We start from the raw sequence: 285,424 nt of genomic DNA, 5'->3' as shown, positions 1-285,424 counted from the left end.
TGGGACTGAAAAGAAAGTCGCTGGTGGGGGGGAGGGAAAAGGAATTAATGTCTGAAAGTGGAATGCAGCATGCAGCTAGTTCTTGCTGTGTTTCTGAATTAAGACCTTGGATGAGATTTAGTTATGTGTAGCAATGTTTTCTGTGACTGTCGGGAAACAGCCTCTCTGTTGAGGCTTTGTCCACGCACCTCGAAGATTCCTGTGACCGTGTCATGAATGGATCCTCACAGCAGTTCCCTTCAGAAGGGAATCGTTTTCATGTATCATCCTAAAATATCATCCTGGGTTGCCCATTTTTCTCAACGTTTGGCTATAATGCATTCATCAGTAGTTGAAAATCTTACCTTCTCGACCCTTAAATTTAACTCTTCATCTTTTACATTAACAATGGCGTACATGCCCACGTTTAATGTGAGTTTTTATTCCCCTCTTGTCAGGCTGAAAATCACCCGACTCGGAAGATCTTCGCAGCTTTTTAAGGAGCATTTTAGCATCCCTCAGCGCTTTGTTTTGGTTTCACCTGTGTTGGTCTTAGCCACATGCAGACAGCAGTTTTCACCATATAAGCTCCAATGAACAAACAGCAGACTACCTGGCGAGCACGAGGTGGCAGACAGACAAAGTTAGTGATTAGCTGGTGAACACAGTTTAGCATTTAGTTGCTAAAAAGCCATATTTCCCTCAGCGTGCGGATTCCAAAACTGGGAACCTTATCTGACAGTTAGTTGTTATTTCACTGCTTGCATATTAATCAAAAACTGAACAGATGATAGATGGTGAAACTCTGGAGGGACATCGAGCCATATTTCAAGGTAAAACAGCTCATTTGACGACCTGTTAGCTTTTCTTAGACAGCAGCTAGCGTTAGCATTCAGTCACTCCCTAGATATCAACACATATCTCGGAGCCTGGATGTAAACCAGATGTAATCAAACAGTACACTAATGTTAGCTGGGAAGTGTTTGAACGCTAACGATAACTAATGGGTTATTAAATATGGAGTATTACCCTAAAATATGGACCAATTTCCTACCAGGTTTTCATTGTGCATGAACTTTTCAGTTGCAACTCAATCGACAAGGGATGAAATGATTATTGTCAACAACACGGCAGCATAACATTCTCCCAGCGTTCAACTTCCCCACCCTCCACGTTCAACTTCAGCCACCGTGTGAATAAGGTCAGAATCAGATTTAACAGAATTAACAATCCATCAGTCAAATGTTTATTCAAAAGTTTTGGTTTTTTTTTTTTACTGGATATACGTAAACGTTTAAATTAAAAGTGCATTACAGTAAATTATTTTGGTCACGGTTTTGCTCCACTGTATATAAACCAGGCTGGTTGAATCCTCATGGTGTCCAACTTTCACACATATCACGCAGATAACAGCAATTCTTTTTCACACAGATTAGTGTGAACTTGGTTTCTGACACATTTTTCTTATTTCCATAATATTCCCAGACAAATGTAATACCCAGATATTTCCGTCAGATTGATGATTATAGAAGAAAATGCTTGAGCGGTTGAAAACATGGTTTAAATACCTCCGAATCCAAATTGAAGGCTTTGTGCAGACATTAAGAAATCGCACGGTGTCGGATTCATTGCAGAGGTCATTTTGTTGAACGACTGCGGCGCAAAATTGACCCAAACGCGATGCAGGTGGACTTCTGAGTGAGGAGGCGTGACGATAAATGTTTCTTTAACTCAAAAATCTCTCCCCTGCTGATGTGTGTGGCGCAGCTGTCATCGTCTCCTCCTCCTACTCCTAAAAAACTGCTGAAAGCTACAAGTCCAAACATGTCCTCTGGGGGGGGGGAGTTGACAGGCATTCTGGGAAATGTAGGAACCCCCTCTGACCAAAGTGGAAGCAGACAAGTAGGCTGAGGATGATGAAATGACGCTTTATGAGAAACATGGTGGATAGTTTCTCCGCTACGGTTCCAAAGTCGTCTCCTTTACGGTTCCCAGCCCAACAATTAACTTTTATTATTTCCATTATCTCATGAATTAGATTAGCTGAGTTGAGACATCATTTGCTCGCAGATTTAAAAGCTTAATTTGAACAATAAAAGAATCCTCTCGCAGCCAGCGAACTAATTTGCATCCATCCTGCGAGTCCTTGTCGTTGGGGTGCGCTCAGGAATCCCAGACTCAAAGCAACATCTGGCCGGTTTTAAGAGTCATGGACAGTTTGCCGCAGGTGGTGGTGGGCGGGGGTTCATATGGGTTATATGGAGCGTGGAAGTTTAAAAGGGTCAGTACATGTGGATACAACACACAACGCTGGCTCGTGTGGAGAGCTGGAGCACGGGGAGGATGGCAGGTTTTCAGGAAAAGCCTGCATTCATTCCACATTGAAAAAAATAAAAAATAAATAAATAAGAAGGATGTTTAATGGAGCAGATGTCTAGATAAACACCATGCAGGTACGCCACCAGACCTTCACAGCGGGCGACGGCGCGGTGAGAAACGGCACCAAGGACAATCCCGTCCAACAGGCTTTTGGTCGTTTTGCACTTTAAATGTGGCTTCTTCTTCTTCTTTTTTTTTTAAATCATAGTTTGGTGAGCGCGATAACCACAAATGCCAAAAAGTCGGATAAAGAGGTTGGGGGAGAAGTCGTGTTTGAGGTCTGGGATGGTGGAAATGATTATGTTCCCCTCACTCCTGTTGGAAAGTAACGCTCGGCAGCAATTTGTCCACCTGCACCTCTGAGCAGCGGGCTTGGTAACAATTACTGGTCCAGGAAAGAAAACATTACAGAGTCATTACAATAATGATAGTAATTCAGGCCAGGAGAGACGTAGCCTCGGCGGGGCCCTCTCTCCTCCTTCCCTCCTCTGTCCCTCTACCTTGACTTTCAACCTTCCTTTTAACACAGTTTTCTCCTTTTTTTCTCCCCCCCCTCTGTTTTAGCTCCTTTAAAAACATTATTCATCTCACTCAGAGTGTCTTTTTTAACTCTGCAACCACACACACATATCGGATGACCCTTTTCATTAATACTCTCGGAGTTTATAGCCCCATAAATCACATCTATTGCCCCAGAGACACACGTTAAGTCTGGACAGGAATATTGCAGGGATATTAGAGGGCTATGAGGCTCGACGGCTTCAGAGGTTCAGAATGAAGCCACACCGTCAAAAATGTATGCTTATTTTCAGCAAACAAGAGTATGTGAATGTCCCGAACCAAATTTGGGAGGGGGGGCAACCGTGGACAGCAAGGAAAGGAAGCCAGCTGGAGCCCCCGCCCACCAGGCCAGGCCTTCCAACCAGCCTTATTTATGTTTCAGAAAGTGAACCGAGCGTGCCAAGACGTTACCCAAGATGCTGATGGAGTCGCCACGCTGCGGCTGCTGCCATCCAGTCTGGAAAACATTTGAAAATCTTTGTTATGAGAAGGAGCGCAGAGATGCCCGTCGCGGCGCTGAGGGGGGAAAGATGGCTCCGTCTTCCATCTGGAGCCGGCCGAGTTGGCGTGGGAGGACGTGTGTACGTTTGCAGCACAACACAGCGGATGATAAAATAGCTTATGAAAAAAGACAAATGGCTGCAGTCACTCTTTCTGGGTGGGCCTGCGAGCGTATGACTTATTAAAGCCTGTGAGGGATTATTTTTGTGTTTCTCAGCAGTTTTGTTTTTTTTTTGCAGATTCAGACTGATATATAGTGCTGTTAAAAATCAGTCATGATGTTCTGCTTTGATATGACGTTTCTCTATGTCTGAGATTTTTTTTTTATTATTATTATTTTCTACAGTCATTTAAACCATTTTTCCATCAGGGGAACTTAATGAATCCCAACTGTTCAACAAGTGAAAACAGCCGCTACACATGCCACATTATTATTCTATTTGTGTATTTTGTTTTTGCGGACACTTTGCTGCTGAGAATAACGTTCTGTATGGTGTTTTGTAGATTAATGTGATTTAGAAAAAAGAAACAAAACAAAAAACCCTGAAAATAATAAGAGAAGACAGGTGCATAGGAGAGAAAAGTAGATCAAAAGTAGGTCATTTGTGCAAATTTGACTATGTGATCGTTTGTGCAGTCAATGTTTCTTGGCTCCAAACAGCTAATGTACCAACTACAGACATCAGCTGTAAGCTAGGTATAAATGGACACACACCAACCAGTACTTGCAGTTGTTTCCCTCTGGTCTCTCGCCCTTTTTCCTCTAATCTTTTCACATTTATGAACCAGCTTTGTGGGAAGTGTGATAAGCTCACAGGGTTGTGAAGCCGCAAATCCATCCATCCATCCATCCATCCATCCATCCATCCATCCATCCATCCATCCCAGACCTCCGCCCTACACTGACTTGTTGTCCTATATCCTACTTTGTGTGACTTCCTCCTTTGCTGAGGTAATAATCACTACAGCCACTAGAGGGCGCTGCCAGAAATGTAAACATGGTTGGTAATAAGATGCTCTCACAGTCGACTTGCTGTATGTAGGTTGTTTTCCTGAGGGGGACAACCTGCTAATGGGTAACGGCTAACGGTCAGCCATCAGCTAACTGTGAAGATGTTGACACTCATTGCTAGCTGCTCATTCAAGCTTGGTCAGAAACGATGTGCACACAGTTTAGTCAAAGGAGCTGCTTCCGCACCGTCTCCTGTCTGTGTCTCTTGTGCAGCAGTTTATAATCCATCATAGATTAAAGATTAAATACAAATTGATGGTGCAACACAGCTAACTCCCTCTGCATGAGGTTTTCTGCAAAGGTCAGCCCTGTGGAGACAGACGGTTTGCTGTTTTCGTGATTTAGGAGTGTCAGTTTCAGAGTTTACCAAAGTTGAAAGTCTCGCATGGATTTACTACGCCTCTGTAAGCAAATCCACTGATCAAAGCCTTTTCATGAGATTTCTATTTTGCTATGAAATTTCATCACTTGGAACACCGATGTGACAGGCCCTTTGAGGGGAAACCTGCTGATGGGTGTCCTATTCAGTGGTCGGAAAAAATGATTTTAAGTCAGACGTATCAATATTTTACAACCCCGAGTGTCTTCTGTCATGCGTTAAAGAGTAAAGCCTGGCCTCCGACGAGATGAGCCCATTAATGAATGAGCAATTATTATTGTTTCATCAATCTGATCCCAGTCTGGAGTTAGTTTCCAGTGAGGCTTTATCACCCTGACTCTTGATACACAAAATATCATCTATCAGCCAGGACATCTTTCAAAAAGCCCTTCTCTTTTTTCTTTCTTTCATTTTTTTTTTTTATGGCTGGTTGAGTTTCAAAAGGAATAAGCTGAAGACGAACGATCCATCAACGCTCCGGCAGCCTTTCCTAGACAGATCTGTGCGTTGATCAGGCTCAGACGGTGCTGGTCTGAGGGGGGAAAGTGGGAAATCCCCCCCCGTCCTCGCCGAGCTGCCGCTCCTACGCTGCCGACTGATGTCGTAATTTCTCACTGAAACCTTAACCAAACAATAAATATTCGACAGCTCAGTCGTGCTGTTTGCACAACACTGCCTGCCAGGACACGCTCGCAGGGTTCACTGTGTGTGATGGTATTGGCTTTTGATTGTCTGGAAGTCTATGGAGGTTTTTTTTTTTTTTGTTTTTTTTTTCCTCTTACTCACAGCAGACAAAAAAAAAGCCCAAAATGTGGCTTTCTGGTGGCTTATGAACACGTAAAAATGCATTTTGTTTTGTGGATGACCATTTTCATGCTCCGTGTTTGCTAGAGTTTAAATTTCCCAGAATCCAGGACCCACATGAGGGGGAAAAAAAAAAAAAAAAAAGCACGAACCATCACGCCAGGATTGAATCCATTGCATGTGGAGGGACCGGGGCCATGTTGTACTCATTAATGACTGGCACACATGAAGAAACTATGAGTTAATTGCTACGACATTCCAGCCAACTTATAAACTGCGGCGGTCCCAGCGTTCCTTTCCCAGAGAAGTTACTTAAAAATCTGATGGAGATGCGGGCCAATAATCCGCACAATGAAAAAAAGAAGAAAAAAAAAAGTGTTGTTGGGGAGCGTCGCTCCCCTCGGCGCGACTACATGTAGCGCAGCAGGTTTCACAAACACCATTCGGCGGCTCCGGGTCTCAGTAAACAGTGGAGAGGTTAACTTCTGAGAACGCTCACACCCTGTTATCAGATTATGTGCCTACAAAGAGCCCTCGGCATCAACAAAGGGGGCAGATATTTCTTCTTTTTAAAGAAAGAGGCTCGATTAGCGCTGTGTCATGTTAGTCTTTCTCCCCCCCCCACCCTTCCCTGTTCTCATTCCTTCCTTTGCTTTCATTTGTTGGAGCTGTCGACAGCAGGCTTGGCCTGAAATTAAAAACCTTTAGTGTTTGTTTGCTCGTTGTCAGCGCGAGGCTTTTCCCATCATTCCTGGGGACGGCAACGTTCACGCCTATTTGAAAGCGCATTTGGTGGGTTGGGGGGGGGGGGGGGGGGGCAGCCGACATAAAACGACAAAAGATCAAAATCTGTCCTCTTTAACCCCTGCAAGAGAAGTTGCATTTAAATGGTACAATAACACATCAGGCCTTTAGATAAATGAACAGATAATGTATTTTAATAGTCCAAAAATGACTGCTGACCCCGCATTTGGTTTCGGCTGAGCGTTCTCACATGTTTTAAAAGTTATGAAAGGTTTTATTTCTACCTGTTTTCGGCATTAAAAGGGTCAAATCTGAAACATAAATCAAAAATGTGCCAGTAGGAAACTCCATCAGATCAGTATTGGTGTTCTAGAGCAGTTACTGGTTGATCCGTGGGTTTGTGTGTATTTGTGGGTGTGCGTCTCACGGCCCATAGTCAGGGGTCAAGCACACTCAGCGCCCGTGTGTTTGACCCAGGAGTGTCTGAAGTGTCGATTCTCCAGCAGGGTCAAAGGTCAGCTGGAGACTGATTACTGAGTCTAATAGCTTCATTTAGACTGTTTTTTTTAAATGTGTCGGTTCACATCTGGGACACATTTCATATCCACCGCAAATGATTCATTTTCGGACGTTTTGTTTGTGCGTGTCTACTTGAATATTCTGGCATTAACAAATATTTGCTATTGCTGGTTGTTTCTGCAGGGATCAATACAGTCTTTTAAATAAAGCTTCCGCCGCTCGGCTGCGTCTGTTGATACTGGCAGTGAAAAGCTACTTTTTATGGCTAACCTATGAGGGAAAAGACTTCAGGGTTATACCATGTGACTACTGAACCTGAACAAAACACTGACAGACCCGACTCTGTAACTTTTAGGGTTTCTGTTTCAATTGGTCCATCAAACTTCCAACGTTCACTTCGCTCTCTGTAGGCTGATACAACTCGGAAACATTGGACCTCAACGTTCAAAGCACCTAAAAACAAAATCTATGTATTTGTGTTCTGATCGTGGACTTGAACTGACCAATGCCAGCCAATAAAATGACGTCCAGTTTCAGTAACATTCAGAGGATATACGACTTATCTTGCACAAGGAAAGTAAAAGAAATGTACAGATATAAAGTAAAAAATGCTCATTAATAAAACATCAAATGATTTAAGAATAGAAATAAAAACTGTGAATGTAATTATCTCTATTCAAAACAAGATTTGGTGTTCCTGCGCCGCGTACGGCAAGGAAGCCTGATGGTTCTAAGAGCATCAGATGGAATTTACTCACTTTGAAGGCAGTGGGACAGCTCCAGATGGTGCACATGGCAGTTTATAGTATTTATTGTATTGGAGTTAAGCATGGAGCATACTATGATGTTCCCATCTCTCCATGACAGACGCTGCTATTCCATCAGCGAACACCGTGGCCAAACCTTCAAATCAAATTCCTCCTTTTGTCACAGTAAGTTAAATTCACCATCATCCCACGTATATCAGTCGGGAACTTCCACTTTATACACCACGCAGCTAAGTGTCTCTTGCTTACAGATTCTATTGAGCTGACTAAATGAATGCAGAGAAAGCACGTGCTAGTTGTGGGCATCAGCCTGACAGGTTGAGTAAATCATCCAGGTTCACTCTGGAAGTTTCCTGTAGCCAGCAAGAGAAAAGACAGAGATCATCAGCGAACAGCACTTAAGAAACATCAAGAGAACAAGAGTCCCAATAGAGGTTCTGGACGTGTTTATACACTCTGCATCCGTAAAAATACAAGTTCCTACCATTGTTCGCACCTCTTCTCTCTGTCTACCTGTCTGCTTTGGTGCAATATGTTTTCTCTTGTTTTTGTCTTTATTCATATTCACCCTGACAGGGTTTTCCATACACTGTCAACACGCTCAAACACATTGAAAAGGTAATTGTAGGCTGCTGGCAGCAGCAGCAGCAGCAGCAGCCACCAGCCACCGTGTCACAGCTCTCTCTGGATACGGTGAAGGAATGCTACGGGGCTGGAGCATCAGGTAGTGTTGACAGGATGAGCGGAAACCACCTGGAGTTTGAGCTGAACTCGCAAGGTCACCCTCTCCTCATTTTTTTTCTTTTTCTTCTCCTCCTGCAGCTCGTAAATAAGCCCCTGGGGTCAACGCTCCGCCAGCCTGGACTCATCCAGGATGGAAGGACGTCGATCACCTCCTGTTTCGCAGTTCGTTTAGGATTATTTCATCGGAACCACATAATTTTTTTTTTTTTTTATAAATGTATCCTGAATTACTTCTTAGGTACGTCTCTTCTTTCACCTAAATTTAAACTAGTATCTGGTTAGGGGGTTTGGGGCATTCAGGAGCCACACATGGAAACGTATTTGATGGTCGCCACTCAGAATATGTTTTATTGCTCCCAGTCCTCTTTAATATGCATTCCTGAAAGTAAGTATACAGATAATATGCAAAGCTGTAAAACGCAAAACAAAGACTGGCTGAGCGTCCCAGGTGCAGGGAAACAGCTTAGCCCGCGGCGCTGTGTTGTCAGCGTCTGTGCTCATAAATCTCAGCTCTCGTCACTGCAGAAACCCTCAGACCTGACTCCTGCCCCCCCCAGTACAGACGCACAGGTAACATAGATCGGGGTGTATCAGATTAAAGGCATACTGTAGGCACACTCTGGGAAATGTCCATTTGATCGGACAACACGATTACTAAAGCTGCGTTCACCTTTTTTTTTAACACGAATCGAATGGCTGCGCGTGATGTGAAACGGTGTGGCTCATTTTAGCGTCTTTCAGCTCATTGTTTCGGTTTTACTGCCGGCGACTTTACTGTTTCTCTTCACTCTCGCTGCTGTTAAGTAGTGTTTTTCCCCAGCAGCTGTTTCCAGTTCAAGGCTTGAGAAACCTACTGTACACCTGCACAGGACCAAACGGACAAAATTAGCGACTAGCTTGTTAACAGGGGTCGGTGTACACTGGTACAGAACTAACGCAGAGCTTACACTGAGCTCACATTTGGCTGGTGACCAGAAACACAACTCCAACTAAGTGCTGATGAGGCTCCATTATCAGATGAATGTGTAGACAGATTGCCACTTCTCTGCCAGCATCTTTGGACTTCTGGTTCCCTTGTATCAAAGTCAGTGGGGTGTTTTGAATGGGTTTTTGGTTAGCTGCCTGAAAAAGATAGCTATTTAGCTATATCATATGTGTTGTAAGGCAGCAAATACCCCACACGTGAAAGTTTACATGTGGTTGCCAACAAATGGCGCGGAGACTCATCTACTCACAAGTCCGTCTTTACATCTGTTTACATCTGGCTAAACAAGTGTCATTCTTTTATTTTCCACTGAGCTGGTTTTCTGCAATAATCCAAAATCCAGTTGAAAAATAATGTTGACTTTTTGACCGAGGCGATGCTAACTTCTGGCTTAGCCTTCCAAAGTACATCAGCGCTGCAGGCAGCTGTTCATGTTGGCCATCTTGCATCTTGCACCTGTTGCACCTCTGTGGTAGTAAAAACTAGGTCACAGGTTATTTTGGATGGGGGCAGGAGAGGATTCGGTCATTTTAGCGTGAAGACTGAAAACAGGGAATTAGCTAGCCGTGCATGTACTTCCAAACCGATGGCAGCGTGCTACCAAGCTGGGTGCTAGCCCGACCACTGGGAGCCATTTTGTGGTTAAGTGTCTTGGAGGAGGGATGGGATCCAGCATCTGACTCTGATCACCGGGCGACATGCTGTTTCTCCTGAGTCACTTCCTGTTAAAACGACAACTTTAGAGGCACTCGTCGGCCATTTCTTTTCAAATTTTGTTCCATCAAACTTTCTCATCCGTCTTTCGCCTCGCTTCTCTACAGGTCGATGCAACTTGGAGAAATTGGGCCTCAGCGTTCAGTTCTAATTGGCTCCCGCTCTTCTCGGTATCAGTGTAAAAACCAAGAAGTCGCAGGATGAGGTGAAGATCCGAGCTTTCAGCGGGCCCTCAGACAGCATCCTTCTCCGACGCCTCGGAGGCCGTGATTCACAGCCCGCTCGCCCTCTCAGCCATTATGGTCGTGTCTTTTACAGGCGTGGGGGTGTCGGTTACTGCCGTCCACAGACACACAAGACAGCCTGACTGATTTAGCCCTTTAGATTTGTGTGGGATTAGTCACAGTGGAGGGGGCTGGCTGGGACAGCGGGGAGTTTAAGACATTGTTGGGAAAGAGAAAGCCTGAAGTGGGCGGGCTTTTTTGTTTTTTTCCTTTCTGCTTTTTTTTTTTACGACCCCTCAGGTTCCCACCTGTGCTGACACGGCTGAGACTTTACAATAGTCCCGAAAGAGTTACAAGCAGCCGCGTAGAAATTCCAGGGCTCTTTCTCTTTTACCCCTTTTCTTTTTTTTCCTCTCTTTTACTGGAAGGGTGGGGTGGGGGCCGCAGTTATTGTGGAACATTTGTCAAGAAGCCAGTTGCAGAGGCAGGGCCGACCGGTGATTTATGGCAACATCTGCAAGATGCAAAGCCCTCGCGTATGCTTTTAATCATACAAAGAGCCCTGGCTGGATTGGAGATTGAAAAGAGATGGTCTGATGGGGTCTGATGGGGTTTTATGGAGTCCGTGCTGGGATTCACACTGATGGCAACTCGTGTGAACATATTATATGACCGTGGGATTTCTGAAGCCCGCCGCAAGTCGGCCTCAGCTGGTGCTTGCACCCAACCCAGCGCCATTTCCACGATTCGACACGGCCAAAAGATTCTCACCAGGCTTTGGAGACGATCTGCGAATGATCGAAATGTTTTGTCACGTCGGAAGAGAGAAAACCCGAAACCCAGCGCCGGCGAGGGAAGAGCGAAAACCATCAGCGGGAGCAACGCGGCAGCACAAATCTAGTCGGATTTGTCTGTCAACACCTGGGGGAAAGCCGGACCCCAAAGTGAGTGTGACCTCGCGCGCCCAAAACGCCGGGCTCGCCGCGTTTTTGCAAATCTGTGCGTTAACAGCGACAAAGCACATCTCGCGTTCAAGCTCGGCCCAGCAGTCGTAAAAGTCAGACAGCAGTCCCCCAGCAGATTTTCCTGAGCTTCATAATACAGGAATAATCATTTCTGCGCGCCGCCGTTAGCTATTTAATATAATAAACATCTGTCTGCATGTCACCACATCTGGCAATAATGAAGGGCAAATTAGCTACAAAATTCGGAGTGTCTGGCAATGAGATAAGGCCGAGGCATGCTACATTCATTTTCTTGGCTCGGTCCCCGGGGGAATGGAGAGCAGCGATAGCCTGAGGAGCTGACCCTGGATCAGCGTCACCGGGGTCTAACGTGATCGCTGCAGGGTCAGAGATCTGATCTGGGACCGGGGGGGGGGGGGGGGGTTAGTGGACTCTGCCAGTCACTGGTGGTCTAGAGGAATAGTCAACTTCCTGTCTCATTTCTCTGGACGCAGAATCAAAGGGGGGAAATTATTCCGCAATCTGGCCGGTGTTTTCTCCCCCCCCCCCAGCCGGGCTGGAAATGTGAAGGCTGCTGTCGCTGGCTGCCGACTCTGCAGGAGACTCCCGGATCCGCGGCGTCTTTATAAAAGTGGAAACCTTCTACGCCTCCCTCGCCTGTTAGGCCACAAATTGTTTTTTGGTCGCAGCAATTTCGGAGACTTTCCTTCAGGAGTAAATAAACCATTGCGAGGGGAATTACATCCACCCGCTTAATTGTAACACGCATAGTTTAGTGAAGTGTAAAACCTTGCCTGCGAGGAGGGGGTCACGTTTTGTCTGGAGGAGGGTTTGAATCCAGCAGGCCAGCTGCTAAAGTCTGAAAGGAGGAGGAAACTTTCCAACCACAGTTGCTATTAAGTGACCTTGAGCAAAGCGGTTCGAGGAAAAACCCATCTCGGATGTTCTTACATCGTTAACAATGACTAGTCTGAGTTTTTAAAAGACAATCCAGGAGTCATTTTATCATAAAATGTTGTAGATATCCTTCTTCTTTCTCTAGGAGAAAGAAGTTTAGATGTTTATTGCATCAGAGCTTATTCAGAAATACTGTTTCCATCTCCTATTAAGAAGACGCCTCAGCTGCGCGTAAAACCTTTTTGCAAAGTTGAGGGTGTTTTTTTGAATGATTTTCTCAGCAGCTGGTGGAGAACAAACAAGAGCAAAAAGGTGAGTGAGTATTGGACCTCCGTCATTCATCAGGTTAACTTCTGTTACTCAAACTGGACTTCCTGGATCCTGCTTCGTGTTGCATGAGCACCGGATGCAACACACCACCACCACACCACTGCCAATATGACAATATGTTTCAGGTGTTTTACAGTGCTCCCCCCACTGCTCCAGCAGAGCCCAAAAACTGCCCTAAAACTACTAAAAGTCTCCTGTCGTCTGTTTATACACGTCTTACATGCGTCACCGGCTCATCGTACATCATTCTGCTCGCACAAAGGTTTGAAAGTGTACTTCCAAACAATACAACGCGTCGGTCCTATAAACACGAGCGCATTGTGCTCGGCAAGAGGTGCAATCAGAGTCCGCTCAGTTTATCATTAATCACCCCCGGGCCTCACTCGCAGACATCGTTTCTGCTCTAACCTGACACAGCTTCGCTCTGAGATAAGCTTGTTAGCCAGGAGTGGACCGGTCCTTGAATGTTGCCTCAGCAGCAGCAGCAGCGGCAGCAGCTGTTTCCCAGGTGTCTGGATGTGTGTGGCTCCACCATCTTGTCTTAATCGCAGCCTCCTCAAAGAACTGGCAAGACTTCCAACAAACCCCCTCATTCCTTTACAGTGGGGTAAAGCGCAGAGACCAGCGCAGCGTAGCCGGCGTCCAGGTGTACTCAAACATTAGTCAGCCAGAAGGATGGGAACGAAATAACACGACCTATGAAAGCAAAGCTCATCATCAGCGGTTCCATACACAGAACCGTGCGTAAGCGGGAATCCAAACACAGACCTGATCACGACAAGAAAGGAGTCCATTTTACTACTTCTCACTCCAGTTCTTTCCCCCGCTGCCAGGTTAAACGGGAGACCGAAGCAACCGGCCTTGAATGGGGGATCTGACTAAACCCCCACCCACCACCCCCCCGACTGCTGGCACCACCATGGCAGAATCTGCCGTTTCGTAAACACAACTCCGGCGCGGCGGGCAGGGAGCCGCGAGACGCTCTCCGACTGCAAGTTTCGACAGCGAGCCCCGGTGCACAAGCACACCTTTTTCCCTCGTGTTGAAGAGGAGAGGCCTGAAACAACAAACCGCCAGGCGAGAAGGGCCGGGGGAGGGAGGGAGGAGAGGGGATGAGTCATCTGGCAAACAGAGACGGGCTAGTTTGGGCCAACAGCCATCTATGGGTTTAATGTGAATTATTAGCACAGTTATTAAAGAATCGTTAATTAATGAAAGTGGTGGCAGCATTAGATTTCCAGTGGTAGTATCAGCTGAGACAGTACTGGAAGGAGTCTGTTGTAATACAGTAGATACAGGCCCTGAGACTAAAGGGACTAAATCTGTTGTTCTTGTTCTGGGCAAAAATACCTTATAGTGTTTTGAGGCTATTATGTCAAATCACGTGGGCGTCTTAAAGGTATTTCTGGTAGAAAAAGATTTTTATGTTGGTGGAGACTGTTTCCTCCCTGCGCTGCAGTGGAGGGACTCTGAAGGTCTGAAGCTTTGGAGAACACCATCTTAACTCGGCTAACTGGTGCTGCTGACGCGGCGCCTTGGCCTTAGCTGGACTCTGCACGATGCATTTAGCGTTAGAAAAACTGTCGCACGTCTCTTTTTGGAAAAACTTGACTAAATAAGGACCAGTAGTGGTATAATTAAAGGATAAGTTCACCCAAATGTGAGATGAGATCATTATCTACTCTCCCTCATGCTGCTGGATAGTCAAATACTATAGTTTTACTCAGATCTACTAGATTTACTTTGACTTGTGGGTTACAACACTGAGTACTTCTGGTAGCAGCAGTGTTGGACCAGTCCTTGATTTAGTTAATTGCTGCAGTTTCATGAATCATAATAGTAGCTACAGTGGAGTCCCATAGTAATAATGAACAGTAATAGAATTAGCAATGGTGGTGGTATTGATATCATTCACATTATTTGAGTGTTGGTATAAACTTTGTTGCTCTACAACACACTCTACAGTAGAGGAGGTAGTTACAATAGCAGTCAGTCAGTAAAGGAATGTAACGTTCGTACATTTACTCCAGTACTGTACTTTTCTGCTACTTTATGCATTTGAGGAAAATATTGTACTGTTACTCCACTAAACAAGTTACTTTGGAGACGACATGCTGCATCAGGTCCAAAGTGGCATATTTTTACATTTCATTTGTCTATCACGTCAGAAACACTGACTCTGATCATTTGAAAAATACTAAATATGGTATCCAATAATAATAATAACCAGGCCAACAATTGATCGACATATATTGTTAAGTATCTACTGTACATACATGTGATGTAAATATATGTATAATTTACTTTTATTTTGACCCTCTAATTTATGGCCAGAAAATTACTTTTAAAACTTAAGCACATTTAATATCAAAATACTTGTAGGACTTTTACTAATCATCTGGCTAATATTTTTACTTTTACTCAATTATGAGTTTTGGGCACTTTTTACATCACTGGTAATAGTAAAATTAGTAGCACCGGTATTACTAACAGCAGTGGAGCATTAGTTTACACGCTAACATTTTATTCCTGGACTTAATATAATTTCGGTTTATGTTTAAATCACAGCTCGGAAAATATGCTAAATATCCTGAGATCAAAGCTCTACATGGAACCAGTTTGTGATACCAAACACTTAATCATCCTCTCCGTCTCCGTCTGTCTTTGTGGGGGGGCTGACTGATGACAGACCTGCAGCGTCCTTGGCGGTTTTGTGGTTCTGCTCTTCAAGGCCGGTGCGTAACACCCACCACCACCACCTGCACCACGTCCTCCAAATCTCTAATACGCGTCCTGCATGATGAAGACGGTAACGTCACTGAGGACTCGGACCACTCGAGTGAATGTAGCAGCACGCGTTAAAGTTTTTTTTTGTTTTTTTTTATTGTTTACATATGTGCAAAACACTGCTTCATCCAAAGCTGGAGTAAATGAACAGGCAGGGCTGCAAAATACTCGTACACAAAAAAGGTAAGCAAAAATAATGGAATCTGTTTATATACAATTTACAAAATATAATAAACTTTATATAAAAAAAATGTATATAATCATCTATGTTATTTAACTGAAGCCGTGGCCTTAAGGAACAGCTGCTAACATGCCCCCTAGTTACTCTTCTCCAGGAGCATCACATTGTCCTTTACATTCACTCGTTGCACATTTGAGGAGTCCTTTATTGCAAAAGTGTCCGTTCAGTGAGGTAGAAATGTTTTTTTTTTTTTGGTCGTCCTCTTCATGAAAAAGCAAGAGTCACTCGGTTAGGTGCTCGTTCGGCGCTGAGGGAAGGGATCAGTCCTGTTGTCAAACGGCTGTTCGTAAACGCTGTTGCTCTGCTCTGATGAAGAATCCTTGGTGAGACTGCTCTCCTGGTCGGAATCGGCATCCGGAGCGGTGTATGGATTCTCGTGCAGAGTTATTCCATTGTGCGACACTGAGGGCGGACCGAAGCCTGTGTACAGGTCCTTGTGAGGCCTCCAGGGAGCTTTCCCAAATGTTCCTGAGCGAGAGAGACGAGAGAGAAAAAGTCAGACCAATGCGTGGCCCACGTCCGTATAAGTCTGAAAAACTGATTAAACTCAAGACCTACCCATGAAGGTGTTGCAGGGGGCGAGACACTCATGAGGCCTCCCGCAGTCGGTGGCTTCGGCCTCCTCCACAGATGCTCGGCGGTCACTCTGCTGGTGGGTGGGACCGTGGTGGAGATTGCCGTTGGGGAGCTGCATCAGGACAGTGGAGGAGCAGAGGTCGAAATGCTCAGACAGGAAGTAGTCCCTCCTTTTAGAGCTGGTCAGGCTGCCGCTGTAGGAGTCAATGCAGACGGGCCTTTGGTCTATGGAATAGCCTGAAGGTGAGAAATGGAAATGATTAGTTCCTTGAGAAAGTGTGAAAAACCAAATGACCAGAGATAATAAGTGCACTTAATAACGGAATCTGACTTTTGGCATTAAACCTCACAGATGTGGAAGCGATTCCAGAGAACAATAGGTGATTGCTGAGTCTCAATGCCAGGTTGTCAAATACCAACGCTGTGAGTTGGTATTCGGTCCGAATTCGTACTCCAGGCATTGGTATTTGATGGTCTGGGAATGAGACTACCTTTCTCCAGAATTGCCTTCACCATCTTTAAATGAATCTTGAATCGTTGGACATCATGTTTCCAGCTCAACAGCAGTCTCGTTGTAGGATCAAGAGAGCGTTTTCCATTTGGCGGCTCGTTCGCACACACCTGTGAAGACTTCTGATGGATCGGGGTACATGTTGTCTCGGCGAAGCAGCGAGCTGACTGGACCTTGGTAATGGCAGAGGAGAGGATCAATGGCTGCCTCCATGTCTGCTTCGCTTCCTGTATCCAGCTGACAAAGGCCTGCGTGGGCGAAGGAACAGGATCATGTAAGACGAATGTGATGCTGCACAACAACTCAGTTTAAGACAAAGACGTTCGGACAGGCGTTTTTACCGTTCATGTCTTTAGGTTGCAGGTAGAAACCGCTCATGGACGAAGCCATATACTGATGGCTGCTGCCGCTTTCTGATGGGATGTAGCCATCCTGTCGGTCGGCCAGCGTGCCCTGGGAGGACAGGTAGCTGGGGATGTCGGCGGGCAAGTTGGTCTCATCTGGATTTGAAGGACATCAAGTTAGATCATACACAAGTGTGGACAGAAGAAGAAACTTTAAGGTTCCTCGATCAAGCAGATTTACATCTACGAAAAGCAATCGTGAACCAACCTGTGTTGGTGACGCTGCAGTCCTCGTTGCGTCGCCGGGTGTGGTAGATGATGACCACCCACACCAGTGACGTGCCCACCACGCAGCACACCACAGCTATAATGACGATTCCCACCGTGGTCCAACCATCATCATCGGACCCTGCCCCGCTGACCATGCTGACGCCCACGCCGCCCTGCACTCCGGAGTCACAGTTGGGATTCGGTATGACCGCCAGCCTGACGTTCCCCCTCTCGGTGCCCAGCGTGTTGGACATCTCGCAGGTGTACTTCCCTGCATCAGCCTCTGCGGCATCAACGATGATGAGAAGCTGGTTGGCGGCTGCGAAGAAGTGGCGCTCGGTCACTAGCAGTGGGCTGTCATCTTTGGTCCAGTTTAGTCTCGGGGGAGGGCTGCCGCCGGCTATGCATTGGAGGACAGCCGTTTCACCCTTGGCCACGGTGCGGTCCATGAGGGGCCGCAGGAAGGAGGGCGTTTCTGTAGCACGGCAGAGGAAAAGAAAAGCAGCAACGTTAGCGTGATCGATCAGCGACATCAGTCTTTAAACCTAAAACGGAATCTCCAAATGCAGAGTATGAATGTTTCTAACCTAGAACAGTTAGCGTAGCATTCGCAGAAATAGCTCCAGCCGTGTTCTGAGCCGTGCAGCTGTAAACCCCGATGTCCTCGGTCTTGACGTCCACGATGAAAAACACATCATCCTCCGGCATGACGTGCATGCGGCGTTCACGGGCAGCGGGGAAGTCGGTGCCACCGTCCTTCTGCCAGGCGATCTGAGGGGAAGGGTGACCCACGGCGGCACATTCCAGCCTGGCTGTAGCTCCGGCACGTATACTCAAGTCCATCGGCATCTTGTTGAAGGAGGGCAGCACTGGGAATGACAAAAAAAAAAAGTTTGACTTTGGATCATTTACGACTTTCACAGGCAGTTTATTGCTCTTGCAGATACAGACAGATGCCAAACATTAGGTTTCTCCCATCTCAAAACTTACTGTTGACAGTGAGCCGGGCCTTGGTGGAATATGACGACCCAAAGTGGTTGGAGATGACGCACTGGTACTTTCCCTCGCTGGAAAACTCCACATTTCGGAGCTGCAGGGTGGTCGTGTACTCCGTCACCTCCGTCTCGCCTCCCGCGCCTCCCTGCACGCGCAGGTGGGCCTGGTTGTGGATCTCGGCGTCGTTCAGGACCTCGTTGTCTTTCTTCCAGGCGAAGGTCATCGGCGAGTCGCTGGAGCTGGCTGCAGAGCAGACGAACGTCACGTTGGTGCCCTTGAGGGCCGACTGGGTCTCTGGCTGCACTGTGATTTGAGGCTTTGGGAAGTCGTCTGGGAAGAAAACAAAAGGGAGAATTAAAAACTGCCATATAACAATTCCCATGTGTTAAGGTCTGGTTTATTTAGCTGTTTGGTATTTTTGGGGCATTTTGTTGGTAGATGAGGTTCTGAAAGGGAAAAAAAACCCAAAACAAAACAGAAAAAAACTGAAATGTTTCCTCAGTAGTTTACTCTGATGGTAACCAGAAAACCTGAAGACTTAGTGAATTTCCACAACGGCCCCTTCATGCAGCTCATTAGCTCGTCCAGGAGTCGGGGAGGAAAATACTCGACAATCCGGGTCAGTTTGTAAATGGAAAAAAGCTGCCTTGGATAGATGTCTGTTTCTGAGGCATTACAGTATGCGTGCGCGTAAAAGGTGTTACAGCGAGCGAATGCATCACTCACCACACACAAACTCCTCCTGGCTGACGGCGAACACGCTCCTGCCCTTCAGCATTTGCGGGTGGGCGCAGCTGGCATTGACGCAGGGCAGGAAGGTTTGTTCTGCCACCCAGACGGGAAGCCACTTGAGCTGGCAGTCGCACAGCAGGCTCGATGTGTTCAGGCGTCTGCCAGGGCACAAGATACCAGAGAGATTTTATTCATAAAGCACTGACATGACTTTAAATTGTTAGGTTTTTTTTTTTTTGTTAGGGATCTTGTGTCTTGCATAGTTCATAAAGAGAGCTTGAACGGAATACAGAACAGACTACTTTTTTAAAAACTGTGTGGGAAACACATTAAGTCACAATAAAAATTTTTTTTTAAAAACACCCTGACGTTTCCCAGAACAGCTTTTTCGCTGGACGCTATCCTTCGGTGGAAGGAGACAAAGGAAACTGTGAACCTGTTATTAACATTGAAGCAAGCACTGTTTGGTGCTGACTTTTCCCAGAAGACCATAATGAGTTTCACCTGGTGTTCTGTCCCACATCAACTCCAAAACACTAACTCCATTTGTCCTTAAGAGTGGTTCTACTTACAGCTCCTGCAGGTTCTTCATCTGAGAGAAGGCATTCGCTTGGACGGACATGATAGCGTTATTACTCAGATCTCTGCGGAGGAAAAAAAATGAGAGAAAAAAAAAAAGAAATTAGGAGACGGTGAGATCCTCGCAGAGAGATGGCAGCTTTTTCTGCCAGCATCAGCCGTACAGAGCGAAGGCTGCAAAAACTTCAATCGAGGGGGGAAGAAAAAGGTCTGGGCTCCAGAACAATAAAACTCTGGGCAGCAGTTTGCTGTGTTAATCAAGAGAGGCCCGACTCTGGGCTGCTTTGAGCTCTGGCAACGGCTGGGAAAAAACTCTAATTAGAATCAAATGCAGCTGTTGCACACTCACACACATACGCATCCACACACAGACACACACACACACACACAGCTCCCTTCGCTCGCCTCGGTGATCGATATAGTCTGGCACACATGTAAAGATACTAATGGCGGTGTTTTTTTCCCCGACTCCACATCAAAGCGCAGGAATGGGAGAAGATAGTTTGGGTGCACAGCTCTAACAAACAGCCTCTGTGTCTCAGTGTGATTCACCCTGCTTAGTTTACAGCTCGGACTTTTGGAAACAATCAGTGAAACACGAGGCCGACTCACAGGTGCTGCAGCGCGTCCAGGCCGGAGAAAGACTTCTTGGTCACCGAGCGGATCTGGTTCCCCTGCAGAAATCTGGGAAAACGACAAAAAAAAAAAAAAATCAGTTTCAGAGCTCGCCCTTTGTCTCATTTCATCTGCATCCCATAAAAGTCACGCGGTCCAGTTTGAGACATCATGTTACACTGATCATGAACTCACAGTTTTTTGAGCTTGTCCAACGCAGAGAAGGGCCCGTTCATGTCCTCAATGGTCCAGGAGATTTCATTCTTTTGGAGATCCCTTTTTTTTCCCAGAGAAACAAAGACAGACCGCGTTGTAAAAAAAAAAAAATCCACACCCAGAAAAACAACTGCAGTCGCGATGTTAATAAAACTTTATGCGGCTTTACATTTCGTGTGAGGGGGGAGAAATGTTTGAGACTGTAAAATTACATTCAAAGCGGCTCCATGCCTGAGAGGAAGTCCCTTCCCGGCCTTTGCGGTGCTTTTTTAAAAAGTCTGCGAAGCCTTCTCTGTGTTGTGTAGAAAAATAAGTTTTACAAGGTGCTGCAATATAACATGTGCGCTGCATTTGAGGGGATAAATATACTCATGCAATTCAAATATGTATGCGAGTCACCCTCAAAGGAGATCCTCCATCCCACATTAAATTCATCACGAGTCTGTGATATTTAACACATTCTTTGGGGTCATCTGTGACCACGAACTGTATTTTTTTATTTTTTTTTCCCCAAGTAAAACCCCTACTTATGGTACACTCCCACCCTGTCTGTCAGTGCATTCAGGAGTTGGCTGAGGCAGCTGTTCGCAAGTCCAAACTTAGCCTAGTTTAAGCGTTTGCTAAATGGAGATTAGCTTAAGACCGACATAAAACTGTCCGAATCGCGCAAAGTGGTTAAGCAGAGATTAGTTGTTACCATAATACCGTAACATGTATTAAAAAAAAACGAGTAAACACTAAACGGGTACGTTTTTAAAATAGCATTTCATAAAAATCGGTTAGGTTAGCTTAAAGTGCCCTGAGGCACAATCGTTCTCATTGTTAGCATATTTGATTTTGTTAGCCTATCAAACATTAATCAGTTAAGTCAAACATCATTTTTAACCGCAGCGGAATTATGTGTCAGATACGTCAACTGCTAGCAATACTGCTCGGAAGCTAACGCGGCTTTTGCTAGTTGGTTTAGTTAGCTAACAGTTGCATCTGAAAGACAGCGTGTGTAAATATTTAGTGACATCTTTGTAAAAACTAATCTGCTATCTTTCCTTTAAGCTTTTGAGTTTCAGATCACATATGTCGACCTATCACGTCTTCTGCTCTTCAATCTAAATGTGTCATACTACTAGAAAGCTAATGTAAGTTTCGCTAGATGGTTCAGTTAGCTATGTGTATATATTATTTTTTTAAAAATCTATCTCTGCTTCGTGAAAACTTTTATGATAGTGGGGCTAAGATTAACTGTAAGGGACAGCTGCTGCAGTTGACTTGTGGCCTAGTTCCTGTTACTTTAGGCACAAAATGAGTCTCTCTGGCCTTGACTTCAATGGATTTCTCCCTGTATGATCTTTGAATATGTGGGAAATACAAAGCTCTACAAAAAAAAGGTGACACTCTTTCACTTTGAGGGAATGACACCTGAACTTGATGATAAACGCCAGTTTGCCCTGAAACCTTTTCTGCTATCAAACTTAAGCCGTGACGGCTGGAAAAGAATCCAGAGACATTCTGCCCACCATCCGCAGAGAGAAAAATACACCAAACAGCTAAACAGAGCGGCATTAGAGTACAAACGTCGCTAAAAGCCAAGAATTTCCCAGAGAAATTGCCTCCTTTTGATCCCTCAGCTGCTCTAATGCTTTCAAACAGTTATTTTCCTCCTCGGCATGTCTGGTTATGGCTGACTGAGATTGAGGAACGGCGTGTGTGTGTGTGTGTGGGGGGGGGGCGGCGTATTTGAAACCCTGAAGCAATCCATGTCCACCTAGCTGCACACCTGCCCTACGGTGACCTCAGCAGCGCAGCTCACATTTGGTTCCAGTTAAAAAAAAAGGGGGGAAATGTTACGGAGCCTCTCTGTGGGAACGGGGGGGATGGGTGGATGTGGGTGTGGTTGATGGGGGGGGTCAGATGGAGGAAGGGGAAGAGTGGGGGTGGGGGTTGTTGAGGTTGGGACTGTGCCTCTTGGAGGTTTTTTATGTGTGTGGAGAGACCTCAACACGGTAATCTATTTCACATCCCCAAAACAAATCAGGCAGGATATTTCCACTCAGGCAGAGGATTGACGGTGGAGGTGGGTTTAACGAGGGCGGGAGGGGCAACAGAGCAGCATATGAAGCACTTACTCGCTTTAGGAACTTGTTTTAATGAGAAAATGGTACCACTCTTGCTTTTGTACATTAAAGTTCCCTTGAAGTCAAAGAGTCTTTAAGTGTTTTTATCACGTGTCTTGCTTTATCTCATTTACACATTGGTATCAGGCCCAAAAATGGTGAAAAAGACGATTTGTAGGCATGTGTTACCTTCCTAGAAAATTGTGAAAAAAATGCAATTAATTAATTTTCTAGTTGCTCCCTATAAACACCTCCGGACTGAGGACATGCTCTGCCTTTGAAAACCGGTGACAGTAACAAGGTGAATTATTTTTTTGTAGTTTCCTGATGGACAGACGCTGGCAGCTCTGTTGCTAAAGAGACCGCTAACAGCTGCAAAATGTAGCTGCTGTTAGCTAGTTAGCAGTCCTGTTTGCTGAATCAGCCCCAGGGTGCATGGAGCCAAACCTGGGGAAACCTCCGTACTGTACTTCTCGTTGCCAAAACGGCCTTAATCGTCTGTCCTAGTTCTGTCCCGGTCCCAGCTGTGCTCACTGGGTGCTGCCAGTCTGAGGTGTGTTGGTGCACCGCTAGCTCGGTGGTCGGGGGTGTAATGCACATTTAGCACAATAGGCTACTGTAAACGCCAATCAAAATCCGCAACGAGTCCCTCTCGAGCTGTTAGTAACTACGCCAAAGGAAATAGAACTCCACTGGATGTTTCAGGGGAACTTTAAGTACGTAGCTAGAGCTGGCAGAGGATTAGCCTAGCTTAGCACAAAAACTGGAAGTTATTTTGGCAAATTTATCTAAAGCTGTGGTACTGTGGGCTGTTGATCTGATTAGCTTCAAGACAAAAAAGTCCAAATTTGCTTTGTACTTATCATAAAATACTGTGTCTGTTGTATTCTAAGGTTGTGCAGATAAGCCGCCAACATTCTGACACAAACCACGTAACATCTGTGATGAGCGGAGGTCTGATTATCCAGGGAGCGTTTGCCATAAGAATTCTGAATTTCACTCACAGCATCTGGAGGTTGGAGAGGCCGCGAAAGGCTCCGTCTGCAATGAAGCTCACGCGGTTGTTTCCGATGTGGAGCTCGTCCAGGAGGCTCAGGCCCACGAAGCTGGACTCCTCCAGCCGGGACAGATGGTTGGAGGAGAGGTTTCTGTAGGACAGGCAGCAAAAACAATGACATGAGAACAGCGTGGAAGAAAGTCAAACAATCCTCTTGCTTCACTGTTGCTCCACAGGTGAAAACTGCAGGGACAAATATCCAAAGCAAATGTCCTTAATTTAATTTCTGCGCAGGTTTCGATGGTGAGGGAAAAAAATCCTTTTATTCCCAGACTTTAAAAGACCCGAGTTATCTACAATCAAAAATGTTGGCGTTTAATTCCACGATAACCTTCGTTTTGACGAGATCAAAACAGAACTCTTGAAACAAACAGAGAAGGGCCAGCTTTTTTTTTTGGTTTGTTTTTAAGTAAACTCAGATGCGAACACATCAGATAGCCGGGCACGTTCCCAGCAGGCAGGAGGCTTGTTTACTCTCAGGTTCATGTGATAAGAGCGAGCTTGGGGGGGGACAACAACCTATCTGTGAAGAAAACGCTCCAGACATTACAAACACTGAACTGACCGCTGCTGTAAACAACAGCCACAACAAAGGAAAATCCAGACTGCTTCCAGGAATGTGTGCTGACGGGCGGGAAGTGACTCAAGTTTGTGGGTAATGTAGTGTTTCACATGAAAGAAAGTGCAGCTGATAATGGATTCCCATAGGAGAAATAAGTGGGACTTCCGGAGGGTGGTGTTTTTTTGGCTCAAGTGACATCGGAACAGAGAGGAGGCAAAGGGGTGTGTAATGTGTGCTGGCAATGCTTTAACGCTGGCACCGGCTGGCAGAGCATAAAAGATGCTGCTTTGTCCGCGCATGTGTGTGTGTGTGTGTGTGTGTGAATTGGCGGCGGGAGGAACCGGAGTGTGAAGAAGGGCAGACGGGAGTGCCAGAGAGGAGGAGAGGGCAGCGCAGAGAAGTGTTGGGAGTTCAGAGTGTGAACGGAGAGTGAGGAGGGAATAACCAGAGGGAGGGAGGGAGGAGGGGGAGGGAGAGAGAAAGAAAGGTGGACTCACAGCTCGCCGAGTTTCTGGCAGAACTCCCAGGCGTCAGGTCGGATCCTGCTGATGGCGTTGTGGCCGAGGTGGAGCTGCTGCAGAGTCAGCAGGCCGTACAGCCAGCCCTTGCTCACCTCCGTCAGGTTGTTGTAGTCCAGCTGCCTGCAGGCCCACACACACACACACACACACACACAATGAGACTTTGTGCTGCGTTTAAAGGGTAAATCCACACAAAAATGAAGATTCAGTCATTATGCTGATGGAAAGTCATATGAACTTCTGTATTCCAACAATTATTTCTGGAGCTTGACAGGAAAACGCTGCTGCAGCTTTCTACTAAACAAATGAAATAAAAACAGAAAATGGCTCCGCACGGCTCATCCGGCATAATCCACGACCCAGGGAGCCCTGAGATCCCAAAATGATTTGAAAAAATGTTGTTTACAACCTTGATGCACGGTCAACTTGTTAGCATTAGCGGCTGCAGTGAAGATTTCTACTTTAAAAAGGGGGAAAATCAGTTTAGGATCTCTGGCCTTCTGGACACTTCAGCTAACAAGCTGCATGGAGCCATTTTATGTTTTTATTTCGGTTGTTTGTTTAATGTTTTCCATCTCTATCCGATGCTGCAACACTGTCCTGCAGTGAAGCTCCAGAAGCGTTTATTTACTGAGTGCACGTTCAATGACTGCACTTTCATTTTCTGGGTAAACGTCTCCTTTAAATCAACGACGCATGAACAGAACTCTATGCAGTTAATTTGGTGAATGCTGCTTACAGGACTTCCATGTTGCTCAGGCCCCAGAAGGCTCCGTCCATCAGGCGGCTGAGGCCGTTCCTCTGCATCTTCAGGGAGCGGAGAGCGTGCAGACCGTGGAACGTCAGGCCCTCCACCCTGCGGACACGGTTCCTGCTCAGCTCCCTGAAACACACACACACAGAACGGTAAGTTTCAGAGTACGTCTGTTTTCTCCACCTGTTTGTTTCCCCTGAACTAAACTGATTTCAGGGTGAAAAGGCAAACTGAAAACTAAACTCTAAAATAGATGATATCAGTTGGTCAATAGTCAGCTCTATATATGCCTTGAGAGAAAGAGAGTATTGTTCAGTTTAAATGACATGCTGGCCCTCACTTTTATTCATCCTGCATACTGTAGATCTTTAACTTTACAGGTGACAAGCCTCCAAATTAGTGTGCAGTCAGGGAGGAAGTTCGGTCGAAGAAAGTCATTTCGTTTAGAGCGTCTCGAAAAGCATCAAAGTGTTGACAAGGGTCATGAGCGAAAACAAAGCTTACAGATGCTGGAGGTTGGGCAGCTGGAAGATCTTGGCTGGGATGGAGGACAGGCGGTTGCGGTTCAGCCGGAGAACCTGCAGACTGCTGGACAGGTTGGTGAAGCAGCCGGTCTCCAGCGCCGAGATACGATTGTTGTTGAGGAACCTGAGGGTGAACAAAGTTTACGTACTGATACATTTAGCGCTTTTTCCCAGAATTAAGCACACTAGAGTGTAAGGTATATTAATAATGACACTAGTAGTGACACTCACAGGTTCTTGAGGGGCAGCGCGGGGAAGGAGCTGGCCTTTATATCCACGATGTTGTTGTTGCTGAGGTCGAGCGTTTCCAGAGCGAGGAAGGGCCGGAGCTGCTCCTCCGAGATCCTGGTGATCCTGTTGTTTGCTCTGAAAATACAGACGCCATCGCTCCAATAAATGACAAAAATACTGTGTATTTGACCAGCGGCGCGCACCAGTTTCATGTTCCTCGATACACAAACAGTCGAGTCCCTCAATTAGCCTACGGTATTAAAAAATGGCAAACTCTCACGCGCTCGCACGGCTAAAACTTACCACCCAGCGCGAAGCGCTCTCATCTTTTTTCTTTTTCTTTCTTTTCTTTTTTGCCGATGTTGCATGAATGCTCCGAGGATTGCCGACAAATTGCTCAGTATGATCAACGTTGCTGCTCTTCACGCCGGGTCCAAGCGGGAGTTTAGTGATGTGTTATTTTGTTTATAAGGTAATTACCAACAAGGTATTTAAAAAAGTCACCTGCCAATTACTTGGCTGATGAATACCATTCCCTCAGTGAAAGCATGCCTCGGCAGAGGCCAGCAATTTCCTGAGCTGCACGCCTCCTAAATTGCAGTGCAGGGACTGCTTAGTTATAAACAGAGCCTGTACAGTGCCCTCTTTGTGTATGAGACTCGGCAGTAGAGAGAGAGTGAGGGGGGGAGGCAGGAATTCCCTCCAATGCACCAGACTACAGGCCTCGTTTTCAGTATTCATCGGGATGGTTACAGTGCCCCCCCTTCCAGCTACACCTTACTGACCAGAGAGCTGTTAGTTTTTCTGTTGCCCCCCCCCCCTTTTTTTTCCAGCAGCCCTCTCGATAAAATCTGAAGACAGGTTTATAATGCAGGTTTATAATTTGGGATGTGGTGTCGTTAATTTTTTAATTGTTGGAATCTGTCAGTCAACAGGCCCACAGTACAGACCGCCTCAAATGAGAGTGAAAACACAGGCTGATTGATCGGTCAATCGCATAAAAAACTATTTTGAAACCGTACCAGACACCAGTCCAGCTTCTCAGTTCTGCTTGACTTCTGAAGTCTGTGATATTCAAGTAATATCTATGTCATTTAAAAACATCAACTTGGGTTTTAGTAATCTTAAACATCATAGGATCTACATCAGCCACTAAAGTCATTGGCCCGATATTGAGAAATATGGACACTTTATCAAAGCAGTGACATTATAGCTGATATGATGAAGCCTAATTTCTTCCATTCACTTAAAATGTACTAAATCTACACATCGATACAGTAGGTGGTGGTCTGCAAGTTCTTAGTTGGTTTGTGATAGGCCAATAAATACAGAGAAGAATCACTGCAGCCTGTGTTACCGTCAGGTGCACACAGACTGCAGGTTAGGAGCTTCACAAAAATGTGAAATTATCAGTCAATTTATCGCTGCTGGCCAAGAAAATCACGCAATTACACTTAGGATGAACATCATTTATAAGACGTGTCTATTCTCAACCACCGAGGCCATTGCTCTCACAGACTCTGCTGCTCAGTCTTATCCTCACCTCAGATTTTAATCTCATTTCGCCCACCTCGGGCAGAGAGACGGCGTGACACCACGCCGCTGTGTAACTGATACGTCTCACACCTATTCAAGACGCTGAGGAAACTCTGACCCATTTTCTGCGTGCTGATGTTGATATTTCCATAGAAATGTGATTCCCCATCTGGAAAGTGCAACACCTTTTGGAAATCTTCTGATCCAAACACATAGGGGAAGATTCACCACCCAACAGAGATTAAAGACGGATGTCAGCCAGGGCTGTGCATGAGCATGTTTCTCAGCTTAGTGCTGGAGTCGACGTTTGGCGCTGTGGCGGGGAAAGACAGTGGGCCAGGGGACTGTCTAAAATGTCTTTCTTTTACAATTTGGGCAAGTTGCAAACTCGCCCAAAATTATACAACTAAGGCATTGTATGATGCACTGAAACTGCTTAAAGAGGTTAAATCACTGCTGGATTGAACTGTTACGTTCTTACAGCAGCAATGCTGTGCATGATGGAAGCGCCAAAAGCAATATAAATTTGACAACGGGTTGTATGAATCAAGTCATTTTGTTTGCAGCAAAACATTTTCAAAAAACACTTTAGAAAAATCTATAGAAAGTTTTTGGTGCACATAAACTACAGGCTGTAGTAAAACTCATATCACTGTCAGCAATAAAAACAGCACAAGTAGCTCTTTTGTTTGGAGATTTGCAGAGGGCTTTCCACGCACCAAAGCCCTCCGGTCCCAAACAAAAGCGCCGCACACCACCTGTGTCTCAGTTTTCATGTTCCCCTGACTGGTCGCTGAAAGAGGGAGGGCCGCCCGGTGAGACAGAACCAGTCTTTCCAGTTTCTCTCCTGGGGGAAAGGAGATCCATGGAGAGGGACTGGGGCACACTTCCTGTCTGAGGATGAGGAGATGGACCCTAAAAGGTGCCTGGCCAACTTCTTATTCCGTAATCCTCTCATAAACTCTGTGACTGCATGGATGGACGCTAGACCATGTGCTCAAATTTTTCACTGTTGTGATCCAGGTCGGAATCATTTTTCTGCCTACCAACTGATCAGCAACTGAAAAGACAGTGAATAGAGAACATTTGGAGGGACGTAAGACCATATTTGTTGTTCAAACAACATATTTGATAACCCTTTACTAACCATGAGACAGCAGCTAACGTTAGCATTTAACCATCATCGACACAGGAATGGCGTTAATAAATTCTGAAACATCAGTGTACATCTTTGAATGGTACAATTATGGTAAGTAGTTAACTAGGTAATTAGCTACACAGCAACAAAACATTAGCATTCAACCATTTCCTTGCTAACTAGCGGCAATTAATGCAATATCAAGATGCATGCTGATATTTCAGAATTCATTTTCACCTTCATATAACGCAAAACTACCAAACATAATGTGACGTTAGCTCAGAAGTAGCTGAATGCTAAGGCAGCGGCTGTTTAGCTACTTCCTAGCTAACTAGCGACCATTACTGTGCCATTTCAAGATGTGCACTCATATTTCACAATTAATTTACAACTTTCCTATTGTATCGAATAACAAAACAGTAATGGTAGCTGGGAACTGGTTGAATGCTAACATTAAGTGCTGTCTAATGGTTAGCTATGTGTTATCAAATATGTTGTTTTACCTCAAAACTCGGCCGTATGTCCCTCCAAATTTTCACTATCCACTGTGGAACGATGATAATTTGTTACATACTTTTATGCGACACTACATTAGCTTCCCACCCTGAGCATGATGTCAGAGGAAAATGGCCGCTGTGTGAATACAGCCTATTGTGCCATCATACAGCAGATCCCGCTGTCATCCATGTCCACCCCCCGTCTCAACATCTGCACTGCCACTCAGTGAGCACTCCTCTCCACACACAAACAAGGCGAGCATTGTACACTTTAATCACCCACACTTGAAATTTGCTCATCCAATTTGCTATCAGATAACGTGATTATGGTGCCATTACAAGTGTGGCTGTAGGGCCACTGCTGCTGTTAGGGGAAGTCGATGGAAAGGCCAACCGCGTGTCAATAACAGCCCGAGGCGTTGTGAGTATTGATTACTTACACACTCATTGTTAAACTGCGGCAAGTGGCAGATAGACACGAAATCAATGCTGCTGTGCTGCTGTGATAAGAATCACAGAAAAACCCGTCCAATCCTCGAGTTCCTGAAAATAAGAGTGTTGCGAGTGTGTGGGTAAAGCCTGTTTTATTGCAGGCCTGTCACACCAACACCATGTGGGTTTCACACAAGCACATACCTGCCAGCGCTCTCGACAAAACCCCACAGTATTTTTGGCCTGCACCGCCATCAAACTGACCACATTTACTCACTGAGAAGCTATGCTGTTGTCCTCTCTTGAGGGGTTTTTATGTTGTTCGTTCGCGTTTTGCAGCAAAAGCCTCGCTCATCCAGCAGCAGCTAATTCTTTGACCGGGGGCGGCTCTTTAAATGGAAAGTCTACTACTTTCCAAAACCGTCTCGCTCGCAGTGTGTGTGTGTGCATGTGTGCGGCGGTGCGTTCGTGTGTGTGTGTGTGTGTGTGTGTGTGTGTGTGTGTGTGTGTGTGTGTGTGTGTGTGTGGTATTTCCTATTGGAAAAAGAACAGAGTTTTGAGAAGCCATCTGATGACTCCCTTTCTCTGCACTGGCGCCTTTAATGAAAACCAGGGCTGCGTTTTGCCGTTGAGACGCCATATTAAACTCTGCACATATCTCACTCAGATGGCTGATCATCTTAACACGTCGGCTCGCAGTCGGAGGAGGAGAGAAGCGAGGATCGTATTAACATGTGAACCGAAGGACCCTTCAAAAGAAATGACGGGGGGAGCCGTAAAGATTCTTGAGGCGTCGGCAACTTTCTGTTTCGCCTGCAAAACTAAGACGATCATCGATGTGCAGAACATTTGAGCTCATAAGTGTGTTTTACATTCTGGTATTCAAAACGTGACTGTAGTATTTCTGCACTGCAGTTCCCTGACTTCAGCTGTCAACTAAAGTATGTGGGTGGGACTGACTTTTCTTTGCATTTTCTGTTGGTGACATGTAAAGTTTCTACCGGCGGTACTCTTCTCTATCAGCTATGGTGGCTATTCTTGCTCAGAACTACTCAACTCTCAGAACACTAAGAGAACAGTTATCCTTCAACAGAACAAATGCCACATGTTTGATAGCCCCTGCTCCTCAAATTGTGAAAAGAAACCTTTTTAATTAATAGACTAAACAATAAACTGAATCCTCAACAATAACCAACAGCTTACCAAGCTTTTCATTAGTTGCAGCTTTGGCTGAATCCCTCTTGCACATGTATCTATTATGAAACTGTCACGGATTATTACTATAATCACTGCTGTTTTGGTCTGTAACCCTCATCTTCAACAAGGTTCCCATTTCCGCAGACATACCAAAAGGTTCACCGCCTAATATACCTAATCAGACCTGGAATCTCCAGGTCATTTGTTGAACACCCACCCCCCCACCCCCCCCCGAACAGGCAGAGGGATTTAGTGGCGGTGGGGTTTACCCCCTCCATAAATTCCTGGGAAATTGTTCAATTAATTAAGATGATCACGACTCAATTACTACCAGCTGCAGGGTTATTGCCGTTTGTTTTTACTCGGAGCTGCGAGGTCAAATAAGTCGGCGAGAGCTGCCGCTATGTCTGACTGGCTGTTTGAATAAGTGGTATTCGATACCCCGAAGGACTTTTTTCCCCCTTCTTTACTACCCTCCCAGCTTGAAGAAACTGAAGGAGGGAGAAAAAAATTCTGGAAAAATCACACTGCGCCGACTAATCTGACTGAAAGGACGCAGGCAGAGTGAAAGCAAGTGTAAATCTCAGTTCTGTTCTTCTTCTGCTTCTTCTGAGTGCTCTTTTTCTTTATATTGCTTTTGGCTGATTTGAAATGAATACTTAACTTGCAGAAAGCAACAGTTTGATGAGTTCACATTGTGGGGGTTTATGAGGCCAACACCAACGGTTTAGAACCAAAGCAACCAGTAACCATAGATCTGTACGTCAAACTGAACTTTTAGTTTTAGTTTTTTGATTGATATTAGCTATTATTTTTTGGGGGGAGGGGCTCCATAAACTTTAAAAATGTTCCCCTCTTATTCTGCGGCTAGTTTGTATACTTCTCCCGTTAAGTAAAAAGACACAAAATGCTCACTTGTAGTTCAGTATGCTCAGAGGTTTTAATGCCACTAGCTTCCTTGGTCTGTTACGACCAGTATGGCTAACGGTGGCTAGTGTTGGCTAACTGATCCACTGGTGACTTTAATAGTCTTCTTTACTTGCGTTTGTAACATTATCCCAGAATTATCATATTGTGGTAAGAACTGTGAGCTCCAGCAGTGGTTTGGCGACAGGCTCACTTTATTTTGACCTTAATGCACACAGTCTGATGATGTAGCATTGTGATTACATGTCTTAGCGTTCCTAGCCAATAACCGCTCAGTATCATCGGCTGGTTAATGTACATTAGTATTGGCTTTGACCTCCCTCCAGCTATACTTTTAGCATTAGCATCAGCAACAAAAAGTATCAAATATCTCTCAAACAAATACTCGAGAGAACAGTTTGTGTGCCGTTCTAGGGTTACGTTAAAAATAAAGAGGACTTTTCCCAACATGAATAAGCAGTTTCGTGTTACTCTCTGACTCAGGAGTTTTCTGCTTCCAAAGACAAAGACGTTCTAAAGCTGTCGTATTTATCTGGAGCGAGTTAAAGCAGAGTTTACACAGATGACACGACTTTCGGGTAAACCGGAGCGAGCGGGCGTCCTCAAATCAAATAAAGAAATTATGGTTTGGATAAGGGCCGGTGTTTTCAAAGTCAAGTCCGTGCAGGAACTCTGCATTAACACAAGGGTTGCTCGGGGGCACTTGGACAGCGCGCACTGCAGTTTGGGGGCTGATGAACCTGTGGCCTCCTTCTAAACCATTCGGGGGAAACAGTGCAGTCATTCAGACCAGGTGTTGTTTTGTGTGTGGAACAAATAATGAAGGGATAATGTTTTTTTTTTTTTTTCCTTGGGTCAGGACAACAAATCCATTTATAATCCAATCCGTGCAGGAGGAACACTCACATAAAAAAAAATCTCCCTCAAGGAATAAAGTGAAATATGACATCTAAACGTGTAAGAAAAGCCTCCCCACCCATCTACCTCTGCTGAAACTCGTAGCTGGAGGTGACACTCCCGCGCTAAGCCTGCAAACAAATTGTCGGCGGCTGACAGCTGAACGCCCCCCGAGGCTGACGCGCGGCGTCGTGTCGGGGCTTGATGAGGAGGACGCCTCATCGGGCCGGGAGATGGATACATTCTTCCGCGATAGCTTCACGTCGGTTTTGGAAAGACACACCACAGAGAGCAAATAAAATTGTTGAGGTTTCACACACTAATAGCCGCCGTTCTTCTTGAAAGCACGCATTGCACAACTGTATTCCAAAAGGATCTTCTGGGAATGAAAGGCAGCGAGTCGAAAGCTGGTTTTTGTTGTTGTTGTTGTTCGAATTAAGACGTCGGCCCAAAGGCGCTGTTGCATTTTCAGACGGTCAGAGACACTGCTTTGTTTGGTCGAGTCCCACACAGACAAACGGAACACACCCACCGATGCTTCACCATAGAAAATCACCAAATTTGGATTTCTCTCATTTTCACATGACACATTTTTCTTTCCCTCCGGCATCACGTCACTGCCTCTGGGTTAAAAATACACCCAACAGCAGCGACTGCTACCAGACAAAACATTTCCATTCCTGTTGATGGCATTTGTCTTCGACCACGTGACCCGTCTGGGGCTGGGTGCCATGTCTCCAACCGGCCCCGTCTGGGAACTAGCTCAGCCAAAAGGGTTTCTCTCCGGAGGGACGGGGGGACTGCTTCCCAGCTTGCTACTTTAACCACTCATGGCAACTCTGGCGGAGGATTACCCTCCAAAGTAAACCGAAGTGAGTCTGGGGAGGGGTTGAGCGCTTTGAGAAAAGTTTTTTTTACTTACAGGATGAGCGTCGTGAGGTTTGAAGCGCGAGGGCCCAGATCAGGTATTGCCTCCAGTTCGTTGTGGTTCAGCTTTCTGCGCGCGTTAGGGAAAAAGAAACGGTTAAAAAGAACAGCTTGGGCAGTGACAAAGTGTGTTCGGAGAATCCTGCGTTTACTCTAGAAAGTGCTGAGAACACCAGGCACACTTACATTTCACTTAGATGTTGTAGTTTGGAAAACAACGCGCTGTCAAGCACCTGCAATTTGTTATGGCTCAGGTCCCTGTGGAGAGAGAAAAAAAGGCAAAAATTAAGGGAAAAGTATACACCATGGTCTGTGTTCCTCAGCTGCTCCCATTTGGGCCTACACGGCAAACATAATTACATTCACATTTTCTGTGTTATGGCTCTTAAACGGTGTGAACAGAGGAAATGGATCCAAGGGACGTCCCTGTAATTTAACAGCGAGATGGTGCAAAAACCTGACGCTGATTAAACGACGCAGATGGGTCAGAACAATAAGCTCAACCAGGGTTTGCTGCTGACACACTGTTACAAAACTGAGTACAGGTTCAGATGCCATCGACTGATTGTGAGTCACATCTGAGAAGGGATCCAAAACAAGCTGCCTCGCGTTGAAGTTCTCCAAAAAAGGGCCTTACAAGTCGAAGGCCTCGCGTCAGGCTTTTCATCCCCTTAAAACAGGAGAAGGTGTCCGTGCCAGAACAGCTCACTTCATTTATCCAGGCCTCTGCTGAGAGGCAGAGCCAAAGCAGACACGCTGATAAGTTATTGAGGGGAGAGATTCTTGTTTGTGCTGAAAACCTGACGAGGGCAGTCGATAAAAATGCTGGAGTCGAGGTTTCAGCGCTGGCAGAGGTTCGGTCCAGGTCCCTCTCTGGTTTCTGGCCTTTTTATTAACCACCTACTTTGACTGTAAGATTTACAAGCCTTCAAGCTAAATCTAATACAGTTCTCACTGATGTTTGGTTTATTATTCTGTCCAGCACCTCACACATTCTCCGACTGAAGAAATCAGCGCACACGGGACCCCCTAAACCTCTTGCATGTGTCCAATCAGTCAGTCATATCAGAACTCCTTAAGGAGTTTGCACATTTTTTGGAGTCTTCTTAATCAATGTTTCTACATGTACAAGGGTGCCTACAAAGTTTGCTTATTGCCAACTGTGTTCTTGACAGATTAGCTTGATTAGCTTTCGTTTATGTCTGGACCACCTTTGGATCAGGACCCAACACAAACCCGACTGACTCTTTTGCTGCCTGTTTTGAGAAGTAGCCTCCAAAACCAGCTCGGGGGAGTCTGGCAGAGAGAGGAGAGAGCCTCACGCGCCATAAAGTGGTGGAGTTATTGACGCTGCTGCGCACGATCAACGTCGCGGTGCCAGACACTTCTTTTTCTTTTGCACCCCCTCACCCTCTATCCCTCCCTCTCCTCCTCCTCCTCTCCCTCCTTACCTCCCTCATCTGGAATCCATCAAGGGGCTCTGGGAGGAGGGGAAGAACCTATCAACTGCTAATGTATTCACAATGCCGGGAAAAAGCGAAGAGGGGGACGCCTTTCAAACGTCTGCAACACCCCTGTCGAATTTTCTGAGGCCTGGTTTTGTTTTTGGTCTCCGGCGGAAAGTTTTTCACGAACCGCTCAACCAGAGTTTTACACGGCTCGCTTAAGCCGACCCCAGTCCCTCCTTCTTTTTCCTTTTCCGCGCACAGAGCCGCGTGTTGTTATTGTTGATGTAGTTCCAGCGCTGGGGGCCGTATGGGAAAGGTGTCCTATCATACTCCCTAGATAAACCCTAGTAGCTGTGACACTTCCACTTCCCTCACAAAGCAGGCTTTGAGCGGAGCAAGATAACACCCGGCGCTGCGCACAGGCTTCAGCCTGCATCTGCTGCCCTGGTGAAAATGTGCCGCACCGCGTTCTTATCACAGACTGGAGAGCAAATAATGAGCCACTCTTAAGGTTACAAGAGCTGTCAGTAACTTTTTGAGATTATGATAATGGGACACAGCAACAGATTTTAAATGCACTTCCATAAATGTTACACATTGTCTGTGTTGCAGCCAAAGACATTCTTATCTTATCATACTTATCTAGTGACTATAAAAATTACCCAAATAGCACATTTGAATCCCAAAGAGCAAACTTATGTTTTATTAGTAGTATTATTTTCATTAAAGACTATTACATTTGTGATTTTGGATGGCCAGTTATTACTGTAGCTCACAAGCTGATGTTTACACTAGCTTCCTATTAGCTAGGATAGCTGAGTCAGTTTCAAGCAAGTAGTTAGCACTGGACTAGTGATGGCGTAGCATTTTGCTAGGATTTTTAGTTCCTTAGATTTCTAGCTAGTTTAAACATGGGAATGCTGGCTCAGAATCTAACGTTCACAGAAATCATCCTTAGCAGTGAGACAAACCCCAAGCATTCCTGTTATTATCTACCTCCTCTTACTTCCTGTCTTTTTCACTGAGCATCCGTGATATCTGGGCAAATAAATGTGGTTCCTTGGCTCCTGGATATTAGAATAGCTGGTTAAGATAGTCGATTAAGGAGCTAATGAAACTTGGCATTGGACTCAGCTAGTGTACTCATACTTCTTTGCTTTTCCTAGCTGATTAGTGTTACTTGGCCAATGTTTTTAAACTCTAAAGTATTCAAAGTTCTATATTCATATATACATTTTTTTTAATGGTGTTATGTCTTGCCAGTATTTTCAGGTTCTTAGATTCTGGGCTAGTTTAACCTCTGGAATATTTGCTATCTAGCCAACAATACCAGTGAATTAGCATTAGCTATGACGCAAGGCTCAAGAATTCCAATTATTATCGAGCTCTTCATACTTCCTGTGTTTTTCCACCTCTGGGTCTACTTCTTGAAGGTTAATGTTACCTCACCAAATACAAGTGGTCGTTTGACTCAAAAACAAAATCAAGCAAGCAAAAAAAAAAAAAAAAATCATCAAACTGCAGAGAGTCTGTAGAGAGATGAGTGTTATGTGTCATTCTCAATCTTCAACTTTTAAATGGTAGTTTGCCTTTAACCCACATGTTGTGGAATCAAGCAAAAGTGAAAAGGCTATAAATTGGAGGCCTATCCCCCCCCAACAACCTCCCAGATATCCATGACTTAATCCCACTCCTTCATGCTCTCCTCTTCCTCTCCCTCCTACTTTCTCCCCCCCTCCTTTCCATTATGCGAGTTTGTTTCGATCTAATCCTACACGCTCCTCCTTAATCAGTACCATCGCTGGCTCCGGAGTTGCTAATTCAGCAGAAATAATGGGGTGCTGGAAAACAAAGGGTCGGCCGGTTTAAGGGGTTTAAGATGTGCTGGAGAGCCACTCGTAAATTAGCATGCCAGAGTGAAAAGAATTTTTCCCCCCATGTGGAACTTTTCTTTCTTTTCTTTTTTTTTCATTTTCTTTGGAAGGCCAGCCTCGGTTATGAGGCTCAGGCTGGGTCCTGTTTTCTCTGGCAACGTAAAGTTTCCAGAGCAGCACATTTCAGAAAAAGAGAAAAACTAAACCCAACAGCGGGGCAACAGCTCCAAAAGCAGGCCAGCGAATCAAGCGCCGTGGGCCTAACACGGGGCAATAAAAAACCCCAAAGTGCTGCAGCTTAACGCAGGGCGATAAAAAAAAAAAAAGAAAAAGAAAAAATCCAGTCAGAATAATTATCCGCAGAGCAGAGAACACGCCGAGGAACAACGCCATTAAAAGCCGGGTGTTTGGTATTTCAGCTCCGGCGGGGCTTCGGGCCGGGCTCAGCCTCGCCTCGGCTCGTGGAGCCGGTGGACAAACAGCAGAGACTAATGGAGGTATTACTTTAGGAAGGAGTCCAAAGCTGCGCAAGACGGCATCTTGATTTATGCTTTTACGGCTTTGAAGGCCCTGAAGGTCTGTGGAGCTGAAACCTGAGGACTGAACCAACACAGCAAATACCAACCAGTGCAACAAGAACCAAAAAAAAAAAAAAAAAACTGAGTGCTGTCAAACCATTCTAAACATTATTGTACGAAGTGAGTCTTACAACTACTAATGGTGTTATTACCGCTCAGACTGCCAGCACCAGCACCCGTACAGCTGCAGCTACTCCCACCATTTACACCAGAGAGCCTGATTATTTAAAATACTACCTGCAGGCAGTGAGGTGGCTTGTTCTGAATCACTTTCATTAACAATCACAATGGGCACATTGTTGTGTAAATGCACACTTGAAGTCAGCTTGTGCCGCTTTTCCCTGCAGACCTCCTGAAGCCGGATCAAATACATCAGATCAAACCTACTCACACACATAAACAGATTCATGACTAGGTGTAAAGTTGGACAGCAGGCCAGGTTTTCATTCCTGGGTGAGACCTTTTTTTTCTTTTGCAATCCGAGTTGAGTTTTGCAGAAAGTTTACAGACTCTCAAACTTTTTAAAACTTTTGGATTGAACCAACGTGATTTTGCTCTGCAGAAGCAGAGTGTTCATGTGGTTTACAGCCCATTCTGCTTTCATTACAGCAGGAATGTGACGGTCCTGACTGATCACCCCCTCAGCGCTCAAGGAACGTTACAACTTAAAAAAAAGCAACTTAGTGCAGATGTGTGAGTGGATATGTAGATAGTGAACCAGATGCTGATCCATGACAGTAATAGCAAGACAAAACACAAAAAGGCTCTGTAACCGGACTCACAGTTGAACCGTCCACTCCGGGATCGTGTTTGGGATCTGGCCCCTTCTCAGCCGACTGCAGTCCACCAGCTCCCCGGAACACGCGCAGGGTGGGGGACACGTCCCTGCGTGAGCACCGCATCCACGCTGTAGCCTCAGAGAGAGCAGGAAAATCACGGCAAACCCCGCAAACCCGCGGGGCTGCGGGGAGGACCGCATTTTAAATTTGTCTCGTGAGAGAGAGAGAACACCCCTCTTCGGTCGGATCTTCGAGATGAAGCGCCACCAATTCCACAGAGCGAGAAGAGAAGTCACCACACACACACACACACACACACACGAAAAAAATCCCAAATCTGTTGCCTCTGACCGCCGCAGCCGATGTTTATATCCAATCCGTGGCTGTCGTGAGGGCCGCGGGGGAGAAAGGTGACAGAAAAGCGCTCTTCTCGAACTCGCCCATTCCTGTGGAGAAACTTTTTGTGCCGTCTCCGTCTCCGCCGCTGCTGCTGCTGTTGGGGCAAACTTGTGCTGTTCAGGATCCCCACAGCGCAGCGTGAGCACACAGCAGAGGTATGCGGGGGGGGAGGAGGGGCCACAAGGGGGGTGCCTGGGTAATGTAGTCCGCGCTGCTGCCCCCGAGCTCAGCGCGTTCGGAGCAGTCAGTGCAGCTTAATGCAGAGTTTAGACAGCACTTTAAAGTAACTATCAATAATTAATAGATAATTAAACTTTAGTTAACACAAATGTATTGTTCTTTATATATCTTTTAATAAATACCGTGTAGTTCATCCATTACCAGTATCTGTATGGACATTGTAAAGGTGCAACTGATGTTTATGAACCCTTTAAACTGATTATTAAATGGTACATAAGGCATTTCATTGTTTGATAAGAGAAGGATAACTGTTAACTGAAGTGTTATTACCTATAAATTAACCGTTATAGTGTCATATACACATTCATTTAATACAGGGCAGGTAAAAGTTGACCCTATGGTTCAGTTTGGCCCTCCAGAGGTTTCTAGCAAAACCAATGAACAAAGTTTTTAAAAAGATGAAAATTATTCACTAAAACTTGAATATATATTGCTGTTTATGCTGTTTGTGGGGTTAAATGTTGTTTAAATATCTAGGACCTCTCATCATAATCATCTTTCAGAATCTAAGCACAGCAGGTCTTTGGCCCACCATTAACTTTGAGTTTTGGCCACGAAATGAAAAAAAAAAGTTTGGACGCCAACTTTTGCTATTTTACAGATGTCTGAAGCTACAATTACTGAACTGGAATGTCAACATCAACTTTTTAGGATCGTCAATACATATTCAGTTAACTATATTCGATTAGGGAAATGTCAGACTTCCAGCTTCATCCCATTTAGATGAGAGCTGAAGTTACAATTTTATGCCTAGATTCAGATTCGACATGGGGCTACATAAGCTTGTCCATGCTGCTGTCCAGGGAGACAAACACAGATTAAGAATTTGATCTTGGTGGACTTAAGCTACGTTAGCCAAAACCCCATCTGACTCATTCACAAAGAAATCCACAGTCCAGCAACATTAAACATCCTCAACAAGCTTGTATAGACAGCTGTGAGAGGCAGGAAAGGTCTCATTAGTCAGGTCACGTTAGAATCCGATCACATATGGCCAACAAACAAGAGATCTGTACAAATCATTACATAGGGCCCTTTTAGATGTATATTTTGTCTGTAAAACCCAAAGATAGTCAGTCCATTTATCAAACAAGATTCACATTTAGGAGCTGCGACTTGTGAAGATTTGGCATTTCGGCGTAACTGACTACCTAAATAGCTGCAGATTCATTTTCTTTTGCTGAGCAACTTGATTAATTGGCTCGTCCTTTAAACTCTACTGTCTGTAGATTATTTTGTATTGTGTTCTTAGTATCTGAGAACATCTCCCATCACTGACCGTTCTATAAAAGTATTTGTTTTAAATAGACAATTTTCTGAGCCGTGCTCTGTTCCCCATAAAGTGGCTAATACAGAGCTTTTGCATGCCTCTGATGGGATAACAGGGTTTCAGAAGTAGTTGAAGTGATTTTTTAACTCACACCAGTAATCAATAAGCACATAATTCATGGGAAGTGCTAATTAAACAGACGGCCACATTTCACCTTGTTGTAGGACACAAAACAACCTTAAAGGTAAAGTCACTAACAGAGGCTTTAATTAACATTTTACACTCGAAAGCTGACTGATATTTTCCTCATTTGCAATTTAAAAGGTGCGTGTTCTTTTTTTCATTTCCACATTAAAAGGGCCCTTCATTGGATATTCATGGCCAGGCAGATGTGTTAGGTTCCCCTCAGGCAAAGTATTCAACAGTTTCCTGTTGACCAAGGTCGCACTCTCGCTGTCCGCTGGCACTTCCTCTTCTCAGCGAGGACACGAGCTCATTAACGTGTTGACATGCAGATGAAAGTCGCAACTGATCTTGATGGTAACTGAATAAAAAATAAATGTCAATGAGTCAATCTGTATTCCGAGCTGGAAAGATGCAAAACATACTTTGATAAGACAAAGAGGGTGTGCTCGGAGGAGAAAAGGGGCTCGCGTCTGATATTCACCTCTGCTTTGATTAAAATATGGACTGCTGCATCTTTCACAGAGCATGGACCAAAAAAAAATAAAACTTGTTTGTTCACTACCACATGAGATGACGCGTTAATTGTTCAGGAAATATCAATCACTTGTTTGGTTCCAGGATGTTTTTCTGAATCAGTAAAGTTTTCGTATTAAAGGGGCTCAGCAGAACATCTGTGCCGGTCATTAGTTTGCGTTAGCAGAATTTTAAGCTAGCGTTAGCCACTGTTGCTCTCTGTTAGCATAGTGGTGAGTGGCTCCGGGATCAGGTAGGCTACTTGAGAATATTCCAAAGTGTCGCTCATATAGGGCCAATAAAACAATTATTCATATATGGAAGTCGCTACAAATTGTTATAGCCCCTTTAAGTCCTTCTTAAGTTCTTAGTAACAGCTACCTTCTTCAAATTATTACCTTACTAAATCGGGTAGCTAGAATAACATTTGTAACTCATACTTGGTTGCTAAGAAACAGCTATTACGCTGCCCAGCTACAAGCTATCAACATGAAGTTGTGTTAGTATGTCAAGCTAACAGTTATAACTTTTTTTAATTTTGAAAAAGGATCTGAGAACTTCTTCAATCGCTGCACATGTTTCATTTGTTGTTACAGATAAAACTGGCAAAGACATTAGTAAAGTATGATTGGTTGCTAAGAAACAACAGTGTGTACGGCCAACCTTCGCTGCCGATCTTCTTTGAATGTCGTTAGCCCATTTCCTTGTTCGATTTGTGCATCATGCAAAAAGAATGTGGAGCAAGAGGGAAATGTTGCGCGACGCTAGCCTAACTTATTTTTTTAGACTAACATATTAGCATGTCCTGTAGTTCAAAAGTATATTGCGTTGTATATTTAAATTTCAAAACTTACAACGTTACATATTTCTTTGAAAGGCATTTTAATGAAGTGATCATGCCAGATGTGTCAACTGTATCCCATTACCTATTTTATTAGCAAGTTAACGTAACTTTTGTTATAACTTAGCTTTTTAGTTAGTTCAGTACATAACATTTACATCTGGTGTTAGTATTTAGTTAAAATACAATCCGGGTAATGACTGGTCACTGAGGTGTTGTAACAAAGTAGCTGACTAAACCTGTAACATATTGTTAGGTAGTATACTTACAAAGTATCAGGAGATTTTGTAAGACATTGTCTTTAATCCAGTACATAGCTGCAGGTGGAAATTATTCTGCGAGTAAAGTTTGCATGTAATCTTTGTGATATTCTTAAAGTAAAAGCTCTTTGACCTTTACTTTTTACACTTCCGAATAAACTAACTGGCAACATTTACTTTAATCCACATCAATGGTTTGCTGTTGTCTCAATAAACATCTATATAATCCACCGTCCATCAGCACCAGGCATCACTCTGGGTAAACACACTTCAGTAGACTGACTCGTTTGTGTATGAGGCTGTTTTTTTTTTTTTTTGTTCTCACAATGCAGGTGATTTAGTGATAAGCAACTCTATTGTTTACTGAAAGTTGTCTTGTGAATGGTTTATTGCCTCTGTAACAGCTGCTCAGAGGCGTGAGACTCATCCTTTGGTCAGGTAGGCAGCTCCTTTGTATTCAAGAGGGGCAAATGGGGGCAGCTGCGAGGAGGAACCCCCACAAACTGCTCCCAAAACCGACACAAAGAGAAGATCCTGCAGACATCGGGGTGTTCTGTTCTGACATCTGACTGAAAACATTTCATCAGATGTCTGCTTCTGCTGTTCCATTTAACACCACGTGCGCCTGCTGCAACAGCAATTAAACATTTTTGGCAAAGCGCCGCGTGCGACTATTCCTTCTGCTCCACTTTCTCTCACCTTCAGTAACGTTTTAATTAAAAGTCGCCAATAAAATGGATCGTGCCGGAAAGAAGCTGCTGGCTGTTGGGCAGTGGATCGACTCTTTAGCCTACTTACAGGACGGGACCCACATTTGTGTGAATTTGTGTTGTTCTGCAGAAAAATAACAAAAAAAACCCCCTGAATTCCAGTCACTGCTGTCAAAGTTTGTTACATCCTCGATGAAACGGTATCCGTGCGAGGAGCGTTTGCATTTTCATTTCAACGGACGATTCAATTTAAGATGAGAAGCGTGTGGTTTAACTCCAACTGGCTCATCTACTGTAAACTGGCTGAAACACAGGGACATTCAATTCTTGTCTGTAGCTGAATAATCATGTAACGTCTGACTAGATCCAGTTTATAATAACTTGCTCTGCTCAGGCAATCTGATGCTTTTCCAGCGCCTCAGTGTGCTGACTGCTCAGCGGGGCGAAAACAAACAAAAACACAAACTTAGCGGGAATCTAGGGAAGGAATGTCATGTTGGAGTATTTTGCCTGCTTCTAGTGATTGATTAGATCCCTGCAGACTCCGGCAGGGTTTTTTCGGGAGAGCGGAGGGGGGATCTCAGCGTTCCCAACAGGCCCGCTCATCGATGGTCTGATTGCTTCCTCATGGTCTCCTCTGCCGAGGCCTCACGCTGCTAACCAACACCAGACAGCAACAACACCTCCCTCTAGCTCCACAAGTCGTCGAATGCAGAGCCCAAGGAGAAACCGTGCTTTTTTTTTTTTTTTTTGAAGTACGTGCCAAAAAATGCGATAGTTGTTTGAGATAATTTCACTCTCCTTCAGTGTCAACTCATTGCTTTTCTTTTCTTCCTTGGAGGTTTTGACTACCCTGAAGTGGCTCATCAGAGGCCTCAGCTCGACATGTCTGCTGCAGGCCCCATTGAATCATCCCCGCAGCCGACACTGCTGATCCCATCATGCCTTCTTTCTGCACGCTGCACAACGGAAAAGTGTGCAGCAGCCTTGCAGCGTGCCTCAGCTCTCGCATTCCTCTCTTGGTGAAATCATATTTTCTAGCCGCCGCTGATTTGTTTGGTCGCAGCGGCGCCTGCGTGATAGATGTTTTTCTGGCTGTGAAACACCTCCCCGTACCCCTCGCTGCACGCTCCCCACCCCCCACCCTCAGACAGTGTGGAGTGAAGTTTGGAGGTATGTGGAGCTGCAGGTCGGTGCGACGGACCGTGCCAGAACCTCTGCAGTCTGAGCGGAGAGCGTAAAGATGTTGGCGGCGAGCTCGCCGAGCAGCTAATGCTGCACGTGGCTGGCAGCCAGACATTATACTGTGCTGAAAAATGCCTCCCCAGCATGCCTAGCTCCAGGTATCACAGCCTGCCAGTAACAACATACAGTAAAGGGATGGAATGGCGGGGAAGGTATGTCTGTGTGTTTTCAGTGGATGCTGCTTATATAAAAAGGCAGAACAGCTCAGAATGGAGAAAAAAAAATGTGTGGGACACATAAAAAATACAGTGATCTTTTTTTAGTTTTGAGGGAACTATTCGTTCGTAAATGTTGAATGTGACATGGAATTGTGACTTAAATAAGATTCAAGCTGCCTTCAGATAGAGCTCATGAGCTCACTGACAGGGCAACGAGCAAGCCTGATGTCCAAGAGGTTCAGTTGGCGATGGTAACGACAAGATGGACACCAAAAGACTCCACTGAGGCTAACAATTTAGCAAGCTAGCACTCTGGGAAAGTAAAGCAGGAAATGCAAAGGCATCATGAGCTAAAAGATGAGGCTGCTGGGAATATGAACACATGAGATAAAGAAGGAGAACAGCAGGCTGCGTTACATTTCTATCCTCCAAGGAATGACTCTCTGTGGCCGTCTGATGATGTTAGCCAGCACATAACGACTCCTAAATGTGGAACTATCAGACAGTTTCCACCACTGAACTGACTCTTCTCTCGAACATGGTTAACACAAACCTCTTGGACGGCTGTATTTCCGTTTATAAAGCTTAACTCTCTGTAGGTGGCGCCCTTTTTTTCTTGGTCGGTTAACGACAACTGCTCTATTCTGTGTTTCCATATTAACGATGGATCAAATGGCTATGGCTTACATGAAAATAATTGCATGTAGTAACAAACCCACAACAAATTATCACCTGACTGCCTTCCCCCGCGACTTTATGGAGCATTTTAGCATCTTTTAGCGTGTTGTTTTGGTGCGACTGCCAGCAACTTAACTGTTTTGGCTCCCTCCCTGGGCTCCTCTCAGCTAAACCTCATTTTACAGCCGCAGCAGGGGAGCTGTGGTAAGCCAAAAACTGTGATAAACCCACTGTGCACTGCCTGCCCGGCACCAAACGACAGATACACAAAAGCTAGCAACTTGCAGGTGTACACAGAGGAGCATGTAGCTGCCAGATACTCATTTGTCACAGCCAAACAGATATAAACACAAAGCTAATGTTGCCCCATCTCTGCTGGACGTGTGAAGTAGCATCTGTTTGCCGACACATTTCATTTATCAACTTTATAAAATGATAATATGTCAGTTTTGTGTTTACAGACTAATCCCATGTAGCGATACCGCCTGCTGCCACTCCAGCTTCACAGAGGAGGTCTAGAGAAAGTCTTGCTGAGGAATTCGACCAGCGAGACCACTGGGGCCTCTGAGGTGGGCATTTTTTTTTTTTTGTCAGCAAGTCTGAGAGGAGCATCACTGGCTGTTCTTTTTTGGTCCGTTGCATAATTTTTATTATTGCACCAATCTGCTGTCTCTGCTGTTTTCAGACTTCATGTTGAATGTCTCCCAGCTTTCACGAGTTTAATAAGCCGGAGGTTTTGGCAATTGATCCAAAACAAACCAGCGAGAAAAAACACGCGACTGATGTTGCAGGAGGACGGAGAAGCTACCGGACACTTATGAGCTGTATGTGATAAATTTGCATGAAAGGATTCCAGGTTATCGCTCTGAGTGCATGTGCATCCCATCTGAGGAGGAGAAGATTGGGCGGTGCGGTGCGAGGCCTCATTCCAGATGTCGAGCCGTGTTCACGTTCCTCGCGGCCCAACACAGGAGCATTTAACGTCGGAACAGTGTGCGGGTTGTCAGGGCCGAGCCTGTGTGAGGTTGATGCTGACGGGTGGCTGAGAGGCTCCAAAGTGGCCTGTGTTAAGGGCTGCGTTGTGTGGCCACCGCCAATTACGACTCTCGGAGCCCCCCGAAACAAAATGTCCGCTGTGTGAACCGGTCAGCGTTGGACAAATGAGGCAGTGTGTGGAGCTCGCTGCCTCTTATAATTAATGGGACGACTGACTTTGGCATGGAGTGTGGTGGCCCAGACTGATGGCCGTACGGTTTGTCAACATGTGTCCTTTCACCCCCCGTAATTTCACCTCCCCCCCAAAACACACATAGACACACACACACACACACACACACACACACACACACACACACACACACACACACAGACTGCCTGAAAACAGAACGACACCTACTTTTTTCTCAACAGCTTCGCCTCAGAGCAGGTTCTTAATCCCAAACTCAATAATCTCCCTCTTGACACCGAGAAATTTCACTACGGAGATCGAGAACATTTATCAATATCAGTTTTCAGCATGTGAAAAAAAAAAACCACCAGCAAACGCGGCACAGACACTTTCACCTTGGGTTCAAGGTTAGCGCGTATTAGCCTCGGGCTTCAATTGATTGTAATTATCTCTCACCCAGCGGCGAAGTCGCAGCTCATTGGTAACCCACTTTCCCTGCGTTTGTTAGCTCTTATTAGACCAGCCCGCTCTTCATCCAATAATAAAGCTGCCGCACGCAGACACACTGACCGAAAAAGTCAGTTCAATATCCAATTTAGCTTCCCAGTCAACCCTTTTGCCCTTTTCCCTCGCTGACATTTACTCCACACCGCTCGCTGGCCGTGCTCCACTTAATTAGCGCGCATGCGTGTTTCACATGTGCACATGAGTACACACACTACACAGGCATGTAGCAGAAGAAAACATGCAAACTTCATTTGACATGACAAAAAAGGTAAGGGAAGAGCGTCCCCCACGTTAGAGACATATTGATAAAGTGCTGTTTTTCGGAGATGTTGACACTTCCTACTGAAGGGACTGAGTGTGTCAGCGGAGTGAAGCTAAAGTGTGAAGCACAATCTCATATCGGCGTGTCGGTGTTGTTCCTGGATCGTCTTAACAAATGTCGGTTCAGGACGGTCGTCGAGACTGAACGATCACAGCTTAGGGAGACAGGAAAAATACGCACATTGGGGAGGTTATCCTTTCAAAGACATTTCGATTGTTGTGAAGGAAGGTCCATTTGAACCAAACAGTGACCAAAAAAAAATTAAGTGTAACTTCATGTAGCGGTGTTACTGCTTAGGGTGTTCTATTCTCGGGGACATCGAGCTTACAGGGCGCTGTTGTGTGAAGATTGAGGTTGAAAGAGAAGTTCAAAACATTCATATTTTCTCACACCTGGCCCGTCGCCGTGTGGAGTCGAGAGTGACTGTCCGTCTCAGAAAGTTTGTGTTTATAGGTTTGCGTTGAGAGGTTGCAGCATTCATAACCTTGTGTCCTTTGTCTCGAGTTTCTGTGATAATATGATCAGGGTCTGAACTCTAAATCCAGACCTAATGTGTTGATATCTGAGGTGAGAGAAAACTTGTTTTCAGAGTAGCTTTTCTCCCCCCCCCCCCCCCTTGCTCTGGCCTGAATCTTTGCCCACTCGAGTTCACAGTGAATCTTTGTCTTGCTCAAGGACACTTCAACAGACCCTCCGGTTGAAGAGGACGGGCTTTTGTGTCCCTAAACCCTAATTAGGACTTTTTTTTGTACCCATTGTATGTCAGGCATCGCAAATCCGATGCGTCTTTAATGCGACTCTCACAGCGCCGAACGTCTGACGGTGATGGCGTTTGACTCTGGCTGTGCTCTGCCAAACAAGGCAGCAGTCACACCAGACCTCCTTCCTGCCGAGAGCCTCCAACCCCCAGGACCCCCCACCTTCACACACTCACCTCACTTACCCCCCCCACCAGGAAGAGTCAGCGGTGGGTCCATGGCAGTGATAAAGAAAGCCCAGCTGTTCAAACACTCGGAGGGGAACACGGCGGGGGAGGGTGGAGGGATGCATCAGAATATTTACTCTACAGAAATCAAACTCCACGCACGTCAACACAGACCGCCACATAGCACACATCTTCTTTGGATTACTATCTTGCTTGTTGAAAAACATTCTTACACGGTTGGCGTTAGCGTAAATATAGCTTGTGTTGTCAAGGTGGTCGTTTTTTGCTGTTACAAAAAGGTCAGGAACTGTCATAACAAGTATATGTCTGAAACAAACCCAAACTTTTTTTTTTTTTTTTTTAAACATTTTTGACCTCAGTACTCCACTTCTCTTTCATCATTTAAGAGAAGGCACATGTTAGATTGCATAAACATTGATTTCAAATTGCACCTTGCAAGTTGGCTGAAACCGCCGTGACAAAATGAATATGAGGTTTTGTTTAATAAAATTCTGCACGAGGAAAAAAGCTCATTCTGCTTTGGGCTAAAACAAACGTACCTTTTAAAGCAGAATATTTTCAAAAACGCATCATGAATGGACAAATAGGTAAAAAATACAAACATGAATGCAGGTTTTTTTAGCCCTCAATCATGTCAGATATTCAATAAGAGGAATGTCAGCTTGATGTAATAACAGTGGTGATTTCAGTAAAAATGTTTTTTTTTTTTTTTACAACCCTAGGGGTCAAAACATGAAACGAGGTTTGAGTCCCTTGAGCTACATTCATAGGAAAAGACTCCAAACAATCTAATTGTCAATCATCTATATTGTATTAAATGTGCTTTTCTCTGCTGGACTTCTCAGATCGTCACAAGGGCTTCCTGTCAGTCGAAGAATAGATTTCCAAATCCTGATGTTGGTTTATAAAACGCTGAATGGTTTCGGGCCAAAATACATTTCTGATCTGCTTTCAGTCCCTAGAGTCAGAGCTGAACATGGAGAAGCAGCGTTCTGTTATAATGCGCCACATGTCTGGAACAAACTCCCTTAAAAATTGCTCCAACTCCCACCTCTTTGAAATCCAGACTGAGGACCTTTCTGTTTAAGGCTGTTATCTGCACTGTGGCTTTTGTTTTCTTGTCTTGTCTCTTTTAAACCTATTCCATTTTTAGCCTACTTTCCTATTTCTTAACTTGTTCTAATGTTTTGTGTCTTGATGTCTTCCTACTTTTTTTTAATGTATTTTTAAATGCGATCTTTAATTTCCTTTACTGTAACTGCTGCACCCCTGTAAAGGACTCAGATGCTCACATATATCTGATCCCTGTAACTTGCTCATCGTCATGTCTTGGGGCCCAAGAGTTTGATGAATCCTGTGATTGAAACAACAAACTTTCCAAAATGTCTTCTCCTCGCCTGCTGGCTGGAGCCCAGAAGGGAGCAGACGCATACTTTGACTGACAGGACTGTGATGTTTGTGCAATGCGAAGGGGGTGGGGGCGTCACATTTGCATTTCAAAGACCACTTGTTAGATGAAACCGCATAGCTGTCAGGTCAGTGATGGGTTAAACGGGTCATTGCTGAAAACAATGCACTGTTAATAGGTGACTCATTTATGAATAGATTAGAGGAAGTGGATGTTTCTGATGGGAGATAACTGGGAGAAAGCCTGCAGGGGGGGAAATGTGTTTTCAGTCAGAGCGTGACAATCTGGACTAAACCCCGTGTGTCAGTGTCACCGGACCGCTTATTATCTTAATTCACCGGGGCGACCGGCACTTTTACTTGCTTTGCTTTAATAAACGCTACACAAACAACAATTGGCTGTGATAATCAGTTGTGATTGGGTGACACCCCTCCAATTGTCAGGACCGGCCCAATCAGTCTGATTATCTGTGGTGTTTGTTCAGCATTGTGGAAAGCAGGAGGGGGACGGAGCACCCACACGGCACCTCAGGGACTCTGATTACCCGGCCCAGACCCCCCCCAACCCCCCGACTTGTATCCTCAGCTAACCTCCCGCCGCTTGCCTCCGGAGTGCGTGCCCTCCTCCTCTCACCTCCTCTGTTTCTCCACCCTGACCTATTGTTTGGAGGCCGGCCATGCACGGCATTCAGGCCCGGCTTGAGCTCTTTGTTTCAGAAGCAGCAGGAGATACCTGGTCGACCACACGACTGTAGAAATGTATGAGAGGCAAAATGATGAGCTGATATCTTGCTTTGCTATCAGCAGCTATTTAGACATTATAGACTTGAATTGGAAGCTAAAAGGTTATAAACAAATAGCAACAACATATGAGAGCAGTATAGCAGCAGTGAAAGATAAAATCAACAGAGGCTCTTACAGTCTTTGCATGTAGCCCTCCAAACGGTCGACATTCTTTCCAAGGAGTGTGCCAAAAATCTGTTTTTGCAGCGAGGACATACATGGACACAACAGACTCGTCAAAAGAGAGCAAACAAAATCATTTTTTAAATACTATTCAAAGCAAAATAGCAGAGTGGCTACCTATTTTCCACTACAGGCTCATGTATTGATCACTGCTGCTTGTTATATCTGATTAATATGCCAATAAACAAGTTGACTCAGCCATGAAAATGGTACACATGACGCTACAGCCAGCAAATCGTTAGCTTACTTTCCAACTCATCTGGTCTGATTGTTTAGTCAGCCACGGTTACCTCGGCCAGGGATGCATTGCGAAACTAAACTTTCACTTTTACCAAAACACTTTATCACCTGTTTAGCAAACGGATGCCAAATCAAAAGACGCGGTGCAACTTTAGCATTCAAATGTAGTGTACTTTCTGAACACCTCGAGTCCGCATTGCACCCCCCTTTTCTACTTTATCGAAAATGTTCAAATGTTCAAAATTCTCTTCTTTTATCTCTGTTATTTGCTCTCAACTAATTCCTGAAAGAAAATATATTTGGCTTTTCTCTGCCATGTTAGGGCTTCTAACTAGTGGCTAACTGTGACTGCTTGCTGTCTGGTTCTGGACAGGTAGTGTACAGTTGGCTTTTCAGCTTCTTTTTTTTCATTTTGTTGCTGAAAACAGCTGCCTGCTGCACCTGGAATCAACGTTCAAGAGAGCTGTATAGGGACTGAACCAAAACAGAAAAGCTACGGGCCTCAAAACCCAAACAACTAGCTAAAATGTGCTAAAATGGACAGTAGAGCTAAAAGGAACAGCAGAGTCAGTGATGGTTCACTGTGGGTATGTCACTTTCTGTGACATTTTTCAGTCATGTAATCCATTGTTGATATGAAATAATGATTAGTGTGACATTTAAGTGCGCAGAAAACATCACATTTGAACATCTCCCATGACAACTGGACAAACTCCATCTGTTGAGGAAGCCTGAGAGATGTGAAGCTCCTTAACACTTAACACATCAACATACACCTCTGGTGAGATTGTTGGGTCGACCCACTGTTTCCGAGGTAAAGAACTAGCTCTGTGTCTCAGTTCTCTTGTCTCGTGTGTAGTTATTGACGTGTTTAGGGTAAGTGGACTCAATAATAGACTGACTAGACTTGTTAGAGGAGGGATTCATGGCAGACAGGTGGAGGGCGTCTATGAATACAGCTGTGGGACGTCTCCTCTCCACTTCACCTCCACCCTGGAGGGAGGTGTTGAGGTGAGAATGCGGCCCTACCCAGCTGCAGTCCCTCTGACCCGAGCAGGCGGGGTCCTCGCCGCCTTTGTGGAAACAAGCTGACAGGAAAGGTAAACACCAAGGTGTGGAAAGAGGCTCTTCCTTCGGTGGTCTCATCAGTCACACAGGCTGACGTGGCCTAAATGCAGCTTTAAATCAGGGACACAGGCTGTTAAGTTAAACAGCGGCCAGCAGAGGCGAAAAATGATGATGTGAGAGGTGACGTGACGACGTGAGAGCACGGTGCCGCTCTTCCCCCTCTGTGTGAGGGATTTCTGGTGCATAGTGACCTCTAGAGGTGGAGAACATGGAGAGGAGTGAGTCTGCTCACACTCAAGTTAGTGTGTGCATGATGTGTGCAGACTCAGAGCTTCAAAAATCCCTCCGCGACCCGTGTTCTTTTCTTCATCTACGTCTCGGCATGCGTTTCTCTTGTGTTTGTGTCACCCCAGGGGGAGAAAGAGTCATTCACAGAGACGAGTAACTTCAAAAATTCCAACACACAGTGATTTAAGTAGAGCTTTTAGATTAGATTTCTTTTCTAAATGTAGACAATTTGCACATTTGATTAAAAATAAAACATTTTTTACATTTTCTCACCGAGTGTGCTGGAATTTTGGATTTTATGACATGTTGTGAGCAATAAGTTAATCGGCTACTGGCCGAACCTTCGGGAGTTACGTCTCTGGAAGCGGCAAATATTTCAAAACTAAAGCGTCTATTTGAGTTAAGTAAGTTTGTATTATATGTATATGTATATGTATAGGTACACACACACACACACACACACACACACACACACACACACACACACACAGTCAGGAACAAAAACTTAAGAAGAGTGCAAGGGAACAAGTATAAAATGTTGGTTGCAAAACAGCTGGCATTAAAATGAGTCAAGCTCTTTGTGTCATGTGTCAAACCAAAAGTCAGTGGAAAGTTTATTTAACCCGCTCATGTAATACACCTACTTGATGCACTTAATGTGACTGAGAAAACCTCCCTGCTGCAGGAGAGGGAGAAACCCAGAGGTCTCTATGTGCAGAAACAACAAGAACAACTGACCTTCTCGTGGCTGCTCTGGGAAAAAAGTCAAGCAACGACTGGACAGCCGTCGTGTTGCGAGGCAAGAGGAAAAGACATCTTTCCTTCAGACCACGGGGGGCTGTAAGAAGACTCAAAGTCAAAGACTCAAAGATTGCAGCGGAAACATCCCAGCGTTTTGAAGACGGCTGTTTGAGGGTCGAGGCTCCAGAGTGAAAATGAAACTAGTCCTCGCAAATGTACACCGGTCAGCCAAAAACATTAAAACCACTGACGGATAAGTATCATCGATCATCTGGGTAAAGGTCAGTTATCAGGTCACTTTTTGTTTCAAGAGTTATCTCTGTCTCTTATGGTTTTATTGCACTTAGATTGGTTATCATGCTCTGGATTTGGAGTCCATCCATCCATCCATTATCTGAAACCACTATTCCGTTTCAGGGCCACGGGGCGGCTGGAGCCCGATCGCAGCTGACACTGCGGCGAGGCCGGCCACACGCTGGATAAGTCGCCGGTTCATCACAGGGCTTGAATTTGGATTTTAAACTGAACATCAAGCTGAAACTCACCGCCGGTGCTTCTCATAGAGTTTTGTACGTCTATTGTAACGGATTGATATGAGCACAGCTATTCCATGTGTAAATCATTTGCCCAGTGCCCAGTGTTGATACAGCGCCCTCTTTGCCAACTGTCCGGTCAAACTACATCCAGCAAGTAACGCGTTTTTGAAGCATCTTCATATCCTTTTGTTATTGTGATTTAGTGTCCCATCCCAACCTTGAACACTTTGTGATGTCAAAAGGGAATTCAACTGAACTCAGGGTGTGTTTGAACGAGCTCACCTGAGGGCAAAGTGCACTTGGAAGTCCTCAACAAACATTAATGTCCGGCTGCTGTGGTGTTTGGTTGGACTCGAACAAAGCAACGCTGCATGTTGAACATTACACCACACTATTTACAGTACTGTATGTCAATCGCTGATCACAAGAACTCTTTAAATTCTCTGCAAACAGCTGATATGTGGATATGTGGACAGGTAAAAGGCTGCCTACAGGGAATCCACCTGAATTGACTGCTCACTGTGGTTGGATTCAAGAAAAAAAACAAGTGCTGTTACCCTTTGGATTATTTTACCACGCCGCCCCCTGCTGGCAGGACACATCAAGTCCACCAGTGGCTCTTCATCCACTTGTCGGCTTTGTCTAATTTATATGACGAAAACACTTTAAAAATGTCCAACGGGGAGGATCACCTCAGGTCAAAACATCATATCCAGAGAGTGTGTCACAGCTGATATGCAGAGGTGGAAAATGTCTGACAGCCATTCAAAATATCATACCCCAGAGCCTGTTTCAGAACTACACATGAATACATATGACTGTGCATGGACTTACCTCAACTCTGCCTCTATAAGGACAACAGGCTTTTCCCAATTTAAAATCACACGAGTTTTGTATGTGGGAGCATGTGTGACAGTCCCTTGTCTGTCCGGTCAGTATTTGGCAGGGTCCGCCAAATATCAACAAAGTAACACAGAATGAGATTGTGCATGTTCCTTTAAGGTTAAACTTCGTTCAGACTGAGTTGAACTAACAATTCAGGCTTCTGCTGAATTATGAATGAAAATCTTAACATGAAACGTTGACCTGAAATGAATCTAAAGAAATGCAGAACCTGAGGAAGAAACACCACAGATGGTGAAAAAAAAAACAGAACTCGTTTATTAATAGTTTTTGTGGAAATTGCTGCATAAATGGTGACGATATCAAAATATCAAATTGTTCAGTGATGGAGTGTGCAGCTCATCTTTGTTTAGCAGTTTTGATATTAACCACAGGATTTTCTGACGCTCTTGTAAGAATCTGGAGGACTTATTGGAGGAAAGAAGCGACACCATATTTGCCAAAACAACAGCCATGTTTGGGTTCCAGTATTTTTTTCGTGTTTCTCACGGATCATGTTGACCCGACATGCTCCCTCCCGGCGCGCTCCACTGTGCTCTGTTATGAGACGGAAAACGTTTTTCTCTTGGCTTTCCCTGGCGGGCCACACCTCTCCCTCAACAGTGCGAGCTCATCTGAAGTTTCTGTTTGGATACTGGGAGCGCCATGCGTCCATAATCTGAGCTCTCGTGTTTGTGTTTTTTATCTACGACCTGAGAGGTTATGGTTCACACTTTCAAATGGTGGTGGACAGTGACAATCATGTGAGTTCTCACAGACTACAGCACAGGGTTCTGTTGAGATGCAAAAAATCAACTGGGGTGTGTGCTATGGAGCGCTAGTGGCTTTCTATTTGTAGTGAAAGGAGTCTGTCAACATACTTATGACCTTGATACACTGTACATTAATCAAGTCAATCACCCGTTGGATTTGTGAGGGATGGACACAGATGTGACATGTCGAGTCTGGGTAACCTGGCACAGATTCTTACAAACATAAACAAGCTAACATCAGCTAGCTTGTTTATGTTTGTAAGCAGCCATCAGTAGCTAGTTTGTGCCGTTAGCGAACAGGTTACTGTAAGACTAACGTGCAAATTTGTGAGTGTGGGTTGCAGGGTTGCTAGCTTTCAAGTTGTTCTTTGATGTAGCGATTGGGTTTTACAAGCAGATAACGCAAGGAAGCAAGGAAGGGGGGAACAGCCGAGCCATTACAGGCTTTTGCCGACAGTCTACATCAAGTTAATTGAGGCTAGCCTTTCGTCCATGACAGTTACTGTAGCCCCGAAATCTGAGCCATTTTCAGAAGCTGATGTAGCCCGGCTAGCTCAGTCGGTAGAGCATGAGACTCTTAATCTCAGGGTCGTGGGTTCGAGCCCCACGTTGGGCGAGGATGTTTTGTGATACACTGTCCAGTCATCGGATGAGTTTGTGAGGGTCTGGTCTCGGATATCACAAGACGACTTTGTGTAACCTGACTCACCAAATGCTGGCTGGCTGCTATAGGAAACAGCAACTTGCTTGTTTACGCTTGTGCCGTTATCAATCAGCTTACTGTTAGAGTAACTTGCAAGTTTCAGAGTGTCGGTTGCAGAGTTGCTAGTGTTGCTTGCTTTCAAGTTGTTGTTTGATGTAGCAATTGGGTTTTACAAGAAGATAACGCAAGGAAGGGGGGAACAGCTGAGCCATTGCAGGCTTTTGCCGACAGTCTACATCAAGTTAATTGAGGCTAGCCTTTCGTCCATGACAGTTACTGTAGCCCCGAAATCTGAGCCATTTTCCGAAGCTGATGTAGCCCGGCTAGCTCAGTCGGTAGAGCATGAGACTCTTAATCTCAGGGTCGTGGGTTCGAGCCCCACGTTGGGCGAGGATCTTTTGTGATACACTGTCCATTCATCAGATCAGTTTGTGAGGGTCTGGTCTCAGATATCACAAGATGACTTTGTATAACCTGACTCACCAAATGCTGGCTGGCTGCTATAGGAAAGTTGTAAGAAACTAGCTTGTTTACGCTTGTGCCGTTATCAATCAGGTTACTGTTAGAGAGACTTGCGAGTTTCAGAGGGTGAGTTGCAGGGTTGCTAGCTTTCAAGTTGTTGTTTGATGTAGCGTTTGGGTTTTACAAGCAGATAACGCAAGGAAGGGGGGAACAGCCGAGCAATTACAGGCTTTTGCCGACAGTCTACATCAAGTTAATTGAGGCTAGCCTTTCATCCATGACAGTCACTGTAGCCCCGAAATCTGAGCCATTTCCAGAAGCTAACGTAGCCCGGCTAGCTCAGTCGGTAGAGCATGAGACTCTTAATCTCAGGGTCGTGGGTTCGAGCCCCACGTTGGGCGAGGATCTTTTGTGATACACTGTCCATTCAATCGGATCATTTTGTGAGGGTCTGGTCTCGGATATCACAAGATGACTTTGTGTAACCTGACTCACCAAATGCTGGCTGGCTGCTATAGGAAAGTTGTAAGAAACTAGCTTGTTTACGCTTGTGCCGTTATCAATCAGGTTACTGTTAGAGAGACTTGCGAGTTTCAGAGGGTGAGTTGCAGGGTTGCTAGCTTTCAAGTTGTTGTTTGATGTAGCGTTTGGGTTTTACAAGCAGATAACGCAAGGAAGGGGGGAACAGCCGAGCAATTACAGGCTTTTGCCGACAGTCTACATCAAGTTAATTGAGGCTAGCCTTTCATCCATGACAGTCACTGTAGCCCCGAAATCTGAGCCATTTCCAGAAGCTAACGTAGCCCGGCTAGCTCAGTCGGTAGAGCATGAGACTCTTAATCTCAGGGTCGTGGGTTCGAGCCCCACGTTGGGCGAGGATCTTTTGTGATACACTGTCCATTCATCAGATCAGATTGTGAGGGTCTGGTCTCAGATGACTCTGTGTAACCTGACTCAGTTCTGACTCACCAAATGCTGGCTGGCTGCTAGCTTGTTTACACTCGCGCCGTTAGTGATCAGGTTACTGTTAGAGTAACTTGCAAGTTTGAGAGTGTGGGTTGCTAGTGTTGCTAGCTTTCAAGTTGTTTGATGTAGCAATTGGGTTTTACAAGCAGATAACGCAAGGAAGGGGGGAACAGCCGAGCAATTACAGGCTTTTGCCGTAGCCGCGGAATTTGAGTCTTTTTCAGAAGCTAACGTAGCCTTGGTAGCTCATTTGGCACAGCATGAGACTCTTAATCCCAGGGTAATTTTGTCAAGAAAGGTTATACCAACAAGTTCAGCTTGCAATTAAACGGGTTTCAGACAGATTTCACTGAATAGCTGCAATGGACAAAAAAGCCCGGCTAGCTCAGTCGGTAGAGCATGAGACTCTTAATCTCAGGGTCGTGGGTTCGAGCCCCACGTTGGGCGAGGATGTTTTGTGATACACTGTCTGTTCATTAAATAAATTTGTGAAGGTCTTGTCACAGATATCACAAGATGACTCGGTGTAACCTGACTCAATTCTGACTCACCAAATGCTGGCTGGCTGCGAAAGGAAAGCTGTAAACAGCTAGCTTGTTTACACTTGCGTCGTTAGTGATCAGGTTACTGTTAGAGAGACTTGCAAGTTTCAGAGTGTGGCTAGTGTTGCTAGCTTTCAAGTTGTTGATGTAGCATTTGGGTTTTACAAGCAGATAATGCAAGGAAGGGGGGAACAGCTGAGCAATTATAGGCTTTTGCCGACAGTCTACATTAAGTTAATTGAGGCTAGCCTTTCGTCCATGACAGTTATGTAACGTAGCCCGGCAAGCTCCGTTGGCACAACGTAGCCCGGCTAGCTCAGTCGGTAGAGCATGAGACTCTTAATCTCAGGGTCGTGGGTTCGAGCCCCACGTTGGGCGAGGATGTTTTGTGATACACTGTCCATTCATTGGATCAGTTTGTGAGGGTCTGGTCTCGGATATCACAAGATGACTTTGTGTAACCTGACTCACCAAATGCTGGCTGGCTGCTATAGGAAAGTTGTAAGAAACTAGCTTGTTAAATTAAATGAATCAAATGTTTCGTATTAAAGTCATCCATCCATCCATCATCTGTACACATTATGTGTACGCCGCTTAATCCTCTGCAGGGTCGCGGGGGGGCTGGAGCCTATCCCAGCTGACTTAGGGCGAAGGCAGGGGACACCCTGGACAGGTCGCCAGTCTATCGCAGGGCGTATTAAAGTCATCATACATGAAAAGTCTTCTTTTCTTTTTTCTCTTTGTCTTATTGAATTATTTAAGCATGAAGCTCTAAGTTTCACCTGACGCTTATTCTATTCAACTTTTATAAAAATACATTCAGTGTTTGCAACCTTTTTCTACCTCTTGTCAGTGTGATTTGATGATGACATTACCACATGTGAAGCACAATTATACACGGTGATCCATTTAGATTATTGTAATGCACAGTATTGCGAGTTGTTTAGCTGTAAAGATGCCAAGTAATTTGTGGTCAAACTGTGTCTAAAGAGTTGCTGAATCATTTATGTTTAGATGAAATGGATTTCTCATTGGTATTTCAGTCTTCTCAGTGTGTGAAACTCTCTGAAACTCAAAACCAGCATGGGACACGCAAACTGTGGACTGAAACGAGTTTAAACGGGGATTTCTGCGTGTTTTGGCGCTGCTAAATGTGATACAGTTCATTGCACTGAAATGGAAAAAAACAACAACGCCAAAACAAACATCAAAACATCAAAAAATGTATAAATAAACTCAAAAATCACTGCGGGGTCTTTCAGCCTGTCTTGAACCTCCATAATTAGAAGAAAACACGTGGAATCTTGTTTGCGTGATATAATAAAACATTTATAACCACATTGGCGGTCCTGGGAAGATTGTGAAATATTATTGATTATGGTGCCCCTGTTGCGATTCCCTGTACACGTATCGTGTATTCCGGGAAAGTTATCAAAATGTAATAGTAAATACTCTTGGCAGGAGGTCAGAGGAGAAGAGAAGAACACCAGCCCCAAGTTAGATTCAGCAACGTGGCTACTGATGCAATGAAAATGTAATGATCGACGTACAGTCAGCAGCTCCAGGGTGAAGAAAACTGCAGTGTTATTTTGTTGTTACCTGTCCACGATGGAAATGATCTAATTCACCAAAGAAGCACAGGGGACGCCCCTGGTAACCCTGAAAGGCAAGGTATTATGGGTAAAAGGGAGATGAATGCAGTTCAAACACAAACAGATATGCTTAAATCGAGCGTTCTTTATCCGTGTGTCCTCAAGAAACACCACAGAGGAAGAGTTCTGAGCCGCAGTCACAGTAGGGAGCGTCACAGTAATTTTGCCTGTGAGCTCCTGAACTTTAATGATCCATCTAGAGCATTTTAACAAAGTAAGAGGTAACAGCTCATGGAGGCTTTATTCTGGCATATGTCAGTTTCTGCTCTTGATCCAGGGCTTACACAGACAGTAGACTACAGAACAAGAACCAAAATGACTCACCGGGGGGAATTGAAAAAATGACTCAGCGACTGTTTGGGTGATTATCTCACAAAATCCTTCCATAAACATGAGTTGTCATTGTTATCACTTACACGAGTGAGTCACTCCCCGCGCCAGACTCAAAATCAGAGCAAAGACGGACTGCAGAGTTGGAAGAAATAGTCTGATCTTTAAGTAAAATTATTAAAAAACAACAAACAAAAATAACATGGTCTGAAGAATACTCCATTACCCACAATGCAGCTTAGCCACTGAGTGACATCACTTGGGGCAATTTGTCAGATTACACACAGCTTCCTTCTGGAGCCACAAAAGGCTTTATTCTAGTGTTTTTTACATAGTGCCCCCCAAGGCCTGTAAACACACAGTGAAACTGGCGGAGTTATCCTTTAAGTGACAGCACTTCAGCTAATGTACTCTTTTCGAAATATCTCCCTGGTGCCCTCGAACAGAAGGATTATGAGTTGAGACACATCGAACCGCATTATTGCTATGAAATGACAGATACTGGTATACTGATGTTGGTTACTTCATCTAACTCCCCTGGTTTTGTGTTTGTCCTGTGGTCAGCTGTCCTTAAACGTCTTCCTCATGTTGGGCAAGTGACTCTCACCATATGCACACTGTGACCGTCTCTCATTAATCCAGCGGATTGAGCTCCGATGACCCAGATTGAGTCAGCCGGCCGCGATGCCAGCAGCTTTGTGCACGCAGACAACATTTAGGGGAACGACTACATCAGAAGAGGGAGTAAACGTTGACGATGATGTTAAATGTTTTGAGTGACACGAGTGCTTTCATCGCCTCATTCCAGTAGACAGATGATTGTTGAGTTTAATTTCCTGGTTGCCAAATCCAGGTGCTTATGGTGGGCAGCCTGGCCTGAGCCCCTATAATAGTAATAATAATAATAATTGACACGATGAGATCATATTTATGACTTTGGAAGCTTTTATTTCTGTTTGTGAGATTGACATTTCGGGTTTGGCAGCTGAAACAACCAGTCAGTTATTGATCAAGTCAACTTAAATCTTTTTCATTTATTAAAGCCCAAAATCACAGTCACACTGCCTCATTGGGCTTTAGGATGCTTACGCTACTCAAAAAACAAAAAATGATACAACTGGATGAATACGTAGGTAGTCAAAGACGAACGTACGTCAACGTCAAACCCCTCGCAGCGCCTCACATTCATTTAAATTCAGCTTCATTCAGCACTTCGTGTTCAGCTGAGACGTCAGCTGGAAAACTATGGCTGTCCGTTATCTGATGGATGTAATCTGCATACACTGTAAAACTAGAATGCAATGCATTAAAATGACTGATTAGCGAGCTGGATAGCCTGTTTAGCCATAATGTTTGCAAGCATATTGTGCGTTATTTGCTGGATTAAAATGTAGGCCTACATACCAACAGTGCTAAGGCGCGTTCCTCCCTGTTTCCTCTTGGACAATGTGCAGTTTGTGTCGCCTTAAATTAGGCCATCGCGGGGTGCTCATTAGCTCAGCTGGTAGACCAGGCATCCCATGTACAGAGGCTTTGTCCTCGCTGCAGCAGCTCCTGGTTTGAGTCCTGCCCTCTCCTGCTGGGTGTCACCCCCCTTTACAAAGGCCCAAAAAATGTTGTGCAGAATTAATAAAAATCTCATCCATGATTAGCATTTGTTTGACAGTGAACATAGCCTAGATGGAAAAAAAAATATATAATCCTGCTCTTTTGTCCGTATATAAACCCGGTGCTTAGAATAAGTCATGAGTGGTGGGACTTGACCCGTGAGCTCTTGTGAACTCACTTTCAAGTACGCATTATCGAAACGACGAGGCGGATTAAACTTAAAGCAACATGATGTAACTTTCACCTCAAATTGACAGTTCTTGTTTTCTGCCCTGTGTCACTTCAGTGAGCGGGTCGGATCACAGCGTCACATACATGCTCACTTCAGCATACATGTTTTCGACAGATAATGCCGCTGTGATGCCGGATGCCGATTGGCTTGGGGTGGAGAAACTTTTTTTTTACCACACGCGCCTACCTGAAAATAGCCCCCTGAATGGAAACTGGCCTTCAGTTGAAGGGGCGGGAATTTTAATCAGAAAAGAGAGATCATCATTAACTAATTTTTTGTGTGTAAACAGTCCAAATAAAAAAAAAACTCTCTTTCTTTTCATACTGAACAAAGCAAATACACAAGCTGACCTTACAGGACAACACGTTTTCTTACCCTTTTACTCGTACGTGGCGGACCCTGCCACCTTTCTAGCTTGAAACAGCATTCTGGGGACCTTCTCATCATGACGTAATGAGTTTTGTTTGTAGTTGGCACCTAACACCTGGGATTTGCAGTGACAATATATATTTCTTTTCCGTTGCGCTCAGAAACTGCAGGGGGCACCAAATCGAGGCAAAATGCCAATTTCAACATATTGTTACTTTAAATCGACAATGTCGGTGGCCACGTGTTAACTGGCATTTCAAATCTGAACATTCAATCAACTTAGCTTCTTATTAGAACGCTAATGTAAGTAGAAGTAGCCTGTTAGAATGAAATAATCATATAAGAACAAAAAATACTATTTTAATAAGAAATATGTGTTTTCCAGTAAAATGTCAAACATTACAGCTCTTAATCTATGAGTGACAGTAAATGAATAGACTATGTTTGAGCTGTGGGGTATTTTGATGACCATTTTCCTCATTTTTTTTTTTTTTTTTACAGTTTGCAGAACAAACTGTGAGCTGAGGGGAACAATCTGCGGCTGCAGCTCACATGCTGCTCTATCAGCACTAATCAGATAACTGACAGTGTCTTCACTGCCAGCATGAGACACACTACAGCACACAGAGACACACTACAGTACACAGAGACACACTACAGTACACAGAGACACACCACAGTACACAGAGACACACCACAGTACACAGAGACACACCACAGTACACAGAGACACACTAAAGTACACAGAGACACACTAAAGTACACAGGGAGGAGGAGACAGAGAAATACCACAGTACACAGAGACATACTACAGTACACAGAGACATACCACAGTACACAGAGACACACTACAGTACACAGAGACACACTACAGTACACAGAGACATACTACAGTACACAGAGACACACTACAGTGCACAGAGACACACTACAGTACACAGAGACATACTACAGTACACAGAGACACACTACAGTACACAGAGACACACTAAAGTACACAGGGAGGAGGAGACAGAGAAATACTACAGTACACAGAGAAATACTAAAGTACACAGAGACATTCTACACTACACAGAGACATACTACAGTACACAGAGTGGAGATGGAGAAATAGTACAGTACACAGAGTAATACTACAGTACACACAGAGGAGATGGAGAAATACTGCAGTACAGAGACACACTACAATACACAGAGAAATACTACAGTACACAGGGAGGAGTAGACAGAGAAATACTACAGTACACAGAGTGGAGATGGAGAAATAGTACAGTACACAGAGTAATACTACAGTACACACAGAGGAGATGGAGAAATACTGCAGTACAGAGACACACTACAATACACAGAGAAATACTACAGTACACAGGGAGGAGTAGACAGAGAAATACTACAGTACACAGAGTGGAGATGGAGAAATAGTACAGTACACAGAGTAATACTACAGTACACACAGAGGAGATGGAGACAGTACACAGTGTAGTATCCTCCTCCTCCAGAGAATGACTACGGTACACAGGGAGGAGGAGGAGGAGGTTCTGATGGATGCGGCCCCTCTGACTGGCTGCCTCGGTCTCGGGTCTAAAATAGCCCGGCGGGCAGCGCCGCCCTCTGCAGCGCGCGGCAGCTCCACGTCAGGCAGCGGCTCACTCAGGAAATTCAAACGCTGAGCCGTCCGCCGCGCAGACACACGCATCTCTCCGCTCCAAGGTCACCGAGCCGGCAGCCCCACACACACACACACACACACACACACACACACACGGGCGCTCCACCGTTCCCTTCAAAAAGGTAAGACAGCATTTCATGTGTGTTTCTGGCTGACGGCGCTGAAAGACGAGCCGCCGCTGGTCCGGAGGATTAAGCGGCTCTCGGCGGCGTCGGGGACTCCGAGCTGCGCAGAGATGAGCGCGTGCTGCGATGAATGAGAAACATGCGAGGAGGAAGGCTCGGGATGTGTGTGTGTGTGTGTGTGTGTGATTGAGTACATTTTGTGATGCGTTCAGGAACCCCCTCCTCCCTTTTTTTTTTTTCTTAGCAGAGAGGTGGGGATCCATGTCCGCGCTGTCCAGGAGGGGAAAAAGGATCTGGATTAAAAAAAAAAAAAAAAGATCTGAGTGGTGACATTAGTGGTTGAGTCCATGTAGGCCCCGGGCCGTTCAGACTGGCTTCATCCGGTCCCGTCCTTACATCAGCAGCATCATATGATCAGGCTGCAGTGAGGGAGAGCCTTCCCTGCTGGCTCCTCGCACCTTGTGAGCTCTGGTTTTCCTGATGGGGGGCCAGCTGTCACAGGTTTCGGTCAGGCCGCCAGATCACCGGCTGTCTATTTTGACCCCAGGTTGTGGTGATGAGTATCTCCCAAGGCAGGTTTGGCTGCAGAGGAGGACTGTTCACTCCTGGTCAGCTGATGAGCCGTAAAAATAACTTCACATGTCACACAGTGCTGGTTCCCTCTGGAAAGCGCACTGGGCTCCTTGATGCCAAAATTGCGGAATCACCTGTTTTCTTTCCGCTCTCTTGCAACTAGTTGCAGCTCAAGAGCATCACGCTCGTTCTAAAGGTCATACAGGAGGACAGCACACAGTGTAACAAAGAGTGGACTGACTGGGTGATGTCAGCCTCAGAGCTGGCCGACAGCAGCAGCCGCCTCCATAAGCTAATGGTCATAATGGACCCAGTAGGGCTGCATCAGCAAGAACCCCCGAGTGTGCAGAAGTGAGTCAGGGTTCGTTAAATGTCTTCTGAAATCATCTTTTATTAAAAAGGGAAAGGATGTTTTTATTATTTTTTTACACAATCCCTCTTCTTTGTCGCATTCTCAGTCTCAGTAAACCAACAAAGGCCTGCAGTAAGATTCAGTTCACATCTGAAGGAGAAACCTTTTTTTATCCGCGTATCAAGACGCTGATTGGTTGGCGCGGAGAAAACTTTTGTATTTGCTTCTTATCACACATGTCGAACCCAAATTAGCCCCGAAATAGAAACTGAGTTTCAATTAAAGGTGGACTTTGTAGTTTTGGGGCAGAAGGATCTTCATCGACTTCTTTGAATGCCCAAGCAAACTACATAAACAAACTCTCTTCATGTCTGAATAAACAAACTGACCTTAAAGGACAACGCACTGTATAGTGTTTTAGTTTGTTTACATGTGGCGGACCCTGCCACCTTTCCAGCTTCAAACAGTCATGAAAGATTCAATTGAGTTTGAATTTCCTCACCAAAACTAATAAGTGCCCATTTCAAAGGATTATTGTGATGTTTTAGGAAATACTTCCTCACACATGCTCTCTTTCTTGCTAGGAGGTAGATGACAAGACTGACATCACCCTCAAGTGTAAGCTAAATATGAATCCCAGCCAGCAGCCCATTAGCTTAGCTTAGCTTAGCATAGCGTGCAGACAGGAAACCGGGGGATGCAGCTAGCTTGGTGCAAGTAACAACATCCGCATCGCAACACCTAAACTCACTAACACATTATATGTCCTTTTGTTTTGAAGCTTTACACAGACTGAGCTGTGTGAAAGGGACACACTGTGGTCTTATGGGGGGGGGACTACTTCCTGCACAGGTGCAGTCACTTCCTGTTGCTGCGTTAACACGCTGCTGCTGGTGGTTTATATTTACAGTCTTCTCCTCTAACTCTTAGTCAGAAAAGCGAATGGGCATATTTTCCAAAATGTCCAACTGTTCCTCTAAACGAAGATACTGCAGTTGTCAGGAGCGACATACAGATTGCATCAGCTCTCGTTCAAAGTGAAAGTGACAGTTTTCTGTGCGTCACTCGCAAGTGACAGTGCGTGGTGGAGTCTGCTTGTTGTCACAGGATGATGGAAGGAGTCCTCGAGCATCGTCTGCTGTTGAGACCTGGCAGTATTTGAGGGAGCCGCTCTGGGGCACGAGCAGTAACAGTGTTTGACGGTCGGAGATGTTGCTGATTTTTTTGTCTTGCTTTCTGGAGAAAAAGTTTAAAGTGAGGTTGCTTTTTTTCTGGCTCCTGGCCCTCGCCTTAGACGTGTAAACGCCGTCTCGTGTTTCGTGTCGTTTCGGCCTCCTGGTTTTTAATGTTGCCCTGCGTGTAGTTTCAGTCTGCAAGGAACCGAAACATTCTCTCGTTGTCATTGTCCACAGCTTTTGTTTCTCTCAATAGCAGTGGCCTCTCAGGTCATGCGGGAAAGACTTTTTTTTTTTAACTTTGCTGTGATGTTGTCCCAGTTTCGTCATCAGGTCACATTTTTAGGCATGATTTAATGTCTTTAAGGTTCCACGGGTCTGACCCTGACACGGCTCTGCTCCTGTGTCCCTCATGGATGTGAAACACATTTCTGAGGGTGTTTTTTTGTTTTTTTTGTGTGGTTTGGGTCAGGTTTCAGGATCAGGACCTCTCTCCAAGTTCCCTGGGAGAAGTTTGTTGTGGACACAAACCTGCTGTGTGCAAACAGCCCTGCCTGATACAGAGCAAGGCGCTGTACTCTACCCTCACAGCCACTATGGAACTCTCAACAAAACTAAACATCCAAGTCAGTTCTTCAAGCGTTTCTACCTTATTTTAATGGTCATAATAGAGGAAATCTGCGATTGGGATGTTTGGCAACTTTTATACAAAAGTTCTGTTATTGTAGCTGTGTGTTGTGGGAGAACAGCGCCCTCCTCCTGCTGTGTTAAGATGTATTCAACAGATCGGCCAGCGAATATCACCCAGTGTTTAAAATAATGAGGATTATCGATAACATAAGAACGATGCAGACTGATAGAAGCTGATGGACTTTGACTTCCATTTTATTTTGTTTTTTACAATCATTATTTTATATTCTAAACATCAGAGCATCTTCCAATATGTATCAACATATCCAGGGTTTTATCCAAGAGCATTAGAATTTAACTCTTATATCTCCTGTGTTTTCTGTCAAGATGTATATGTATTTTTTGTTGCCGTTATTTTAATAGGCAGTCAGGGAAAAACGGGTAAAAGACTTATTTTCCTCCTAGGACAGCTTGCTCTAGAAAATATTTCCCAGTGTGTATTATAACCTCATGAAAATTACATTTCTGAGCTTGAATTTCTTCTCATTCTTCTTCATTCATTCACTCCAAAATCAACGTTTTTTTAGTCTCATTAACAACTTCGCAAATACTGACGCTTTGGTTGGGGACCGATTCTACTACACCAAAGCGTCAGTATTTGCAGAGTCAGTTAAGAGACTCAACATTCAACTTTTCATACAAAATAGGAGGTTTAATTCAAAAATGTTTTGAATGTGAGACCATATTTTACAGGAGAGCTAACACATTCTGGTGGACATTAGATAATTGGCAATATGTCGGTATGTGGCGGCTGATAACTAACAAGAAACTTCAGCACAGAAATGTTAATCGCTAGTTTTGAGGTCACTTAAAAATTGTGTTATCATAAAACTTTATGAGAAGTTTATTTTTTTTAGCTGTAAAATGTCCTGCAATGTCTGTGTATTTATTGCACAAAGGAAGAAACAGAAAATACAAAAACAAACAAAAAAAAAACATTCTACATCTATAATTAAAAGGTTCTGGAAGATCTGCTAATGAAATCCTATTTAAAAGTGGAGAGAAGTTGCTAATTGGAAATCGACAGGGCTTTAATTAAAAGCACTTTACCTCCCGGAGATCACCTGTCAATCAAACTGTGGGTACATTTAAGAAAGCCTCTTCATTAGGCTCATGATTGATGTGTCTTCTATGGCAGAAACTAAAAAGCCACATCACTTCCAAACCTTCATTTTTTTTTTTTTTAGAAATGACAGCATCAGTGTCACTCGTCTGGTGCTGCATGCTCTGACTTTATAACCTGGCTGCAGCTGGATCTGAGTCACTTTTTGTGCCATTAACCAGTTCAGTTTAGTCTCCAACATCTGTGAATTGCAAGGCATGTGGTATTTAATTTCCTTTATGCGTAAAAATCTACGCCTCTCTCCTCAAGTGGTGCAACGTGAAGGCTTGACATGTTGAAACAAAGATGTGGCAGGGATCAGCGCCTCTGCTCTGACCTTCTTGACTCGCTCGGAGGAGTGGAGCCTGGCCGGAGCTCTGGATTGGATGCCGGCTGTGGGTGTCGGCAAGCCCACATGGCAAAGTGAAACGGAAAGACTTCCCTGCATGCCGTGTAGATTTTGGTCAAGGTGATGACTGCCTGATCTCCTTTTTTCACGCTGCGGTGGTTCTTTTCTCAAGCGCTGAGGAGTGTGACGTGTTTTTGTTTTTCCATCAGTGAATCAAACCTAAAACAGAACCAATCAACACATCGAGTCTTCAGCTCTGCAGGTTACGAAAATTACTCTGCGCTGTAGAGGTTTTCCATCCCGCTTGTGTCGGTCAGAGGTGTGCTGACGGAAAGTTATGGGACAACTTGAAGGTTTTTTTAATCAAGGTTCTTCCCCTGGAACCAGCTCAAGGGCCTCAAAGTGCAGAGGCTGACTGTCGAGTAGCGAGGGTATTATAGTCGGGGTGTGTTTTATGGTAAAGACCCCCTGCCTGGTGGCCTTTTTGATCAGACGGCAGCTTTGTTTCGCTGGTATTTCTCCCGTTCGCTGGGACGCAACACACCAAGGGCAAGTGTGTTTACTGGATCGCGTGGTGAGATTAGATGTCACTTTGACACGAGGAAAAAGAAACGTGTGATTCAGTCAACATTTAGAGAGCCGCTGATTTGGGTTAATGATGAACCGAGACTGAAAACAAAGCAGGCGGCGTTGCTCGAAGGTTACCTCGGAGCTAATCTCGCGTTGCCACAACTGTAAGTCCCATGAGGCCCGGGCGGGGTGCGGGCAGGCGTGGTGAGGGTCGCGCTGACCGTAGAGGTCAAGTTTCTTACGGCCTGACAGCACCCGTTTATCCCGACTGGAAAGATTGAATACTCAACAAATATTATGCCTGCAGAAGCGGGCCCTGTATTTTCAGAGTTGGATGTCATAGATCGCATGCAGAGTAAATACCGCAGGAAAGATGGAGTCATGCTCACACCCCAGCACCTGTCAATCAGCTGACCTTCTGCCGCCCTTCACTACATGAGTCCGACGGGGGCTTCACAAAAGCCCACACTAAGACGCGATTATTAAACGATCGCCGCCTGACACCAGCCTATCAGTGAGAGTAGAATAAAGTGAAATCCTCTTCCTCTGAACGGTACCTTTGCGGTCTTTTCTTCCGACTTTAATAACCACTCAAGTCTGGCTCCAAAAACTCTTTAACTATATTGAATTCTGAAAGGTCCCAGTTTCTCCCCTAATTTCAATTATCTTCCCACCCCAGGGTATTATAATTATAACATCATATAAAGTGACTAATTTAAATTTGAGTGGAATTTGAGAATTATTGCGTCAGTTAAAGAGATATTAAGGCTTAAAGCTGCACAAGTGAATATTTTTATAGTGACAATTGATCAAATGACTATGTTTTAATGTGAGCAGAGTCGGTCGAAGGGAATCTGCTCTTCCTCTCAGCTCTACGGAGCGTTCTGGCATCTTTCAGCTTGTTGTTTTGCTTTGGGGCCCGCGGCTCCACTGTTTTGGTTCAGTCTCTCGACTCTCACTGGCAAATTTTCCATGCAGGTAGTTCGTTTCTGCACTATCTGAGCAAGCAAGCAAGCAAGCAAAGGGAGCACGTTGGCCACTAGCTTGTAAGCATAGTGTGTAGCATTTAGCAGCCAAATAGTTGGGCTGGTGGACAACAGAACTGGCAGGAAATTAACGCTAATGTTACTTCCGGTGTGCAAAATGTGTCAATAGGCAACAGTTTGCCAACATGTTAACCACGGTGTTTCCCACACATAGACTTTAGTTGAGCGTCAGTATTATGAGATTAAACGTGTTGGATTTGGAGCATGTTCTCTCGACAGGCTTCAGCAAGTTTAAGAAACCTACCAGCGGCTTAGCAGCTCTACGTTAATGAGTTGTGGTTGCCTCCAGCCTCTCACATTAAGCACACTGAGCAACACCCATCTCCTGCACCGAAACTCTCCTGAAATACAACACCGGCGTCTCGGCTTGGCCCTGTGAATTAAACGTGAGAGGCTGCGTCCGTCCATGATACAAAGAGGGCAGTCTTTTAGGCCTTCTGCCAAAGTGCTAAGTAAAGTCCTTGGAGGGGACACACACACACGCTCTCTCTCTCACACACGCACACACACACACACACACACACACACACACACACACACACACACACACACACAGACAAACGCAGTCCAGTCTTGCTGTCCAGTACCATGTAACCCAGTCTGATGAGCTTTTGGCAGTTGATTTGATTATGGAAATGCTATTTTGGTTCCTGGACTCCCGCCTTTTCCAGGACTATGTTCACCAAGGTGAAGGCGACCGGTCAACTCAAGTACATGCCGGGGACGCTGGACCAAAACAGACTACGTGCCTGGCCCAGCAATATTGTGTGTGTGTGTGTGTGTGTGTGTGTGTCTCTCTCCATGGTTCACGTGTTTTTTACTGTGGACCTTTTTACTACCTGCTCCCAAGATGGGAGGGTTTACTGTTCATTGTGGATATTCAGGACAGCTATGCCTACAGCCTCACTGAGCAGCTAGCATGGCCACATTCTCTATACAACAGGTAGCACCGGTAACTTCAATACTTTTATGGTGCCGACTAGATCGCTTGTAGATTCGTCTTGTCACTCGATGCCAAATGCCATAACCATTTTAAAGAGATAATCTCATCAGCGTCAGTGAGCCAATAAGAACGCAGCACGCTGATCGTGCCAAGATCTAATAGCGCTGGTGATTGGCTGCCTGGAGGCACCAGGTTGCATCTAGAGACAGGCCTCACCACGTGCACGCGTTACGGATCTTTTGTCGAAACGGATTTCATAAAATTGGCGTCACATAGGTGAACCTTTGCCCACCCGTGGATGGACAGGTGCACGGAAGAAGATCGAGGAGTGATTGAAACATTGGACTTCATTTCCCAGAGGGCTAAACGATGACCTACTTCTCAATGTGATGCTCAGAGATGGTCTGCTCTGTGATGAGATCATCTTAGTGATGTTTTTTTTTTTTCAGTCATGAAATCGAGTGTATTTCTTTGTTTATATCTTAGAATAGAACTGTATTAGTACCACATCTCCATTATCAAATGATTGCAGATCCTCACTTGTGTTTTAGCATGCAGTTGCTAACAGGCCGGCTGTGAACGCAGCTTGCCCGTCACTCCCTTGTCCGGTGCCGTTTCAGTCGGTGCTGGCAGGTGAAGGACGTGACGGAGGCGGCGTGCGATGAGGATCTGGGCTTCCAAAGCAAAGACGAAGCGCTGACATTGTGGCGACCGAAAAGTGACTTTGCTTTGCCGGACTTCTTATGTACTTAACCGGTCGATCATAAACCAGAATCGTCAAGCTCATCTGAAAGTTTGCCTTTCTCCTCTCCTTAGCTGCTCCTTTATGGACAATCAGTTTGGAAGCTCCATATTCGAACCCGTCATCTTAAGCTGCTTACGAGTTCTGAGGCTCACTTGTGCAACGCCCGGCACGTTCAATCAATCAAAACCAGTATCTACACTGAGTGCTGCGGCGGACAGCCTGTAATCTGATTAGCATGGATTAGACCACTGTATGGAACTCTGGAAAAAAAGGCATAATCTCTAACTTTGATTAAAGGGGCAATACAAGGGATATACATAGAGGATTATATATTTCCATTCAGCAGGCCGGCTTTAGCAGCTAAGTTAGACGCGTTTTGTTAGTATTCAGCCATCAGCCCAGTAAAAACAGGTTTGATTACCAATGCTAGTGCTCCAGTGCTATGACTGTAATGTGTAGGCAGCTACCATTACACAATAAAATACCCAAACAAATTTAGTGTTCGCAAATGAAGACAGGCTCCACTTATTGTTGGTTAAACCTCGCTCTGGCTTGAATTCAATAATCCCCAGAAGATTTAAATGTTGATTTGATATTGTTGTTTTTTGTTTTTTTCTACAAGTCAAGATTCTAGTTGTACACAAAGTGTTTGTGTTGGTTTTCAGCCCACAGCTTCAGTGTTTTTAGTTCTCTTTCGCTGCTCTTATTGCAGCAGCCAGATTATCTCACCAAACAACAAACACTTGATCCTAAACTGACTTAAACTGAGCTAGAAGCAGAGAGAACGTTAGTCGGCCTGAAGCAGGAATGATGTTTTTCTTTTTTTCCCCCTCTCCTCCTCAAGTGACCCAAAAATGAATACTGCTTTAAAAAGCTTCGCCTTCATTTCTGTGTTTCTTAGACATTCGGCCTCCTGCCGACACACAGCGCTGAACCTCAGCGTGCGTTTCTACGACAGCGCAACCTGACCTGGCGAGAGCGGCGACAAGGAAGGAGAGCGACGTTATTTATTGATGCTGGGAGCGTGTTGTCACGTGTCATCATTGGCAGACGCTCGGAAGACTGAAGTGTCCCCTTGCAAGGAATTTGATGTTCTTGAACAAAGCGTGGTGCTGCCCTGAAATGTAGACTTCCACACACGTTTACCCAGCGCCGGTTGTTACTCGTCAGCGCCAGAAGCACCAAAGCTTCAGACGGACCTTAGTTTTGCTTTCAGAGAATTCCACGTGCGATACAGCACTTCCAAATCAAAGCACACTGATGGAGCGGCCATTAACTGATAATCAGGGCGATTGGCATTGGAGGAGTCACTCAAAGGTGTGATCCCAAGTTGCAGTTTCTTTAAGGGGTGAAGTATCTTGGGAGAGGTCGGAGGAGGGGTACCGGTCGCTGCTTTGGTGGGACGGTGTTGTAGCGCTGCTGGGACAGATGAATGGCGGGAGGCTGAGGTATGTGTGCCTGCAGGTGAGTGTGCTGAGGAAATAGTTTGGCTTGACCAGCCGAGGGGAAGATGTAATCTTCTGTTCGCTTAACAGAGGAGTCAATCTGGAGACGTGTAGCAGCACCTACCTCTGCCTCAGGCTGTTTTTGAATGATTGATGACTATAAACAGCAGTAACCTATTGCTCTGTTGACCAATGAGGTTACGCTGTGTGTCCTGCTTGTTCTTTGAACGCGGCGGGGCTCGTGATTTACACCGCCGCTCAGTAAATTGGAGATCTCATTTCACGTGTTCAGTGTTCCGTCACAGCTGGTCCGCACCGAAATGTCAAAGCGGTCAGAAGTGGAGCTGCAACAAACAGCTGATTAAATGATCAGTCGATCAACACGAAATGAATCGACAAATTGAATTTGTTTCTGTCAGTCAAATGCAGAACTTGTTTCAGCTGCCGTGTCGGTTGCGGTGGGGAATGTAAAGGATGAGTTCACCCAGGTATAAAATCTTCTGTTTTTTTTCTGATAACCCCCCCCAAAAAAATGGAATGTGGTCGGATGAAACGAGCCATTTGAAACACAACTGACAGTTTATAATGTTTGAGCCTGGACCTGCTTTTTATCCTTAATACACCCTTATATAGACATCGCCTCCATTTTGAGTGTTCAGACGCTGTGATGGGAGCCCCAGACTTCAGAAAGTTCCCTCCAGAGTCACAGAGCATACTCCACTAGTCTGTGTTTACAGCACTATAACCATCTGAAGAAAACCTGACCTTGGCGTGTAAAATTGGCGGCATGCCACTTGAACTCTTCCCTGTTCTGCTGGCTGTCGCAGCGGTTCACAAGCCATTTCTTTTTTCTTTTTTAATCTCAAGTAATTGCTGCAGCGCAAACACAAAGAAACGTGTTGAATCTTCCGCAGGCTGTTCGCGCCCGTGAGACCAAAACCGGCCGCCCCTCACCTCAGCGCACCGTGAGCTAATTATGCCGCTTCACATTAGTTCCTGGCCGATTTAGAAAAGTTGAAGCTACGTGAGGTTACTGTGCACAATCGTGTGTGTGTGTGTGTGTGTGTGTGTGTGTTTCTCCAGCTCATAAAAAAAAAAGATAAGAAAGAAAAAAAGGCTGTTTGCATTGTAAACAGCAGCACCTGGTTTTACTACTACGCTCGTCTCAGCTGACAGCCGTCGACCTGTTTCCATTACCATGTAGAGTGTGTGGCTCAAGGTGACTGCTGGGCGGGGCGGTCTGGTCGCTCAGGTAGAGTGAGTGCATTCCCTCTGCAATAATTGATACTGTGTGTGTGTGTGTGTGTGTGTGTTGGCCTGACTCCTCCAGGATACGGACCTGTGGTATGTCCTTCTCCCTCACGTGTCGCATTACTGCCGGCAGTTGTTCCCATGAATGACAGGGAGGACGACGCTTTTGACCTCCATTATAATCCCACAGCCGTCTGTATACTGTCAATACGAGCCGCTGCTGGTGGTCGGATTCATCCATGTATTGTCAGTAATGATCCGCAAATTTTTCCTATAAACAACTGCTCGGGTTCAGCTTGATTTATTTTTCTTTCCTGGAGGAATTCAGAGTGAAGAGGTAAAAAGCCCGACCAGACCGGACTGATCAATAGTCAATCCCAGGGATAAAATTAAGTGAAATACAAGGAGGGAGAAAAAAAGCAGAATATGCAACAGAATGCTGGCGGTAAGTTTTTTTTTTTCCTTGCTGAATTTAAGTTTCCTCTCCATCTTCTCTTCTGTCGTTGCAGTGAGCAGTCAGCGTTGAGGTGGGCCAGCGATGCCGCCCCCGGCCACAAGTCCCCCCGCCGTGCCCCCACCGGACGGCGGTTGGGGGTGGGCTGTGGTGCTCGCATCTTTCATCTCCATCGGCTTCTCGTACGCCTTCCCCAAGGCCATCACGGTCTTCTTCAAGGAGATCCAGGTCATCTTCGATGCCTCCTACAGTCAGATCGCGTGGATCTCCTCCATCATGCTGGCGGTCATGTACGCCGCGGGTGAGTCGGCGCTCGCTTTTTTTAACTTCCGCTCAGTTTCAAAGTCATGCTCACAGTGGAACTTTATGAAAAAAACTAAACGTGTATAATCACACAGCAGCTGTTTTGTGAAACATCTTCCAAATCGCATCAGCTGACTGAAATCTGAAAGCTGGTGGTGCGAGGAGAGCATCACACCCGCTCAGTGTTAGCCATCAACCACCAGCGATTTCAATTCTCTGTCCCTTTTAACACATTTCACATTTGGTAGAACACATGGTGCTGTTCAGTTTCTGTTTTAGTCACAAAGTAGACGCTAGCAAGCTGAGCTCACTTCTAACTGCTAACTGAAACCCAGCTAGCCTAGCATGCTAAAGTTAGCACGGATTCAGCGACGGCTGATCCGACGGCAGCTCCTGCTCACGGTGTCGTGCTCGTCCCTTTAACTGTATATAAAAGATGGCCGACACATCTCCACTTCCTCCCCGCTGAACAAAAATGACGCCCGTGTTTCCAGGAAATGAGCGCAGGCTGCGCTGTTGGGCTGCCCAGGTCGACCTCACTTCGAGCCAGATTCTGCACAGTAGAGGTTGAGAAAATGAACAGGTGAACATACTTTAGTTTGGTAAGAACTACCTGAACAGAACTTTTTTGGGGGGCGGGGACTTAATTTGACATGTACTTTTAGCTAGTTTTTTTTTTAGCTTGGCCTGTTTACCAACATGGAGGGTGCAGTAATGATGACCCATCCTGCAGTCAGCCAGCAGGGGGAGTCAGAATGTTTTGGCTTCCCTTTCGACGAGCCGTCACGTCCTCATATCTTTTACATTATACATTTTTACATGATACAAAAGTCCTGCTTACATGGCTCCAGCGGGGTGACGGCTGATGACCCACAGCAACCAATTATCACTGTGTCGTCAACAAATCCCCGATGTTAAATCTCAACTACTCAAAACAAAGGTGAGTCTGTAAGCATGACCTCGAAACACTGTTTCCCAGGCTGGTTAACGTTCTCTGTGGCCGTTGGAATTACCAGTTGACACAGTCCAATTCTAGTGCCCATCCACACTGTCAATCAAATAACCTGAGAACACTAACACAGACAGCACTGTTATTGTAGGAAATGAATTTAACCCTCGTCTTTTTCATAATTCATAATTTCATGTCAATTGTGACCAGTTAAGTACACAACAAGGATAAGTACTTTTTATGTCAGTTCTTCTTTGTCTAGTCTGCAAACAGGAAATCGGCTTATTCAGAAGTGTTAAGGTGGCTGTGTTAATGCAGCTTTAATTACGTTTGATAACAACTGATCGCCCCAGTAGGACAGAGGTGCTCTAATCCAGTTCCTCTGTTGTAACTATGATCCTCCAACTCACGGTGTTAACCTGCTTTCAGGTGAATCTCTTACAGATTTCGTTTTGTTACACGTAGGATTACCTCTGTTGGGAGGAGGCGGTGGGCAGACGCTAGATTCCGAGGGCCTGAGAGTACGAAGATGCGCGCTGGATTCAGGTTCATGCGAGAGTTTGGTCCCGTGGAGCTCTCGCTGGATTCATGCGTTTTTTGTTTTTTTTTTGTTGTTGTTGTGTTTTGTTTTTTCTGCACAAAGATGCGAAAGAATTAACCGGATAAGGGAGTGAAGTGGGTCGTGCCATCAGATCGTGACCTGGATTTGGAGATCACAGGATGCAGTTGCGGTGTCACACGCTGAGCCTCCAGATAACCAGAAAAGGCACCATGTTGTGATGCCAAGCCAAAGCAGCAAATTTAGAGCGCTGATTCGCAAAATAAATCCATTTCAGACGGAAAAAAAATAACCGTTGTGCAAATTGAAATAAGGGGATTTGTTCTGCCACGCACCTGCAACACCGAGGAGCTCAAACGCTCATTTTGCGACGCTCCACCTGGTCTTCCATCGCTTGTTGAATGAGAAAGAGCTTCATGGGTCAAAATGTGTTTCCGGCAGGTCGTTTTCACCGCCGTATTGCTGCGATCGCCCGCTGCACGGCTCTCGCTTCGGCTCCGGCCGTGCAGACCTTCTGCTTGGCAGTGCCACGGCTGCCATCTGTCCACGCTGTAATCCTCCTGTCACTCGATCTACCGCTGTTGTCACCATCTGCGCCGGTCAACAGCAGGCCTCAGGAAAGCTCATTTCCTGCATTGTACAGCACCGCTTCCCCCAGGAACAGAGAACCGATTTAGCGCAGGTTTAGATCAGACTAACTTATTACAACTGTTGATTTGACCACGATGATGGTGAAGAATAATATCGCCTCATATTTGAAAGGATTTTCAGTTAGGTGTTGTATGGCGGACAAAGAAAACAACAGCAGTCTGTTTACGTCAATATTATCTAGTGTAAGATATACTGGTATCAGTATATGTTTTGACCGATAAGTAGCAGCGGAAATGTCAGTAGATAAACGCCACAGGCTACGTGTAAGGTCATTAACAGACATCGGGCCTCCTTCCAGAATCACCTGTATAAACAGATACTTTCCTATGTGGTACAACACGCAGGTACAGCATGATCTGGGAGCGAGGCAATCAAATACCTTTCTCTAGAATCACCTACCCCACCTTTTTAAAAAGGAGCACTATGTAACAGTTTGTTGTGATTTAAAGGTTTTAATCACTTTTTTATGGGCCATATGTGAGCGGATTGTAAAGTGACATGAACAATGAGACTCTTGGTTGCCTTTACAAGCCTGCGGACGATCCGTTTAAGTTGTTCAGCGCTGCTGGACTGTGGATTTCTTTGTGAAGGACTTTTTATTTTTATTTTTTTTGTATTGCATTTCAGCGTACAGTGGCAGGCTCCGTTCATATTCTGCTCACACGTCTTTGATAACTACTTTAGGGAGACGCTTAAATGTTTGGTATGTGTTATTGTTAACCACCGTTTCATGCCACTTGTGCAACAAATCCAGTCGTGAAATTTCCTCGCTCCTAAATATTCCACAGTCAACTGTCAGCTCTATTATAACAAAATGGAAGCGTTTGGGAACAACAGCAACTCAGCCACGAAGTGGTAGGCCACGTAAAGTGACGGAGAGGGGTCAGCGGATGCTGAAGCGCATAGTGCAAAGAGGTCGCCGACTTTCTGCACAGTCAATTGCTAGAGAGCTACAAACTTCATGTGACCTTCAGATTAGCCCAAGTACAGTACGCAGAGAGCTTCATGGAATGGGTTTCCATGGCCGAGCAGCTGCAGCCAAGCCACACATCACCAAGTGCAATGCAAGGCGTCGGATGCAATGGTGTAAAGCACGCCGTCACTGGCCTCTAGAGCAGTGGAGACGCGTTCTCTGGAGTGATGAATCACGCTTTTCCATCTGGCAATCTGATGGACGAGTCTGGGTTTGGAGGTTGCCAGGAGAACGGTACATTTCAGATTGCATTGTGCCAACTGTGAAATTTGGTGGAGGAGGAATTATGGTATGGGGTTGTTTTTCAGGAGCTGGGCTTGGCCCCTTAGTTCCAGTGAAAGGAACATTGAATGCTTCAGGATACCAAAACATTTTGGACAATTCCATGCTCCCAACCTTGTGGGAACAGTTTGGAGCGGGCCCCTTCCTCTTCCAACATGACTGTGCACCAGTGCACAAAGCAAGGTCCATAAAGACGTGGATGACAGAGTCTGGTGTGGATGAACTTGACTGGCCTGCACAGAGTCCTGACCTGAACCCGATAGAACACCTTTGGGATGAATTAGAGCGGAGACTGAGAGCCAGGCCTTCTCGACCAACATCAGTGTGTGACCTCACCAATGCGCTTTTGGAAGAATGGTCAAAAATTCCTATAAACACTCTCCTCAACCTTGTGGACAGTCTTCCCAGAAGAGTTGAAGCTGTAATAGCTGCAAAAGGTGGACCGACATCATATTGAATTCTATGAGTTAGGAATGGGATGGCACTTCAGTTCATAGAATGAGTAAAGGCAGGTGAGCGAATACTTTTGGTAATATAGTGTATGTATATAAATATATATTGAGAACGGAATGTTTTTTTTTTTTTAGAATTTTTTATTTATTTAACTTTTTTTACCTGAGTCAAAATAAAAATATTTCCTCCCACCTCTGACTTCACCAAGAGAGCAGCATTTTCCACGAAGTGTGCGCCGGCTGTCACAGTTTTCAGCCTTACAATGGCTGCATGTCGTCAGTGTGCGCGGTTACCAAGCGATCGGCTCGTGTTGCTCACTCATTCATATTGATTGCACTCATCAGCTGTTCATTAAACATCTGCTCCCTTGTTCTGCCTCTTGCGTCGGAGGGAAGCAATCATTGTTTGAAAGTTTCGCACCTTTCTAATTTCCCTCCACTGTGTGTGTGTGTTTACACAGCGCGGTCATCACTGTGAAGCTAACCTGATAATGAGCAAACACCTCAGCCATTCAGAGATATTAATAGACTTGCTCCAAATTGCAGAAATTAGTGTCATCACTGCTGTTCAGTGCCGCGCTCGTGACTCCGAACTGTCAAACTTTAAAATAAAAAGCATGTCAACCAAAGAGATGAGATCAGTGTGCGAGCTTTGATTTCAAGAATGAAAATGAAAATGATCCAGAACAGAGATGCAAGGTTTTCACCTTTACAAAATATATACTAAAGTTGTAAAGGACATATTGTTTTTTGCCAGTCCAGAATACGTCCAACCCAGTCTCCAGAATAAATGTTGGTATTGTCTCAGGGTGCTCCGATCGGGTATTTTTGAGGCAGATCACCAATCAAAAGGACGTTTCTTTACTTCATTGTCACCTAAACTTGTTAGTTAGAGAGACAGGTCATAGTTAGATTGATTAACTATAGATTAAAATCTTAATTTCCAAAATTAAACAAACAAACCAGCAAAACAACAGATCATAAGACAGTCAATTCTAATTACATGTTTGACAACGAGTAGGAAGGAAGTGTCAGTGTATCTAATCCCACCTCGTCTCCATTAATCATTAGCCAATAATTCAGCAGAAGCTTCCTTATTTCATCATCAGCGTGCAACGTGAATGTGACCTGACACGTTTCCCCCAGACTTAAATATCTCTGAACTGTTGTATGATTATCCTGATCCATCCTGCTGACCTCAGTCAGTCTCATTTTGTTTTCTACAAACGGTGTCACTTTTTTCCCCCCAATCCTTCAGTTTAGAACCGTACCTCACGTCATCGTCATGTTAGATCTCAACTTCAACACTTTGCTGTGAATATTTGCGGAACCCGCGACGGTCCCCTCAGCTGTATCTGTGCTCTGTGTGTCATTGAGCCTAAATGAGCGTGCTAACAACTAGCAGTGATGACGGTAACATCACAGCCCATTACACCTCCGTGTTTTCGTTGCCAGCATATTTGCGGGTCGATGGTGGCATTCAGCCCGAAGCAACGTTGCACCTAACAACAGCCCTGCATGGCTTGGCTAAACATACTGGTTGGACTACTTTGGGGTTTCTTTGGTGGTATTTGATAGAACAAACGATCAGTTAATCCAAAGATGATCATTGATAACTCAATAACGAACAGAATCAGTAGCTGCAGCCCCCCGTTTTTGGACATGAGACATCACAGCTGCTCAGTTATGATGTGTTAGATGTTTGCAGCACCACAGAGTGCCATCATCCTTTATCAACTAACTATGTAAACTAGATATGTGGAAATGTTTTCATAAAGCTTAAATATCATGCCATATTGATCTATAAGATACTTACTCACTGATCCTCCCCCCCCAGACTCTGAGCTGTCGCTACAAAGTCATCAGTCAGCCTGATACCTGAACATCCTCCCACCAATAAGACACATGTTGGTAGGATTATAACCTTAACCTCTCTGACGATTTGCACATAAACCAACCATACAAATCAACATCTTTCCCTACAAGCGGACATCCTTTTTGTGCAGGTGGAGAGAGGAACACCATCAATATTACTTAATCATATGTTATAATGTATGTTTACCGTTGTGAAAGAGAGGAAAGCAGGTGTGGTTCAAAGCTGTATACTGTTCCTGGGAAATTACTACTTCAGCCTCATTAACCGTTCCTTGTAAATAGAACAGGCGTGGGCATGTTTCGGCGCCGCAGTGCAATCCTTCACAGCGTTACATCAGGCGAGGCGACACCTCCCTCATGCCGCCAGCGCAGCCAGCGTCGCAGTGCAATGACGCGGTTTAAGCCGCGGGCAGCAGCGTGTCTGCGTTGGATCAGTGTCGCTAATCCAGATACATACACAGAGAGAAAGAGAGAGAGAGAGACTTGACCTTGGGCGAGGTGGCGTGGAAACACTGCACATCCGTGTTAGGAAGACAGGTTCATGTAAGGACGCCAAATATGAAGTAGAGCAATCTGGTTGAGTAACTGATCATGAGGAAACAAGAAAAAAAAACAAACAAACCTATAAACCTGTTTCGGCGAAACACTGAGGGAATTCTTTTTTTTATAATACCACAGAGAACACTCAACATTTTTCATGGTTGTTTTTTCACAGTTCCTGGTGTCATTCATTTTAATTTTGCCTTAAGCCATTAATGCCCGACTTAAAGCTGCAATATGTAAGAACTGGCAACCTGTCAAACCATACTCCCAACAGAGGGTAGCATATCACCAGAGTACCTGCTAACTGCTGCTAACCGTAGCTGGCTTTAAATTGTTAGCTCAGTTAGCAGTGCAGCTAGCAGTCCTATCGGGCCAGTGCGCACAATCAGAGGCCCAATCAGTACCATCAGACCACTGTATCTTGAGGTACAACAGGAATGGCAGCATGCTAACTTCAGTACACATCACTGTAGCAGCAGTAGTATATAGAGGTCTTTGACATCAAGCTGAAACATATTCTGTAAATGTTGTAATGTTTTAATGTAAAATATTTGGATATTGGATTTAACTACATGTGAAACTGACTGAGCGCTCGGCCCCTGCAGTCGTTTAGTGCGCATGTTACAGTAGATTGGATAACTCATAGAGCGTGCTGTAAAGAGTTTGCACAGGGACCGTTTCTCAACCAGCATCATTTAGAGTTCTGTGAATCGTCCAGTCTAATGGGCATAATATTGCCAGAGAAACCTTTTAAAGCTGCAGTTTTCCCTCATTGATGTGGGCTCTTTCAGTCAAGTATCAAAATAACAATTGATTTACTCTCACTGCTTTATTTTTTATTTGAGGCACACTGAAGTATACTTTCTGTGTTCTGACATTGTGACGGAGCCGGTTAACCACTTTATTTTTGGGGGGATGTTTGCTGATATCATTGCTTTGGAGTCAGTACTTGAAAAGCTCCCGGTGCAACTACAGTCTCATCTTCCGGCCATTGATCAGCTCCGGTGGAAAGGACCTCGCTCAGTTGGCGGCCCGTGCTCATCTCGTCAGTCTGGATTGTTGAACTGGTGACCTTCCTTTCGCTGGCCTACTTCTCTACGCTTTAGACCAGCATGTTAACATCTTCCAGTTTGATGCTGCTCAGACAGCTCTAGACTTCACGTCAGAGCGCCACGCCAACCTGAAACCGCGTGTAAAGTTTTATCTCCTAAGTGAACCGGGTTTAGGCTGGTTTCCGTCCATTATGTCCCTGCAGATATCCATGTAATGGGTTGGCAGCCAGACACAGTCACTTAGGAGGACCGTGTCTGTGTCCTCTTGCAGCGGAACAGCTTTTAAAAGTTGTTTGCTTCCATTTCTGTCGACTTCATCCTATTTGAAGTGTGATGGATAGTCGGCATCCTCACATCACGAACTGTAGCAGCCGCTTCGCTGCGGCTCACATTAAAGGGTCGCTGAAAAAAAAAACGTTAGACACATTTCTATATGTGTCATTCCCTTTCGGGATCTAGGTGGTTATATTTAGTTCGGGGTTTTGTCCACTGTGTAATGAAGTCCACGCCGCGTCTGGCCAGGAGATGATAAGCCTTTTTCAAGGGAGGTAATGTGCAGGCTCAGGGGCTTCCTCATCTCGGCCGATTCGGGTCCCGCCGAGCCCCCGAGAATACTGATCACTGCTGCGGATGCAAATGAGGGGGAACTTTCCTCAAGGTCGAAAAAAGATTCATGCGGAGCAAATTAAGTCAGATGACTCCTCGCCCGTTGTGGCTTTTTAAATTGCACTGGGCCTGGCAGAAATATGATACATCTTCTGGCTGGTAATGAGAGCTTTATTTCAAAAAATACATCTTTCATTACTTTTCTCGCTCCCCGTTCAGTTCCCACCTCCTGTACTTAAAATTCAGCAAAGGGATAGGGGAAGGTGTCAATTATGAGATGCACAGATTCCTAAAAACTGCTTTGAGCAGCCACATTATTCAGAGGATGTTTTGTACCGAGATATACAAAACGGATTAAATGCTCTTATACACCTGAAGTGGGGAAAAAAGTAAACAATGGAGCACAAAGTAATGCAGCAGCAGCGTCTTACAAAACTTATTTTACTTAAGAATTCAGTGACCCAAGACATAATTAAAAAGATTCAAAACAAAGTGAGCATCCCAAGGATATAAACAGCCTTTTTCACCCCAGTAATGCATCCGATTTTCTTAAGCTGTCGCTTATAATACGCCTTGACAGCGAACTGAACACTCACCGAGACACCTGAGAATACAGGCGTCGAGCCATTCGTAAAGGGGAAACTTGCCTCATCATTGTAATTTAAATGGAAATGCTCCCTCTGTCCATCATGTATTCTGGGTTTGATTTTAAAAACCCAGAACGTAACAATCTGTAGCAATCTGAAGCGGATTGTAACGCGACATGAAAAATGAAGCCTTCCCCGTCTCTCCCTGTTGCCTATGCGAGCCTGTGGACGCATTGTTGAAGTTATTTAATGCTGCTGGACTATGGATTTCTATGTGAAGGACTCAGTTCTCAGTGACAGTCTAAAGAATGTGACTTTATGGAGGTTCTTGGGTGCCTCGACCGCTCTAATACAGAGCAACAGTAGCTAATGTACAGTAGGTTTAGAAATGGAATCACCACCAACTTTGTTTCTTAAACTTTAAAAAGCAAAAAAAAAAACAAAAAAAAAAATGAACTCAGACAACCCTCAAGTTACTTAATTATCAACATGAAGTTATCAATAATAGTTATGATATTGTGACGTCTGTGTATTCTGTTGCAGAGATGTCTCCCACAGATAGCATGCTAAGCACCTAGCCCCTGCCTGTCCTGGTCCAAAGCTTACATGTTGCACGGCTAACCGAGCTAGTAAGCTAACATCAGCTACAGTTAGCAGCAGCTAGCCATTACTCCATGCTGAAATTGGTTGTTTTATTCTTCATATTGCACCTTTTAAGCAGGCAATAAATAATCCCTTGCTTTTATCAGTCATTGAAAATGAAAATGAATGAACACAGCTAATGTTCTCCTGATGTCTATTAAAATTCATAGCAGACTGTTCACCCAACACTACTGCTACTGAAAATACAGTCCATCAAAGCTGAACCAGGAAGTTGCTGTGCCTAACGGACATTTACAGTTTGGGTGTAAATGTTATTATAGGTTGACCTTTGTTTTCATTTTTTAATGAAGTCATTCAGATAACATGGTAAAACTGGGGATTTATTCCTGATTAACCACATTTGAGACTTGCTGCTGGCTCTCAGTCACAGAGATTGGCAGGAGCGTCTCTGGCACAGCTAAATATAAACACTACTCAGCAAATGCCAGAAAAAGCAGAGTGCTTTGTCATTTTCTTTTTGTGGCTTGTGAATGCGATGGTTCGCTGTTCTCCTCTGTACACTGTGCCGCTGAAAGCACAGGCAGGAGGATGGAATATTACCTGATGCCCCTGTGTGTTAAAAAAAAACGTTCTATAGAACATAAAATGAGCCCCTCGTGTGAAAGTCTTGTCTCACTCTGCACACCGTCAGTTACCTCTCTTAAACTGATGTGACAGGAGGTGATGGGAGCGCCATCTTTAAAAATTGAAACCGCCCTGGTGCTGCTATAAATAGAAGTATGGCTCCTGCTGGCATGCAGCACTAACCAGATTAAATCATTACGCGTTCCCTTTCAGTGATCCTTGCTACTGTAAACACCCAACATGTGCGCTTATTTCACGCTTTCTCTTTGCTGCAGGTCCCATCAGCAGCATACTGGTCAACACGTACGGCTGCAGGCCCATCGTCATGATGGGGGGCTGCCTCTGTGCCACTGGTATGGTCTTAGCTTCCTTCTGCACCAGTGTGGTGCAGCTTTACCTCTGCATAGGGGTTATCGGTGGTAAGTCCATTTCAATCCACTCAAGTCCATTTAGAGTTAATTAGATTAGCCTCTACGTCTAAATAGCAGGTTAAAAATAAAACTGTTGTTGTGGGAAGAGCATTTGCTTTGTTTACTCAGTCAAATGTTGTTTGTGCTTTAATTTATGCTGCTTTAACATCACTTATATGTGCTATATATGCTTGGTTGCAACTCAAGAAAAACTGTAGTTGTATCATGAGAGCTGATATTTTCCCTCATTTGTCGTTAATTAAATCTCTTCAGAGAACTGCTGTAGCTGCAGCGTAACCATAAATCCATGGCCCATTGAAACCCACATGAACCAACCATCAGATAATCAATACCCACATGTAGAGCGCAAACCAATAAGTGTGTCTTGTTCTGCACCAAGGAGCTTTTATAGGCCACACTGTGGGAGGCGCTCTGTGATTTTATGTTAGAGGAGGTCGATTAAAACAAATGTGATGATAAAATATAAAAAAAAGAAAACTGCCTAATAGAAAAAAAAGCTTTAATGGCACTTTAATTGAAGTGAAATGTTACTGGAAAATGTGTAACATAATCGATAAAACACACCCAGATTTACTCATATTTATTGATGTAGTAACTTTAAGCATTACACACAGCTCAGAATCAGTTAAGGATATTGGGATATGGGTCCATGTATTCATGTATACATGTGCATGGATGTGCAATAAAATCAAAGGACACGTGTCGCATGATTGCTGGGGACCAAAAATACTCGCAAAGCACAAATGAAAAATCAGATTTGTGACAGAATAAACACTCAAGTTAAACAGTAAAATATCCCAATATCCGTAACTCATTTTGAAAAGTGTAAGTTAAAAAGTTAAACATTTTATCCAGTGAACTTTGTACTCGCCTCTATATGCAAGAAAGGCCTTCTGTTTTAGCAAGACAGTCATGCTTCTTCAACATCTTGGTTTTGTAGTGACAGCGTTACTGCTTACATTTGCTTATTAGCCTTGAACACTAGGGCTGATGGGAGCATGTTACATTTTGCAGGTATAGACCAAATACACATAGCTGTAATTTTCCTCTGATATCACACTCCGGGTAGAAAGCTCAAGTCTCGTACAACTGGGTTCAAGGCTGCAAGTTGTGTAAATGTTAAAAAAAAAAAAAAAGCTAACATTACTGTTTGAAAGTGTTACATGATATGATAAGAAAGGTGTAATTTAATCTAAAATATCAGCGCACATCTAGGACACATTTTCTCAGGCCTGGAAGTTAAATGCACATACAGTATGCTATTGTTAGCTAGGAAGTGGCTGAATGTTAACTTTAGTTATCAAATGTGTTATTTAACCGTGAATTGTGTTAAACAACCTGCAACCTGGAACACAAGCAGCATCCCAACATTCAAGATTCCCAAAGTAGTTGCCATGTGAATATGATCTATTTGGCCAACAAACAAGCTATCTGACATTGCTTAGAGCCATGGCGCTAGCAAGTAAAATTTATTCAACTGGTTTCCTATTTAGGTGAGCAAGTAAGTCTTAATGAACCTCTGTCAATCTTTTCTCACAGGACTTGGACTGGCCTTCAACCTGCAGCCAGCGCTGACGATGATAGGCAAATACTTCCTGAAGAAGCGTCCCATTGCTAACGGGCTGGCGATGGCAGGTAGTCCGGTGTTCCTCAGCACCCTGGCTCCTCTCAACCAGTACCTCTTCAATCATTTTGGCTGGAGAGGCAGTTTCCTGATCCTGGGCGGCCTGCTGTTGAACTGCTGTGTGGCTGGTTCCCTCATGAGACCTCTGGGACCACCACCCAGCAAGCTCAAGAAGGACGAAGAGTTAGCCGTCATCGCCACGACAACAAAAGAGAAGCGCACTGCCTGGGAGATGGTCAACAAGTACCTGGACCTGACGCTCTTCAAGCACCGCGGCTTCCTCATCTACCTGTCAGGAAACGTGATCATGTTCTTGGGCTTCTTCGCACCTATCGTCTTCCTCACAGCCTACGCTAAGGACATGGGTGTGGATGAGTACTCTGCCGCCTTCCTGCTCTCAATTCTGGCTTTCGTTGACATGTTTGCCAGACCCTCCATGGGGCTTCTAGCCAACTCCCGCTGGATCCGGCCCAAGATCCAGTACTTCTTCAGCTTTGCCGTGCTGTACAATGGGGTGTGCCACATCCTCTGCCCACTGGTGGAGAGCTACAGCGGTCTGGTGGTGTATTCAGTATTCTTCGGCTTTGCCTTCGGCATGGTCAGCTCAGTACTGTTTGAAACACTGATGGACCTGGTCGGGCCTCAGAGGTTCTCCAGTGCTGTGGGACTCACCACCATTGTAGAGTGCTGCCCGGTCCTCCTTGGGCCACCTCTAGCAGGTACGATTTGTCTTTCTGACAGCAAATTTCATTCTCTTACTATGGTGTTAACTGCCAGCACTGTCAAGAAATATTTGCACCTCTGGCTATTAGAGACAATCAAATAAACTCACAACATTATTAAATCACCCAGTCACTTTAGAATAGTACAGTCTTTTTTTTTTTTATAACTGGGTGGTGACTAGGGATGGGTCATGATTTTTAAATATTTCAATAGGTCATGTGGCATCAGGAAATACAAATTATATATAGACTAGAGAATAGCATTATAGCTTGAAATGCCCATCCCTAATGACTATATGTCAGAACCAGTCAGCTGTTAGTAGTGAGCTAATTGTCAACATGCTAGCCAGTCAGGAATATGCAAGTGCTCGTCAGTCGCTAAAGTTCTTTGAGCTAGCTTGGGTGCTAATGAGACAATTACCTTGGCTTCTAATGGGATAATATGCTTATACAAAACAAAAAGATGTGACTTTTGTCCCATAAATGCCTACAAACTATTTCTATGGCTTTATTTTCTGGCATAGGGAGAGAAATATACGTGGAGTACTTCAAGAGAAATAATGAGCTATGATAGCTGCTTTTGTTTTTGATTCTATGGCTCTCTTCTCAGTTGAAGGTGAGCATTGTCAAGACTGTGGCGATTCCATTTAAATGAACTGATTTAGCTTGAAAACATATTAAATACAGACACGACCAGGCCTGTGCTCAAATGGGAATAGTTATAGGTGCAGTATGTACAAAGTGGCCACCCACTGAATTCGTAATCCAAACTAGTGGGGGTTTGACAATTTTAGAACTGTGCAGATACTTTACATTTAAAAAAACAAACCGTGTGCTCTTTTGCAGGGAAACTGGTCGATGTCACAAAAAACTACAAGTACATGTATTTTTGCTGCGGGGCGGTTGTGATCTTGGCAAGCATTTGGCTCTTCATCGGGAACTTCATCAACTACAGACTCTTGGAGCGTGAGCGTAAGAATGCAGAGATGTACAAACCTGCTGAGACGGAGGATCCAGACCCAGTTCAGGACAAGAAGGAGGCTGATGGGGAAGCCCAAGCGTCGGAGGAGCCAGCTGACAAAAATCAAAAGGATGAGGAACCAATGCAGCGGGAAACCAACATCTAGATCCGTCTGCACTGCCAACAGCTCACCTTCACCTCTGTGGCAGCCTCACAACACCCTCCACCACGATCAAACCGGGCTCCAAGCCAAGAGGTGCCTCTCGGTGTTCCACCAGGCTCTGTTCGGGCTCCTCTGCACTTGTCTGAAACTAACTGCCAAAGCAACAAACTGTGTTGTAGGAAGCTGTGAGGAATTAGGTCTGTATGTCAAAGAGCGTCAGGTGTGACTAACAGAGATATAAACCAGAGAGAAAATTGTAAGATACTGTATGCATGTGAAGAGGCTCAAAAGTCAGAAAATGTCATGGAAAATGGGAAAAACAGTGTACTACTAACTTTATTTAGTTTTTCGCCACATTCACCTCATATCGGATTTACTGTAAATACAAGACTGCAACTGGGGGGTGGGGGGTACTTTCAAGATACCTAGTGGCAGTCACGATCAGGATGTGGCACTATAGTCGGAGGTATTTGGCCCGTATCGTAACCTGTTGTAACCGAGAGCTAAAACAGCATCAAATGCTATGTTGATAAGTAAATTGGGTACATTTAGTCAGACAATCAGCACCGCTTCAGAGAAGTATCACCTGCCACAGTTTGTTTATGGTTGATTTAAAATTTCAACCTGTGAAAATATTCCACACTGTACCGACAAGCGTCATTCCCACTGTGTCTTCCGATATGCTGTGAATGCAGCGTCAGCGTCTTGTCACTGTTCCAACAGCACCAGCAAACTGAAAATGAACGCTGTCGTCTCCACAAACGGTGAAAAAATGTCTCGGTGGTTAGAGATGACAATCTCTCACTGGCGGGTCACTGTTTTTATTCTAACAGCAGCCAGCGTCTGCACTTGGGGACTTCTTGAATAATGCTGATTCCTAACTGTGTGTTCACACCACGAGCAACTCAAGAGATTCACTTTTGGCACATTGCGGGCAGTTAGGGACTCTGAATGCAACACCTGTGCAGTCAGATCAGAAGTATTGTAGCACGGTGAAACAATTACCCATTCTCCAGGCTTCGTCCTTTTAAGACGTCTTTTCTTGTATTCTTTCACATCTATGTTGTGGAGAACTGGGCAGATTTGAAAAGGCTTGAATCGACTGTTCTCATTTTATGCTAATCTCAGCGTAGTCGTATCGAAAAAAGGGAATGAAAGAGGAGCTGAAATGTGACATCTGTTAAGCCTAAAAAGCCTGAAAAGTTTGGCCGGTTGTCCCCGGTTAGTCAGCTCTCTGTAGGACTTGTTGATTGTGTTCCTCGCCGTGTGAACGCAGCGTTGGCAATCCCAGTGCGCCGGAGACGCTCGGTCCATCTGGTGGTATGTGTCGAGCGAGAGCGCAAAAAAATCCTAATTGCACTGTGTTTTAATATGGCAACCGGGCGCTCTAAAATTCCCACCTCCATAAATAACGAACAGATGTGTTCGCAGCTGGTGACGCTGGTCCGAGTGCATTACGCTGGCCGCCTGAGCACTGTAACGTTGTGTAGGAAAAAAAAAAAAAAAAAAAAACCTGCACAAATGTCCCACTTTAATACCTTCAAGTCAAAATGCTTCCTGTAGGTCGTCTTTTGTTCCGTATTGCACTCATATATGCTGCACTAAAAAGAGAAATGGCCATACTTCACCCTCAACATCTTTATGAAATTGCTGCAATTCCGTGAATTTAATTATGGTTGAATGTAATTTCCTCTGTGGGCCTTAAAAAGGGTATTAATGACCAAAAACCATCTGCGCAGTAGTGTGTTTTTTCTTTTTCTCTCTCTACACATAGAGCCCGTGAGCAATATAATCTCATGTTTTAATGCAGGCATACAGGGGGACGTATGCCTCGTGGTCAGTGTGAGTCCATTCTATGATGCACTGCCTTAAATGTAGCGTAATGAATGCAGGCGGAGTTGTACAGTGAATACTTGATAGTGTTATACCAAGCTGATTAACCGTTGTGTTAAATGTGATCCACTTATCTTTTTCGCTGTGATGAACTAAAAAAAAAAGTCAGTTGAGTCTCCATTTGTCTCCTCACACATCTGAGGCGTTGAAGACATGAGAGTAACTTTGTGCGTCCATGAACTAATTCACTAACACCCACAGCGGTACGTTCAAGCATCTAAAGGAAAAACTACTGATACTACTAATTATAACTGAATGCTATCGAAGTTTACCGTTCGTATCGTGTGCAAAACTAACGTGCTAGTTGAACGTAGAACGTATCACGTAACCATCTAAATGTTGCTCTAAGTGTCAGTGTTGTTCGAAGATCTATCCATTCCATGTGTCGTTGTTGTTGTTGTTTTTTCCTTTTTGTAAATGTCATCCCGCCGTGCCGTCGATCACCTTTCGTCTCCCAGGCCTCGGCCGCAAACGCTGACCAAACCTCACATCAGATGTCCTGACAAAGCCAAACCCGTTTAATAACACATTTTTATTATTATTATTTTTTTTTTAAAGCAAGTCACGAACACAGAATCATGCAGAATCATCCAGCTGTGTAGCCGTGGCTCTCTACCGTCCATTGTGAAAATCAGAGGAATCAGCCGCTGTTGTGTTTGTCCGGATGTGCTCCCAGGGTGTCGGTGGAACACTGTTGAGAATATCCGCTCTGCCGTTTGGGCGCACTTTCTGTTCTCGGTGTAACTCAACACGTTGACTTCTTTGAGACGAGCCGGTCTTGTTTTCTTTTTCATTTGGGTGAAGAAAAGCTCAGCTCTTCAGATTCTCCCATCATGCACGTAGCTCACCAGCATTTCACGCCGATACTAGACAGTATTTTTGTATTGCCATGTCTGTACCCTGTCAACAGTTTTGATAATGAATAACCCCCTGAATGTTAGCTTATCCTGCTTGCACTTAATTAAAAGGACGAGGGACTACTTCCATTTGCTTGAATGCACAGGTGGCTCTGCCCACTGTACATGATGACACTCAATGACAGACTGTTGTACAATCACTTTCTACCAAATAACACTGCCCCCTGCTGGTTCCAAACCACCCAGACCAAAAGGTACAAGTGAGCCAAGCGTCGCTTTCAACAGGAGAACACACTCGTTCTCATACGTTTAGTCTTTGAAATGACCAAGCAAGGTTCCATTTGTAATGGATGATGTCAGTACATTTCTTTCCTCTTGTTTTGTTTTGTTTTTTTTTTTTTTGGTGGAGGTTTTGTTAGAATGAATACTCTCTCTTTGTATTTGTATGTCAAAGTATACAAATGGAACCACCTTGTAATGGTTTTGATGGACCCATTGGAATTTCTTCCTTTTTTTTTAAAGGAGTGACTGACCCTCCGTGTTCTCTTCAGTCGTTAAAAATAGCAATCTGCACGGAGCAGATATAACAACCGTAGTGCTGAGCAGCAGCTCCCCAACCTGGCGATCAGAAGATGACTCTGGGGGGTCATGAGATAATCAAACAATGAATTACAACTAGAATGTAATCTGATATTTGCTATTTATTTTTCTTGTCTGTAATTGTTGTGCTCCTGTAGAATACTGTGAAATATTCGAACTTCAAACAAAGATCTGTGAACTGAAAATCACATGATTCGCACTCGCCAAATCAGATCTATGATAAGAGCTTGCGAGTAAACATGGTTCAACTAGAAGGGAGCTGCTGGTTTAGAGGTCGACACGATATGGAGGCGAGTTACGACAGAAGTAAATAACGATGTTTGATGTGTTCTGCTACAGTATTCACCTTACCGGACTGCAAATAAAAAAAATAAAAAAATTTAAAAAACCCATAATGTTATTTTTTGCTCAAATTTAAGCAATACTTTATTATGTTTCTTGGTTCATAGGGTTGATTCTAACGTAGTAAGTTATAATAATGCAATCCAGATAGGGGTGATTTGATTTGAAATTGACCTGCACCAATAGCCTTATCGATTATACTTTCTCTTTCTTCTTCTTTTCTTCGTGTGTACATTATACTTAGGAACGGAGGTTCATTTTGAGTTTTTTCTTCAGACCAGTATTTAGCGGAGAGTTTGAAATGAAAATGGAGGTGAAACGCTTTCATCCCTCTTGTATTATTTCCGTAAGCGCACGTTAACTCTTGCTCAATTCAGGAAACGAGCGGACTGAAACTTTGCTGTATTAACTGCTGTGTAGTTTCCCCACCCCCTGCTTGTGTGAAGTCAGTATGCAGAATGTAAAGGCTTTTAAGATGATAAGAGACCGGAAGAGCTGCCACTTACTTTCCACTAGATGCAGTTAGCAGCTCACACGCTGTTTAGCTCACAGAAAGGTCAGCAGATTGGAGTTTGAGACATTCATAATGTTTCAATCACGAGGCAGAAACGAGGTGGATTAATCATTACAGGACCAAGTGGAGAAACTGCAGTTATAGTTTTTCCAAATAAGATGGAATAAGTGGTGTTTAGCCACAAGCCATATTAATATTAATTGCATAATTATGTGATTCTGAGTTTTCTTTTTTTTTTTTTTTTTTTTTTTATTAGTTTGTTTTGGCTCTGAATTATGTGCTCTGGGCATGAATGTAGTTTTTTTTTTGTGTGTGTGTGTGTTTTGTCTCAGAATATTTAAAGCGTATAATTTGTCTAGCAATTTATTTTGGAATTAAAACGTTTTACACTCAACACTCCATTTAAAAAGACCTAAATTTTGAAAAATAAGCAAATCTCTGTGACTTCTGGATCCTCTCCGCCTCCATCTGCCTCCAAATTCCAATCCGCTGAAGCAAGTCTCGCAATGCGCTTGAATAAACTTCCATTTTTTTTGTTTGTGTTTTATTTTCACATCAGTGTAGTAAGGAGATCAGCATGTATGGGTGTTGACTGTATACAAGGTGGTTTGCTACTGGAGGGCTGAAGGACTCCGGCTGCTAAGCTAACTGTGCCTTACTGTGCTAGACCGACCGCTCAAAATGTTTTCTGCGATCACAGGAGAATAGTTTTTGTGTTGCTCAAACCTATTTTGGTTTGGTTGCTTCCCACCAGTAATTCACACCTGTGTTCGTCTCACACCATTTCAACACACATGAACAAATAAGCAGTAACACAAGACAGCTAAATGATTTTGTCTTTAATGATATTTGCTATATATTTGTGTTTATGGGGCTCTGTGCACATATTGAAGGATGCAATTATCTGTGTGCGAACACCTCTGAGGACAGTTGTGTTCACACGTTTGGACCTCTGTACTGTAGTTTGTCTCGGCAGTGGACTCGGTCCACGACGTCCTTCCAGTAGCAGACGCACTGTGTGCTTTCTCATCAGGGTAAACCTACTGTACGGCATTCTTTTTCAGATGTTCAGTCAGTCTTTTCACTACCTCTGCAGACGTCATGTCAGAGTGAGGAAGTACCACACGGGTAAAGAAAACTGATTTATGTTTTTGTAACTCTAATGGAATGTTATCACCTCTCACAGTAGCAGAATAAAGTATATATCCAAATAAGCCTCATGACTCCGTCTGTCTTTTCATCCTTCCAGTAAGATGTGAGCCGAGATGATAATTTTGTGCAGATATGTGTAAAATATAATGAGTCAAATGCTAAAAATTAGGCATGGTTGTTCCTACATTTTTTTTTCTATGATCACATCATTACCATATGAATAATCTTAGATTAAAGGGCAAAATGGGCTCATGTATCAGTAATCCCACACTTATCAAACGCATCATTGTACTTAAACAACTGAATAGACCAATGGTCAGCATCTCCCAAACCCACAAATATCAGTGCTCCCTAAACAAAACTTCTGTTGCAGCGATAAATGTCACACAGCAACAGTTTGATAGATAGATAGATGGATAGATAGATGGATAGATAGATAGATAGATAGATAGATAGATAGATAGATAGATGGACAGATCAGCAGGGTCGAATGAGTCTGTTGCTGAAGCTGCTCTTAAGCTTGTCCAGATTTTTGAGAACGGGGTGACTGACATTGTCCATGACTGCCGGCAGTTTTGCCGGCATCCTGTCCTCTGCCACCTCCTCCTGGAGCCTTTTTAGGCCAGAAAGATAATCGGTTAGGTTCAGGAAAACATTGTGGTTTGGATTGAAATCTCTATGTTTCTTCTGTAAATTCCTTTACAGTGTACTCATGTTACTTCACTGCATTAATAATTTGAAAGCACTGATTCTTTGTGACTATGACTGTCGTGCACACATTCCAGATGGCATCTGTCGCCTGAAAACACTGGAAATGGAACTTGCGTCCAGCTGCAAAGTAGCTGCACTTGGTACAGCTCAGTACAGACTGGAGCACGCTCCGGGCAGCGTAGGAGCATGAGTTGTTAACCTACCTACCTAAAGCATCTCCGGTGGCCAGGTAATGAAGCAGTGTTCTTTTTTATGTCATGAATAAATGACAGTGACAATAAGTGACAATGACAGTGTGAAGCTGTGAATGAATCAGGAGCATATGCGTATCTCCATCAGGTAAATGGTGGTAACTTTCAGTGGGGAGTCATTAGAGCTGCTGCTGATTCAGACTTTAAAATCTGTGCAGCTTTAAAGGAAGTTCCTTTGACCACAATCAAGATTTTCAAAGCCACGGCGTGTCGGAATTAGTACATTTTGGATTATCTGTTTTCTCATTGTGTGTTGCTGTGCCTTGTGCCTCACGTACGACCACAGGGTGGCGCCAAAGTTGGACACTTTCAAACTCAACACTCAGTGGCTTTAATTAAGTGTAAATTCAACATTTACATTTTTAAGATGAGACAAGATAATCCTTTATCAGTCCCACAACGGGGACGTTTGCAATATGAAGCAGCAGAGGGGATTGTTAACACTGAAGTCATACAGAAGTAAAAAAAGCAGTAGAAACAACATAAACAAGAAAAAAAAATTACTTTACACTATCACATCCCATGAATCCCAGTGGTACCCTATGGCCACACAGAATAGATGTAAGGGTGCAAATACATATACCCTCTATTACACTGTGGACTGTGTGTACAATCAGACAGTGTTTGCCCTGGTTAACTTCATCACCATCTCCCTGACTCCCTGCTGACAAGAGAGGCAAAGGTGACAACAAAAACTTCCGAGGTGGATGCAGTGATCCCTCAGCGAGTCAGCACAATGACCAATAACAATCTGTGTGTGTGTTTCCATTAACAGTCCGCACACGAGATCACCTGGATGGACCGGCAGCTCCCGTTACACTCAGAGCGCAACTCCTCCAGCATCAGACCCACTCACAATCAAGCCTGTCATTAAGTCTGCCTGGTAACCAATCCCCACCCACATTTTAAAGATGCAAAGCCCCAGACCACATCACCCCCCCCCCCCTCCTCTGCCTCATTAGTATGCAGCGCTCTGGCAGAGCTGCGCGTGCTGATGATGGCTGGAGACCCTCAGGCAGAGTTTCGGGCTAGATTTTAATGGGGCGGTAAGGGTCAACAGGAGAGGAGAGAACAATAAGCCTCTCCAGTTCCCTGTGATAGGCGTTTCAGCAGGACCGAGCACCCGGGGGGGGGGGGGGGGGTTGGGGTGGGGGTGACCTGTTGAGGTTTGAATGCAGAAGAAGTTGACCTTCAAAACAGTGTCAAACACTATTCCCTGTAAAGCCGCCCGGTTTCAGGTCGGCTGCCTTTGAGTTCGTGGCGGTTGGCAATTAGCCGTCACAGGCCGGCTGCACTTGCACTAACAATGCTGTGATAATAGGTTAAATACTGAGGGGATGCTGGCGTCCCAGCGGAGATGTTACCATTCTTTTGATGTGGCGTTGAGCTGGTAATTGCCTTACATCTACCTGCTTCCAATCACTCCCATCCCTCTGATTTTTCTCCCCTCGCTCTTTCTCTTTTACACAGGCTGCATAAACACGAACATTCATTGGTTTTCATACCGGGGGTCTGGCAGCTTGAAATATTTCCGTACTTCATTTACTGTAATGATGCATTTGGATGGCAACAGGATAAAACTACTGATTGTATTTAATGTTTACACATTTTGTCAGGATTTATGTATGCATAGACTTGAATGTGAATGCATGAACACTTCTGACGTGTTCGATCTTTAATGAGCCGATTGGCATCAACTGTTTCATTCATGCTTCACAGCCATCGCACTTACATCCAGTCCTATTCATACAGGTGTAGAGGCCGCAAATCAGCCCCAGCTATGTGCTGTATTTTTGATACTGTTGATTTAATTAAGATCTAATGTCCAAGTTAGAGTCCAAGTAGGTGTCAGATCATCTAACAGCATCTCTCCAGCCGGAGTGCATTGGACAGGTTTTGTAACTTGTGACAAACGTGCTCACATCGCGCCTGTAATGGCTCGGCCTGTGGAGGTGGGAAAGTCAGCTGAGTCAGAGAGTACAGACAACCACTGCGCTCTGCTAGCTATACTTTGCTGTAGCTAGCTACCATTGGCTAATTAGCTAGAGGGCCGTTTGAAGAAAGGGGATACTGTATGGAGGCGATTTACAGCAGCTCTGACCAGGGCTATGACTTTCTGGATGTCTTATTTGATGCCATTATGATGCCATATCTTACAAATAGCTCCTTTTACTGTATGACATATTAAAGCTAACCCTCAACCACATCCATTCAGAACACCTATACATAATTTTCCTTTTGTCCTGTACATCCCAACTTTGCCCCATCTCATAAGTACTGGATGAAAGGATTGGTAACCAACATAAAGTATTTAGCATCCTTTTTATCAGTCATCACTGAGGAGCATCCATCAGATCAGAGGTTGATGATTCCAACTGCCTGTTAACTAGCAAAAGCCAACATTTTCTGCCTCTAGTCCTACAGAATATGCATTGAAGCTATAACAAAGGGGAATTCTAAAAGGAAAGAAATGCTCCCCAACATCAGTGTGAAGCCCTGTTGTCGCGCCGCATGCAGCTATCGTGTGAGCGAAACCAATAAACGGCCGCCCCGAGGCGTTCTGACCTGAGCTGGACCTCAAACCGCCGTGCCCAAAAGCTACAAGCTGCTCTGGTGTCTCAACAAGACACACATTAACCTTTCCTCCGTTATTTTTCAGTGGAGATCTCCCACTTTGAAGTGCTTCCATTTAACCTTCATTTAACTTTTGTGTCATGCGCTCCCAGGCGCCCCACTTTGACAGCGGAAGCCTTTAGAAGTCAGAAAAGGCCCGCGGCTATAGATGGCATATCAGCACATCTGTCTGCTCCGGCACCAGGTTGCGCAGTGAAGAACTGGCTGCTCGTTCTCCTGCGAGTGCGCTGCCACTATACTGACTGGATCTCACTGTAGCTCAGTGTCAGGGAGACGCTTTGAAAAGACTTCATCCTCATTCTTTGAGAGACGACGAGTCTGAATTGTTTGAACCGAAGGGGGGGGGGTGTCACTTCATCACTGTGAGACGCTTTCACAGTAAACATAGTGATGATTAGATTCACTGCTCGTATTTAAAGTTAATATTGATTAATGCAGGCTTAAGAACAACATCATCAAAATGGGGACAGAAACTGAAAGACTGGACTGTCAAAGGATGTTTATCTGGTAATGACAGAAATACACGGTGCGAGAGAAGACATAATGATTACTTGGTCGGCAGTGAGAAAACAAAGAAAAGACACGTTTGCAAGGCCTTTAAAGGGAAAGTTCACCCCCCCGAGTCAAAAACACATACAACCTTTCATCTTCCCACATAACTGTATGGGAAGAAGCTGATGGGCAAGAGGCTGGCTGACCAAGCTAATTAACGGATGCAGTTTATTTTTACATGAGCTCGAACTCAACAAGTCAACAAGATAATTGCCGCTTTACGTCTTCGAGGCGTTCAAACATGCGACCATCTGATCCCACATCCCAGCTCAACTCATTTGCGATGGTGGGGTATTTATAGTTGAACGAGTTGTCGGTTCGCTCGGTTGATCGGTGTGAGTCAGTGCAGGTATCAAACGCGGCCACTGCATTGTCTGACTGGCGGAGACCAGCTGGGATTTTGACGCCGGCTCCAGATTTTCCGTCTAATTGCGGTTTTTACAGCTCTGTAATAGACTTATCAGCCAAACAAGTCTTCAAACGGGGTGCTTTGATTTGGGCTGCACAAGCGTGACTGCCGCATGTAGCATCACCCGGCGCTGGATGAGGAGGGTGGGGGGGGGGAGGAGATAATGAGTCCAGAAGGGAAATCGTTTTTTGAGCATCTGAGGTTGTGACAGGGTTTCTTCTGGCTTTAGCAGAGATGAAGTGCGACAGTGAAGATCTGCTTAGCCGCTTTGATCCGGCCAGCCTTCCCACTTAACTTCTGATGACACTGCACTTAAGAAAGAGGGGCGGCGGGAACGTGAAGCTCTCCCTCTGACTTTCACCTGAGATCGCTCTTCATATTGAGCGCCGTGTGGGGGGAAAAAAAAAAAAAAAAAATATATATATATATATATATATATATATATAAAAAATGCAGCGTCTGAGAGGCAGGTGAAAGGGAAAATGTTTTAGCGATCAGAATTTGAGCCGGCTCGTCCAGCTGCAGCTCGATATCTGTGAGACATGCCTGATTCTTGAGCTTTTTTTTTTTTTTTTTTTTTGGCACGACTGTATATGCCACATTTTATCAGGCACGAGGCTCCGGCCTGCACGTAGAGGGCACTCTTAGCTCGTTTTTTTTTTTTTTTCCCTCTCTGCAGTCCCACCGTGTAATACCGCTGGGAAGTTATTTATAGGGGCTGGCTTCAAAGGAGGAGAGAGAGCAAGTTTTATTGAGGTGATTTTGCTTTTGTGTGAGGCAGAAAAAGGACAGCTTGGCGTCTTTTGTCTTCAACTTTACAGACTGCCGTCACGTTGTCCTAATCTCTATCATTTTTGGAAGAGAAAATTACAGCAAATTAAGGCCCGAAAACGTGTCTGTTGCAGCGACAGCAGAGGTTTTTCAAAGCGAGCGTCCACCCCGAAGGAGGGCTCTTGTTCGATTTTGGGGTTTAGATGAAGAGGCTCCAAAATGTGCTGTCATCGCACGCAGACTTATTGACAGTGAGTGGGAGGCCAAAATTTGTGGACTCCTGTCAGCACCGAGGGTGATTTTTTTCTGGTTTATGCGCCGCACAACTGTCAGTCTGACTATGAAATAAGCCCCGGGTGTAAAAGAAAACCCAAGCAAATAAACTCTTTGGAATCAATCATCGTCAACCTGGGCGTCGCGGTGTTTCGGAGCAGCTTTTTCTAATCATTTTTCAAGCTGATCGGGTTTATCAATTTAAGACAGAGTCAGCCGTCCACAGACCCCGATGAAACGTCTGCGTCCGTAAATAATCTCCTCATTCAGTTTTAGACACCGGCACAAAACCACAAACAGACAAGGCCACCGGCCAGAAGAGCGGCAGGAAGCACCGAAATTTATGTCTCCCAAAAACTGGCAGAGTGTCCTTGTGTTGTCCTCCGTGTGTGCTGTATTTTTGCTTCACAAGGAAATATGGACTTTAATAACTCACAAACAGACTGTACATCAGAGTCTGACACGTGCCTCTCGAAGCCACCGGTCTCCCACGTGGGAGAAATAAAGGTCAGATACGAGTTGATCTCCGGTAATGAAGCTGATTTCATTTACTTTATCACCTTGTAAGTTAAATTTGTTGGAAACAAACTCTTGAATATTTACTCTTCTTTTAGCTCTGTTTTTGGTCCCCACCAACTCCTGAGGGAACGCTCTGGGATTTGAATTTACCACTGTCATTGCACTCAGAGGCCGTAGGGGGCGCCAAATCGCACAAAGCGGCAATTTCTGCATAATGTTGTTTTAAGCAGATTTAAATTCAGATATTTTATAGACTTCTACTCAAGTTAAAGTTTTATGGCTGACTTTCCATTTTTACTTGTTGAGGGGTCGAGAAACAAATCTCTGCATTTAGAGACCATGGAATGAGAACAGTTTGAGTTCACAGTGGGTTCTTTGGGCTTTTTCACTGAAAATAGTGGCATGTTTTAGACTTTAAAAAAGAAGATAAAAGACACCTGTGAGACTGAAACCAAAACATTTGAGTTGCATCGCAGAAAAAAAATAATAAAAACAACAAGCTGAAAGACACTGAAATGCTTCCGAGGCTTAGGGCAGCTGCACTGTTGATTAAAAACCCTCTGTGAACAAGTGACCCCTTGTACATTACACATGTTCATTTGATCCATTATGTATATGCACATTCTGATCACAGCAGCTTTAAGTAAATGACAAGAAAACTTGCTGATTTTGGCTCGATAGCTTGTATATCAACATGACGGGAAGTGAGTGGCAGCTTCCTTTAAGACAGCTGGGAGCAAAACGCAGAGTTAGTTAGAGCTGTCCAACATGAGCTCATTATTTTGCCTTTAATTAATTGTTATTCGCCAATGATGACATGGCAATAGGCACAATGAAAAAAAAACAAAAAACAGATGAAGAATTAAACCCCATAAAACCATGAAGACAAAACAACTTTCTGACAGTCTGATAAAACAATCATAATATTGATGGAGACAGTAAAGTAGGACAGGCAGAAGCTGGCGGGACACACACTGAGAAGTGTACAGAGCAAACAGCATAACAAATAAGAGCAGAAACAAGAGGAACGACCACAAGCGCACCGTAAAGCATAAAGCCGGAGTGCCTGCTGACATCAGAGCGGCGGGAAGCAGCCCGTCTCTGCAGATGTGGCAGCAGACATCCATTCATCACTGATACTGCATCACAGAGGCTTTTTATTTCTTTCTTTCTGTACTTGTGTTTTATTTTACCTTATTTCATCATTATTTAGCCCGGTAAGGAGATTAAGTCAAGTTTCTCAATGTAATTTCAGCCAGGCGGGAGGAAAAAAGAGGATAACTGTAACATTTAGGGTAACATTTAATAAAATGAAGCAAAATAAATAAATAAATAAAAAATCCAATCCCTGAGATTAATTTTAGTACATTGTGCTAAACACACACACACACACATAACTGGGAGATAAATCACAGCTGAGATGAGTGTTAGAAACAAAAACAAAACAAAAAAAGTAACCCCGCCCCTCCCTCCCCGCCTCACACAGCAGGAGGAGGACGAGGAGGAGGAGGGAGTCGATCCAACGAACAAACAAAGACAATAGATGACACGGACTCGTAGCACCGTTTCACACGCCGGTGTCATTAATCACGTCCTTCAACCGGCTGCTGCTGAGATCGTGCGCGCCGCCGCTGCCAAAGTTAGCCAGAAGTAGGCCACCGGTTTGGTATTTAATTACAATCAAACTGCTGACATCCGAACTAATATGTTGCAAGTCACAGCAGTTTCTCTGCCGCGCCTCACGCCCGTCTCTGTCTGCGTCTCACCGGCAGCACCCTGCGCCGTCTGCTTCTGCTATAATTTATTACTAAACTCTTTTACATAACCCTAAAAAAAAAAACACACACACACACACAAAAACCCCCCCACTGCAGCAGCTTGACTCGGATTGTGTCCCGTGCATGCGAATGAACGTGATTATTCAAGATATTAATTAGCGGCGGATGTACCGACACTGGAGATTAAAGCACGCGAACGTCAAGAGCTGGATTCTGATCCGTCCGTCGTGTAATTACACTCGTCCGCCCTGCAGGAGTGTCACTACGGGGGGAAGTTTTTTGAAGAGTTCACCTCAGGCTCATGCGCCAGCACGTCTTCAGCCCTTCCTCCGTATCGCCCCTCTCCACCTCTCAGCTTGCTAAAAAAAATATATATATATATAACCCATCCAGCTTCACTTAACGTCACATCAAATCATCGCATGGTGAGTCTTGACTGTACGCTCTTTGCACCCATTCAGGGTGATTTTCCCCGACGGTTCCCCCCACGTGTCTGGTTGAGATGCAAACGCAGGGTTTTGAGCGGCGCAGGCCGACGCAAGGGGCTGCTTTAATCACAGGCCTGCCTCCTGACCCATCACACTGCAGGCGGCTATACTTAGGCATGTCCTGCCTACGGAGCGCAAGGTTACCCAGAATTCATACAGCAGCAGGTTGCATCTTTCGTGCCATGACGTGAGGTAAAAAAAGGTCAGCAGTCTGGGCAGCATGTCAGACTGGGGATGAGCAAACACTGCCTCCTCTCTCTGCACCAGACTGCACCCAGATACCAACAGAGCTCAGAGGCTGTGATTCATCTCACGCATCAAGCCGTGGTTTTTTTTTCTCTTTAAGTTGTGCAAAGGTATCAGCGCACGTTAACCGTGTTCTGGCCACGTTTAACAGCAGGAAGTACTGCAATGCAACTTGCTTTAAATTCATCAGTGTTTCTCTAGAAACTTACATCCATTGTGTATAATTCAGAGTTCATATCCCCCTAAAACTTGCACCACAACATGGGCACAAAATGTGTCCTTGTCGTTGTACATCGCACATTGTGCGACACTGATTGAAAAACGCGCTTCCAGGGCCTTTTAAGTCCAGACAAATTAACATTTAGCAGGAAATCCGCACTGACCTTCCACCTCTACCTTGTGCATAATGGAAACATTCGGTAAAATGTGATTTTGAGCTTCAGCACGAAACGCTTTCTTGCATTTAAAGCAACTACATGTAACTTTTTCACCTTAAACCAAGTGCTTCAGAATCATGTTGATGGTGCAGTGTCTTGTAATATGGTGAATGGTGTCTGAGCCACTCCGCCCCTCCATCACTTGCTTCTGCACTGTGTGACTTCGGCGAGAGGGTCGGGTCACAGCGTTACGTACGTGTTTACTTTGAAACACAAGTTTTCATCGCACGAAATTGTTGTGATGTGATGAGTTTTGTTTGTAGTCAGCTCCTACATAATGTCTGACAGACTGTTAGACCTGAGATTTGTATTTACAAGACTGTGGGGGGCGCCAAATCACACAAACGGCCCATTTTTCCATATATACATAAGTATTATGCATTGATGAGTTCATATTGAGAGGTAACCAACAGTCTTGCAATACCAAAGAGTGAATTGTTGGTTTCAGAAAACAGGCAGGACAGATGCTCCCCTCTGTCTACATCAGAGAGAATACTTTCTGAAAACACATGTCTGCTCTACATGAAACTTTCATTCCATGACCCTCATGTTGTAAAATGACTGTTTTCACTGAAAACAGCTGCCTGCTTTGGCCCAAAAAGACGGTCACGGTCACAAGAGCTGTGAGACGGGACCAAAATATTTAAGTTGCATCACAGAGAAACCAAAACAAGACGCTGGAAGACAATAAAATGCTTCCGAGGCTTAGGGCAGCCGCATTGTTTGCCAAAAAATCCTCTGTGAACTAGTGACCCCTTGTACATTACTCATGTATTCTGATCAAAACACTTTTCTTTCTTTCTTTCTGTCTTTCTTTGCATGGCAGCTACAGTGAGCTTGAGTTCATGGTGACTGTTTGGTATGGTTAAGGTCAGACAACCACACATGATACATGTAGTTGTCAGGTAAAGATCCTGGTTACTTTTGTTTGAAAATGCAAACGTTAACTGCAGATGTGCCTTGAGTATCACCACATGCTTATGTTGGCTACGGACATCAATCACAAAGTACCCGATCATCCAATATCAGCCTGGACTGGGCGAGGTGTCTACATGGAAGTCCAGAGAAAAAAAAACAGCTATTTAAAAGCTTTGGGGAAAAGTGGTGTAGACGCTCTGGGACAAAAATGACATCAAGGACAAATGTTGTCACAGGACCCATACGGTGTTGAATCCCATCGATACAACGAGATCTGGATTTGCAATTTCAGCACACCTCTCTGCTAATCATCCCGCCCCTAATTGGCAGAATTGGAAGCCATTTCCCTGTAATGAACACCTCGCTGCTCATTATATGAAGAACAATAGGGCATAAAAATTAATCACTTTCAACGCGTTCCCCAAATTAACTTACAGGCAGAGCGCTGCCCCGAGTCCTCCAGCTCCTGTGGCAGCAGTTCCGAACAGCGGAGCGAGAGGAGTGCTGCTTCAAGAGGTCAGGAGGCACCGATACCTTCCCCTCCTCAAGTTGACTCCCCACGAAGAGAACCGACGCTTCTCCTGAACTTTTTTATGGATCTGATGTGCTCGTCCACATGCAACATGACCTCCTTGTCACGGTTTATTGAAACATGAATTTCTCCAGGCCGAGTCAAGAGCGCTGATATAGTCTCGTCCCGGCAGCAATAGGGAAACACACATGACAGTTAGCCTTAACATCATCAGAGATCCAGAAATGACATCACCAAGTTAAAAAGAACCTACGTTTAAATGTATGACACTGCTAATTTGGTTGAGTGTCTTTTGCACTGAATGATTTCCTTGTCATGAAATGCATTTAACGAAAGTTTTTTCTGATTTACTTCTTATTCTTTGTGCCTACATTCATTCTTCTGTTATTTGTTGGTACAGTATATACCAATTTTTTGATTATGATTGTTCCCCTGTGACATCACAGTTGATTATGATTGTTCCCCTGTGACATCACAGTTGATTATGATTGTTCCCCTGTGACATCACAGTCGTACTGTTTGTTCCACTGTGACATCACAGTCGTACTGTTTGTTCCACTGTGACATCACAGTTGTACTGTGTGATCCACTGTGACATCACAGTCGTACTGTTTGTTCCACTGTGACATCAGAGTTGTACTGTGTGATCCACTGTGACATCACAGTTGGTTATGATAAACAGCAGGAGAGATCCTGGTCCTTGTGATGAACTCTCAGTCTGTTTATTCACACTCACACACTGTAACAGCCGGTCTATATGCCAGCAGTCCCTCACCCATATGGAAGTGTTTGTAAGCGGCTCTCCAGAATCCGTCTGTGTGGCTGCCTTATAATAAAAAGGCTGCCTAATTGGCTTGTGTGATGTGAAGAGTTAGATATAATTAAGTATTGGCAAATGAACCTCACATTGAGAGGGGGGGTAACCTTGATGGAAATAAAACAAGTCAAAGCAAATCAAGTCCTGAACATGGCTTTTAAAATGGAGAACTACAGTAATAACTGAAGTTTCACAGCGTTGACTTTGCATATTCGCCATGGTAACAGCCTGGCTGTGCACATGGTAATGATGGGCCGTCAGTCAGTCTACCACTCTGCCAAAATATCTCAACAACTATAGGATGGAGAGAAAAAATTGTGCAGACACTCGCATCACTCTCAGGATGAACTTTCCTAGGCGGCCCCCTGAATATTCAACCCAGACATCCAATGTTTAACTGATGGTGTTACCAAATGCAGCTTGTGTTGGTGTTGTTAGCAAGCTAGCACGCTAAATGTGGTGAGCATGGTCAGCAGCTAAGTCACCTAACTCAAACACACTGGTGATGTCACGCGACCTATAGGTGGGCACTGGGTTACTGCTCAAACTGAAACCACGGCCCGAAACCAAAAGCATATTTCACAGTGTTGTACTGTGTTGTGTTGTAATGCATTGTCGGTTAAGATGAAAACCTTTTGAGCGACATTTTTTGTATGTTTTTGCTTTTGTTGACACAGTGGTACTCTATAAAAGTGGGGTTCATCTGTGATCATCTTGCTGAACAGAATGTGTAAGTATCAAAAACTTGATTTTGGAAGGATTTCCAATCAGCTGGTGGATGTCACTACTGCTGTGCTTCGCAAGAAAGCGTCAAAAATGACCCAAGAACATCTAAAGTACCTGAAGAGAGACGCAATAGTTTTGGTAGTGTCTAGCCCGGACGGGAACAACATGACCACTGCTAAATCCTGTGAACAGGCAGCTTTTGGTTCACACTGAATTGCTGCAATAGAAGTCTCCATGTCCAAAACAGTCTCTTCAGAGTGCTTCAAATTATCTCCTGTGCATCTCTGAAAAAAGGTGTGACTGAATGGGATGGTGTGCTGCTACGAGTGTATTTACACTCTGCTGCAGTGACAGTGCGCTAAAGTGAGGTGTGACCGGAGACCGTAGCAGGGAGCCTTGTTAGCCCGCGAATGTGACACAAACTCAAAGAACCAGGCGACATGGAAGGTGAAAGACATTTAATATTATTGCCGTTTGAAAAGCCGCCTCTCTCCTCCTTTCCGAACGAGTCGCCTTTTTGTCGTGGCGGATCTCGAGGTGTCCACGGGGCCAGAATAGCGTTACGCAACAAACCGGTCCCTTTAAGCGAGCCAAAGCGTGAAGTCTCGGAAATTCCACCCCTCCTTCTGGAGAGGCTTCAGCTTTGTGTTTGACACGGAAACGTACTCTCCGTACTCTTTAACTGCCAATTTCCATTTCAGCGAGGAATGTTCCCGTTGCACAATGGATTTCCCCTCTCCTCAGCTCACTCTTCCCCGAGTCCTGTCCTCCACGACAAACACTCTGTACAGCAACTATCCTCTTATTATACCTCATGAATAATTTAGGCGCAAGTGCTTTGTTTCCAACACACAACTGTTGTCGTGCAGCTGTGCGATAAATCATCTCCCCGAGTTGATTCATGCTAATGTTATGCCGGTGTTGCTCAGGCAGGATTTGTGTTGGGACAGAGTTAAGGCGTCCACACTTCTGTAAGTCTGATCTGATGGATTACTGTATCCAATGAACAAATCAGACTTAATGTATTCTTTTCATGATTTTTTTTCATGTCATTGAAGGTTACACGGTATTATTGATTTCAAAGAGTAGAGACACGTAACTGCGTGTTGTCTCGATTACATGTTCCAACAAATACTAGATTTTCTTTGCTTACAACAATTCCAGGAAATGTGTTTAACAACACGCCTGTTCACGCTAACATCAGCGCGCTAGCATGCTCACAGTGAAATAGTAACGTGCGGATGTTTGGCAGGTCATTTTCTACCACGTCCATCTTAGTTAAAGCAGCTCCGAGGAACTTCATTCTTTGTCGATTCTGGCCCCCCCGTGGACAAAAGTGGCATGGCGCGTGCGTTTGTTTCGCATAAAAGAAAGATGGAATTCTAATGAAAAAGAACTCTGTGGCAAACACGAGTTTTCGATGCTCACACGCTTGGTTCAGCAAGATGATCTTCACAGATGAACGCCAACCTTTATGATTTTTAAATTGAGTTAGAGTAGATTGTAACTGAAGTCCACCTGTAAAGATTACGTAAAGCAGCTTTTTAACACCTGCCACTTTAAGACTGTGTATAATTGCACTGCGGGACATTAAATGATGTATGGTGTAGACCAAAACATGTAAATATCTTATGCCTGTAGTGCACGGATCCATGTACCAAATTTAATTTCATGGTTGCTGCTAAGTCATTCGCATCGCAACAAATGCCAGCTTCATCGCAGGGGCTGAGGAACAGGATCTCTAATCCATCTACTGTCGCGCCCCGAGATATCTCAGTCTGAACAGTGGTGGCCCAGCTGACTGATGAACATTGATGGTTTATTACGTTTTATTGGTTTTATTTGAACAGCTCCAACCACTGGCCTTACTGGCTATAATAAATTGTGCTCACCAAAGTAAACTCTGTTGGAAGGCTGCACCATTGCGAAAGAAATAGCAAATTGGCCAAGAAACCTGAAGTGGTTCTGAACACACATGGTGGAAACACAATTTAGTGTCCGGGGCAAAATCTAATCTGAGCACACCACACGGCACAAAACGTTTCAGCGGCGTTTTTTCACTCGTCCCTCTCGGAAAAAGATCCTCGATCGGCCCAGCTGTCTACACAGGCTCGCATTCCATTAGCATAATGCACATGTAAACACGACACAGAGGGGTATTTTAATGCTTCAAGTCCATTTTCTCCCGTTCATGTACATTTGAGTTTTGCTCAGCTCGGGGGCCTGTGCCAACTCGAACCCGACTGAACCGCCGCTTTAACAGAGAGAAGCACTCAGTCCCCTCTGAGTGGGATCGTGTAGAGTCAGGAATCAAATTCATTTGTCAGCTCCCTGTACGGCGAGGGACTGATCCAATCTCACTGAAAACCAACGCGCGTCTGATACAGCGCTGAAGTTCCATCCAGAGAAGCTGGACTCACTCAACGATAAGACACCGGCCTGACCTATCAGCATATCACCTGATCTGAATCTGGAACTGTGTTGCAACCCCCAAATTCCAGCGGAAGAACCTTCACTTCTTCTGTTGAGATTCCCCCTCTGTTTCCTGACAACCATTCATGACATCTTCTCTCGCAGCTTTACAGTAAAAGGACCAGATGCCGTGCCCAGATCCTCGCAACTCAACCCGCCAGACAGGACGGGTTGCCGATGTTTGTGTGCGAACACGCGCTTTCACACAGCGCTGTCCTTTAATCGCCCCTGGCGGAGCTTCATTTCCCCTTTTTTGCTTTGTCCGCACTCGTTGACATTTTTCATGCGGCATTAGCAGCCTCGCCACAGTCTCCCTCTGGTGATCACTAAATCCGACATCAATCAGCGCATTTCAGCGGGGCCCGATGCCGCTCTTAATTAAGGAATTCAATTTGAACCGTGAAAATTGATTTTACCGAAGGGTCCCGCAAAGCGATCGGATAAACAAGGTGACATATTCGTGTGATCATCGTAATTACTTTTGTTCTGAGAGCCTGTAATAAAATTTGTCCTCGTCATGGAAAATACTCCGGCCCTGCACTCAGGTTGTCTCAGTGCCTTCTGAGGGCTCGGGGGGGGGTTGAGTCTGTGGCAGAGTGGCAGCTGCGCTTCTTCTTTATTTATAAAGCAAAGATACATTTATGTTGCTGGTAAAGTCTTTATTTGTGACAAGTGTATGACAAGCGAGGCACAAAGAGGAAAGTGGAGCTGTGCAATGCCCTTGAGGGGATTCAGACGACAGATTTCCTCACAACTGGAGCGGAGCACTGAGGGCAGCACTATCACCTGATGCAAGCCGACAGCTGGCAGTAACACCGCATGCAGATATCAGACAGGTGGGTACTTTCTACCTGACAAGCAATTAGAAGAACAGGAAAAAGCAACATGTAAATGTTACCTTCTGTGTTGCGCGTTTAAAGGAGTTAAGTAGTTACACAAGTGACGAAAACAAGTCGTGTGTCTGAATGTGCTCTCAACTAAAGCAACTGTTCAACTGTTTTGGGTTTTTTTTTTTGTAAAATCTAGTCAGTTAACCAGATTTTTTTTGCCAAACAGTTCAATCTAAGTTGTTAAGATGAAAACAATCCCAGTGGATGTTTCAGAAGTCCACACTTCACACTGATAATCTTATATTTATATTCAGCATTTTCCCTCACTTGCTTTGAAAACAACAGCACTTTAGGCAGTTTGCATCCAATTTAGTCATGCTGTGGACAGAAATACAACTTTACTGATGATGAAAATAATATCTACCAGGATAGAGAATCTACAGCAATGATTAAAGGTGCGCTAACATTTTAGAAACGCTTCAGCCATGCTAATGGATCTGCAACACTGTGCATTAGAGCAGCTTTAAGCAAAACGCTAATGTTGTCAAGCGAACGACAACCTCTGCCCTTAGACCCTCGATTCATGTGAAGAAAAACATACTGAGAAAAAAAACCCTTTTTTAACAGGGTGAATAAAGATGGAGGAAACCTCAGGAAGAGCCATTCCCTGTTCCGGGATAGGCAGACATGCAATAGATGGTGCATGTACAGAACAGAACAACAAAATCACAGTTCACAAGTTGAATATCACAGAATATCTAATGACGTTTATGTAATATATATATATATATATATATATATATATATATAGTGTGTGGATCCAGGAGGACGACTGAGCATGCTCGGGCCTCATGACCTCCTCTCGACTGTGGTGACCCGGAGGAGGGCGGGCCACGCCAGGAGAAAACGTCAGGACTCAGGCTAGACAGCAATCTGATATTCCAACAATTACAGGCGCCTCTATTTGTTTACATTATTATGATTGACAAAGGCAGGAGTGTAACACCATATGTTGCCGCTACTTCATTGGAAGCATGCGTACATAATGTTGCATGGATTTTGGGTACGCGGTGTGAGATGGCAACTCAGGACGATCCTCTGACTTCAGATGTAACAATGACTTGATGGTGGCTTTAGATATCAGCCTGAGACTTGGCCGCACATGCCAACTTTCAGAAATCTCATTTCAATCATTTACCACAGTGACAGCTGAACATCCTTTTCCAGGCCAATATTGATCAAATCTTGATTCATCTATACGTGATACTGTTTCCAGCTGTCTATGTACAGACCGAAGCCCCTGTGACTGATGACTACAGCGCGTGGAGCGTGAGACTGGGTGGTTTCCTCGGCAAACTCTCAGCCGATGCTTGATTGAAATCTGCCAACTCTCCTGTCAGCCAGTCGCTCCAAGGTCACGGGCTGCCGCCGGTAACTAAATCCGGTGTGTGAGGAGGACAAACGCTCGGCTCGTCCATTAACGGCGCTGCGTCTCGTAATCTGATCGAGTCACAACTTAACATGTCAAGACAAATTGGCGTCTCACTCATCCTCGGCCCGCTGCCACGCGTCTCCGCGACGCGCAGGTGTACCCCGCCAGAGGAACCCGAGAAGATAATGAGAAGAAACGAGGGCCGCTTTGATTCCCCCCCCCGAGCGGCGGCGGGGTTTGTGTTCATACGCCACGTTCTCCCATCTACATTCGCTCTGTGTGCGCGGCTGGTTGTCTTTCTGTGTGAACTCTGTTAGTTGGAATTTTGCTCACACGGTCTGTTGTTTTTCTTCTGCAGGGGAAAAAAAAAAGGAGAACAAGTAAAACTTTCTAAATGGTCTCGGAGAATGTTTGTGGAGAAAAGGGGCGCAGCTTTGATGGAGTGAGTGATTCATTTCGCTCTGATGATTGAGTCAACAACACAGCGCTGAGGCGCTGGCAGCCGCAGTCCTCACTGGTTGACAAAAAGCCTCTTTGAGAAAACACCGAGGCGGGGCTGAGGGACTCTGAGGCGGACTTCATGTCTGTCTTTACTGTTGGTCCTAAACACGATTTAATGCCACATGACATGACATGTGCCAATTTATGCTCCCCATAAATTTTATTTTCATGCCCAATCTGTGAAAAGTGGTTTGTGATAGTGAGAGTTGATGACAGACACTTTGAATGTCTGGGTCACGGTTGGTTCATATCTGTCAGTCTGTTGTGAGCGCAGTGGCTGACTCAGGACGTTCTGAGGGGACGGAGGGGACAATAAATAAAAAAGGTCACCAGCTGTGTGCAGTGGGGCACCCTGGAGGCCACCTCACCGCATCTCGGCCACTGGAAGAGCACCCAAGCGGGCACTTTATCACGTTTTGTCTGCACCCAAGAGGACATTGGGTTGTGTTTTTTCGAACATGGAGGGCTCAGGGTCGGGCCATTGCTCCCCCTGCAACCCCCCCTGTAATTTAATTGAATCATTGAATCCAATGACACATAAATACTCAGAGGAAAGGATGCCTCATTACTCCTAAAACACGCCGGCCTTGTTACCTCTCTCTGCATTATGTCCTCGTCTCTCCAAGCGCCCTTTGGCAGGAAGGACTCGAACATGTCCGTCCTTCTACAAGAACAAAAAGTGCAACAGATCTCCACAAAAGCTTCTGTTGCTGTTCACCATGCTTTGTTCACGCGGAGGTGAAGTGATGTTTACTGCAATTCCTGTCTTACTCTCAATCTGTATCAACAATATTTCATCTGATGTAACAAAGTGTAACTCACATCTTTATGAGGATGATACAGTCCTGCACTGCTGTGTTAAACTTATAAAACTAAAATTTCAATTCTCCATTAAGCTTTCAACAAACCGCAAGATTCTGTTTTTTGAGCTGACATCAGTGTCATGATCCTGTTTTTTCTTGTTCTCTTTGCTTCCTGTTTTATTGTGAAATTGTGCCCTCGTGTGTGGCGTCTTGCTTTTCTCTTCCTCCTGCCGGTGTTTTTCCGTTCCTTTTCCCTCACCCGGCCCCTTTTCCCGCCTCACTCACCTGCACCTGATCCCCTCGTCAATGTGTCTGTGTATAGTCTTCGTTCTCCCTCATGTCTTTTGTCAGTTCGTACTGTGATGCCACCCTTTGTTTCCCACCTGCGTCATCTCCGGTACCGTCTCCTCGTGTCTCCCTGCGGTATGTTTCAGGTTTCTGTACCCTGGTGTTTTCACTGATTTGCACTTTGCTTTTGGTTGCTCTTTGTTTCTGCCCTTTTTTGTTGCTACGTTCTTTTTTTGTCCTTGTCACTCCTCTTTTATTTTATCTGGATTTCTCAGGTTTTGCTCCTCCTATCCTGCTTCCCAGGTATTGTCTTGCGTTTGGGTCCTCGCTTTGCTTTCCAAACCTTAATTGTAACAATTTGTCTTCAATACAGCTATTCTAAGTATCTGGTTGGATCAGAGGCTCAGATTTGAATTTCATATTAGCGCGATTGTTAGCGAGCTGAGACAAAAAAAAAAAAGAAAAGGCCAACTTTCCCGGTGTTCTGTAGGAAACGGATCATTCAAGCTGTCTTTTTATCTGTCCTGGATTATAGTGAACACTTGATGAGCTGGAGACAGGCCTCTGTCTCCACTGGCTATTGGTTTCTGTTTCTTTTTCAAGCCTCGGAGGGCAACATGTCTCCACATATCAGCTCATGGACTCAAGTGACTGTATAACGCATAAAGTTCCCAGGTAAATGTTACATTTGGGGAAAACTGCTTTCAGTGTCAGTGCTCCACACACTTGGAACATCTCACAACGCCCATTTAAAGTTGATACAGCTATACTTGTAGGTCAGATTAAGACTTTGATTGCAAACTACTCTATTTGAATGCAACTGTCGGTGCCTGCCATCTATCTTTTATGCATTTTCAGTTGTGTTTTGTCGTGTTCGTTTGCTCGCAGCTCATCACTTTCAGCACACCTTCTTCCTGTTTTTCTTTGTGCTCTTTCGTCTTGCTTCTTATCTGTCGTCATCATTTTTCCAGATATAAAAGTGCCGTCAAATGAAATGCGTAATCACGGCCAAGTAGACATCGATTTGTCGAGGTCTGACAAGTTTTATGTTGACTTCTGGTGTGGTGCACTTGGAAAGCTTTGGCGTCGTGAGGTTGAAATTTAAACAAGGAAATTCCGAGCATAAGTGAGGGAAACATGGTTGCAAGTTAAGAGACTTCAGATGTGTCGAATGCTCTGCCTCTGAAGGCTCGATTAATACATGAGAATCATGTGTGCAGGCCTAATTATGGTGCACATTCAAGGTGTGTGTGTTCTCACAAATGACTCTTGATACCAAAACTTTTTTTTGAACCATCATCTGGATCACTAAACTGTCCAAATGAAACGAAGATGTCAGACTTCTCCAACAGTAGGTGCTATGGTTGTAGTCTCAGGTCTCTGGCTGCCGTGCTTTTGTTTTACTCATTTTTATTAATTCTAACGGACACGCAGCTGATCACAAATCAGACATGTGCTTTTATTTCTCCCTGTTTTAAAAAGTTAAACAACCAGTGCTTTTGAACGAAGACCCTTATTTCGGCTTGCAGGTTGGAGCCAGGTGTTGAAGGTGTAGATCATGACTTCCAGCTACACCCTGAAAGGAGTCCAGTGGAGTATCTTTGAATTTTGTTTTTTTTGTTCTCCCCAATAGCTCAGGGTCGCACGCTTCGCCCACTGCTGGCCTTGAAGGAAGCTCACCACTGTGACTGATTCAATTAAACCGAACACTGTCGGCAGTTTGCACTAAACCTGTGCCCTTGGTAGTAAATGCCAGCTAGCCTGAAAAAAATGAACCTCAAGACACAACAGAAACAGATTTTACAATCAGAGTTTAGCCGTGACCCTGCAGAGGATGAGCGGCTACAGATAGTGAACGAATGAATGTTGTGCTTTTTGCTCCACTCCATTCATCTGACAACCTTAGTTGTTAGTTTACAAATGAAGATTTTTTTTGATTATGAACATGAAGAGCTTATAAAACGTAAAAACGGTGTTGTGATGGTGTCAATTCAGCCCGTCTCCATCAAGAAAAACAAAGGAGGAGGTCAGGAGAGGAAGAATGAAGAGTGAAGAAGAATTCATAGCACGGGACTGTCAGCCAGGAGACCGTCGTCACTGTTCAGCGTGAAAGTAAAAGAGACACATAGAGACGTCACATAAAATAGCTGCACTTACATATGCAAGTTATATTTTCCTGAACCTAACCTAACCTAAACTAGAGTGTACGGTGAAGGTAGGATGCTGTCACTGTAACACTGCAGTGGCCATACAGTTCGAAGAACGGTGATGTTTGGGGAGTCACTGGTGATTCACATAGTTACTGGTTGATTTTGGCTCTGGAGACTTGTAACAACATTATTTGCTATTTTACAACCAATCAAGCAATTGACTATTGAAGAAAACAATCAGTCAATGAACATTTAATGACAGAGTTCATCAGTTTGAGTCCTTTATAAATCTCCACCCCAACCGACAACAACTGTAAAACGCTCATTGTACATTGATGCCTAAATAATGATATCTGCTGATATCACTGAATAACAGTCACAGGGGCCATTTTCCTACATTTAGCATTTCTTTTAATACTTTAAGAACATTTTTCTGATCACACTTTCACTTGAATACAATTTCCAATATAGGACTTTTACTTGAAATTAGTATTTTTACAGTGAGGTATTAGTGTTCAACCCAGTCGCCAGAATAAATGTTGGCCAAATACATTTCTGCAAAGCAAAAACTTCATTATGTTGCAACTTTAGATTTCTTTAGTTCAGGGTTTAGGATTAGGATTAGGGTAAACCCCTTGGTTAGGGTTGTGGTTATGTTTTGGTTTAAAACACCTGTTTCAGTAGCCACAAACAAGTTTTTGTTTTCATAGCCAGAAACATGGCTGGACTCCTTAAAAAAATATCCCGTCTACAGACGTCAAACACTGCGGTCCCTTCTCAAATATTCCACCCGCTACTCTTATCACTGAAAAACATGAAAAATGGTCAAAAGAAAGACTTTCAACACCCCCGCACTAACCAGTAAACGCTTTTTGCACCGACATGTAACACCTGCTGAGAGAAAAACAGGTACTTTTTTTTTTTTTTTTTTTTGTACCGCAGACAGTTTCGACCTGTCAAACACAGCTGCAACTGATTACCTTATTAATGACTGCACTGCGATAATAACAGGAGCAGAGCTGGCGCTAATGCTGTTAGCTCCAGCTGTGCCGCTCCTGCAAAGCCGAGTCAATAGACGAGATGAAAAAAGGTCACATGGATCCAACACACTCGGATATGATTTTTTTTTTTTTTTTTGAAAAAGGGGGGAAAAAAAAGGTTCGGGTGATTTATTTCAGATAGCGAAACAATGGACGGACTATTGATGCGGGGCAGAGTGTTACAGAGACCTGCGAGACGCATGCACGAAGAAAAAGCGGTCCACGTTCACGTCGTGGCTCCCTTTATGATGTGTTTGCCCGGCGCCAACAAACAAACAGCTGCAGTGTGTAGCCCGTGTTAGTCACACGGAGCGGCTAAACAAATGCGCTGATATAAAAATGCCAGTGGTTATTACTTTGAGATGCGAGCGGCGCGCGCTTTCTCTCTCTCTGTGACATTATTTGTAATATTAGAGAGGAGGAAGTTGTCCCCTGCAGTGTGGCTGAAGAATGAGAAGAGCGCTGCTGAGTAATCCGCCATCCTCCCCCAGTATCTGCTGTCCACTTCACACGATAACCTCTCTCCTGGGTGGGCAGAGAGGGGAGGGAGGGAGGGAGGGAGGGTGGAGGGAGGGTGGAGGGGTTAGTGCTTCATTATCTCTGTGTCACATGAAAGCTCATACACCAGAGCCTCAGCAGGGCCCCAGGGTGACCTGTGCTGTGTGGATTCACCCGCGAACAGATATAAGAAGGCGTGGGTTCACGAAAAAAAACACAAGTTGCCACCCTCCTAAATGTAAAAACACACCTGCACACGCGCGCACACACACACACACACACACACACACACACACACACACACACACACACACACAAACCGACATAAATTGCAACACATGTTCCAGTTGTTACGTGTCCTGTTTGTCCTCTCTCGTTTCTCCTCTTCATGTACTGTACTATCGCTCTTTCCCTCTTTCTCTCTCTCTCTCACACACACACACGTGCACATGTGCACGCCAAAGCACCGCGCCACTGACAAGATACATGATGAACGCATCCACGGTGATTTATAATAACTCACTTCAGAGCGATGCCATTGCAGAGGGAGGAAATTGAACAAACAGGCCATGTTATCTGTCACCAGATGACCCAGTTCAAGTTCAAGAAGCTGCCTGTCAAGTACAATTGACTGCACAACTGATATATTAGACCTTAATGGCAGCAGGGGGAGAAAAAAAAAAAGGAGCTCTTAACGATTGCCTTTGCTGGGCACGTGAAGGTCCCGCAGAGGGGTGGATTGCAAAAAGGAAACGAGTGATTTCCTGAAGTGGCGTCTTCCTTCCCAAAAAAGAAAAAAAAGAAAATTTCCATCCGATACAGACGCCGGTGCGGCACTTTGTGAGGGGAGCTTTTAGTGGATTAAAGGACGTCTCTTGTTGAGAGGTGGGAGATGGTTTGTCACCATCTGGCAGATGCGGGGTAACAGGAGGGATCATTTTTTTTCTGGTCATCTTCTCCTTTTAGCTCTGGTTTGATTCATGATCAGTCCAGCGCCTTGCATGGTAGTTAGCTTCCATTGATGTATGCGCTTTCTACATTTTCTATTTTTCCTGTTTCAAAAAGTAAAACTTAACAACGAGCGCTTTGAGCCCTGACCATTATTTCGGCTCCTGGGTTGGAGCCAGGTGTGGCGTGCTGTAGATCATGACTTCCAGCGACACCCTCAAAGGAACCCAGTGGAGTGTGTTTTTTTTTTTTTTTTGGAAAAATTCAGTTTCCCCCCCGACAGCTCAGGGTCGCATCCTTCGCCCACCGCTGGCCTTGAAGGGAGCTCACCACTGTGACCGATTCATTTGAACCGAACAGTGTGGGCAGTTGGCGCTGAACCTGTGTCCCTGGTAGTAGATGCCAGCTAGCCTGAATAAATGAACCTCAAGACACAACCTTGATGTTTTCTGTTACGGTCCAGTTGTAAGACAGTTTTGGACTGTTAATGTTGTGAAACAGTCACAGGTTGGTAAGATTGAAGCACAAAAACTGATTTTTGTGTATTACTTATCAAATCCTGACACTTTGGGTTGGTCACTGACCTACAGAACCGAAGCATCAGTATTTGACAGGTTGGGAATGAGACTCTTACAAACTGGTGCTTTGACCTGACCGAAAAGTCTCCGTGCTAGAACCAAACCAACCTGTGACTGTTTCACAACATTAACAGTCCAGGACTCATAATATGTCAAACGTTTTGTATCAAAAGTTTTCTTTTGAAAGTCCATTGCTTATTGTTTTAATGCCTTGCACTTGCAAAACTGATGCTACGTAGGGCATCTTTCACTGGACAGCCTGTTCTCAATCGCAACACACACCGCACGCTATTTAATCGACCGCTCTGGCGTCAGTTCTTGAATTGTCCCCCTAGTATAAAGAGCAAGAAAAGCCCGTGTCAGGTGTCATTGGATGCGTCATAAAGTCATTCCTCTATGCTGAATATGCATTATTGCTAACTTGATGTACCATATATGTGTAGCTACGGCCATTCAAGTGCAAAACTGAGGCTTTCAGATAGATAAAGTCTTGAGGCCACTGACCAAGCTGCTGTGTTTGACTGGTCGGGAGTTGTTCCTCTGTTAGTCCCACAACTGGGACATTCACATTATAGCTAGCCCCCCCTGCTTAAAAATGAACTTCTAGCTATGCTTTAGTTATGGTTTAGTAGTTTTTCTCTACACTCAGTGGTGATTACAGGACATGTGAGTCACATCATGGTTCCTTCCACTGATTTTTGACTATCTAACCTCTCTGGATACAAAGACCGCAGTTCATTTCTGCTTTTCCGAGAGACGCGTAATTATTTAACGCCGTTTTAGTGCTTTGAATCACCACATTCTAGCCTCGCAAATCAAACACAGACACACCGCTGCGTTTTCAAGAAAACAAAACTCAAGGTTTGCTTAATGCATTCCATCCAGAACCGAGAATGATTTTTGTTTACGCAACAAACATTTGTCACAATTCCTCATGCGCCGGCTGAGAGTAAAAAGCTGGCTGGAGGGACGGCAGCAGCGAGAACAAAAACACAAAGCACTGGCGTTATCTAGAAGCCGCTGAAACATATGTCGCGGCATATGGTTCAGAGAGCAGATCGGGATCTGATTTGCCCGTCAGACAGTCGAACTCACTGAAGAAGGGGGGAAAAAAAGAAAAACAGTTTGAAAAGCATCCCGGCACACGGCTGCTTTCGGGAAAACACATTAACCTTTTCGCAGGGTGGAAAGAAAGCAGCCGAAGGCACAGCTGTGAGGGCCGAGTGGCAGCGGTGGAGGCGCATTCAGATTTGTGGTGTTGCACCTCGGCCCTCCGCTGATGTGACTTCAGCGGGCCTTGTGCTTTTTTCATTTTTTAAAACATTTTTTTGAAATGTATTTTTCATTCTGACCGAACCTCATCCTACACAAGCGTCTCCACAGTGGGGGCGGTCTACAGTAGGGAGATAACATTGCAATCAATCGGTGTGGCAGGCGAATCCCCCAGGGGCCAGTTTACAGTTTCATTAGAGGAGCAGCAGAAACGCTTCACTGGGATCTGGCGGACAGCGAATCTCACACCACCAAATTATCTCCTGTTCGGCTGACAAAACATACTCTGGACTCTCGCTCACGGGCCCCGAGCTTCGGAGCGCAGCCTCGCGTCAGTCACGTCGCAGCAAAACACCGCTTTTTTTTTTAAGAGCATGACTAACAATCTGAGCACGAGGATTCACTCTCTGTGTTGGCAAAAGACCGTTTAAGGTCCAGAGTGTAAGATTTAGGGAGTGTAGGAGTATAATTCTGGCAGCGATTGTGTTTTTCATTTGTTTATAATCAGACATTTAGAACTGTTGTGTTTCCCCCCTCAGAGAACTTCCCCCGTCTTTCTCGGTCGCCTGCAGCGTAGAAGCCTGTGGATGATTTGTCGAACTTGCGGTCCAAACATTCAAATATGCAAAAACGCATTTCAGCATGTTCTGGAGGGCTTCGAGGAATGAAGTCCGCCAACATGAACCTTTACGCAGGAGCTCCGCAGAGCCCCTTTTAATGTAAAAGTGTTTATAAATCAGGTTGAACTGAAATGAACTTATTAAAACTAAAGTTACAGATTTGATCTATAAGCTACAACAAGTCTTCAGTAAAGGTTTCAGAGAGTGCTGCATGAAATTAAACAGAAAATTCCAACAAACATCGTCCGTTGGTTTATTTGGTTCATCCACGCTGAGAAGGTTTGCTCCGGTATACCTGCCAAAAGCAGACGGCCGTACACTCAACCAGATATTTTCAGGTGTGTCATGGCATCAGTATTTTTAAACGTCGCGTTTTCACATCGCAGAAGTCGCCTCATTAACACCTCGCTTGTCGACGTGTCACCTGACACCTCAGCGCGGAGATGTAACGCGGGGTCGGTTTAGGAAAACGTCGAGCTCTTTAAGATAAATCCCCCGTAATTAATAATAAACCTGCACTAACATTAGCGAACAAACGCTCGTGGAGCCGGGACTCACCGTTGATCGAGCATCTTTGTGGATGTGTGAACACGAGAGTCAGCGAGGCCGCGTCTCTACACTCCCTGACTAAAAATAAAGCGGAGATGTTAAGCCTATTTTTTTTTTTTTTTTAACATTTAAGACTTTCCAAAGTGGGATCGATAATACGCTTAAAATTTTTTTTTTTTTAAAAATGAGAAGAGCTCTCTCCGCGGTCGGCTGTCATCTCGTCCGTCGCACTTTATTCTGTAAGCTGCTGAGAGAAAATAAACAACACAAGACTGATGCTGCTGTCTGTCAGGGCGTCGGATACACACACACACACACACACACACACACACACACACACGCTGCAGGCAGATGATATCCCACTTACATTGTTTTACAGTAACGCCGCCATTATTGCAGTCATTAGTCTAAATTATTGACTCATAACGCGAGCATTTTCCACGCATCCATCGCCGGGTTTAGGGTTTAATTTATATGTAAATGCATTTGTACCCTGTGTATTATTTTGTCGGCGCATCATTCGGCGAAATGAGATGTGGGATGTTTGGTCTGCAGCGATGTTGATTACGACTCAGACGGCTGAACTCCAGAGAATAAGTCCAATTTCCTTTAAGTTGGGACCAGATTTTGTGGCGGAATGAAAGGGGGAGATTTCTTCGCCGATTTCCCGCCTCCGCTTGAGACGGAATGGGTTTGTGTGTATTTGCACAGCGTTAACCTGCGGAGAATAGGGAAAAATGGCTTTAGTCTCTGTGTGGGGAACAGAATGACAAATGTAAAAGCTCTCCTAAACATTGTATATTACCACCACTGAGCTGCACAAGTCAGCGGATAAATCAACATTCCTTTACACAGAACTGTAAAGAATCTTCCAGCTCTAAGTGTGAGAAAGAGATATTTACGTACAGTTCGAACACTCAATTATAGACCTTATTAGGCTGTTTAATATGGCATTATCCCTGGTTTGAAACATAAAGAGGCCCAAGAGGCCGCGGTCACACCGAGCCAATCATTAGCACTCTGAGATGTAACTTGTGACAGCCGTGTTGTTGCAACCAATTAAGGGTTTTGTGAGAACGTGAGATTTTCAAAACGAGGGTTTAGAATTTCCAAGACAAAGAAAAACAAAGCCGTCAGAGCCGCAACAGCTCGATAAAAGATTAAAAAAAAAGAAAAAAGAAAAAAAAAGACGACTGAAGGCCGTGAGGAGCCGTGTCTTCATCCAGACTCCATAAGGTTATTAAATTTACAAAACCGCCCACAATGCAGCCAGAATTAGATGCCATGTCCACCGAAAGTTTAATTTCTTATCAGACACAAGTACATAGTGTTCTGAGTGCGACCTTTGATCAAACTTGACTTCATCATGTTTACATTATGATGATCTCTTCTCACCTTTTGGGGTTGAATTAGAAAATACAACTAGAATAGCATCCAGTGCACATGCTGTACCTGTAGTTTTTGTACTCAGCTCATATATACCAGCCATCTTAATAAGACTGACTTTTTAATATTTTGATCAATGCTTTATTCCCTGAAAAAATTCCTGGATCTGTCTGATCAGCTAAGGGGGGTCTATTCTGGGCCGAGACCCATCCCCTGTCCAAGTCTCATGGAAATCTGTTCAGTAGTTTTTGTGTTATCATGTTTACAAACCAACAAATGGAAAACATGTGAAAACATGATGGATGTAATAAAGACTGCTGGTTTCACACACTTTTCATAATGTGAACGTGTATGAAATTCTAAAATCTCAATGCTCGTATGTTCCATCCATCATATAAAGATCGCTGGAAGAAATGAAATGCAACAATGCCGAAGGATTGCACAGAACAAAGGGGCCTGAATTATTCTGCTCTTAAATAGCGGCGGTTGTGGTCTCTGCTCTTGCATAAACAGGCAGCGCCAAGTGTTTGTTCACGACTCAGAGTCTGGTATGAATAGACTGAAGCAGGCACGGTATGTGTGCTCATTGTTAAGCGTGCCTGTGTGTGTGAAAGAGGTAGAGCTGAAAGAGAAAGACAACATTCAGGTGGAGGGAAAGCTGCCTGACATAAAGCCTAATTCAACCTCTTTATCACCAAGCCGCAGTCATCATTGGCATGTAAGCTGAATGCGACGGTAGTTTTACATGTTGGTCTTTTGGCTGCAGAAGCACCCGAGACATGTGAATATCAATGTTGTGGTAGATTTCTTTGGTTGGCCTTGGTAACAATTCAGTGACTGGTTTTGAGCAATAATGATTATTATGTATACATTATTACTATATTTTAGTAGCATATTACAGTGATGTGATAACTTTTACAGTAACATAAAATACGATACATGGCAGTCAGTAATCATCCTGAGTTAGCCTGTTGGCTGTCTTACTGAGAGTCTTTCAGTAATGTTACGTGTTAGCTTAACGCAGGCGCTAAAGGTGTCAGGACGTTAGCTACCATCTAAAAAAGTAACGCTGCTCCCAGTGAATCCAAAGCTTGTCCCGTTCTCACTATGCCAGTCACAGTTGGAGAACAGTTTATTAGCCGTTGAAGTCAAAGCCAGCCTAACCATCTCTAGCACATCATGGCCGCCGCGCAGCAACAAGCTTTGGATGCCATTTTCGAGCTTCATGTCACCGGCTTCCATATAAAATATCTTGTAGCTGGTTGCTCTGACACCGCTAGTCTCAATACCATCATTTATGTGTTGCAGTCTTTTAGCTGGCTTGCTAACTTTAGCCATAAGTGAACCTACAATCAAAATCACCCTTTAGAGTTGGAAGACCATTAGGATGGAACTTCTAAATGCTCATTTGCAGCTACCAGCTTCTAAGCTAGCGTTAGCTGCTGAGGGCCACTTTAAAAAAAAGGAAAGACAAAAAGACGCCCCCCCCCTTCACAACAACACTGTTGTTCGAATTGTCTGCCTCCTTAAGTGGTTGCTAGTTTGTGCGTTAGTGTTGCTAATGCCAGCTAATGCTAATATCCCTGATGTTAGCTAGAAAATTTCCAATAAGCTGAATTGAGTGATTTTCAAAATCTGTGATATCGCAAGTGGGGCCAGCTGTTAGGGCAACGACCAAGACTGTTGATTGCTGTCACGGTCACAGATACCATGTGATGTCAACACTGTTACTCTATTGGCTCATGAACCTTGTTCGAAGACAGAACAAGGCGTCAGAATTCTAACACCGAGATAAACAAAACAATCATTTTGGACCCGACAAAGCGTATAATCATGTATGAATTCACAACCATAATCATATTTTACACCCAACGCTGATCATTAAACCTCTGTAGCATCAAACAGCAGCAGTGAAGGATTTTCTCTTTCTTCCATCTCTCTGCAGCTCACAGTGGAGCTCAGTGCCGCAGCAGCAGGTGCACATGTGCACTGAAGGGTGCACACGCAGAATAATTGAAGGGCTACACGGAAGTTTTTTTTTCCCAGAAATGTGACGGGGGATTATTGATACGCACTGTCAGTGATTCACCATTAAGGAAAGCCTCTCTCACAGCGAGCTACCACTGCACGGCCACTCCAGAGTAGCCCGCTGGCAGCCGACCAACCCCGGCAGTCTGTCTGTAATCTGCACTGACTCTGCGGCTGCACCTTCACTCCACTTTGAACTCAAACACTCCGGAGAACGTCTTAATGCAAAAGTTGTGCGTGTTAGAGTTCTGCTAATGTGTTCTTAAAGACCTTTTCTGACAGACTGCGGTGTGTAGAACGGCTCACATGACGACCGAATGTCACCTCGAGGATCCCTTCCGAATGTCGGCATAATAAAACACAAACAGTGGCTCCAAAGAACTTCGGGTACATAAAAATAAAAGATGGGAATCATATCAGCGAGACTATGCGCAAATTGACGTGATAAATACGAAGCAATAAGTGTAAACTCCATTAAATAATAATAGTAAAAAAATAATCGGAGACAATAAAAGGTGGAGAGAAAAAAAGGAAAAAGAAAAAATCCAATATCTTTAAATGTGGCAATTTTACAGCTAAAAGTTGGAGTGATAAGCAGAAGTAAACATCCAAACCTCTGAAAGAACAGTGACTATAATGGGACGCTCCAACTAAATAACTGCCCTTTAAACGAATCATTACTTTCCCAAAGAAAAAGAAATCATTCGACAGCACAATAACACACGACCGCAGAGTCTTGGGCCCGTTCTAATTGAACCAGAGGAGTCCAGCGCACGTTATTTAACACACACATATTTCCAGTGCAATAAAAAAAAAAAAGCATGACATTCTAACCCAGACGCGTCGACATGAAGGGGGGGAGCCTTTCCCGCCGGCGGGCTCACTTATCGTCCTCCTCCCCAACCTCGCTGCCCTGCCTTTTCCCTCTGTGTCTGTGAGGCTCAATATTCAGCGCTCAAATGTAACCTTTTAGATGTCGATAAATGTTGAGGGCACAACGCGGCCGGATCAGGACGGGGAGCGCGGAGGGATAGAAGAGCTGACCTGCACTTGCCCCAAAAAGTTGTGCAGCCGCCTTCTGTTTCTGCGAGCGGCCGCACCTTCAGCCCTCGCAAAACTTGATGAACCCTTGGCGTCGCACGCCGCGGCCGATATGTAACCATATAAAGAACAAGATTAGCTGAACTTAAAAAGGTCTAAGGCTTTCGTGATCAATTCCTTATTGTTTCCCGCTCTGACGTAAAATCGATGGATGGCCCATCATGAAAGCTGTGCTACTGTAATGTCGGGGCACAACATCAGGAACATTCGATTATAGGCGACCGGGTGAAGGACCTTCAGAACGCTTCTTGAAGGACGCAGGCGTCTTTCAAGCCTTCCATCGTCTGAAAAGGATGAGAACGCTACTCGGTGTATGAGCCACGCAGCCTGATCGAAGAGGTTATTCATTTAACACTATATGTTAACTTGAACATCGGGTGAAAGATGCATTCAAAACCAGAGAGATCGTGGGAAAACAAAGCGATAACGGTGAGAACGCTGGTGACGATGACACTGCTGCTCAGTGGTTTTGCTGCCGTGTGCCAGAATGTGTTTCTTTCTGACACTTTTTTTCTTTATGGTGTTCACAGCTTTGAAAAATCTACATTTGACTTGTTCTTACTCCTGGAAATATATGCGAATTATTCTAAAAGGCCAATCCCAGTCCAGCCCAAAGTTACTTAGTACAGGCATGGTTCTGGGCTCTTTTGAAAGGTTATAAGCTGATTTTTTTTTTTCCCCCCCCCAAGCTGTCAGAAAGTCTGCTGTCTGCAAGTGCTGTCAGCGCTAATCTATAGGAGTCTGAACACACAACTGCAGATGACCTGTAACTGCCCCTATTGGCTGGAAAATACAATGGGTCCACATCATATAGCCTCACATGGTCTGCATAAACTTGCATAAGTTTTTTCTCCATGAGCTCAGGGCTTAAAATTGATACGAACTATAAAATGCTGGATTTGAAAGCCTGTAGTGCTGGCATATCTACCTAAATGAGCTGTCAATAGGGATAATGTCGTCTGCTGTGACATAAGATGTTTTTCGTTGTTGCTGTTTTGTCACGTTGTCACCATTTTTTCATGCAGTGCTGTTTTTTTTTTTTTTTTTAGGAATAGGTATGTAACTGTGATGGATCTTGTGGAAATTTGGGAGAAACTGCTCACCCAAATGTAGGCGTTGGCTTATCTGCTCACCTGTGTTTGTATTGTCTGGCAAACTAGCCAGCCAGTGGTTCAGAGGAGGTTAAGTTCTTTATGGTATTATTATGTTTCAGTGCACAGATTTCACTTTAGACTCAGTTTATTGTTAAACTGTAAAATATCCCGCCCCAGCTGCAGAAATATCTTTGTGGCAAGTGTTCGATAAGCGCTTTTGAGGCAACATTGCAAAAATTGTTTGTTTTCTGTGTATAAAAGAACATCGGTCGATATATCGATAGCGTCATTTCTTTGCTTCCTAATTCCAGTCCTGGCCCCAAAAATCAGTATCTCAGTGTGTCTCTATTGGATGCCACTCAACCTGGAAGCCGCGAGAAGAAAACAAATACTTCTTGAAAGCTGTGCATGATCAATACAAAAACATTCGCTATAAGTCTCGGAGTCGAAAAAGGAGTTGAAGACGCAGACAGCCTTTGGTTTTAATCAGGGCTCTGACAGGGTTTCTGGGGTTGGATGCAAGTCAACTCAAAGCTGCAATGTTTTCGTTTCAGTTGGCAGCAAATGACGGTTTCACCCCAACTCTGACTTTGTGCTTCGCAGTATATTTCAGCCGTATTTTCACACAGGGTGTTCCCGACCAACCACTGCCACAACCGCCCATGAAAATAAACACATAAAAGTAGCACGCTGCTTGTGATCAGCGTCCCCAGGCTGGATTCTACAATTAGGGTGTTAGACTTCCCAGGTAAGTGGATGACATTTTGAAGGCCAACCCAGAGTTCAGCTAAACCAACTTTTTTTTTCTTTTTTTTTCACACACCGGCTCAGGCAAGAAGTTACCCGACTGTGCAGGAAGTGTGACCGCACCTCAAATTGCTCTTTCCACGCTCGTTGCCTGAAAACCGCCAGCCCAGTTTATCCAGTGCCTCGACCAATCACGCCGTAATAGCTGACGGGAGTCTGGGCTTGAAAAAAGGTGCCGGCCCTGCTTTGTTCAAGGCTGGTTTGGGTTTCCTTAAACACAAAAAACAAAAGCCTCTGACAGCTTTTATCGTCCTCCACGGCTGCCGTCGCTGCCAGACGGTCCCTGACTGTCCCTGACCTGCACGGGGCTCTTGTCACATCTCCCTTGCAGCCCGGAGAAATAGAGTTTGACTCAGGCTGTTCTTGCCCCGAATCCTCCTGGGGCTGTATTAAAAAGGCATCGCAGCAATGTTGACAGGAATACATTTATCGGGATTGTGTCTCCTTTCAAGAGGCGGCTGGGGGTGGCGCTGGCTGCCACAGGTCCGCCGCGGCTGGCTGGCTGGCAGGCCATTTGATCTCCGTATCACCTGCACTGGATGGGCCCCGCACTAGGCTGGCGCTTCAGACGGAGCCTCGCATCACGGAGGAGCCGAGAGATCAGACGGGTGCCGCTTTTTATTATTTTTAATCATCGAGCACAAAGCCGCTTTTTTTGTTTTTTTTTTCTTTTTGGCAGATGAATCCGCGAGCAGCAGTTAGTGTTTCTCCTCTCCGCTTTTTTGTCAAGCTTGGCAGTAATTGCCCGGCTGTGAGGCATTTCTGAAATGTGAACGTGGAAGCTAATGACATCAGTAGCTTCGTACCTCCTGTGCTCAAAACGCTGCACTGTTCCCCAACAGCTACACGTTTTCATTTGAGAGTTCTGCATCAATTCAAATCAGTCGGCAGCGGGACATTCCACTCCTCCATGCGTCGCGTCGCAGTTCACAGCACCTGCTGTACCTCATCAACTGCGGGAACCGTTATTGTGACGGTGGAACTATCAATCTTTATTGTATTTATTTTTTTACTGCAAATGAACACTTCTACAATTCACATCTAGATCATACGCAACGTGTCAGTGCGAGTGTACGTCACATACGCGATTTAAAACTTTCCCGGTGGAGGAAACTGCGGCTGTGACCCTGTTGTACTCGCCCCCCAGCATCGATCCGACAGCGTCACATCCTGCGCGTCTTGGTAACGACATAAATCCACCGTCGGTCAGCCCTTACACGTTACATAAGTAGAAGCTGTAAGGCACGTCGCCCCGTCAGCGAACACCCACAAGCCGGCCAAACGTCTGGCAACATTTCGTGGTGTGATGATGGGAAACCTTCCACGGCGCTGATGGCGAGGAGTCCCTGAGCTGCTGTGAATAAACAAGTGTTTGCGTGACTGAGCACAGGAGTCAGGAATTGACTGCCTGCGTGCTTTTGAAGGGTTTTTTTTTTTTCCAAGAGGCCTAAAGGTGCAGTCTGAGTCTGAGTCAGGAGAACTGAACAGCAATTTCAGTTTTCATTTCTGACCTCCAGTCAGTTTCCAGTAAAATAGCAGGAGTGGATGGAAACGCTGCTTCAACTTGCTGCTTTAATCAGACAGTTCACAGTGGATACAGACGGTTGACATAAAAAATAATCTTAATAAATAAGCATAAAAAAACTCTACCCCACTGATTTCTGTGAAAACCATGTGAATCATGGGCCACGGTCTTATGGTTTATATAACCTGTAATTTCCGGAGTTATGTCTTGTATCAACATAATGAAAGAAAAAAATGGTATTTGGAAAGTTGCTGATATTGAATGTATGAGCTGACTGTTATGTGACAGACCTCATTTGTTTTTGGTTACTTCAAAGTGAGAAAACCTCCAAATTACCAAGTAGGACCATTAGTTTTACGGGGGAAAAAGTATTAAGAGTCAGAGGATCAGTGTCTCTATTTATTTTTGAATGAATCCATCCAGTAGTTGTTATTATTATTATTATTATTATTATTATTATTATTATTATTATTATTATTCAGTCTGAGGAAAGTGGCAGACAGCCCAAGCAACCACAGCTCAGTCGTCTGGACAAAATGTTGGCAGTTCATATCTCTGCAGACAGCTAATACTTGCACTCATGTATCTGTATTGCAGATGTCATTCGTAGCCTTCCGTATTGACATTTCTTCAATACACGTCATATAACCTGTACATTGCATGTTTATAACCAGGCTGTCATAGTCCACAGTCAGGTTTGTTTTAATCCATTTCAAGCCAAAACAAGATCTTTTCCTGATCCTAACTAGCAAAACTTAAGCACAGTGTTACATGAAAACTACAAAAACTGGCAGTTGGGTTGCTGACCGACAGGCTTTGAGATCCCTGGAGCTGTGTGATAGCACTGCTGCTGAAAAACCAGTTTACTCCTGCGATATCTAAAAGAAATTAGGTTCCCTTAGATTTCTGACCACCAAGGAGCCGCTACCAGGGTGGTGTTAAACATTCCTGTATAACAGGGGCTGTTTTGGATAATGAATCATCAAAACGGGTGAATGTTGGCAGTGAACGGGAGACGACACCATAGGCCATAATTCCTGCTTTTTTTTTTTCTTTTTTTTCCCCCCAGCCAGCTTTGCTGTCTGCCACTTCGAGTTCGACTGTCAACTGGTGTCATCCACACAAACACAACTACAGCAAACACAGCGGGGTTCGAGTAAACAGCTTAGAAACAAGCTGGTTAAGATGCAGCGTGTGTGGCATTGCCTAGATAATGTGATTTCAGAGTGAATTTTTGCCATTAGGAGCTCGGTGGCTCCGTATGGGGTTTTGTCATTGGGGTTTACCTTAAAGGCCCGGCAGCGTTATGCAAACAAGGTTAGGATGAGATCTGACTCCGACACCTCTTCTGACAGCAAAGTCATTACTAGGAGATTATGAATCAAACATTTAGTCCACAGTCAGGTTTATGAGATGGATTGGTGAGGGCTCCCGGGCTCTTTTGCATTTAAATAACCTCTCGTGGCCCACTCAAACACTCCGCTTTATTAACGCTCGCCCAGACTAATGATGTAGAACGCCCTATTAATTGCTGAAAATGCCAGCTCCTGATCCCTGTGTCGCTCTCCCTTCCAACCTTCGCCTTTCGCGAGTGAGAGATATATCTGTTGACATCGTGATCAAAGCTGAGCGCCCAAATCACGACTTCGGTGTGAGTCAGCGCGGAAGGTTCTGCTCTGAAGGATCAAGGGTCTTTATGGGGAGAGGAGGCAGCTGAATCTAAAGCGGTGAGTGCGCCGCAACCTGAGTTCCCTCTCTCGTGTTCTCCTCAGTGTTTGGTTTTGAATGAAACATCCAAACACAATGCGAGATCCTATAAAAATGTATTGATCCCTGTGGGGGCATTAGGCTGCTACGGTGGCAGGAGTGATGGTATATTCAGCACGAAGACAGACTACTGGAACATGAACACGTATATACACAGTAAATGTAATGCAAAGTAATATAACAACACCAGCAGTTTGGTTCTAAATATAATGATTTTATATTTCCACCCTGCAGTCATTTATTCTCTCTCTCTCTCTCTCTCTCTCTCTCTCTCTCTCTCTCTCTCTCTCTGTCTCTGTCTTACAGAAGCAGAAACTATTCACGGAGCCCCAGAGAGGTCAAAATCAAATACATTAAACAATAATTCAGTACAGGTATGGATCATTTTGAAAATATGATGAAATTATGTATAAATAAATAAATATTTCAAATTAAAATTTTAAATGCCATTTTCACGTGCATTTTTGTACATTGTACATTTTTCCCCCAATTTTTCAGTCACCTCCACCTCACATTTCAGCTAATCACTACCTCTCATAGGCAACAACTTTAGCCTGTTAGCTCCTAATAGCTAGAGCAACAACAATACTTAAGTAATACTGAATCAACCAACAAGAGACTGGTATGGTAAAGTAAACATAGTACACATATACACTATCAAACCTGTCTGTGGCTTTGTCGGGCCATGCTATGCTGCACATGCTAGCCAGCTAGCTAGGCAGGATTGTGGTCCCGGATTATTACTCCGTCAAACTGAAGGGCTAGTGATAAAGCTCGCTTTTTGATTCAGAGTTAACACTACAACTTCGATTTTAGATTTTTTTTTTTTTCAGAGAAAGATACACAACTTTCTCTGCAAGCTAGTCGGCTAACTACCTGGAAGCTAGCTATCTGGCAGCCGGTGATTCTACAAGATAGCAGGCAGTATGTGATAGGCTCAGAAGGTAAAAGGGGTGGTGACATGAAGTGTCATTAAATAAATTAAAAAGAAATTCTAAAGTATTTTTTTACTATTATTATATTTTGTTTTCAGACAGAACTGACTATAGACCAACTAACAAGCAAACATACCCCCATAAAAATGGTTAAAAAAAAAAAAAAAGAAATAATTACTTTAAAGAGTTAAAATTTTCTATATTCATGTGATCATACATTTTTTTTCACAGTTTAGTAAAAGATTTTAGCTATTCATAATATCTTATTTAATCTATCTAATGTCGTCCACTTTGGGCCTCCATACAACTAAATTTAAAACTGTCCCGAACCAAATCAGATACTATGGGAAGCTGTGACCTGGTCGAATATTTGAAATCAATAGGGAGGGAAAGACGTTGCCGAGGTGCCGTATGATCTCATGCTGCATCCTAATCAATATAACATCCTCGTTAGCCGGACAAATTATCCCTGCTCTCGGCGTACGGCTCGCTGTGTCCTCCTCCCGGGTTGCCTCTGCCTCTCTCCTCAGCCAAGCTCGTTTCTAATCACACCTAAAGGGAGGAATTTTGATCGAGATTAATTGCATCCCATGAAACCCCGGCTCCCGCCTGCCAGTTTGGGCCCTTGCCACCCAGCCGGCCCCTGAGAGTATCAGTTTAACCCGGGTAAAACACCGAGACGGCTGCCAGGGAGGGAGGAAGCGAGCACAGACTGGTGTGACAGTAATGCAGCATGGGGAGTAACACTGATGGATTTGGAATTTGAGTGAACTTGTGTGTGTGTGTGTGTGTGTGTGTGTGTGTGTGTGTGTGTGTGCCCGTGCTCTTCTCCCTCGCTTCTTCATACACTACGCCTCAATGGCTGCCGGATCCGACAGGCCGGCTTCCCAGGATTCCCTTGCGGCTGACCTCTTGAGGTTGGAGGGTCTTGTTGCCATGTGAACTGCACAGAGAAGGATGCACCACAACAGGCAACCGTCTCCCGTCAGAGCAGCGAGGGCGCAGTCGCACCTGCTGTTCATTTACTTATAAAGTCCGGACCACGAAAGTTCACTGTGGTGCGTTTGCTTCCTTCCCGTTTCATTCGGTTTGACGCCGATCAATTAGAAGCCAAGAGGAGCTCCTAAACCACACGACTCCGGCTCATTTGTTGGACACTCTCGGTCGGGCAGATGGGCTGTATTTTAATGAAATAAACTCCACATTCATTCTGAGATTTGCATATTGTGTCACTTTCAGAATGGAGGCGCTGAGAGGCCGAGGAGTAGGACTTTTTTTTTGTTTGTTTTTTTTGTACGACTGATCCGATTTCTGATTCAGATATTGCATTGCTTTTCTTCTGGCCACTGCTGAGTGATGATTCGCTGCCAAGACACAAAATCCTGACAGAGACGAGCTAATTAACTCCTGAAGTGGAAGGAAACTCGATTCAGCGATTCAAGGTTTTTGCTGCGCTTTTGTGAAGCCGTACTTGAGTTTTGCATCTTTGTGGCTGGCACTTTTTCCTTTTGAATGTCTCTGTTTTCATTCGGGCTCGTTGCTTTTTTATTCATTTATTTTCTCTTGTTTTTTTTATGTGTATGGGTGTGTGTGTGTGGTTCATTTGGATGTATTTTTTTTTTCTCTTCTTCTTGTTAAAACCCACTCACTTTCATGCTGCGGGATCTCTCGCGAATTGAATCACAGGCCTCGGGGCTGCCATGTGACTCCAGAGTGAAGGATCTGAGCCACAGTTGTGTCTCTGGGCACTGCGGATTGATTAATCTGTAACAAATTAAAAATGCAAATGCTGTTTTTTCCGTTCCAAACGCTCGTTTACTCCGCAGCGTAGAATCAGAGCGATAACATACCTCTGCAGGATTCCACGTGTCTAATTACACTCTACTGGATCCAGTCCAGTTATCTTGTTGGCGTCCGTAGTTCTGTTTGTTGTCCCTTGTTTGGTTATTATGTTTCCCAGTTGTAAGCAGTTTCCCAGGTAGCTCAGTGAGCTCCTGAGTCCGAGTTTCCTGTCCATCTTTATTGGGCTGTCACAAAAAGCACAAAGGACACAAATTTAGATCCATCGTGTTCATCCATCCTCATGAGGAAGGACAGATGTGGCGCTGTACAGAAATGATGGCGCATGTTTCACAGTTCTCAGCCATTTAACTCATCTGCGTCAGGTGATTTATGTCGCTGCACCCGACGGACTCGCCCCACCCTGGTTAGATATGTAGACAAAAACGTGATAAAGTGCCCTTCCATTCGACAAAATGTGGTGAAGTGCCCTCTCTTCACTATGAATACTGTATATCCTGACTTTCTGTGCCCTGGTGGTGCCCTTTTCTTTTTTTTTGGCCCTGCACCTCATACATCCTGAGTCCGCCGCTGCTGCGTTCTGAATATGATCACAAGAAGAGACAGGCAGCGACGCTCCTGCTCCTGTCAGTTCAGGGACAGATGTCACACTTGTACTGCACGCCACCTAGCAATGTCCAATATTTAAGCTCATTTCAGCTCAGATTTTGGTCTCCACCATCTCCAGGGATACAATATCTACTGGCTTTATGCTCAGCGCTAACTGTACTGTACACATACTGTAGCGTGACAGTTAGTAGTCCTGTGTGTGTTTTTGATCCTTTTATCCCTTTACATTTGTGTTTTGCATGTGTAGTATAAACCACTGGACGTCTACATTTCCTGAAGTCAAATCAACATGGCATCCATCCATCCATCATTTCCTCTGTTATTCCGAGTTTATTTGTTTCCTCATTATCCCACTTTATCTATTTCATTATCACGGAATAAGACATGTTGTTTTCCCGGGATGAGATTCATGAAGGTGGACCGTGCCGCGGACATTCCCACTCTTCTGTGGGGTGGGTTTTGGGAGCTTCAAAGCAAACCCCATGAACCTTTTATGAGTGATTTTACATGAATACTGCTCCTCATAGGTGATCCTTAATCTGACATTTTCACCTTCAATCACTTGCCACACTTGTTAAGACACAACACACGCTGGCATGGCACTGCTGATCTCACAAACATTATCCTGCGATATTTGATCCATATAAGTGCAGGATACTTTCACAGTCAATCATTTCCTGAGATTTAGAAACGCTGTGCCTCGCCAAGACAGGCTTAACCCAATACTCCTTTTCCATTTGATGTAAGGCATTAAAAAGCAAACAAATTATCGTTGTTGCCATCGCTCGGAGTCTCCATCGTTGATCAGTATTGTAATAAGTAAAAGTAGCAGACTCATATAAATATACCTTCTTTGCCTCTTTGAGCCAGCGTACCACAGCTTTGCTTGTTTGGCCTCAAACATATAATTTACCAAATTGTAGCGTTCTGTTGATTGAGTATCGATATGAAACAACGCCAGGTGAAAACAAACTCGGTCTTGCCTTTAATTCACTGCATTTTGGGGCTATTGGATGTGATTGGTTAGACAAACGGCCTCCCTCCTAATAAACCACAGCCCCCTTCGCACGGAGCTAAAACTAAAAACCAAACTAAAGTAGGAAGCACTGCAGAGTTCTGATAGCGACAGCTCTGAAGCGACTTGCCTAAAAAAAAACAAAAACAAACGAACACCAGCCGAAATAGACTAGGCTGAACCCTGACTGACGCTTACAAACATGTTCTCCCACGGGAATGAGATAAGGGGGACGCGGCGGGAAACTAATATGAGATATATCCCCGCTCAGATTGTCGTACGTGTCTCAGTTACTTGTCACAGTCTTTCACGACCTCTGACCGGCATAATCTTTTAATATCTGAAGATGTGTCTGCTGTAGGCGAAGCTGGAGGGGGAGGGGGTCAGTCCCAGCCGCCATCGGGAGAATGCGAGACGGCGGAGGCACGGTTCCTTCCCGCAGCCTTATCGTCGGCCTCATTTCACCCGCGGAAAATGAAAACCCGAGCACGCGGCTGTACATAAAATGGCGCCAGCAGTCCAGCCTTAAAGTAAAAAAAAAAAATAGATATCTTAATTTTGTTATTTTCTTTCATTAAACTACAAAAGCGCTCCAGAAAGTATGAAGTCATTTGCATTTAAAGTGTCCTGACTTCAAAAAAAATAAATAAAAAAAATCCCCACTGGGCTTTTATTTTGGTGGCAGACTAGGTAGACAATATCTCCCTCTCTCCCTCTCTCCCTCTCTCCCTCTCTCCGACTCTCCCGTCTCACGCAGAGATGAATGAAGCTGCCCATCCGGAAATCCAGACTGCCTCTCAAGAGTGTGCACATGTTTCTGTCAAAGCTCCGGCGCGGGGCGGCGAGGAGACGGCCAGGTGTCTCGTAGCGGGAGGGGGCTCCTTCTCGTTCTGAGCTCTGTTCGTGTCTAGCATGGGAGGGAAACAGCCGGCCAGTGTGTCTGGAACAATGAGAGGGAGGGTTCACCGACACATCACAGCCGAGTGGGTCCCATTCAGGCAGTCAGGGGCCTTCCTCGTTGACTGCTGGCCCCGTTTCCCCAGGATGCCCTTCTTCTGTTTGATTACAAGTTGGATTTTAGTTCATTTTTGTTGCTGTCGTCAGTTGTCCGACTGTCTTGGCACCAGAGAGGGGAGTCACATCGACTTTCACATTCCCGCCTGCCGAGCGTCCGACACACATTCTCCCGCTGCGTTTAACCCGCAGTTTCAAGGCCGTGGTACGGTCGCCGGAGCAGATCGCAGACGTCTTTGACAATGCTCATGTTTTCCACGTGTTTCAGCAGCGTCCCAGAGGTGGTTGAAACATGTTGATCTATGCTAAGTAACACTAGCAGTTTGTTGTGGGATAAAAAGAAAACTGGATGCATTTGGTTACAGTAACAAGTCAGGAAGGATGGCTATGAAGCGACTGATTTGAGGACGTTGGGATTTTATCATCGGTCGTGCACAGTGAGAGTGACAGCTTAGGAGCATCTGGGAAGACATCAACAGTTTACATAAGTATAAAGTACAGTTTAGTCCCTATTGATTTTTTTTTTTTTTCAAATCAATATTTTCTCTGTCAGGAGAATGCTGAATGCATTAGTAGGTAGAAACTGCGAGGTGAAGGATTTGACCCGACTTGATTGAGAGCAGTGAGACCGAGCCTGAGATGTAGGTCTCAGGCCAAGAAACCAAAACAACGAGCTAAAAGAATGCAAAAAGACTGCACAGTCGGGAGGTCATTCTGTGGATTCAATGTGTGATATTGAAGTGAAGCTTTATTTTGTACTCATTCATGTTAATACAACTCTCTCAGCTGACCTGAGACAGAGGCGGCAGCAGCCAGAGCAGACGCGGCCGGAACTATCGCCTCTGCTGTTTTTTTTTCCTTTCTCTCCTGCGCACTGCTGATGCAGATGGAAAAAAAAAAAAAAAAAAGATTATTCAAGGAGCAAAGGCTCAGGAGGATTTCAGCCGAGCCACAGTGGGAGAGGAGGAGCACTTTTCATTCTTTAGCATAGGGACGCCATCGGTCGAGGGCAGTTTCACAATGTCTGCGATGTGCTGTTGTCTGCTGTTTGATCCTCTTCAGTTTGCAGCGCGAAGACTTAAAGTTCAGAGTGAGAGTGTCCTCGTCCCTCTTTTAACACGGACGGGTCAAATCCAAATCACTGACGGCAGTCGGGGCTGAACTCGAACCGCAAGAGATTTATTTTTGACATTCACAGCGGATGGAGTGTCCGCGGCCCCGAGGTCACGTCGACTGAGATGGAAATTTGTTCACGACAAGCGTAGCACTGTCCCATTGAACCCGGCCGAGATTTGTTATTAAGACGATATTCACACTTCTGGGAGAGAAAGCCCCCCCCACCACCACCACCAGCCCTCCATCGGTTATTTAGATTTAATCCTCCCTTGTGCTTACTCTCCACTTCGCATGGCTGACCCAGGCATCAGCAGAAAAAGCGCATTTTATTAGTTGCCAGGAAATCATTCACCTATATAATTACGAATCGACAAGAGGCAATTTGTACAGTATCTGATTGCAGGTGAAAGACGCACAGGAATCAATATCCCCCATCCATCGTTTCGTGTGGAATTAAGGTCTCTGTTCTTTGTCTCGCCTCAGACACCCATACGCTCCCGTCTGTTCTCTCATCACACATTTCTTTTTCACTCTATATTTGGTTATTTTTTTTCTGTCCTGTTTTCAATTCATTCCTCTTGTTCATCTGATTCTGAGTCTGCCCCCACTCTGTATTACATTCCCTCAACGCAAAATCAATCACATTTCCTCAGCCACGGATTTTTGGATGGCTAACTGAAGGAAATATGGTGAGATACGATTTAAAAAAACAAAAACAAAACAAAACAAAAAAAAACATAGAGCTGGCAGCAGCTTCTTTTTCTTTCATTGCGTAGTCACAGCTGTACGTGATGCTGGACGAGCAGCAGGCGTTTTGCTTTTGCAGTTCAATAACATTCACTGGAGTTACTTTCTTCACTGTGTCACGCTCCGCCTGTTAGCTTTTTCCAGAGCTTTACACCTCTTAAGTTGTCATGGGTATAGATCTGTTGATATGGATGCTCACTGACCGTTACGACTTCCTCCGTAACACCTCCAGGACCCCCCTCGAGAGCCCACTGCACCCTCCAAAGTGATGGTCATGTAACAGACAAAGACAGCAAAGGAGCGTTGGTAGACTCTTCTTTCTGAAGCTTTCTTGCTAGCAGAGCTACATGAAACCTTACACTGTTTCAGAACCATTATTGATGTTCTATCACAGAATGTATTTCTCACACACTTAAATGTGTGCGGTGTCCAGCCAAACACTAGCAGGAGGAAAAAAGTACAACTTTTTGACAATGCTTTGTAAGCTAAAAGACAGCTAACGTTGCAGCTAGCCCAAGCAATTTCTGCCACCATGGGTCTCTCGACTTAAAACACTGAAAAAGGCAGAGTTTGAGGATGACGTTAAGGTGCCTGGGGGTCAATTTTAATAAACCAACCCCCATTGCTGATGAAAATTAAAGTGAATAATCATTGTAAGCATTAGCATAGCTAGCTAGCTCATCAGATTTATTCGTCTCTTAGACGTGTTCCCCGTGTTTTCTTGAAAGTAACTCACAGGGCTAAAAGGGATAGGATGCCACTGAGAGGTGACCAAATGAAATGTACCATAACCCTAACCCTTGATTAAATTATAGCTTTATCTGCATTTAAATATTATTGGAAACATTTGAGAAAATGCAGGCACACAACAAAATATACGACATAGGCCTGTGCCTAAACCTAACCAAACCACGACCAACAATCTAGGATTAAAGATACATTAGTAAGCTTTACTTTGAAAGTGTAATCGGACATTTTATATTATGTATTATTGGAAACTTGACCATGGATCCTTTAGTTTGAAAGGCTAACTTATTATTGATAATTTGATATGTACAAAACGGGCCCTAGAGGTGTAGGAGCATCATATTTCTAAGCTGCCATATTTGACGAGTCGTAAGTGAGAACGTGCTGGTCTCGTCTTTTTCAGACATTCTAGTGGAGAAAACAAACAACAGATATCACAGCGTTAACAATAACATCATCGAATACAGAGCCAATGATCCCAAAGACCACACACAATTAAACTGTCTTTTGGTCACAATTACGTAATGAAACAAAAGTTAAGATTTGTGATATGATATGTTGTGAACAAAGCAAAGGGTGGGCACAGTGGTAAAGGTAAAACATGCTAAATTGCCGTCTTTGGAGCTCTTACAGTGGACAAGATGTGAAGACGTGTCCTCCCAACATGACATTTTGCACACTGGTGCCCGTTTTATTTCTCTTCACCCCGGCCCTTCAGACATCCTAAGGCCGCCACTGGGGGTTAGGTAACACTGCTGTCACTTGTCTCCCATTGTGAAGAAGGGATGTGGCATTTTGATGAAGAGCATGTCTGAAACTGTACACAGTGTCGTGGAGCAGAGGAGCATGCTGCAAGTGTGTTCAGTCCCACAGGGCAGAGGAGAATATTGCTGCTACTGAACTTGGCCACCTCGTACTGTACGTGTGATCGTGTTGAATTGTACTCGGTGCAGAGCTGTTTTGGGGAATTGGGACCCTTTAAAAAAAAAAGCTCTTTTAAAAACAATGGACACAATAAGATTTTCCTCTGTGAAGAAAAGATAAAGAAAACTGCACTTTCGATCTTTTACTAAAGGAGGATACAGCGTCGTCCAGGCCTGTGAGTTACACTCCATTTATTGTAAAAACTTTGCATTAATGTGAGACTTTTAGAAACACTAGTTACGGCGCTCTTCAGAGGAAGAGAAGCAGGATACTTTAAATAAACAGATTACAGGAAATAAACTACTGTATGGTTTACATTTCCCCAGGCGGTTCGCAGGATACGCAATCAGATCGCAAAGCTTGCTTAAAATTACTTTCTTCTTCATGTGGGCGTCAGGTGATTGATACCGGGCGGAGGGGAACATTATGCAGCGCTGATATGAAAACACTGGAGCGAAATAAGGATAAAACAAACTTTCCGCTTGTTTACCGTGATGGATCGTCTCGTTCTGTTAAGAGCTGAATCACTGTGTGAACGGCAGCAAATGGCTTCTTTTAAAGGGGGAAACAAGCGCTAATGAAGACGCCTGTATTAACCTGGGAGCAACTACTTTGTCTCGGCTGATTATTTATCGATCTGATCTCATAATCTCAAAGATTATGGACACGTTTTCCTTTCCGAACACCAACAAGATCCATGTGAACACTTCGGATGACTCACTCGTTCCTCGCGTTTTCGTCTGTCTGCGCTCCCTCCCTTTTTTTTCCTTTTTCTTTTTCTTTTTTTTTGCAAGTTTAATAAAGCCGAATGTTGTTTTTGCTAATTTGCTGACAGGAAGCGGGTCCGCAGCTGCTGCTAATCACTCAGTCAGTCGTCACGGAGGAGCAGAGGAACAGAGCAGCGGAAACAGCGGCGGCTTTTAGTCTGTCTGAGAAAACTCAGAAGGATTCTGCTCAGCATCAAAGATTAAAGATGCTAGAGGAGGGAAACAGCCGGCCACTCCCGACGCTTTTCAACGCTCATTTTTTGATTTCATTTATTTGAAGTTGAATTATGTGGGCACCAATCCACCTTTCACACACACAGCATGAGGAGAATTTGATCTTAACCTGAGTGCATCTCACCTCCTGTTGCTCATCTACATGTGCTTCATATAATCATTACATTTTTTTTGCCTATTAAAGTGTTAATTGGTGTGAACATGTGTCAGATGCAGCATATATCTATGTTTGTTATGATCCCAGTTAGTTAGGTTCTCTTGTTTCCTGTTTTATTTTGAAATTGTGCCCTCATGTGTGGTATCTTGCTTTTCTGTTCCTCCTGCCAGTGTTTTTCCGTTCTTTGTCCCGCCTCTCGCACCTGTACCTGATCACCTCATTAGTGTGTGTGTGTGTGTGTGTGTGTGTGTGTGTGTGTGTGTGTGTGTGTGTGTGTGTGTGTGGTCTTTGCTCTCCCTGATGTCTTTGCCAGTTCTGTCTTCCCCACCAGAGTCTCCACGTTGGTATGTTTCCGATTTCTGTTCCTTGACTTTTCATTTCCCTTTGTTTGTTCTTTCTTTGAGCTCTCTTGATGAAACTTTTTGGTTTGCCTGCACTCGCACTTGGTTTTTGTGTGAGTGTGTGTGTATCAGCTTTTGTTTGATAAAGCTCGCCCTCAGGTTCTTAATCTTGCGTCATGTCAGTTGTCTGCAGTCGGGTCCCCAGCTTGTTTGCCATATTATCACAACATTGCAATGAACAGTAAACGGTATTTTTCGTCTGTTTGCCCCCAACAGTTCAACCATTTGAGAGACTTTTGTGTGGCTTTCTTGCTGAGAGCTAAGATGAGACAGTTGATATGATATTGATGAGAAAGAGAAAACAATGTGTTGCTGTGTTCAACAAAGTTTACAATTTGCTTTTTGTTCCTCCATATTTTGGTGTGAGGCCCCCCCATGTTAGAACTCCACCTTTGTATGTGTTACATAAGTTTTTCTTCATCCCGGAGGTGGAGGTATGAATGTTCTGGGGTCGAGGCAGCAGTCTGAGGAGGAATTCTCAAAACCTCTGCAAATATATAACCCATATCTATGCATTAATACACCTGATGGAAGGTGAGAAAATATGCTGTTTTGTAGGCCGGGTGACCCAAACCTTTAAATAAATATGAAATGTGCATCATTTCTAATCCGGGAAAGAAAAATAACACATTATAAAATCGCCATGTTTGTTTGAAACAAGCCAGACCTCACATTCAGTCTATAAACAAGCACTGTCAGTCAGAACGCACACATCTTTTTAGCCATTAGCTTCATGTTCCTGTTGCAAAGATATCACTGACTTCATGTGTGCGCAAAAACAGTGTAAATACATAGAATGAATATGTGTTTTTTCTTTTTTTTACTGGAGCTGTGCCGACGATAAGAGCCGCGGCTCTACCTGTCACGGCTCGGCGCCGATACCGATGAAGGTGACTGAGGATGACAGGCGGCCAAATGCCTTCTCACCTGCAGCTGATTCCCGAACGCAAACGCCCCGGTTTAGACAAATGAGACTGGGACGCGGCAATTACGTCGCGGCTGACCTTCAGCTCGAAGCGTGCGACGGCACTCGGTGATGGAGCTGTCACGCGCTTCATGCTTGGCCCCTTTCCTGTTATCACTGTCACACCGCGTCCATGTTTGTAACTGAGGGAGTCCGGAGACATAATATTTGGTGATGATTCTTCGTTAAATTATCAGATTCACAGGCGCCCTCCTCATCTAGTGGATGGATTTTTCTTTTTTTTTCACACAAAATGGGTACTTTATGACCCTCTCTGCCTAATGACTCTTTCGGTTGTGTTCATCTATTACAGGGAGGACGGGCTCTTCATCACTTACCGGGCTTCCTGGGAAAATTACGGAGAAAATTTCCCAGACAGACAAGGGAAAATGCAGCTAATAAATTCTGCATGTAATGATTAAATTTAAATACAGAGGTCAAGAGCTCTCATTATTTGCTCTAAAATATTAAAATACTGTTAATATTTTATGTGGCCACATACACCGGCACTGAATTAATTTCAAAAGAAAAATGTTTGCGCGGAATGAAGTGCTTTCGGGGGCCAAAGCATGTAAGTGAGAAACTTTTATCCCAGAGCAGAATTTTTAATTTGTCTGTGCAGAGCCTTGCGGTGTCCCCACTCCATTTGCTCCCATGTGGCCCGGTGTCAGTGTGATTCATTGAATCATGGGGAGGAAAACACAAGTGGCAGTGCGGCATTATTCTCACCTGAATAACCCTACACAGACTGATTTTTATATCATAATCTACACTGGCTTTAAATGGGGCGTATACAGAGCACTTAAAATTCTGTCACGTCAATGCATTATAAAAATGATCCGATTTAGTTGTGGAGGTGATGTGATGCCAGTGAACAAAGAAATAACATTTTACATCTACAGAGACAAATGGTATGGTTGGGAATCAGTGTTTGTTGGGTCCAAATGGTGGTTTTGTTTATGTCTGTGTGAGAATACTGACAGCTGGTTTGAGCTTCTGCCTGAGCTTTGTGAATAGTATAACACCGTTTGAATCATGTGGTGGCTGTGTATCGTCAGCGATCGGGAGATTTCGTCGTTGCCAGTTTGTAAAACAAACATAAAAAATGGCTCTAAATATGCACCCAGGATAATAATATTACAAGCTTTTGTTAGCAATGTAATGTTACCTAGCTAGTGTTTGCAACAGTAGCTTGCATTTAAAACAAAAACAAAAATGCTTTCCTAGCATTAGCAGCGTTGGCTAATATTAGCTGGCTAGTGTTAGCAACATTAGCAAATGTTAGCTAGTGCACATACAAGGAACCATTTGAGGGGGCAGATCATTCAGACCACAGCGGCATTGTGACATGAATACAGCGGTCAGGGAGAAAATTAATGCTTCACATTAGCTATAGGCTAAATGCTACCTTTAACCCACCCCCACCCTCAATTTCCATGTAAAAATTCTGTATTATGTAAATATTTTCATTTTTCTAAGGAGGATATCATCTTCTCCAGGCCTATTTACTATTTGGTCTGGTTTGCTAGTCAGGCCTCCACTCAAAGAAGCTAGCTACTTTTAGTATGCTAATGTTTAAACGGATTCCAACCAGATGTTACGTTTGCAGCAATAGCTTCATATTGTTTCTGAGCTGGATGGTGGTAAATAACACTCACAGAAGCCTCCAGTGGATTTCTAATAGTGATGGCACTTTTCTAATAGCTATTTCTAATAGTGATGCTTTAAAAAGCACTAGAAAAAACTACGTGGCGCAAGTGAGGAGTGCATGCCTGTGTTCAGCTTGCAGTGTCTCGTATTTTTTTATCAGACACCTCGACCTAAATCATCCACGCAAACTTCCTTCCTATGTGGACTGTTGCTCTTCATACTCGATCTCTGACCTCCTAACTACTGTCTGCCAGAAATCTGTCTGTCAGAACAACAAGCACAAGCCAGTCACAGCACAGTGTTGACAGCAAATCCCAAGCATAGCGGGGGAGTACCGGGCTCTTTTTAAAGATTTACCTGCTGTGCCCACTTTGCCAACCGTGTGTGCGTACAGTGAGGTCTTTTTATTCACAGTATTTTAACACCTGCTGTCAATGGTCCAGTGGTTGTGAAGGCTAATGACTGGCAACAGGTGACCTTGGCACTCTCAGATCATTACACAGAACAACTAACATGGCCCCCAGCCAGTTACCCTTGTGTGGCTGTTGGGATTGAGGTGATATTTTGAAGTATTTTTGGTGCATGTAGATATTGTGACGATATAATAACCAGAACAGAAGAGACATGGTGAGCTGGTACCAAAATGCACAAGGCCTGGGAAGCAGGTAGGGGATGTTGAACAGTGGCAAAGTAAATTAACTAAATCTCCTCTCTTTGGTACCTGCAAGTTTGAGCAAATAAACATAGAAGTGGGAACAAACAAAGGATCATAAAATGATTTTTATTTCAGTTTAATTTACAGCGAATCAAAGGAACAAGTCCAGACTGATTTCCCCGTCGTATTAGGCGAACACGACTGGCACTATATGACAGTCAGCATCTAATAGACTAATATCAGTCCAAACCTGTTAATTGCTACATAATTACCTCTTGATACACTCAATCACTCTTGCTGATCAATTACACAGAAGACAGATGAACTCCACGGGTCTCTAACGGCGCAACAGATCGGCTTCCCGTCAGCACACTGGAGAGCTTCTGGAAATAAAATCCAATTCTGCCGCGCTTCTGTTCAGCCCCGCGCATACATCGCTAAGACACGTCACGCATGGATAGCAGTGGGACGAGTCTCTTCTCCAGCCTGATTAGTTCTGCTCCAGAAATGCGGAGAGTGACAAGCTAATCGCAGCTGTGGCGGCGATGAGTGGAGGAATCTGAAGGACTGGAGGGACAGATCGATGATCCGCGGGCTCGGCGACAGCAGGAGATGTGCGGATTCGGCCAATACTATGTCAACTTGAAGCACGCCCAACACGCCGCGTGGAGGACAGATGCCAGCTGGACGGACGACGACACGATTAACATGAAAAAGTTTGACTTTTATCAACTTAAAACACTTCATTGTTGTATGTAACATTGCAGGAAAAAGGTCGATATTGCTGCTGATATTTTGTGCCACTTTCCCACCGTCCTGCACTTAAGAAAATGTTGAGAAAATGTTCCAGCATGTGGAAAATGGAAACATCTGGGTACAGTCAACCATGCCTCACAGGGCTTTTCCACCAGCAAACACTTTCACACCTGAGACATAAATAACAGTTTTTATATTTTTAGGTCCTTCCTTCTATCTGGCAGCTCAAAAATCAAGGTGTGTTATTCAGCTATCATGTTATTAGCCTGTATATCAGGATTAGGTTACTGTCAACCACCTTTGAGAATTAGAATCAATTATTTTTTTTCCAAACGTATCCTTTAATCGACTTCATATTTCTTTTGCAGCTGAATAATTTCAATAAATAAACACAAATATGAGAGCAGCAGCAAGAGGAGAATTAAAGTTGAGATTAAAGTCTTTACCTAAACATTTGAAACTACTAATTTGTCATTTTGGTAAACAGAATTAGGCGGGGAGAGTGGAAAGACTCTCATTTCTCTCTGCTCAGTGTGAAGCTATAGATTTTCCAAGCAAAATATTAGCATGAAGAACAGCCAGAAATGTACTCTGCCTCTGTCAAAAAGGTAAAAAATACACCTTACCTCTGTTGCTCACTAGTTAATATTTATGAGCCAGATGAATTCGATGAAGGACCAGTAATTACCTTTCAGTGATCCTGAGTAAGAAATGATAATAAGTTTGGTAGTGTGTAAAAACTGAGTGTGCAGGACGAGGTGAGAAAGTTCTCAGCTTTTTCCCCAAACCTCACCCTGACCAGGACCGTCACAAGTCAGCATGGCCTGTTAACAGCACCAGGACAGGAAGGCTCTATAGTAGATGATTAAAACTGGCCAGGACATCATTGGTAATAGGACCCATCTACTGAGCATTAGTGATATTGGTGAGGTAACGTGCCTGAGCCCAAAAGAGACTTAAAGACATCGCCCACCCCAGCCACAGTCTGTTGGTAGTAGTCCAGAGGGTACCATGTGACAAACCATCTGGCGTGTCAGGTTACAAAAAGTTTAACTGCGCCACGACGCTTTCAAAAAATTGCGAACAAGACCGAACCAGTATAGACTGACTCTCCAGTGTCCTATATCAGTATTTTGCCTATTTTTTTGATGCCGCTTATTCTTCTTCTAAGAAGAAGAGAAAAAAAAAAACCTCCAAAGCATTCAAAGACTGATTTGAACATTGATTACTGAAGCAACATTCCAAGCTTCAAAGTATCCAGGTCAGCCCTTCAAACTGTAACACTCTTGAAATCCATATGCCAGCATAAATCATGGTTTTTAGTTTTGTGTGTAGCTTAGCGGGACTTTTGTTGTAGAATGATGAACCCTTGAACCTTGAGAGGGGAAAGTTCCTGGTGGACTATTTCCTGAAGGCAGTACACACCAAGGCCGACTCGGTATACGGCACTTGTGAAAGTGTTGGTGGGAAAAAAGGCTGACGTTTTTTAGCCAGCGTGATCTGATATAATCCCGCTTAAGTCTGAGCAGACTACAGTGATAATTCAGACAATGCCTAACAGCGTATAAAGGCCCCCACACACCGCCCAGACTCAAACCAACGGCCAGCTGCCTTTATCCGACCACTCTGTTGCCTCTCGTCCGACCCGTTTGGCAGAAAAGTTGCATTGAAACATAACCGCCTCGACAACTGCCAACTACACAAGAGCATGTACGTTCTGTGCTTGCGCCAGATGCAGTAAGTCTCCTTAACATCGGGTGGCGCTAGTCTCGTGCCAGTAATCCAAAACATGAAAACAGGAAATGACGGAACGGAGTGCAAACCATCGTCACTTCCGCCGCTCCTACACACTGCGCTGATTTGCTGGCACACAACCAATCAGAGTCTCTAATGCAATTCAGTTTGCAAGTTGAATCTGACCAGACACTGGCCGTGTTTTTCCAAAAGCTTCCAACGCAGCTGAACACACCAAGCAGATTTGTTCCCAAACTCGTCCGAGTCTCCCCAAACATTTCAGACGTCCAACATTTTGGGCCAGTGTGTTCCTGCCTTCGGACCGATGAGATCTGCTGGACACTGTGCTCGTGGACGTGCGCTGTGTCGACTCTTTCCTCCTGTCCAATACGTGGCTCCTGATCTAAAACACAGCCACAGTTTATGTAAGGTGCTGCTCTGTCCTTCCCTCTCGCCCTGCCTCAGATGAATTTACACGCTCCGAGTGATTTCAGCACTAAACTCTTTCTCGTCTCGTGTCAGGACGGATTTAGACAATGCTCCGCTACTATATTCATTTCGTTCTAATCGTCTCTCCCCTCACCTGTCCTTGTTTTACCTGTCCCCTGCCCATCCCTCCCCCTCTCCTCCACCCTCCCTCCCCTTCTCCCTCCCTCCCTCTCTCGGCTGAGTGACTCGTTGAGATGGACGTAATGAGACAGGTCCATGCAGGGAGGGAGATGGAGGCAGTGGCATGAAGGAGTGCAGCCGTAAACAAGGTGAAAAATAATCAGGTGAGGGTGGACGGCGGCTCTCTGAGGGCCCGCTGCAACCACGGGCGCAGCAGCCGGCGCGGCCCCGCAACAATACATCACTCTCTCCTTTTAGAAATGACTTTTTTACCTTCTGTCAGCTCTCATTAGCCGCCTCACAGTTCAGCTGCTTTTTGTTTATTTGTTCTTATGCCCGTCTTGATTTAGCGCTGACTGGCCTTATTACTCGTTGGCTCTCGGCCGATTTGGTGATTCCCTATAAATCATTTCTTACATCTCCGTCCGTGACCTTTGCAAGTACAAGTGTGAGATCTCAGGCTCCGCGTTTCCGATGGCAAAGTGTCATTTCATTTTCAGTATCAGCTGTTTTTTTGTGTTTCTTCTTCGTCTGTATGGTTCTACTGGAAATGCATGAGAATGTAATAAGATGGATGGACTTAACTGTACCTTAAATGAACCATCTTTACACATTTCTGTTGATCTAGATCTCAGATTTATCTTCCTTGTTAAAAAAACAACGAAAAACAAACAAACAAAAAAACAAAATCAGATGTTTGTTTTTTTTATAGCCATAAATGTGAGTTTGGCTTGTTAAGGTGAACTGATGCTTGGTGTAGACTTTTTTTTTTAAATTAACTCAAACAAAACGAAAGATTTAACCCATTTTGAATATTTTAATCGCAATAACACAAGACAAGACAATTTTGTCAAGAACACACTTAGTTTAAGGCGACAAAACTACTTTGTTCAAGAGGACTTATTAAAGACTATTTAAATTGTGGCCTTGTGGCCTTACTGAAATGATTCCAGTAAATCGCTGGAGTTGCAACATGACTGCTTCGGTTTCAACATGATCCTTTGGGGCAAGTTATGCAACTGACAGGCCGAGGTTGTCATGTTAGTCTCTAAGCAGATTGTGGTGACATGGGACTGACTTTGTCACTACTCAGGTGTGAGTGGTAGCTTCTTCCCTCCCTTCTTTATCTATTTTGTTTCCAATTTTTTTGGAGCAAAAAGCCGTAGATGCTTGGCAAAATCTTAACAAAAGTCATCATTGATCTACCCAAAACTAACACTCCACAGGTTTCAGACAAACCTTCTGCATGATTAGTTGTTGTAATGAAGATGTGAAAATCCAAAATGCTCTGGGCTGACGAGCTGAATCGAGCCGAAATTAGCGCACGCGTTTTGAAAAAAAAAAAAAAAGAGCTTGTGGTCCGACCAGGCCGCGTTTCACTTACAACAGTGTGGCCTCCCCAAAAGGCAATTAAAACTGGCTGGTGGGCGTCCATTTAACTGATTAACACACAGCAATGTTCAAAACTTCCGAAATGTCTCCCAGAGGCGCCGTTCTCTCCGCACTGTGGCGGAACCGAGAAGGTGGGGAGCCGTGTACAAAGAGGCCGAGGGGCCTCTGATGAGCCGCAAAGTTGAACTTCAGAGCGTGTGCCTGCTTTAAATGATCGTTGGTTTTTTTTTTTTTTCAAGACACCTGAAAGGGGGAAAAAAAAAAAAAAAAGGAACTCCAAGAGGGCTTTCAAGTGAAACTAATAGGAACCAAGTTTCATTGCCAAATTAATGAGATAAAACTATCTCGTTAGACTTTTCCATTAGACGTTGTTTAATGAGCGCCACAGTGCGATGGGAACGGCTACTCAAAAGTTGCATTAGTTACTTGTCTGACCAGGTTAAAGTTAGTTTAAAGGTAGGATTTGTTAAAAAGGGTTGTTTTAATCCTACTACTCCTACTACTTTTTGGATTAGTTATAGCTCCGTTCTTTCAGTATCATTACACTCATAAATCATTCCTTTATTTGAGCTGTGGCTTTTTTTTTTTTTCTACATTAATAACATTTTAGTTGTTCGGCTAACTCCGGCGCACTTGCGTTGTTGTGGAAAAATGTCAGATTTGATTTATGTTCTGTGGCCCTTTTTCTAAACAAATCAACAACAAAATATAACAGTCGTGCTTAATTTGACAGGTAAGGTCTTTGTGTTGCTCATTTTGCACTTTGATCACACTTAATCCAATATGTGTTTAAACCATGTGAGCAGCCCGGCAGAAGGGTCCCTCGGGAGCGCGCCGTTTATTGTATTAAAGCGTTACATCTTTTGAGAAACTCCAAGTCATCAGATGTTTGTTTCACCGAGCAGCATTCAGGACGACGCCGCTTTGAAATTTTGCAGAAATGATCAACTTGGTAATGATGTAGACTCGGAGCAAGCACCTGCATTCATCTTGTTTTAAATTCATCTTATGGCGAGATCAGACGATGCGATGTATTCATCTTTGAAGGTGATCGCCATATGATTAAGCTTAAATGGACTCATGAATTATTGCCGTGACTTGGCTGCAAGGAAAAAAAATACAATACAGTGTCTTAGCTGAACACCTGAAAAGTAAAAAAAAATTGCAGGGTTGACTTGAAAATATGGAAATCCAGCCCGACGCGATTTGTCGCACCCAGAGCTCATTTTTGTTTCCTCGTGCCTGACATCTTCGTCGTCTGAGTTTTGGGATAGAAATGACTGTAGTTTGTGTGCTGCATCGTCATCTGTTTTGTAAATGCATTGGTCTAAAGTTTGGCAGGCGGAGTTATTAGTTTAACCAATGTGCCACAATCTAATAAGCCTCCTCCCCCTAACTAAAATCTATTTGTTATATGATTAAGTAAATAGATGTAATGTAAATTCACTATTCTAGTCTTAGGGGTTAAAACCACAAAGGATCATGGAGGTCTGAGAGAAGTGGACAAACAGCAAACTTATCAGTGACGGGCTTTTCAAGCGTCACAATGTGTTGTATCCATCAAGTTGTAGGTGACTCTCTCTCTAGGTGAGATTGATTCAAGATTCATATTTATTTTTACATTTTACCGCACTTTCTGCAGTGTCACAAGATCTACAGTAAGCGCCTGGTCTCAGTTTCCTTCCTGTAAGGGGAAATTGAGTAATGTGGTCGGCTCTGATCTTTACCGCGCCGCTGTGCAACACTCCGGTGTAAATAATAAAGGTAGGTCCGGCCAATCGCAACCGCATGGCTCGTCCCGCTGCCACACTGCTGTTTCTCTCCCGACTCGCACTATAATCAAGGTTGCAGAGGCGGAATCGATCCGGTCGTCCAGTTCTGCTGCTAAACCATTTATTAAAACATCAAATACTTCGCCCCGGTGGATGTGTGCCCAGTGATTACCTTTGCAAATCAATTAAGCCACCGAGTAATTGATTGGCCACGAGTCCGCCGTTCCAGGATCTTGTGTTTTTGGAGCGAGTGAAGGTCAGCGCGTTTGCACCAGCCTTTCTTGGGATTCCTCTCATTCTGTCGAACAAAGTGCAGTTAACATGAAGGCTGAATCGATGGAGGGGGGGATTGGTTTTATGTTTTTGGGGGTCTCCTGTGGGGAAAGGAATAGATTTTGAGGTTGTAATCGGTAAACGTACGTTAACGGAACATGTGTGCACAGTAAGATTACAACTCTGTTAGTTTACTGACTGTAGGAAGCATGTTTTTCACAACAGAGTGAAATATTCACACAGATTAAGGCATAATATGATTGGGGGAAAAAAAGATCCTATAAAATAATCTAATGCTCGTAATTTTAGTTAAAGAAAAAGTTTTTAAAATATTAATTCTGTGTAGCTCTGAAAGTTTCCTCCGCAATACGTGACAGAAATCTGATTTCTCTGCCTGTGAAGATACGTTTGACTGATGCACGGGACAGAATTCGGCGCGACGAGCTACGGTGATGCGCGTGCTAAGCTTTATTTTCTAAAGGCTGATGGGAGTTCGTGGTCGCTGGCCTCTCTCAAAGCCCGGGAACACATTAAGGCAGACGGTCAATGAGCCTCCTTCATCCACTGTTGGAGAATAAAAGCACCAGGGATCCCAGACAACCTGTTTTACAATTGCTGAATTCCCCGCAGCATGAAGATGTGGACGTCAATGCAATTAAAGCCGCTTCGTCCTCACAACGCCGTCATCGGTTTCATTTAAAAAAAAACAAAAAAACAGGTAGCAGTCGGTAGCTCGGGTTGAGCTGGGCCCCGCATTAGTGGCCGTGTCCTCCGAGGCCTTTGCCATTATACTAGAAGAGGCGAGTTTTCCAAGAAGGTAATTATTCATTAAATTAGTGTGGAAATGAGGTTCTGGTGGTTGTGTACTGATGAATTACAGTGGCCAGTAATTTGCACGGTAATTAAAGATTTGAGCTCCTCGCCGCGCCGTAAGCATAAATCACATTTGCAAAGATGTCGGCCGGAATCTGTGAGGCACTCCACCTCGTTACAGCCGAACTCCGTGAGCTGTAACGAGGTCTGAATTCAGCCTGCATCACAAAGACTTTTCTACACGCCGGCCAGATTTTTTTCTTTTACAACTGGAGATTTCTACATGCAGGGCAATTCAAAGGGGACAGCTGACACCGAATGGAAACTAGAACGGCGCTCAGCAGAGCGCATACCTCCGCCATGGCCCAGCAGTCCCCTTTAATTCATCAAGCAACATACAGTATCAACATATCTACTTAACTACATCTGCTAGATCCAGATTTTTATTTGCATGCTTGAGAAATTAAAGTCGAATAATGCTCGCACTGTAAAAGAAAGTGAGAAACAACTGTTGAAACACAGTCCTGAACTGCAGTCACTGGCTTGGCAACCGTCTTGCAGCTCCACCAGAGATGTGGAGGTTGAGTCATGAGCATAATATGACACAAATTGCGCGTATTTCAGTAAGTGTCTTTAGCTTCCTTAGTCAGAAACACTACTGCCATAATTAGTGTAATTAATGAACTAACGATAATTAATTTGCTTGCACCTGCCAGAATAGAATGTTCACATCTCTATTTGCAATATTTAGTTGTTTTTTTCTAACATCAGGACGGGTAGATGACAAGTTGACGTGCAGAGGTCTGCTCTTTTTTAATGCCCTCTACTTTTCCTTCTCTCCCTTTTTTCATTTTCCTGCACTGTCCAATTTTTCTCCTCGCTGCTCGGCCACATGCACACACTGAACCGTACGCTGTTTTTTTTCTTTTTTTTTTTCCCCTTTGATTCTCCCTGTTCATTTTGCATTCTGGCCCGACACACTGGGCCAATCAGCCAGCCAGGCCACAGGGAACTCTCCTGCTGTTCCTGACCATCCGGGCCTGAGGACTAAAAGTCTTAAATTGGCGGCTCCCGGGCAGTCAGAGCTGATATCTGGGCTACATTTAGTTAACGCTGGCATTTAGGTCCAAAGTTAAAAAACACACTTCGTCTCATTTCATTCATCGACTCACAAACCGAAATATAAAACTGTCTAATCGTGGTTGTACCTCTGTGAAGGTAACTTTTCTGGGTGACCGGGCACAGTGGCTTCCCAGAGGTCTTATTGCCTCTCTTAGGTTGCCAGGCAACCAATGGAGACTCCAGCCATGCAAGCCGGTGCACTTAAATATACAGCACACGGTTCATTTTCACATGCAGCCGGAAAACCTTCAGCTCTACCTTTGAACAACCACCTGTGCACATATATCGAGAGACCACTCTCCGCGCTCGAGCCTCCTTCTGAAGTAGCAGTCATGTTGTTTTTCCTGTATGCAGCCCATCACGGCTCTAGATCTCACACAGGAAAAGAAAATTGCAAAAAAAGCTAGCCTTGTTAGATATTATAGTCCAATTAAAGTGATGCATTCAGAGAGTACCAATGGTACCCATGTCAATTCAATCGTGTCAAATGGTCATCAGTTAGAGTTAGATTTCTGCTCATTCTTTCCACTTTTCCTACAATGAATGCCTTGGCTCACTTTCCCAAACGGCGTGTCATCACCAGACAAAGCAGTCTGGGTGATTAATTTACAAGCTAACCACATGGCTCTGTGCTGCCGAGCGGCGAGTGCTAGACCGACGATTACATCACCTCACTAATGAATGGTTCATTTTATTCATTTGGACAGTCGCATTGAACTGTGCAGCCTTCAAACACTGTAAACAGATCATCGCCTTCAGCAGATTACAGCTACCGATCAGTACATACAGTATCCGTGAATGTAAAATGTACTGAGTGTTTGGACCGGAGAAAAGGGCTTTTAGGTGGTTTGTTTCTCTGAAATGTCTCGGATGTCACGCACCGGCACGCGACCCAGCGAGCAGTTAGTGGCCCGGTGCATTGTGGTTGTTGTAGGTTTCCTGCTGTTTGAGGAAAAGGGACTGTTTTTCTGAGTCTTCTCTGGTCATGAAGTACCAGTTCTAAAGATGCCGTCTCTCTGCTGCATAGACAGCTCAAGTTCTATGAATAGAATCTTCCCATCGGTGAAATACCCCTTTAATGAACAGACGTCCTGTGAGATTAACGTTGACTTTTTTTTTTTTTTTTCCCCTTTCCTTTCCTCCTAACAAAGTTAATTTCCACACTTTTGGTCAAACAACGTTTTCAATGCCTGTCATTGTTTAATTAAGAGGAGGTGTGCAACACGAGAGCACGCACACCCGGGCTGGATGAAGGAACTCCTCCGCTGGGACTCGGTTTGAGAGACTCGCGTGGGCGGAAGAGAGGAGACACGCTTGCCAGAGAAACGTACAGTACTCCACCAACACACTGAGCGCCCCGAGGGAGTTCAGGCAAAGAACTCCTCCTGGATTTTTCTCTTCAGTCTCTTGCTCTCTCGCTTTCTTGCCCCCCCCCCCCCCCACCGTCTCTCTCCTCCTCATTTGGTCGTGGTAATTCATCACGGAATATCAAAACCATTCAAAGCTCCGGCACAGAAATGAAGGCTCCGGAGTCCATGTATAATTGCTTTCCGCGAGGTGCCACCATCCCTATTGAACCTTCTTGACTCCCTGTCCCTAGCAGTGGCAGCGTGCATGATAAAGAGACAAGGAAAATCCCCCCGAGACGCGGAGATCATGACGACTGCGAGAGGACGGAAAAGCCGTCGCCGCCTCCGGAACGTTCATGAAATTACAAGCGTTTGATTCGCTGTCGTCCCTTTTTCATCCTTTTTGGGAACATGCATTCACGTGGCATTCTTTTGAACGCGCACCAGAGGAGGTTATAGAGGGCTCGGGGAGGGAAAAAAAAGGCTCATTTCACACTGACTCTCGTTATATTTGCCTATTTTCAATAAAATAGGTGATTATACATAATGATACTAATAGCAGAAGGAAGCGAGGACATCTGGATCATAGAGACTAAATAAAAGACAGCGTCACACCTCTAGCAGTCGCAGGATTTGCCTCGTCTTCACAAAGGATGAAGCAGTAATACCTTATTAAAGAGGTGGAGTTCGATACACGAGGCCACTTTTCATCCGTCAAAGTTTTTATCATTGTAACCATGACAACAAAGGTCCCCTAGCCTTACTGAAGCAGTGATTCGAACCAAACCATGAAGTTTCCTGTTTGTTTCTGCCTATTTATGTATTTGCATTTCCACAGAGACCAGAAGCACTTCACTCCACTAATGCATTCTGTACCCAACTGCAACTATTAGCTCGCAGTGCACGAGCAAGTCATGTACTTAAAGAACCAATGACAGCATTAGTTTCTGGGTAGTAAAACCCTGCGTCATATAGCTTCCACAGACATTTTTTTTCATGATGTTAATTCAAAATGTTTGATGGTGATTGTCTCGATGATAACAACAGTACTAACCATCGTTCTAGTTTACCTGTTCATCCACAGACTAAACAACGTTCATTTTATAGTGTAGTGGTAATTTTAGTGGTGGTGACGTTAGCTTTTTACTTCTGATCATATTAAAGCAAAAACGAAGTGAGGATTATCTTGCCGGTCACTCGAGCTATGGGAATCAAACATTTCCCTTTTTCTCCGCAAACTCTGGAGAGAGATCCGACTCTCTAGCTGCTGAATGCTTCACCTCCACCACCGTTCAATCGCCATTCACCGACCGCCGGGCAGACAGTGTATGATTAGTCAGAGTGTTTTAGTGTTAAACAGCTGCTAGGTCAAAACGAGACTGACAGAAGTGACACAGAAACACAAACTCTCCGTTTCCATGAAGTAAACTATGAACTAAGTGTGATAAAACTCAGATTTTTGTCCATCATTCATCACATTGCATATAATCACTGATACGCTGATGAATATAATCTAGTCGCCTGTTTACAAAAACAACATAAAAACTACCATCCAGCACTTGATATGCAATGTCAGGTTAATCCACTGAGGTGAACCTGGCCAAGATGGCGGCATAAAAATTGAGAAGAAAACAAACTAACTTTAAAGGCAGCTTTGAAGTACCTGGCCCTTGATGTATAGTATGTTCCTCTGCTGCTGTCTGCTTCCACTTTTAACCACAATGAAGACGGCAATGGAGCTGAGAGCTTCTTGAGCCTCCGCGACTGCTGAGCGCCAACGGCTCCGAGCGCCATCTGTGACTTTGGCCAGACAGTTCCTGTTGCCTGGCGCGATCACACAGATCACATACTCAGCACCGCTGCACTGACACTTCCAGCCGTGATCCGACAGTCATCTCCAGCCAGCAGCGGGCTCCGTTCCTTCCTCCCTCCAAAGTGCTGAGGAGGGGAAGACCGAGCATGCCTTCTGGTTTTAACTGAGAGCGCTGCTGAGATGAGAGAGGCTCTCAATTTACCGTGGCATCTGCTCCCTCAGACGCCATCATCCAGCTTCAGCCTGCGAGCCAACACAGCAATCCTTCTTTTTCAATCTCGCGGAAAGGTCCAGGAAGTTTGGATAGCTCAGCACCAGTCATTAGGAACTAAACTGGTGATAACTTAATAACGGCCCGGGTCACTGGTCACAGAACTGACGCTGAAGTTGTGCAGTCACGCAGCCAGCAACGTCCTGCAAATTGATGAATAAATAGCAAGTAGTTCCTGAATATTTCTAAATCAGTAGATTGTGAGAGACTAACAGGCTGCTCAATATGATAACGAGCCCGTGACTAATGATGGGACATCTGTGAATCTGCATACTCACCACTCCCCCAAGAACACTTTTTAACAGACTACAGCGTCACGTGGCACATAACCAATAACTAATCATTACTTTACCTCGTACACACATATCAGGGATGCGCGTCACATCATTGGCAGGGGCTGGTAGAGGCTTCAAATAGACATTTTTGAACACGCAGGCCTGCAGATATGAGATGACGAGATGGCACTTTGTTTCCCGGTTTGAGTTTTTGGTTTCGTTATGTCCTGTTTTGTTTGAAGTTCTCTCCCCACACACGTCAAGTTTTGCCCGATTTCCTCCCTTTGTTTTCCCGCCCTTTTCCCTCCTCACCTTTCTGATTATTTAATCACTCCTTGTGTATTCGAGTCCTCGTCTTCCTCTCGCTCTCTCTGTCCGTTCGTCTGTTCTGTTTTGCCCCTGCGTTCCTGCGTCTCCATCCCCATTTTCCTGTTGTGTGTTCCCAGCTTTTGGTTCCTGAGTCCTTGTGTCTTTTCTGGTTTGAACTTTGAACTGTTTTTTTTAGCTGCATTTGTATCTGTATTTTCAGCTTTAATCATAAAGGGTGCAATAAAGGTTCCTGCTGCTTACAGCTAACTTTGCAAAGTTCAGTATAGCTGACGCTGATGGGAAGGTTGTTGTTTTTTTAGGTATTTGGTCATGAAATATTGGACAAATTAAATTTGAAAGATCACTCTAAAAGAAGGCATCACTACAGCTGTAACGATTCACCCTGGAAGGAGCATGAATGTCTTTAGAAATGTAGATTGATGACTGATGACGGGCCCTTGAGCCCTGCTGCTAGTGTGGCGGAAAACCAGTCAGGAAGATCAAAATATGTGTTATAGAATGGAATTTGAGTTTAAAAGTACAACATGTATTAATTCTGAATTGACATTTCTAAAAAGCGACTAGACTTTTCTGTAATTGTTGTTGAGTTGAGTACTTATAACTCCGCAATTTCACTCATTAGGTCTCCGCCGCTACTTCTGGGATAGGGAGGTCGGCGAACCAGACTTAATTTAGGGGGAATCAGCTTTAAAACATCACCTTATCTGTGAATGTCTGTGCCTGAGTGAAATCCCAGAGACGTCATCACAGAGATGTCACTCAGATAAAAACAAATGAGAAAATAAAGAAGTCAGAACAATACAAACAGTGTAAATACCAAACCAGAATGTTAGTTAACACCCTCATCAGTTTTACATGACGAGGTCACCTGGGTCACCCCTGCTACAACCGATTACATATAATTTGACCGATAGCCGCTTGGCTGTCCCAAAAATCAGCAGGTTTGTCATTGGTCGAGGATCTGAACGCTGCTTCCCAGCCTGCACACAGCGCAGATCCCAAACATGTAGAGGAGCAGCTGGGCAATTCCTGCATTTTTCATGGGTTCCGTCATTATTATGATAGACGGGACGCTTCCTGGCGAGCTCGGCTTGGGCAGCGTGGAGAGGGTTTACCATGCGGGGCAGTTTTGAGCGGCTGATTGTCGGCCGTGCCGCTGCTGCGTCCGCCGGTGTTTGTTGTAGATGAGGGGATATCCTGTTATTCTGCCGAGGCCTACAGGTGCTTACCATGCAGAGCTCTCAGCGAGGGAGCCGGCGCGCCACAGAAATGAGCGGTCATTAATGCACCACAGCAGCAGTACCTGGTGTCCACTTCAGCTCCGTCGCTCGCAAAGGTTTTTCCGTCTGCAAAACAAACGGCCTTTCTGCTGGAGAGAGCCGAATCCGTGCCGGAGAGCCGAGCCGCTAATAAAGCTTCACACAGTCATAAATAGACCGCGAACAAAGGGTTAGTCAGGGTGGGGGGTGGTGAGATTTACTGTCACTTCCCCCCCCCCCCATATGTTGATTCGAGCAGCGGGGGACATATTCATTAGCAACCCTGTTATCCAACTCGTCAAAGGCTGTTAATGAGGTGCTGCCATGTTATGCAGTCCAACTAATAGAAAACACAGTTTCACTGGAGTGCATATTCAGGCTGACATCGGTGCAGCTTTTCAAATTAAGTGCGTCTAATTCATGGAAACAATGTATGTCGCTACGTGTTCTTTGGCAGAACCACATTAGTGCGTTTCTACTCAAGTACTGTACTGAGGCACAATTTGGGATTTTCTTGTACTTTCCTTGATTACTCCCATTGTGTCCTACTTTATAGTTCTACTGCACTACATGACGAGGACAAACATTCTACTTTTTGCTCCACTACATTGATTTGATAACATTTAGTTACTAGTTCCTTTAAAACTTGCGTGCCGCATCAGAGCCAAAGTAACACATTTTGATTGCAATGGTCAGAAAAAAGATGAACATTGTAATCAGTCATCTGCCAGGTTAATAATCAGTCTGTCCATAGAATACTGTAATACATATGTGTAAATATATGTATTATTTACTTTTATTGATACTTTAATATCAGATACTTTAAGACTTTTATTCTGCTACTATTTGTATGGGTGACTTTGTGTACTACAACACTGCGCTCACCTAGCTTGACCACAAATCTTTGGCTATTTTGCTTTCAAGGCTCAGCAGAAATTAACTTTTTTTTTTATTTATTTTTTTATTTTTTTATCAATACTTGGTATTTGACCAGAAACAACCATAGACTCTTTTTTAATCAATAAATGTATGTCTCAGTGAAAAACTAATGATGATTCTCACTTGATGTCTGTTGACAACACTGAGCGGAGCTGACATTTGGCGTGAGGCTGCTTCAGCAAAAAAGCTATTTCTGGCTCAAGGTTTACGCAACAATCATGAAATATTAAATATTAACAGTCTTCATGTTAACATTTATGGGTGGGCACCTCAGGCTTTTTTTTTGTCTCTTTCTTTTAAAGCTGCAGTATAAGTGACTCAGTGCTTTCTTATACAGAGGTGCCACACATAAGGACAGCGTTTTAACCCTCGCGTGACCGGCTCTGCATTCACCCGACTGTTATGAGTTGTCTGATGACGTGAACGCTTGCAAGTCACAGTCACCCACCCCATATGATGTCAATGTGGCATTAAAGCAACACTATGTAACTTTTTTACGCTAGAATAACAGCTTTAAAAATCATGTTGACGGTACATCGGATTTTTTGGAGAAAACGTTTTCTTATTTCCCGATTGAAGTCGGTTGCTCAGCTGTGTGAAGCACTGGTGCGGTCTTTGCCGGCCGCATGACAGAAACACCTGAGCACGTTTAATTCAAGATTTTGTGTATGTGTATATGACGAAACACGCCGCAGCTTAGACTCTAGAATCGCCTCTAGAATACACGTTCACAACACTTTCCAATAAAACTACACGCTGTTAATAAAAATGTTCCCGAACCAAGAGAGCTCGTGACCATTTTTTTTTGTTGTTGTTATTAAAGCCAGAGACCTGCTGCTTGTCTGATCTGCCCCTGCAGGAAGTTGATTGCGTGCAGCTTGTGTCACAGGTGTAGAACATGCCCTGATTAGACGGCTAGAATGAAAAGCGGCAAGACCGAGAGCCTCTGAATTACCACTTGTTGAGAATTAAGTATTTAATGACTCCGTCTGAGGATAAATGTTACTGTACTTTTTATCACACGGGTCGGCAGGTCAACGTGCAGGAGTTTGTCCTGTTGAGGATGTTGAACTCCGCTGCCTCCACCTCCGCTACGCTCCCGTGCTTCCTGCAGCAGCATCCTCCACCAACCCCCTCCCCTCCCCCTCCCCTCGGCAGGGACCAGCCCCTGCGTCCAAATAGAGTTGTTGCAACGAGAGAATCCGGGGCTTAAAGAACAAAAGGAGAGGCCAAGTTCGAGCGAGACGGAGAGAGTCGGCTAGATTAGAGCCGTCAATCCCGGCATCTTTAGCACCTAGCGGGGCCTCCTTGTGGGATCAACCACAAAGTTGTAATCAAGGCGAAGGAACTTTTTTTTTTTTTTTTTTCTAGTACACCGCCGCTGCCGCCCAGCTTCTCCTCCCATCTCTCGGCTGCAGCACCGGGGCTGGGGTTGAGGGAGGTTTAGACAGGGTGAGTGGGTGGGTAGGTGGGGCAGCGAAGAACTTTCCCTGAACCCTCGCCGGCTTTGTGTCTCTTTCTTTCATCTCAGGTCACTGTCAGTAGAGGGTTTATCTCGTTAAAAGCAGCCCGAAGATGAAACGGGGACCACTGCTGCCGAACACTAAGGCCCGGGCTTGTGGTGCTGCTTTTTTCTTCTTCTTCTTCTTCTTCTTCTTCTTCTTCTTCTTCTCCAGATACATCAGGGTGAAGTTTCTTTGTGCTAAATGTGGGTCATTTAAGCTCGAGACGCCGTAACCCCAGCGTCTCTACCTGATTAATTAACTTGTGACTGGAAAAATTCCACAAAGCGTGAAATTGCGAGGAATAAAAATGGATTGTGCAGAGAGGAAAAAAACATCTAATCCCGCGTTTCATTCTTCGTTATTGAATGAGTAAAATAACAAAAAAAAAAAGTCACCGTGAGGGAATAGAGAGAGGGACTCTATTATGATTCTGTAGCTTGGCATATATAGCAGCTAGTCACACTGGGAGAAAATATCTCAGCCGGGCCTTGATGAACACAAAGGCGAACCTAGACGGCATGTTTGGATCAGTCAGATAAAGACACTGTCAGGAAACAAAGACGCTGACAGAACTGACAAAAGACACATTCGTTCAGTTCTGATGTGCCACCAGAAATCTGTCAGTTACTGGAATGACTTGCTTTCATGAAAAGCCTGTGTTTTCTCACTCGCCTTATTTGGTTATTGTCAATCTCCTCGCACCATTGTTGTCGCAGACCTGGTTTTATGATAGCAAATTCATCCCAGGCTGCCCAGATAATAAAATTGTAGCACTGATGGTCGACACAATGGGGGAAAAAAACGTGAATGACAATCAGAGCCCGCGCTTTATCTGGCGGCCGTCTGCCTCCCCGCTGCTGCGCGCAGGTAAGTTTGATGACACTGACGGCTCACTCAAATCATTTCCCTTCCGTTTGCCTGCTTTGTTGTAGTAGATGTAATGCTCGGCAACATCTCATTTGCTCCTGCCTTTGCAAAATTTCAACCAATCTTTAGCTCAACAATGGAATCAGAAATTTGTGTCAGCGTGCAGACAATGAAGAAACAGTTTGGAGGAAAAATGATTTCTACAGACATTATGCAGCGCCAGATGCCTTGGTGTTCATTGTATCCATGACTCTTTAATTTGGTTGCTAATCCTCACCGGAGCATAATGCAAAGCCGCTCAGTTTTCTCAGAGCAAAGCTTTGACAGCTTTTTTTTTTCTTTTTTCTTTTTTTTTTCCCTCTCTCCATAAAACCGGTTCTGATAAGAATCAGTGCAGCGTAAAATTAATATTTATGGCGCTACATCCTCAGAGTTTCTGCCCTCATGTCTGTTACGCAGCTGATTGCCGGTATGATGTATTGAACAGTATTCCTACTTGTTCAGTATGGTCGGGGTACCTCCAGACTGAAATGTTCAAAATCCGCTAAAAAGTCTCACGTGCCCAAAGGACACACGGCAGGTCAGAGGTCAGGTATGGCGAAGAAGTCGTAAGGGTTACAGCCTTTGAGAGTTCAGCTCTGCTGGTTCGGCAGCTGCTGCTGTTCTTGGCGGAAACACACTGAACATCTTTTATGAATCACCGGGGGAGGAAATGCTCTTTGACCAGGTACAAATACAGCAGATCGGCTCAGCTCAGCCTTAAAGTCTACTCCAGAACACCAAGGACACGACCAATACCTGGCTGTCTACTAGGAGACGCGTCCCATCAGCTGGCAGATTTTATTTATTAGTGACTTTATGACCACATCTCGCTCTCGCAGGAGACGGTTCCTACCTGCCCCGAGACAGCCGCCATCGCACCTGTACCTTTGACCTGCTGAAGTTGAAGCTTTGAGAAACTGGTTCCAGCACATGAGAGAAAACATCCCTGCCAGCCAAGAACCTCTTGCAATCAGAGTAAACAGAAGAAGCCGTATGCCCTCCACTCAGTCTTCACACGCCTGGAGAATAAGAACAGATACGTCAGAGTGCTGTTTGTTGACTTCAGCCCAGCATTCCACACAATCCACCCCATGAAGCTGATTGAAAAAACTCAACTTGGGATATTGGACTTCCTCACAAACTGACCCCAGAAAGAACTACAGATCGGCAGTCACACCTCCTCTGTGTCAGCGCTCTACACCGGAGCATCAAGAGAACTTTATTTTGAAGCATCTGCTCCGTTGCAGTCAAGACGTGAGGGTTCCATCTTTGCCGAGTTGGGTAGCAGAATCTAAAAAAACAGAAATCTAAAAAAAAAAAAAGAGACAAATCCAGTCCACCATTCTTCTAATGCACACTAACCTGTTGTCTGTTTGTTGTTGTGTCTCTAACACATACTCCTATAACTGCGATAGCGTGTTTCAGTGATCACCACACTAACTCCTCGGCCTGGCCACTCCAGCTGTGCAGAGTAAAACCAGACCGCACAGGCTGCTGATATCCTCTGACCCATCTCATCATATGTTCTAAAAAGGGCTGTAGCTTAAAAGAAAGGGAATGGTTTGATATGATTTCATACAGCAAGTCTGTTGATTGGCCCACTTTCTCGCTGATTTCTTTGTATTTAGAGACAGTATAATTGACTGCTCAGAAATGTTATTCTTAGTGCGGCTCTCTCAGTTGCCATGGTCATGGAATTCGAGGGTTGGAATTAGCAGTCTACTTGCGTGAACGCAGCAGCCGCCCTTGGAAGGTGTTTCAGTTTTGGGGTCAAACTTCCAGATGAGCGCCTCAGACATTTTATCTTCACGCTGCCGTTGTATGACCTACGCTGTGCCGTCTTTGACCCTGCGTTTGTTGCCGTGATGGCGGTCATCGCCAATTGGAGTGATATGAACCATGTGGTAATCTTTTGCTGTTTAATGCTAATCCCTGGGGAGTTTGAGGGCAGAGGTTGTCATCGTTCGATATTGAGCAGGGTGGTGGGTGTGCTTGCACCCTGACACATACGCACAGGAAGTCGAGTGTTATATGTAGAACCAGGATGAATCCCATCCGCCCCGCTTCCTTTTGTCTTATCTACATGTAATCCAACACTGTGAGCCGTGGTTCACACAGCTCGGGGGAACGTGGCAAACAGGCGTGATCCATCTTGGTGCTAATTAGAGACGTCTCACTTTTATTGGCGTGAGAAGGGCCGGATACCGTTCATAACGTCAGCTCTGGCCGGCGTACGCGCTCAGGGATCTATTCCTCATCAAATTTCCAATAACTAAATATAGCGATAACACCCCCGAGGGCAGTCTTTAGGACATGAATGGGTACAAACTGTGATGCATCACTGTAGCGCCAATAAAAAGAAATAAAGATAATAAATTAGAAAAACAAGAAAGAATGTCCTCGAGCGGGGCTTCAGCGTTTAAGCGGCAGTTACCGATGCATGTGGTCGAAATAAAGTTTCTTTTTCGACGTTGTGCGAGGCAATCATCAGCATGGTGAACACGTCTCGAGCCAATTACATTGCTTGGATGAAACTACAGCACCTGTTGATTAAATAGAGTAATGCCTCATATTCATTCTGAACATTTTATTTTCCGTTCCAGCTTCTCACAGCTGCAGCGTGGCTCCACTCCCCGCTACACTGTGGATTACAGATTCATTTAAAGTGTTGATTTAGCTTTTTCCATTTCCTGTTCTATCTGAACACTGTCATGATGTTCTTTTTCCATCCAAATACTGACAGGAATTCTAACTCGATAACCAGAAAAAAACAGAAAAAAAAAAAAAAGAAAGCCATCTCAGGCTGACAGGGGAATTCTAGGACATGGGTGCAAAATTGCGCAACAAGTGCATAACGCACAAAAATTGGAAATGTCTGAAATATTGATTGACATGATTAAATTGATGTTAAGAAATCACAGTTAAAAGCTCCAACTTTATTCATTTAATTGCAGAAAAACTCAAACAGTTAGAAATCCTGCTGAAGCCCACATAAATCCACTTCATCTGTCAGAGGTAATTACAATGTACAGAGTGAATGCGCTAATTTTGAAGTAATTTGCTTGATGAATGGCATGTTATATAAGCAATTCATTATCAAAGCTGCAGCGTAATATAACAGTTTGATTATATGTAAAAAAAAAAATAAAATAAAAAAAATAAAAACACAATGGAAGCAGTTCTATTCATTCAAACTGCTCAGATACAAAGTGTTACAGGAATGAGAAGATTCAAGACAGCGGTTCCAAAAGATGGGGGAGCCAAGAGTTCTGGCAGGGGGTCGTGGTAAACCTGAATGAATGAGGCATGATTGTGCAGCACTAGAAATGGTGCATGGACAAGTTTGTGACAGGAGCTAAACAGGGTTTATATTCGCAGCAGTATCACGTCTACTTCTCTGGCAGATTGAGATGAATGCACAAAATGTCCAGTGAGACAGATGCCAAATAAATAAATGGACCAACAGCATGTTAAAGGGGCAATATGTAAGACTTTTTATTTGAAAGCATCAAAAAATAACTGAAATTATCTACATGATGTGAATAAATGGCAGTTTTGACATTATGATGTCATTGTCTTGTGTTGCAGTGGTATTTACTTAAGTTAGCATGCTAACCTGCAGTTGCTCGTCGCAGTCAGGACCGCTAGCTGCACAGCTAACTGAGCTAACTAGCCGACGGTAGCTACAGCTAGCAGTAGTTTGCAGTTACTTGCAGTTGGTAACTGCATAAGACAGTGTTTAAAACAAAACAAAACCATTACATTTAAGCTAAAACAGATTTAGGGTTTTAGGGTTTCAGAGCCACAGATTCAACATATTATGGAACAGTCTGGGAACTTGTGTTTAAACCAGATTGGATTATTTGAGCTTTACATAATCCAAGAAGATATGATGGAAAATGTTTGAATTAAAGTACTTACAACAACAATAACTTTGTGCTGAATGGTAAATCAAAAGATGAGGTTAGTTTGAGTTGCTACAACGGTGTTGGGCTGATTCATGAAGTCTAGCAGATCACTTAAGTGATAAGAGATGCATGTCACGTTAAGCGAATGTAAGAGAAGTACTTAAATGAACTTTCTCTCATTCACATTTATCTTTGAGTCTCACAGCACATGTCCTTTTGGATTGGTATTACTCAGCCAAGAGAAACAGTGGTTTTCAGATCGCTCAACCAATTAAATGTTTCTCTCTGGCAGTGTCAAACTTCTACTGTAAGTAAAACTTAAACCTGCACACACAGGCACACGTGTCATGTCACTTTTGATCCTCGATGACTGCTACAAAAATGCAAACAATGTTAGATTTGTTCAAAATTGAATGACGGACAGACAGAATAAATACTTCAGACATTAGTCTCCATAGGCTGCTGTCAGTTTGCATTCTGGTCACGATGGGGAAGATGAAGCTTTCACAGACAAAGCAAAGTTTCACACTGGAGTTCCCAGGCTCGACTTAAAAGAGTTTCAGCACACAGCAGTGTGAAGGCTACTGTGAATCAGCACTTCTAACAAGAATAGCCTTTCGTATACCTGCAGAAACGTATAAAAAATTCCGTTAATGTGAGCCTCTCATTTGTCATCTGATGGCTTGAGGGATGCATCAGAGGACTTCCTGTTCATGGATGCGAGGTGCATCCATAGAGACAGCGTTCATTAGGTGTGTATCATGCATATATTGAAATGTCATACAGACTACTGCATCGCACGGAGAAAACAAATTATGTGATCAGATGAACGATCTCCTGTATGTTGGTACCCTTCCACTTGTCAGCACCCCTCCTCAAGACTGGAAACTTTCAGCCCAGTCGGCAGAGTAAACTGCTGGCATTGTGTGTTTCTGATTGCAACAGATTTGATAAAATTTCATAAGTATCATCTCAACATTACCACACCACGTGTCATATAATGTTCAGATTACATGTATTTGAGTAGATATGTAGAAAATTTGTAAGCATGAAATATCTTAAGTGAGACCGCTGTTCAAGAAGGCGTTGAACATTTGTAAGTGAGAAACCACTGGATATTCTTTATGAGAGACCACTGTTCCATGTATTTTCATTTGTAAACCTGAAACAGCTGGATATTTTAACAAAAGACCACTGCTTGAGCCTTTATTTCTTATAAAGGGACACTGTTCAAGACACTGTTTCCACGTTTGTTAGCATGAAAACATTTGATATCTTTAACGAGAGGCCGCTGTTTGATGTTCATTTGTAAACATGAAACCACTGGATATTTTTAACGAACAAATTGGGTATCTTTAACAAAATGTTGGGACCATTTCCACACAAGATTGTGGTGACAGAACCAATTAAGCCGTACATGGTTTGCAGAAATTTACATTACCCACATTTCTGCCGGGGATTCGAAGTTGTGAAGGGCTTCATATCGTTGTGATTTACATTCACATCTAACTCTCTCTGTAACACGCAATTTTGACAAGTGGTTTTGTCATGTAAAATAATTAAATTAAACTGAAAGTACAAAGCTGTTGACGGCATCAATGGTTTACAGTGAGTCTGTGTAATGAAATTTCTTTTCCCAGAGAATCGATGAGTTCCATTCCCTTGGTGGACTGTGTAATTACAAAACCCTCATTAGATTATGAAACTATACAGCATATGGTGAGAGGAGGAGATTCCTTTGATGTGCTCTTGTAATGACTGCAGCAAAAAAAAAAAAAAAGAAAGAAAGAAACAGAAGAGAGTGAGAGAAATGCTTGTCTTAACTTCATTTGAATCCCTTGAAAGAAATCAAAGCTTTGAAAGCGAGGATTTCTCTATTTTTCAGCACCCCCCACCCCCGGACAAGTCCTCCGAACTGACTCACATACCAACCAGGAGTCTAGCACTGACCCTGGAAATGTCAAACTATTTTGACACGCCGAGGCCGGCGGTGTCACGGCCTTTTGATTCATGGAGAATGTTTGTCGTCTTGCCAAAGGACGCCTTCAGTAAAGAAGAATGAATTTTGATGTTCCAAGGAAGCGCTCGCTCTCTGTGAAACATGAGAGGGGCGCTTCAGGCAGCACTTGGCATCTGTTCTCAGTGCAACACATTTCACAGACTCGCTGTTTGGAAAAGGATAGCGGGCTGGGAAACAGAGTCATTCAGTGTAACTATGTTTGACAGGCGCAGACAAGCAACAGTGTCTACAGCAAGCGTGGAGGGTATGTTTCAAAAGGGAAAACCAAGGTCCATTTGAAAACCTGAGGAAACAAAAGCAATATCCCTTTTTCAAATCCTCTCATTTCTCTGTGCCTGTCAAGCATCTGCAGCGGAAAGCCTCCTGATTACACCATTGCTTTTATTGTGGAAACATATTTCTTTGTTATTTCCCTCAAGAGGAGAAGCGTTTAAGAATTGAGAGGCGTCAGCAATGCAACAAAAAAAAGCGTGGAAAATCCAACTCCAACAGTGATCTGGAGCAACGCTTCTTAGAGATTCAAATTGAGGCTTGATGCTGGTGGGTCCCTTTATGACGAGGATATGAAATTTTTTAATAAGCCTGTCTCCCAGAGCATGCACGGCTAATATCTCTCTGGGGTCATCAGCTAAAAACATTTAAGAAGCTCCCATCTAGACAATAGAGTTACGGGCAATATTGGAAAATTTGAAGGTCAGCTAGTGTTATGAACCATATGTTTATTTATGGGAGAACTGTCTGTATAGCACTTACAGTCAGCAGCAGGTTGCAGAGGCAATAAACACTTGCAATTTCTAGCGAGATTCTCAGCTCTACCGTTGCACTTGTTATATCCCTAGATGTTACACAACTGTAAAACAAATGCCAGTGCAGTCAGGGAAAGGGAAAATAAATGCTTTGGCCAGGGGACATGAGAAAGTTTTCATACATCAACAGTAGTATGAATGATATTGCAAGTCCATGCAAGATAATGCGAAAGTCTAAACTACACATTTTATTCAGCTTGGTAATGTACAGCTTAGAAGAATAAACCTTAGAAACTGAAGTAAATGTAGAAGTAAATATTACTTCCTTGCTTTCTTCGTTTACCCTTTGCACTGGTGGTTTTCATACACACTGTTTGTATGTGCAACACCCCTAATCTATGTTACATTGTGTGTGCTGGAAAAAAAATGTACTGTTGTGAGAGCAAAAGTTATTCATTTAGGTGAGTGTAATCCAACATGCCAGTCTGGTTGAACTGTAGTTTGTAGTTCCCCCAGTAAACACACTGACCTCCTCACATTTATGTCACAGTCCTTCCTGGCTGGCCTGCTGTTGGTCTTCTCAGGTACTGCATCGCCTCTGGAGCCACTCTTGGCTAGAGAGAGAGCACACATGCCTGGTGGTAAACCCCGCCATGCTGAAACCAAGTAACAATAAATGGCTTCAAGTGATATTCAAACTTCGGTGTCTGCTGCAGGCGAAGAAACCTGGTGCTGCTCCTCCATCTTCCATCTAGCTAGAAAATCATTTGAGACGTTCGGGTGTTTCTGTTGAGCCATCTGTAATTATCCACAGGATTGTTTTATTTTGCAAAGATAAAAAAGATTGGACTCAGAATGGGTCAACATGATGACAGATGGTACTCTTCTTGTGGAACGCAGGGTGAGATAGAGGAAAAAAAAAAGAGACTGTCATTTGAAACAATTTAGAAAGGAGCTACAAAGCGGGGATAAATCTGTCGCAGACGTGCATTTCAAAATAAAGCAGCCATTTCTCCTGCTGATTTCCATCAAAACGCCTCATTTCTTCACACTGTGTGATTTCAGCAACTGCGATAACTGGAGTCATGAAAAAAACCAACTCGCCTGGAGATTTGATAACTTCAGCATCCCCTGACATGACGAGTTGTGTAAAGGACCCTTGAAATCATTGCCGAGTCTGAAATGACGGGCGAGTAGCTGATTGAACTTGACTGAACTTGCATTCAAGTCATCTGATGATTTTGAACACTTCCTGCAGCTGACTGGGTCTGGAAAATAGAGCTCCGTAAATTCTGCACCGTGACATTTCCATTTGCAAGCGAGCTCACGCTATTTTTATGTGAGTTATGTAAGTTTACAGATGTCATAATATGGGATAAATTAATAAAATGCATCCCACGCAAACAGAAATGCAGCAAACTGACCTATCGAATGTGAGGTCTGGCTGTAGCTGTAGGTGGCCCTGTGGCACTATCAGTGCTGTCATGGTGATGACACTGAGACTATTACTGTTCAGCGACCCATCAGTCTGCTTAATACACAGAGCCAAATGTCATCCAACTGACCCGAAATACCTTTATCAAGGCTATTTTATTTAGCTTTTCATATCATTTCATAGTCCGTGGTGGTGGTGAGTCAGTCTCGTCAACACCACCGCTGAGTTAAACAATTAGCAGCTAAACCAACACCTCTCTGGCACTGTGTCCTACCAATGTGAGCATGAAAGCTTTAGAATGGTAGTATTTATGGCAGGACTGTTGAGTATGAAAACTGTATGTGGATGTGCCTAACAATCCGATCACCTTATGATTGTACTGTATATGTGAGGGATATAATGTAAATTAAGTGCAATTTAAGGGATGCATTGCGGTGGGGGAAAAAAGCCTGCCGCACCTCCTTATTCCATGTCGCCTCCGTAATGTTCCACTTTAGATAAAGGCAAAAAAAGAAAGATAAAGATCAGTGTTACGATTTAAAACTTGACAATTAAATCTGAACAGTTTCAGGACCTTTCAATCACGTCTTCAGCCTTCGTAGGTGGTTGAACTTCTCTTTTTGCAGATTTAAGAGGTTTTAGTTAGACTTTGAGCAAGACAAGAAAAAACAAAACTATATGCTAAACGCGTCACCATCTTAAAGTCCTTGAGTAGCCTTCAGATAATTTATAATATAGTTATTTGTCTACAGCTATGCTAGCAGCTCTGTGAGACTGCAGGCTACTTGGACACAGCTTGTGGTACTTGTAGTTAATGCCATTAGTCATTGTGACCTGCTAACAAGCTCACAAAGACACTGCAAACGAATGTTGTTTAGCAGGTATAAAGTTTTGTTATACATGTTAATGTATAACATTGGCATGTATGTGAGCATTGTTAGCATGCTAATATTTGGTAATTAACAGTAAATAAGAGCTGTGGCCTACACTTCATGTCTGGGAAACACTGTCCCAAATGTCAGCCACACCACTGTCACCACTGTTGTTTGATCATATGGCCATTCAAGTGGTTGCCAGTTTGTGCAGTGGCTCGAACAAGCCAACTTTGATTACTTGCAAATGTTTACGCTGCTAACGCTAGCACAAACTTGCAACCAACAAGACTGCTGATCCTTGACAGCACACAGATACCATGTGACAGCAACAGCGTTATAGCTGACAGGCCTTTGGTAGAAGCTGGAACCAAGTGTCAGGATTCTCACACAGAAAGAAACAAAACAAAACACAGTCATACTTGTGTAGTTGTAAATGTTATCTGTGTTAGCATGCCTGTAGCCATGCTGCTACCGTTGCTGGAAACCAGTCACTGTTGGCATACAGATGCTTAAAAGACACAAGGCGTTAGTTACACAACCATAGTTTATTACTGATGTCATCACTTACACAGACAAAGGAAGTGTCAGCGATACCTACTGAAAGGTGATCAGCAAATCATACTTGAGTATCTAGTTGAGAACAGGTTCGGGGGAACGTGGTCGTCATCACCCAACCAACCAGGGGCCAGAAGCCTCGTGTTTAATTTACACTGCTGTTGTCTAGAATCTGAACACCGGAGCTGTGATACAAAAGCAAAATTTGGCAGAAGCGGCAGGAAATGGCAGAGTGATTTTTCAGAGGAGAAATGAAGCTCGACTGGATCCAACGTTGTCTGTTTGATCAGCTTTTACTTTTTACGGCGCTGGTTTAACTCAGCCCTCTTCAAATTCTCAACAGTGTCTCGGTTGAATGGAACTTAATTGAAGATAACATAATGTGTAGCAGGTTATGCTGAGTTTCAAATTGAATTAAGTGCATTTCCCCCTTTCTGTGCGACAAAAAAAAGCACAATGCGTGAATGATACACTGATGAATGTAATTTTGTGTGTCTTTTAAAATCACCCTGGTTATCTGCTGTCGCCCAGCCGCATATTATTTCATCTTCTTTGAAATGTCACTTTGTTGGAGAATAGAGTTGATGGCTGACTGATAGAACAAAACCACACTTTGCCCTGAATATGTGCGCGGCTTACAACAAACTGACCCGCTGTTCGTCCAGGTCAGCCCCCCTGTAAATGACACAAATACTCTAGAAATGAACAGAGAGGCAAAGTTCACCATTGTCTTCCACTACAAGCAGTACGATGTCAGAGAATAAATCCTGTTGTCCGGTAAGGCTAATCATATAGAGTCCTTTTAAAAAGAAGTGCTGATGATCAGTACTTTCAATCGGATCCACATCTCTCTTTCATGTCCATAGAGTTCAAGCATTCAGAGTTGTCCAAAGATTAATTGCGGTCCAGAAGAAAGGAAGTCTCTATTTACAGAAAGGTCCCTTGCATTACCGTCTTCTCCTTTGATGGTCCGACCAAACTGTTGGTTCACCTGCAACAGAGGAAAAAAATGTATTCAAATGAAATCAGAGCCATCAAAGCGGTGGCGACATCAAAACCCCCATCTAGGAAAGTGATACTTCAGATCATTTTGATACTGTAGATACTGAACGTCAAGTGTCTCTTCTCGCATATAACGCGAAGAAAACGGCGTGACGGAGCACTTGACACGAGCAGAAAACGACACCGTTGCCTGGGCAGAAAAAGAGAAGAGCCCTTCTCCGCTGTAATAAAACTTTATCAACGGCAACTCCAGACGAGAAGACGTGAGACTCCCGCCCACGATGATCGACATGACAAAGGCGTCGACCAAGCAACTGCAGAATCGGTTGCATTATTCGACACTGAAGCCTGTTTTCATTCTCGCGCTTTATTTTTCATGTTTGTCAACGTGGGGAAAAGACGCACTGGCCTCCATTTAAAAAAAATAAAGAAAGAAAAAATAAGACGTGATCGGATTGAAAGCCAGTTCAACACCTTGGGCTTTTTGTCATGTTCCTCCATCAGAAAACAGGACACATTGTCAGCATCGCTTTGCCATGAGTGGGTGTATTTGGTCTGCAGATTTCATAAAAATCTGATCCGTAAGTATCGACATCGTCCTTCAACCGAACAACCGAGTGGTGTCGCTGTTAGCTTGTGATGCGAGCAGGGGAAAACCATCCTACCGCAGTCTAAACTGAAGAAAGGCAACCATTTTCATAAAATAATATCAAGATCTTGTTCGTCAAGGGTCTAAAGGTCAAGTTTTCTATCCCTCGCACCTGCGGAATTCTCTCACTCTCACCATAGTGCCTGTCATTAGACCTATATCAGCTTCGCGCGTCAGTACATTGATCCATCAGTTGGAGTTATAGCGAATAAAGGACGCCGGCGAGCTGGGTTTGTGCTCCAAACAAAGGTTTTCTCTCTCCTAGTTCGACAGACACTCTGAAGACCTCCACTCTCCTTGAGATTAAATTGCCTGTCATGAAGCGCAGCCTCTGACTGGCAGCTCCTCTGCTCCTCCAAAAGTACATTCCGGGAGAGACTCTCGAGGAACATAACATAACAACCTCCATAACGACGTCCGCTATCGATTCCATCCGTCTGTCAGCCGCCACGTAGGTTTGACGGACTGAGGGAAGCCGTCGGGCGAACTTGTAAGGCTCCATTATCGACGCCGAACTTTTGATGGGGAACAGACAGCTCTGACAGCGCCGGTTAGATTAATTCACAAATGGGTCGTTTGACAGAGAATAGGCCAGAGCAGCGGCGCAGCACCGCACACTGTCATATAAATCACCCGCAATTACGCAGAAAAAGGCAAAACAATCCAAAAAAAAAAAGAAAAAAAAAACATCCGGCCATTACTTGACAAGAAAACCTGCATTATCATATCAAACACGGGGTAAAGAGTTCCTATAAATTTAGGCTGCCGCGGCACTTTGCTGGTCTGTGTACAGGCTGCGGTAAATTCCTCCCTTTACAGAGTCATTTACATTCCGAGCTGTCACTGTGATTAATGTGGTACTAATTTGAGAATAATTCCTCGCTGAAAAGACAAAGAGCAGAGCTGCTTCTTGTCAGAAAGGGAAATGTCTTCCGAGATGGATCTACCCTTAGTCTCACTTCGGGTGGGGCGGCGGCGGAGGAGGAGGAGGGGAGGGGGGGTCATTAACAGCGTTTGAGTGACTGTCTGGAACAATGCTAAAAATACTGAGGGGAGAAAAACCGCGTCTTCCGTGGGTGTTGCGTTTGTTTAATTGGTGGCTGACAAGTGCTAATTTAACTGGCGAAGGATTCATTTCCATTTAGTGCCTCAAGTAAGGTTGGCTGGAAGATTTAACGCAGCAGGTGTGCGGCCCCGTGTTTGTGTAATTCAGCCGTGTAATTGGCACACCGCGGTGTCCTCCTCGGCAATATGTTTTTGCGTTGTAACTACCGACGGCCGGGATTTTCATAGCACGACCATTTTTAAAGCTGCACCAGGCGAAGTATTTTTTTATTTTTGTACTTTTTTTTATGAGAGAATCCAGCCCTGTAAAAATCAGCGAGAAAACAGAAAGCGGGGAGGCTGCTGCATTCACCGCCTCCACCCGCGTAAAGTTCCACCGCCAGGACTAATTGGTAATTACCCCCACAAATCAAAACCTCAAGTGGCTGTTCTTTAGGGATGTGGCTCTGCATTCATTGGAATGGTGGCACAGGAATTCAGCGGACGAGCATCAAGGAGAACATTGTGTAGCAGGAGGAAAAACATCCAGTACTCATTTGTCAGGTACGGCGGTTTTCTATGACATGAAAACCTGTTACAGACACACCCAGGAGGCTAACGGCGCTATCCGTAACAGTGTTTGCAGGCATCAGGGCCGTCGTCACTGAATATTCACCGTGAAGCTGCACGAAATCCTTCTGCGTCCTAACAACAACCGCAAGAGACAACACTTTTCTGAGTTCTGACGGCTGTGTGCCTTCTTTCATTCATTCGTTTCATTGGGTAACTTGGATTAGGTTCCACTTTGAATCTGGCTCCAGATTAGCAAATGATCCAGATCTGTTCGGATATAGTTTAAAGAAAAGCTCATTTCAAAGGTTTCTATCTCTTTATGCCGCTTTTAATTGGCGAAGATCAATGAGGGAAACGCTGCCGCGTGAGGTCTCTCACTTTCAGCCAGTGCCGGATGATTTCTTTCATGGTTTTTAAATGACAAAAACAGAAATTGATATCCAACTAAACAAGCATACAAGCTCAGATGAAACTTCTCACTGGTGGTTAATTTTTCTGTTTGAAAGCCAGTGTCGGCGCTCTGTACGACTGGACTGTGGTTTTGAGGTTCAATAAGACAGACGGCGTTCTCTCACCCAGAGCATCAAATACAGCAGTCCAGCCCGACGCTACAGAGGTCGGCAGAGCATCAATTCAGATGGGTTGGGAGTGAGAACGTGATCTGATTTGAACTTGAAATGACTTCTTTATAACATGTTATACCAATATTCTAGACTTAGCAAATTAATAGTTCTGCATCAATTTCTGTGGTGTTTGAATCAAGAGGTTCCATTTGCACCGCCTTTCCTAAAAGCTGTCGTATGTGTCGTCCGCCAATCGTTGTCACACAGTCAAACAACTCATGCGCTCATTACATTGCGAGCTCCGGTGTGCGCTGGATGAAGAGGGATCGGCTAGTTTTGAAAGAGCAGCACTCGCCATCGCTCTCTTTGTATCGCTGTTCTCTCTCAACCCTCTAGTAAGAAGCAACGCAGACTTCCAGGGATTTATGTGTCTTGCTGCCATTCGGGGCCTGTGAACCTACAGATTTTAACGCCGCGTCGTCTGCTGAATGTCTTCCAGGTTCATGTTGTGCTGTTTTCCCCGACGGCTCAGCAGAGGTGAGGAAGAGAGCCTGACCTCCCGCCGCTCCACGCAGAAGCCCCGCAGAAAGGTTGGAATCTTGAGAAACGTGTCTCCCCGGCTGAGTTCAAAGGTGTGCGAGATAAATCCACTGGGTGATGCTGGCGCTTTGAACGGGGTTGTTGTTGTGTTCTCAGAGCATACGTACGCCTCTCTACAGAGCTGTCACACAACTGGGAAAACACGCTTGATGATTCCATTTGTCTGTTTTAATGACGATGCGATGTGACACTTCACCACAGTAAACAAGATACATACATGTTTTTGTACAGTGAGGCTGTAATAAGACTGTAATGCATTTTTTGATTCGGTGAACAAAAAGTGTTGCTTTCAAACATCAAAATGGAAAAAAAAAAAAAAATGTGTTACCTGGACTTTGCTGTGAGGCATCAGACGTTACCAAAGCTGGTCTTTGTCCGCGGATATCTTCTCCGTCATCCATGTAAAAGAAGACAACAGGAGAAAAATTATGTTTTTAACTTTCACAATCTAAGGTCTCATCAAGATCTGATCATTTACCTCCACACATTCCGGCTTGTCCCGGAGCCCCAGACCCGCTAAAAGAAAATCTAATGATATATAAATATCCTGTTTTGAGGTCCCGACAAGTCCCTGAATCAATAGCTCCAGGCTCCAGGCTCCCGGCTCCAGGCAGGTGTGGTGCGGGCAGTTTAAATAATTAAGCACATGGAGAGAGACAGAACTGAAGTCGGCGGGTCGTCATAACAAAGTGAAGGATGCGGGCATCACGTTACAACGTTAAAAGCAGGTAATTGGAGTGAGTAATTGGCCGGTTTGGGTGCTCAAAGTGGCCTGAAAGTGCTAAGGAGACATGGCAGCCCATTGATTACAGGCCCCCAGGGGTCCGAGCACCGACTGCAAACATGAGCTGTTTTTAAGGTGAAGGCAGGGCAGGCGACTGTAAGAGAAGCCACAGCATGATGACCTTCAACAGCCGAAGTGTGTGAGGTCACACTCAACAGGTCTGAACATGGTATCATGAGAGAAAACAAAGGCATTATTTTCTAAAACTTACCTTAGTGGTTTTGATCTTGTTCCCTGTGGCACAGCTCCAGCCCTTCAGATCGGGAAGAACTTTGCATTCCTCCCCGTCAAGGCACGGGTGCATCTGACACCACCACTTCTGCTCCACTATCGAGGCTGGTGAAGGGATTTAATGGTCGAAGAAGCAAATAGTCAGAAATACAAGCCAGCCTTAAACGTGTCAACAACAACTAACACAAAGATCCAAGATTTATTCCCTGACAAATTCAGGAAATTATGGAGCAACGCACTATTACGCAATGTAATTTATCCAGGTCCACACCAAAACCGAATGGGGTCTATATTCTGGGCTGAGAGCAGTCCTCCATGCAAGGTTCATAGAAGTCTGTTTAGTTGTTTTAGTTGTCACATTTAGTGACAATGTTCTTTTTAATATTTCGGTTAGGTTTCGGCACAAAAACCACCTGGACATCAACCCTGTTCTTCAGATAGAAAGTCCAGTGTATGACCCATCCAACCGCTTTGCTTTTATATCACTGCGCCAGAGGGGCTCTCAGTGAGGCGACGCTAGACTGGTGCCTGCAGTGTCAAACTCTGGGCATAGGGCCACTGACCAGGCTGACGAGTAGCTGTGCTACAGGAGCCTAAAACGAGGCGCGTCCTCAAACACTGATCAGAATCATCGCAGCTCTCGTCGGCTCGTGTCACACATCTTGACAGCTGTCCCGGGTGAGTGATGTAAGACTTGTTTTCTGACTGGCAACACTCTTTTAGAAGTGTTTAATCACACGGGGTGTCGAGGGCCCCGTCATAAATATCCATGTGCTGAAGGTAGGAACAGGAGAGGGATGCGACGCCGGCCGTCGGAGGAGAAACCCTTCAGCTGCAGCCAGAGCACCTCCTCGGATGCATCCAATAAAAGGGAACATTAAGCTCCTGGTGCTCCATTGTACAAGACATCATTTAAATCTGGCATATTACAGAGGTCATTATCTACGTTCCACATTCCCCTCCACCCGCATTAGTGTTCTTCTTAATGAAGAGGATGGTTATTATAATCCACGCATAACACGGGAGCCTCACTAGACTAAATATTAGAGAATGGATACTTTATGACATGAGGGAATCAATCTGCACCACACAGCCGGGGTTATAGCAACGGCACGGCATAAAGCGTGCATCAGGTCAACTGCAGGCAGATGGTGGTTGTGTACCGGCGGCTATTAAAAAGCCACAAAGGCTTCTCGTGAAATGAAATGGGAGTATTGATAACCAAACATACACAAAGTGTACGGGATACATTTCACTTAGCAGCTAATGGTGCTTTAAAAAAAAAAAAAAACACGGAGAGGCAGCTCGGACTGAGAACATCTGGGAGCAAAGAGACAGTTTATGCTTTCATTGATTTGACTTTTTTTTTTTCATATTTTTGGCTGTAAAATGGCTTCACGTCTCCGCTTCGACCTTGGGCTCGCATTCATGAACGCAAAAGAAGTGTTTACTCGCACATTTGTGAATTTAATTGGCGTGCCACTTGAGCCCACGCTGATATGTCGTCTGTTTTGTATTCTATTAAAAAAAAAAAAAAAAGAAAAGAAACTGTTGAGAAACCCAAGCGTCTATCTTTCAATCAAGTTAAAAATGCCTTAATTACAATCATGTGCCAGCGCTGGAGATTACAATGCGAGCGTCTCCGGCTCGGTGTGTTTGGAGCGCGGCCAAAGTACATAGTTCTGGCAAGAGTGCCACATTAGCTAGCTCAAACACTACAGCAGATACTGAGATGCCGTTTCGAAGTTGAGCGCAAAATTGGAAACCGAACCTCTGAGCTCTGTCTGACTGTCAATATGTGACTTTCTTTCAGAGTTTCTTCAGCAAATCCATGATTTGATTTTTACAAAGAAATGGATGCTCAGCGGAGGTTTTCCTTCTATATTTAAGCGTTTCGTGTCTTAACAGTTTAGTTTGAACATTGAGTGTGGAGTGGCTGTGTACGCTGTAGGTTTTGGAGAATGTGGAGGCACAGCAATGACCTTGAAGGGCCGAGAAAAGAAAATAAGGGCTCGTTGTCATTTGATAACACTTTGACATTTGTACAAATAAAGCAAACAGCTTAAATGTGCTGGTATAGGTAGATCTCTTCTTTTAATACATATGGCCAGCCTCGCTGTTTTCCTGTGTTTCCAGTCTTTGTTATGCTAAGCTAATCGACATCTAGCAGTAGAGCTTCATATTCACTATACAAACTTGAGATTGGTATCAGTCTTCTCACCGGAACTATCAAACTATCCCATAATGCATCTCTCTGAATTTTTTTTCCACCCCTAGTTTCTATATTTCAGTTGTGATAAACAGGATTTCCCTAAAAATACTTAAGTGTTGGGCTGTCGCACAGCAAAGGTCTCCCGCTAACATTTTTCCAAATGTCTTGCAGGCAAAATATCAGGTAATGAATGCATCTATTGTTGTATATAAATAAAAAAAACCCATAAAACAAAATGGCAAAACCCACAGCCCCTGTGGATTACATGCTAACAGATTAGCTTGCCGGTGGTTGTGCTAGCTTAGCTTCCCTTACAGCGTACGATCAGTAGTGCCAAAGAATTGCCCTAGTGTACGATATTTTAATCGTCTGACTTGAAAATAACCCGATGTGAAATCAGTAATATCTTGTTTACCTAGAGCATCAGGTTAAAACGCATCCAAGGCGACTGCAGTCCAGCAATACTGACAGACGTTACCTAGCATTGCTCATCATTTTTCTCAGTAATGATACTTTTCTCATGACGTTTGCGCTCGATGGCGACAGAAGTCAAAAGTCACCGCGAGCCAGACATCTTCTCTCCAGCCTCTGCTCATTAAAATTCTCCGTCTGCGGCCACCTCGCCGCGTGACCCATTCAAAACTGTTCAAGTTTTCTCAGGTGGAGGTTCATTTATCTTCATATAAGTAGGAGATCGCCTCACACCGAGCTGAGTTAAAGCTAATCCCTTGGTCGCAGAAGAAAGAATAATTAAAAGGTTAAGTGCTGATCATTTCCTTTTCTGAGATCACCCGCGGAGCTTTAAACTGAGGCCGCCGACTCGCAGCTCTAATTTGCAGAAAATGTCAATACTAAAATGTCAAGGAATAGGTCAAACACGATTGGGTCCGCGGCTTAGCCAGAAACCAGCGCCTTTTTTTTTTTTCAGGCCAGACGCGGAGCAGCCACTTCAGCCGAGTCTGGGCCCTCGCACATTAACATGCTAAGAGACTGTCAGGATCATTGACTGCACTGTCACTGACGGCGCAGCGGACAGCGTCGCATTCTGAACACTGAGGGCTCGATTTGAATTGATTTACTGGAGAATTAGTGTTATCGTTACTGTTTCTGTATGGTTTTGAAGTCGATCTTTTAAGTTAGAAACACAGTTGTCACACAATCTTGGCTAGCGACATCATTTGGCCATAAATTTGGCCAATTCAGGTTCTTAGAAATCCTGTGTATAATTCGGTTGATCTATGATGATGGTGACATTGTTTTAAATCATTATCATTTATTCGTCCTTTGCATAACTCTTGTTTGGTGAGTAGCATAAAGGGACTACAACTTGCATTTCATTGTACAACCCTGCGCTGTTGAACGATCAATAAACTGTATCGGACATCGAGCAAACATTGTAAATGAAATATCTTTGGGTTTTGGATTCTCGGTCGGACAAATGGCTGATCTGATTTAAATGCGTTCTCCTCCGTCCACTCTAAGAACTCTCAGTTCAGTCTGTCATGCCGCTCTTATGTTCATGACCGGGGAAGGCTTCGTTTAAATGCCTCGTGAGAAAGTCGCATTGCGTTCTTCGGCAGCAGGAAGAAAATCTAACACCTGTCTGTTTTAAATACAGACTAAAACACACAGATCTCAAGATTGTCACTGCGCTGATGCTGAGAAACTTGAGAGGTTGGACAGGCTGATCCCGTTGGTTTAAAGGTGCACTATGTAGTGTTCATCGGAGCAGAAATATCATCATGGCTTGATTTTCATGACTGAAGAGACAAACGGGCTGTTTTACTGGTCTGAGTAGCCAGCTTTTCTCTCTTCCAACATGGTTTTGGGAGCTCATTCTATATAATGATATATATATAATAATATCACACAGTACAGACATATATATACTATGCACTATACGCTCTAGTTTGATATTTTTAAAACAATCGTGTTTGACAGCATTCGCCTGATGTTTAGCATAGACTCAGTGTTTATGTAGCATTGTGTCAAATCTGTCTCCCCTGTTCTCCGGCTCTGCAGCCCACACAGGAAATGGGACGCTGCTCGTAGTACTCTTGAGCCTGACTATGCGGCTAATTACTGGAACATATGCAGTCCACATCATATTCATGTTTTGTTCTTTGACTGGAAGCGAATGTGAATATATTTGAATATAATGTGTCGGTTCTAGTGTGCAGCACCATGACTGCCCCTCCAGCACCTGTCAGAGCCTTTAAGCCACGAGACCAGTTTACACTTTAATCCCTCTGACATTCTGTAGACCAAACAATTAAATAAGAATATAATCACAAATTCATTAAAGATGCCATGTGACATTTAAATGGCATTCTCATCACATGCAGTTAAGACCAGTCCATTGAAAACAATGCATAGAAGATGATGTTTTCCATAGTGCCCTAGTAAAAATCACAGTGTAATCCATCATGTAATTACCAGTATTGCCCAAAAACAGCAACCTGTGACAATTCATTAATGACCTCAGCGTGCTATAGAGGAAAACTGCACTCATGTGAGTTGGTCTGCAACCTTAATCGATGACCTCAGCGATAATCCTCAAGATTTGTGGGGAAGGAGTATCAGCAAAAAAAAGAAAAAAAAAAAAGAAGAGAAGCTAGCCCATGAAATATTCAGCTGGATCGTACCATCTACGCACGACGGGGCGGCTCTGGTGGTGCCGGCCACTTGCCCGGGAAAGCAGGAGCACTTCACGGTTTGCGACCGCTCCTCGATTTTGTTCTTGTTGCAGCAGCGGTGCAGCGCCACCACTTCGCAGGTGCCTGTCCGGACATGATGCGCTGCTGGAGGGAAAAAAATGACAGGAGAGATGGAATAATCAGAGAGAAGGAAAAAAAAAAAAGGATTCAATCCAGTGGCGGTGCAGCGGTTATTACCCTCATCCACACGCCCACGCTGCCGGCCTTGGTTTGAGTCCCTGTAGAATATTTCTCTTGAGTCTCTGTAGCCTGCTCTGTATCCCTCTCATCAGAAAATTACCAGGGAGAGCAGACTACCAATTTCCTTTTAAATAGGTCTTTTATTACTAAGGCTTCCATTCCCCTTCTGCATATGCATATATTCTGTGTCATTTTGTTTGAGTGGCATAAAGTTTTTTTTAGGGGTGGATTCATTGATTCACAGTTGTTTTTTTGATCTGACAGATTTTCTTTTTACAAATTTAAAGGGGTATTACACCCTTTATTTTCCACTTCCATAAAGTCAGAAAGAGAAATAAAAAGTGTAAGCTCCAAAAAGGTGTTTTGTTATACGTTTTTTTTTTAAATTCTTTGTCCAGTTTATTCTCATTATTTATTTCTTGGCCAAAGAGCATCACTATCACATCCACAGTGTTATTTCTTGACCTGAAAAGAGACAACAGTTTGAAGCTCAGTCATCTGTCTAAAATGCATGTTTGATCTTTTAATATCTAATTAATAACCACACCTGTTCTAACATTGGAGAGTGTTTGGCCGCAGACTAGACAAAATGCCAGCTTGAGATTTCCCTAAACTGGCAGCCAGTCTGAGACGCCGCAACCGTGTAGATATCGAAGGCGCTGGCAAAGCGACACAGTGTGTAAAATAAACTTGGCAGAAACGTCAGATAGGTCGCAACACAGTGTAACAGCTCTGCGCTGCAGCTGTGGCTGAACATGACGACAGAAATGAGCAGGCGTGTTTCTTTTCACATATCTCCCAATGCAAGTCAACCAGTCTACCCGGAAATGAGTTTTCTTGCTGGCACGACGTCTTGGTGATGCGGTCTGCAGGCTACACAGAACATTGATAAGAAACACTGAAAGTAAACTTGACTTCTGTTTGTTTGCCTCCAACAAAACACCTTTACGTTTCTCCCTGAAGCCACCACATCAATTATTCTTTAACTATTTTCAGGGCTGGTAAAAGACTCAGATTAACTGTTTTGTCGTAAACAGATTATCTTTGCAAAGTAATCCGTTACTGAGTTACATTTTCATAGAAGTAATCCCTTACTTAGAGCATTTCCCTGTATGTCCCTGTCCATTTTGTTGCCAAAAAAGAAAATTTCCCAATATAAGTTCCCTAATGCATTTTCACCGTTTCTGTTCCTCTCCCATGTCTATGCATCCACTGTCAGATGTGTATGTACACATGGCAGGACACGGCCTTTATGGCAGTTTCTCCTTGCTTTCACTATTTTTTCACTATTTTTGCATTCAGATTGCAAGTAACGGACATATTGTATGAGCTTCTTAGACTACAGCATATGTGCCTCTGTCCCCTCTCCATTGGATGTCTGGTAATAAAATAAAATAAACATAAAAAGATTCATAAAAAGCTGTGAGGGGGACATTGCACCTGGCACTCCTGGTATTATTAGCCTGCTGAGTTACAGATTATGGATGGTACATTATTCTTTTGTAGAACTGTCGACGGGTCTCTTTTAAGGCTCTTCAGTACAAGCAGCAGCTTTAAGTCGATAATGTAGCCAATCAGGATCTGGCATTGTACAGGTCATCAAGAGTATGATTGTATTTAATGGCAAAAAGGTATCTTTGAGATAAGAGGTGAAAGATGGGCATGACTGGAACTGATACCCCTCCAGACTTCCTCCTGCAGGCAGCAGTCCCTTAAAAAAAGAAAAATTCAGATGTGGGACGGGGGGGAAAGTGCAGCGCTGCACTCTTTTGGAGCCAATTTTCAGATCACGCTCCATTGTCTGAATTATTTAGAGCCTGAGCTGCTCCATTCTCTTTTAATTGCATGTGACATTTTCTCGAGGTGTCCTTCTGCTGAGATACTCACAGCTGCCGCAGTAAACAGTAAATCTGAGACGACTGCGTGAAACTGGCCCTATAACTGTCCGTACTGTAGCGGCTCGACTGAACCCAGTTAATTACGTCTTCACTCGGGCCCGCTGCGTGTCGGCGGCCCCCTTCCTCCAGCCGCCGCGGCGTCAGCGGCGGAGTCAGCTGCTCTGCTGTGACTGAATGATATTAGATCTGACAGAGATGTTCAGCAACTGTTGACCATCGCAATACCTCCGGGGGGGGGGGGGGGGTTACCTGTTAGCTTTATATTTAGAACTTCACGAAACATGACATTTAAATTAACTGGGAATCTCATATTCACCACGAGCACACAGCAGGCTGGAAGAAATACTTTAAAAAAATAAAATAAAATAAAGGCAGAAAGACAGACAGGAAATGAAAGTTCTATTTTGATCATGGCCTCAACTTTTGATAGCATGTCTGCTCTAGCGCTCACGCCCCCCCTCCCCTGGCCTGTCCTCCCTCGTACATCAAAAATAATGCAGGTAGTCTGCCCGGAGTAGCGGGATGCTTACTCATGCTCTGCCCCGGACGAGAAAAGATATGAAAGACAAACACACAGCAAGCCGAGATGCTTCAGACGTGAGACGAGGGCTGCCAATATCTCTCTGAAGGACATGGTTCACACTGAGAGGCTGCGGTTTGTCTGACTGGATTCGGAGTTCTTCTTCTTGGATGCCTACTCGGCCTCCCCCACGCCAGCAAGCAGATCCAGAGGAAAGCATTTCACTTGGGAATCCGTCGGTCCAACCCACAGTCCGGCTTTTTAAACCTGCTGCGGCTGTGGCAGAGCGGATCCCTCCGGACCTGGACGCACTGCTGCTGCTGCAGTCGTGTTGTCGTAGGTTTGTGAGTTTGAAAGTTTTATAAGGCGCGACGCTGTGAAATTCTAACAGCGGGATTCCGAGGCATCCTGGTGGCCTAGTGGTTAAGAAATAAACCATATGGCTGCAACATCCCCGCTCTGATTCCGGCTGATGGGGCCCCTGTGCTTTCCTTCTCTCTCTCTGCACATGCTTCCTGTCTGCGTCTCCACTGACACCGCCGAGAGAGAGAGAGAGAGAGAGAAAAAAAGAAGGCAGAACACCACAAATGAATGAAATAAAATGATCCGTGCATGAAAAATCCGAGAAGCAGAGGGATACGCAGCTGGAGAGTGTGAGTTAGTGGAAGGTAAAGTGGGACGGTGACAGTATTTACTCAGAGCTTTGGACACTTTTTCAAAAAAAAACCAAAAACAAAAAAAACTTTCCTATTAAAGGATAAGTTCACCCAAAAATGGTTGATTAACCACCCAACTGAAAGTTTCACATTCCACCAAACTGTACTCGGTAATGTCCTTGAGATGGTCTTGGTTTTGTATTCGCCTAAAAGATTCTTTCAGTCGTGTTTAGAAAAGTGGCTGTATGGATCACAGTGCTGGTTCGGCAGGAGGTCGGTCCGTCCTTCCCCTTCTGAAACGTCTCTCTCACCTAACAGCTCAGTCACCAGAATAAAAGGTTGGAATTGTAATTTTCAGTAACTGTACCTCACACATATCATATCAGCCTTCTTATAACATTTCAAGTCCTATTCAGATTACATGTATGTGAGCTGGATTTCAGTTACCAGTGTTGGAGGCCGGGTTTCAACATTTGTAGCAGTCACACCAGTGAATCTTTTAACGAGACAATTTCCAGCTGTGACAGAACCACGTTAGCCCACTTCGGAGTGGGCCGAGGTGCGGCACGTTTGCCGGTCCTCAGGATTTATGACGACCACTATGTGATTTTAGCATTGCGTCTAAAGCTACATTTCTAATAAATCCACGTGCCGATCGCAAACTGTTCAGGACTCGATCCTATGATGAACAAAACGATAAGTAAAATAATTTCATGGTCGCACATCTGCAATCAGCGCAGACACTCTCCCTGATTAACGGGTAACGAGCCATTAGAAACCACTGTACTGCGTCCTTTAAGAAGTGTGTGACTGGAGGGATCCCTCAGTAATGAGCCCGAAATCACCGGTGTACGAAACACCTCCTCTTCATCCCATCGCTACCAGGTAGTCATTATTCATAACGCGTGGCCAATTTGCAGTCTTATAATAACCTGCCGCTAATGCTAATAATTTTCTCCATGAGCTCCCCGTGACACCGAGGGAACATAAATACACATCAGAAACGTTAATGTGTTGCAAAAACTGCCACACTTTATCCAAATCAAACACTGTCCTCATCTAAACTAAACCTTTTTTTTGGAACCAATCAGCAAATAATCTTTTATCTGTTGATAAAGTCTGTCTGTAGATAAATCTGTTGATGTGCGCACACAGTCGTTCTTGACGACGTCAAATATTCTACGATCTGGTCTCGTGTGCAGTTTTCTGAGACAGTTTGGGGATTTAGGGTTTGTCTTGGTCTCAACGTTCTTTGTCCACCCAGCAGCCTGGTTTTATCTGCTGTTCTCCAAACCACGTTTTAGACTGGGGATGACATGACTTTTTCCTCCCCTCTTAAGTAGCTCTGAAGAACAAACGATTTTAAATGACATCAAATGGCTTTTCAAGAAGAAAAGATTTCACTTCAGTGAGTCAAAATAAAACCTGGGGGTAGGAGCTTGGGGAATTTTGCTTTCTTCTATATCGTTTTCTGTTTCTGATTTTTAAGATTTTCAGGATAATGTTTGACAATAAAACAAAAAAAATATGGTGTGATGACTCTGGGAAACCTAGCTTCCATCCCCCAGTGGATTATTTTTCTTTTGCTGTTACCTAATTGTACAGTTTTACAGTAAAAAGGAAAAAGGGGGGATTTGCATTTGAAGAGAACATAACGGAGCATCTCCAGGTTAGAAACAAAAGCCCTCGGGCACGTTGCATTGTTTTTGCCTGCAGGTAAAGCAGGGGGAAAAAAAATCCTGTACAGTTGAGAGGCAGCTCTAGAAAATAACAAGGGAACAAAAGAAAAATAACAATGTCTCTTTTAATTATGTTTCATGCTGTTAAGTGCTTTGAATCACACACACAGCCCGAGACAGAGACGAGTCTTCGCACAGGGTGTAGAAACAGTGTCTGCAGTCAGAGGGAACCGACATATGACCACAACAGGTCAGACTACATATAGACAGAGAGAGCGGTAGGTGTTTTTTCACACTCCCGTCACTTCTTACGAGGAGGGCAAATCCCCCCCCCACACCCGGCGAGCGAGGGCGTCAATCATGGCGCCGAGAAAACAAAACCCCGTTTGGAAAGCACGTCGCTGCTTGTTCACGGCCAATCAAGAGTATAAAAAACAGAGACGAGACCGAATTAGCCAGATGCTTTTTTTTTTCCTTTCTTTTTTTTTTTTTTTTTTAAGACAAAGTGATTGAAATAAAGAAGTATAAATTAATTCTGTCATGAACACACTGCTGCGAGTGCAATGGAAACATCCAAAATAACACATCATTACCGCAAACCATCTCAGACAACTCATCTAAAACGCAGACACTCTCTAAAGTTTAACTTTCAACCCTCTGCGAGCTCATTTTAAACCTCATCCCTAAACATTTAAGCTGCACTTTAAACAGCTGGTTGCCATCATCATGTTCTCTTCTGTCTCCTTTAAAACAGACAGTTATAAAGATTGACTGTTAAATCTGCTGTTTGTTGACAGGGTGTAGATCAATAGTAATGACTCAATGATATATTTAATAAATAAACAAATGAACAGTAACAATAATTAGCGATGGAATGTATAAAAGTACATTTAAACTGTACTAAAGTGCAGCTTTGAGGAACTACTCCACTTCACTGAAGCAAGGACTGTGTTAACACCACTGTGTATTCAATAACTGTAGTTAACTGTATGTTAAAAAAACATATGATGATTATGATAATCAGAAAAATGCTGACTATCACATCCATTAATTGACTGGGCCAGTAATCAATCAACCTATAGTGTACATACATGTGTGACTGAACTTTTACTTTGGGGCTCACCCCGACAAGAAAAGACATTTTGGATTTATTGTCAGGAATATTACTTTCTTCAACTACATCCCTCTCTTTTACCTATCCTGTGCCTTTATTTTGAAGTTTTGAAACTTTTTTTTTTTACTTCTGTCATTTCTGTTCCTGGCACCGTTTTGTCGCATAGTCAATATGTTATCACAAGAAGAATATTGCCCCGTTACTGTGACTATGACTGAGTCTGACGTGCATGCTTGACTGTAAAGTCAGCGCTGTAAGATTTCGGTCTTATTTTAGGTTGCGCAGAAACCTTTCCAGGCCCACTTCCCTTAAAGCAAAGAGCTCAACACTGCGTAGTTTGACACACAGCTCAAGGTTACTTACGGATACAACACCGAGAATCTTTTAAATCAGAAGTAGCAGCAGACCAATCACAAAGACGGAGGCTTGGTTGGGTGAACATTTCTCAATTGTGCTGCGTTATATTGATGGTGGCTCACTGCAGTAAGACACATGCAGGCAGGAACCTTCAAGGCTGTGCTTTATCTTCACATTCCAAACTCTGTTCAAGTGTTCAGCCGTTGCCAAGTTGAAGTTGGTACAAGTGTTTTAAATTCAGCGGTAGAAAGTACTGAGCGACTGGTATTCCCGCATGATGCTACTTTGTACCTCAACTCTACATTTTAAATTCGCATGTGTAAAGCTCACCAGCTTACATATTGTACCTGATTTGTTTCATTCGTTCTGAAAATATAGCCCATCCTCATCAGAAAAGCAGCCAAATAGGTCAACTGTAAAACCAGCTTATCGTGACCCGTTTCTACATTTCTTGCAGTGACCTCTGGTGGCCGTGGTAATTATTACAGCAGCAATGGAGGAAGTCAGGTGAGGTAGTTTAGTAGCAAGAAAGTCACGTTCTAGTCCAACGTGTAAGCAAAAGTCACCCGAACCACAATGTTCCCCAAGCCTAACCAAACAGTGTGCCTATGACGATGAACTGGTACGCCTGTCACTGGTGCTCTCTGACGCTCATGTTTTGTGATATATATATATATCCCTAAGCTAATAGCTTAGGGAGTCACTGGATATTGATCCATTTCAGTCACTCAGATATGAGGATGTGTTAAGAACGAAACATCACTGTGAGGTTGCCAGGCAACCAGCGGAGACTTCAGAAAGCTACTCGGCCTGAATAGTTGTGTACGTAACCTCTTGTTAAACCACAAAATGTTGAGCTATTAAGGCCAATTAAATCCAGATCAACCCCTGAGAACTAACACTTGATGCTGACTATCAGACAGCGTCATGTGTTTACCTCTAAGTGAACCCTCTGAACCGAAGGTGCTTTCAGCGGGAAGCGTGGGGCCGGCTCTCGCCGCACACTGCAAAAATCACTCTGCTCGAGAAGCTTTTATACGCGGGTCTCGGGAGACGGAGAGGAAACTGCAAATGATGCATACTTTGAATCATTCACGAGGCTGTTGTGAATGATAATGTAATCATGGCGTGGCTCTATACTGCGTCTCGTATGGAGAAATGACGGTGAGCTCACTGACGGTGATTCCCTCTAAACTACGATCTGTACAACTGTTATGTTAATAATAACCAACAGATTTCCCCCTCAAACTATTTGTGACTTTGTTTGGCAGAATGTCGGATGAGGAAACGCTTCAGTCACAGTTACAAATCAGATTCAGGGAGCCAGGCGCGATGCGACTGTAAACACTGAGCGTGTGGATTGATTGTAACGTTTAACATGGGGATCCTGTCGTGTCTGCGACTGTTACTTACTGTTCTCTCGGGGGGTGCAAGCTGTGTTATTCTGTCTTGGCAAGATGCGTCTTGTGCATCAGATAAGTCATTTTTATTACAAAGTGCGGAAAAGCGGAAGGTGCAGAGCAAGCAGGAATCCTTGATGCAGGAGTCAGACATCGAGGTCGCACGTCGGTGCGCCATTTACAACTGTTAGGAAAACACCTGTGAACCGACAAACTTCGCCGACATCACCTGAGAGCCTAAAAACACTGATGATGAGCCGTCAAACGCATTTCATTCAACTCAGGTTCGGGTTCCCCCCTCGGCAACCTGTGTGCTTCACTTCTTGTTAAGTGGTTTCCCGTTGTAGACACTGAAACTCGAGGCTGTAATGCGTCTGCGGGGATCACACTGGCACAACTTGAAGGTCAGAAGTTAAGCGTGAAGGCTCCGTGTCCGCAGAATTGCAGCACTCTAAAAGTCAGGTGGAGGTGTTCCCCTGCTGTGTAACTGACGATTTAACGTCTCATTCGCTCCCTCAGTTTTTGCATGAATGATCGCGTGTGAATTACGTGCTAATTTGCCTTCTTCACCGAGAATTAACGCTATCTCCTCTGTGACTGCACAGCTGTGCATTTTAGCTCTGTACGTGACTCCTTTTCTTCACTGAACTGGAATATTCCACGCTTGTTTCTTTACACCTCTATTAGCAGGTGAAGTGTGTAAACAGACACAGCCTGATCTTTGCCTCTCATTCTGAAGTAGATATTGATTGCACAGTTTAAATCGCAGAAGAAAAAGGACATCACCTGGGTATAGACTGGTACCCTTAAGGCCTCGCTTTCACTGTGCCACTTGGCCCACCAACGGGGGTTGTTGCCTTTAAGGTCGAATTACAGGACGAAGGAAAAGCCTACAAGAGGAGACGTTGTTTTCCTCTGTCACTATCCTGTGGATAGTGAGCAGGTATAGCATAACAATGTGCTGCAAAAGAAAAATAACCCTGCTGGTGGTGGTGGTGGTGAGGAAGGTGAAGAAGAAGAGTGATAGAAAAACGGAGGTAAAACAGGAGTGAGCGGACTGGAATTAATTCAATGGAGTGCTCCGGTGTTGTGTCAAAGTCTGCTCCCCCGTTGATATGAGCACCCCCTTACCAGTGGGACAACTAATCTGATCAGTACGTAACAAAATCTTTTCACAGTGCTGAGACTAGGATCTCCAGGTCAAATTGGTATTTCTCATGTATTTTACTTTATTCTTTTTTTTTGCTCCGGACAGCAGCCTGGCTGTTAGCTGTAGCCATGTTGCTAATGCTGTATTGCCATAGAGAAACAGTTGGTGGGGGAAAGGTTGGAAAGTTGTTATCTCTGTTTAAAGCGCCTGTTCATGAGATACAAGTACTGATGCTTTGGGATCGTCTGTTGGGTCAATCAGTGTTTAACGTGTTGGGAATGAGACTGCGTTTCCCAAAAAAACATTTGTGCAAATATCGATATGAACCAATCGTCAGTCAACCAAATGTACACCATTACCTTTCAAAATTATGTATTTCTTGGCATTTGAACATTGTTGGAAACATTTGGAATAATCAAGCACACAATTCAACAAAGTAACCCACGTCTCTCCTGTCCACGCTCACGCAGTAAAAGAGAAAATACATTTTCCGGTATCCCTGCCCACTTTATCCAATCAGGACAGAGAACTCCATAAAGAGGCGGTGCTGTCTGCTCGGGAACGCACAGGAATAAATGCTTTAAGAAAAGAAAGGAGTTTTGGAAGCGACATGGAGAGGACGGAGGGGTATTTTAACTGCAAAGCAGCAGCTTAAATGGAGCTTTGAACTTCCTGATTTGGAAGGTAGCAAAGTTTTAATAGTTTGACTTCCCCTGAATACCAACACATCCTGTCAGCGCGCATTGCATTAATAGTCAGAAGGCTGAAAAACAACATGAAAGGAAGGACCGTTTGAATTGGGAGGAGGGCATGTACAAAAACACAGGAACGGCAGCTAACTCAAAGGATGGATACCAATAGATGCTAATGACAATAAATCAGACGTCCCCACAACTTGCGAGCCTGATTCCTGCCTGACTCCTCGCTCTGCTCTGCCTGCCTTCCGCTCAATAAGGGACAGGCACAGAGTTAAACAAAATGACAGCTGACGCTTTTAAAGTTTGTGTTGTAAACAAGCACATTCTTAACAGGGCGGACTCCACTTTGCAGCATCAGTGTCTGACAAGAAAGCGCAAAGGCAAAACCCTCTTTCTTCACATATCAGAGAGGACAAACGAACTGAATGTATCACTGTCGGAGAGGAGGAAGGCGCGTTTGATGCCGTAAATATGATCCCGTCTTTTCCGACACAAACCGGATGCATCAAGAAGTGAAAGCTCCTATGTGCATTAGCACATGCTCACTGAAATGAACTGAATATGCCCTGCTTGTCAGAGAGCGTGCTCGGTCCTTGTCCTCTTCTCATGTTCTCTGAGAAGAAATACATTTTTCTCTATTTTTTTTTCCTTTCTTCCGACGTGCTTCTCTGTTCATTTCATCCCTTGAATGATAACAGGTTTACAGCAACAGAAATAACACCCTGGGGAAATTAGGGGGCTGTGGTGGCTATCAGAGAGAAACCGAATTGCATGTGAGATTATTCTGATCCACTTCCCGCTGAAGTGATGAGTGCCTTGAGTGGGGATCGCTGCCAATCAAAGCCGTGCACATCAAAGTGCCACGCTAATTGGTCGACAAAGAGAGGAGAGGTATGCGTGATCTCCATCATGCTCACAAATGAACATCCTGTCCGGCAGCAGCGCTGCCTGCACTCCACCAATTACCTGAGGCTTTGTATTGTCAGCGGGACTCCCGGTGATGAAACATGTGGGTTGGCCTCTACTTGTAATGTTGCTGAGTTGCCATAATTGATCTCCGTGGGGTTTACCAGTGACGACTCAACAACACTTTTAATGAGGCAAGGAGAGACGAGTTTGACTCGTACCTCCAAAATGGAGGTTTCAATCCAATAACTCCCCCACTCGCTGAGGTGACATTTCACATGTGAAGCTATATAGTGAGGAATTCCTTTTCCGAACACCTCACAGGAGAAGTGGCAGAATTCCCTCCACGCATCTGTCTTGCGACTCTGATCTCACTGGTGCAGCAGGTTAACCGTGTTTTGGATGGAGACACCATGAGCAAAGCAAACAAGCCTCTGCAGGTGCAATTGCTTCCTGCAGGGTTCTGTTTGTCGGTGGTGAAAATGTGTTTGTCTCGAGGTGGAGGAGAACTTTGGCCTCATTTCGGGACTCTTTGGCCCACCTGACGATGAGCACGTGATGGGACTGGGCAAACGTCGATTTGCAGTCGCATAAAAAAATCGGATTTTGTGATTTGTGATCTTTCCAGTCAAGATGCCTTCTGTTGCTAAGCTAAAACTGCTTATGATTTGCCATTTTTAACAACCAGAGCTAGTGTTCTGACTGTGGTCCCAGGATCAGTCAGTGCCAGCCAATGTAGGCATGCGAAGCCAGGAGCAACACCGGTAAAGACTCGATGTAGTCCGCAATAGATTGGAGCAGTTACAGTAACTGAATGATGTTACAATACAGTGGCTCCCATGCAAAAAAAAAAAAAAAAAAAGAAGAGCTGACTGGTTCTTAAAAGGTTTGCAGGTTGAACCAACTCTGAACCAGCACCAGCCCAGAACCGGTGCTTGGTTCACTTTGCTCTAAAGGGAGTGTCATTGGCAAAGTTACAGTAGCCCTATACATCCCGAAACTTTGTATCAATCTGTTCCTGTGAGGCCATTCCCAGTTTGGTTCTCTTCATCCTCTCCTCATCCTCGTCACTAATCTGCTGGCTTCCACTGCACATCGACCTATAATAAATGTGAATTGAGCACCGACACTTGCAGCGTGGTATATATGGTATAATCTGGTGTCTTAACCACACGTTGCTCTTTACTGACATGAGGTCAGCGGTCCCACTTTCTGAACCCTTTGCAGAATGATTTAACAGGACCAGAAACACCGCCTACAGCTAAACGTTCACTGGTCTCTGGCTGACATTACATTTCTGCAACTTGTTTCCCTTGTTCGATCGGCAGCACTTCACTTGGTAGGATTCCTGTAATTCAAAGCCTTTCCGGTTCCTTATTTCTACTGGAATACACATATTAAAGGGAAACTCTGATTCTACACATCAGTATCAGTTTACTACTCAGAAGGAGTATGACTCAGACTGTGAAAAAAAACCCAGCTGTCTAATGCCTCTCTGGCTCTGAAGCTTTGTCAGGTCTAAAAAAAAATAATAATATTAATAATGGCATCCCAGGCTTCTCTCATGCTGGGCTTGTAGAAGGTTTTCTATGGTGAACTAAACCTGCTTTAAAAACTGCATGCAGAGCTTGACAGATGTATGCATTTACCAGGCAGGGGTAAGAAAAAAACACAAAAGATCATGACTATGATTCATGGACTATTATGCCATTTTCAACAGTGAATTCCACTGCATTGATCCTAATAAGCATCACATATGGCCGATGCGACTCTCTCACGGCCGTTACTGATACTGATACTTACTCTTTATACTTTTCCTCGCTTGCAGCCGTATTAATAAGTAAAGCCACTGGAGGCGCAACAAAGATAAATAGGGGCCATAATAAGCTGCTTTAACAGCCGACCTAAGTGGTTGTTTTACTGATGTGGGCAGGCTCAACACAACACATAAGCCGCAGGATCATGGTAGTCTGCCAGTGTTAATAGACTACCATGATCCTGCTGTCATGACTTCTGGAACTTCTAAAATAGCATCATGACTGTGATTCCACAAGATGATGTGGGGCTTAGCAAAGACGCTTCAGAGATAAGACACGCCCAGATGTCGATTTAGTTTTGATGCACTCACCTGTAGCGGCCTCCGTTTGTTGGGTCATCTCCCAGACACTGATAACAAGCACCATTACAAGTAGAGCCCCTTTACTTCCGATCTGTGTGTATCGCTCACTCATCCTGGGAAAAGAAGGAAAAAGAAGGCGTTGCCATGAGTAGGGAACTTGTTACGGCAGCAGTTTAAACCTACGTCAGGTCAACCCATGACATTCTTACCATTAGATCAGCGTTACACAAGAGCTGTGTTTAACATTCGAAGACACCAGACGTCGGTTTATTTATATCTTGCGTCTTTTAACATCTCTATTGGAATCCACTCTGCCATTTTTTCGGCTGCATGTGAGGGTTTTTTGTGGCACGCCGCAGGAAGAGGGTGCTGTTCCCCCGGCTCACGGCACCCGGCTTCACAGTAGCTCAGCTCGTCTGAATGCATATTTGCTCTTATCGAGATGGAGAGACGGGCTCTTATCCATCTCCCTGCTTTTCAAAACAAACTACAGCTGTGAATGTGCTCTAGATCACTGTCTCCCAAATCCTCTTCCCTTCCTGTGCACCTCCTCCAACAGAAGGCTCTTACAGCGGGAGCGTGAACAGAAGGTGAAGACCCTCTGCGGCCCCAGCAGGCTTGGATAAGTCTCTTTAGGCTGTACGGCAGAGTGGAAGTGAGCGAGCCGGGGCCGCGGTGGCTAATCCATCCCTGCACAGTACCTTTTGCTGTGCACTCCCTCTCCCTAATGAAGTGCGGAGGGGCCGAGGCCACACTGCATAAGCCATCTGGCACAGTGTGTTATCACTGACAGACAGCGATCAAATTCCAAACGGGGATGGAGGAGCGGTGCGGTAATTACTGGAAGAGGCACGGTATCGCATGGCGCGAGCATACAATGTTACAAGCTGCGTTTACGCCTTATTTACCGCCTCCCGCCTCTTATCGGCCGGCTTCATTGACATATAGATTGGCTAAACCTCATTGGGGTTCTCAGATTATTTGTGTAATTAAGTTTATTTTGGCGATGCGAACATGACCTCCCAGTCTCACGCCGGAGAAGAATCGAGTGTTGTGTCAAAATAGCACAGGCGGCCGTGTTTAGTTTGCCCTCTAAGATTATAAATCAGATGACTATCAACAGGACGTGCAGCCAGCGACACGTGAGAAGTAATGACTCATATTATATGAACTCCTCACTAACAACTGGTCCCGCTGAGTTCTCTGAAGAAAGACGTATTGTTCTCTGCCTTTCAGGATGATTGGCTTGTAAGATTGGCATTGATGTGTCTAATTCCTTTAACATATTGACTTCAAATTAACATTTAACGATGCTTTTCCTTTGTCACTAACTTAAGATAAGCTTGACATTTTAAGAAAACACTCTTTGCTAGTTGCCTGGCATCCTCACAGTGACAGAAACGTGTAGTTTTGATGTTTAGGGAGTGCAAAAAAGAAAAGGGGACCTTTTTATGTTTGACCAATATCATTATAACTTTATACAATTACTGCACGAGAACAGTTTTGAGGTACTTGTACTTTGTTAGTAGTTCAATGTTATTTAACAGTTTTACTCCACTTAATTTATTTGACATCCATCGTTACTAATTACTTAGCAGCTTAAACCTTTACATACAAAATGATCTTATCATGGCTTCAGCTTGTTAGGTCTGGAAAACATTGTGGTTTCAGTTAAAATAACTACATTACTGATGCAATGTAACTTCAGTTACATACGTTACGTACATTACACATGCAGTTGTGTTACATGTCGTCACTTTCCCACATGAGTGCAGCGCCCAAGCTTGTCCCTCAAACCCGACCCTTTTTTGCAGACTTTTCCCTTCTTCTACTGCTTCAACCTGACTTGCTCCTTTGCTGCTGTAATCATCACTACAACCACTAGGCGTCGCCACCTAACAGGAAATGTAAGTATAGTTTACAATGTACCACTTCCTCAGTCAATCTATACGGCCGTTTTACTTATGACGACAGGCTGGCCCAACTTTATTTAAAAAATTCAAACTACAGACAGTCTTGCCGTGGGATCACGCCAGTCCAGACACACGTGATGATGAAAATATTAGTACCACTCTAATGTTTTTTACACAGCATCCAGCTAGCTTAGCATATCACAAAATCTGGAAATGGCTTGCCTGGCTCCTTCCAAAAGTGAATAAAAAAACAGGCACAAACCCTGTGAAACCACAACATGGGACTTGTTTTTTTTTTTTTTCAATATTTGAACTAAATACACAGGATATAACAAGTTGGTTAATGCCCAGAACGCTAACTGGGCATTTTGGAAAAACATGGGCATCATGTCATGTAGCCGCATATCCACAGAAGGAAGAAAACACGGCCAACACGTAAGTGGACCCAACTGATCTATTACGGTTTCATGGTGGAATTATCCATCATCAAAGTGACGCACACCTCCATAGAGGCCGAGATTGCACCCTTCATGACACTTAGCAGCAAATTCAAGGTAGCAGAAGTGACGTGAGGACGGAAATTCCCTCAAGTGTTGAGTGTGATAGTGGTGTAATGGTGAGGCTTATATATTTGCTCAAATGGACCTCAAATTGTGCACCCTAGTGTCTGGGTGCTTGTGTCAGAGTGGAGTGGTGGGTGGTAATGTTCACCTTCACCGTGACAGATTTATAGCCGCTGGTTAGCCGCACAACTGGAGGCTGGGTTGAAATAGCCAGTTGACGTGTGTGTGTGTGTGTGTGTGTGTGTGTGTGTGTGTGTGTGAGAGAGAGAGAGAGAGAGAGAGAGAGAGAGAGAGAGAGAGAGGAAGGGTCACTGGTGATAGAGTGCAGGGCACAGCACCCCAGCACCATTTGTTGGGTGCTGTCTAAGGGTGCAATTCTATAAATGACATCTCATTGTCCCTGAATGTGCTGTGTTGTCGTTTGCGTGGCGGTGTGCCTGGCAGAGCGAGTCGCCGAAGATTTGTTACAGTTGGAGCCCATTTAACATCTCGACCTTGGAGTGGAGGTGTTCAGTAACTCTGTTATTTAAGTCGTCGCCGCATTTTCTCGAGCCATTTTCTGATTAGCCGCCCTCTTTTCTGCCGATATAACGTAGACCCAGCCGTAAAATTCACAGGAAAATACAATCCTGTCCTTCTAATTTAAAGCCACACGGACTGTGCCTGTGATATAGTAGCAATATATCAAACCACCATGTGTATTGTTCACAGGGTCACTCGCAATGATGAGACCACAGAGAACTGTCATTTGGCGCTGTGGTTCCTTTCAGCTCTATGAGGGGTTTTAGCATCTTTAAGCTCATTGTTTTGGTTTATGGCCCGCAACCTCACTGTTTAGGTTTAATCAAAAAAAGTAGGTTTTGAGACGCAGCACGCAGCTCTTCTGTGCTCTACTGTAGCCATATATGGCAGAGAGGTAAGGGTAGCAGTCGGTGAATATAGCAGGTAAAGAGCCAAGTGTTTCCTGCAGGAGGCCAAAAATTTGTGAACATTAAACTTGCATACACCAGATGGCCAGAAACACAACATCATCATGTTGAAAAAAATAGTCAAATTAATACCAAAGACCATCTCGCGAGGGGGATCATACCCGTCAACATTTTCACATTCTGACCCGTAACTGCACAGTAGTGATCACTGTATTATCACCCGAGGCCACACCAATCTTCAGGCTATTTCCTGTTGATGAAAAGAGGACAGACTGACATATAAACACCTGGCAAAGTACCCAAAACTGCGGATGTGGTGTGTTGTTCCTGCTACAACAAGAGTCTCCAGAACAACAAATGTGGACCAGGGGCATAATTTGGGTGGAGGGGGGCATGAGACCATACTTGTGGCCCTCCTTGCCCGGACCAAACCCGTCTCCGAACTCCTTTGGCCTTTTGATTTAGAGTACACAAATCTGGTATGCTTGAAAAGTATTTTGAATGGACAGACATAAAAACACCTGACCAAGCACCCAAGACTGCTTCTCTGGCAGCGCCCCCTACAGTGGGTGCCTCCAGGACCACATTTTGGGTCACAAAACACAAGTAAGCAGGGTTTTCTTTTTTTCTTAGGACAGAGCGAAGCTAGCTGTCATCCCCTGCTTAAAGTCTTTATGCTAAGCTAGAGTCACCCTTCTCTGAATGCATCTCTGTACTTAATGAAAATTCAAAAGTATGATACTGAGTTTCTAATATCCCAAAGCAAACAAACAGGTGTGTTAAACTATTCCCTTAAGTACAATCAGCGCCAGTATTGTGGGTTTTCTTTGAATATCCAATGATATTGGATAATGATTCCTTTTGTGAACTACTTAAGTATTGTTACAAGTTTTGTTCATTCGTTTCATGCATTTTTGAAAAGTGGAGCTTTTATCGCTCCTGGGGACTTTATACTGCAGGTTGCAGCAAAGATTCAAATGGGTGTTTTGGGAAGAAAACAAACTCTGACTTTGAAACTGTCTACAGCGGTTGGGAGTCTTAATTGCGAGTGCATTTTTAGTCTGTAATACTTCATGTATAATGTATACCCCTTTGACAGACAATAGGCCCTGAAGTGCAACACATAACGTATGCAGATGATCGCCACGAGCATGAAATACAAACTGCACATCCAAGTTGGGAGGATGGCAGATGAAAAACAAATACTAATAAACCGAAGCTTAAATGAAAAGCATAATTATGTTCTGATTGTCTGCGCTGCTTTGTTTCCCCTTCTGCCAGCAGAGTCAGAAGTTTCCCTTTTTCTGCAGTATATCGCGCGCTACACTTGAGGACACTTTCAAATGCAAATGAACACCTTTATTGAGGAATAATGCATATTCTTTTTTCCACCGGTGTCACTGCAGTAGTTCTCCGAGATTTGTGTGCTCAAATTTATCCAGAGATTGGACTTTTATCCCTTTGTTATGAGTTGGCTCTGTTGTGAGGCACATAAGCCTGCGGTGTAGATCATCGGATTTCCTTTTCAAGAGTACAAAGTGAATTTGTTTAAAACTGAATGAGGCAAGAAATCCCCGTCTCCGGACCAAAAACTCAAATCGCCTCGGCCACTTCATCCTGCCCTTCCGTCTCGCCTCCCCCCCCCCCACCTCTCCGTGAAACAAATTGCATGGCAGCGGACCAATGAGCCTGCTTTAAAAAAGATCCCACCCGAGGCTTGACCTTGGCGAGCGCGAGCACACTTACCGAGGAAGCGTCGTTTATAAAAAGACTCCGACAGTCGCTGAGATGAAAACGTCTTATTGTAACAGCCGCGGCGAAATTCCCAACTCAGTTCAATCAAAGGAAACAGTTGCATTTATATACTGCAGTACGGCTGCCAACCTCATCTAATGTCCCTGCACCGCACACCCCTCAGTATACCCGTCACAGTAACTCGAGATAAATTATGAACTAAGCAAATGGAAATTCCTCACGTTTGACTTTTCTATTAATGACAAAATGAGTTTCCTTTTACTGTGTTTTCAGTCACACATCCAGGGAGAGCCATTTTTATATCACGTTTTTCTTAACTGCTGTAAAGAAGAAAAGAAAAAAAAAATCAATGGGAAAGTTTTGACGGGGCAAAGTTCAGCACTACCCAGAGTCTACTTTCACTTTATTGCTGCCGATGGAGAAATAATAACATTTGGTTTACTGTTGCCTAGAGACACAGTGAACAACCCCCAGGCTTGACACTATGCCCAATATTTTTTTTTTCATCCTCCTGTACTGACAGTGAGACTGAGCAATACATCAAAAATGTTTCAGGTTCATGTTCCCTTCTGTTATGTTCCTGTGGTGGGAGGGAACATAACAGGCAAGTTCCATAAACAAAGGCAATCTGTCAAAATTGTCGATACACACCTTCCTAATTGATCAGCAACTGAAAAGATGATGGTTAGTGAAAATCTGGAGGCACATTCGGAGGTATTTCCAGCTAAAACAACATATTTGTTGGCTCGTTAGCTTATACTAGCATTCAACAACTTATCAGCTAACATTAGCAATGATGACATCCCATGTGTTTCATTTCCATGTTTAGCGGAGTGACTCCAAGGTGAGCTGTAATATTTCTGAATTAATTCACACCTTTTCCTAATAGCACAAAACAGTATTAAAACAGTATTGTGGCTTCCTTTAGATGACAGCTAATGTTAGCATTCCACCACCTTGTAGCTAACGTTAGCTTTTGTCCAATGGGAACTAACTGATTATCAAACCTGTTGCTTTACCTTGAAATATGATGTGACGTCCATTTGTAACTATCCACTGTCTTTAGAGTTGCTAATAAATCAGGAAGCAGTGAAATTATTTTTTTTAAAAACACAGTAGTACAGTGTGAAGAGTCAATTTTAATATTTTGTTCCGGGTCCAAAGCATCAACACCATGGTAAGAAATGTTTTTTAATAATTAATTAATTTAAAAAAAAAAAAAAAAAAACCTAATGCAATTGTTAAAAAAATGTTGTGTGGCCTACATCATATTTGGCTGTTGAAGTAACCTAGACAAAACCTGGAACTGAATGGATTCAGAAGTGAGCAAATCAAGCCAGGTTAGCTTTAGCATAGCATTTGTCTGACTGCTTAATTAGCCTGTTGGTCCGGTAGCTAAGGGTTAATTCAGTTATTCACATTAGTTAACTTTTTGCAAAGTTAACTACCTGTTGTGGAGCAGAGACACGAATGATGAATTTGACTTTGCTATGGTGACCTACATTCTGAAAAAGCTCACGCTGGTTAGCAGTTAGCGCAGACGAACCACAAGTTCTCTTTTTCTAACTTGGTTGTCAGGTATAATGAACATTTTTACATTGATGTTCCATGACAGAAATAGAACTGGCTGCTGGCAGATTTGTGACGTGTCTCCAAATGCTGTGTTTGTATGCACAGGCAGGTGAGAGCTCAACAAAGATTTAGACTGTATTTAGTTTGACAAGAGCTGGAGCCAGAATGCGGGCACCAGCAGACAGTACATAAAAAGACATTTCTTTACCTAATAGCTGCGATTCTTCAGAGGAAATCAAATGTGAGAGACGGACAAATTCACTGTGTCAAACATCTACAGTATGTAAAACATCAATAGGGAAAGATAAGCCGGCATCTGGGCTACTTATACAGTACAGTCATGATTTATAATAGAGCTCAGATGTAAGAGGAGAGTTGAATAGAAATGTGTGTTTGTTTGGCAGAAGAGAGCTGAACGCTTTAGTGAAATCAAGGGCTTCAAGTAGATCTCCTTCCTGACCTCTTTTCTTCTTGTTGTCCCATTTGTGTCACTTATTTTTCTACTGTGATGGGCTTACACAAAGCCACAATACTTTTCATTAGTGAGTGAAGGACTCCGTCGTCCTTGGCCTATTAATGGTAAATGTTATTTCCAAAGGAGGAAAGAAAAACCGGGGAATTCATCCATCGTCGGCTCTCTGCAGGCTGAGGATGAGCTTTTTGCGGTGACTTGGTGCAATGCAAGTCTTAGTCTTAGTATACAGCATACAAACCACTGTGTGCTACATTTAAAAGGTAATATGTCCTGTACAGTAATGCAGTTTCGTGACAGTGATTGACAATCAGAGGCTTTACTGAATGTTACAAATCAGTTTCTGCAGAGGTTTTAACCATCAACTCTTTGGTCTACATTTTAAAGCTAAAGATGGTTGTTGTTGTTGTTGTTGTTGTTGTTGTTGTTGCGCGCACAGCTTGTATTCAATGTGGTGCCTGCTCAGACCTGTGAGAGCTGACCAATCAGAGCTGACTTAAAGAGACAGGCATCAAATGGAGAGTGAATAGAGGTGCTGCAGCAATGGATAGTACGAGAAAAATGATGTGTTTTTTTTTCAACAATAAAGCATGTGAACAAAAACGAAAGATATGAAGCCAAAAATAGGCCGTTAATGGTGTAATAATTGTAAAAAGAATTATGAATTGTAGTCCTGCTGCATTCATCCTCACCAAAAATAGCAGGAAGCGTATCACAACAGTGGCCGCTAACTGCTGCTAGCTGTAGCTGTGCAGCCAGCACCCCAGACCGGGAGCTCAGGGCACCAGGGTTACGTTGGTGTTTACACTAGGGACTGGCCATTAACATGCAAACAGAGTAGGCATCTCTGCAAAACAATACACAGACAATGACAAAACTGTTGTTACTTTACTTCGCTGAAATACTTTACATTTCTCGACCTCCTCACGTCCATTATGCTGCTCAGCGGAGCTCGAACATCCAAATGAGGTAGCACATTTCTGAGTGGCGAGGACTTAGTGTCACATTTTTAAGGAATGGTTCTTCTTCCTTGTTTCAGACACGTTAAGGCTTATGAAACATGGCATATTTTTCCATAAATATCCTGCCTGCTAAGCAGCTTTAGTAGTAAACCATAATGTGTTTTACCGCTGTGGAAGTAATCATTTTAAAAGTGTAAGATTCAATTTTCAGTTTTCCCCTCAATTGGAGGAAGATGCACCCTGGAAATGCTCGAGGCAAGTGTGTAATCCACAGTATCACAGAGATTGCAGGGTGGGTCATAAAGCGTAAAAAGCTGGACTTTCCCTCTCTGTCTCTGCCGCCGGATTCGATACAGGGATTACCCCCCTCTCCCTTCCCTTCGCCTCCGTCTCTATCGCACTCCTTACTTGGACCGTGACAGGGACTGTCACCTCGGACGGCTGCAGACAGGCGATTGCTCTGCCGCCGAGCGAACATCGCTCACTCGCCAAAACACAGATGTTCCCTTCTGACAGCTGAGGAGTGACGCTCTCAACCCTGTCACGCCAAACAAGGGGAGTGTGCCCACTCTTTGTCACGCGCGCTGTAAAAGCATCTGCCACAAATCCTGCTCAGTTCACTTCATAAACACGACAAGACAGCTGTCAGCGCCGCGCTGAAGTTGATGTATGAACTTAAGACTATAAAAGGAGGCCCGCTTTAGCGCATTGTCCTGGCGACTCGCTAATCAAATCATTTTACACCAGCCTGCAGCGGGGCCGAAAACCCACTCCGCCGTTTGGATTCTCGGCGCAAATTCTCACATAAGACACTGTAAGTGGCTCAGCTCACTCCTCGGGCCGTCGTGCACATATCTGATTATTCCTGGGTGACAGCTCCGTCAGACATCTACATGCAACTGAATCCTTGGTTTTAAATGGATTTTGGTCGAAACTGTGTCACAGTTTTTATCTAGTCCCCCCTCCCTCCCTCCCCGCTTACCAATCAAGCTACAAATGCTACAAACAGATTTTATGTTGCTTTTAATTACACAGTCTATTCTACAGCTAATGTTTCCCTGCAAAGCTGCAGCACTGGCAACTTTGTGAGATGCTGCTTTGGATTTCAGCAAACAAAATGCATCTGATTCCATCCAGTTCTGATCAGAACTGCAAAAGAAATAAACAAAAGTGACACCACGCTGCTTTTTCACCGCTCGCACTGATTATTAAATGTAACCCCGGGGTCAAAACTGATTGGGGCGCTTCCAGCTGCGGCGTGCGCGGAGCCAAGCGAGGGGGGGTAAAAAAAAGGGCCTTGATTTCAAATTTCACCGAAGACAGAAGCCCGGGGCAGGGCAAACATGAGCGCCGTCACCCGACACTGATGCTGAGTGCACTTTCAGAGAGTTAACCACCGCAGCGACCTTCCGTAACGACACGTCGAGATGCCATCTGAGAGGCCGCGCTCATCGAAACCGCAGCAGCCAAATGGTCCCAACCTCAGTTTTTCCCTTTAATCAGAGTGTCCATGCATCAACGTCGCGTGACCCAGCGTGCTATTTCTGGTCCGGCCCCGCCTTCACCCACGGTCCGGCACCATCGGCCAGCGGCAGCATTCACAGAGATCGGCGCGCCTCTCTAGAACCAGCCTCTTCTTCTTTTTTTATAGTTATGCTCTCATAACACGACAGCCAACTGTTTGCCTCCCTGTAATTACTCTCTTAGCTCAGGCCTCATGAATTATCAATGAGGACAATTTAAACAAATAATAAAAATGTTGTCACTAGGGCAAAACTGGGCCAGGACAGATATCAATCATTTTGAGTGTAACCAATTATCTTGAATTTGTAATAATACCTTACACACATTGTAAATATTATCTATCTGAGCAAGAAACTACACAGTGCGTCTTTAACAGCAGAAATAGACAATAATACCTTGTCACTTACAAACTAAAAGTTGAATAGTTATAACAATGTGATGCATTGTTATAGAATATGTAACCCCAGTGTTATCTATTATGTATATTATCTGTTGGACTTGCTCAAGATTGAGCTAATTCTAATTCTAGTAAAATTTTGCTTAAACAATTAAGCGTCATTTAAAGGCGCAATATGTAGTTTTAATGAGGAGAGAAAGCTCTTCATTAACAAACTACATAAACACACTCTTCTTGTTTGTTCACGACTGAATGAACAAACAGTCCTTAAAGGACAACACAGTTTCATCCTGTTTTTTACTTTGTTAAATGTGGCGGACCCTGCCACCATTCCAGCTGCAAACAGAGTTATTTACTCAGAGTTAAATAACTCTGTTTGCAACACCTTTTTTATTCAGTTGTGGGCAAAATGTATATTTCCGGGATTGTGTTATTATCTCATTATTATTGTAAACACTAAAATTCTGAGTTTGAATATCTTCTACAAAACTACACAGGGCCCCTTTAATAACAATCCAATAGTAAAATCTGTAATATTTGCCTGCTTAAATATAACCTTTTCTGCATTTTGATATTTTGTACTTTCACTCAAAACAACCATTTCTCAATTTTGGTAAATGTGCTACATTTTTTGCCGACACTTAAATCAACCGGTGTCATGTTTGTAAAGGGTGGTGTCGAGCTTTAAAGTTGTTCTCCAAAATGTTGAAGAATTAAGTCAAGAATGTTCAGAATGTTACACGCGGGTTAAAGTATTTTCACGCCGTGCCAATGACATTTTCACTTGAGTAAAGGCTCCAGAGCTTCTATCATTGTGTGTCCATGTCGTCAACCAATCAGAATGGTGCGTTCTTTGCAAATTTAGAGGCCACTGACATAGATTTCTGTCAGTGAATAGTTGGGGGAAAAAAAAAAGAAAAGTTCAATGATGGTCTACATTAATTTTCAAAACCTTACACTGCAGTATTTGTACACTGTGGCATTGATATTTAATTAAAAGATCTGAATGAAATGTCAGGATCGTGTGCAAGTAAGGACATTTAAATCCAGCGGGGAAAATTCATTTTTCTTGCAGATTTAAAGGCCAAGGACAGTTTTCAACCTGCATACTGTAAAAACAGAACAGTGCAAAAACTAGTGATGAATGATCTTCAGACTCTGTGAACAATCTGAACATCTCACTATGATCTAAAAATGCTTTTTTAAAAGGCTACATTTTTAACACTTTAACCTGTGAAACATAGCACTCAACGGAGAAACAAACTGCCTCTAAAATCTGGTTTGCTTCCCGATGGCTTCAACAGCGAGATGAAAAAGTCGAAAAAATGAGTGGAAGCGCTCCGGTTCCATCATCCCGAACAGCTTCATGAAGGACGCGCAGGAAATTAAGTCAAGCTGTCAAAACTGCATCAAGGTCCAGAAGCAGGTTAAATCACCGACTGGCACTTTTGTCAGCTCTTTTAAAAAATATATCAATGTCACACTGTGGCGTCAGCGAGTCCTCGTGGCCACAGAGTCTCCGTCCCGCGACTGGAAGGACACGGGTTTGATCCCCCCCCCCCCCTCCACCGTGACAGCCCGGTGTCCTTGCGCGAGACGCCGAATCCCTTCTGTCACCGGCGTGGATGAGCGCGTCAGCTCGATGACTGCAGAACAACACGCAGGATGATAAATAAATGATGTATGAGAAATTATATTTTTATCCCTGACAGCCAGTCAGGTGTGTGGGAGTCAGCAGGAAGCTCTCCGTCTGATTTAATTCCGTGTTTTGTGGGTCACAATTTCATGCTGTTGCAGTCTCTAATGTGTGTGGATGTTTGATTTGATTAAAGTCAATTGGCGGCGGCGCTCATTGTGCTTGTGTCGTCCCACTGACACCTCAAAGACAGTGATTATTACTGCATTTGTGGCAGTTACCCGAGTCGTTCCTCGGGATAAAAGGTGGGATAACAGGAAGTGGCAATCCGAGCGCCGGTCTCTCTTGCTGTCTCGCGCCTCGCCTGTCAGTTGCGAGATAAGCCCGGAGCCGAATCGCGGGGCTTTTTATTTATTTATTTGTTTATTTATTTTGATTTTTACATGTTTCAGAATATTAAATGTCATTTTTTTCCTTTTGTCCCAGTTTGATAACGGCGGAGAAAATTGCATTCCGCGTCAGGGAGCAGCGAGAAAAAGGTTCCGTAGAGTCACATGTTTGAGGGGCAGACAGGAAATCATGATGCTTTGTGTTTTTACTTTTTACACACAACACACCGCCTTTTTTTTTTCTATTGCTTCACATTAGCATTTATTAACATGTTAACTTAACCAACCCATTTTGTACTCATAAGCACTACAACTCCTCCCATGAATACACATTCTATAATGTTACAGCAGCCTTTCAGTGTATCACCTTTCATCATGTGCGCTCCTGTGTGTCCACAGATGGGCCTATAGGCCTGGGTGCTGACAGATCCAATTATGAATGTGCATATCTGGTAACATCTGTATCGTGAAGTGTTACCCTTGAACGCATCATTGTTCTGTGAAACACTCCTGCATGGTCTTCAGAGACCGCTTCATTGGATTTACACCGACTGTAACGCTGCTACGACTGTTTATATGTGTTTTTTATTCATAGAAGGAGGACATTTTTAAAAAAAATCTTTTTATCTTTCATCTCTCTTTTATGTCACTGTGACTGGCACAAATGAGCAAAACCCTGCAGTGTGTGACAAAGTGGCGCTCCACAGTGACACACAGTGAGGTGATCTGGGTCTCTACGCGCTGGCTTACACATAATATATTTTTCTCATGATGTCGGTCCATGGCGGATGCGTCTTACTCATCTCAAATACGTATTTGATGCCTTTGTATCGTATCAATAACAACACTTTCTCTAACGTTACGTCGGAGACCTTGTTTTCCTGTTGGGCCCCAGGCTAGAGAACATGACAGTGCGAGTTCTCCCCAAACTAGCAGAAAACCAGGTGTTGCTGTTTAGTAGATGTCAAAGATGCTGGCAAATCAACACGAATGTAAAAGAAGCACAGTAGAAACGTGAGATGAGGTCAGACCGTCGCGTTTAAAGGTGCTGTTTGAAAGAAAAGATGATTTTCGAGTCCCATTTTTCCAACTCGTCACATACTGACGCACTGGGACTGCAGGTCGGGCTGGACGCCATCCTGTCAGTATGTGACGCGTTGGGAATGAGACTCACAAATCAACTGTTCTTACCTTTAACCTAATGTCTTTAAACGTTGCAGTTAGGGAATTAAAAAAAAAAAAAATGACAACGGAAATAAGTTTGACCAATTTCCCCGCGATGCAAATCAACCCAGAAGTGACTGTTGTTAGCACGGCTTCACCTAGATTTGGTCTATGCCTTCAAAGGTAGAACACTGTTTTTTGGGGGGGTTTTTGTTTAATTTTGACACATTAACTTCAGCTCTGCCTTTAGTTTTGTGCAGGTTTTCATAACTATGTAATGACAGAAGCAGAATTTACAACATTTACATACAAATGTGTTATTCTTCATAAAAATGAGAATTTGTGTAGAACCAATTTTATCAAACATGAAGAAAAATCAGTTCAAATTCTCACTCGTTCTTCCTCGCTCAGCTAATCTGCTTCACCGGGACTGTCGGCTTTGATTGACAGAAGCCTGGAGACGACCAGACGACGTCGCTAAAGTCTGATTGGTGCATCAGCTTTGCCCGGATAAACCCCGCCCACTTCAAAGCAGCAAGAAGTATACAGACAAACCCTCAAAAAATCTCTCACGAGAAAAAAAAGAATAACACGTAGAGAAAACGTACTTGTAGAACCAGTATGAACTGATGCAGGGCCGGCCTGTGGCATAAGCAAACTGAGCGGCTGCTTGGGGGCCCCACATATTAAATAAAGGGGGTGCCCCCAAATCAAATTCTGCTGAGGGCCCCCAAAAGGCTTGGGCCGGCACTGAACTGACGTCACCAGTTTTAACACAACCGCCGGCCTATTCATTTTCGAATTCACAGCGGAGGCCGACTTCTCTTAAAAAGAAAGAAAAAAAGAAAAAGAAAAGCCGTTTAAGAAATCACAGAGGAGAGTGGGAATGCATTAAAGTGTGAGGTGGGCCGCCATTTATCATCATTATTAAACAAACAGCCAGCGCCTGAGTACGAGTGGAGGCCAGCGCTGGGTGGATGCTCCCTCTGCCTCTGCATACCTCTCGTGGCTGACGACTTAAAGCGCCTTGAGGAAACAGTAATAGGCGACATCATGTGTAAGAAGAAGAGTTTTGGAGTTGAGCCTGAACCGCTATAATTGGCTCTAAGTCTGAGGAGCTGAGGAGAGAGCGGTTGTGCTCAGGTTCAACGTGGCGCTGGGGGGAAATGGAAGGTGTACAAAGGCGGCGAGCAGGGCCTCACCAGACGGAGGGTGTCAATCAAAACATGGTGACATCCGCGCTCCCAGTGCGAAAAAATGGCTGTCAAGGCCGCAGCCGCCCCGCTCTCTCTGAAGCCAAACGGGATAACAAAGCGCGCCGATACGAACAAGGGGGGGAGAGTTTCGTGTCTAAATCCAGACGCGGAGCGCGCCGCTATGAAGAACGCAGCAGTGAAGGTGGCAGAAAACGAGGCTGATATGAAAAGCAGCGATCGCGACTTCTCAAGTTTTTTATTTATTTATTTTTTTTTTTTTAACCATCCAGGGTTAAGAGCAATAATGGAAGGCTGTGGTTTTTTTTCTTTTTTTCTCTTTTTCTTTTTCTCCCCCCACCCTCCTCTGTTGTCAGCTCCATCTCACCTGTGACTATAAATGATCTTCTTCGGTGTCGGGGTCAACCGGAAACCCCAAAAAACGGTCCCACCTTGATTAATCGCAGGCCAATAAGCGCTCCGGGAGAAGAATGACGAGTCTGGCAGGCTGCGACGAGAAGAGAAAGGTGAGGAGCGAGGTGTCGAAGCATTGGGGGGGGGGAATCTATCTTTAGGTGTCTAATGAAACTTTCAAGACAGGCGATTATGATACACTTTAATTAGCTCCCGAGGTCCGCTGGATCTGTTGGCCAATTATCATGACCAAATGCCACACTTGATTCCCCCCCGCCCGTGTCGGAAATATGCGACCTAGTGCCAAGTTGTCCCCGACGTTTCAAGCTGAGACATCATGATAAATCTTCACCCAGTGTGATTCCAAATCAACACTCCCACCGCTGTCAAACAGGAACGCGGACGTCTACGGCGTTGACGTCCGCGTTCCTGTCGACAGCGGTGGGAGAGGTAAGAGGGCGAACTCGGGAAACGTTACATCCCGGACGGATCAGCGACGACATAGCCGAAAAAGGACGTTTCTTGCGATCCAAAGTGTCAACTGTAAACACCAAAGGCATCTCTTTCCAGCCACAGATCCATTTCGAACATACATCTCACACTCATAGTGGGAGAAATCCACTGTGGGGGAGCCATAGAGGCCAATTTACACCACCACAGAGGAAGAAAAAAGAGTGGCGCGCGACGCAGCAACAAGACAGGTTGGGTTTTGAGGCGGAGCCGTTTGGGAAATCTCTCGCCATCACTGTCTTTCTTCCTCTCCTGCCGCGTAAAAACCCGCAGCTGATTGCAACGACTTCGCACCACTTCTCCGGGTCGGCACTCTGGGAAATGTAGGAATTCGCTAAACAAGACAGATGAGGCCGGCGGAGGGGGAGGGAGGGGGCGGAGGACCACCATTAAAAGGAAACAACCGCTGGACAGGGTGTAATGGATCAAGCGGGCGTTTTCTCTCTCTGATCTCGTTTTCTTAGGGATTCATTGATTTTCATTTAGTCCGCTGAATGTCAGATAACGGAGAATTATGTTCAGTTTGCTTTTTCCACAGATGTTGCTCCTGGTTCAACTTTGACCTTCTGAGCATGATTCTGAGCTGATAGTTATCTTCTGCCTTGTCACACTTTTGTACAGTGTTGTATAAAGTCATACTTGAGGTAAAGATATTGCGTTACAGTATCACTTGGTAAAAGTAAAAGTCACCCATACACATAGTACTTGAGTCTCAAAAGTAAGTTTCTGGCAAAACAATCTACTTTAAGGGGCACTGTGTAGAAGTCAGAACTGTAATATTTACAGTAATAATGAAGATATAAAACAAACTCAGAGATGTTTTTTTCCACAACTGAATAAACAAGCTGCTGTCGGAGGAAATAAGATTGAAGCTAGAAAGGTGGCAGGGTCCGCCACATATAAACACAAGTAAACAGTATGACATTGTGTTGTCCTTTAACGTCAGCGTGTGTGTTTGTTTATTTAGTGTGTTTAGACATAGAAAATGATTTGCTAAAACTACGCAGCGCACCTTTAGAAGAAAATCAGAGGAGCCGTCCTTCAGCATCACAGATTGATATTCAAAAGTGTTTCCCCAAGAGAGCGACTAGCTGTCGATCTCAATCTGCGTTATTCTCTTTTTTTTTTTTTCTTTTTTTTTTCCGCTGACCTTCTTGGCGTCACATCGCTGCGCCGGTGTGGAGTGCTCGCTGGGAAAACAACAAACCGAAACGAAGAATGAGACAATCCGTCAGCTTTTTCAACAACGACACAGGAGATTACAGCTTCTGCTGTGTCACACTGGCACAAATTGTCGAAGAGAACACTACTTTTTCAACCAGCAAAGTCAAAGAGACGGCCTTCAGAATGCTTCCCAGGCTTTATCCAGCTGACCATTACGTAAGTCGTACCTTTTGTGGGGAGTTGAAAGGAACGCAGGTGAATTCATTTTGCCGCCGCACCAAATAAATGTGTCGCAAACTGCCATGATTACATTTACAATATGAAAACTGCGATGTTTGGATTCACTGACTACGAAGGAACGTTTTGCTCACAGTTCTGTGATCAGTTTGCTCATAATTGACCACATTTTTAATTCACAAATCCTAAACAAAGAACTGAGCTGCTCAGTGCTTACCCGCTGTATATCTGTTGAAACAAAAAAAAAAAAAACCACGATGCCGTTTACCCGCCACTTCTTGAAACTGCAGCTTTTGCCCCCCATTTTTTCCAAAAGCATAATGTGTTCAAAAAGTTCTGAAAGTAGATTGCACCAGAAAATGTTACGTAATGAACTCTTCACCATCCATCATCCCTGAATCTGGAGCCAGATTATGACACACTCTTAATGTGACGCGACTTAATAAGGCTGAGAAACAACTCAGGCATATTAAAATCAAGAGCGTCACTTTGTGTTTAAAAGCTGTGGGGGTGTGAGTTGAATCCAACACTAAAATCCCGTCCGGGTTGTCGTCGATAATCAGTGGTTGATTGGTTTCCGGACACTTTTTTGCCAGAAAGTGACGCCCTTGGTCAGAGGTGAGCGGACTGGAAACTTCACACCTGAGAGAACAATAATACACGACTTTTTGAGCCTGTCGTTGAATTATTGAGTGAAGACTGAGGTGAGGCGGCGTGAGTCTAATCCGAAGAAATGCTTTTGTAATTGAAGTAAGTAATGTAGGTGTGTGTGTGTGTGTGGAAGGAGGAGGAAACAGGAGAGCGAGGGCAGCCAGGCCCAGTTTATCATAACCTCGGCGCAACACCCAGCGACGGTCGCAAATGCGCCGTGAATGACAAGCTCCGCCGACGCCAGCCATAAATCAGCGGCACCTCTCGGCCCCTTATCTCCCGCTCTTTCACGTCGACCTCTCTCACGTGTCAGAGCGGGGAAAAAGCGGAAGGGCGGCCCCCGCGTCGGGCCCCGAATGGTTCCCGACCTCTCTCTACAGGAGGGTCCCTCGCTGGGACTAGAACTGCCAGGGGGGAGATCGCTGATGAAGGGGAGAGGGGGTGAAGAGGAAAAAAGAAATCTATTTAATTACAGAGAGCGATTGAGACGAGCACACAGGCATTAAAATTAAATTGCACCTGTTTTTTTTTTTGTTGTTTTTTTTTCTGGTTACACTCCTCTCTCCGCTGTTTTACATCACGGAACAATGAGGCTCAAGTTATTTTAGCCGCGGCCCCTCGCGAGGCTTATAATCCAGGCTAAGTGACAGGCTAATTTGTGGTATTAGATTGCTTTCATCGGGTCGTTCGGGCCTGCTTTGAACGTTAGCGCTGTGAAAGGGGGGCCGCTCTGCCTCAGCGGTCACATTGACTTGTATGCTGTGTGACTGCCACGGGGGGTGGATGAGGGGAGAGGAGAGGAGAGGAGAGGAGGCGGGGGGGGGGGGTCACAGCGGCGCTCGGAGGCCATATTTCCTCAGTCGTGTTCAATCACTGCAGATAGAGAACAAGCAAGGAGGATTGAGCACGCGGTACAAAAAAAGAAGTGGAGCTGCTCGAGGGGGGGAAACCTCCAACCGGCCCCGAGATCAGTCGACTGTTCAGTCTAATCATGGTGAGAATTTGGGCTGTTTATAATGAGCGATGAGACTTAAAATTGAACTAAAGGCCCGTGGAATGAGAAAATAGGTTTTCTGCAGGAGTGGAAATCCATCAAAAGGGACAAGAGGCGACTCGAGTGGTGTTAGCACGGTTCAATAATGAGACAAAAACATCCAGCTGAAGATCTCTTCAAGTAGGAATCAAAGTCGGTGTGTGTGTGTGTGTGTGTGTGTGTGTGTGTGTGTGTGTGTGTGTGTGTTTCGGCGGGTGTTGATGACAAGCCAAAGCTTCAAGATACATGCCCTTAAACACAGACACAAGCCCATTTCCTTTAACAATAAGACGGGACGCGTGCGAAGTCGACTTACTGCTGATGACCATTCAGAGTGTCAGAGGCCGGAACAAGTAATTAAAGGCAATAGAAAAAAAAATGGAGGATTAGTTGGAATTAATCCGCAACTTTTTCCCATTTTCTCGCAGAAAAATGTTGAAATGGAAGGATATGGAAATCTAGCGGAGCATGGCAGAACTAATGGCCTGGCAGCTCTCCCCCCTGAAATGAGAAGGGACTAATGGATCCGCGGCCCTGGCTAAGATGGCTGAGCCAGATTGCATGTGGATTTAAGTGATTAAGAACATGGTGGCCCCGACCCCCCCCCCCTTTGTCGGAGAAAATGTAATATATGACAATGAATGCTAAAATATGAAATTCCTCAGTCAAAGAGCCTCTCGCTGCTGCAGCGGATTCAGGGTACAATTCACATCCGAGATTAGGAAAATATATGCTATCCGGATGCACATGGTGTCGGGAACGGCAGGGACGCAGAGGGGCACAGTGGGCAGGACAGCAGGAGTCACATGTCCATTAAGCTGCTAATCTGCCGACAAATAATAGTCAGGAAAAAAGTTCTCACTTTGTGTGCAAGTCTGTTTTTTTTTTGTTTGTTTGTTTGTTTTCCGAGAGAAGTTTTCCCAAAGCAACTTTTATAAATGAAATGTGTGAAATTTAACAATAACTGTCGCTGGAAAATGGCACATTTATAGTTACTTAAACATGATTTAGATTAACATTAAGTTGCTACTCATGTTAGCTAGTTAGCTCAGTTAGCGGTGCAGCTAGCTGTCAGGACTGGGAGCTCTGATTACTGGGGTCATATTGATGTTGTTTGCACAGTTAGCACGGGAGCTTTGGGCTGCAGGATGGAGGAGGTTTTGCAGGCCTGGGTCCTCTGTATCTTCTTCACATTCTATTAGTAATTAACATTTTAAACCAAAATTCATAGATGTTGCGCCTTTGAATAACTATTAACTAATGTTTAACTATACAATTATGATGCATCACTGATGGCTATTATAATGCTAACATTAAAAGTGTAATATGTAAGAATTGGCCACCTGTCAAATTGATACCACAAATAGATAGCAGCATATCAACAGAATAACCGCTAGTTGCTGCTAACTGAAGATGCCGTTAGCTAGGTAGCTCAGTTAGCAGTGCAGCTAGAGTTTTGAGCATAGGGGTAATTGATGTAGCGCAGGAGCTTTTCAGCAAGTGACACCATTCGCATAAGATGATAACTGATTTTTTTTTCTTTTCTGAGTAAAACACACTGTGTACTGTTCTTTGGCAAAAAAAAACAGATTGCTGATTTTTTGCTTTTTAAGTCAATGTACAACATATTCGCACATTTCTGACTACACTGTAGAAAAGAATGTAACACACAAACAAAAAACCTCCAAAACTTTCCGCAGCATAGGTTGTCAAACGGTTCCCTTAAAAAGACAGTGAGAGACTATGATTCAGCGAGGAATCGCTGTGCACAACATCAAGCAGAAACATTTTAAAGTGCAAACATAATAATAATCCTGCATAAAATGTGTCAGGATGAACTGTATGGAAAGGGGACATTTCATCTGTGTCCCCACATTGTTCTTAATGTTAATATTGGCCCATCATTTAACATCCTATCATGCCTCACATGGACATGTGATAGCAGGTAATGCAATATCCCCATGTTATGTTATCTCAGAATTGATTGCCTCATCAAACTTTATTGCATCTGTAAGCCATGTAAAGACCTAATTTATTGCATTTCGCCACATTATTACATCATCTATCAACAGAGCAGACCAGAGGGGTGTGTGTGTGTGTGTGTGTGTGTGTGTGTGTGTGTGTGTGTGTGCGCGCGCCTGTGTGTTCAGACACATCAGCTAAGCTCAACTCAAATGCACATATTACGAGGTTATAATCTTATAAGGCGCAAATTTGACACATTTCTGTTGCCATGTTCTAAAAATTCTTTATTCCTGATTCATAATTTGCCCAACAGCTTCTCATATGTAAGAGGCAAAGACGGTCATTGGTTAGTGCATTTCAACTTGCATGGACAACTTTTTGCTTTAAATTATGGTAAATGGACTTTCATTTATAGCGTTTTTGCAGACTACTGGATGCTCGAAGTGCACTTGTCAGATTCACCCATTCACACGCACATTCATACACTGAATGAACTAGTGACCTTCCGATTGCTAGATGACCCGCCCCTACAATGTATTATCTTCAAATAAATACTGATATGTTATATTAAAATAAATAAAATTATTAATAATAAAATTATTACTATTAATGTAACTTCAACAAGATTTCCGACCCCAGAACCATTAGAGATGCTTCTTGTTTGTGTATGTGTCAAAGTGGCCAAGCTCTGTAGTAAGAGCGCACAGCACTTATGCCTGAATATGCACAAATACAAACAGTCACAAACAAGTTTTTTTGTTTGACTTTGGAGGAACGTATATTGTATATGACAGCACATCTCTGTGTGTACATCACTCCTTTAACCTCCCCGCTCAGCTGTCATTTCATGTTTTCCCTGTGCAGTATGAAGTCTTTGTCAGGTCCATTATACATTAGAAACCCGAGTACATGCACACATGGCCAGGGAACAGACCTTTCCCAGGGGGAGTTTTTCTATTGACACCCTGCTTCCCATTTACATGATGTTTAAGAAAACTAGTGCATCTTGACCACAACGTGCACAACCAAAATGCCTTAATAGTCAGTTATGCGGACATCTTCGTTACCTAATCGTTCCTCATCTCTGTTTGATTTGGTGCAAGTGAACGCAACACTGCTCAGCGGCTGACTTGGAAGTCGACGACAGCTCTTCTGATTTAAATGAGGGAAACCTGCTGAGTGTGAGTCTTCCCTGTTTAAATGCTGCACACTGACTGGGCTGATTTCAGGAATTCCTCAGTGAGCGGAACCAGTCTGGACCAAATCTGATGTTTGTCCAGAAGAATGACCAGAACGAGATACAGAAAAATGGACAACTCAGTGAGAAGTGGATTCCTTTCATAGAGCTTCTTTAAAATGTACAATTCAGTGTGCTTGCACCTTAGCACCCCCCCTCTCATTACAAGAGAGTAGAGGACACACAGTAGAAAGCAGAGGGGTGGGACCGCATGCGCACGTCTGAAACCGCCACTCTGTACAGCCGCGACCGACTTCGACAGGTGCTAGCGGATAATTGGGCGCCGTGCCGGCTACAACTGCGGCGCTGCTGTCTCCGAGAGCTCATTACTATCACTCAGAAGTTCCCCTTTAAAACCTCCACAGCCACATGACTCGACGTATTTGGTAAACCAGCGACTGAAATCCCTTGAAACGCTGCCATTAAAGGGCCTGTCACTCTGCGAGCTGTTGACGTGCTGTTTGGATGGGTAAATGATTGTGCCCAGCGTGTCGTAAGCCTGAAAAGAACAAGGTTCGGCAGTCAGGTTCGACTGCATGCAAATACACGCATACAGTGCAGTACAGTCTATCATAGCTGATTATGTAAAAATTCTATATGTATATCAGGTGGTGATGACAGCTTGTCATATGCCCTATAGGGTTCTCATGGGATCATGGGGATTGAGACACAAACGACAGCAGAGAGAGGTTTCCACTCAGAAAGCAGGATCCTGTGATTCAACTTCTGATTAACTGACCAACACGCACTGGGGCTATTCAGACCTCAGCAAACCACTGCAAGGGTCTGTGTTCGTGTTGTAGCGCTGCAATGCCAGAAGTATTAGTAGTAAAACCAGAGAATCCGGTCTGAAGGCTTGTCGGACATCAACATACAACATGAGTTTAAATCGCAGACTAAACGTCAAACTTAATGGCGGACCACAGGCCGAAAGCAAACACTTGCCGTATCGTATCGTTAGAGCTGAAGGTTAGTAAGATTGCAGGAACCCATCAAAAACAAACCACATTTTGAAAAGTATCTAAGGTGAACTCCTTTAGACTAATAAATACATAAACAAACAACTATGTTAAATTCCAAAATGTCACAATAAAAAAAAAAGCTGTCACAAATATACATCAGTCTGAAAAGACTACCTGTCCCAAACAAAACTCTGCTGCTTTAGAGGTGTGCTTTGTGCTAAGTGGGTTAGCACGGCTAAGGGGTTGTGTGCTTTGTGCTAATGTTAGCTGCTGAACATGCCTCCAAGTCTCAGTTCCACTGCTCAGCCTACTTGTTTTGCGCTGTACGGTTTAGAGGCTGAACAAAAATGTATGACTGCTTCAGCTGCTTAATCATTCTTTGGCTCACGGGTGTGTGCTTAGTGCTACTTTTGTTGGCTAGCCGCTGAACAACAGTCTCAGGGGTCGCGTGCTGTGAGCACAGCGCTATATTGATCATCACCATCCATAGCCAGTCATTTTCTCCCGCAAATTGATACTTCTGAGGTAAATTGAAAATTAGCTGTGCTTGCTACAAGCAACACATTAAGGACTGTTGGACTGCACACAGTTCAGGCACTACTGAGGCATTAAATATGCTATGATGAATGTATGCCTGCACTTAGTTGTTCAGCTAATGCAGTGCCTTGCAGATAGGTGTCACGTTAGCTATTTTTGTGGTTGATGCCATGTTTTTTTGTTTTGTCTTTTAGCCTCTGTAGGACTTATTCAAATTAATAAGGGACTCCATCTCAGGATAACCATACATGCCTTGTTCAGAGCATGCAACTGTATCAAACTGTCTACCTCAGCAAGAGGAGACCATGGAGTTGACAATATCTTAAACTCCCAGTACTCAAGCGGCCTTTACAGCTTCAAGTGCACAACAACAAAAGATGATGCAACAAGAAATGATACCAAGAGTCACTGTTCTGTTATACTGCAGCATAAAAGAAGTATTTTCCCTTTTTTGCTGTGATCATTGATCTCACTTGGATTAAAAAAGGGGACTTTTTGTGTCGAGCAACTCTAGCCCAAAGGAATTAGAGGAGATTGCAGTGGTGGCTGAGCGTTCCACGAACTTTCGTTGGAAGAGATAAATTTAATTGTTGTTATTGCGGCTCCTACTGCTGCCTATAGCAGTCAACAAAAGTGATAATTACTAAATGCCCCGATAACAACTTCTAGAATCATGTCAAGCTATTGCATCATGAATTTCTGATAACTGGTTTGATTTCTGTACGCAACAATGTGACTGGGGGGCATTGTTACGCTTTTCGAATAGACACCGAGCCTATGATCAGATAACAGTCCGGCACATTTACAAGTCCTCTGACTCTCTTTGTCTGTGATTATTTGCTCAGCATACTGAAGCCAAGGACTGGAGGGGACAGATTAACAACATCCAAGTGGTTGAGCAATCACAGAATACAGTCTGATCACTCACAGATACCTGCTGATCATAATTGTTCCCATGAAACAAGTACATGACTTATATTTAGTGGAATGTGTGAAACTTACTGATGTCGTGAAATTTTGCCATGTGCATGTGGTTACGTAAACTACTCCAGTAATCTTGGTACGTTTGTAACAAAAGTTACAGAAATAACGTAGAGATGTTGACCTAAACTATGATGTTTCCCTAAACTTAACCAGGGTAGGGCTGACCCTGAACCTAACCAAAATGGTCCGTACGATAAAGGTCCAGTCCATTTGATCGGGGAACGGGGGGAATTTAATGGTGGTACAACCCTTAAGTTATTTACTTTTCAAAATTAGTGTAGCTGGTGGTCATTGCCTGATATTTCATAAAGCGGATGATTACATTCTCTGAAATGACATCCTCTCACAGCCTTAAGAGAGCAAACAACTTCAGATGTGTCTGACATGAGTTTCACTTGCATGCCAGAAATAATTCCGTCAGCCCAGATGTATTTTTCAAATGATGCGTACGTCCCCGTAGAAAAAATCTCTTCATATTCAGTCCAGGATCAAGCAAGACTCAAGAGACACTTGTGCATGGTTTGTCAAATGGGGCGATAAATTTTCCTGAGCTTTTGATAGCAGGGTGTTCTTATTAACAGGGCTTTGACTTGTTCATGTTCGCACTCACACACTTGTTCCTCTGTCTCATTATGAATACTGGCAGTGCTATGCTGAGCAGACGCTCCTCGGTATGAACCACATCTTACACCTTCGATAAGGGCTGGTGAAGAAAACCAACACCTCAGGAAACAGCTGCAAATTGCTGGTGCGCGCTGATACCCTCAGTGCTTTCATGAAGTGGATGTTAAGCGAACATTTACATTTTATTAAAGCTTTTAGGCTTCATTTCTGGTCTCGCGTTGCCGCTTAGGGATTTCTGGAAAACCTCACCTGCCTCCAAATTGCACAGGTGAAGGGAAATGCCTGAAGAGGTTGAAATTCCTGCAACACTGAAGTACACAGAATTCGTTATCGTCAAACCAACAGGCTTGTATCGCAGCTCTCTTCTCTCTTATTTGCCATAAACTCTATGTCGAAGAGGAATGCGGCTGCCGTTATTTGGGAAGTTACCGTAAGGAAAATGGCCCAAAAAACTCCTGCAGTCATTTCAGCACAACAGTGAAAAGGACAGCTCCCCTGCACTCATGTTTCAGAACTGTCACAACACTAACCTTGGTTCTGATAACTTTCCCTTTGACTTCTTTTGCAAATACAATAGTCTAGATGCTGTAAAATCCAACACTTGGTTGGTCCTGTCATAACAGCCTGCACAAGGGAACATCAATGCTAACAAACGCCACTGAACAGAAGATATACCAAATAAAAAACCTAAAAACAAAAGATTATTATGAGCGCCCCAGTGTGAGACCATAGACTTTGCATGGATCCACTCGTTATACAGTGGACCAAGATGCTGGACAGAAGTGGATCAAGAATATTATAATTTGTACTGATTGATTAATATTGACCTGTAGGCTGAGTTGACATTTTGCTGTAATTGGTATGTGATAATTAAATTCAGCTCTTGATTGATTTTGCTCGCTAGCTAGTACAGCAACGTTAGCAGGTTACACAGAACGGTAAATGTAGCGGATGGCAACTTTTGTATTTATTTCTCCCTTTCCTGTTCAGGCTTTGTTTGTCACCAGTGTCTCATGTGTCATATATGAATATTGATAACATCGCCATCCAAATTAGGTGCCTTAACCAGCCACTGTGGGCCACTGTCTGAAGTGTTTATTCTAAGTGCTCATGCTGCTGTCACTGCAGCACAGTAGCTGTCTAAAGCTGAAATATGCAAACGTGAGGAATGTCTCGCATAGATTTTAGTAACTGCTAGAGGTTGTTGGAGGGGTAAATTGTTTGTTCCAATTAAAGCAACAAAATGTAACTTCCATGAGAATGCTGATTGATGAGTCTCATCCTCAGATTGATTGTATAATTTGTTAGATAGTTGATTGTTGAGTCTCATCACCAGGTTCGTCAAATACTGACGAGTGCCACCCAAATTGTATCCGACGACCTGGGAAGCCGCTTTACACCGAGCAGGATTACCCAATTATGCTAACGTAGGCGACACCATTTGGTCACTTATGCTAATTCTTTCAGCGGAGTAACGTGTTGTAATTTGAGTTCCATGACGCTATCTGCGAAATTCAATTAAAAATCCTCCCAGTCTACATCATTCGTTAAACAACCTTTTGATTGCTAAACCAATTTCACCAGTGTAAATGGGTCTTAATTAGCAAGCTAGCGTCAGTTTTGTTAGCTACATCGATCACTTCATGTTGGGGGTAAATATTTACCAACAGATCTAGCTCGTCTGCTAAATGGTTTTAATAAGCGCACGATTCCGCTAATGCTTAATTTAATAGGACAGTTGTTGTTGTTGCTCACGCTGATTAACACCTGACATTAGCGGCGAGGCCTACGCGACAAGCAGACAGCGCCCATCAGGAGAACGGGGCCGACTAATAAGAGCAGTGTAATTTCACACGTACATTGCCGAGCCAATATGATGACTCTCAGCAGTCAGGTGTGCTGTCTGAGGGAGACACGCTGCTCATCGCAAAGTGTTTCCTCACTCCGGGTTTTGTAATTAGCTGTCAGCACCTCGAGCTTGACGTTGTAATTGGTTCCCATGCCGCTTTAAACTCATTAAAGTTGACTATTTGAGAACTTGATTTGTGCCGTGCCCCTTCAGAGGGACTGGAAAGGGAAACACAACGGGTTCACTGCAGCGTTTCGAGATATCAGCAGCGAACCAGCCATCCGCCAGCGCGTGCCGGCAGCTAAGAGGAAGGAAGACGACAGCTGAGGAGCTTAGTGGATCATCCCTCTCTAACAGTCAGATCCAGCACTGACTGGTCACAAGGCGCTGGGAGGCACTGCTCTTCATCCATCAGTGACAAATTTGACACCCTGCATTAGCGTTGTGTAGTTATACCACCACCTGTCTAGAGGTAACATCTGCCATGCCAAAACTAATAATAATGAAACTCGGCTGGGCTCATTACTGCATTAAAGCTAAAAGATGCAGTATATCACACACTATCCGCCTCTTTCCTAGCTCCATGATACCTTTACCTTGGGGGAACAGTTGCGGCTAATGTACAGTCGCATATTCAGCTGTTTGAATGCTAAAGCAGCGAACTGCCGGACCAGATCTGAGGCTGTCCAGTGCTTCCATAATGTCAACGTTAAGTGCATTTTATCATGAAAAGTAGGCGGCAACCTTGTGCATCTCAAAGCAGGCATCGAGCCAAGCCAGCTAAGCTAACTTAGCTGGTCACGGCTATCCGAGGTAACTCTGTCCATCTGGGCCCCCCCCCCCGTTTCTTGAACTGCGATTGCAGCTGAATGAAAAGGTTTGACCTATAACGTATCACCCAGATGGTAAAGATCCACATGACTCTGCGAGCAGCTGCCCCACGTAGCTTAGCACGAATACTGGAAACAGCTGAACGCAGCTAGCCTGGCTCTGAAACGCACCTGTAGCATGCAGCTAACTCTCACAGGTACTCATGAAGTGAAAGGATTCCCCTATGTGCTCCTCACTTAAAGCAACCCTTTTTACGTTAGACATAGTTATATAACCATCTTTTGATATAGAAATATTGATTAGTGCGGCTTTAAACCTCACTTTGATCCGTGGTGTGAACGCCAGCAGTAAGCAAATACCAGGGATGAGACCTTGAACTGAAGTTCAGTCCGTCTCCTCTGTCCGTTTTTGCTCAGAACCAAATATTATAAATAAGCTATCCCTACTGGGATTCTATCTAACGCACCGAAACACATAGCTAATTGAATTACTTAAAACGTGAATCTGTCCGGAAACCCTACCAGATTGCCAGCCGTCTCCGGTGGCACCTGGAGCATCTGGCAGGTACATCAACAAATCAGCGGATTCCCAGAGCCTTGAGACTGCAGCTCAGCGGGCTCTGCAGTCTGGAGGCTTGCTGTTACTCATTTCTGGCATGTTACTGTACTCACAAGCCGATGTGACTGCATTTCTCTCCCCCCCCCTCTCTCTCTCACAGAAGCATATAGTAGCCTGACGTTGAGCCAGAGAGGATAGAGAGCTACAGAGGCAAGGACGTGCTGTAGAGTTATTCACCGACGCCTCCGCTGCTCCTTTTCCTCCATCAGAAATTCTGTTTTTCTTCTGTCACACTGCAAGAATGGCAGCTGACGAAGGTCCACAGTATCACACTTGAATATTTATTCGTCTTGCTGCGTGACATTTGATCAGACGCCACGGGCCTACGCCAGAGCAGATTTAACATACTGCAGACTGGTTTGGATTTTTACACATAGATGTAAAACGAAAAGAAAAAAAAAAATGTGTTTATGATGATCGTGGGATCATGTTTTGGAAAGGGTCACTTTGACAGAGCTGGCTGAATATGGCTGTGTCTGAACTTGAGAGGTCTGTCGATTTAGCAGTGGAGCTTGAGGCTTCATAATATTATCTTTCTGCAAACTGCTGTAGAGCTCCTATAGTGATACCTTATTCCTCATTATATTTAGGAGATGAAACACATGGATAGTTGGTCTGATGGCTGAACAAAAGAGGAGCATCATCTAGTGTTATTTCACATACATGTGATTGAGTAATTTTTCAAAGGATGGCAGCCAAACTCATGGTGATGACAAAAAGAAGAAATAGTCCAACCGACCTGGAAAACCACATCTTGTCATTTTTACTCTTTGTTTTTCATAGTGATTAAACAAACAAGATAAAAATGTAGTTTGCATTTGCTTAGCCAGGCTAACTTTCCTGCCTATTCCTAGTTTTTATGCTACGGTAGGCTAACTGGCCTCACTCACTCATAGATAACAGCCACTTAAATATGTGAGACAGTGACAATGTGAAATAAGTTTCTGGATCCGTCCCTTTATCTGGACCCACACCAAAAGTTAACGGGGTCTATTTTGGGCCGTGACCCATCCTCCATCCAGGCATCGCGGGAATCCGTGCAGTACCTGGAAATACATCCTCCTTGGTGGAGGTTATAATTTCAGACCACATGAGAACAGCGCGGTGAGCCGTAAACACAACACTGACACGTCTCATAAAGCTGCCTTTTGGTCTGTACAACAGACGCAGAACAATATTAGCTTTTATTTGTTGTGTTTCTGTCCACAGCACCGCTCTCTCCATTTAGCTCTGTTTTCGTTTTGGCAGCTCCTGAGAGGAAATATCCAGCTCTTTAGCTGCTAAATGCTCCACTGTGTTCACCAGCTAGATGCTTAGAAGCGAGACTAAAGCAACAAGAAAGTTGCAGAGACAAAACCAAAACAGTGAGCTAAAAAGGCCTGACCTTTGTTTTCTTTGAACACAGTTTATACATTAATATAAAAGCATTGATTTGTGCAGCTCTATCCAAGAAAAAAAACAAAAAAATCAATCCACGCTCCACCCTCCCAATGAAATCATTTATGGCTCCGAGAGATATCTGCGAACCAACATGTTTGCTCCTGCCTCCTCTTTACCTCCCCCAGCTCTCTCTCTCTCCTCTGCTCTCTCTCTCCCTTCCTCTCTGCCTCCATCTCTCGCCCTCTCTCCCCTCATATCTCCAGCTGTCGCCTGGTAGAATGTAAATGAGCCTCTCGGCACAGAGCCTATGATGGTGTCAGGCCTCTCCTTAGTCTCCGGTCTCATTAGAGGCCTAGTGTAGCTGACATTTACCCAGCCGCTCTGTTGACTAGCTCCTCACGCGGGCCACACAGGTCAAAACAATACACAGCGAAACTTCAACAATCTAAAGGAAGGTCGCTGGACCCCGTGAAAGGACTGGATGTCGTCTAAAACGCGCTTTTAAAACAAAACCCATACATATTCTTTTCTAAATGACCCATGTGGTCTAATTTGAAGTGAAGTCTGGAATGCAAAGCATTGCCGCTCGTGACGCCCCGTGTCCTCGCTGTACTGTCTGTACTGTAAGCGTTTGCTAGTGGTCGGCATTCGTGCGCACAGCGTCAGCACTGTGAATTCCTGGCATCTGGACCAATTAAGGCTCTGGATCAACAGCGAACGCTCCACGTTGTTCCTTTGCTGATTCCTTTGTTTCTGCACAAGCGCGCGCAAAAGCCGAGAACGATCTTCGAGGTCGTTTCGCACGTGGAACCCGTGTGATTTTACACATTAGTAGCTCCCAGTCTTGTCCATTGATTATGTCGGCACGGCGCACGCTGTCATCTTTAGGAGATAATTCTAATTTGCTTTGATTTTCGGCGAGCGGCAGCCGTCTCCTGAGCCCCACAGTTTGCTGGAGGATCGGCTCTGCGAGTCTGAAATTAATAGGATGGCCGCAGCTATTTCCTGACTCTTCCTCCTCCTCCTGGGATCCTGCAGCTCTGTTTTTCTGCGGTCCTCTCATCCTGTTACTAATGCCTGACTCTGTGTAACCCTTATCTCCATGCTCGCAACATGGCCTGATAGGGCTCTGTGTGTAAGCAATTAAAGCGGCTTATTTGCCAGATAAGTGAGGGAGAGCGGTCAGATTGAAAGCCGCAGGCTGCCAGTATCGGGTCTTTAGGTTACAGCCCCCGGGTTAAATAGCCCAGGGAAGCAGAGTGAGCCAAACGAGGAGCACAGCTCGGTGTGAGTGTGTGTGGAAGGGCTGAAACTCTGCAAGAGGGAGACACACATACACACACACACACACACACACACACACACACACACGGCACTCTGTATGCTCTCCATATAACCAACACACACCTTCACCATCATAAAGAGAGGCAGATACATGTGAATGGCACCTTCCCGTGTTCAAAAAGCCTTTCACATGTGGGTGGATTTAAGTCGTTGTGCACAGATTTATACATATAAAATATAATATAATGTATTCACATGATACATCCACGTCTAATGAACAAAACAAATTCTCTGTGAAGTACTTCTTGTATGCACATCAAAGCCTCTTCCACCAGGCAGACAGGTGACACCTGATCACAGCGCACTGTAGTCGGCGCCGAAGCGCTGGGAGGAAAAACACGCTTTAAAGGTGCACTGTGCAGGCTTGGGGAAGACATTTTAACCAGAAGGGAAAGATAAATAAATACATCTGAGTTTGTATTAATACCTCATTAACATTGTAAAAATTAAAATTCTTAGTCTGAATTTCTTCTCCAAAGCTCCATCGAGCCCCTTTACCATCACTACATGATTTAAACCACCCATAACTGTTCAAAGCCGCTCTATGCTAACCATAGCTACGGGTGGCTCAGTTAGCCTTGCAGCTAGCTGGTTAGCCAGAACCAGACCTCATCCAATCAATGCTGTTATTTCTCTACATTAATTCCGTTAATTTTGAATGTTTTCAACCAAAATTCTTATATATTGCACCTTTTTAAGCAAACCACTCTAACAAAACATCACAGTCTCTATTGTTGCAGAACAATCATTTTTGGATCCACGTCAGATTGTTCTCACTCGTAGACACCCGCTACCTTTTATATGTGTGTCTTCATCAAGATCCATGCATTATTCCCTGAGAAATGTATCTATTATCTCGCAAAGTTAAGGAAAGTGGGGGAAAACAAATCAAAAAGGGTCTATTCTGGGCCGAGAACCATCCTCCATCCAAGTTTCATGGAAATCTGTTGGGTAGTTTTTGTATAATCCAGCTCACAAACCAACTGACAAGCGGACACGGGTGAAAACACAACATTGTCGGCAGAGGTCAGAATCTATACCCAGAGCTGAACATAGTGCTCTGCTCACCACACTGGAGGTCTCCAGGCTTGAATTTTATATCTGCAAAGTTACCCTCCACCCTTTTTGTTTCGTGCACCATATTTCTGACTTTCCTCATGCCAATTTGCAAAAAAAGACCAAATCCACAAGGGTGAATAGTTTGTGCAGCTATACTATTGATTGCATCAGAATGTAAAAAAAAAATCAGAACTTGTACTATGCTTTACCCTTCCTCTGCTATTTCTGCAGAGTATTTTGGGATCGGGGGTTATTTTGAATGAACTAAGACCTAGTGGAAAATGAATGTTTTGTGCCCTTGAAAATATACCTTAACCGAATGAAAAATGTAGCATTGATAAGAGTTTAGCTAAAGCTACCCCAGTACATTGACTTGCTTTGCATTCAATGCAAGTGTATCCTACACCTCGATGTACTACTGACTTTAGAGTAAACTTAAGTGTTCATTATGAGCAATAATGAGGGAGTAATTACAGACACAGCAAACTTTTCTTGTAGAGAGGTAAGTGCCTTGTAGATGGATAAGGGACTTGGTCAATTCCTCCAACACATATGTTGATAACATATATGTTGGAGGAATTGAACAAGGCACGTCCCATCAACTCCAGTGTGTGTAACCAACAGCTGATACAGCTTACTCCAACTCTGAATAAGCCACCACAGAGCTCCTCTATTGTCCGTCAAACTCCTCAGTGAGTCACTCTCTCTCACTGGATGACATGTTCCGTCATTAAAATGAACATGGACGCTGCGGTTTATTTTCACCTCACTTCCGCAAACCCCTCTGCTGCCAAAAATACTCACAAGAGCACCAAATTTGTCGTATCTGCCTCCAAAATGGTCGGCAACACGTTCACTTTTCAGACCTGCGCGAGTGAGAGTGACTCACCTGCTGTGGACTGGTTGTTAAAACCTGCCATAGTGCACCTATTTCAGGAAGCGGCCTCCTCCCTAACCTGCTCCCTGCGGCTACTAAAACACCAATAATATATATATATAATATAATATTTATTAAGACTTTTTAGCAGAAAGTCTGTGTAATGTCCAATTGAATGTATTGTTACTTGTTGTTTATTTCAGATTCCATTACATATTTCATGATTGTGTACGTTCTGGCGAAAAAGGAATAAAAAAAAAAGTCACAGTTTTAGCGGACAGTTCATTCTTTACCATATTTGGTCGCCTACACCTTCTGACCGAGGACAGGAGCATCTGGCTGCAGCACACTAGTGTTGGCAAATGCACAGTAAGGATAGACTTGTTATCGGCCCTGGCTGAGATTCAGCATTTTTACAACTTTTGGTGTCGAAAATGTTTAGATAAAGATTGCCGATAAAATAAATTTATTAAGAAATGTGCTACTGTGGCCCTGACGCAGCATCCTGTCACACAATGTCCCAGTATCGGACTGGTAACGCTGATTGATCTGAACCTGCAAAGTAACTGTATCGGATAAAAACGTAGTGGAAGTATAAAGTAGCAGGAAATGGAAATACTCAAGTAAAGCGCCTGAGAATTGTACTCAGGAGCAGAACTTCTTTAAATTGTGTTAAATTTTAGAACAACCACATGTTGACACAGAGTAAAACTTTTACTGCAAATGAATATCGATCCCAACTATCGTTTTTCAGTCTCCTTACTTTCTAATAATTAATATCGGCCCTGAAAAAGCCGTATCAGTCGAGTCCTAATGCACAGTGTCCCTGACAGTCACAATAAGCTGAACTATAATAACGAACATAATTATAAGAGAGTCCTATTAAGAGACATTAAGGTAAAAGCAAGATGTCACCAAGCAACGAAAGAGGCTTTCAAGGCAACAGGCGTACTGAGCGAGGCTTACCTGGCTCACAGGAAACTATACTTTGACAGAAAACCCCTTCGCATCAGATTTTTCTGATACAAACAGTCTAAACCGCTCCCTTCGTGTTTTTTTTTTTCTCCAGCTCGCTCAATTATCTAGCAGACCAGCACAACGGCTGCTTCGAGATGTGGCTGCCGGGAGATTTGCTCACAGAGCATGACACAAAAACATGTATAGATTCGGGAAAGGAGAAGAGAAAGAAAAAAAAAAAAAAAGGCAGCAGAGTCTGCTTTCTGAAGACACGGCGGCGGAGTAACGGAGAAGACTTCGACCTTGGCTGTGACCCGAACAAACTGTAATGAGTTCTGAACTTCTGCCTCGGCTCGGTATTGTTGTGGTTTTTCAGAGTGCTGAGAGCTGGTAAACAGGATATTGAGTCCCAGATGGGTTTGGCTCACATCATGAAAGTACTGTAAGGCCCACAGCTCCGCGCAAAACCATCAAGCCATCGAAATGAAACGGAGGGGAAGGGGGGGGGAGGGGAGGGACGGGTGGGTGGTGAGCGCAGGAGGGCGGAGGGGAGCGCGGGGAAGAGGGAAAGAGATGTCCAAAAGCGTGCGTGGGTGTGTTTGTTTGGAGGCTGGAGTTATCCTGCGTGACGGGCACATGTTTTATAAGCCACCGGGCCACACACAGAGCAGCACTAAGACGCCGCTGAAAGAGATAAAACGGCCACGCAGGGGGGGAGGAAAAAAAAAAAAAACCTGGACACACACCAGCGGATCTCCGTTTCTTTCCCCCGTTTCTCTAACCCGTCGTTCTTCCTCTCTCTTTCTCTCTCGCTCCGCATGAAACCGGATCACACTCAGCCGGAGAAGGAGCGCTGGATGAGGGTGGGGTGGAGGACGGTGAGGGGAAAAAAAAAGGAACTACAAAGACCAGGGTTGTCCGCAGCAGAGGAGGATTCTGGGGGCGGCAGTAGATGACAAGGGACGGGAGCCAAAGCATGTGCGTATCAAGCGAGTTTTGTTTAACTCTAAGTGATTTCTTTCGTCATCGTTTTTATAATTTTTTTATTTTTTATTTTTTGCAAAGGTTAACTGAGCGTGCATGTTTTGTCGCTGCCGTAACCCAACGGGCAAAAAGGGTCATCCGTGGGTAACCTCGGTCGGCGTTGATATCAGTTGCCGTAGCGTCGTATCAATCAACTTCATGGCTGTGATCTGGGCTAATGCAGACGTCGATAGCCACGACTTTCATTTGGGATTCAGAGTAGGAATTGCATCGTGTAGATATCAGATAATTCTTCAGCGTACAGTCTGCGTGCGATGCCAACGTGCAGTGCCACGTGTAGCTTCTGTTACAGCTTCCAATTGTGTGCTTTTCTTTACATAAATGATAAAAAAAAAAAATACAAAAAAAACTGGACTTTAATACATTTTATACAATCTGCTTACATCCACATTAAATAGTTTGTAAGAAACTACTTAATGCTTATAAATCGTTAACGGTCACACAATATTTGAATTTTCGGGTTCAGACCTTTGTTTACATGCATTCATTTTTGAAAAACACATTTTTTTTTCTCATACTGTCCGTCGCTGCAGCACCGCTGTTCACCCTCTTCCTGAAAACTCCTGAAAGTGCTTGTCTCTTTAAGGCCCACCCTCCTGCTCTGATTGCTGAGGCCTAAGGAGGCACCACCCACCATCTTTTCTGCGTGGGGGCGTGGCTGAGGGTGGCAACTAGTTGTGACATCACAATGTTACGGTGGTCCTGCCGGCTCTAGTCTCTAAGTACAGGCTGTGTGCATTTCTCTGTGGTTTAAACATTTTGAGTCTTTCACCGTATTCATATAGCACCTGAACCTGCTCTAAATGAAAAAAAAGATAGGACATACTACTTTCTACGATATGGGGCCTTTAACCCTCTGGGGTCGATCGACAGTTTCTAAACAAATGATCAAAACTGATACAGCAGAACCAGAGGTACTGTCATTTTTATCCTGCACCTTCTTCCTTTTTTAACCCTGATGCCTACATTGCCCAAAATGCAACTTAGCCACTGAGTGACATCACCAGCGGCATCACATCACAAGACCTGTAAACACACCTTATGTATAAAATTGGTGGAGTTACCCTTTAATGCAGGAAACGGCGCCTCCAGTGATGTCACTCAGTGGCTGTGTTGCATTGTGGGTAATGTAAACACACAGTAATTTGTCCCCATTCAAGTGAGTTTGATCCTCTCTCTTCACTCCTGTCCCGACAACTACACGCAGTCTTTTACCAAAATAAAAGCAAAAATACATAATTATAAATAAAGCTATGATAGAGTTACAGTTTCCTTGACTCAATTTGCTCAGTGTCAGTTATACACTTTACTTTAAAAAAAAAAGAAAGAAAATAACAGTATCAACTACTTTTTTCAATAAATTTACTGTTGTTATTGTTTCTCTAGATCATTATATTCTGCTAATGGGTCCATTTTCTAGTCTGTTAATTCATTCAATGGAACATTTTTTAAACGAGTAAAGACTATTGCCACATTAGCGACTGTACATTCAGCCAGCCCTCTTCTGCAACTATTGTGAAGCGACACAAATAAAAAAAAAAAATCATTGCACTATGATTACTTTTTTTTTTCTTTCTTATTACTGGAAACCTGAACTCTCCCAGCAGGTGAGGGGATTCGGAGTTTCTAGCGGTGTGGTTAGGGGGCGTTAAAGCAGGAGAAAAACAGAAATCAATGCCGGCGCTAACAGTCACATTCATCACACATTTGACTCGACTCACAAGTCCACAGCGGCCCGTGTGAAATACGGTGAGAGGACCAGTCAGAGTGAGGGCCCGCCAGTGGCTGTCAGCAGGCCCGTCGAGTCCAAAAGTAACCAGAAGACAGAGTTCAAGAGGGAGAGATGTGCGGGAACCTTTTGCTATTGTTTCATCATTTCTGCGCAGCTCCTGTTTATTCGGCGGCAGATGAATTTGTTTTATTGAAATGAATCACAGCGAGTGCCGAGCGGGAGCCGAGCGCGCCGCAGATCAAATAGAATCCGAGAGAGAGTGGGGAGGGGGGGAAAAAAAAAAAGAAAAAAAAGGAGCCCTCGCTTCCCACTTACATCAAACACCTGCACGGTGGGTGCCAATCAGCCGCCGATACTTTACACAAATTTCAATGGTTTGAGGAGAGGAGAGCGCAAACTCGCCTATCAAGGCGGTGCAGCCGAGCACCCGACCTCTTCTCAAGCCTTTCATTTGGAGCGGCGAGGAATAAATCCCCCGGGCAGTTACACCGAGGCTCGCAGGTTTCATCTCGCACATTCAAAAGCTTTTCACACACCGCTGCAAAAAAAAAGTGTCCAGGCATCATCGGGACTATCTGTCTTAGAACGAAGACAAAAACCTGCCTGTAATATCGTAATTCCTCTGACTCCGAGACAGGGAGTATTGTGCGTTGCAAAGATAATGAGTGAGGTGAATTCAGACAGAAAGCAGGTGAAGCTGTCGGAACCGACCGGTATTCTTCATTCTTCCCTCATTTAAAGGTGCAGTTTGTAGGAGGGCAGCGTATCCAGAGTAACTGCTAAGTAATGGGCGGCTGTGGCTCAAGGGGGTGAAGAGGCAACGTTTTGTTATCGGAAAGGTCGCTGGTTCGAAATCCCCTGGTCTGCATGTCAAAGTGTCCCATCAGTGTATGAATGTATGAATTACTGTAAGTCGCACTGGACAAAAGCGCCGTAAATGCAGATATAACCGCTGCTGACTGTAGCCACCGCTAACAGGTTAGCTCGGTTAGCAGTGCAGCTAGATTGTTGGTTCATTTAGTCTTGTGAAATCTGCTCACCAATCAGTAGCTTCACCTGTCAGAACCAGAGACGACAAATACTAACAGTGTGTGACTGTTAAATTCACTACGAGATAGCCAGAGGTAGCTAGCTTGCTAGGTGTTCTCATAAATTGGGGCAGGTGAGCAAGATAGTGTCACTGCAAACATCACAGTTTACAGCAAAAGAAATAAAACGTTAATTCTTTAAACCTGTCCTATTTTAGCTTACTCTCCTATAACTTAACTTATCTGAATGTTTTTTAATGTATTTCAATGTAATTGTACGCCCCTGTCAAGCACTTTCAGTTCCCTTGTGTCTGTATTGTGCTGTACAGATAAACTTGCCTCTCCTTTCGTGCAAAATCTGCCGTGTTTATGAACAATTCTTTTTTTATTATCATTATTTATTTATTTTTTAAAGCTTCATTAATAAGACCGGGTCACCCACAAAGACAGACTGATTCAAAGACTCCCCACTGCTGCCGCGTTGCATGTCACAGCTGTTCGGCGCTAAGTCGGCCCGGTTTTGGCGGGGAGCAGCGGACCGCGAAGCCTCGGTGTCATCGCCTTGGATCGATGGCGAGGCGGCGCGAGGATGAGGTCACGTGACCCACGGGGGGGGGGAGGAAAGGTGACATTGGCTGATCCGCGGCTGCTGGCCAGACAGTCGGCACCGGGTCGCCCAGCTGGAAGGGGGGACCGGCGTGACCCGAGCCAGGCGGCCCCGAGCTTTGAATTAAAGCTGACCATTCACGGTGGAGGAGCTGCTGCTTCCAGCTAATTGGGGACTGCCGGGGCTGCCAGTTCTGCTCTGAGGGAAGGAGCCGCTGGCTGCTGAAAAAGATGCCAGACGACGTCATTATGTGATTTGCTGCATCCCCTCTGTTCTGTGCTGAGAGGCAGCAGTGCTGGAGGAAGCGTCCACATTCTCTGTTCAAAAAAAAGTCATGATTGATTCATGAAAAAGTGCTCCATTAGGTACAAGTCCTGCATTTAAAATCCCACTCAAACTAGCATTAGACAACTTTTTTTTTGCTTCTACTTATCAATCTGGAGTAAATGCTGATTGCGCAGTGTGATGGCTGTAGAAAAATGACACTACCCCGGGTAAAGATTGGCTCCCTACAAACCTCGCCGTCACCGTTGTATCCGGCCTGCCCCACCGCACTTTTCCCGCAAAAATAAAAGGTCACGTCACGGCGAGTCTGCCCCTGCGCAACCAAAACAGGAAGAGGCATTGATCTACCCGGTCACTGTCCCCAGGTAACGGGTGGAACAACTGCATAAAAAGAAAAAAGAAGCCCCGCTGACGGAGGAGGAGCTGAAGAGCGAGAGTGATAGAAACTGAGGTGAAACCAGAGCGAACTGACAGCCACCCACTTGATGGAGATGCAGGTGTTGTGTCAAAGTCCGTTACCCCGCTAACTCGTGTTTTCCCCTCGCCAGCAGGACTGGCGACGGATGAAAAACTGACGTTCTTTCTAAATGATCAGTACGTAACAAAACCCGCCTACATATTTAAACAACCAGGTGTTTTATTCTGCCTTTTCACTGCGCCAGGATCAGGTTGGGATTCATCTGGTTGTGTTTTGCTTTGGACAGTAGCCAACTTGCTAGCAACAGCCACGTTGCTAATGCTGTACGCCAACACTACCACCATGTACCAGAAGGGGGCAAAGTTGTATATTTTTCGCATTAAGTAAAAATATCAGCACACAGGGGTGCTGTTATTTTGGTTGCACACGCACCCAAAAATCTGTCGAATGCAACATTTTCATGGTCGCAGCAGTGATCCCAAGATTTAGCTTTTCTTTTTTTTTTTTTCTAAACAGCTGAGGTCATCGCAGTTTCCTGTTGCACGTGATTTAAATGAAGAAAAGACATGCATTGCATGTAGGAAGACTTTGTCGTACAAAACCGCCTCTCTGGCTGATGTTATAGTCGCCTGTATGTGGAACTACTGAGTGAATCTACTTTACAATCTGAAGGGTCACAAGAGAAATCTTGTGACTGAATCTCACCTTTTTGAACATTTTTAATTCATTTTTTTACCTCTTTCGGCCGTGATCAGCTACTTAAATTTGACCGTGTGAGTGCAGTATGTCCCTGTGTTACTGTACCGGGTTCCTTTCCACCGCTGACAGTATCGTAACACAATTTCTTGGATTAAGACAAGCTAATAGTGAGACGAGACAATAACATTATTGTTCTCGGCTGTTTGTAATTACTATTCATTTATTGATAATGCGAGTCAGATAGCTTCCAGGAAGCAGAGACGGTAGAATTCAATAGAAGCAGCAGTTGTTGGTGGGGGTTTTTCTTTTAGCTTTACAAACACGCGTCTGAAGCGGAAGTGTTTAAATGTTCCTGCCTTCCAGCCATGTGGTGTTAAAAAGCAGAGGCCCGGGCGAAGGGCGAGACAGGACGGAGCGGATCCACACAGCTACCAACAATGTGCCGTCTCTCTGTTCCCGCCATCACAGCGGCTCCGGCTGCACCTTTTGCTCCAGCCTGCTGTTATTTCCATCTACCTGTCGCGTCTCCGTCGTGCACCACTCTTGTGGAACTGCCAGTGTGCCCACTTCCTCACGTTCCCGTTGTAAGTTCTTTTTTTGCATCAAATTAAAAAGCATCAGTTCCATGGCAGGCTGCAGGTGGAGGAGGAGGGAGTGTCCGAGTCAGCCCCTGCCGGTTACTTCCTGTCTCTGTGACACTGTATTTCATCATCAGAGGGCCCCCCCCCCCCTGCAAGATTCGCTCCAGGTGAGCTGATGTTAGTCACGGTGGCAAGGAGGCCGAATCCATACATCGCCATTCATTTCAGTGGACTTCGTGCTCACACACCGACAGGGATGTGCACCAAATCCCGGGGTGCAGTGTCACATACAGTGTTAGTTCTGAGAGTGAAAGCGCCTCATCTGTCAACACATGCAGGACTCCACAGGGGGGGGGTGAGCACTGATTGGGTGAAATAAAAGTCAGCCTGGAGAACTGCACTCACACACATTCATGGACTTTTTTTCTTTTTTTTTCCCTTTAACTAGCTTTCTTTTTATAGGTCCGGTCTTTTGAATGTGTGCATGCTGAGAGAGACATAAAGAGCCTGAAATCTTCAGACTGAATTCATCTAAAAATGTCCTTTCTCACACAGGGGTTTGGTGTGAGGAGGGTCCGTTTCAAAGGGAAATTTTGCAATTTTGCAGATCCAGCAAAAAAACAAAACAAAACAAAAAATACCCAGGGCAATAAAATTAAAATAACTCAAATGTTCTCAGAATGAGTGTGAGGCACCGCTGTTGAAAGCGTGCGCAGGAATGCAGTCAGTTGCAGCGCAGACTGATTGATGGATGTCAACGGAGGAAAGAGAAATTATCATTATCATATATATTTTTTGTCTGTTGCAGATAAATTTAGATTTTTCCAGATGTGCCTTCATCCAAAAGATCGGGCTTAACAGAACAGTTGAGCGGACAGTGACGCGGGGCCGGCGGCTCTCTGCGCCCGCCTGTGCGCTCTCACCGCCGGGGACCAAACTCTCAGCCGCCCCCCGAGAAACAGAGAGAAAGAGAAAGAGAAAGAGAGAGAGAGAGAGAGGTGGGGGGCGGCTGATCGGCTCTTACCTGTAATTGTCCCACTCCCTTCCCGCACCTTTGACGCCCTCTCAAACCATCGGCGGGGCTGCTGCTACAATCCAGAGGTGAGTCTGTGGTGTGGAGACATTTGAGTCCTGGGCCGGCGGAGAGAGAGAGAGAGAGAGAAAGAAAAAAAAAAGGAAAAAAAAAAACCGGGAGTGGTGGCTTCTCTTTTGATTTATTTGTTTCTTTTTCAGATGAAATCAAACTGCTTGGTCAGAATCAGACGCAGGTTTTTTTTTTTTTGTTCCTCTTCTTCTAACGCACCTCATCCGCCGCACAGCCGAGAGCCTCCCGCATCCGAACCGAACCTCTCCTGTCTTTTTTTTTTTTTTTTTTTTAATTATTATTATTCCGATAGAGTCCAGAGGAAAGCAGGAGCCGGAGGACGGATAATGAGCTTTTAATTGCGTCCTCGCTTTGCGCGCCCTCACCAGGAGGATCGGACCTCACGCTCGGAACTGAGCAGATGAACGTCTCACTGTTTTTTTGAGGGGGATCGATCCGGATCAGTCGGCCGAGCCTGCGGTCCTCACCCCGCCGCGTCTCTCCCCACTCTGACAGCTCCGCTCTGCGCGCACTAACTTTTATGGAGACTCCGGAGCGCACCGCCGCTACTCCGCCGCCGGTAACGCGTTACTGTACTCCGATTACTGCGGAGGATCGCTGTCACATTTGGATGTGACGCGCTCATTTGAATGTCACGCTGACTGATCCGGAAGGACGCGTGTCTTTCTGTCATCACCTCCAAGTGAACCTCGTGGTGGTAATCCGTCACAATCTGTTCAGAGGGGGAAAGTGCGAAATAACGTTGTCGTTTTCTCAAACCGACCCGCTTGGTCGTTACGCGACAGAGAGAATAATGATTCACACGAACAGAAAAGGAAATGAATGATAATGATTCTGTCGGAGGGTTTAGAACGAAATCTGTAGTGCAGCAAGTGTAAAACAATGCGTCAGAGACATGAGTGAGGTACAAAGATTCAGTGGTTATTAATAGGTGACACGAACGCATTTGGTTAATTGAGCTCAACCGTGACATCATCAGTCCCACCAAAACTAAACAACATTTGCAAAAGACCAAATATGAGCACGTCCTCAGTCTCCCGCCGACACTCGATCATCAGCTGCTTTCCACATTCAGTCTCATCACTGCTGCTCTGAACGTGAAGGTGAGGAGTGTGTGATGAACTGCTGAACTGTGGTCAGCATCCGCCTCTGCTCCTGCCTCGTCAAAACCGGTCCGATGCTGCCCTCATGTGGACACTTTGGTGCACGTCGCCACGCCTCACTGACACTCTAAAAGGGTAATACAACAATTTGAATCACTGGCGCGTCTTTAGGGGCTCTGCTGCATAGGTGAAAAAGTAGTAAGAAGAAGTCTGTGGCTCCAGAGAAAGCCGCATGCAATCTCATTGACTGCATTGTGGGTAATGTAGGCGCCAGGTTTTGAAAAGCAGTGCACTGGTTGGAGAGTTTCTAAGCAAGTGATCAAAAGTGATACAGCAGAACCAGAGATAGCGTCGCTTGTATCCCGCGTGTTATTCCTTTTTTCAACCCTGATGCCTACATTACCCAAAATGCTACTTTTTTTTTTTTTTTTTTTAGCCACTGAGTGACATCACCGGAGAAAAGTGATCATGTTGCATGCAGCTTCCTCTGGAGCCACAACATACTTTATACCACATATCCAGCTGCCCTGCTCAAGTCTTGTAAACACACTTTGATGTGTAAAATCGGTCACCCTTTAATTCAAGAGACAGGAAACACTGGAGAAAGTACAGGCGACACTCAGAAAATACAGTTTGATCAAAAATGTTTATTCCATGGTGAAAACATTCCTGTCACACACGCACACACCCAATTTTCTTTTTACAAACAGCAAAATTCCTTAGTATAATGCATGTGAGGAGACAAAAAAAATAAAAATAAAAATCAGAAAAGTGACATAAGCACAAAGTGATTGGCTTTTTGCAGTTCATTCAGGAATAAAAAGGGAACACTTAAGAGAGTCCTTTCAGCTCGGCCCGTCAGGGAAATCCAAACAGCCAACGCCGTTTGTGTCGTCCTAAAGGCGATCCTAAGAGAGATCGGGTGTCGTGTCCGTCTGTGGAGGACTGATACGAGCGAAAATGTCCATGTGCTCCAGACTCAAACGATTGTTCAGGCTGCTTCTGAAAGGCATCGGCGGCTGTAGTAGTAGTAAGTAGTCCATGGACTCGTTTTCCCAGAGTTCCCTCAGCATTCCTCTTTGATGTAGATTTGTTCGTCTGTGTCGGACTCCATGTGCTCCAGCCGGTCCGTCTGTCCGTTCATGATCTCATCGGGAGTTTTCATGAACCTGGTCAATGGGAGAAGGACGCAACATTAGTCATTTATTCAGACTTAAGTTTTCAGCGTTTGTTCTATATAATCACTGTTACTGAGGTAAAAAAAAAAAGTACAAAGTCATGAAGAACTTTCAAAGAGCAATCTGTAAGTTGTTGTACCTAAATAGAAGCCTTTGTCCAGGCTCTTTCCTGATAATGTTCAGTTTGTAGTAGTGTCTCAGTGCTCGCGACATCTTCTCGTACGTCATATTGGTCCTGTTCTGTAAGAGGGAAAAGAACAAAAGCGGTTTTAAAGAGGAATCATCCAGCCGTCAAATTCATGCTTAAAAACAAACAGGGAGCAGCATAACCGCTAACTGCTGTTAACTGTAGTTGCCCTTTGCAGGTAAGCTCGCTAGCTAGCTGGTTAGCATGCTAAGTTGCGTAGATATCTCTGCAACACAATACATAGACATCATAATATCAACATTGCTAGAACATTCTGTTAATCCTTTTAGTCACTAGAATTCTTCTATATGCACTGGTTCATGGTTTGGTCACATTGGGGTAAGAAGAACACTTGAACAACAGAACATCTGACAAAAAATAATTTGCCTCTTGTAACTTGTTAGGGCAAACGGCGTCCTTTTTCAATGCAGTGTTTGTGGTCCGTGAAAACCAAAACAATAACTGAAAGAGGCTAAAAACCTCTGTGGAGCTGAGGAGAAGGTGAAGACATTGGGTGGTAACTCCTGGTGAGATCATCACTAAGGGCAACAACCTTCAGCTTTAAGGGCTGTGGATTGAGCATTTGGAATCTTTCATAGCTGATGAAGTTTCTCAGTCATTTAAATCTCACTTTCTACGATACGGGACCGTCAGAGACTTGTAGAAGCTTAGCACAAACCTTGATCTTAAAGGTGGAAACATTAGATCTGCAGTAACTGATGTTTTGGCCACTAGGGGGCAGCAGAGGCAAGCTGCAAAAAAACAGTGACGTACAGCATCATCGCCTCATAAAGTTGATGCCTAAAGTTGACACATTCAGCAGAGATGGAGGATCGTTAATTCTCATTCGGAGTTTCTGGTCATCTGATGAATGCAAGTCTTAACACTATACTCTTTTTTTTTTTTTAAGGGAAATATCAGGCTCTACTTTCTAGATTCCACACTCGATACACCAGCTGGTCACTGTCAGTGCCACTGAAGAGCTAAAGGTGTGCCGGTAAACTAGGTGTTTTTGTGAATTCATCACTCTGAGCAACATATTCTACAATCACCTCATCTTTGGAGTCATTGTAGATGTAAATAAGTAACGATTAGTGCAGCTACACACTGTGACAGGAATGACAGTGATGGGTGGGATGTTCCTGCCCACCGAGCCACCTGCAGCCTTATCAGAGACAGTAAACGGAACACCTGGAGCCCACTGCCGTGTGTGTGTGTGTGTGTGTGTGTGTGTGTGTGTGTGTGTGTGTGTGTGTTTACCTTGTGGTTGCCCCAGAGCCTGGCCAGGCCGTTGGGGTCCATGATGCGGAAGACTTTGCTCTCTGCATCCTCCCAGCGGATGTAGTTCTCGTACCTGCTGTCTGACAGGAGCTGGTAGACGTAGTCCCACAGCAGCCTGCAGTCTGCAGCAACACAGCAGGGAAACACAGGGAGTTTTTATGAGATTGCATTTAGGGGGGGGGGGTTCTTTTTTCAGTTTGTGTTTGATCTGCTCACACGATGACTAACAAATAAAGACACCAGCGCATGAAGCTCTTAACATTCACCGTCATGAGGGATCTGGATCTTACCTGCTATCCGTCCGATGGGTATTTGCTGCTCCTCTGGAGGAGAAACGGGCATGATGACATGGTTCCTGTAGAGCGCCTCCTCCTGCTGCTGCAGTAGATGCTGCTGTTGCTGCTGCTGCTGCTGGGTCATTGGTATCTGATGGTGGTGGCTGTGGACTTTCCCCTCACGCCCGTTCTCCAGCGCCACTTGAGACTGGCTTCCACCGCGGCTGTGCCTGAAGTCCATAGCAGCCCCGCCGCTCCTGTTCGGGCTGAGGAGCAGGGGGTTCATGATGGCGCTCGGCATGAGCTGGATGACACGTGGAGGGCCCGCCTCCGGGCCCCCGGGGCTGCCCGGGCACGGGGCTTCTCGTGGCGTCGTGCAGCGGCCATTGGGCGCGGCCGGGGACACCGATAGCGGGTACATTTCCTCTGGCAGGTGGTGGTTGCTGTCAGGCAGCTGGGAGAAGGTCTGGAGGGAGTCCTCGTTGTTTGGGCGTGGGTGGTTTGACTCCGGAGGGGATCGCCTGGTGGTTGGATGGTGGGGGGAGCGGGAGCGGTGCCGCAGCTCGATGGTTGGTGGGTTCTGGGGGAGAGGCTCTGTGCCACGTGGTGCCCGTCGTACCGTTTCTGAGGGTGCAAAAGACACAATGTGTGGTGAGTACGTTTTTTTATTAAAATGCAGCCGAAACAATTCGTCACTTAGTTATTTTCCTTATATTTCAAGCAGAAATATGAACAGTTGATGGTCCCAGCAGCTCAAACATAACAGTTTGTTGCTTTACTTCGACTTGTGTTACATTAAACTGAACATTTTATGGTTTGGACTGTTTGTAAAACAAAGAAGCAATTTGAAGAAGTCACCCTGGACTCCGGTGCTCTTTAGTAATTTACAAAATAATCAGCAGAACAGTAGCAGCCTCCAAATCAAAAATCAGGTTTAGATTGATTATCTAGAGCAGTGAACAAATCTTCGCTGTGAGGATTTGCGTGCTGCACAAATCCCTCATTGGCCTGAGGCTAGCTTTCATGTGGTGTTAGGAGAGCTGCTGACAGGTGTTTACCATTGTCTGTGTTTGCAATACAGGTGTGCCACCGGTAAACGGATACCAGCTATCAAAAGCCTGATGATAAAAGAGTAATAGTCCAAGACTGCAACCAGGTCTGGCCTTAAATGTTACCATAGAACTCAGTCAACACCTGATCGTGACAATATTATGCATAACCAGCGTTAGGACTGTGGTACCGGCTTGTATTTAAAGATGTTCTGATTGTTTTGTCCCCTTAGTGTTGCTATAGCTGTACCAAGCCTGCCTCTACTTGCTAACTGTGCAAAAAGTGGCAAAAAAGTAATGAAATACAACAACATTACAAAAATAGCTTAAGGAACAGGGTACGAAATAAATTAATTAAGTGGCATTTTGTAGCTTTTCATATTTTTCACTCTCATTTAGCTCTTTCAGACTGTAACTTCCCCCCATTGGCAGTCAAGGCGCTCACTGCTGAGAGAGCCTGGCTTCCTGGTGGACTTGCTCTACACAGAAAAGACCACTAGGTGTCACTAACGTCCCACAGTTGGGCTGAGAAAGCTCATTACATTCTTATTGTTGGGTTTCAGTAAATGTAAATTATGTGTGGTTGTCCTTTATAACAACAGGCAATGGGAAAAAAAAGACAGAAAAAAAAAATTCCCCAACAAGGAAAACAGCTGTGATAAATACCAGCCAACCGATTACAGTGACCGGAGCGCTTTTTGCTGTACTGAAGCTTGTTCAAATAAAGCAGCATTTCCTTGTGGAGCAGGTTTTTTTATTGTCAGCGTGTCAAGTTATGATGATTGTTGATGTGCCAACAGCCCTGGGTACTTTTTACTGCTCAGTATCATTACTTCCTTGGTAACAACAAAAGCTGAGAAAGAGACCTTTGATGCCATGCTCTCCATGCACTCTACTAACACACCAACTTCAGCCCCATAGATACAAAAACATGCATCAACATTTTGAGCTGGATGCATACATGGGTCTAAACATTACCTGGCCACTCAGTTTGTTTCACTTATTTCTGTCAAAAAATACTTAATATATTCCCCATGTAGTTCAAAATGACTATGGAGTTGCAGTACTTCCTCTTTAATTATTTCCGTCAAGTGGGTATATCTACTGTGAACCACATTGCAACAGTCATTAGCACTGACACCAACTTAGAATTATTACTTCCCACCTCGATAAGAATGTCATCACGTTGGCTGACGCCTAAAACCATCAAGGTTGATCGAGGTAAATTATCTAGGTCAATTAGGTCTGCTGCTAATTACTAGCACAAATTAGCCTACTAGCCAAGTGCTAGCTAATAGTAGATCACTATCAATGTTACTATAGTTGCTGAACACCTGGATGAGTAGGGAAATAGTAGTGAGAGATAAAATATAAAATAAAAAGGCATTAGCGTAACTGCTCAGCTACATTACTCTCAACAACTTATTTATACTTGGTGCATGTATAATCTGTATTTTGACAAGAAATGAATAATTATCATCTGGTGATTATTTTTTTGATTAATGGATGAGTCGTTGGGTGTAGAAATTGTTAGAAAATGGTGGAAAGTCCTCAAAAGTCTGATATAGGTCCAAGTAAGATATTTAGTTTACTGTCAGTGGAGAGAAACCAGAAAATATTCACATTTAATATGGTGAATTTGACTTCTTTCTTGAAAAATTCCTAAAACCATTTGATTATCATAATATATGGTGATTCATTCAATAGTTGATTAATTAGTTGCAGCCCTCATATTGACACCAGAATAACTTGGTGTCTTGGCGAAGTGGCTAATAGATAAAAGAACGGTGCTGTATGTTAGCATTTTAGTTGAAACTATTTAAAAAGGAACTAAAATTAGAAACAGAATGTGCATAACAGTGCTGATGTTATGACGCCTATGTGCCTGCTAAAGTCAGCCCCGACCCGTCCCATTCCAGAGCTCCGAGCTAGCAGAGTAAACACCAACACTTCCAAGAGGCTCAGGGTTCCCAGTCCAGACCGCTAGCTGCGCGGCTAACTGAGCTAACCAGCTAACAGCAGCTACAGTAAGCAGCAGTAACAGCTCATTCTCCTGACAGCCCCCCCCCCCTTTTTTTTTGAGTATGAATTTTAAAGACGTACATGCACCTTGCAGCTAATTTAAAGACCAGAATATATTATAGTTTGATCATCTGATGATTCACATAAATATTTATCAATTGTAGATGACACAGTTCAACACATTCTCCATAATTTCTCCTTGTACTTTGTTGCCATGGCTGCTGGATACAGTTGAGAAAGACTTAAAAACCCCATTATTAATTCCTCCACCAGCATCTTTTAAGTTATTCTTGCTAGGAATTTAAATTAAAAAATACATCTGTTAAGTGTGTATCTACTATCAACAAAACACAATCATTTATAACCCATTCATGGTAGAAGGTACAGTAGGTTCCAATAAGCTGTGTGTGTGAACGGTCCAGTAAATGTCAACTTTCAGTGCTTTCCAGTAAGATTCCAGCAGAGGCCACCGGATCAAGCCTGTTGTAACTGTCCAGTCCCGGAGCAGGGATCGTATGAAATGTGTACATCAAAGAAGAAGTCGCTTACTGTACTGACCTTCGAGCTTCATGTGCTGCACGGCGCTCTCAGGCAGCGAGTGGAAGGAGTTCCCAGGGAAGTAGGCGGATGGGTAAAACACGTGGGGCTTCCTCTGCTTCAGGATGTGCTGCAGCAGCTCGTACAGGACGTCACCTGCGGAGACGCAAAGGTCAGAGGTCACCATAATGGTAAAGCTGCGCCTCCCCGCTGCGTTTTTCACCTGCATAAATTTGGGAATTTAGCATTGGCGTCATTCAAAGAATCTGGTTCCCATTCTTCTTCCTCTAATGCTTTCCAGGCAGCCGGGAGCTTGTGCAATACTGGAAGAGACGCTGAGGAGGCAGACTTCACGCGTAGAGATGAGTGATGATTTCATGAGAAGGTGTCGTGGAACAAAAACTTGTTTGTTACTAGAAAATTATTTCCTGACCCTGATGACCTGCTGAGTACAGAAGGGGCCAAAGAGGTAAATGTACTGCACCCAGCAGGTTTACATGCCTGCATCAGGCGTCGCAGGCTACTTGGCAGACACCGTGAACTCCGTGTTGACACAAGTAAATGGGCCGTAGCTCTATACGACCCTGCTATTCTTCTTTAAGTGGTTATACAGTAGCGGTGACAACAGGCTCAAAGCCTGAGCAGGAAGTTCACTAAATCATTAACGGCTGTTTGCTTTGCCACGACTCCTCTCACACAATCGCGGTGCAGCAACACCGTTCGCAAATAACCTCAGGTGCAGTGGATGTGATTTTTTTTAAGAAAGCCTGCCGTCACACATTACCTTCAAGATTACCATAACAAGGAAATGATTCTCATAAAGGAAGTAATGGCGAACAAACACACACACGCACACACACACACCCCTTTCAGTTCTCACTTTCTGCTCCTGTGGCACAGAGTTGCCGTTTGGGGGAAAATCCCTGCTTCCTGATACATTAAAGTCCGCTTCATTCTGGATTTAACTTTTAATGTCTTAAATGTTGAACTCGGTCTGAAGGCTGCATACAAAAGAATTTGTTCATCACCGTGAATCACAGTTAGCAGGAAATGAAAGAAAATATCCAGTCATCTTGCAGTTAGTCAGAGCTCATACATGAAACACCTTGTTTGGCTTAAAGTGTTTCCCATTGAACATATTCAGGTAGAAACATGTAGCCGTAACTTATTTTTACAACCTCTATGTCGGATTATTGAAAGTCAGGTTGAGGCATTCCAGGGAAAAATTTGAGCTTTCACAAAAAGGAAAATATGGCACACGGCAGAGACTGATGGGAACTGCACCCTAACAATTCCCCAAAGGAGGAAATGGGAAACGTTACACGCCAAAGAAATGTGCCCTGTTCCCTAAAATGACGTTTTCACGGAAGCCTCCGACAACAGGGCCGAAACTGCTAGCAATACTGAAATGTAATCAATCATTGACAGCTTTATCTCTTCGCGCCCTCTGCTTTTTGTTTTTGGGCAGAAAATGTGATCAAACATGTGAAGTTCACTGACGCATGAGACTGTTTCACAACAAAACGATCGCAGTGTTATGCAGCGATGGTGGAAAACCAGCTAATAAAAACCTGCGAGGATCAAGCATATTTTCCAAAATGTTTTTTTTTTTTTCCCCCAGACATCAATTGCTTGACAGGATATGAAAGATTTTGCAGGGCTGAAATTGAAACATGCTTATAGGAGAATGACAACAGCTGTCAGCTGGGGCCACATCGCACTGCAACTGCAGATTATTCCTCACAACATGTCAGCACACACAAAATGGACACAGCGCTGCTGACTGTAGAAAACACAGACTGAACTTAACAGACAGAACCTTTGCTTTCTTGACGTCCAATTGTACAGAGGATTTAAAAACTACTTTTTGAATACTTAAATAAAATAAATGCTGATAAATACATGAGGATTTCAAATTATTATTTAACTTATATTTATTTTAATTATTAAATAGAATGATAAAAAAAATAAAAGATGAAAGCTGAATTAAATACACACATTAAAAAATAAAATAAAATCATGAATAGATTTTGGTAACGATCTTGCTGGCTGCTAAAATCAGTACCAGCATGCAGTTTTATTTTTACACACCACATCCTATTACCAGTTGTGAAAATGAGTGCAATTATATGATGAAGCTCCTTTTCTAAAAGGAAAAAAAAATTACACCTGCAGCTAATAATTAGTCACACATACGGTACAGACAAACAGAGATGTTATATAGACAGAAGGAGGGCTGTCATATTAGATTTTCACAACACAATTATTCATACTAACGATATTGTTCCATACAATTACCACACATTTCTGAACCTCAAATGACCACTTCTGTTACAGGCTGTGGAGAGTTTATCCTATGTCTTATCTTTATATGTCATAATGCTGAACACTCATATCATCCCACTCTTTATGCTCATCCTGATCCACACCGCACAGTGCTGACGTCGTCCCTGACTAACTACCTGCAGCGTAATGATTCCCACGACCCACAAACCGACCCCTGATTCATTCACGGAAAAACAGACTTTTACAAAAAAAACTCTACAAGGGAAGAACTTTTTCTGCTTTATTTTCATGCGCCTGGCCGCTGGCGTTGCCGGGGCAACAGCTGAGGTTGGTTCGTACTTCCTGATCAACCGTCTCCTACTTCCTCCCCCGGCAGCCGCTCTGTAACAGCTGCCTCCCTCCCCTGTTGCCCGACACTGCTGTCTCCCCTCCCCTGCTCCAGCTGACTTTATCGATTTGTAAAGGGTGTAGTTTTACTGTAAACACATTGATTTTAAAGCGGCACTGGCACTGGTTTTTCGTGTACAAATAAACTATAGTATGAGTCAAAACCACAGAGTGCAGTGTTATGGTCACAGTGTTTGCTGGGAGCCAAAATGTGGTCATGGATGCTGATGTGTTAAGCTTTCATTTTGTGACAGCAGGTGTCACTTTTTTCCCCTGAGAAAAGCCACTTTTATATAAACAATTGCGCCGATTTTCTGTATTTTTTCTGGATGTCGTCAGTGTGTTTCCATGATCTAAAACCGTTCTTCCCTCCTACATGGTAGATCTTGTTTTCCAGTCTGGGTCTGGCTCCAGTTGGACTTAACATGTCTAATGCAATCAATGAAAGTGACTCATTTGTTTAACTTTTCACTGATGTCTTTAGTTTTTTTTTTCCAAGCCTGGAAGACACCTTTAATATCGTCATGAAATGAATGAAGAGGCGGGAGGCGTACCGGAGTGGGGGGATCGGTAGCGGAAGTCCTCCTTGGTGAGCAGCAGCAGGGCCTTGCCGTTCATCTGGAAAGAGCCGCTGGTGATCGGCCGCAGGGCGAATTCCTTCTCTGCCCATCGCAGCCACTGGGCCACATCCTCCCTGCTCCAAAAGACCGGCTGCAGACCTGCAGGTGGAAATATTTGGGGAAAAGGGAAAGGAAGAGGATGAATGAATGGCAATTGAAACCAGGGCTTGGTAAAGCAGCAACAAAGTGGAGGTGGAGGGGGACAGGAAGGAACAAACGAAGGATGAACTCAGCGAGGTGGCAGAAGGACGGGGGTGGGGGCGAGGAAGGAAGAAAGGAGGAAAGACAGGAAGGAGGGTAGGGTGAAGGGGAGAGAGTGAAGGAGGAGGGGAAGGGGGGGAGGGAGAGGAAGGAAGGAGGCAGAGGCAGTAAAAAGGATATTGAGGAAGTGGAGATAAAAGCCAAAAGGAGGGAGTGATTACGGGAACGGCAGCAGAGATAAAGAAAAAAAAAGATGAAGGAGGAGACAGTCAGAAAGGGAGAGGAGGTTAGAATAAAAGATTAAAAAGATGATAGGTTAAGGGGAAGAATACAAAATGAATCACAGGCATAAAAAAAGGAGGGGGAGAGAGATATATGAAAAGACCGTCATTTTATTTGATCTTCTACGATCTGTGCTGTTCTTTGCTCTCTGAACTCCGACCAGGCACATCAGAGAATGGATGGTTTATTGGTTTGTGTATAAACGGACAAGGACACATGGAGAGAAAGAGCGCAGAGGAAACGGCAATGACACTATCTCTTTTCTCTCTCCTCCCTCGCACTCTGAAATGTTTCTTTCACTGCCGTGGGAACAGGGGTGTAAAACATCTGCACTGGTGACCAGCAAGGGAAAGAATAGAGGAGAGCATGAAGAAAAACCTTAACAAAAGCTCAGTTTCATATGAATCTTGTCCAGAAATGATTATAGTTGCAATAAACAGTTCCCACACCAGCTGTGAATGTAGAAATAGGTCTACTGGAAATATTCTCAAGCTCAACCTCAGTTGGCAGTACTAAGAGCATGACGTTTTTTTTGTGTAGACAAGTTAGCTCATCGTCACAACCTTTTCAATGGAGGCTACTTTCGATGTCGCTCATTTAAGATGTTGAATAGCTAACTGTCTAACCCTGAGGCAACACAATTGCTAATTTACCATCAGTGGCAACCACCATGGCTAAATGTTAAAAGCTAATAAGTCAAGGAAACGGATGGTATTGTGGGAAATGGCAACCCCTATCGTTTTCCCGAAAAAACAAAGTCAATATTTTGTATTTATAGTTGCATTCTGGGTTTTCTAGGTATGTTTTTAGCACCAGACAGAGCTAGTGCACAAGCTAGCTAGCTCAATGGCAAAGTAGAAATATAAATATATTAGTAAAAAACGATTACATTATTTTTTTTCAAAGGTGTAGTATGTAAGAATTTGGCCACCTGTTGAAGTCATATTCAAAAGAATTATGCAAATCACCAGCTTAACTGCTCTCTGCTGTCAACTGTAGCTACCGTTAGCTAGTTAGCTCACTTAGCCTTGCAGCTAGCAGTCTGGATTGGGAGCTTGAAACACTGGGGAAGTGTTGGTGTTCACAGCTAGCACAGGAGCTTTAGTCTGGGATGACACAATGCTAGCCAGTTAGCAATCAAAAAAAAAATTCAAACACAACCTAGAAGTCATGTACTTCCTTCACATGTGTTGATATTCTTAGTTTTGAATGTTTTCAACCAAAATTCTTAAGCATTGCGCCTTTACTAGATGATGAAATAAATGTGATATATTAGCTTTTATGGAAAGCAACGGTAGCTCTGCGGCTAATCGACACCCTAGCAAATAACAACAGCAGCTAATAAGGAACTCTAAAGGCCACTAAACACATTGTAGACAATTCATATCAGTCGTGGGAACTTTTTACAAAAAAAGTAACCAAATAGCAAACATAAATAAATAACTATGCAGAGATTTCTTAGCTAATACCAGAACACTAGGTCTTAATTCATTAGCCTGCCCCTCTTTTATCAACTGTGTTTTTTATATTTATAGTTAAAGTTAATTCTTACTCATCCAGATGAGCTTTTGTATATTTCAGAAACGTTCTCAAATTGATGGTCTCGTTATTGTCCGACATAAAATGGTCTATATTCTCAGCCGTACACAAACATTTTTGACCCTTACCCGGGTTAAGGCAGATAGTGCCACCTCATCGTATCATTTTGCACTCTCTGTGAAACCCAATGATTTGCAGTGTGACTCAGACTCACCTCCCTCTCCTTTTCTATCTCCCTCTCTCTTTCACATGTATACACACACACACACACACACACACAAAAACAGACTTGCAACAGTGTACAGCTCCGATCAGAACCTCTGTGACACCCACACGGAGCATAACTACTCATTTCTTACATCTCACTTATCGCCCGGGCCTCAAACACTTCCTCTGGGAGTCGGACAGCTGTTATCTTTGGCCGCCAATGTCACTGTCACACAAGTAATAGGAACCTTGTGCTCGCTTTCAGGCCTCTCTCCCCCCCTCTTAGCCCCCCCACCCGTCAAACAGAGGAAGTTTTCACAGAGAGCAATCAATATAAAATGAAACCCTGTCTAGCTTGTCAGATTCCCATTTCTTCCCTTCCCTTCTAGTCCTCTATATTCAGATGGCTGCACGAGCAGTGCCGATAAGCCTGGGAAGGCCTAGGTTATCTGAGGCACAGCTTACAGCTTGTCAAGCTCGGACCCTCAGCTTGTCAACAGGCATCCGAAGAAAGTGTCATGGAATGGGATACAGGTGTTCCACAACCACAGGAGCTAGTGCTAGGTAGATAAGGAACTATATTTCTTTTTTTTTTTTTAACTGGGTTTCTGTTTTTTGTTTTTTTTTCTTGTTCAGAGCATTGGCTCCCAGGCAATGCTAGAAATCATATCCGGGCTACATTATCTCATGCCTCTTGTATGTTTAATATAGTTTATGTAAATGTGCTTGTTTTAAATCCCTATTTCCAACATTTGACTGTTAAAGCTGATTGAGTATAAACTTCAAACAACAGTGAAGTGCTAAAATTTGTCTCCTGTGCATTTACACATTTTTAAATCAACTTAATGTTTAAATTTATCTGGACTATATAACAGGAATAGATCTAGGATGCACTGGAATACTCCTGCCTCCATCATTGACTTTCTATCAATATTGAATCAAACTGCCATCTGCACTGAAAGCACCAGCTGTACGTCCGTCTCTTGTGGCTGACTTGTGAGAGCAGCGAGGCCGGGGCGGGCAGCAGTGCAGCCCGGGTCGCGAGGTCATGGCTGCGGTATGCTCTCTCCAGGGCTGGAGAGAGGTGCTGCTCTGCCAAAACCCCTCCGAGATCCGGTCTGCCGGCCTCAGCCATCTGCACAGAGCCCAAAGGAGGAAGCAACAAGGGGAGCAGAAGGGAGGAGGAGGAGGAGGAGAAGGAAGAAGGGGGCCCAAACAAACGTGTCCCACAACGCACTTTGGCAGGAAGCAATCCAGCGTGGGCTCCGTTTCAGCACAGGAAACTTCCTGTGGTAAGGTTAGAGAGTGACGCCGGGAGGGTTTATTAACAGACAGCAGCAAGACACAGACGAGAAAAGGAAGAGTGGAAACAGAAAGGAAAGACGGATGAGAGCGGCAGCGGATGGAGTGTGACAACGGGGGGAAAAAAATGAAGGCGGATAGCGGGAACAAGAGGACTAAACAGAGATGCAAAAGGAGGAAGGAAAGGCGAACAGGAAGGGAAACAGATAATAAGCACGAACTAAAATGTAGCTCGCAGAGTGGGACATCATGAACAGCCCTGAATTCTCGCTCTTCCGACTCTTTTGACTGTTCATGCCTATTCTGGGATGTAACAAAATATATGAAGGAAAGCCTGCGGGCTAGTTCAGGCGACTAAATCGAGTCCAACACCTCACTCACATGGCACACTCTGAATCCAACATATATCCATGGCACCCTTCATGTTTATGGCACACTGCTAACCTGAAAGCTATGCTGTCACCTCTCGCTGCTGCCACTGCCAGAGCTGTTCATCCAACTCCACCCCAGCATCCACCTGAGGGATCCGAGTCCACTTTCCCCTATCGTCACTCCCCAGTCCCTGCTGTGCTTGTGTACCTCCGTGTAAGTGCACCTGAGGTGCGTGATTGATCCAAGTTCTAATTTTGATTCCAGTTTTTTTTTTCCCAAAGCTTTTCATAGCATTTCAGGTTTACGGATTCCTAAAAGCAGAACTGTTGTAAGTCCAATCTAGTCTCAAGTCTCGATCTCAGCTTTTTGCTTTCAAGTGTCAAGTCAAGTCTTCAAGCAATGAAGTCTCAAGGTAGGTTGTCCTGACTACAGCTTTGCCTAAAATCAAAGTTCCTCGTACTTTGCTTACGTAGCTTGCCAGTCAAGTCAAGCGTCAAGGTAGATATGTCAATGAGCCAAGTCACGAGTCCAAGCCTCAGGTCTATTGCTTCTTCATACTTGAAGTGGGCGTGGGACGATATTTTATGCCACAATAACCCCAGCATTTTTTATTTTTTTTACGACACAATATTATCTCGATAATCATCATAACATGCTCAAGACTCTTAAAACAGCAATAAAAAGATAATGAAATCCCTCTACCTTACATTTTGTAGAGAAACACATATTTTCATTGCATCACAGATGGAACGCTTTCTTGGGGGATACAATAGGCAAGCCAAGGCTTTGTGTTTTTAAATGACTGGGGAAATGCAGACTGTGGCATTTCAAACTAGAGAAAGAAAGTCTCCACAGTCTCCTCCATGATCTGTAATAGTTCTTATATCGCTCCATTTTATATATCTAATACTAAGAGGAATTGAGAGTGATGTTGAAAGTTGTGTAAATCGATGATAACTGAAATGCTCAGATGACTGCACTGTTTACATGAATCCGTATCTACAACCAGTTTCCGAGTCAAGTCACTCATGGTTTTTTTTTTTTTTTCCTTCCACTGACGTGTCTCTTTGTCCTCTAAGCTAACATCGCTCCGTAGGCTGCCAAAGCTGTGACAGCTTTAGGTGAATCATGAAGACACGCAGTCTTATCCTCACTGACGATTCTGATTTCAAGTCGCACTGTGGTTGCCAGTTTCAGGATCTTATTTTGTATCTCATATCCATGTGATCTAGACAGGAACTGATTCTAAACATGATGGGAAACTTTCTGTCTCAGCGCAGCCTGTGAGACACAAACATCCTTTGCTTACTTAGAGGTGGAAAGAGAAATGAGAGGAGAGGAGACGAGGGAGAGAGAGCCCCTTCGACCCTGGCGCTCTGTTCCTTCAACACATTCACACACTTCCTCGAGCTGATGGCCTCTCTGGCCGTCTTCTGTCATAGAGTCCGTTACAGATTTGTTGGAGGTTACAGGGAGAAAATCAACTTCGGTCTTCCTCGTCATCAGTCCCTGCATCACAGATTTACAGTGTTCACGGTAGTGTATGCGTGAGAGTGTGTTTCTGAGTGTGTGTGTGTTTACATTGAATAAAAGCGTCAAGCACGACAGGAGCAAGATCCCAAACCCTTGACTAAACCGTGGGCTCCTAATCCTCTCTGATGACACATAATTTTCACTCTGTGGTTTCTCGGGCCCCCGCTCAAGCTCACTAACACACATACACACACGCACACACACAAGGGTGCACGAGTTGCCAAGGCAACTCATAAGCGCTTGGGATGAATGAAGGGAAGAGGAGGATGAGATCACTGGTATCTTGTTTCGTTGTTGCGGTACAGAAGCCCTCAGCTTCCCCTCACAGCCAGACGAGTTAATGAGGTCCGTCCTGCTGTGAGGCTTAAAAGGTCCCGTCCAGAATCTCTCTTTAGCTCCGAACGTCTCTCCAACACTCACGCCACTGATATGCTGTCGTATCTTTTTTTCTCTTGCCCAACCGGGAACTGCAGCAACTGTGAGCTGTTATTTAGACTGACACCAAAAATCACTTTCAACTATCACGGCCACCCTCGGGGGGGGAATTTAAAAGGTTTTGGGTTAATGTTCTTACAGCTCTATCCAAGCTCAGCAAAGAGGAACTGATGGTGTTTTCTGACTGATCCAACTGATTTTAGGTTAAGTTGTTTTATTGGCAAGCTAACTCCAGTATCTACTCATCTAATACTCCTAATTAACCCTGACCCTTGGGGGAAAAAATGGTGATTTGATGTATGCTACAAAAGTATTACCATCCTACAATGCAATACAGAAAGGAAATGGGAGGAGCGACTCATAGCTGATAAAAGAGAAACAATTCTCGTGTTGCTCCAGTTAAGCAGGCAACTAATAATACTGTCATTATCAGTTCATCAACAGATCATTTTTTGATTTGATCAATTAATAGTTTAGTCTATAAAAGGCCAGTAAAATAGGAAGAAAACACCTAACCCAGGCTCTAAATGATGCCTTCCAAGTGTTTTCTGAACAATGACTCAAAACCCAAAAAACGATGACTTTTGCATGACATTTACAAAGAAAGAACACAAAGAAAAGCACAAATCCAGTGAATATTTTACATTTTTGCAGAATTCATAAGAATGACTGATGAATTAAAACTGATGCTGTGCTTGGTCCAGAAAGTAACAAAGTGGTAAAATTTGAAAACAATTTTAGTTTATAGTGTCATTGTCAATTTTCAATTCTGAAGACACCATTTGATGGACTTTAATTGGTGAGAGGCGTTCGTATGAAACATGAGACTACATTTAATGGTATATGAACTGCTATCCACCGAGACTAAAAGGTATCCCAGTTTGTGTTTTGTCAGAAAAAACCTTAAATATTATAGAGTTGTTTTGACGGAAATGGAGGACATTGAAACTGGGGAGCAGACTGGATGTGACTAACTACACATCATTATCTTACTCTCATGAGGAAAATGAACATTTGTCTAAGATCCACATTGAGCTTGTCTACAGTAGTCCTGTCATTGAATGCTCGGTAAGAATAAACATCTTTTTTAAGTACAGTATGTAGGGAAGAACTGGGTAAACATTTTAGGAGAAGCTAGAATTGCAGAAGTAGCTCAGCATCAGTGTTTTTGATATTGTTAAATATCATTCGTATGATGTATGGCACTGGGACACATTTTCGGGGCGTTAGCGTTAACACCAGTCTTTTTGCTAATTCACCTTACAGCTAGCAGGTATATTTAACTAGCTATAGTTGATGTCTTAGCATTAGCATACTGGAGGGCATTGGGACATATTTTCGGAGAAGCTAGCATTACAATGTTAGCATTAACGGCAGTGTTTTTGCTAATTAACTCTACAGCTACCAGATATTCTTACTTAGGCATAGCTGACATCAGAGCATTGGTATGTTCTATAGCATTGGGACATATTTTAGGAGACGCTGACATTACAGTGTTAGCATTAACAGAAGTGTTTCAGCTAGCAGGTATTTTTAACCAAGCATAGTTGATGCCATCACGTTTGTATGTTGTAAGTCATTGGAGCACATTTTAGATGAAGCTAGCATTAGATTTGTTTGCATTAAAACCAGTGTTTTGCTAGTTTACGTTATAAGTTCATTATACAGTACATCATTAATACGTAGTAAAGAATTGGGACACAACTTGAGCTGATATTGAGACATATATAGACACAAATTTACCTCCTTACCAGCCGGTTCACTTTGCCTGCGGAGAATGAAATGATTCAACAGCCAAACACCGGACTGTTTTTAACTCCTTTCCCAGCCTGCTTGGTAAATATAAAGCCATTAAAATGACACTTTAAGTTTTCAGTCACACTGGCTGATGAGTGAGACAAAACAAAAGTTCAGTCTTAGAATATGAGTGCCAAGTTCTCAGTCTCGGGTGCATTATCAATAAGTGAGTAGTAAGTAATAGGGTGCAGGAATGTCATCAGTAACAGTTAACTGGATGTGTTCAGCTTCTGTAGTGCGTCATACAGTCCTGAGCGTTTCCTTTCTCTTTATTTTAAAACTGGAACAAAACTGCATGCATACTGTATTTTGAGTCATACTGGAACATGAAAGTCTCAGATATTGTTTTCTGTTAGAAACTCCAAGTTTAAATTTAGCCTGCACAAAGACACGACTCAGACGGGAGGATTTCAGCGTAGCCTGAACTGGATGAACTATAACTATATAAACAAGGAAAAAAAGCAGTGCTGCATCAGGAAGGCTGGGACTTTGCTCTCCAAACTCAAAGCTCCTTAGTCACTCAGTTCTTCAGTGAATGTTTGCCTTTTCTCTTGAAGCAGAAAGTAGGCGGATATTGGTCTTGCTATCTCAATAGAGAAAAGATTTTTCTTTCACCAGACAGAGAAGGAGGAGGAGGAGGAAGAAGGAAGGAGGAAGGTGGAAGGAGGGGTAGGAGGAGGAGGAGGGCTGGCCATGACCTTCTGACACCCTGACTCAGGGACATGTGAGTATGAGAGCAACACATCTCCGCAGTTAATCCTCACAAACTATTCATCTCTGCTCGCTTTCTGCGTCTCTCTGTACATCGATTCCCTGTCAGGTGAGTGCAGCAGGCGAAAAACCACCTCCACATGCACACACTCACACATACACTTTTACTTTTCAGTCAAAAGACCCCCCCCCCCCCCCACCCCCCACCCCCCTCCCTTTTCATATTCATCCTTTTGCTTCCTCCACCGGCATGCACGTGCTTGTCCCCGTCCTGCAAATCTGGACTCCATCCAGTCAAAACAAACATAAAACAGATCATCAATCACACGGAACTTTTATGGCCAGGAAGTAGCACGACCTGTTTTTGATAGCTTGTTGTTGGGCACAGGAGCAAGCCGGCTCTTGTAGGGTTAGTTCCTGAATCCAACGTCAACTGCCACTCTTCCTTTTGTTCAGGAGCCAATTCACCCCCGCCCCCCCCCTTCTTGAAAATGCAGAAGCTTCAAAGACATTTGTTAAATCAAAAGGCCCATGGTTGTCTGAACCCCCCCAACACGCACACACACACACACACACAGACACCCTGCAAACACTGTATATACTCTTTGTTTTCTTTCCGTGTGAAGAAAGTGAAGTCAGCATTTTGTGTAACACTTAGGTGATCACTTCTACTGAAGGCTTCCTGACAGTGTTTCATAACCCCTTTCGTCTGAAACAATGACTGCTTGTGAACTCTGATCCCATGTTTCATAGGTGTACGACTGCATGTAAATCATTTCCAAAAGTAAACCCTGACATAAACAATTTTGTATAGTCTAAATCTTTTCCTTTATATTTTCCATTGGTTTCTATATCATGTGCAGCCATTTCTTTAACATTGCGGAGCCAAAAAATGTTCCTACAAGGCTGAAGTGGAAACCCATTAGGAGTGCCGTCTCAATCTTTAATGGTAGGTAGTGTTTCCCACACGTATAGTTTACTTGGGCAGTCCTACTAGGTATATTAAAGGCTGCCTGCGTATATTTGGCACCCCATTTTAGCATTTCATCATTTTATTTTCAACAATGCCATCCACCAACAATTAACGTGACTCTGAAGAAAAATGGCATACTTCTGAGTCTTTTCGGGTCTTCAAATACCACCCCCCATAAGAACACAGCTCTTCTGTGTTCAAGTGTGTGTTCAATTCTGCAGGGTTTTCACATCACATTTACCAGAATTACCTGTCAATGAATTGGGAATTGGCTGATCTAACTACTGAGAATTAATTAGTCCTAGGGAGTTGTACACAATATGTGAAAACAGGTCTATAATGTCTATTCAGTTGCTCTGGATGAGTGATGTTGATTGGAAAAAAAAATGTGAGCAGATTTAGATCAGAAAGATATTATAAAAGAAAAAAAATGGGGAAGGGCACCATGTCCCAACTCCAAATGACTAATTCTAATTTCTTGCCAAAAAGAAAACATGTATCGGCCTATGTATAAAAGTCAGGTGCCCACTAAACATTACTTAACATTATAAAAGTGTTTATACGATCACAAAGCGATGCTTTGAGGTTACATCCTTAAAGCATTGCACTGCATCTATTCACAGCTGTAAAACATTTAAATCAATTACAGCTGGTGATATGCAACCTCCAATAGATGGTGGAAAACAAAAAAAATAAATAAAGAACTAAATCTTGACTACATCTTTGAAGCCTGGGGGTTAAAGTAAGAAAAGTAAGAAGCTGTTGAATTCATATCCTAAAACAGCTCTTTACATAGCCTTACAGCTAACTGCTGCAGCTGTGCCTGCCGTAAGCTAGTAACCTCAGTTAGCCCTGCAGCTAGCAGTCATATTAGCCAACTTTGCCCATACTGGGAGCTTGGAGCACCAGGGGAGTGCTGAATGCTGTTTTCTTTCAAGCTATCAGAGGTACAAATGGCTCGAGGCTAGCTGGTTAGCATGCTAACTTCATTAACACAATACATAGACTACTTCGACATGACATAAAAACTACTATTTCTTCATACTCTGTTGAACATTTTAGTTTTTTGAAGGTTTTAAATGAAAATTCTTACATATTGCACCTTTAAGACCCATATCACATGATCACAGCATTCCCAGTCAGTCCAGACATTTGTTGCACACCATCCCCCTCTCTCAGCCTGTTTTTCCTGACTGTCTTGATTGTCTCTATCTAATGAGGGCCAAATGTCACCCAAAAAAATAAATTTAGTCTTTGAAAGAATGTTGCTTTCTCTGAGTTAAATAAGCATTGTCATTTCAAAGTCACAGTTTGAATTTATTATCCTTTTCAGCTGGTGCAAAACAGTACAGAATGTTAAATAACAAAAACTAAAAAAATTAAAATTGAGACGATAAGGAGTGAGATAAATGTGGGTGTTGCATTATGGGAAGTGCAAGATCCAGTTTTTCAGATTTTAGTCCCATACTTGGGACTTAAAGTAAAGATATCTCAGCCCCTGGTGCTTTAATTTTCAAGATTGTTGTGCCCGTCTCTTGCACATTTGCCAACTTTCTGAAAGTACAATACCAAATCTCCACATTTCAACTTTCCTGCTTGAAATTTGGAGAAATCTGTAGGTGGTCTGTTGGTCTGCTAAATACCCAGCATTTCTTCTTCTCTTTTTTTATTTATTTTTAACAACCCGGAGATACAAAATATATCAAGTCTTGTGTGGAAGGAGACAGCAACTATCAAACCGAAGTGTTTATAAAGGAAGAAAGAAAAGTGATTTCAGTAACTTGATTTTTATCCCCAGGCAGAACATTTGTGAATTTTCCTCTTAAATCCTGAAATCAACACGCCATCATTCAGTCCTAGCAGTGTGTGTTCATTGTGGTGTTTAGAGTAAAGCTCTGTTAGAAACGCCATGTGGAGTGTGTCGCGAACAGGAAGAGAAGGGGGCTGCGCTCAGCTCACTCGCTGGCATGTGAGAACAGTTTCCCTTTCAGAGGAGAAAAGAGAGCCAGTTAAACACAAACACACACACACACACACACACACACACGCACACACAGACACACACAACAACAACAACAACATTTATTCAGGAAGCGCCGTCTGCCCACTCAGGAAATTCCTGAGGACAAGAGCTGCTTCCAGGGGCAGGAAATTTCCCCTCAGAAAGACCAGACACACACACACGTAAACACACACAGACACACCGACACACACGGACACAGCATACTTTATAACACCAATCCCCCCACACAGTAAAATGGGTAATATACCACAAAGAAAGAGAGAGAGAGAAAGAGAGAGAGAGAGAGAGACCAAAGGAAGTTGGCAAGGGGAGGGGGGGTTGCAGTCATGTACGGTAACACACACACACACAAACTATACACCTACACTACCTCTGGCAAGCTTTGCACAAAGACACAAGATTCACTCACACTCATCCACCCACTCATACAAGCATGCATAGTGCAAACCCAGCTGTGAGTATACACACACACACACACACACAAGAGCATGCACGCACACACACACACACGCACCGAGGAAACCAGCCAGTCTTGTTTCCATGGACATAGATTTTTTTTCTTGGGTTTTTTAATCACCCAGTAAGATATTCCTCCTGTTGCAGCCACTGTTCTTTGTAATTCCTGCATGTTTATTGTAAAATATCACTTTGGACGCCGTGTGTTTTGGGCACTTAAATAATTCAGTGTTGTCCCAATGACTGGCTCTCGGTTGCGTCACGCTCCAAGTACGTGGGCGCCATGTCGAGCGGCTTTTGCCTGGATTTCTCGATTGTATCAGAACCCAGCAAATCCAGTTCATTGGTTAAAAATCGGCAACACTTCATCGTGGAGTGCCGGGGAAAACTCTCCAAGGCCATTTGTTAGTCACCTTGGCACAGAAACACAAACAAGACGTCACATGAGGTTGACAGCACTCCTCCGCTAGCCGCTCAGAGCTGTACATTTGTCCTCTTGTGGACTAATACACTAAAATGATGCCTTTACTTACCCAGCTTACTGTGAATTCTTTCAAAGCCACAACAGAATCGAAATACAAACATATGTTTATCTTTTTTTTTTTTTACAAATTTGTAATTCACGTGATGTAATGTGGCTCCATTTATTTCTTAAAAACACCCATTAAAGCTATAAACCCCAAGGATGTATTTGACGTGTGCGTCGATAAAACTGACATACATGCTACATTCTACGAAGCCCATGTCCACAACGCACAATGCAACACTATGATGCGTTTAGATGCACCTATAGAGCCGTATTATCATAGTGGTGAGAACTCATGGATATACACAATGCTGATTAACAATAATCACAACTCATGAAGACATCCATGTCTATAATGCATTATAAATGTTAGCATATCGGTGTTATTTACACTGTAGGGTGACATATTCCCACCACTTTCTGAATTTAACAATTTTGTCCGAAGGCAGGGTGAGGTAATAATGTGCCCAAAAAATAAATAATTAAAGAATTAAGCACTCTTGAATATCATTTTTTCTTTTTTTCTTTTTACTTTACTTGGGGCAAACAACGACCAGTCATAGTGATTTATAACCCACTTGTAATGTATTACATCGGCCTATTACACAGGGGATTTCACTACTTTACTTAAAAGCACCCAACGGCCACTTGCAGTAACTTAAAATCTTATTATAATGCCTTATAGGGATTCTAATGCGTTATAAAATTATCATAATGTCTGACAGCTATGAGAAGTTTGATACACTATGATCATGCAAAAATTGTGAGTGACCAGCAGTTATTATATTAAGTATTGATACCTGGCCTTATAAAATAATGAAATTATAATGAGCTCAATGGTCTTGAGTGCTAATAACTATGATTAGACAGCATTCTGGGTGCATTATAGCACATTACAGTTCATAAATGTGTTATAATGCAGTCTAGACGTGGGCTTCACAGACAGGGGTTACCATTTTCAGTACTTTATCTCTCCATGCTTGTTTTCTTTGGGGTTTTTTTTTTTTTTCAAAATACAGTAATGTCAATGTGTTTTTTCTGCACAGTTTATTGCTTTGATCTGTCAACATACACTTTAATCAGCATATAGTATACCTATGGTATGTACTTACTTCACCAACAGTGAGCATCTCAAAAATCTCTCTCAATCACTGATCATAAATTCATGTTGCTAAACCGCATTCGGTCACAGTGCACAAAATCAGCTGCATTTATAGGAAAATCGCAGAACAGAAAAGAAACCAAATAAGAAGAACGTGAAAAACACAAAGGAGATGACACAGTAACACAAAAAAAGATGAAGCGATGGATCTAAACAGAAAGGAAGTTAATGAAGACATAAGCAAGGGAGTGATTAGAAAATAATTCATCACACATATTTCTATGAGGTTTGGGTGTGTTAGTGTGTTACAGTGATGTCTGGCTGAAAGGGTTAAATTCGAGTCTGGTAGCATTCTTTAGTGTGAGGAGCAGGCTGCAACTCTCCCCGATCTAATCCACTTCCTCCCCAGGAAATGGAGAAGGCGGATTTCTGCCCACACTGCAATTTCCTCCCTCATTCTTTTTCTTTCTGTCTTCCCCCCCCTCTCCTCCTCCCCCCCTCCTCCTCCTCCCTCCCTCCTCCTCCTCTCTTCCTTCCCTCTCCCCCCGCAGGACAGAACTCCCTCTGAGTGTGGGGGTTAATGGACGGCTTGTTTTCCAGCACATGTGTGTTTAGACAGGCGGGAGGAGAAAAGGGGTGAGCAGAGGTGTTTCAGGCTGTGTGCGCTGTGACAAAGACATGTTGCCGTCTGTCTGACGGAGGAGAGTGGATCCCGACCAGCGGTGGCCGTAAACTAAACACTGACGAGAAAAGAGAAGAGACATTTTCCTGCAGAAGCGTGACAGTCATGTCTGTGTGAGGAACTGTGTTTGAAATCTGATTAAAACAAAGCAGGACTTCCACATGTCTGCGGATGTGAACTGACCCATCGGTTTACTCGGCAGGAAACTCAACGCGGACCTGTTGAGCGTTCTTCCTTTTTCTGCAACAATGCAAAAGAGGAAGTGGGCTGAGGGAGTTTCCTGCGCGTCTCATCCAGCCTCAGCCGGCGCAGCCGCCCAAGCCCATCGCCCCCACAAGACCCATGAACTTCACACTTGCCAGAAAAAAAATAAATACGCTGGTTAAATATTGACGGACACATGGACAAAGCAGTGCTGGGTTACTCTTTGAACGTGGAGCGTATCTCTTGGCCCAGCTCCAGCCACGCCTGCTCTATGATTGGCTAAGCAACAGTGAGCCAAAGCAGCCGAACCGAAGCCCCAGAGAGCCATAAATGTCACAGTGTTGCTTCATTTCATTTACTTACACCTTTTCATAACTGCCTCACCCACAGACTGTTTGCTTCTTACTTTGCTTCCTCTATTGGTTCAATTAACAAAACTGAGCTCAGGTACTGACAAATCCCAACCTGTTCAGGTTAATCCAACACTTGGTATCCAATTAACAGACAACCAGTGCATCTCAACAAAAGCTAAATGACTTCCAGTGTCTACTAGAACTCATCATAAACTAGTCTGATTCCAGCTACTCTTGCTTCAGCTAATCGTAACATGTTGGTTCTTTCATCTGGGCTGTTGATACCAGTTTAGGTTACTGGTGTTAGAGAGGGATATTTTGTTATCATAAAAGGCCTGAATATCAGCAGTGTGGGTGGTCAAACTGTGCAGCGACGCTCTAATATGAACCGAGATTCAGTTACCATGTCACCTTCTTCTCAACACAACATACGTGCCTGCTTGAAACTAGCCGAAACCAAGCACTCCTCAGACGGGAGTCTTTATTAGTCTGGCGTGGTGCAGTGCATTCTGGTTGTCATAGGTTTTCTATCCTTTTGAGCAAAAGTGAATACCACAGCCTTTTTCCTCCATTTTCTCTGGTCAGGTAGCGGGCAGTCTTTCTACTGCAAGGACAGCCCAGTTAAAAGAAATGACCATCTTTCCAGTGGTGAAGTAATTCTTCAAGTTCACAAATCAAGCAGACCCAATATTAAAAATGTTCATATTCAGTGTAAATTAAACAAACACGTCATCTGTGTCCTTGAGGTCTTAGAAAAGAATTTGCAAACCCGATTTATAAAAATATTTCAAATCCTACATTGTTGACATCTACAGGAGATTTGCTTGCTAGTAGTTTTCTTTTTCACAGCTTGTGTCAGCCCACTGCGACATTTGGTAACTGATAACCCACCAGCTGGTTCTCAACGGAAAGGGTAAGACCAACAGAAAGATATGAATCGTGTCCCCATTGTGTGTCTTAATGAGCAATACAAACAAAACTCCTTAGTGCTACTAGTGGTCAAAACCTCCACATTTTAGCCTGATAATCTGTCTGTCTGATGATATGCTGTGTTAGCTCTTTTCTGTTAGGGGGAGGGTTTTCTTGTCATATTAAGCCCTCAGACAGCTGTCCCCCCCGCCCCCCTCAAGACACATACTTAGTAATGGATGCTAGTGCAATTAACTTCACACATTTCATGTCAATCAAATAAATATGTTCATTTAGGTGCAATATGTAAGAACTGACCACCTGTTGAATTCAGCTATTAAAAAACAAAAAACAGGGGCAAAATATGAAAAGAAAAAGATAACCTCTGCTAACTACACCTGCCATTAGCCAATCAGCTCGTTTTGGCCTTGCCCCAAAGGCTTGCAGCCTCACTGGGACATGAGCTTTGGACAGCTAGCTGGTTAACATGCTAACTTCGATAGGTATCTCCGTGACACCACATATTGTTAACTTAAAAACTGTTCCTTTCTTTCATCACTCTGTTGATAATTTCTGTTCATTTTTAAATGTCTTCAGCCAAAATTCGTACATGTCGCACCTTCGAAGCGAGACTATGCTACTTTTTCTGAACAATTGTGGGGAAAGGGTATGAGCTTAAATGTAGTGCAACAGTATTCAAGTAGAAAAGAGTCATCACATCAGTCAGCTGACTCTGTAACAATAACTGAAAACCATAATGGCTAGCTTCAGTTTGCTAACAATAGATAACATTATCCACCTTAAGCTATTGGTTTTAAAACAAAACAAAAAGGTTACCGACCACCCAATTTCTTGCTTTTTCTCAGTGAGAGGGGAAACATGTCATTTCACTGTAAGAGTTGTTATTTCATGCGTCTTTTTTTTCCCAGCTGAATCAATAACACTTTCACGCTCTGTCACTATTCCTCAAGGTTTCTAACATCCCCACTCTTAAACCAGCCTATGCTCTGATTGGCTCTGTTGTCAGGACCATGGCCGCCACTGAGCACCTTTCTTTCACCCCATAATGGCAAACATTTTGCCGCCTCTATTTACTCAAAGATTCATTATCCCTAATGCAGTAGCGAACAGGGACTAATTCACCTTGCTGATGCATTCAAGGAGGTTCAAGGATGCTTGTAGCTCAAAGGTCAGAATAAAATGTAAATTAAACATGTTGTGTATTCAAGGGCTAAATGAAAATAGGATCCTTGAAGAAGAAAACATGCAGATACATAATGGGTGAATATTAGCATCCGTCCAGCTTTATTTTCGCCCTGTTTGTCATTCAAACTGTGACGAGCTGCATCCATTTCCTACACTTCAGCTTTGAGGGTTATTTTTTTTTCCCTCTTAGTCCCTTCTCCCCAGGCCTCAACCTATTATTTGTCATCCTTTCCTCTTCAATCATTGCCAGCCCCTGTGTGTTTCTCGGCTCTGCATTATCTGTACCCGACTGTGGCGTAACTGTTGGTCATTGCAGCAGGTCTGTCAGTTCTGGTCCAGTGGAAGCGTGTACGGTTCAGGTGTCTGACCCCGGTTCTGCCTCAGCGCCTCCCAGCTGAGAGGTCCAGCGTGACTGGGCCGGCGCTCATGCAGGCATAATGATGTGTGTGTTGTCATGATTGGATGTGATAGGTTTTTAACTATTGAAGTGATGTTTCGCAACACTTGGCCCTTTTGCTTCTGACAGACTGTCTACAGCTTCTGTTTGCTGTTCTAACCTCTCTGATATCACCACCTGCAGCAGAAGCTCAAACTGGATCAACACAGAATCCAAAGATGTCACAGTCCCGCCCGCGCAGCTTGATTGACGGGCGATTTACGGGATGAGACGAATACAAATATCCTCCAAGATTACAGCGTCAACCTTACAGAAACATTCACAGTGCAGGATACTAAAAACATAGACAAATCTGTCCTGTTCAAATGACCGACTGATCAATGTGTGTAGGAGTCACTGCTCATCTGGTTGTATGTGTGTGTGTGTGTGTGTGAGAGTGTGTGTGTGTGTGTGTGACTCACGCAGGTGCGCAGGCAGCCTGGCAGGCTCGTCCTCCATTCGGCTGGCTGGCCTCGCGGCGGGAGCATGGACGGGGGAGGAAGTGGAGTTTGGCAGCGGGTTCGCGGAAGGACTGAAAGAGCTCCTCTCCTGCTATGAATAGACACAGAGACACAAAGCATGGCTCACAAAGCTCCACGATGCACCGGCCCTGAACCCAAACAGCCCCACGCCAACTCGCCTCACCTCACCTCGCCGTGCACCCACAACATCGGCTAGCCGCGGTCTCATCCTTGTACAAGGAGGAGTGTGCGCTTCTAACAAACTGACACACAGGGACACAAATATCCAAAATGCTTGTACATGCTTTAGCACGTTTTCTTCAAGAGCCACATCAACCAGTGTTTGTAAAGGTGGCTTCAAGATACACTAGTGGCTCAGAAACAAAAACAGCTGGATTACCATCAGCAATTGTTTGCTTTAGTGTTGTCAAAAATATCGAAATACAGATAAAATTGATACTGAATATCTGAAACAGTTTCAACACTTATTTTTTTGCAGTATGGACACTCCAGTCTACACCTTCTGCGTTCTCCTTTCTGACAGGTATGTAATACAAGCACCACTGGAGTGCCACTGTTGCCCCACATCCTCTAGGAGTAAATTAACATGGATGCTGTTGTGCCTGACACACAGCACACAAGACTTGTTATATGCATCCTTAACTGAAAAAAAATCTAAAAAAAAAAAACAAAAACGTACGCCATCAATGTGGTGTCACTTTTTCACTGTATCAAACTTAACATCAAAATTTCAACATTTTCCGAGGCACTGTATCGGAGTTAGACATTCCAGTATTATGACAACACGGAGAAGTGAGGTGTGACGAAGCTTGAGGTGACATCTTCAAAAATTGTACGACCAACAGGTGAAAAAATATCATAACCTCGACCAATGCCAGTTTGTTGGCCAGTCGGTCGGTTTATCGGCAGGTTTTCACAAAAACTGCTGAACAGGATTCCATGACACTTGGATGGAGGATGGGTCTCGACACGGAATCGACCCCCTCAAGTTTTTGCTGCGGATCCAGACAAACAGTTATCAGTGGTTAAATTTGAAGCAATACAGGGCTGGTGAGTTTTGGATTAGGCTCGACTGAATTTAAGGAAACAGCGGGCCTTGCACCAAGTTCAAGTAATGAGACTTCAAATTGCTTTTTTACAGCATAAAACTCTCTGAAAAGGAGACAGGAAATGTTCATAGTTTTTCATGATTTTTCCATTTTCGCTTGATGAACCTGAATTTGCTAATTGTGTTCATTGTTAGATTTCTACCAAAGTCAAATTTGCAAGAATTCCCGTCTCGCCAAATGCCTACGACAGACCTGAACTAAAATCCCAAAGCATCAATGTTTGGCAAGTTTAATATGCAACATCATTTTACACTACAGACGTAATGGAGGGTCACTGCTGTGTATCCTTTCCAGTGAAAAAAAAGTTGCAGACCAGTGGTTTAATAGGTGTTCATTTTGATTAAATATTTGCTCATTCAAACTTCTTATACAAGAGAATTTGCCACTTAATTCTGTCTTGTATTATAATAAACGGAGATCTCTGAACAAAATCATCATCATCATTATTACACTGTTTATCAGGGGGAAACTAAGAGATCACCCTCAGCTTACAGAAACTTTGATAGACATTTGAACAGTTTTCTGACATTTTAGAGCATTAACAATCAATGTATTGAAGAAAATAGCCAGCAGATTAACCACTAATGAATATTAATGATAGTTGCAGCCCTTGAATGAACATACAAATGAGGGAAAATTACCCATAATGGATTCAGAGCTGAAGATTTTTAATCTTGTCATGAAAACTAATCATTTCAAGTACCGTGATAATATGCTGTATTTTAGAACTAGATGGATGTTTCAAGGATGTAAACAGTCACTATTTCGGTCCCCTGTCTTCATGGGTCAGTACAGGCCAGATGTAGCAGCAGCGATTACCAGTAGTGATTGCGGCACTTTATTAATTTCATTTGTTACCAGTTTTCTTTGCCAGAAGTTGGACAATATATTGATATGACATGGTCATAGTGATATGAGACTACATATCATCTTAGAAACTGGATTTTGCTAAATTGTGATATGGCGTGAGTGTTGTCTTTCTCTGGTTTTGAAGGCTAAATAAGATAAGCGACATCATTTTCTGAACTTACTAGACTGTTTCCACTTTATTGCCTTTACCCACTTAGTCATTACATCCACATTACTGATGATTATTTGATTAAATATCATAGTGTTAATGTTTTGTGAGAAAAAAAAAAAACAATATTGATATCGAGGTGTTACTAGTTACCTCTCCGGGCTTGAACCACAGAGCATGTACTGCACATGTCCAACCATCCGTGTTTCAAATGAGCACCAACACTGTCTTCAGCTGAGAAGTGTTACAGTGTGAAATCAGATCCAGGGTTTGAGAACTGGTGTATTCAAAAGAAAGTCAGGAAAAAGAAAAACATTTCCTGGTTTCAGTTTTGCAAATGTGACGATTTGCTGCACTTCTCAGTTTTGTATGATTCTCAAATTAGGTAATTTGGGGTTTGACATGTTGGTCTGACACATGCAGTAATTCGTCACCTTCAGCGGTAGGACATTTAGAAATGGCATTTTTCAGTATATTTGTACCACTGTACAAGACTAAATAATGAATGATTTTTCAGTAAAGAATATGCATATTCTTCCATGAGAACAACAGATGTTATTGGTAGCCATCTTCAGGATACTCTGAGATTTTAGACACTCTAACTCTGCTATTGTGCAGCACACTCATTGAATGTAGGTTTTAAGTATGAGGTTTTCCAGTTTGCGGTCTTTCTCTGTTGAATGCTTTCCTTTCCTGTAAATGAGGGCAGAACACGAAGCCACTTCATTTTCTTGAGGAAATGAAGCTCAGTTTTTTTTTCTTTTTGCTTTTACTCCCACCAGTTCCACTACACTGTCACCACCCAGCCACTCGGAGACCTGCGACACTGTGTGCACCGGGAATTTCCTGGGGACGCCGAGCAATAATCTTTAAGTCTTTTATTTCCTCCCCTCAGAGGCGACAGCTTCTCTACTCTGGCTTGACAATCACTTTCTAAAAATTCAGTTTTCCGGACAGGGGCTGGGTTAGCGGTGAAGCGACAGTCAGACCAAAGCTTGTGATTAAGACGCTGCAGGAGAGGCAGAGGGATCGGCAGTGTGGGGGTGATGGGGAGTTCTTCTCACAGGGGAGCGCTGGTCGTTCTTCAGCATGCAACTGCAATCGAGCGTTGACATCAGACTCACTAATGAGAAGACATCCCTCATAAACAAAACACCGTAATACACTTGCAGTCGCTGAGCAGCTAGTACCATTTTCAGGCCAAGATTAAAGGGATATGTTGTAGTTTTTGAGGAGACAAAACTCAGAATTTTAACTTTTACAATTTGACAATTTGATAATGCAAACTCAGAAATATTTATTTTTTTCTGTAACTGAATAAACAAGCTCCCCAGAACACTATTTAAAACTAGAAAAGGTGGCAGGGTCCACCACATATAAACAAAGTCAAACAGTAAGAAGCTGTGTTGTCCTTTAAGGTCAGTTTGTTTATTCAGTCATGAAAACAAAGAGAGTTTGTTTATTTAGATTGTTTAGGCCGGAAAAACTGTCTCTGAGGATCTTTCTCTTCCAATTAAAATGTATTCCCCAAAACAACAAAGTGCTCCTTTAACATCCAAAATTTACATTTCTATAAATGTTCCAATTAGGGCTGCAACTATCATATGAATCCAGTCGATTTCGCCTGAATGCAAAATGCAAACAGTGCATCCATTATGAAAATTTTTCAGTTTTAGTTCAGACTGGGAGTCGAAGCAAGGTCCATTCTTATCATTGCTGAATTTAATCTTTCAAAATGTTCCTTTCCGTGGGGGAGCAGCTATGGATTATTTTCATTACTGATTGATGAAAGATAGATCAGACAGATTACAACATGATGACACACGCCATCATAAGCACAGATTGACTTTGGATTGTTTACACAGCCCAACCAGCAGCCAAAATATCCATTTAATAATTAAAAATTTTAAGAAGCTAGTTATTACATGTTATCTACCTTATCGCTTAAAGGTGCAGTACGCTTTTTTTGGAGGGGGGAGTAATCAGAAGAGTAAACAAACTCTCCTTGTTTTCATGAGTGACAAGCTGACCTTAAGGGACAACACCATTTCATACCGTTTCACTTTGTTTATTTTTGGTGGACCCTGCCACCTTTTCTAGCTCCAAACAGTGTTTTACTTCAAGAGCAGCTTGCTTACTCAGTTATGGAAGAAAAATGCATATTTCTCAGTTAATGTTATCAAAATTTCGGAGTTTTAAGTTCTTCTCCAAAACTACATCGTGCCCCTTTAAAATATTAAAATTCAGTTTATATTTCATTTTTGATGACACTGACTACTCGGTTGTCATAAAAATGAAAAAGTGGAAAATAAAAATGGAAATATTAAATGTTTTTCCAGGAGGTCTGGTTTAATCCCATCGCCGGAAAGCTGCAGCAAAAGCAGCGAGCTGTCACATCTGGAAGCTGGAGTGAGCACCTGCGATAACTTCACAAATCAAACCGGCGATCACAACAGCTGTCTAACCATTTTCCTGCGAGCTGATCTGTTATCAGATTGTGATCATCATTACATGTGCAACAGGGGCCGCCTTGCAGAGACTTTTTAGGGGCTCCCTGATGTGTTGTTGTGACGGCACCGACGCTGCCCACGTTTGCAGAGGTGTTGTGTGTGCGTTGTGTGTAACAACATGCTCGTCTCGCCGGTTTTGATCACTTTTCTTTAAATATATGTATATTTCCCGTGCAGTATATATAAAAAACGGTGAGTATGTCGCAGACGGTCACGACTTCTCCCCATCATCGGCGGAGTGGATGTGGAGGTGGAGGTGGGGGAAGAAAAAAAAAAAAAGCGTGGAGAAGCCGCGAGCAACAGATGACTGGCAAAACAAACGCGCCTCGACTGAACGGCGCTAACAACGACCGGGGGAGAGGTGACGTGAAGCCAAGCACACACATAGAGAGAGGCATTCCATCTTTAAGTAGAGAGAGACAGAAAAAAAAGAAATCGAGGCGAGCGTGTTACCTTGTTCGCAGCGGAGGAGGGTTCAGACATTATCTCCCGTCAACTTCGCTCCTTCTCCTTCCACTTTTCCGTTGTGCTCCTCTCTTCTCTATCTCCCGTGCGAGCACAACACAGCGGCGGGAGCAGCAGCAGCGGCACAAGAAGAAGAAGAAGAAGAAGAAAGATGAGAAGGAGAAGAAGAAGAAAAAGAAGCGTCCAGTCCCAGTGCTCGGCTTGTTGTTGTGGGAGAATAAGTTGTTTTTGTCATATAAAAGCCCGCCTGGCGTTCGTGCTCTGTGTCTATCTGCTGGCCGGCTCCATGGCCGTCGCTGCGAGAGAGAGGGGGGGGGAGAAAAAACTTCTTTTGTCTGCGTGTGTTTTCCCTTCACGGGTCGGCAGCGTGTTGGTTAATAATCCCTTCCTGGAAGCGCGAGGCTAAAAAAGAGAGCGAGAGAGTCTCTCTCTCTCTCTCTCTCTCTCTCTCTCTCTCTCTCATTGATCTGGATGTGTGTAAAACGGCGAAATGACGTGAATTCCCAGCACTGAGCCTTGCCCCCTTTTAAAGGGAAACCCGTAGCAGGAAATCAGCAGCAGGTCTCTCAGAGCACTGGCGGGCTGAAAAAAGTGCGATCGAGGCACACACACACACACACACAGACAGACAGATAGACACACACACACACACTGGTTGTCTGTGTGTTTTGTTTTTTTTAATCACAGTTTAATGCGGTTACACAATAGGCTCGACCTGCTTTTAATGAGACAGCATCAGGTGCAGTGTTAGTGCAGCTCCTTAAAGGTGACTGGCAGGGATATCAACCTGTGCAGGGACACAAGAACTCCAAATAAAGCCAATTATGTCTAAATGTAAAGACATATTTATAGTTGTTTCTTTGTTTTTTTTAAAATAATGAGTTATTAAAGGATGCCTTCACGCAAAATGAAAATTGAATCATCATCTAAATCCGAGGATATTCGGGTTAGGTTTCGTATATCAGGGCCAGGGCAACTTTGTGTTTTGCTCGTTTTTCTCACATTTTAAAAGAAGTCCCCATCTACTTCTGTTGATTGGAGGGTAGAAAAGCTGCAACACTGTTTGGCTGTGACGCTTTCTAGATGTATTTCATGGACTGCGAAGCTTCACAGCGCCTCCACCTGAAAAACCCTTCTTTCTCCATCCTCCCTTGCTCCGATGTCCCAATGTCAAATACTAAGACAAACGGACAGCGAAGCGCTGAGGGGCAGCGGCGACATTGTTGTCATGGAGACAAGATGCACACGCAGCATATTTTGTCTCTCTCAGAACACAAAGGCTTCAGTCATGATAATAATTTAGCCATGACGCGGTTGTCAAACTGAGGACAAATGACAAACCCCCATGAATATCACTCTGCAGAGCATTTTAGCCCCCTTTAGCAAACTGGTGGAGACCAAAACAGAGCTGAAAGAGCAGTGAATATTGGATTTACATTATAGGGTATTAAAAGAGCATTTATTATTAGTCAGGATTTATGGTAAACTTTACAAGCTGATGATTCAGTATGCCATGTGTTGTATTTACAGCTTGTTCTACTGCCCCCAAGTGGTCAAAGAGATGTCACTGTTGCTTTAATTGCTGCAGAATCTGCCAGTCCTTTGCACAAAGTCATTTCCATAGAAACCACTTGATTGCATTTGGTTTTCCCTTCACAGATGGCGCTCAGAGCTAACTTAACTAACCTTATGCATGATGAGTGACAGGTTAGAAGAAGAAAAAAGATGACGTGAGATCTAGTTATAAGGTTTCAGACCACAATCATCGGGGTTCTGAAACCTTATAACTAGATCGCATGTCATCTTTCAAAGAATCTCTCAAATCTCCCACAGGGCGTTTGAGATCTGGTGACTACGTGTGCTGTTCATCATTTTTTTTAAACCACACCGCGGCTCCATGTGTGCGGAAGCATACCGCCCCCCCTGCCCCATCACTTACGTGCATCTCAGATTACCGGACCACGAGGGTGCCCCATTGATTTGTGTTTAGGCATTCTGGGCCTCCGGGTCAGATCTGATGGTGAATCTTGAGAGTTTCTGGTGGGCGGCAGATTGGTGTCAGACGAGAAAGGCAAACATTTAAAAATAAATTCATTTTTTAAAAAATCCCTTCCATCGTGCGCTGTGTGTATATTCTCTTCGGAGAGAGGGTGACAGGAAGCGATGAGGCTGATGGGAAGTGCGCTGCGATTTAATGAGCGAACGCAGGCGAGGGAAGCTGAGGGATGTTGCACGTACATCCTGATGCCGCAGACTGAGACCTGCTAAATAATTGGATTTGCATGTTTTATGTTACTTCATTTCATTTCATCCATTTTTTTTTCTCTGATAAGATGTTATCACAGTGGATGGTATTAGGATGTTTTGGAGGAGGCGGGGGGGTTTCGCCTTGACCTTCAGAAAAATAATAATACGGTGAAAACAAATCCACAGAATTTAATCTCAGTTACAGCTGAATATAAAACTTGTGGCACATGGCAATCCCTGTCTTAGAGGTCATCTGTTAATAAACCTGTCTTTGGAAGGCAGGCTTCATAAAGTCTTGTATTTTGGAGCTGGAATTATTTGTGGTCGGATGACATCAGTTCGGTCCTTTGTGTGGCTGCAATGAGCCAGTCAGTCGGAGATATTCCAAGTTCGCCAGGTGTGAGAAAAAGTCTTCAGGTGTATTCAACCGTAATTTCTGCGTTTTCACAAAATCCATGGAACAGCAGGGCTTCAAGCAGGTGCGACCGACAGATCCCATTAATGGGATCACGGTAATAGGATTAAGAAAGTGGCAAATGGAATCTCACACACCTACAGTACAGAAGCAGTAATCAGATTACAGACACACTGACAGAAAGTGAGAACTGAAATGTACTGGGAGTGAAAAACTAACTTTTTCATTTCATTTTATTGTTATTATTATTTTAGGAAATTACAGCCACAATTAGGTCCCAAGAACGCTGTTTGAAAGCTAGAAAATGTGGCAGGGTCCGCCACATTTAAACAAAGTAAACTGTGTTGCCCTTTAAGGTCAGTTTGTTTATTCAGTCATGAAAACAAAGAAGGCTAGTTTGTTTTGCTTATTGAGGCACATCATGAAGATCTCCCTCTCCAGAACTACACAGTGCAACCTTTAAAATCTGATCCTCGAAGGAAAGGAAGGACGTCTCTGGTCCTGTTACATTTATTGTTAAGACATAACTATTTGTACAATTCCATGTCCACGATAGAGATCTCAAGATGGATTTGCCACACAGATGTTCCAACTACAGAGCAGAGGAGGGAAAGAAAAAGAAAAAAAAAAAGAAGAAAAAAAAAGGCAGCTCCTCTTGTCCTCATCTGAATCCAGGGCTGCATGAGGCCACGCAGCACGAGGGCGCCCCCACGCGGACAACAGCGGCGTTACACCCAACCACGTCCCGATTTCAAACAAGTTAAGTTTCGGTTTCCAATCATCAGAAACGATACCGACCTCTCTCCTTCTCATCCACCGGAGTGAGCAGGTCGCTGAGCAGTCGCAGACTCGCCGTCCTGCTCGTCGGACACCACGATGGAGTCAGTCATACTGAAGTTCATCTGCTCCAACCAGGGAGCGGTGAACACCGACTATCTGATGTTCAACCTCGGTTTAGGGGATTCGACGAGCGTGTCGGACATCCTCCGCAACACAGAGAAGTTCGCCTCCTGTTGCCCCTTCGGCCAGCCGAAGGTGGTGGCGAGGACCAGGCTGAGACTGTGCAGGGCCAGGGACTGCCCGGGGTCATGCGAGGGCCTGCACCTGTGTAAGAACTTCCTCTTCAGCGGATCCTGCCAGTTCACTCGACAGAGGTAAACAGTCGCTTCAGGTGTGAGGTCAAAGCGAGACCTGAATCAGGAAGCCCTGAAACTGGCCTGTGCGCCTGTGACTCATTAATAGTGATCTCAGTTGATGTTGTTTTTTTTAAGGGACACACCTCACCTGTCACCTGTCTCACCTGTCATAATAATTATGGTGCGTTCAGGTACTGTTAAAGACATACGCTGTTTTTTTTGTTTTTGTTTTTTTTGTTTTTTGCTTTGGCATACTTAGGGCAAACACAGACATTGTACAGCTGGCAGGCCAATTGACCACCGTGTAAAGACAATATTGCACCAGTTTATTGGGAGCTTCCAAGTTAAAATCATGGTATTTGAGGAAGTGGTTTGATATTTTTGGTGAAAACCGCGCAGGGAGTTTGCCAGAGAGTAAGCTAAAGGTGAAGCTAGCTGACTACTAAGCTAGCTGAGCTCAAAGACTGGTAGAAGCGGTTAGCTTGACCTTGTTGAAAGGTAATGGATGACACGTCATACCTGTGCTGTTTTTGGGTAATAAAGTAAAATACAAAAAACAAACAAACAAAAAAAGCATTGTAACTTCTCTGCATGTTACACAGTTTCTATTTACAGCACTATGTTTTTTAGGGAAGTGAAGGCGTCTGTTTTCTGTGTCAGTGCTAAATTAAGCTAACCAGCTGCTGATTTTAGCCACACATTTAGCATAGAAACACAGGCATTCCTATGGTTTGTTTCCATAACTGTCAGCTGGAGAGTAGTAAGACAACAACAAATGTGTCGAACATATTCATAGCTGCGTTTCACAGGTCAGGTGAAATGGTGACCTTTATCCCGGTCAGCATTTTACTGTAGACGAGTGTTGTATAAGTCAAGTAGGTTGCATTCCAGCACCTCTTTGTATATTTGATCTTGCAAGAGTTTATCATTTTTCCTGAGTATCTGTTAAGACAAACTCATGGCTGAGCGACGTGTTCTTTCACGACAGGAGAGGATGTACCTTCTCCCACGAGCTGGAGTCTGATCACAATCAGAGGGTCCTGGGGCACCATGGGCTGGAGAGTCTGAGCAGGACGGAGCTGTGTACGCTGCTGATGCAGAGCGACGACAGGCTGCTGCCACCTGTAAGTTTGACTGCATGCAGACACATCCAGAGGAGTTTTGTTTTTTTGTTTTTTTTTTAAAATCATGTTGTTTGATTGCTTGCAGAGTGGATCGGAGCTAGCATCTGTTGTGTCCGCATGAGGAACGGTACACAGATGTAGAAAAAAAAGATCACTTAAAACTAGGGTTGGGCAATATGTTGAGCATCAGCTTAACAACCGGCAATTGCTGCTATTTTGCGTGAGGGGGGGCAGAGGAGTGTAAAACATGAGTTCCCAAAAAACATCAAGAAAGGTATTATTCTTCCACCTATTTTCCATATTTCAGGTTTCTCCCCATTTAGCAAACTAAGACAAGCTTTATTGCCAACCTGGTACTTACGGTAAAACACACTGTATTCAAACGCAACAGCGACAGCATAAAAGTCACAGAAACCACCTTGGCTAGTCACTTGGAGGACTCTTGTTGTTCACTACGAGATATACAAGACCGTGGCAGCCCACAAATACTCGCTAAAAAGCAGCCACCAGTAGCAGAAATCATTCTTTGCCATTGGTAGTTTGTTTTTGAGAGAGAAAAAAAATCGATCAAAATTGTATATCGAGTTTTTTGTGAAAAATCGGAGATTCAATTTGTAGGCCATATCGCCCAGCTGTAGTTGGAAGGTTAGGTATTTTTCGTGCAAATGCAGTCTTGACTAAGTTCGTGCCTCGCTGTGTCTATAAACTTGCTGTTTCTCTCTGCTGCCTCTCCTGTTGTCTTGGTGCGTTAGCTTGCTGAATGAGAGCAGCTTTCACTTGTTCTTTTGAGGCAGACGATTAACTTGGCAAAAAAACAAACAAAAAAAAACAAAAAAACAACCAGCCTCGGAACTTCAGATCAACACAAATATGTAGCTGCATGATGTGTAATTACTATCTTAAATTAGTTGTCAATGTCACAGCTGCAATGTCTAATGTCCTTTTTCCTTGTTATTTTTATTTATTATTTATTTCTCTCTCCATTTACTAGGTGTGTCATGATTACAACAATGGAGCGGGGATGTTCGGCAATTGTCAAGCTGCTATAGGCTGCAAGAGGCTGCATATCTGCGAGAAGTACCTGAACCTTGACTGCAGCTGCCCGAGGAACCATGACTTTAATGACCAACAGCCATTAAAAATTCTGCAGGAGAAAGGGGTGCCTGACGACCTCATTCGTTCCTTGAGGTCAGTTTACGCAAACATAGTGGCTTTGAGGTACTCTGACTACAGGGCCAACCTTCAACAGCGAGGTGGTTTCCAGGGCAACAGAGGCAACAGGGGCAACGGAGGCAACAGGGGAAACCAGTACAACAGAGGCAACAGGGGCAACAGAGGCTACAGGGGCAACAGAGGCTACAGGGGCAACAGAGGAAACCAGGGCAACAGAGGCAATCGAGGCAACGGAGGAGACCAGGGCCATTGTCAACAGCAGCCGTCAACCTGTTCCAACAGTGACATCCTGCTTGATATCGACAGCTTTGATCTGTATACTGAATGTGGTCTACAGGACAGCGACTGGCAGAAGCTGAATTCCTCCACCAGTGACATCTCGGTCGCTGCCAGCGACACTGACAGCGTTGATGGTCACAACAGAAAAAGAACAAGAAGACGGAATAACCGCGGCAACAGGGGTAATAGGGGCAACCATCAACAGCCTCAGAGAGCCCTTTCCACTAATGACCTCCTTGCTGCCATCAACGCCTTAAGTGACGATGGACCAAACAAAAGCTCCAGTGTCATCTCTGCTGCCGCTGCAGCCGACATCGGTGATGCAAGCAGCGCCGACGGTCCGAAAGCCAGTCTAATGCCAAATCCAATTGAAACCTTAACATTTCACAGAGGTAGAGGTGGTAACATTGGCAGCAGGGCCAATAGGGGTAACCATCACCAGCTGCAGCGGACCCATTCCACTGGTGACATCACTGCTGCTGTCAACAACGAGGAAAAACGTGATGATGGGCCGAACAGAGGAGAAAGGCGAAGGCCTGTCAGAGGTAAACCACGCCCGCTGCAAAAGATTTTGTCAATTGTTGAAAGTGTGTGACATGTAATACAAATCAACGCTTTTTGTTTGTCTTCTTCAGATAAAACTGAGATATGCATGTTCTTCATCAAAGGACACTGTATACACGAGGGTGAGTGCCAGTGACGACACGTAATTTTGTGTTCTGTGAAGCGACCGTTAACACCAGTTTTCTTCAGGTGGCGTTAAACACGTTGTGTCATGTGTTCCCAGATCGATGCTTTAAAGCTCATGACAAGATGCCGTACAGATGGGAGGTCAGAGAGAATGACCAGTGGACCGCCATGCCTGATAGCGAGGCGATTGAGAGGGACTACTGTGATCCCTCAAAAACAAACAGGTACGCTCTGCTAACGTTCAGCAGCCGATTACCTCAGCATAAAAACTTAAAACAGGTCCAGACAGGCTGGGTACAGGGACCACCTGGAGTCTTTTTGTCAAAGCATTATGGATTATGGCTCTAGATACTTCTTTTTAATAAGATCTGGTCTACTCTGCCTCTGATCAGTAGTACTTCCTCCTACATTATCTTAGATTAGCTTACCCTAATATTTGGACCTTTAACCTAACCAACCCAACCATCAAAGGCAACCAATCAACCGAGCAGAGTTAGTCATGTCTTGGCAGTAAAAGCAGTGAGTTCCATGATGATGCGGTTGCCAGGCCAACCGAGGAGACTCTTCTCCCATAAAGCTAATTAGCTGCTAGCGTCTTTGTCATATTTATCATATAGTTGTCAGGGTGGCACCAATCTTCTTGTTTACGTTACACACTTGGTTTGTAAAAAAGAAAAAATCTGTCAGTTTGTATTTTCTCTCACTGGTACAGCATGAATTCACAGGTGAAGATCTGTGTTTCGTTCGTGTACCTGGCAGAGAATGAAACATGTTTTTATGTAATCACAGGAAATTATCTGTTTAGTTTTTTTCAAAATTAATTGCTCCGGGAAAATCCCAATATTGCTCAAATGTTGCAGCAAACAAATGTATTGGTTTAACACAACTGATTTCTGTCTTTTAAAAATGACTGTAATTGTATGAATGAATGTGTAACCATTCTTCTGTCTTTAGTAGCAGCAGCCCACTGGTGCATTTTGACACGATGACCTGTGGCCCTAACAAAGTCCGACGACTCTCCACCATTAACTCTTTGCTTGAGCCAACCTTCATCCACACCACTGAGTGGCTTTGGTACTGGGAGGATGAGTTTGGGAAGTGGAACCTGTATGCTTCATCTGTGAGTAACTATGCCTATTTTTTTTCTTTCTTTCTTTTTTTTGAGATCGTTGGGCGAAAATGTTCACGTAGTTGCATGACATCCATTAAAACATGTGGCCAATTTCCTGTAATCTTTGAAAGCAGCTCTAATTGATTTTTTGATAAGAACAGTGGATCAGATGACCATGTAATGTCTTGAAGGGTAACTTGAATTGATGAACCCACAAAGAATTATTTCCTGTACCCCTCAGCTGGAAAGATCTGTTTAGTGTTTTTTTAGCTCGGGCGTTTGTTTTTTCTCGGTTACTGTTTTTGCTCTGTGTCACAGCTCTCACCAACGTTGATTCAAAGCAGACAGACTTTCCTCAGTGAAAAACCTTAAATCCCTCTGTACGCTATCTGCTCAGCACCAAACAGTGTGCAGACAAAGTTAGCCACCAGCTAGTTAAAAACGGCTAAAAGGAGAATGAGTATTAGACATACGTTCGTCAAAGGGCACAGGAATCAGGCCATTGTAAGGCTGAGTAAGTAACAGCGTTTTCCTTGTTGAAACATTGAAACGGTTCCTTATAGATAGCCGCGGAGCAGCATGGAAATACGGCAGCAGCCAACAGTTCCATTGAAGATATGTACCCTGACAACGTGCCTCTGCGTGTGAAGTCAGTGGAGCTGATTTGGGCTAAAAATGGCCACTGTACCTTTTGTTTCAGTGATATTTTGTAGCTGCACCACAACGTTAAAATGCACTGTGACAACAACCCACTGCAGCAAACTAACTTTATTACATTTTGCACATGATAAGAAAGATGCGGCTGCTTTGCTCAGAAGTGGAATCCATGATGTGATATCGGCCGTCTGATGCAATCCTCAGCTATCTGAGCCGCGCTGGCTGTGGAGGACTCTGACAGCTGTTGTGGAAATGAGCGGTCTCAGATTCTGCCTTTTTTGAAGGAGCAGAATTGGAAAAACTCAAATCACAACATGACTGACGTTCCCACCTCATCTCTGCCACACATGGTTTAGTAAATCAGCGCTGAACTGAGGACTAGATGTTTACATAACCGTGCAAGTCTTATTTAGTTTTTTGTTTCATGTCTAGAGCAGACATTTCGTTTAGTCCCTGCTGTATTTTGATTTTTACACTGCTGCTCGTGCACATCATTTAGGTTTTAATCTTATTTTGTACGGCTCTACCGCCGCGCGATGAAATGAAAAGAGGAAGAGAGGCCTGAAGTGTGCGTCCAGCCTGTGTGGTAACATTTCAGAGGAAAGAGATTAGCAGCAGATTAGTCAGATTGAATAAACCTGAATTTGTCACGCTCATATTGGATTGATGAATTAGGAAATAAAGTTCTTAAGGCCCCTTCATGCTAGCTGATCAATTCCCTAACTTTCAAAGCTAAACCCTTCTCATGAGTTTATCTGTTGTCCTTCCAAAAAGAACATTAGCCTACTGGAAGCTACAGATTTCAGAGATCCAGAGAAGAATACAGCCTGAGAATTATAGTAAGAGACACCAAATCTCTGGTAGATCTCTGATCTCCACTAAATTATGATGAAATTTATTGACATTGATCACATTTCACTCAGAGGAAGTAGTCAGTTTTTTTCTGCTTTTTTTAGTGGCAGAAGTTCAAGCTCTCATGCACTCTGGGAAATGTCAAGTAATAATGAATTGTTACTTCTTAACTGAAGTGTGAGCAACAGCACATGTAGATTGAGATGGCCTCGAGACAAACGGCGCTTTTTTTTTTTTAATATATGTATGATGAGCAACTGGAAAATCTGAGCCGAGCACTGACTACAATTGAGCTTGTTTTCTCATGCTGTTACTGCAGTAATTATCACGGGCTGGCTACTCAGTGAGAGGCCTACAAAAGATCAATGCAATCCAAACATCACCTTTAAGGAACTTGAAGCGCGAAACGGTGAACTGCAGTTTAATGTGACAACACAATATGTTTACAGTCAATAGAATCACTGAGTACAGTTGGAAGTAAAAGTGTGTTTAATGCTGATGCTAATTTTACAACAAGTGTTCTGGGATCGTGGTGAAAGTTGTTACTCTGGATCCCTGCTAACTATAATAACAATGTATGCATTAGCTATGATAGTAAATTACTTCAGTTGTTACAAAGAGCCACAAGAAGCATCATTCAAAAGCTTCAATAGAAGCTTTGAATGTAAAAACAGTCACCAGAGACTCTGGGTGACTCCCTTCTTCCCCCCCTCCCCTCTGCTATGTTACGTTCATAAAGTAAAGTACATTTCTCCTCAAGCTCAGTCCAGCAGTTAACATCACATAACATAATCGCCTGACAATGGAGGTCACCTCAGTGAAAGTCTGCTGCAGTCAGGGTGATGAATGGAAGTTGTGACTCTGGGTGCTCATTCGTCCAGTCAGTCTGGCTCCGCACTCCTCCAGAGTTAGTCGGCTCTGAGCAGATGCAGTTGGTTTTATCCTCTAACTTCTAAAAACAGCTCCGTTAGCTATTGTGCTGAAGTCAACCGTATTTGCAGTGAACAGTAATTTGCCTGAAATTTGCATTTGCTGTATATATGTACATTTTCTGTTGGCAGTAATCTCATGGTACCATAACAACTGGCTCCTGATTGGTCACCGACCATTGCAGACTCTTCATGATCTAAAACAGACTTCTCTGTGTTGTGTGGCAGGATGGCAAACACAAAGCAGCAGACATGGACAGCGCCAAACTGGAGCAGAAGTTTCTGGACAACGACAAAGATGTGGTGGAGTTCACTGCCGGTTCACAGTCGTACTCACTGAGTTTCCAGGGTAAACAAAGATTAAGCAGTTGATCTCGTGTTCACAACTATTAGAATATGAAAGCATTATTCTACTAATGTATTGTTTTGTCTTCAGACATGATACAAATAAACAAGCAATATGGCACGAAGAAGGTTGTGAAAAGACGACCCCGGTTTGCTTCGGCGGCTGATGTTCGAGCGAGGAGAGTGAGGTACGACGTCCTGAATGTACTACGTTGATCCCACGTATTGGAAACACTTCTTCAAAGTACATCATGATAAAATAACCCTAATTTTCTGTCTGACAACACAAGGCCTCTTGGTAGAGTTAATATCGCCGCCATGCCAGATCACTGGGACAAGACACAGATCCCTCAAATAGGATTCAAGGTATCTACCGCCGCAGTTGCAGCTGACACTCATGCCCAGGATTAGAGGTTGCATGAATGTACATTCTGTTTAAGGGTTTAGCAAAGCAAGCAAGTTGGTTGGTTAGCTGCACGTTTTCTTTTTTTGTTTGTCCTGTCTGTCTGTGGGTGTGATTGTGTGACGAAAAGGGAAAAATCAACACAAAGTTTCCAATATTTCCATGCAAAGAAGACATGCAGACATTTTAACCTGTGTATCGTTGTTATCATGTAAACACCTAAATTCATGTTGGCGCTGGTCTCGCAGCCAGTGAATGTTGTTCTGCACTAACAAGAAATGAAAGTGTGTCTCTGGATTCCTTTTACCAAAAAGCCAGTAAAAGTTTATTCTTCAGGCTTCTGTCAGCCTCTAAGCTGATAAATGTGATGTCACTTAGTGGTTAATTTGCATTGTGGGTAATGTGGGCAGCAGGTTTTAACAATAACAATAAAGAACATCGGTGAGCAGTGTTTGGGGTACTTTGTTGTTGTAACAAGTAACATTACACATTAGTTCTGCATTTCGCTGTCAGATTGTTAGCTCAATAAACAGCTGAAAATGTTTTATTGCATCTGTCATTCCTATTATTAGGCTGCAGAGTTGCTGATTGTGGGTTGTAAAGAAGATCATAAAATGTACAGTTGGCTACACGCCCCTTGGACGATATAACCAGCATGTCCAATGAGTCACAAAGTCAGTTTTATCATAATTTTATTACGTACTCTAACATGTTTTCTCTGCAGATAACGCAGTAACGCAAAAAGTTGCCTTTTAATGGCAGCAATCTTGTAACGTAATGAGTTACTTTAAAAGCCCTAACACTGTCAATGAGCCACGCTGTTCAGTGAGTCCCACATACAACACAACATGTGTAGTAACTTTGCTGCTAAAGAATAGGCCCCTACAAAGAAGCTAATTCCTCCGGTTTGAGTTACGCTGGATGAAAATGAGTTGTGTTTTTCACAATAATTCAAAATGTAAAATACAGCTGGCTTCTTAATGCTGAGGCGGAGAGAAATGACAGCCACTGAGGAATGGAAAAACACTTCCGAACCCTGACCAGGACACAAAGTGTAAAGCGCCTGAATCCTGGCTGACGTCATGCACCTGCACTTCCAGACGAGCTTGAGCTACCTGTGGTCAAAAGAATTTACGGCCGGTTTTGTCACATACTGATGTTCCGCTGTAATTAAAGCAAAAGATGCGGTTGCAACACTTGTCGGCTGAGGCGGTTCCTTTGTGTGGAGCGTCCAATGAGATGCTTTGCAGCTAAAAACTGTTTGGTTTGCTTTGGAAAACTGGCTTGTCATGCATTCAACCTTCAGAGAAGTTTAGTGGGTTTAGCACGTACAGCAAAGAGTCACATGCTGGCTTCTTTCAGTTGCTGGTAGAGGCTAAAAGCTAAAGCCCACTGGTCAATACCTTTTTTCTTTTAGCAATAACCCCTTAAACCTGTGGCAAAGATAAGTAATGTAGGTAGGTAGCAGTACATTTTATTGTCCAAGATGACATCTGTGCAGTGCAACAATAAACTTCACCGGGAATTTAAAGGAGAAACAAAATTCTTTGTGATTTTTTCCCTTTTTCCCATTTATAGATTCTTCTGCATGTAAAAGATCTTGAAACTCAAAAGGCCCAAAGTCAGTGCCAACAGGAGCTCCTCTCTCCCACAGAAAAACACTGCTCCCACCTTTAATTCTTTGACCTCTTGACCTTTTTCGTGTTGGATAGCTATATTCATGATAAAAGTGAAGCTAACTGGAAGCTCTACCAAAAACAGAGCAAAAAGAGTAAATATTTGGCGAAGATTCGGCACATGGCCAGAAATAGAACCTCAAATAAGTGATAAAAGTTGCTGCTGTCTGTCGGTTGTGTCATTTGAAAGGCGATAATACGTCACAGTCTCGTGCGGATGTTTGCAGCAGCTGAGAAATCAGTTACTGCAGGGAATCGTGTCGGAAAGTCGCAGGACTAACATTTTCTGCAATGGTAAAAGCGACATCTTCTCTCTCTGCTGTGTGTTTTCCAGCGTGTCTCCCTCCAGAGCTCCTCAGATGAGTTTAAGGAGATCAAGGCTGTTTTCTGCAAAACCATGACGGGATTTGACATTGTTGGAATCGAGAGGATTCAGAACAAAACTCTCTGGGACAGCTTTCAGCTGTACGTATGTCATAAGTCATGGCATCTGTCTGGCATATAATGTTTTACCCATCTGACTGGTTGCATGTTCAGTGTCTTCTTGGCTCTGTTATTATTATGTCTACTCAGAATATGTAGACCTTTAAACAACACATAATCTTTCTCCTTTTTAAAAATGTAAATTGAAAAATCTGTAATATGATCTGTTGCTGAGGGATTGGGTCGTGACAGCACGTAGCTCACGGTGGCTAATGTTAGCTAGTAGCAGAAAAGTTCAGAGAGAGATTACAGTCAAACTGGGTCTTTTGCAACATTTTACAACTGACAAAAGTTACAGTCTCACTTCCTGTTGGCACATGATCCTAAGTGTTTCAGCTCCACTTAAGTTGTCTCATTCTTTTTTGCAAAAAAAAAAAAAGGAAGAAAATGCAGATGAAGGACAAGAACGGCGGGCGCCATGTGACAGAGAAGCAACTCTTCCACGGCACCGACAACCAATACGTGGACGCCATCTGCCAGGACAACATCGACTGGAGACTCTGCGGAACCCACGGGACTGCTTACGGCAAAGGTGAGCTGGAGAGCTGTTTGAGAACAAAAGATGTGAGGTTGTTTTATCGTATCAAAAAAGGAAAGATAACTACACACATTTAAAGTTCAGCCAAAAAAGCCTCTGCACATGGGACACCCGCTCTACCAACTGAGCTGAACGGTGCCCCCGAAAAAACTTTTTTTTTAACTTTTTTTTTTAAGCTGTTCATTAGTATTGCTTGAGAGGGATTTGATCCAGTATAGACTCATTGGTCGTAGCTTCTCCCAAGACGATGCATCTCAGTTGTCTCAGGGGTGCTCCAAAGCCCCCCCAAAAAATACACAGCAAAAACGACAGCCGTGCTGACGCAAATGGGTTCATTGAACAATATATCAATGTCATTTTTTTAAAGGCTGCAAAAAATGACGTCATTTTCTTTCTCTTTTTTTTAATACCAGATTTCTACATGTTCTGATACTTATTTTTATCCACAGTCATTATATCCACATACTGATCATTGTTTTTCAAAAATCCCATTGTTTGTGTGTGAAAGTATCAAAGTAAGTCAACAGTTTTCCAATATTGGTGCAGTAATGTTTCAGATGTATTAAAACAATGTGTCTACATAAAAATGTTTGATATGATGCTTGTGAAACATATATATTTTCAGCGTTTTCTGACATTTTAGACCCGAGCATATGTTTTTTTTTAATTCAAGAAAAATAATTTGCAGATTAATCTATAATGAAATGCTCCTTATGTGCAGCCCTTAGCACCTCTCCACACACAGCGTAATGGCATTTTAAATTTTAACCATCTGTCTGTGTCCCAACCCAGGTAGTTATTTTGCCCGGGATGCCAAGTACTCCCACAGCTACACCAGTGGCTCTGATGTCAGATCCATGTTCGTCGCGCGGCTGCTGGTGGGACACTACACCAAGGGCTCCTCCAGCTACGTCCGGCCTCCTCCTAAGGACAGCGGGGACCGCTATGACAGCTGCGTGGATGACGTTCTGAATCCCTCCATCTATGTTGTTTTTGAGATGCAGCAGATCTACCCCGAGTACCTGCTGCAGTACACGACCACGCACCCGCTTGCTGATATTTACGGTGCTGCGTCTGCACCAGCACCGAAACCGGCACCAGCACCGAAACCGGCACCAGCTCCGAAACCGGCACCAGCTCCGAAACCAGCACCAGCTCTGAAACCCACTGTTTCTGTTCATCAACCCAGCACATCCTCATACCGACCCAGCATGTCCTCATATCAACCCAACACATCCTTATATCAACCCAGCACATCCTTATATCAACCCAGCACATCCACATACCGAGCCAGCACATCCTCATATCAACCCAGCACATCCACATACCGAGCCAGCACATCCTCATATCAACCCAGCACATCCACATACCGAGCCAGCACATCCTCATATCAACCCAGCACACCCTCATATCAATCCAGGGCACAAGATTTCTCAAATCAGTACCAAAGCTTCCGGTCTTCTTCCACACCTTCCTCACCAACCCCGAAAGCAGATAAATCGTCCTGTGTCATTGCTTAGGGTCAGAGCTGAAGTGAGGGGCAGTCTTTATTTTTCTTTTAATGGATAATGACATATAAAGATGCTCAGTGGCCCTTCTGCAGAATGTTTTGGGTAACTTTGGCGAATAAATGATTGTTACTTAGTATATTCAAAGTGTATTCAATGAGTAGAGTGGCTGTCAGGCAGCACATGGCGAGTGAAAGACAACATGACACGAAATATTCTTAATCACAGAAATGAAAATAGCCAAGTAGGCGTTCACAATCGCCCAGTTTTCACCCAAGTGTAACACAAATTTTGGAAAGAAATTTCCAGAGAAATGTAAAAGAAAATGGCAATGAATGTTTTTTTTTTAATCCCACTACTGCCGTGGGAATATTAAGCGATGAGTAATGGAGACAGACAGCATTACCGAAGAAGCGAGAGCAAAACACGATGCAGGAATGACACTGCTGTTTGTTTCATTGGTGTTTCCAGTGCAGAAGCTTCAGTCGATGTTATGACTTGTGCATCTGCTGACATACCTCTTTGTCACATTTTGCTGTAATCAGTACACCAACTGCGTTCACCACTACACAACTTTCTTTTTCTTTCTTTCTTTCTTTGTTTCTTTCAAGAATTTCAAGAGTTTCTAATGCACACTTTTTTTTTTAAAGTACACAAATGAAAAAATTGTGTAATAACCTGTTCACGGAAGTGCACTTAAAGTGGGTGGTTTGTGGTAATCAACACAAATGCATGTGAAATCAGTTTGTTTAGAAGTTTGCTCAGCAAAAAAGTTATGCCTATTACATTTAAATACTCATACTCAATGGGGGAATGTTATTCATCATCATATTTAGATATTTATTTTTTCACCCTCCCTAACAAGTGGAGGGCGACGAACTCCTGTGTCCAAAAATAGGGTGTAAAATGAATATCTTTATTGAGAGGATGTAAGTGAGATTTTGTGTTTACGGTTATTGATTCTATAAAGCACCACTTGCAGATTTGGTGTTGAGTGATTCCTTTGCTTAATATTCCACCGGCACTAATAGTCCTTCCATTTTGCAAAGCGTTGTACTGTTTGCAAACACTATTGATCCTGTGCATTGAAAATAAACACTATCCTCTTGCTCACTGTTAAACTCTGTGTTATTCTCCAGTTTGTGTTATACGGCCCTGTTTGTTACCGCTGGAGCTGCAGCTCTCTGTCTTCCTCCGGCTGTCTCATAAGTGAATTGAAAGCGCCACCAGCGGTCGGGTCGGGCCTCTTAGTGAAATGAGGCAGGACATGAAAAATGATCAATATGGCTGCCGGTGCTTCCTGCGACATTAGACATTAGGCTGCAAATCTCCCCCCCCCCACACACACACACCAGCAACCGCCTCCTGTTGTGTTTCCTGACAAACTGCAGCATAAATGTGAATGTTTGCATTTTAAGATGAGATTTGACTCTACTCACACTTTTTTTTTTTTTTTATTAAATCACTTCACACGCAAAACATTCCACTGATTTACACAAAGGGGGACGCTGATTCTCACGAGATCTGCGATTACTTATGTTGCATCTCTTCGATGTTGGGACTTGCAATGATTTACAGCACGATTATGAAGACGTGAATTGGTTCTGAATGATAAGACATTGCTCCATCTTGTGTTGAGATGTATACATACAACCTACTCTAGACGAAAACCATGGGGATTCCTTGTGAAATGTGACAGGAAGAGGCATGCAGCAGGAGGAGTGAGGGGCGTCAGTTGGCGCCTGAGTGGAGTTTAAGGTGGGTCAGTGCTGGGTTCAGACCCGGCAAGAAAACCACCTGTGCACTGTGTTCCCTGGTGTTAAACTGAACTCTGGCTGCATCCGGTCCTGCTAGCCTGGTTCTGGAGCCCGTTCCAGCACCGCTCACTGCCGGCATTGTACTGAATTTAGAAAAGCCTTTTCAAAAACCTGATCCCAGCTTGTTTCATCAGGTGTTTGTACTTTATGCAATCTGGTGTCCTTTGAAAATTAGTGTGTTGTTATTTGAGATTTGTTACTGATCACCTAATATGACGCAAGAACTGGATTCTTGGTCAGACTGTCCTCGAGCAAGGACCTTCAACCCCAAACTGCTTCACTGCTCAGCGGCTGGCACATCAGGCTATTTTACTGGGCAGCTTCCAGGTGTGGATGCGTCACTGTGTGAATGTGATCAGGGTCGCTCTCAGTGAAACTCTCCTGGATTAAATGAGAACAATTACTTCCCGTTGGTCTAGCTGTGCAGAAAAACAAAAAAAAAACCCAGCCCTGATGGTATAGTAGATCAGCGAAAGACAATTCCCAGGGAGAAAATGGATTGGGTTGC

General features: G+C 44.0%; 5 protein-coding genes, 2 long non-coding RNA genes and 6 other non-coding genes across 25 annotated transcripts; 10 read left to right on the top strand and 3 right to left on the bottom strand.

Moving 5' to 3' along the window:
• Positions 1 to 15,368: 15,368 nt before the first annotated feature.
• lrig3 (leucine-rich repeats and immunoglobulin-like domains 3) lies at positions 15,369 to 38,561 on the bottom strand. Its single transcript, XM_037121529.1, has 19 exons — positions 38,365 to 38,561; positions 33,869 to 33,940; positions 33,678 to 33,752; positions 26,132 to 26,266; positions 25,881 to 26,024; positions 25,362 to 25,505; positions 24,599 to 24,742; positions 23,487 to 23,630; positions 20,351 to 20,431; positions 20,153 to 20,224; positions 19,534 to 19,605; positions 18,956 to 19,119; positions 18,224 to 18,559; positions 17,821 to 18,102; positions 17,232 to 17,708; positions 16,961 to 17,119; positions 16,730 to 16,867; positions 16,091 to 16,345; positions 15,369 to 16,000 (listed from the first exon to the last, which is right to left on the bottom strand). Exons 1-19 carry the CDS (start codon positions 38,559 to 38,561, stop codon positions 15,762 to 15,764), a joined length of 3,330 nt encoding a protein of 1,109 aa, XP_036977424.1. The 3' UTR covers positions 15,369 to 15,761.
• A 16,687-nt stretch (positions 38,562 to 55,248) lies between these two features.
• trnak-cuu lies at positions 55,249 to 55,321 on the top strand. Its single transcript has one exon. It is a non-coding gene; the product is annotated as a tRNA-Lys (tRNA).
• Positions 55,322 to 55,725: 404 nt separating this feature from the next.
• On the top strand, positions 55,726 to 55,798 carry trnak-cuu. The gene has a single exon. It is a non-coding gene; the product is annotated as a tRNA-Lys (tRNA).
• A 400-nt stretch (positions 55,799 to 56,198) lies between these two features.
• On the top strand, positions 56,199 to 56,271 carry trnak-cuu. Its single transcript has one exon. It is a non-coding gene; the product is annotated as a tRNA-Lys (tRNA).
• Positions 56,272 to 56,672: 401 nt separating this feature from the next.
• Positions 56,673 to 56,745, top strand: trnak-cuu. The gene has a single exon. It is a non-coding gene; the product is annotated as a tRNA-Lys (tRNA).
• A 465-nt stretch (positions 56,746 to 57,210) lies between these two features.
• On the top strand, positions 57,211 to 57,283 carry trnak-cuu. The gene has a single exon. It is a non-coding gene; the product is annotated as a tRNA-Lys (tRNA).
• Positions 57,284 to 57,683: 400 nt separating this feature from the next.
• Positions 57,684 to 57,756, top strand: trnak-cuu. The gene has a single exon. It is a non-coding gene; the product is annotated as a tRNA-Lys (tRNA).
• Positions 57,757 to 63,113: 5,357 nt separating this feature from the next.
• LOC119032575 (monocarboxylate transporter 2-like) lies at positions 63,114 to 91,763 on the top strand. 3 transcript variants are annotated; one of them, XM_037121918.1, is made up of 5 exons: positions 63,114 to 63,279; positions 74,114 to 74,359; positions 84,393 to 84,536; positions 86,088 to 86,891; positions 87,741 to 88,021. In XM_037121918.1, the coding sequence occupies exons 2-5, from the start codon at positions 74,143 to 74,145 to the stop codon at positions 88,019 to 88,021; spliced, it is 1,446 nt and encodes a 481-aa protein (XP_036977813.1). In that variant the 5' UTR covers positions 63,114 to 63,279; positions 74,114 to 74,142. The 3 variants fall into 3 exon arrangements, with proteins under 3 accessions (XP_036977813.1, XP_036977812.1, XP_036977814.1); XM_037121917.1 differs by having other exon boundaries at positions 63,114 to 63,360; XM_037121919.1 differs by lacking the exon at positions 63,114 to 63,279 and having other exon boundaries at positions 74,143 to 74,359; positions 87,741 to 91,763.
• Positions 91,764 to 111,833: 20,070 nt separating this feature from the next.
• Positions 111,834 to 139,413, top strand: LOC119032096. Its single transcript, XR_005078770.1, has 3 exons — positions 111,834 to 111,899; positions 129,434 to 129,501; positions 138,870 to 139,413. It is a non-coding gene; the product is annotated as an uncharacterized LOC119032096 (long non-coding RNA).
• An 87-nt stretch (positions 139,414 to 139,500) lies between these two features.
• LOC119032095 lies at positions 139,501 to 174,286 on the top strand. Of its 2 annotated transcripts, none has more exons than XR_005078769.1 (2): positions 139,501 to 139,536; positions 173,853 to 174,286. It is a non-coding gene; the product is annotated as an uncharacterized LOC119032095 (long non-coding RNA). The 2 variants fall into 2 exon arrangements; XR_005078768.1 differs by lacking the exon at positions 139,501 to 139,536 and adding an exon at positions 173,367 to 173,748.
• Positions 169,493 to 234,667, bottom strand: LOC119032094 (chemokine-like protein TAFA-2). 5 transcript variants are annotated; one of them, XM_037120887.1, is made up of 7 exons: positions 233,974 to 234,660; positions 233,695 to 233,801; positions 192,584 to 192,687; positions 179,826 to 179,981; positions 174,949 to 175,073; positions 174,282 to 174,338; positions 169,493 to 170,513 (listed from the first exon to the last, which is right to left on the bottom strand). In XM_037120887.1, exons 3-6 carry the CDS (start codon positions 192,684 to 192,686, stop codon positions 174,309 to 174,311), a joined length of 414 nt encoding a protein of 137 aa, XP_036976782.1. In that variant the 5' UTR covers position 192,687; positions 233,695 to 233,801; positions 233,974 to 234,660; the 3' UTR covers positions 169,493 to 170,513; positions 174,282 to 174,308. The 5 variants fall into 5 exon arrangements, with proteins under 5 accessions (XP_036976782.1, XP_036976785.1, XP_036976781.1 ...); XM_037120890.1 differs by having other exon boundaries at positions 179,826 to 179,978; positions 233,695 to 234,667; XM_037120886.1 differs by having other exon boundaries at positions 233,695 to 234,660.
• An 838-nt stretch (positions 234,668 to 235,505) lies between these two features.
• etv6 (ETS variant transcription factor 6) lies at positions 235,506 to 269,493 on the bottom strand. 3 transcript variants are annotated; one of them, XM_037121000.1, is made up of 8 exons: positions 269,473 to 269,493; positions 262,372 to 262,498; positions 244,635 to 244,799; positions 241,429 to 241,563; positions 237,815 to 238,423; positions 237,504 to 237,646; positions 236,196 to 236,296; positions 235,506 to 236,047 (listed from the first exon to the last, which is right to left on the bottom strand). In XM_037121000.1, the coding sequence occupies exons 1-8, from the start codon at positions 269,476 to 269,478 to the stop codon at positions 235,945 to 235,947; spliced, it is 1,389 nt and encodes a 462-aa protein (XP_036976895.1). In that variant the 5' UTR covers positions 269,479 to 269,493; the 3' UTR covers positions 235,506 to 235,944. The 3 variants fall into 3 exon arrangements, with proteins under 3 accessions (XP_036976895.1, XP_036976893.1, XP_036976894.1); XM_037120998.1 differs by lacking the exon at positions 269,473 to 269,493 and adding an exon at positions 267,522 to 267,998 and having other exon boundaries at positions 262,372 to 262,501; XM_037120999.1 differs by lacking the exon at positions 269,473 to 269,493 and adding an exon at positions 267,522 to 267,998.
• A 576-nt stretch (positions 269,494 to 270,069) lies between these two features.
• si:ch73-252i11.1 (uncharacterized protein LOC553517 homolog) lies at positions 270,070 to 284,220 on the top strand. Of its 4 annotated transcripts, XM_037120996.1 has the most exons (13): positions 270,071 to 271,349; positions 272,320 to 272,455; positions 273,447 to 274,452; positions 274,543 to 274,593; positions 274,695 to 274,821; positions 275,552 to 275,717; positions 278,375 to 278,495; positions 278,583 to 278,679; positions 278,782 to 278,857; positions 280,905 to 281,035; positions 281,434 to 281,585; positions 282,384 to 282,689; positions 282,726 to 284,220. In XM_037120996.1, exons 1-13 carry the CDS (start codon positions 271,072 to 271,074, stop codon positions 283,109 to 283,111), a joined length of 3,033 nt encoding a protein of 1,010 aa, XP_036976891.1. In that variant the 5' UTR covers positions 270,071 to 271,071; the 3' UTR covers positions 283,112 to 284,220. The 4 variants fall into 4 exon arrangements, with proteins under 4 accessions (XP_036976890.1, XP_036976891.1, XP_036976888.1 ...); XM_037120995.1 differs by having other exon boundaries at positions 270,070 to 271,349; positions 275,555 to 275,717; positions 282,384 to 284,220; XM_037120993.1 differs by having other exon boundaries at positions 270,072 to 271,349; positions 282,384 to 284,220.
• The last annotated feature ends 1,204 nt before the right edge of the window (positions 284,221 to 285,424 follow it).

The sequence above is a fragment of the Acanthopagrus latus genome, chromosome 14, assembly GCF_904848185.1.
Source record: "Acanthopagrus latus isolate v.2019 chromosome 14, fAcaLat1.1, whole genome shotgun sequence".
Taxonomy (NCBI): Eukaryota; Metazoa; Chordata; class Actinopteri; order Spariformes; family Sparidae; genus Acanthopagrus; species Acanthopagrus latus.
The sequence above is the reverse complement of the archived record's forward strand: the minus strand, read 5'-3'. Positions and strand labels throughout refer to the sequence as shown.

Excerpts from the sequence above, each read along its gene's own strand:
- si:ch73-252i11.1 (XM_037120993.1), top strand. The coding sequence starts at position 271,072 with ATGGAGTCAGTCATACTGAAGTTCATCTGCTCCAACCAGGGAGCGGTG. Across the intron at positions 271,350-272,319 it reads TGCCAGTTCACTCGACAGAG|GAGAGGATGTACCTTCTCCC; the intron begins GTAAACAGTCGC and ends CTTTCACGACAG. Across the intron at positions 274,594-274,694 it reads AGGACACTGTATACACGAGG|ATCGATGCTTTAAAGCTCAT; the intron begins GTGAGTGCCAGT and ends ATGTGTTCCCAG.
- LOC119032575 (XM_037121919.1), top strand. The coding sequence starts at position 74,143 with ATGCCGCCCCCGGCCACAAGTCCCCCCGCCGTGCCCCCACCGGACGGC. Across the intron at positions 74,360-84,392 it reads GGCGGTCATGTACGCCGCGG|GTCCCATCAGCAGCATACTG; the intron begins GTGAGTCGGCGC and ends TCTTTGCTGCAG. Across the intron at positions 84,537-86,087 it reads CTGCATAGGGGTTATCGGTG|GACTTGGACTGGCCTTCAAC; the intron begins GTAAGTCCATTT and ends CTTTTCTCACAG.
- LOC119032094 (XM_037120886.1), bottom strand. The coding sequence starts at position 192,686 with ATGAGTGAGCGATACACACAGATCGGAAGTAAAGGGGCTCTACTTGTA. Across the intron at positions 175,074-179,825 it reads CGCCCCGTCGTGCGTAGATG|CCTCGATAGTGGAGCAGAAG; the intron begins GTACGATCCAGC and ends TCCCTTCACCAG. Across the intron at positions 174,339-174,948 it reads ACAAGATCAAAACCACTAAG|ATATCCGCGGACAAAGACCA; the intron begins GTAAGTTTTAGA and ends ATGACGGAGAAG.
- etv6 (XM_037120998.1), bottom strand. The coding sequence starts at position 267,551 with ATGTCTGAACCCTCCTCCGCTGCGAACAAG. Across the intron at positions 236,297-237,503 it reads GGCTCTGGGGCAACCACAAG|AACAGGACCAATATGACGTA; the intron begins GTAAACACACAC and ends TCCCTCTTACAG. Across the intron at positions 236,048-236,195 it reads GGACAAAGGCTTCTATTTAG|GTTCATGAAAACTCCCGATG; the intron begins GTACAACAACTT and ends CCCATTGACCAG.
- lrig3 (XM_037121529.1), bottom strand. The coding sequence starts at position 38,561 with ATGCGGTCCTCCCCGCAGCCCCGCGGGTTTGCGGGGTTTGCCGTGATT. Across the intron at positions 25,506-25,880 it reads CTGCCCAACCTCCAGCATCT|GGAGCTGAGCAGGAACCGTG; the intron begins GTAAGCTTTGTT and ends TGTGTGTTTCAG. Across the intron at positions 16,346-16,729 it reads TCCATCAGAAGTCTTCACAG|GCTATTCCATAGACCAAAGG; the intron begins GTGTGTGCGAAC and ends TCTCACCTTCAG.